We start from the raw sequence: 288,358 nt of genomic DNA, 5'->3' as shown, positions 1-288,358 counted from the left end.
CTACTTGGTTCCTCTTCATGCTATCCTTTTATTTATTTTCTCTATTTCTTAGTACATAGTTCTTGATTCCTTTAGTTCTTTGTTTACTTTAGCTCTTTGAACATGTTTAAAATAGTTGATTTAATGACTTTTTCTAATAGGTGCTTTGTTTTTATTTTCCTCAAGGACAGTTAATTACATCAATTTCTTTTTCTTTTCTTTTTCTTCTGTCAATGGCCATACTTTCTTTTTTCTTTACATGTTCTGAAATTTTGTGTTGAAAACTGGACATTTTTAAAAAAATATAATGCGGCAACTCTAGAAATCAGATTTCTCCCCCCAAGGCCTATGTCACTGTTCTTACTCTATTTTTGTTCACTGGATTTTCAGAACTAATTCTTTGCACTCTTATGTTCTTTGTCCTTTATAGCTACTGAGGTCTACTCAATTAGCTTAGTGGTGACCTAGTGATTCCACAGAGACCTACTAACTTCTGGGACTAAGTTTCCCAGTCTTTGCTGAGGCATTCTATATGCATGTTATGGCACACCCTCAGCATTCAGTTTTGTAGTTTACCACTATGCCTTAACCTTCACTTCCTACTTACACAGACCCTCTAGGTTAACCAGAGGTGGAAGCTTAATGCTTTCTTAGACTTTTCCTGAGCATGTACACAGCCCTGGGCATGTGTATTCTTCTAGGTTCTCAGGAATGTCTCAGAGTTTTTCAAAGCACTTATCAGCAAAAAATCTCATTCCTCAGCCTTTCCTCCCAAGCTTTTGGCTAGTCTATCATTTACCCCAACTTATATGCCTTGCCCCAGATAGCAGCAACTTAGAAACAACCTATGAGTCCATCAATGGACGAATGGATAAAGAAGATGTGGTATGTATGTTTGTATATATTTATATATATACACACACACACAATGGAATGATATTCAGTCATAAAGATGAATAAAATCTTTCCAGTTTTGGCAACCTGAATGGGCCTTGAGGCTATTACGTTAAGTGAAATATGTCAGAAAGAGAATGACAAATGATCTCACTTATAAGTGGAATCTAAAAAATAAATACAAAAACAAATAACAAGCTCATAGATACAGAGAACAGATTAGTGGTTGCCATAGGTGAGGGTGGGGATTGGGTGAAATGAGTGAAGGGGGTCAAAAGTAACAAAATTCCAGTTATAAAATAAATAAATCATGGGGATGTAATATATAGCACTGTGACTATATTTAATAATGCTGTATGGCATAATTGAAAGTTCCTAAAAGAGTAGGTCTTAAATTTCTCACTTTTTATAACTATGTAAGGTGACAGATGTTAACTAGACTTATTGTAGTGATCATTTTGCAATGTGTACAAATATCAAATCATTATATTGTACACCTGAAACCAACATAATGTTATATGTCAATTATACCTCAATTTTTTTAAAGTTTAAAAAAATGAATAGGGAAACCACAGATTGAAAAATAAATTGCAATACATATATCTGACAAATAATTTATTCCAAGATATATAGGGAATTCTTACAACTCAATAGTAACCAAAAGAAAAACTCTAAAAATATGGCCAAAAACTGAATAGACACTTTGAAAAGAAGATATAAAATAGTCATTAAAGACATGCAAATGTGCAAAATATTTTATTTAGCAGCTAAATGCAAATTAAAACCAATATGAGATATGATTGCATACCTACTAAAATGTCTAAAATTAAAAGGCCAACAAATACCAAGTATTTAAGATGTGGATTAAATGGAACTACCACATATTGCTGGTGAGACTGGAAAATAGTACAGTCACTTTGGAAAAGGTTTTGACAATTACTTGTAAAGTTAAATGTATGCCTACTCTATGACCCAGCAGTTCTAGTTATTTACTCAGGACAATAGATGGACAGATTATTGATTTTCATACAATGGATTACTATTCTGCAAAAAAGAAGAAAAAATGTGAACTACTGATAGATGTCAAAACATGGATGAATTAAAAAACATTATGCTGAGTGAAAAAAGCAAGGTACAGAATTGTACACACTATATGATTCCACTTTTATGAAGTTCAGGAACAGGTAAAACCTATCCTTGCTATTAGAAATAAGAATAGTGTTTGCCTATGGGTGTTGGGATTTACTAAAAGCAGGAATAAGGAAGTTTCCTGAGGTGATGGAAATTTTCTGTACTTTTACTAGGGTCATGTTTACATTAAAAAATCTAATCAATGTATATAACTCAAATATATTTCAGTAAGAAATTACATAAATAAAAATCTAAAAATCTAATCAACTTCTACACTTAAATGCATTTTGGTGTGTTTAAATTGTATTTAAGAGAAAAATATAAAATGTTTTCAGGGCTTGAAAACACATTTAAGCTCTATCTCAATAGGTCCTTTTCTTAAATTTACTCCTATATCCTTTATTTTGCAAACACTTTCCATGACCCTGTAGGAAAAGCTTTGGAATAGTGTCAGATAATATGTGTTTCATGCTAGTTTTATCACTTTTTACCTTGGTGATCTTGGGAAAATTTCAAATTACCATAGATCCATAGACTGTTAACGCGGAGGAAAAGTGTAAGGTGCATAAGAAGGGTTGAACTGAATTAGAAAATTTCTATTGAATACTTTGTGCGCCTCCTGTACAAAGGCTCCCTTTTTATGTACAATTGAAATTTCTTTAATCCCTTAATAGTGTAAATTAAAACTTTCAATTTACTTTGAATGTCATCCAGAGTTAGAGAAAATTGCCCAGAGTCTTATGAAAGTTTTTTCTTTCTATTGGGTCACACACAGGGCTAATTGACTGGGAGGTTTGGATTGTGGCATCCTTTAGAGATCCAACCTAACTCAATATCCCCTATGACTCTATGTGTGCACCCTTTCCTCTTGATAAGAAACACTCAATCTATAAGAAAAGATTGGATGATGATATTAGAGGAAGAAAAATATCATTGACATTTTGAGGTTTTATTCTTTCATGAGGTAAAATGATATTGCTCTGAGAAATATCTGTGCCTTCCTTAAAGTGCTACAGTTATCAATAGCCCTGAATAGGTATCAACAGTAGACAAAATCTTCTTAGGAAATTGCAGTCAGGTAACAAACAAGTTCATTGTGACTATAGTCACTTATTTTTGAAGAAGAAGGAAACTTTTTACCCTTCAATGTTCCTTTCATATATTCTTTGGAGAATCTATTTTATTCAATCACATTAAAGAAAACCTCTGGCTGTTGATAAATTTTTGAGCATCTTCTGGCTATAAGAAGGCCCTTGTGACCTGATGCAGCATAATATTCAGACAGACTAGTAGCTTTCCACATGGAAAGAAACTTCTTTCTTTATTGCCAGTTCCCTTGTTAAATCAAATACAATAACTGTGTTGAGCCATGTCATTCCATTGTAAACATTCCCACCTGTTCAGCACTTACATTATCTATAGAAATCTTAACACTTTGGCTATATATCGTTATGATTGTCCATCCTGTTTTTGTTGGATTTATAAAATTATATTCTAAAGGACTTGAAGATCCTTATATGAGAGAATAACAAATGATATTAAATTTGCAAAAACACTTTTTCCTCAAGATACTCAGGTGAGAATTTCTAACTAAAATAAAAAACACTTTAAATCAATCTCAGAGTTAGACTTTTTCTTCTCTGAAATAATCCAAATAGTCTTAGATTTCTTTCTCTTTAGGATCTTTGAACCCTTCCACATAATTTTATTCCAGAAGTTTAGCACATTTTAAGATCACAGGTTTTTTTTTAAATCTATATTCACATTTCTCTTCATCTAATCTCTAATTTCCATTTACTGTTATTTAAGCTGTCACCTGCATCTCAAATGGAACCTTGTTTGTTTATCAGAAGCTCTTTGATTTTCAAGTCTAATAGTCTCATGAACATTCCCAAAGCCATTATCAAACAACATATATTTAGGAGGGATTGCTATTAAAGTGGGGTTTCCCTGGTGGTACAGTGGTTAAGAATCTGCCTGCCAATGCAGGGGACATGGGTTCGAGCCCTGGTCTGGGAAGATCCCACATGCCATGGAGCAACTGGGCCCCTGAGCCACAATTACTGAGCCTGCGTGTCTGGAGCCTGTGCTCCGCAACAAGAGAGGCCGCGATAGTGAGAGGCCCACGCACCGTGATGAAGAGTGGCCCCTGCTTGCCACAACTAGAGAAAGCCCTCGCACAGAAACGAAGACCCAACACAGCCATAAAAAAAATAAATAAAAATAAAGGAAAACTGGCAAAAATTCTAAAAAAAAAAAAAAATATATATATATATATAATTTAGAAATGAAAAAATATCCACTTCCTGATTAAATAGCTTTCTCCTCATTTGTTCCTTAGTGCTAAGGTGCATAACTATTTTTCACTTATTTGCTTAGTTAGTACACTTAACACATGCATAAGTACTCAAAGATGCATAACAAGCAAAAAACTAATAATAATAATGGTAATATTTATTTTTATGATAGTAGCTAACATTTACTGAAAGCTCACTCTGTGTCTGGAAACTCATGAGGTTGAAATTATGAAGTAGATATCATTAATGTCACACAGGTACTAATAGTGAGATTTAAATCCAGGCTTATCTGACACCCCCACCTGTGTTCTTAGGTACATGTGAGAGGCAGAGTTCGTTTTTTTCATTATTGTATCTCTTAGTGCCCAGCACAGTGCCTGATGAATAGTAGGTATTCAGTATTGATGAATGAATGAATGAATAACTGTCTTCAAAAAACTTCTATTGGGAGAGAGATGTCACACATAAGGTATAACACATGAAACATTGTATAAGGAATCATGTGTCAAATAACACAACTTATTTGGAAATCATATTAAGATATTCTTAAAATTTGAGTTTTTGTGAAGAGCTGTGCTGGTATTTTTTTGTAGAAAGGAGGACCCACTGGGACAGAAAGTTGTTCTTGGGTCTAAAAGGATTCTGGTTCTCATTAAAAGTTGATTAGACAAATTAGGAAGGAAGGAAAGAAACATGAACAAGTCTACATAAGGGCTCTGTTAGGAGAAATAAACAAAATAAAAAAAAACCTAAAGACAAATATAAACAGCTGTAAATAATATATTCCACTCTTGAATGTGATAATCGATCTTCATTTTAAAGTTTTTCTACATCTTTGTCTCTATTTCTGCTTTGCCAAAAGGTCATCTATACCATTTTTCTAGATTTCACATACATGCGTTAATATACAATGTTTGCTTTTCTCTGACTTACTTACTTCACTCTACATGACAGTCTCTAGGTCCATCCACGTCTCTACAAATGACCCAATTTTGTTCCCTTTTATGGCTGAATAATTTTCCACTGTATATGTGTACCATATTTTCTTTATCCATTCCTCTGTTGATGGACATTTAGGTTGCTTCCCTGTCCTGGCTATTGTAAATAGTGTTACAATGAACATTGGGGTGCATCTGTCTTTTGAGTTATGGTATTCTCTGGGTATATGCCCAGTAGTGGGATTGCTGGGTCGTATGGTGGTACTATTTTTAGTTTTTTAAGGAACCTCCATAGTGTTTTCCATAGTGGCTGTATCAATTTATATTCCCACCAACAGTGCAAAACAGTTCCCTTTTCTCCACAACCTCTCCAGCATTTATTGTTTGTAGATATTTTGATGATGGCCATTCTGACTGGTGTGAGGTGATACCTCATTGTAGTTTTGATTGGCATTTCTCTAATGATTAGTGATGTTGAGAATGCTTTCATGTGTTTCTTGGCAATCTGTATGTCTTCTTTGGAGAAATGTCTATTTAGGTCTTCTGCCCATTTTTGAATTGGGTTGTTTGTTTTTTAGATATTGAGCTGCATGAGCTGCTTGTATATTTTGGAGATTAATCCTTTGTCAGTTGTTCCTTTGCAAATATTTTCTCCCATTCTGAGGGTTGTCTTTTTGTCTTGTTTATGGTTTCCTTTGCTGTGCAAAAGCTTTTAAGTTTCATTAGGTCCCATTTGTTAATTTTTGTTTTTATTTCCATTTCTCTAGGAGGTGGGTCCAAAAGGATCTTGCTATAATTTATGTCGTAAACTGTTCTGCCTATGTCTTGCTCTACCAGTTTTATAGTGTTTGGCCTTACATTTAGGTCCTTAATGCATTTTGAGTTTATATTTGTGTATGGTGATAGGGAGTGTTCTAATTTCATTTTTTTATATGTAGCTGTCCAGTTTTCCCAGAACCACTTATTAAAGAGGTTATCTTTTCTCCAGTGTATATTCTTGCCTCCTTTATCAAAGATAAGGTGACCAAGTGTGTGTGGGTTTATCTCTAGACTTTCTATCCTGTTCCATTGATCTATATTTCTGTTTTTGTGCCAGTGTCATACTCTCCTGATTACTGTAGCTTAATAGTATAGTCTGAAGTCAGGGAGCCTGATCCCACCAGCTCCATTTTTCTTTCTCAAGATTGCTTTGGCTCTTCTGGTCTTTTGTTTTTCCATACAAATTGTGAAATTTTTTGTTGTACTTCTGGTGAAAATTCCATTGGTAGTTTGATAGGGATTGCATTGAATCTGTAGATTGCTTTGGGTAATATAGTAATTTTCACAAGGTAGATTCTTCCAATTCAAGAACATGGTTTATCTCTCCATGTGTTTGTTTCATTTTTGATTTCTTTAATGAGTGTCATAATTTTCTGCATACAGGTCTTTTGTTATCTTAGGTAGGTTTATTCCTAGGTATTATATTCTTTTTCTTGCAGTGGTAAATGGGAGTGTTTCCTTAATTTCTATTTCAGATTTTTCATCATTAGTGTACAAGAATGCAAGAGATTTTTGTGCAATAATTTTGTATCTTGCTACTTTACAAAATTCATTGATTAGATCTAGTAGTTTTCTGGTAACATCTTTAGGATTCTCTATGTATATTATCATGTCATCTGCAAACGGTGACAGTTTTACTTTTTCTTTTCTGATTTGGATTCTTTTTATTTCGTTTTCTTCTCTGATTACTGTGGCTAATACTTCCAAAACTATGTTGCATAACAGTGGTGAGAGTGGGCAACATTGTCTTGTTCCGGATTTTAGAGGAAATTGTTTCAGTTTTTCACAATTGAGAACGATGTTGGCTGTGAGTTTGTCATATATGGACTTTATTATATTGAGGTAAGTTCCCTCTATGCCTACATTCTGGAGAATTTTTTCACAAACGTGGTGTTGGATTTTGTTGAAAACATTTTCTGCATCTATTGAGATTATCATATGTTTGTTATCCTTCAATTTGTTAACATGATGTGTCACGTTGATCTGCATGTATTGAAGAATCCTTGCGTTCCTGAGATAAACCCCACTTGCTCATATTGTGTGATACTTTTAGTGTTCTGTTGGATTCTGTTTGCTAGTATTTTGTTGAGGATTTTGCATCTATGCTCATCAGTTATATTGGCCTGTAGTTTTCTATTTTTGTGACATATTTGTCTGGTTTTAGTATCAGGGTGACGGTGACCTCATAGAATGAGTTTGGGTGTGTTCCTCCCTCTGCAATATTTTGGAAGAATTTCAGGATAGATGTTAACTCTTCTCTAAATGTTTGATAGAATTTGCCTGTGAAGCCATCTGGTCCTGGACTTTTGTTTTTTGGAAATTTTAAATCACAGTTTCAATTTCAGTGCTTGTGATTGATCTGTTTATATTTTCTATTTTTTCTTGGTTCAGTCTAGGAAGGTTGTGCTTTTCTAAGAATTTGCCCATTTCTTCCAGGTTGTCCATTTTATTGGCATAGAGTTGCTTGTAGTAATCTCTCATGATCCTTTGTATTTTCTGAGTGTCTGTTGTTACTTCTCCTTTTTATTTTCTAATTCTGTTGATTTGAGTTTTCTCCCTTTTTTTCTTGATGAATCTGGCTAGTGGTTTTTCAATTTTGTTTATCTTCTAAAAGAACCAGCTTTTAGATTTATGGATCTTTGTTATCCTTTCCTTCGTTTCTTTTTCATTTATTTCTGATCTGATTTTATGATTTCTTTCCTTCTGCTATCTTTGGGTTTTTTCGTTCTTCTTTCTCTAATTGCTTTAGGTGTAAGTTTAAGTTGTTTATTTGAGGTTTATCTTGTTTCTTGAAGTAGGATTGTAGTATGATAAACTTTCCTCTTAGAACTGCTTTTGCTGCATCCCATAGGTTTTGGGTCATCATGTTTTTATTGTCATTTTTTCTAGGCATATTTTGATTTCCTTTTTGATTTCTTCAGTGATCTCTTGGTTATTTAGTAGCATATAGTTTAGCTTCCATGTGTTTGTATTTTTTACAGTTTTTTTTTTCCTGTAATTGAAATGTAGTCTCATAGCACTGTGGTCGGAAAAGATACTTGATACAATTTTCTTAAATTTACCAAGGATTGGTTTGTGACACACGATATGATCTATCCTGGAGAATGTTCCGTGAGTACTTGAGAAGAAAGTGTATTCTTTTTAGATGGAATGTCCTATAAATATCAACTAAGTCTGTCTTGTTTAATGTGTTATTTAAAGCTTGTGTTTCCTTATTTATTTTCATTTTGGATGATATGTCCATTGGTGAAAGTGGGGTGTTAAAATCCCCTACTATTTTTGTGTTACTGTTGATTACCTTACTGTGTTTCCTTTTAGGGCTGTCAGCATCTTCCTTAAGTATTGAAGTGCTCCTATGTTGGGGGCATAAATATTTACAATCATTGTATCTTCTTCCCTTGATTATTATGTAGTGTCCTGCATTGTCTCTTGTAATAGTCTTTATTTTAAAGTTTATTTTGTCTGATTTGAGAATTGTTACCCCAGCTTTGTTTTGCTTTCAATTTGCATGGAATATCTTTTTCCATCCCCTCACTTTCAGGCTGTATGTGTTCCTAGGTCTGAAGTGGGTCTCTTGTAGACAGCATGTATATGGGTCTTCTTTTGTATCCATTCAGCCAGTCTATGTCTTTTGGTTTGAGCATTAAATCCATTTACATTTAAGGTAATTATTGATATATATGTACCTATTCCCATTTTCTTAACTGTTGGGTTTGTTATTGTAGGTCTTTTCCTTCTCTTGTGTTTCCTGCCTAGATAAGTTCCTTTAGCATTTGTTGTAGAGCTGGTTTGGTGGTGCTGAATTCTCTTAGCTTTTGCTTGTCTGTAAAGATTTTAATTTCTCCGTCGAATCTGAATGAGATCCTTGATGGGTACAGTAATCTTGGTAGTACGTTTTTCCCTTTCATCACTTTAAGTATGTCCTGCCACTGCCTTCTGGCTTGCAGAGTTTCTGTTGAAAGATCAGCTGTAAACCTTATGGAGATTCCCTTGTATGATATTTGTTGTTTTCCCTTGCTGCTTTTTTTGTATTTAATTTTTGATAGTTTGATTAATATGTCTTGGTGTGTTTCTTCTTGGATTTATCCTATATGGGATTCTCTGTGCTTCCTGGATTTTATTGACTATTTCCTTTCTCATGTTAGGGAAATTTTCAACTATAATCTCTTCAATATTTTCTCAGACACTTTCTTTTTCTCTTCTTCTTCTGGGACCCCTATAATTCAAATGTTGATGCATTTAATGTTGTCCCAGAGGTCTTTGAGACTGTCCTCAATTCTTTTCATTCTTTTTTCTTTATTCTGATTTTGGTAGTTTTTTCCACTATTTTATGTTCCATGTCACTTATCCGTTCTTCTGCCTCAGTTATTCTCCTATTGACTCCTTCTAGAGAATTTTTAATTTCATTTATTGTGTTGTTCATCATTTTTTGTTTGCTCTTTAGGTCTTCTATGTCCTTCTTAAACGTTTCTTGTATTTTCTCCATTCTATTTCCAACATTTTGGATCATCTTTATTCACATTACTCAGAATTCTTTCTCAGGTAGGCTGCCTATTTTCTCTTCATTTGCTTGGTCTGGTGGGTTTTTGCCTTGATCTTTCACCTGCTGCATATTTCTCTGTCTCTCATTTTGCTTAACTTGCTGTGCGTGGGGTTTCCTTTTTTCAGGCTACTGATTCGAAGTTCCTGTTGTTTTCAGTGTCTGCCCCCAGTGGATATGGTTGGTTCAGTGGCTTGTTTAGGCTTCCTGGTAGAGGGGACTGGTGCTTGTGTTCTGGTGGGTGGGGCTGGATCTTGTCTTTCTTGTGGGCAGGGCTGTATCCAGTGGTGTGTTTTAGGGTGTCTGTGAACTTATTATGATTTTAGGCAGCCTCTCTGCTAATGGGTGGGGTTGTGTTCCTGTCTTGCTAGTTATTTGGCATAGGGCGTCCAGCACTGGAGCTTGCTGGCCGTTGAGTGGAGCCGGGTTGTAGCATTGACATGGATATCCATGGGAGAGCTCTTGCCAATTGATATTACTTGGGGCCAGGAGGTCACTTATTTTCCAATGTCCTGAACTCAGCTCTCCCACCTCAGTCTCAAGCCTGACAGCAGGTCAGACCACCAAGACACTGTCAGCCACATGGCTCAGAAGAAAAGGGAGAACAAAAAAGAAAAAATATATATATACACAATAAAAGTAAATAAAATTATTAAAATTAAAATTTGTTTTTAAATTATTAAAATAAAAAAATTAAGTAATAAAGAAAAAAGTTAACAACCAAACAAATAAACTAATCCACCAATGATATCAAGCACTAAAATCTATACTAAGATAAATATAAAAATCAGAAACAAGTCAGTCGCATACAGCAAACCCCAAGTCTACATTTGCTACCAAAATCCACTGCCTCAATTTTGGGATGATTTGCAGTCTATTCAGGTATTCCACAGATGCAGGGTACATCAAGTTGATTGTGGTGGTTTTATCTGCTGCTCCTTAGGGTGCACGGAGAAATTTAAATTTCTCTTTTGTCCACACAGCTCCTGGGGTTCAGCTTTGGTTTTGACCTTGCCTCTGCATGTAGGTGCCCTTAGGCTTCTGTTCCCACCCAGATAGGAGGGTGTTAAAGCAGCGGCTGATTAGGGGCCTCTGGCTCACTCAGGCCATGGAATGTGGGGTGAGCCTGCAGCGGCAGAGGCCAGCATGACGTTTCAACAGCCTGGGGCATGCCGTTTATTCTCCTGCAGAAGTTGTCCCTGGATCACGTGACCCTTGCAGTGGCAGGCTGCACAGGCTCCCAGTGGGGGAGGTGTGGATAGTGACCTGTGCTTTTACACAGGATTCTTGGTGGCTGCAGCAGCAGCATTAGCGTTTCATGCCCTTCTCTGGGGTCCATCCTGATACCCGTGGCTCATGCCCATCTCTGAAGCTTGCTTAGGCAGTGCTCTGAATCCCCTCTCCTTGCACACCCTGAAACAATGGTCCCTTGACACTTAGGCAGTCCAGACATTTTCCCAGACTCCCTCCCGGCTAGCTGTGGTGCACTAGCCCCCTTCAGGTAGTGTTCACACAGCCAACCACAGTCCTCTCCCTGGAATCTGACCTCCAATGCCCAAGCCTCAGCTCACAGCCCCCACTCGCACTGATGGGTGAGTAGAAGCCTCTCAGGCTGGTGAGTACTGGTCAGAACGGATCCTCTGTGTGGAATCTCTCCGATTTGCCCACTGCATCCCTGTGGCTGGGCTCTCCTCCATGGCTCCAAAGCTTCCCCACCCACCCATGCCCTGTCTCTGCCAGTAAAGGGGCTTCTTAGTGTGTGGAAAATTTTCCTCCTTCACAGCTCCCACCCAGAGGGGCAGGTCCCATCCCTATTCTTTTTTAAACATTTTTACTGGAGTATAATTGCTTGACAATGGTGTGTTAGTTTCTGCTGTATAAAAGAGTGAATCAGTTATACATATACATATATCCCCATTTCTCCTCCCTCTTGCATCTCCCTACCACACTCCCTATCCCACCCCTCTAGGTGGACACTAAACACCGAGCTGATTTCCCTGTGCCATGTGGCTGCTTCTCACTAGCTATCTACTTTACATTTGGTAGTGTATATATGTCCATGCCAATCTCTCACATCATCCCAGATTATCCTTCCCCCCCACCCTGTGTCCTCAGGTTCATTCTCTACATCTGAGTCTTTATTCCTGTCCTGTCCTTAGGTTCTTCAGAACCTTTTTTTTTTTTAGGTTCCATATATATGTGTAGCATAAGGTATTTATTTTTCTCTTTCTGACTTACTTCACTCTGTATGACAGTCTCTAGCTCCATGCACCTCACTACAAAAAAAAACTCAATTTCATTTCTTTTTAGGGCTGAGTAATATTCCATTGTATATATGTGCCACATGTTCTTTATCCATTCATCCAATGATGGACACTTAGGTTGCTTCCATGTCCTGGCTATTGTAAATACTGCTGCAATGAACATTGTGGTACATGACTCTTTGAATTAAGGATTTCTCAGGGTATATGCCCAGTAGTGGGATTGCTGGGTCGTATGGTAGTTCTATTTTTAGTTTTTTAAGGAACCTCCATACTGCTCTCCATAGTGGCTGTATCAATTTACATTCCCACCAACAGTGCAAGAGGGTTCCCTTTTATCCACACCCTCTCCAGCATTTATTGTTTCTAGATTTTTTGATGATGGCCATTCTGACCGGTGTGAGATGATATCTCATTGTAATTTTGATTTGCATTTCTCTAAAGATTAGTGATGTTGAGTATCCTTTCATGTGTTTCTTGGCAATCTCTATATCTTCTTTGGAGAGATGTCTATTTAGGTCTTCTGCCCATTTTTGGATTGGGTTGTTTGTTTTTTTGATATTGAGCTGCATGAGCTGCTTGTATATTTTAGAGATTAATCCTTTGTCAGATGCTTCTTTTGCAAATATTTTCTCCCATTCTTAGGGTTGTGTTTTCATCTTGTTTATGGTTTCCTTTGCTGTGCAAAAGCTTTCAAGTTTCATTAGGTCCCATTTGTTTATTTTTGTTTTTATTTCCATTTCTCTAGGAGGTGGGTCCAAAAGGATCTTGCTATAATTTATGTCATAGAGTGCTCTGCCTATGTTTTCCACTAAGAGTTTTATAGTGTCTGACCTTACATTTAGGTCTTTAATGCATTTTGAGTTTATTTTTGTGTATGGTGTTAGGGAGTGTTCTAATTTCATTATTTTATATGTAGCTTTCCGGTTTTCCCAGCACCACTTATTAAAGAAGCTATCTTTTCTCCATTGTACATTTTTGCCTCCTCTGTCAAAGATAAAGTGCCCATATGTGCATGGGTTTATCTCTGGGTTTCTATCCTGTTCCATTGATCTATACTTCTTTTTTGTGCCAGTGCCATACTCTCTTGACTACTCTAGCTTTGTTCTATAGTCTGAAGTCAGGGATCCAGATCCCACCAGCTCCATTTTTCTTTCTCAAGATTGCTTTGGCTCTTCTGATCTTTTGTGTTTCCATACAAATTGTGAAATTTTTTGTTGTAGATCTGTGAAAAATGCCATTGGTAGTTTCATAGGGATTGCATTGAATCTGTAGACTGCTTTGGGTAGAATAGTCATTTTCACAATTTTGATTCTTCGAATCCAAGAACATGGTATATCTCTCCATCTGTTTGATCATCTTTAATTTCGTTCAGCAGAGTCTTATTGTTTTCTGCATACAGGTCTATTTTCTCCTTAGGTAGGTTTATTTCTAGGTATTATATTCTTTTTGTTGCAATGGTAAGTAGAAGTGTTTCCTTAATTTCTCTTTCAGATTTTTCATCATCAGTGTATAGGAATGCAAGAGATTGCTGTGCATTAATTTTGCATCCTGCTACTTTACCAAAATCATTGATTAGCTCTAGTATTTTTCTGGTAACATCTTTAGGATTCTCTATGTATAGTATCATGTCATTTGCCCACAGTGACAGCTTTACTTCTTTTCTGATTTGGATTCCTTTTATTTCTTTTTCGTCTCTGATTGCTGTGATTACAACTTCCAAAACTATGTTGAATAATAGTGGTGAGAGTGGGCAACCTTATCTTTTTCGTGATCTTACTGGAAATGGTTTCAATTTTTCACCATTGAGAACTATGTTAGCTGTGGGTTTGTCATATATGGCTTTTATTATGTTGAAGTAAGTTCCCTCTATGCCTACTTTCTGACGGGTGTTTATCATAAACTTGTATTGAATTTTGTCCAAAGCCTTTTCTGCATCTATTGAGATTACGATATGGTTGTTATCTTTCAATTTGTTGATATGGTGTATCACTTTGATTGATTTGCATACATTGAAGAATCCTTGCATTCCTGGGATCAACCCAACTTGATCATGGTGTATGATCCTATTAATATGCTGCTGGATTCTGTTTGCTAGCATTTTGTTGAGTTTTTTTGCATCTATGTTCATCAATGATATTGGCCCATAGTTTTCTATTTTTGTGGCATCTTTGTCTGGTTTCACTATCAGGGTGATGGTGGGCTCATGGAATGAGTTTAGGAGTCCTGCTCTGTCTGCTATATTTTGGAAGACTTTGAGAAGGTTAGGTGTTAGCTCTTCTCTAAATGTTTGTTAGAATTCGCCTGTGAAGCCATCTGGTCCTGGGCTTTTGTTTGTTGGAAATTTTTAAATACAGTTCCAATTTCAGTGCTTGTGATTGATCTGTTTATATTTTCTATTTCTTCCTGGTTCAGTCTCGGAACATTGTGCTTTTCTAAAAATTTCTTCCAGGTTGTCCATTTTATTGGCATATATTTGCTCGTAGTAATCTCTCATGAGCCGTTTGTTTTTCTTCAGTGTCAGTTTTTACTTCTCCTTTTTCATTTCTAATTCTACTGTTTTGAGTCTTCTCTCTTTTTTCCTTGATGAGTCTGGGTAATAGTTTGTGAATTTTTTTTATCTTCTCAAAGAACCAGCTTTTAGTTTTATTGATCTTTGCTATTGTTTCCTTCATTTATTTCTCATGTAATCTTTATGATTTATTTTCTTCTGCTAACTTTTGGGGTTTTTGTTCTTCTTTCTCTAATTGCTTTAGGTGTAAGAGTAGGTTGTTTATTTGAGATGTTTCTTGTTTCTTGAGGTAGGATTGTATTGCTATAAACTTCCTTCTTAGAACTGCTTTTGCTGCTTCCCATAGCTTTTGGGTCATCCTGTTTTCATTGTTATTTTTTTTCTAGGCATATTTTGATTTCCCCTTTGATTTCTTCAGTGATCTCTTGGTTATTTAGTAGTATATTTTTTTGCTTCCATGTGTTTGTATTTTTTTCAGATTTTTTCCTGAAATTGATATCTATTCTCATAGCATTGTGGTCAGAAAAGATACCTGGTATGATTTCAATTTTCTTAAACTTACCAAGGCTTGATTTGTGACCAAAGATATCATCTATCCTGGAGAATGTTCCATGAGCACTTGAGAAGAAAGTGTATTCTGCTGTTTTGGGATGGAATGTCCTATAAATATCAATTAAGTCCATCTGGCTTAATGTATCATTTAAAGCTTGTGTTTCCGTATTAATTTTCATTTTGGATGATCTGTCCATTGGTGAAAGTGGGGTGTTAATGTTCGCTACTATTATTGTGTTACTGTCGATTTTCCGTTTTATGGCTGTTAGCTTTACCTTATGTAGTGGGGTGCTCCTAAATTGGGGGCAGAAATATTTACAATTTTTATATCTTCTTTTTGGATTGATCCCTTGATCATTATGCCGTGTCCTTCTTTGTCTCTTGTAATAGTCTTTATTTTAAAGTCTATTTTGTCTGATATGAGAATTGCTGCTCCAGCTTTCTTTTGATTTCTATTTGCATGGAATGTCTTTTCTTTCCCTTACTTTCAGTCTGAATGTGTCCCTAGGTCTGAAGTGGGTCTCTTGCAGACAGCATATATGCACGTCTTTTTTTTGAATCCATTCAACCAGGCCATGTCTCTTGGTTGGGTAAAATCCATGTACATTTAAGCTAATTGTCGTTATGTATGTTCCTATTACCATCAAGTAGAGTCCCTATTACCATTTTCCTAACTGTTTTGGGTTTGTTACTGTAAGTCTTTTCTTTCTCTTGTGTTTCCTGCATAGAAAAGTTCCTTTATCATTTGTTGTAAAGCTGATTTCGTGGTGCTGATTTCATTTAGCTTCTGCTTATCTGTAAATGTTTTACGTTCTCCATCAAATCTGAATGAGATCCTTGCTGGGTAGAGTAATTTTGGTTATAGATTTTTCCCTTTAATTACTGTCAATATGTTCTGCCACTCCCCTTTGGCATGCAGTTTCTGCTGAAAGATCAGCTGTTAACCTTATGGGGATTCCCTTGTGTGTTATTTGTTGTTTTTCCCTTGCTGCTTTTAATATGTTTTCTTTATATTTAATTTTTGATAGTTCAATTAATATGTGTCTTGACGTGTTTCTCCCTGGATTTATCCTGTATGGGACTCTCTGTGCTTCTAGGACTTGATTAACTATTTCCTTTCCCATATTAGGGAAGTTTTCAACTATAAACTCCTCAAATAATTTCTCAGTCCCTTCTTTATCTCTTCTTCTTCTGGGACCCCAATAATTCAAATGTTGGTGCATTGTCCCATATGTCTCTGAGACTGTCCTCAATTCTTTTCATTCTTTTTTCTTTATTCTGCTCTGCAGTAGTTAATTCCACTATTTTATCTTCCAGGTCACTTACCCGTTCTTCTGCCTCAGTTATTCTGCTATTGATCCCTTCTAGAGAAGTTTTAATTGCATTTATTGTGTTGTTCATCATTGCTTGGTTCCTCTTTAGTTCTTCTAGGTCCTTGTTAAATGTTTCTTACATTATGTCTATTCTATTTCCAAGATTTTGTATCATCTTTACTATCATTATTCTGAATTCTTTTTCAGGTAGAGTGCCTATTTCCTCTTCATTTGTTAGGTCTGGTGTGTTTTTACTTTGCTCCTTCATCTGCTGTGTGTTTTTTCTGTCTGCTCATTTTGCTTTTCTTACTGTGTTTGGGGTCTCCTTTTCACAGGCTGCAGGTTCGTAGTTCCTGTTGTTTTTGGTATCTGTCTCCAGTGGCTAAGTTTGGTTCAGTGGGTTGTGTAGGCTTCCTGGTGGAGGGGACTAGTGCCTGTGTTCTGGTGGATGAAGCTGGATCTTGTCTTTCTGGTGGGCAGGTCCACGTCTGGTGGTGTGTTTTGGGGTGTCTGTGTCCTTATTATGATTTTAGGCAGCCTCTCTGCTAATGGATGAGGCTGTGTTCCTGTCTTGCTAGTTGTTTGGCATAGGGTGTCCAGCACTGTAGCTTGCTGGTCGTTGAGTGAAGCTGGGTCTTGGTGTTGAGATGGAGATCTCTGGGAGATTTTCACCATTTGGTATTACATGGAGCTGGGAGGTCTCTTGTGGACCAGTGTCCTGAAGTTGGCTCTCCCACCTCAGAGGCACAGCCCTGATGCCTGGCTGGAGCACCAAGAGATTTTCATCCACGCGGCTCAGAATAAAAGGGAGAAAAAATAGAAAGAAAGAAAGAAAGAGGATAAAATAAAGTAAAAAAATAAAATAAAGTTATTAAAATAAAAAATAATTATTAAGAAAAAAAATTTTTTTAAGTAAAAAAAGAAAAAAGAAAAAAAACCGGACCGACAGAACCCTAGGACAAATGGTGAAAACAAAGCTATACAGACAAAATCTCACACAGAAGCATACACATGCACACTCACAAAAAGAGAAAAAGGGGAAAAAATAATATATCTTGCTCCCAAAGTCCATCTCCTCAATTTGGGATGATTTGTTGTCTATTCAGGTATTCCACAGATGCAGGGTACATCAAGTTGTTTGTGGAGTTTTAACCTGCTGCTTCTGAGGCTGCTGGGAGAAATTTCCCTTTCTCTTCTTTGTTCGCACAGCTCCCGGGGTTCAGTTTTGGATTTGGACCCGCCTCTGCGTGTAGGTCGCCTGAGGGCGTCTGTTCTTCGGTCACACAGGGCGTGGTTAAAGGAGCAGCTGCTTCGGGGGATCTGGCTCACTCAGGCTGGGGGGAGGGAGGGGTATGGATGCGGGGCGAGCCTGCAGCAGCAGAGGCCAGTGTGACGTTGCACCAGCCTGAGGCGTGCCTTGTGTTCTCCCAGGGAAGTTGTCCCTGGATCACGGGACCCTGGCAGTGGCGGGCTGCACAGGCTCCTGGGAGGGGCGGTGTGGATAGTGACCTGTGCTCGCACACAGGTTTCTTAGTGGCAGCAGCAGCAGCCTTAGCATCTCATGCCCATCTCTGGGGTCCGTGCTGATAGCCGCAGCTAGCGGCCTTTTCCGGAGCTCCTTTAAGCAGTGCTCAATCCCCTCTCCTCGTGCACCAGGAAACAAAGAGGCAAGAAAAAGTCTCTTGCCTCTTCGGCAGCTCCAGACCTTTTCCAGGACTCCCTCCTGGCTAGCTGTGGTGCACTAGCCCCTTCAGTCTGTGTTCACGCAGCCAACCCCAGTCCTCCCCCTGGGATCCGACCGAAGCCCAAGCCTCGGCTCCCAGCCCCTGCCCGTCCCGGCGGGTGAGCAGACAAGCCTCTCGGGCTGGTGAGTGCTGGTCGGCACCGGTCCTCTGTGCGGGAATCTCTCCGCTTTGCCCTCCGTACCCCTGTGGCTGCACTCTCCTCCATGGCTTCGAAGCTCACCCCTCCGCCACACGCAGTCTCCACCTGAGAAGGGGCTTCCTAGTGTGTGGAAACTTTTCCTCCTTCACAGCTCCCTCCCACTGGTGCAGGTCCCATCCCTATTCTTTTGTCTCTGTTTTTTTCTTTTTTCTTTTGCCCTACCCAGGTACGTGGGAGAGTTTCTTGCCTTTTGGGAGGTCTGACGTCTTCTGTCAGCGTTCAGTGGGTGTTCTATAGGAGCAGTTCCACGTGTAGATGTATTTCTGATTTATCTGTGGGGAGGAAGGTGATCTCCGCATCTTAGTCTTCTGCCATCTTCTCCTCTCCCCTCCATAATAGTATTTTGATTGTGAATCTCAGTAATTCTTTAAAATAGAAATTTTAACACTACTAAATGAATAATGGATGATGGAGTTCTAGTCTTTATCCACAACCTAACACAAATGAACCCAAGGAAATCAGCATAGTGGCAAAAGCATGAACTCTGAAGTGAGGCAAACTTGAATCTGACTCCAAATACAGACCCTACTGCTTACCAGCTATGTAATATTGTGTAAATCATTTATTTCTCAGGGCATCAGTTTCCTATCCTTTAAAGAGGCAAAATAATACATGCATTCAAGGGTTGTTCTGAGGTTGAAATGAGATGTATTGAAAACATCTAGGATAGGACTTAGCGTACAACAATAGTTATCACTTACTGGCTGTTTCCATATGTTCAGCACTCTTCTAAGCTCTTTTCACAAATCAATTCCTATTATCCTGACAATAATCTTACGTGGTCTTTACTGTTATTATTCCCATTTTATAAATAAAGAAATTAAGGTTTGAAAAAAAAAAAGAAATTAAGGTTTGGAAATATTAAGAAACTTTCCTAGGCCAGCATTTGCACCCAGACTACCTGACTTTGAAGACCAAGCTCTTAACTACTATGCCTTCAGTTTGAACATATACAAGTATCTAGATCTGGGATCCATAAACTGCAGCCCACAGGCAACGGGCCAAAGACAGCCCACTCTCTGTTTTTGTATAGCCCGTGAGCTAAGAATGTTTTTTACATTTTTAAGAGATTGAAGGATAATCAAAAGAATACAGTAAATCCCCTACATACAAACCTTTAAGTTGTGAATTTTCAAAGATGTGAACGTGTGTTCCATCAACATCGGGTGTGAGTGAAATTGTATCTTGCCCTCCATCTCCTATTGCTGCTGATCCTTCAGCTCTACCATCTTCCACCTCCTCTCCCTCCTCCAGTCAGTAACTCTTCTTGCCTGTTCACTCGATGCCAGCCTCTGTGTGCCAGCTGTTGTACTGTACTACTCTACTTTTCAAGGTACTGTACTGTAAGATTAAAAATGTTTTCATTATTTTTTGTGTTTGTATTTTATGTATTATTTGTGTGAAAAGTATTATAAACCTATTACAGTACAGTACTATATAGCCGATTGTGTTAGTTGGGTACCTAGGCTAACTTTGTCGGACTTAACAAACAAATTGGACTTATGAACGTGCTCTTGGAGTGGAACTTGTTCGTATGTAGGGGACTTACTGTACTGTTGTGTAATAAGTAAAAATTACTTGAAATTGCAATTTCAGTGTCCATAAATAAAGTATTATTGGAACAAAGCCACACACATTCATTTACATATTGTCTATGGCTATTTTCATGCTACAGAGTTTGTAGTTGCTACAGAAATAGAATGGTCAGTTAAACCTAAGCTATTTGCTATCTTGCCCATTATAGAAAACATTTGCCAACCCCTAATCTAGTTACCCATTCTCCTAACTTTGGACAGCATCTCCATTTTACATTTTGTGTGTTGTGTCTCTTGAGAGAATAGTATGTGTATGACTAAGAAAATGTAAATTTATCAAACAGAATATGGAGAGACAGAATTTGCCACCTCTTGATACAGATAGCAAACTGTTAATATGATGATGCAAATACAGAGGAAAATGGTTAGATAACACCATCTACTGAGAAAATTTGAAATTACAGAAGATGTCATAAAATCATCTTTTCTACACTTTTGTACGCATCAGCATCACCTGGATTACTGGTGTGAAATACAGATTTCTGGACCCCACTACTTACATATTTTGATATAATAGGTCTGGAGTACAGCCCAGAAATATGGATTTTTAAGCAAACAGCCCAAGTGATTCTGATGCAGGTGATCCTTGAACCTTCTTTGAAAAATATCAATCTAAAACAAAGCTCATACCTGAGGGGGAAAAAAGACACATGCCCATTTACATTTCCTCATCTTTTATGTATTTAGTTCACACGGGTCAATATTGTTGTGTCTTGAACAATGGACTTAGTGGAGAAATAGTGCTATGATGTGCTGGTTGGAATCAGGGAAGCCTCAAGCTTCAATCCAGGCATATTAAGTCCCAGTGAAAGAGGGCATATTATGTAACAGTGTTTTGCATGGGAAAAGGTGGTTGCTACCACCCAAATTGGGAGTTAGGAGCCTGAAACCTGGTACCTGTGCTAAACCCGGAACCAGAGGTCAGAGTTAGATAATTTAGATGAAAACAGTGGGAAGGGTGATGTGGGTGGGAGAAGGAAATCTAATGAATTCCCCTAATGGCCATCTATTGCTGATTTTGTCAGATTTTATTGGCTCAGTATAGTATTGTAGTCTGAAAGCACCACAGATGCACCATGAAGTTCTTAAGAATCATCAGCTGCAGTTTGACAACCATCATATTTCCTCTCTAGACCCTCTTTAATGTCCTGAGCCCTCTCCCTTTTATACTCAGGTAGGAGCATGTTTTCTATTCTCTGTAGGCATTTTTCTCTCCAGCCAGTCTGATGCATACTGTGGAGTTTTTCATCTATAATTGTTATCAATTGTTATCTATAATTGAAATCTAACGTATTACTGAGGAGAGTTGAGATAGTATAAGTCTAATAGAAGTGATTAGAAGGTTATCTTCAAGACCTTAATATAGCTAATAATGAAATTTATTTAAACTAAAAGCATATATATGCATACACAATTATGTATAAAGTGAATACTTATGTACACATATATATTATATATAATAAATAAATATATAATTAAATTCTTGATTTGTAGTTGATGTTCTAGGAAAGATAGGAAAGATAGCAAAAACTCAATGAAATGTATGAAGCTAATAAAAAAGGGAGCTAAATAATGAGAATTAGTCATTAGTCATAAATGTAAAGTCCATGGAGGAGACGCTGTAGCTGGTAGGCAAAAGTAGTGCAGCTATTAAAAGCTATCCTTATTTATAGGCAATAATTATTAATCAGGCTGGTCCACAGCTTGGGTGACATACCCCTCACTAGCAACAATTCTTTTGCTATTATGATTAATTGAGCTTCCCAAATACATTGGTTAAGGAGTTGATGTCTTGCATAATTTTGGCCACTGCAAATATGGATTCTGTTGTTGACACCAAATACAATGACATCCTGATTTATTATATTGGGTTGGCCAAAAAGTTCGTTTGGGTTATTCCATAAGATGGTACAAAAGCCCGAACAAACTTTTTGGCCAACCCAATATTATGAGAATGATGTATTTGATTCAGTCATATAAATTGATCAACATGGTAATCAGAGGGAATCAAGACCCCAGGTCTGCAAAGCTAAGGGCCAAATCATGGGTTGTGATGACTCTAAGAAATTGGTATATTTTGAAGCCCTGAGTAGCCAGAAGAGCTTTTTATATTTCCATTCAAACTTTGACAACAAACAGCCAATGAAGGTCAAATCTGGCTGCAAAATTATTTTGTTTGGCTTGCAAACATTTTATTTTAAATTGAATTTGAATACCTTAAGAGGAGCTTATATTCTAAATCCCAAAGTCTTCATGATATAATTTTATTTATATATGGTCTCATTCACACATTTATGTTAACTACCTGGCCCCTAAAAACTTTGTGATTTGCCCTGACCTACATAATACTTTGTTTTCTAATTGCTTAAAGTGGGTACGTTTGATCTCCCTTAATACATCTCAAGCCTGGTCTGCTGTTCTTTTGCTAATCCTGAACAGGCAACAATGAAACCACAGGTTGTACATAATAAATGCACCCCTTCACAGTCACTTAACTAGCCCAGGTTTTTTATTCATTGGACAGTTGTGCCACTGATCAACTGGAAAGAACTCAAATCACAACCCTATGATAGTGGGTCAACAGTGTCACCTTTGTCATCAAGAAATACTGATTTTTAAAAGGTAAAACAAGTGGATATTTTAAAAAATACTTTAGTCACAGCTTAAATGACTTCAGTGAAAGTGTATTTACTATTTAACTATATTATCAGTTATCCTTTCCCCTTAGAAATGTAGATCTGAAAAAGTATGTTTTGTAAAGAGCAGCAGAAAATATTTGCAGCTTAATTTTTAAAATTTTATTTATTGGTTTCCACACACTAGGAAGCCCCTTCGTGGGCGGAGACTGCAAGTGGCAGAGGGGGGAAGCTTTGGAGCCACGGAGGAGAGCGCAGCAACAGGGTTATGGAGGGCAAAGCGGAGAGACTCCCGCACAGAGGAGTGGTGCCGACCAGCACTCACCAGCCCGAGAGGATTTTCTGCTCACCTGCCGGGGCGGGTGGGGGCTGGGAGGTGAGGCTTGGGCTTCGGTTGGATGGCAGGGAGAGGACTGGGGTTGGCGGCGTGAACACAGACTGAAGGGGTTAGCGCACCACAGCTAGCCGAGAGGGAGTCCGGGAATAGGTCTGGAACTGCCTAACAGGCAAGAGACTTTTTCTTGCCCCTTTGTTTCCTGGTGCGCGAGGAGAGGGGATTCAGAGCGCTGCTTAAAGGAGTTCCAGAGACAGGCGTGAGCCGCGGCTATCAGCGTAGACCACAGAGACGGGTATGAGACACTAAGGCTGCTGCTGCCACCACCAAGAAGCCTGTGTGCAAGCACAGATCACTCTCCACACCTCCCTTCCCGGGAGCCTGTGCAGCCCGCCACTGCCAGGGTCCCGTGATCCAGGGACAACTCCCCCAGGAGAATGCAGGGCGCTCCTCAGGCTGATGTAACGTCACGTAGGCCTCTGCTGCCGCAGGCTTGCCCCGCATCCATACCCCTCCCTCCCCCCAGCCTGAGTGAGCCAGATCCCCTGAAGCAGCTGCTCCTTTAACCCCGTCCTGTGTGAGCGAAGAGCAGACACCCACAGGAGACCTACATGCAGAGGCGGGTCCAAATCCAAAGCTGAACCCCAGGAGCTGTGCGAACAAAGAAGAGAAAGGGAAATTTCTCCCAGCAGCCTCAGAAGCAGCAGATTAAAGCTCCACAAACAACGTGATGTACTTGCATCTGTGGAATACCTGAATAGACAACGAATCATCCCAAACTGAGGAGGTGGACATTGGGAGCAAGATATATTATTTTTTCCCCTTTTCCTCTTTTTGTGAGTGTGTATGTGTATACTTCTGTGTGAGATTTTGTCAGTACAGCTTTGCTTTCACCATTTGTCCTAAGGTTCTGTCCGTCCGTTTTTTGTTTTTGTTTTTTTTTACTTTAAAATTTTTTTTCTTTTTTTCTTAATAATTATTTTTTATTTTAATAACTTTATTTTATTTATCTTACTTTATTTTATCCCCTTTCCTTTTTTCTTTCTATTTTTTCTCCCTTTTATTCTGAGCTGTGTGGATGAAAGGCTCTTGGTGCTCCAGCCAGGCATCAGAGCTGTGCCTCTGACGTGGGAGAGCCAACTTCAGGACACTAGTCCACAAGAGACCTCCCAGCTCCATGCAATACCAAATGACGTAAATGTCCCAGAGATCTCCATCTCAACACCAAGACCCAGCTTCACTCAACGACCAGCAAGCTATAGTGCTGGACGCCCTATGCCAAACAACTAGCAAGATAGGAACACAGCCCCATCCATTAGCAGAGAGGCTGCCTAAAATCATAATAAGGCCACAGACACACCAAAACACACCATGAGACGTAGACCTGCCCACCAGAAAGACAAGATCCAGCCTCATCCACCAGAACACAGGCACTAGTCCCCTCCACCAGGAAGCCTACACAACCCGCTGAACCAACCTTAGCCACTGGGGACAGATACCAAAAACAACAGGAACTACGAACCTGCAGCCTGCAAAAAGGAGACCCCAAACACAGTAAGATAAGCAAAATAAGAAGACAGAAAAACACACAGCAGATGAAGGAGCAAGGTAAAAACACACCAGACCTAACAAATGAAGAGGAAATAGGCAGTCTACCTGAAAAAGAATTCGGAATAATGATAGTAAAGATGATACAAAATCTTGGAAATAGAATAGACAAAATGCAAGAAACATTTAACAAGGACCTAGAAGAACTAAAGGGGAACCAAGCAATGATGAAAAGCACAATAAATGAAATTAAAAATACTCTAGAAGGGATCAATAGCAGAATAACTGAGGCAGAAGAACAGGCAAGTGACCTGGAAGATAAAATAGTGGAAATAACTACTGCAGAGCAGAATAAAAAAAAAGAATGAAAAGAATTGAGGACAGTCTCAGAGACCTCTGGGACAACATTAAATGCACCAACATTCGAATTATAGGGGTCCCAGAAGAAGAAGAGAAAAAGAAAGGGACTGAGAAAATATTTGAAGAGATTATAGTTGAAAACTTCCCTAATAGGGGAAAAGAAATAGTTAATCAAGTCCTAGAAGCACAGAGAGTCCCATACACGATAAATCCAAGGAGAAACACACCAAGACAGATATTAATCAAACTATCAAAAATTAAATACAAAGAAAACATATTAAAAGCAGCAAGGGAAAAACAACGTATAACACACAAGGGAATCCCCATAAGGTTAACAGCTGATCTTTCAGCAGAAACTCTGCATGCCAAAAGGGATTGGCAGAAAATACTTAAAGTGATGAAGGAGAAAAATCTACAACCAAGATTACTCTACCGAACAAGGATCTCATTCAGATTTGATGGCAAAATTAAAACCTTTACAGACAAGCAAAAGCTGAGAGAGTTCAGCACCACCAAACCAGCTTTACAACAAATGCTAAAGGAACTTCTCTAGGCAAGAAACACAAGAGAAGGAAAACATCTAAAATAACAAAGCCAAAAAATTTAAGAAAATGGGAATAGGAACATACATATTGATAATTACCTTAAATGTAAATGGATAAAATGCTCCCACCAAAAGACACAGACTGCTGAATGGATACAAAAACAAGACCCATATATATGCTGTCTACAAGAGACCAACTTCAGACCTAGGGACACATACAGACTGAAAGTGAAGGGATGGAAAAAGATATTCCATGCAAATGGAAATCAAAAGAAAGCTGGAGTAGCAATTCTCATATCAGACAAAATAGACTTTAAAATAAAGACTATTACAAGAGGCAAAGAAGGACACTATATAATGATCAACAGATTGATTCAAGAAGAAGATATAACAATTGTAAATATTTATGCACCCAACATAGGAGCACCTCAATACATAAGGCAAATACTAACAGCCATAAAAGGGGAAATCGACAGCAACACAATCATAGTAGGGGACTTTAACACCCCACTTTCACCAATGGACAGATCATCCAAAATGAAAATAAATAAGGAAACACAAGCTTTAAATGATACATCAAACAAGATGGACGTAATTGATATTTATAGGACATTCCAGCCAAAAACAACAGAATACACATTTTTCTCAAGTGCTCATGGAACATTCTCCAGGATAGGTCATATCTTGTGTCACAACTCAAGCCTTGGTAAATTTAAGAAAATTGAAATCATATCAAGTATCTTTTCTGACCACAAGGCTATGGGACTAGATATCAATTACAAGAAAAGATTTGTAAAAAATACAAACACATGGAGGCTACACAATACACTACTTAATAACGAAGTGATCACTGAAGAAATCAAAGGGGAAATCAAAAAATACCCAGAAACAAATGACAATGGAGACACGACGACCCAAAACCTATGGGATGCAGCAAAAGCAGTTCTAAGAGGGAGGTTTATAGCAATGCAAGCGTACCTAAAGAAGCAGGAAACATCTCGAATAAAAAACCTAACCTTGCACCTAAAGCCGTTAGAGAAAGAAGAACAAAAAAAACCCAAAGACAGCAGAAGGAAAGAAATTATAAAGATCATATCAGAAATAAATGAAAAAGAAATGAAGGAAACAATAACAAAGATCAATAAAACTAAAAGCTGGTTCTTTGAGAAGATAAACAAAATTGATAATCCATTAGCCAGACTCATCAAGAAAAAAAGGGAGAAGACGGAAATCAATAGAATTAAAAATGAAAAAGAAGTAACCACTGACACTGCAGAATTACAAACAATCATGAGAGATTACTACAAGTAACTCTATGCCAATAAAATGGACAACCTGGAAGAAATGGACAAATTCTTAGAAATGCACAACCTGCTGAGACTGAACCAGGAAGAAATAGAAAATATGAACAGACCAATCACAAGCACTGAAATTGAAACTATGATTAAAAATCTTCCAACAAACAAAAGCACAGGACCAGACGGCTTCACAGGTGAATTCTATCAAACATTTAGAGAAGAGCTAACACCTCTCCTTCTCAAGGTCTTCCAAAATATTGCAGAGGGAGGAACACTCCCCAACTCATTCTATGAGGCCACCATCACCCTGATAGCAAAACCAGACAAAGATGTCACAAAGAAAGAAAACTACAGGCCAATATCACTGATGAACATAGATGCAAAAATCCTCAACAAAATACTAGCAAACAGAATCCAACAGCACATTAAAAGGATCATACACCATGATCAAGTGGGGTTTATTCCAGGAATGTGAGGATTCTTTAATACACGCAAATCAATCAACGTGATACACCATATTAACAAATTGAAGGAGAAAAACCATATGATCATCTCAATAGATGCAGAGAAAGCTTTCAACAAAATTCAACACCCATTTATGATAAAAGCGCTGCAAAAGTAGGCATAGAGGGAACTTTCCTCAACATAACAAAGGCCATATATGACAAACCCACAGCCAACATTGTCCTCAATGGTGAAAAATTGAAACCATTTCCACTAAGATCAGGAACAAGACAAGGTTGCCCTCTCTCACCACTATTATTCAACATAGGTTTGGAAGTTTTAGCCACAGCAATCAGAGAAGCAAAAGAAATAAAAGGAATCCAAATTGGAAAAGAAGAATAAAGCTGTCACTGTTTGCAGATGATATGATACTATACATAGAGAATCCTAAAGATGTTACCAGAAAACTCCTAGAGCTAATCAATGAATTTGGTAAAGTAGCAGGATACAGAATTAATGCACAGAAATCTCTTGCATTCCTATACACTAATGACGAAAAATCTGAAAGTGAAATTAAGAAAACATTCCCATTTACCATTGCAACAAAAAGAATAAAATATCTAGGAATAAACCTACCTAAGGAGACAAAAGACCTGTATGCAGAGAATTATAAGACACTGATGAAAGAAATTAAAGATGATAGAAATAGATGAAGAGATATACCATATTCTTGGATTGGAAGAATCAACATTGTGAAAATGATTATACTAGCCAAAGCAATCTACAGATTCAATGCAATCCCTATCAAACTACCACTGGCATTTTTCATAGAACTAGAACAAAAAATTTCACAATTTGTATGGAAACGCAACAGACCCCGAATAGCCAAAGAAATCTTGAGAACAAAAAATGGAGCTGGAGGAATCAGCCTCCCTTACTTCAGACTATACTACAAAGCTACAGTAATTAAGACAGTGTGGTACTGGCACAAAAACAGAAATATAGATCAATGGAACAGGATAGAAAGCCCAGACATAAACCCACACACATATGGTCACCTTATCTTTGATAAAGGAGGCAAGCATATACAGTGGAGAAAAGAGAGCCTCTTCAATAAGTGGTGCTGGGAATACTGGACAAGTACATGTAAAAGGATGAAATTAGAACACACCCTAACTCCATATACAAAAATAAACTCAAAATGGATTAAAGACCTAAATGTAAGGCCAGACACTATCAAACTCTTAGAGGAAAACATAGGCAGAACACTCTATGACATAAATCACAGCAAGATCCTTTTTGACCCAGCTCCTAGAAAAATGGAGATAAAAACAAAAATAAACAAATGGGACCTAATGAAACTTAAAAGCTTTTGCACAGCAAAGGAAACCATAAACAAGACAAAAAAACCCTCAGAATGGGAGAAAATATTTGCAAATGAAGCAACTGACAAAGGATTAATCTCCAAGATTTACAAGCAGCTCATGCAGCTCAGTAACAGAAAAACAAACAACCCAATCCAAAAATGGGCAGAAGACCTAAATAGACATTTCTCCAAAACGATATACAGATTTCCCACAAACACTTGAAAGAATGTTCAACATCATTAATCATTAGAGAAATGCAAATCAAAACTACAATGAGATATCACCTCACACCGGTGCGAATTGCCATCATCAAAAAATCTAGAAACAATAAATGCTGGAAAGGGTGTGGAGAAAAGGGAACACTCCTGCACTGTTGGTGGGAATGTAAATTGATACAGCCACTATGGAGAACAGTATGGAGATTCCTTAAAAAACTAAAAATAGAACTACCATACGACCCAGCAATCCCACTACTGGGCATATGCCCTGAGAAAACCATAATTCAAAAAGAGTCATGTACTAAAATGTTAATTGCAGCTCTATTTACAATAGCCAGGACATGGAAGCAACCTAAGTGTCCATCATCAGATGAATGGATAAAGAAAATATGGCACATATATACAATGGAATATTACTCAGCCATAAAATGAAACAAAATGGAGTTACTTGTAGTGAGGTGGATGGAGTTAGAGTCTGTCATACAGAGTGAAGTAAGTCAGAAAGAGAAAAACAAATACAGTATGCAAACACGTATGTATGGAATCTAAGGGAAAATAAAAAGGTCATGAAGAACCTAGTGGCAAGATGGGAATAAAGACACAGACCTACTAGAGAATGGACTTGAGGATATGGGGAGGGGGAAGTGTAAGATGTGAAAAAGTGAGAGAGTGGCATGGACATATATCCATTTCCAAACGTAAAATAGATAGCTAGTGGGAAGCAACCGCATAGCACAGGGAGATCAGCTCTGCGCTTTGTGACCACCTAGAGGGGTGGGATAGGGAGAGTTGGAGGGAGGGAGTAGCAAGAGGGAAGAGATATGGGAACATATGTATATGTATAACTGATTCACTATAAGTCAGAAACTAACACCCCATTGTAAAGCAATTATACTCCAATAAAGTTGTTTTAAAAAAATTATTTATTTAAATTTTAAATTTATTGAGTTTAAAATTGTATTTAGTTGATGTATAATATTATATAAATTATAGGTATACAATATAGTGATTCACAATTTTTAAAGGTTATATTCCATTTATAGTTACTATAAAATATTTGCTATATTCCCTGTGTTGTACAATATATCCTTATAGCTTACTTTATACCTAATAGTCTGTACCTCTTAATCCCCTACCCCTATATTGTCCCTCCTCCCTTCCCTCTCCCCACTTGTAACCACTAGTTTGTTCTCTATATTTGTGAGTCTGTTTTTGTTATATTTACTAGTTTGTTGTATTTTTAATATTTCACATATAAGTAATATCATACAGTTTCTGTCTTTCTCTGTCTGATTTATTTCACTTAGCATAATGTCAAGTCCATCCACATTGCTGCCAATGGCAAAATTTCATTCTTTTTTTATGGCTGAGTAGTATACCGGTGTGAATATATATATATATATATATACGTATATATATATATATATATATACACACACACATACATCTTCTTTATTCATCTGTGATGGACCCTTAAGTTGCTTCCATATATTGGCTACTGTAAATAATGCTGCTATGAAAATTGGAGTGTATGTATCTTTTTGAATTAGTTTTATTTTTATTGTTGTTTTTTTTTTGAGATATGTACCCAGGAGTGGAATTGCACAAACTCATAAATTTACTCTTTTTCTTCCTTTTCCTTTATAGTGTTCCAGGTGATTAGAAAAAGGATGGGTTGATTTTTCTGTTTTATTGTTTTTTCTATTTTCCTAAATCACGTCCTCCTTCGCATTAAGCTTTAAGGTTACATTGTCCTAAAAAGACAGTATTATTTAAGACTTCATTTTTAGGGTAGTTTTAGATTCACAGCAACATTGAGAGAAAGTTACGAAATTTCCCTATATGCCCTTCCCCCCACAAATGCATAGCCTCCCCATTATCAATATCATCCGCCAGAGTGGTACATTTGTTACAATAGATGAACTTACACTGACATATCATAGTCACTCAAAGTTCATAGTTTACCTTGGGCTTTACTCTCGGCGTTGTACATTCAGTGGGCTTATACAAATGTATAATGACATGTATCCAGCATTATAGTATCATACAAAGTACTTTCACTGCCCTAAAACCTCCCTGTGCTCTTCCTATTCATCCCTCCCTCCATCACTGACTCCTGGCAACCACTTATCATTTTACTATCCCTGTAGTTTTGCCTTTTCCAGAATATCATGTAGTTGGAATCATACAGTATGAGCCCTAACAGATTGGCTTCGTTCACTTAGTAATATGCACTTAAAGTTTCTCCATATCTTTTCATGACACAATAACACATTTCTTTTTAGTGCTGAATAACGTTATTTATCCCTTCACCTATTGAAGGACGTGTTGTTTGCCTCTAAGTTTTGGCAATTATGAGTAAAGCTGCTATAAACATACTAGTGCATGGTGCATGTTTCTTTGGACATAAGTTTTCAATTCTTTTGGGTAAATACTGAGGAATGAGACTGCTGGATCATTTGGTAAGAGAATGTTTAGTTTTATAAGAAAAACCAAGCTGTCTTCCAAAGTGGCTGTACCATTTTGCATTCCCACCAACAATGAATGAAAGTTCCTGTTGCTCCAAGTCGTCACCAGTGTTTGGTGTCTTCAGGGTTCCAGATTTTGGCCGTTCTAATAGGTGTGTAATTGTACCTCATGATTGTTTTCACTTGCATTTCCTAGATGACATATGATGTGTAACATCTTTTCATATGCTTATTTGCCTTGTATATCTTCTTCTTGGGTGAGGTGTCTGTTAAGGTCTTTGGCTCATTTTTAAAAGTGGAGTATTATTTTTTTATTGTTGAGTTTTAAGCGTTCTTTTCATATTTTGGATACCAGTCTTGATATTGTCTTTCACAGAGCAGAAGTTTTAAATTTTAATAAATTCCAGCTTATCAATTATTTCTTCCATGGATTGTGCCTTAGTTGTGGTATATAAAAAGTCATCACCGTTATCTGTATACACATTAAGGATTTTTATGTCTTGGAGAATTGACCCCTTTATTATTTGTAATCATTATCATTATGTAATGCCCTTATTTATTCCTGATAACTTTTCTTACTTTGAAGAATGCTGTATCTGAAATTAGTATAGCTACTCTTGCTTTCTTTTGATTAGTTTTAGCATAATCTATTTCTCTCCATCCATTTACTTTTAATGTATATGTGTTGATATATTTAAAATGGGTTTCTTCTAGACAACATATAGTTGAGTCTTGTTTTCTGATCCACTCTGACAATATCTGTCTCTTAATTTTTACATTTAGACCATTGACATTCAAAATGATTATTAATATAGTTGGATTAATATCTACCATATTTGTTACTGTTCTCTATTTGTTGCCCTTGTTCTTTGTTCCTATTTTTGCCTTTCACTATTTTTCTGCCTTTCGTGGTTTTAATTGAGCATTTTATATAATTCAATTTTCTCTCCTTTATTACTATACAGGGTTTACATTCTCTGTTCTGTTAAGCTGTGACTCCCTATATTCACCTGTCTGTCTCTCCAAGATTGATGGCTGCTCTTTTCCCTGTGTCCTCTCGTCTCTTATGGATCCTAGAAGAGTTGCTCATTTTTCAGTCTTTTCTTCTTTGTACTTCTTGTTAGGATGGAATGGTGACTTCCAAGATCCTTACATGCAGAACCAGAAACCCAGAAATGGTATTTTTTATAGTACAGTTTAACTGGGCAGGACCCTATGGGGCCTTCCCAGGACAGACCCCCCTCCACCATATCCTCTGCTGTAGCTCCTCTCTGATGTACCCAGATAATAGTATCTCATGCATATTTCTTGAGTTGTTCAGATGCTGAAAACCCCCACCAAATGGAAGAAATAACTACTTGATGATCATGAACACATACCCCCAGACCTACTGGCAGCTAAGGATTGATAAAGTCAACCTCCCTGTTACCTCAACATCAACCAATCAGAGAATTGTGCACGAGCTGGTCACATACCCTGTGACTCCCCTCCCTCACTTGGCCTTTAAAAATGCTTTTCTGAAACCCTTCGAGGAGTTCAGGGTTTTTTGGACACTAGCCATGCGTCTCCTTGCATGGCTCTGCAGTAAACCTTTCTCTGCTCCAAACTCCGATGTTTAAGTTTGTTTGGCCTCACTGTGCATACAGCACAGAAACTTGTGTTCAGCGACAGGAGAACTCTTAAGTGTGGATTCATCTAGGAATATCCTGTCATATGTTAAAGGATGGTAGAGGAATCTAGAAAAACCTCTCTTAAGACATAGCCCAGATGTCAATAAACTTTTTCTGTAAAGGCAAAACAGTAAATATTTTGGATTTTGTGGACCATATACAGTCTCTGTTGCACCTACTTAACTATGCCATGAATGTATATGAATGAGCACGGCTGAGTTCCAATGAAACAAACAAAAAAACAGTGAAGAAAAGTTGGTATGACCAAAGCAGTGCTACTTTTCTAACACTGAATAACCTCTGACTGTCTCATTCATACAAGTTTGAAAGGGGCTCATTTAAGTGAAATTTTTACCCAATACTCCAGAGGTTCCTATATGCACAAATGACAGACTTATACTGTTAACCCTGATATTTAAATTCTTAACTCCTAATTATGTGCTAAATCAGTGGTTTCTTTTTTAAAATTTGTTTCATTTCATCACTGAAGCATCTCTCAAAATCTCCTGATTAAGAAGAATAGCTTCTTGTTCTGAGAGTTCTTTTTGACCCCTATAACTACACAACTGTGTAACATGAAATGTTATGTTTCATCCATCACTGGGGATGATGACCAATAAAATTTAATGAGACTCACACAGAAGTGACTCATCTGACCCAGAAATGACAACAATAAAATAATGTAAATTTTTCAAAGCTTGAAAATCTTTACTTCTCTAAATAAATATATAGAAGTGGAGACATCTAGTGTATATCTTCAACATTGATTTCTGTTTGTCTGTTAAAAAGAGAAATTGTTGAGTACCAGTTGTTAATTCTCCTAATCAGGAGAGCACAGAAGCCTAGGTTTCTGGGGATTATAGATTCTGGGGTCATTAACACTATGTGATTTTCCTTTCCTGGCCCCCTTCCCTGGTAGCTGATCCCAGAAAATCAATTCTGATTTCAATCCTGTTCTGTTCCTTCTCTCCTGAAATCTGAGATGTGACTCATCAACGGACCTTATTTCCATGCCTTTGCTTCTTGGTACTATAGACCTTGGAAGAGAAATTTCCTCAAGTTAAGTAGCTGAATAACTTCCTGGAATCCCTCTATGATGTTCTGTGGTTTTCCTGCTTTGACTGTCCCTAGTTACCTCCTCAGCATGAGTCACTGTGGCCAGCCAGACAGTCCTTGCAGCCTTGTGAGAAAACACAAGCCTCCTTCACTCTAGCAATACAAAAGTTGTCTCCGGATTACATCTGGAAGGAGAATGTCCAGGTTTAGAGAAGATACTTGACCAAACAATCTCCAGTCTGTCACACATTTTGCAAGTTTAGCATTTCTCTTCTCATTCTTTCACTTATGGATAAATGCCACCACCACCATGCTGGCCTGCAAGGATAGGATTTAACTCCACTTAAATGTGTTGTTTTAAGCATTGCCTCTATATGTTTCATGAAACCACCTGCCAAGCTGGGATGTACTTCACAGAACTTTATTGAACATTGTGGAAGAGGCACAAGATATTAGATCACATAGAGCTGGCCATAAGTCTACAAACAAAATGCCTGACAAAGCCTTTAAGTTGTTTACGCTGACATAGTCAACAACTATGAGCATAGATTATTCTCCATGATCTGTAGGCCATGTGCTACTGTATAAATGCCACTGGGGATATTTACATTCTACCTAGAGTTAGAAGTTTTAGTAAATAAAGATATGGGATACCAGTTAAATTTGTATTTCAGATAAACAATGAATAATGTTTTAGTATAAGTATGTTCCATGTAGTGCTTGAGATATAATTATACTAAAAATGTATTCATTGTTTATCTGAAATTCAAATTTAATAAAGTCTTTTTTTTTTTTTTGCAACTCAGATTCAAGCCCCCAGGTCTTACATTTAGGTCTTTATTCCATTTTGAGTTTATTTTTGTATACGGTATTAGAGAATGTTCTAATTTCATTCTTTTGCAAGTAGCTGTCCAGTTTTCCCAGCACCACACCAACTTTGTTCTTTTTTCTCAAGATTGTTTGGCAATTCAGGGTCTTTCGTGGTTCCATATGTGGACAAAAAAATGTTGCCTGTCATTTCAGTAAACAAGGAATGTTGCAGCCATCAAGCCATCAGCCACTACAGCAGCCCCCAGTGGTGCTCCCTGAGGGGAATTCAGGGTGGACAAAAACAAGATACTTACTGGCCCTAGATAATTAAGAGGCATATCAAACAAATAATTTAAATGAGCCCAAACTCTTGCATCTTCCCAGAGAAAGGCACTAACATCATTAACTTGAGATGTCTGTTTTTTTTTTTTTTGATTACCAGTAATCTTTTGATGTTCGACTACATGTGTTTGTTGTTGTTGTTGTTTTGTTTGTTTGTTTTCAGAAACAACTCCTATATATCTTGGCTCTTCCCTTACTTCTTTGGAACAGTCTCTCAGAGCTATCCTAGAGGCTGTCTTCCCAGGCTATAGTCCTCAGTAATATCCTTGAATAAAACATAATTCTCAACTTTTAGGCTGTACATTCTTTTCAGTTGACACATTTAAATTTTAGGATTATTTGTTCTAGTTCTGGAAAAAATGTCATGGGAATTTGGTAGCGATTGCATTAAATCTGTAGATTGCTTTGGATAATATGGACATTTTAACAATATTAATTCTTCTAATCCAATACATGGAATATCTTTCCATTTCTTTGTACCATTTTCAAATTCCTTCATCAATGTTTAATAGTTTTCACAGTATAGTTCTTCCACTTCCTTTGTTAAGTTAATTCCTAGGTATTTTATTCCTTTTGATGCAATTTTAGACAAGATTGTTTTCTTGTTTTCTCTTTCTTATAGTTCATTATTAGTGTATAAAAATGCAACAGATTTCTGTATATTAATCTTGTGTCCTGCACCTGTACTGAATTCATTTATTAGTTCTAATAGTTTTTTGGTGGAGACTTCAGGGTTTTCTATATACAGTATCATGTCATGTGTAAAGAGTGACAGATTTACTTCTTCCCCAAGGGAATGGTTTCCTTCTTGCCTAACTCAGGGCATTGACAGTAATGGTGACATAGTTTGAGTGTCATATTGGAGGCCAATGAAAGCAGTTGGTGTAGGCTTAAAAATGTTCTTAAATTTTTTTGATTGTAAATTATTAGTGTATAGAAATGCAACTGATTTGTGTGTGTTGATTTTGTATCCTGCAACTTTGCTGAGTGTTTATTAATTCTAACAGTTTTTTGGGTAATCTTTAAGTTGTCTACATATAAGATCATATTGCATGTGAACAGAAATAATTTTATTTCTTCCTTTCCAATCTGGATGCTTTTTATTTCTTATAAAATTACTCCAACTAGGACTGGTAGTACTGGGTTGAATAGAAATGGTGAAACAAGTATCCATGTTTTGTTGAAAACTGACGGTTTGAAAAAAATATTCACCTATCCCAGTCTTCACAGACTGGCTCTGTGCAGGGGAACACCTCCTCTAATCCACCTATCATGAAAGCTGAACGTTTTCTCAGGCCTTTTCTGAAGATGCATCTCCTGTAAGTATATGTGTCCTTTTTTTTTTCTTTTTTTATAATGCTCCCAAATACATGCCTATTTTTAAATGTCTTAATTTACTGAGGAGTCTCCCCCTTGCTTCTTCTCAGGGCCATAGATGTTCTATTGTTTTCATCTGTCTGTTAATTTCATCCTCCCAGGCACCCACACATCTGAAATCCCCTTGAAGCTCTCTTACATTGAGGCCCCCATCAATTGCTTTTATTCGCCTTCAACCTGATATCCAAACTATGCCACCATTCCTGTCAGTGCCCTGAGTAAGGCAAGACAGAAACCGTTCCTTTGCACAGCTCCCAGACAAGCCAGAATATAGCAAGTTATACTCTGTGTCCTGAGTGAAGAACCAGGAATTGGGACTGTGCCATCCTGTGTAGCTCTGGAGATGGTTGGGGCAAAGGAGATCAAACACTTCATGAAATTTCCTACTATTTTGAGTGTGTCTTTTTCTTGGTTAGGCTTTGGTTACTGCAGCTTATTAAACTATTTCTAGAGATACCACATAGCTACTTTTGTCTATATATTGTTGTTTATTTGGCATTTTCATGGGGAAATAGGGACTGAAGCTTCCTAGTCTGCCATCTTGCTGGTGTCAATCTCCTCAAATTATCTTTTAATTCTCAAACTACAGTGGCTTGGGATCCCATCCATATGATAACAGTACAAACTCCCTTATTTCCTTGTATCAGTTTATTTCTGAATCCTCAAAGATGACCTCACATGTGCCCCCCAAACCGACATCTTAGTTACAGACACCATATGGCATTTCTCTCCACACTGATTCCTCTTCTTCTCTAGTTGCCACTTGTTTTTGAAACTCACTGTTGCCACTGCTGAGAATGCCTAACATTCTGTGCAAAGGATGGGTATCTCAATATTCCTAAATTTGCTCCTGCTATGGCAATGTCAGACTAAATGGTGTCTCCATCCCTAGCCCCTGCCTGCAGCTCTGAGCTGGACCTTATATCTGGGTTGGCAAGCAGCTCTGTTTATGCCCAACATATCCCAAAGTCTCCTTTGATTTTCTTCTATTAGCTTTTGACCCTGATCTCTTTAACCACAGTGAGTCAAACCCCATCTGTCTTATGGAGGTGCTCCATTCAGGGTGCTACCTGAATACCACAAATTGGGTAGCTTTTAAGGAACAGAATTTTATTTCTTACAGTTTTGAAGGCTGGGAAGTCTGAGATCAGGGTGCCAGCATGCCACCAGACCTCTTCTAGGTCACAGACTTCCTGTATCCTCATGTGGAGGAAGGAGGCAAGGGGGCTCTCTGGCTTCTTTTTTATAAGGTCATTAATCTCATTTATGAGGATTCTGCCCTCTTGACCTAATAACCTCCAAAGGCCTCACATACCAATACCATCATATTGGGCATTACAGTTTCAACAAATGAATTTTGAGGGAACAAAAACATAGAACCATCCAAAATACTGAGTTTGGAATACCCATCTTTTCAATGCATTCACTCTTTTCCTTACAGCCCAGCCCATGCTCTACAAGTGAAAAATCTCCTTCAACTCCCAGCTATAAGAATTATTTTATCAGTGGAGTACTATAGATTTTCATGTAATTTAGGTAAGTTATATATTCTATACTAATTTTGCCTAGGCCCATATGAATCATCCAAAAATGCCCTGATGCAATCAGAAAAGGCTCTATTGTTCCCAAAAGAGGACAGATATTAGTGTGACTTGGTAATATTTTGAGATATTAACTTATTACTTTTTCTCATTCTGTTTCCCTCTTTCCCTTCTCCTAATACACGAAAGCAACTTGGTTTTCATTGCCTTAGGGGAAATAGGTGGCAGGTAGGAAAACAGATACAGCTTAAAATTCTTTCTGACCTTGGGATTGTCATATCTTAAATCCTTAGAGGAAAGGGATGTACAGTCAGATACAGAATATCTTTAAGAAATAAGAAAAGAGAGAACTTTCTACCAGATAGGAAAATTACTCTCCATGGTGGGAAAAAAAAGCAGATATTCAAGAGAAGTTTGTGAGATCCAAAAGCATAGATGGTCTGTGTACTTGCAAATAACACCACCTTAGTGACAAAAATTAAGAGAGGAATGACTGAGTAGTGCATCACAGAGAACTGAACAACTCACAGCCTTAGTGGATTCAAGGGTGTCATGTAGGGCATAGAAGTAGCAAAAAAGCCCAGTCATGAGGAGACCATGCAAGTGGATACCCTTACTCCTTCAGCCAGAGGGGAGAATACTGAATTAACTTTTTGCTTTCCATTTTTTGTATTGGTTTCTTGACAGCCTGGTAGAATGGAAGTTTGGATTCAGAAGTTTGTTGAGTTATAAGAAAAAAAGAAAGCTATCTTTTCAACCTGAGTTTGCATTTTAAGATTTATACCCACTAAGTAAATATTCAACTACGTGACTTGGGACAAGTGTTAAAAACAGAAAGTATTGCCAATATGTCTAACTTATCTAAAGAATAAGACATGCAATAAACTTATGAATTATACCATCCCTTTTAGGAAAGTACAGAAAGGATAAAGTAGAGGAATGAAGTCAGCAAGGTGTCAGAATAGGAGGTCCTGAGCATTTGTTTCCCCACAGAAACACCATTTGGTAATTATCCACAGACAAAAGAACCATTGTAGGAGCTTCAAGATCTGAGTAGGAGTTTGTGACAGCTCAGTGGAGCCCACGGCCAAGGAGAGTGCTTTGAGAAGGTGGGCCTGTGCCCCAGGGAGGTGGTCCACCAACCACAGACCCAACTGCAGACACAGAATCAGCCCCATCCCATGTGGACTCAGCTCCAGCCCTACTTGTCCATGGTCACAGAAGCAGTCCTATCTTCCCGGGGTACCCAGCAGAAACCATGTCCACCTATATCCCTGTAATAGGCCTGCTGATTACAGACCTGACTGCAGACATAGATGAAGCCCCATGACCCAGATCCAACCCCACTTGACTGCAGTCCCAGAGGCAGTCCTGCCTGCCTGGGGACCTGGCAGGAGCCATGCCTACCTATAACCCAGGTAACAGGCCAGCTGGCTGCATACTTGTCTGTGGAACTGGAATCAACTCCATCCCCACTCAGACATGAACCCATGGCAGTTCTGTCTGCTGGGGACCTTGCAAGAGCCAAACCTACCTATGACTCTGATAGCAGGCCTGCTAACTGGACCCAGAAGCATCCCTACTGTCTACAGACCTGTCTCCATCCCTGCTTGCCTGTGGTCTTGGAGGCAGACCTGTCCACTCATTGACCTGGTTCCAGACCTGCTGGCAAACATGCCTCCAGCCCTGCCCACTTATGACCTGATGCTCCCACTTAAGGATCCTGGCAGTAAGCCCACCTTTGGAAACCACCAACAGGATCATTCACAGATCCTGTCTGCTAACAATACCATACTCTCTGACTAGGCTGAATGGTGAAGGTCTTTACCTTCTGAAGCCAGTCTGTAAAATGTAAATGACTCGAAAACTGCTCCTCCAAATGCACAGACACAAACCCAAGGCTACAAGTATCACAAAGAATCAGGCAACCACCAAAAGAAACTAATAAAGCTCCAGTAATTGACTCTAAAGAAATAGAGACCCATAAACTGCTTCACAAACAATACAAAATAATTGTCTTAAAGAAGCTCAATGAGCTACAAGAGAACACAGATAGACAACTAAACAAAATCAGGGAAACAACATATGAACAAAAAAAAGTTCAATGAAGAAATAGAAACCATAAAAAAGAATCAAATAGAAGTCTTCAAGCTGAAGAATGCAACAACTGATCTGAAAAATTTAATAGAGAACTTCAACAGCAGAATCAGTCAAACAAAAGAAAGACTCAACAAACTCAAAGAAAGCTCATCTGAAAATAACCATTAGAGGAAAAAAGAAGAAATGGAGAATGCCCACAGTTCTTATGGACATCTTCAAATATTAGTATACATATTACAGGATTTCAAAAGGAGAAGAGAGAGAAATGGGCGAAAAACTTATCTGAATAAATAATGGCTGCAAACTCCACAAATATAGGATCTGAAATGGACATCCAGATTCATGAAGCCCAGAGGATCTCAAGTAAGATGAATCAAGAGAAATCCACACTGGGTACATTATAATTAAACTGTCAAAAGTCAAAGACAAAGAGAGGATTTTGAAAGCAGCAAGAAAGAAGTGACACTTCATGTATAAGGGAGCCTCCATAAGACTATCAGTGGATTTCTTAAAAACAAACACATAGACCAATGGAATAGAATCAACAGCCCAGAAATAAACACATGCATATATGGTCAACTAATACTTGAAAAGGGAGCCAAGAATACTCAATAGAGAGAAGACATTCTCTTCAATAAATAGTGCTGGGAAAATTGGATATTCACATGTAAAAGAATGAAAATAGTACCCTACCTTATACCACTCACAAAAGTGAACTCAAAATGGATTAAAGACTTAAATTTAAGACCTGAAACCATAAAAGTCCTAGAAGAAAACACAGGGAAAAAACTCTTTGACATTAGTCTTGGCAATGATTTTTGGGATATGACACCTAAGCACAAGGAACAAAAGCAAAAATCAACAAGTGGTACTACATAAAACTACAAAGCTTCTGCACAGCAAAAGACATGATCAAAAATGAAAAGGCAACCTAGAGAATGGGAGAAACATTTGCAAACCATCTATCTGAGAAAGGGTTAATATCTAAAATATATAAGGAACTCCAACTAAATAGCAAAAAAAACAAAAAGAAAACCAAACAAAAAAATTGATGAAGAAATGGGCCAAAACCTGAATAGACATTTCTCCAAAGAAGGCAAACTAACAGCCAACAGGTATATGAAAAGGTACTCAATATCACTAATCATCAGGGAAATGCAAATCAAAACCACAATGAGATATCAATTCACATCTGTTAGAATAGATATTATATGAAAACACAAAACAAAACAAAAGACAAATGTTGGCAACAATGTGAAAGAAATGGAACCCTTTTTGTATGCTACTGGTAGGAATGTAAATTGGTGCAGCCACTATGGAAAACAATATGGGTTTCCTCAAAAAAAATATAGAATTTCCATTTGATCCAGCGATCCTACTCTTGGTATATATCCAAAGTAATTGAAATCTGGATCTCAAGGAGATATCTGGACTCCCATTTTCATTGCAGCATTATTCATAATAGCCAAGATACAGAAACAACCTAGATGTCCATGGATGGATGAGTGGATAAAGAAAATATGGTATATACATGCAATGGAATATTATTCAGCCTTTAAAAAGAGGGAAATCCTGACATTTGCGACAACATGCATGGGCCTGGAGGACAATATATTAAGAGAAATAAGCCAGACAAAGACAAATACTGTATGATCTCATTATTATATGGTATCTCAAATGGCCAAACACATAGAAGCAGAGAGTAGAATGTGGTTCCCAGGGACTAAGGGCTGGAGGAAATGGAGAGGTCTTGTTCAAAGGGTACAAAGTTTCAGTTATGCAAGATAAATAAGTTCTGGGGATCTGCTATACAACGTAGGGTCTGTGATTAGCAATATTGTATTGTGTACTTGAAAATTTGCTAAAAAAGTAGATCTTAGATTATGTGCTTTTAGCACAAAAGGAAACATAATAAAGCAAAACAAAATAAAGGGAGCAGGAAGAAACTTTTGGAGGTGATGGGTAAGTTTGTAGCATCAGTTGTCATGATGGTTTCATGGATGTATAATTATGTCCAAACACATCAAGCTGTATACAGTAAAAGTCTACAGCTCTTTGTATGTCAATCATACCTTAATTTTTAAAAAATACCTAAGTGTTGAAAGTTATATTAAATAATGCATGTAAAGAATTTAGCACAGGGTTCAGCACATAATAAATACTTAAATATTAGTTATTAAAAAAAAATGGGTAACCTGTGAGTCCCTACTAACTACTTCACTCACCATGTGTAGCCTCCAGAAAAGAAGGTCCCTACCAGGTCAAGAATAATGTAGGGGTATCGATTTTCCTTTTACAACTTTCCTGTGTTTTTCTAATGTAATTCTGGTTATGCCTGGATCATTAAGGCCTCAATGTAGATAAATAACAATTATTTCAAATATGTTGATCTACAAACCACTGGAGAAGTGTGGAAAATAGTAGTACACACCCATGTTCAGTCCCCACCTCCTTACTGAATAAACATGAAGACCACTCTCCCTTACGCCTCTCCAGTTAATGGGTGCCATGTGACTGGTTCTATTTAATGAAATGTTAGTGTGTGTCTCTTCTGGGCTGAGGAATTTAAAAGTCACTATGCTACTCTACACTGTCTTCTGTATTAGTGGTCTTGAGGTCACGTGTTGGGATGTTAGTGTCACAAGATGTAGAGAACCCAAGTATCCAAGTCACAAGACGAAAGAAAGTCCATTCCCATCTTCAACCCATGCTATCATCCCCCAACTGTGCACGTGCACGTGCACACACACACACACACACACAAAACGTGCATCAGGATTTGCATGAATGACAAATAAACATGTGATATGCTAATCCAGGAAGATTTTGAGGTTTCTTTGTTAGGACAGCCCTGTTTGACCTATTCTGATGACTGTAAATATTGTTACAATTTTGTTTTCCAATGGCTGATGAACCCGATTCTATGAATTCCTTGGACATAGCATCCTTTTTGTACAGAGCATCTTTATGGTGCCATATAGTAAATTTAAAGCTTCCATAGTCAGCAGTAATATGTGAGCAATCCTGGGATTTGCTAAGTAATTCATGAGCCTCATTCTGTACTTCTTTACAGTCACTTTTAGATAATAAATCTCTTCCAGAGAGATAATTATGACATTCATATATCACATTTATGTACTTTGGATTCAAATAAATCCGGCCCCGCTACTTAGTAGCTGTGTGGGTTAGGGCAAGTCACTTAACCTCTCTGAGGTTCAGTTGTCTCATTTGTCAAATGTAACTAAAACAAATCTATCTAGGGATGCTGTGAGGATAAAATGAGGTAATACATGAAAATCATTTAACATGGTACCTAGTAAATATGCATACTATAATTTAACTGTTAGCTCATTATACAAGGGGATTTTCAGCACTGATGTCTGTAGCAGAGGCATTTGAAGAACTTAAAATGCTTTTCATGTTGGCCCAAATCTGGCCCACCCTAACATAGTGATAGGAGCATTATTATTCCAAGAGTCAATTAGTGCAGATGACTCCATCCCATGTCTAATTTCATGGAAGGCAGTCCAAACCAAGGAAAAGTATTATATCTGGGAACAATGGATGGTTAGGTATCTCAGGATTAGCAATGATGAGTAACCTTAACCAGCTCTAAACCTGAAGGACAAGGGGAGGATGTAGTTAGTGAAATCCAGAAAAATATGTAGCTATAGGAGAGAGATGCCCAACAGAAGCTGTGGTTTTCTGTAAAACACATATACTGCCACAGTGCCCTGGCAGAAAGAGAGCCGGGATAATAAATAATCTTTCTCTCCTCTTACTCTCTCCTACAATCTCCTTCCAGTGCCTCTGGTTGAATAGTTCCCCAGATGAAAGTCAGAGCAAAGGTGCTGTGTTGATAGAATCCTTAGAAGTCAGCCTCCCAGGGCACAGAGCAGAGTGGAAAAGGGCACAAGTAGATCTAGAGGAGCAACCAGAGAATAAAGAGCAAATCTATTTGCTTACCCAAAGCCTGAGTTTCTAGAGAAGGTTGCATAGGAGGAAGGTGGCAGAGAGGCTGAAAGAAATTTTCTCAAGCTAGAAAGGCTGCAGAGGTGTTGCTACCTGAACATGCTCCATGGTGGAAGAAGGACAAAAGTATAAAAACCTCAGAGAGGACGGCTGAGGGTTGAACAGAGGGAGGCTAGGAACTTCTAGGTCAGTGTAGAATATGACTTAGTTCTTTTAAAATAAAGAAACATGACATCTGACTTTATGGAATAAGAATCATATCTACGAAACACATACTATTACTCTGTGTGATTTTCCAAATTGTAACAAAAGAAACCTAGTTATTTTGTGCTGGTAAAAGTTATAGGTTATCTTCCTAAATTCATCCTATATAGCAATGTTATAAGTTATCTTCCTATATAGTCCTTCCACTTATCTTCTTAAAAAATGACTACTAGACATTTAAAACTGGCACCAGTATATATCTGTTAACATTTTGCTATACTTGTTTCCTGTCTTTTTTTCTCCAAAAGTGCCAACCACTAACATAAATTTAGTGTATATCCTTTCAGTCAATTGTTTTGTACTTTTACATACACATATAATGATTTTTTAAAAAGGTTTGTGGAAGTGGAATTATATTATCTTAGCCCTTTTGAGAAACAACCTATCCTATCTGGTTCTTGAGTACATTCCTCTCCAGTCTGACATACAGAAATCAGAAGAACATCTGAGTGTTTAGCTCTATGGTTCCCTACAAATCTTCTGTATCAGGTGTATCAATTGTTCCAGCAACAAGACCACCCTGCAGGTACACAGGTAACTTATATCCTCATTTAGGGGGCCATGGGAACTCCTGGACAGTCTCCTACCATATTTATGGTCACAGGAAACTAAGAGTTTATTTTTATCCACTTTACCCCTAGACCTACATACTACACAATGATTTCTGATTTACAACTGCTTCAGCATAATGCTGGAGATTGCTATCTCCCTAGGATTTATCCTAGAAAATAAGGTATATATCCTATCTGAGGGGTCTATTGCCCCTAGGTCTCAGCCAAAGAAGGTAAGGACATGGCCAGTTCCCTCCTCCCCCAAATATATACTCATGTCTGTCTTGTTTCATCACCAATCCTCTCCTCAAGAATCTTTCCCTCCAAACTCATGGTATCTTTATCTACTCTTAGTGGGGAACCAGGAAAAATCCTGCTTCTAATTTAGCATAACTTTTTGGTAAATCTTTCTTTCTTATACCTAGATCAATGGTCTTTTGAATTTATAAAGTAAGATTTTATTCTTTACTCCTGATTGGGACTATAGTGTTCCAAAGTGCAGATGGTTACAGAATGAGAGTGAATTCCAAGAAGCAAAGAACATCTCAGATAATATGTAAATCATTACTCTGTTACACAAGCAGAATCATACAATATGTGACATTTTGTGTCTGACTTCTTTCACATATCATAATGCTTTCAAGGCTCATCCATATTTTAACACATATCAATAGTTTTTCCTTTTTGTGGCTGAATAGTATTCCATTGTATGGATATACCACATTTATATAATTATTCACCAGGTGATGGATATATTGTTTTTTCCCCCATGCTTGACTATTATGAATAAATCTACTATGGACATCCAAGAACATATTTTTGTGTGAACAGATGTTTTAATTTCTCTTAGAATGTGCCTAGGAGTGGTATTGTTATTGGTTATTATAGATATCTATATGGTAGATAACTCTATGTTTAACATTTTAAGAATCATCAAATTATTTTCCAAAAAGACTACATAATTTTACATTTTTGCCTGCAATGTATGAAGGTTTCAGTACTCGCCATACCTGTTATACCCTGTCTTTTAAAATTTTAGCCATCCTAGTGGGTGTAAACTATTACCTTATGGTTTTGACTTGCATTTTCCTGATAGCTAATGATTTTGAGCTTGTTTTCATGTGCTTATTGGACATTTGTATATCTTCTTTGAAGAAATGTCTTTTCAAATCCTTTGCTCATTTTAAAATTGGATTATGTATCATTTTATTAATGAGTTATATTTGTTTATAAAATTCTGGATACAAGCCACTTACCAGATATCAGATTTATCCCAGTCTGTGGGTTGTATTTTCACTATTTTGATAGTGTCTTTTATAACACCAATGTTTTAAATTTTGATGAAATGTAATTTATTTTTTTCTTTTATCACTGTGCTTTTGATGTCATTTCTAAGAAAACATTATCTATCAGAGTTCATGCAAATTAACTCCTATATTTTGATCTAAGAGGGCTATTGTGTCATGTCTTACATTTAGGTCTATGATCCATTTATTTTACTTTTTTTATTTTAGTAAAGTATACATGACATAAAATTTAACATTTAAACATTTTTAAGTGTAAAATGTAATGGCATTAAGTATATTTACATTGTTGTGTAACCATCACCACTATCCATTTCCGGAACTTTTTCATCATCCCAAACTGAAACTCTGTGCCCATTAAACATTAACTTCCTATAATCCCCTGCCCCAAACCCCTGGTAACCACTACTCTATTTTCTGTCTTTATGAATTCTATTATTTTAAATACCTCATATAAGTGGAATCATACAGTATTTGTGTTTTTGTGAGTGGTTTATTTCACTTAGCATAACTCAAGTTTCATCCATGTTGTAGCATGTCAGAATTTACTTCTTCTTTAAGGCTGACTTGTTTTTTGTATTTATATTCATCAGGGATATCGGCCAGTATTTTTCTTTTCTTGTCGTGTTCTTATCTAGCTTTGGTATCAGGGTAATGCTGGCCTTGTAAAATGAGTTTGGGAGTACTCCCTCCTCCTTGCTGGAGTCCTTGAGTGCCATGGTGCTGAAGTGGATTGTGAAAGCCTGGGACACGGTAGTCAGCTTGGCAATGGGCCCTCCTGGATTCCCCCTGGAGCCTGTGTCACAGGCATTGATTGGGAGCCTGAGGCCACAAAAGCCATCCAGGGCAGTAGGAGCCAGCCAGTGCTGGAATGTACTGGGAAACTGCTGGAGCTTGATGGAAGTCTGTTGTCACAAGGGCTACCTGATGCCATAGGAACCAGCTGGTGCTGGTGCAAGCTGGGAGTCTGCATTCATGGGAGTTTGTCAGGAACCTGATTCCAGCTGAGTCAGCTGGCACCTTGCTGGGCTGTGATCCTGGGACCACTGGAGATGCCTAAGACTGTGGGAGCCAGTAGGCACCAGAGTAGATTGAGGGCCTTGGTTCATGGAAGCATTCTAGGAGCCTGGAGACAAGGAAGCTGCCTGGAGAGGAAGAATCACCTGTGGCCACCGGCCACCTGGGACTGCTGGAGCTGGCCAGTTCCTTGGTGGGGAACTGAGTTTGCAGGGGCCCTCTAATAACCTGGAGCCAGGAAGCTGCCTGAAGTTATGGATGTTGTCTGTGAATGCTGGAGTAGCAGGCACCAATGTGAGATGGGAAATTGACTTCCTGGAAATCCGCTAGAAGCCTGGTGCTGTGGAAGCCACCTGGGTCCTTAGGAGCTGCCTGGGGCCACTAGAGTCAGCAGATGTCAGATGAGCTGGGAGCCTACTGGAAGCCTGGTACCACAGATACTACCCAGTGCTTTGAGACCCACCTGGGGTCACAGGAGCTGCCAGATGCCAGGGTTAGACGGGGGGACCTGGATTCACAGGAGCCCATTTTGTGCCTGGTACCATAAATGCTACCTGGTGCCACTAGAGCTGGCGGGTGCGAGGGTGAGCTGGGGCCTGGCTTCCTCAGAGCTCACTGGGAGCCTGGAATCACAGGAGCCACCAGGGTTCACAGGAGCAGCTTGGAGCCCCCAGAGCTCTCAGGTGCATGGGTGTGATGGGGGCCTGTGTTCCCAGGAGCCTGCTGGGAGCCATCCTATAGAAACCACCTGGAACTGTGAGAGGTGTCTGGGACCACTGGAGTAGGCAAGTGCTAGGGTGAACTGGAAGCCTAAATGTGTGGTAACCTGCTGGGAGCTCTGGAATGGAAGCTGCTTGAGATGCTGGAGTAGGCAGGTGCCAGAGTGAACTTGGGTCTGGCTTCACAGGAGCCCATCAGGAACTTTATACCAAAAGTGTCACTTGGGGCCACTGGAGCCAGTAAGCACCAGGGTGAGATGGTGGCCTGGGTTCCTGGGAGCCTTTGGGGAGCCTGGTGCCAAGGGATCTACGCAGAGCTGTTAGAGTCGACAAGTGAGGAAGTGAGCGGGGACCTTGGTTCCTGGGAGTCCTCCAGGAGTCCTGTCATGGAAGCTGCCTGAGACTGCTGGAGTAGGCAGGCACTGGGGTCAGCTGGGGTCTGGGTTCATGGGAGCCTGCTGGGAGCTTGACGCCAAGGATGGCATTTGGGGCTGCCAGAGCTGCCTGTGGTCACTGGAGCCAAAAGGTACCTGGGTGAGTGGGGGTCTGGGTTTTCAGGAGCCTGCAGGGAGCGACCTACAGCTGTGGGAATTGGCTTGGTGCCTGGGTGGGTTCTTTCTGGGGTTTGTGGTAAAGTTGGGTACTCATTTTACTCCCCTCTCATGGGGAAGGTGTCTTTCTCCACACTGAGCTGCCTTAGCTTAGGAGAGGGGTAATGAGGTAGTGTGAATCTGTCTTTCTTACACTCCTCAATGTGTCCTTTCTTATTTCTTATTTCTGTGGTTCACCCAGGTGCTGTGATTGCCTCACCTAGAGTATTTGCTCTTGTGAAGGTATTTTCGTGTTTTCAGACCTATTTTTAAATAAGACTAGTTGTTCTCTGATGGCCAGAACCTCTATGTGTTCCAATTCTATCAAGGTCTAGTTAATTATGATCCAGATATAGGATTATTTAACCACTCGTATAGATACTAAAGCTTATGGGATCAGGCTGTTTGTATGAGGGTCTCCATGACCTTAGATGAAATGTGAATTGGGAAAATTCAGCTGGCCTTTGTAGAAAAGAAGCCACCAAATACTGATTCTCCATTACTTGGAATATAATCTAAATTACACAGACCTGGATTTGGTAGAGATTTCATAAACTTAGCCCTAATTTATGTATATATCACTAGGGCCTAAGACACAGTAGATCCTTAATAAATATTTGTGATGCAGAGATATTATTTTCGAAGACTATTAATGTGTTTTTCTCCTTTTAATGTTTACTCATGTATGAGATTCCAGTATTTTGCTAGATATGCTCATTTCACCCATTGTTTGTGTATAATCTGAGTGTGTGTGTGTGTCTGTGTCTGTGTAAGGGAGGGGATTAGGATTACAACAGGAAGGCAAAAAAAGTGGATATCAATATTAAACTTTAAGCATGTCAAATAGGATTTTTTCCCTAGTCTGTAGTAGGCAATAATCTTGAAAAACAAGTATTGTCAAGAGAGGAAAAATATGCTATAGATTTTTAAAAGCGTTTCCTTTACATATGGAGAGGCAGGTTGATGAAATATGAAGTTTATGTGGTATCTTCCACAGACTAGAGAGGAGATACTCCTTCCATTATTCAGTTGGGGTTTAGTGTCTCTAGCAAGTGGTATATGATGTAAAAGAAGTCCATTACAAAGAGGAAAAGTAACTGAAAAACCTGCTCTCTTCCTCAGGTGACTGTGATAAGAGAAAAATGACATCTGAAAAAAATGTATGTTTTATGGTGTTTTTTCTTTTCCTGGAATAAGATCTTGAGGTGGGAATCTTGTTGGAGAGCTTAAGAGAAAATCTGAAATCAGAGGAGTTTTTGTTCTCTTTTCCATTTGGGACTATAGGAGGAGACTTCCTTTCAGTGTTCCCTCCATATCAAAACGTGGCCGCAACCACATCTGAGTCAAGTTGATGTATGGTAGAGTTAGACAGAGAGAGAAACTGAGTTTAGTGCCCCAGAGTCTCCTCTAAGGTCCTGTGTAGTATAGAAAGTATCTATAAGTTCCTTCATGCCCTATGGAAATACTGGGAAAGTAGCTGATGATGTTGTCTGGAGAGTCATCATAATATAGGTTGAGGGCTGCAGAGCAGGGGGACCCTGAGAGCAAGGTCATAGAGATTACAGAAAAATCAAGAACCAATATTTTCTTTCCAATCTGAGTATAATGTCTAAATGTATCAGCCCTTACACTTGTTGAAAGAGTATATAAATTAATAACTCCCTTTCTTATCTTTGTTAGCTTAAACCAAACTGATAGGTCATCTCCACTATGCTATGGTAGCAAAGGTCCTGCCCCTATAACTCCTTTTCCAAACTAGATTTGACTGAAGCAAGCACAGTTATGTTTCAGTACTCTGAGCCTCTGCAGCTCTCCATTCTGACTGCTCAACTCTGCTCAGATTTTGGCAGCCCAGCTAAGCCATAGTAGCCCAAGCACAATTTTTTTCCAGTTTTTTTTGACACATAGCAAATACATCACTGTATAAGTTTAAGGCCTACAGCATGATGGCTTGATTTACACATATTGTGAAACGATTATCACAATAGGCTCAGCTAACATCCATCATTTCATATAGATACAATAAAGGGAAAAGAAAGAAGAAAGGAAAAAGAAAAAAAAATTCTCCTTATGATGAGAACTCTTAGGATTTATTCTCTTAAAAACTTTCTTATGTATCATATAAAAAAGTGTTAACTATTATCATTGTTGTACATTATATTCTTAGTACTTCTTTATCTTATAACTGGAAAGTTGTACCTTTTGACTACCTTCCTCCGATTTCCCTTTCCCCCACACTCTGCCTTTAGTAAGCAGGTCTGATCTCTTTTTCTATGAGTTTGGTTTCTCTTTCTCTCTCTCTCTCTCCCTCTCTCTCTCTCTCTCCCTCTCTCTCTCTCTCTCTCTCTCTCTTTTAGGTTCCACATATAAGTGAGATCATAAAGTATTTGTCTTTTTCTGACTTATTTCACTTAGCATAATGCCCTCTAGATCCATCCATGCTATTGAAATGGTAGGATTTCCTCATTTTTTATGGCAAAATAATATTCCATTGTATAGATAGATAGATGATAGATAGATAGATAGATAGATAGATAGATAGATAGAAAGATAGATATACCACAAGGTCTTTAACCATTCATCTATCAATGGACACTCACTCTGTTTCCATGTCTTGACTATTGTAAATAATGCTGCTATGGACATGGGGATGCAGATATCTTTTCTTTCTTTTATTTTTATACATCTTTATTGGAGTATATTTGTTTGACAATGTTGTGTTAGTTTCTGCTGTATAACAAAGTGAATCAGCTATATATATACATATATCTCCATATCCTCTCCCTCTTGAGCCTCCCTCTTACCTACCTTATCCCACCCCTCTATGTTGTCGCAAAGCACCGAGCTGATCTCCTTGTGCTATGCTGCTGCTTCTCACTAGCTATCTATTTTACATTTGGTAGTGTATATATGTCGATGTTACTCTCACTTCATCCCAGTTTCCCCCTTCCTCCCCGTGTCCTCAAGTCCATTCTCTATGTCTTCGCCTTTATTCCCACCCTGCCTCTAGGTTCATCAGTACCATTTTTAAAAAAAATTCCATATATATGTGCTAGCATATGGTATTTGTTTTTCTCTTTCTGACTTACTTCAATATGTATGACAGATTCGAGGTCCATCCACCTCACTACAAATAACTCAATTTCATTTCTTTTTATGGCTGAGTAATATTCCATTGTATATATGTGCCACATCTTCTTTATCCATTCATCTGTCGATGGACACTTAGGTTGCTTCCGTGTCCTGGCTATTGTAAATAGTGCTGCAATGAACATTGTGGTACATGTCTCTTTTTAAATTATGGTTTTCTCTGGGTATATGCCTAGTAGTGGGATTGCTGGGCCATATTTTTAGGTTTTTAAGGAACCTCCATACTGTTCTCCATAGTGGTTGTATCAATTTACATTCCCACCAACAGCACAGGAGGATTCCCTTTTCACCACACCCTCTCCAGCATATATTGTTTCTAGATTTTTTTATAATGGCCATTCTCACCGGTGTGAGGTGATACCTCACTGTAGTTTTGATTTGCATTTCTCTAATAATTAGTGATGTTGAGCATCTTTCCATGTGCCTCTTGGCCATCTGTATGTCTTCTTTGGTGAAATGTCTATTTAGGTCTCCAAAATATGCAAACAGCTCATGGAGCTCAATATCAAAAAACAAACAACCCAGTTAAAAATTGGGCAGCAGATATCTTTTCAAGTTAGTGTTTTCATTTCCTTTGAATATAATCCCAAAAGTGGTATTGCTGGATCATATGGTAGTTCTGCCTTTAATTTTTTGAGGAACTGCTAAACTGTTTTTCATAGTGGCTGTACCAATTTGCATTCCCACCAACAGTGCACAAGGGCTCCTTTTTCTCCACATCCAGCATTTGTATTTTTGATGATGGCCATTCTAATAGGCATGAGGTGATATCTCATTGTGGTTTTAATTTACATTCCCCCAATGACTAGTGATGTTGAGCATCTTTTCATGTACCTGTTGGCCTTTTATATACCTTCTTTGGAAATATGTCTATTCAGGTTCTTTGCCCATTTTTTAATTGAGTTGCTTGTTTTTTGCTACTGAGTTGTATGAGTTCTTTATATATTTTGGATATTACCCCCTTATTAGATATATGTATGGTTTGCAAATATTTTTTCCCCTTCCATAGGTTTTTTTCATTTTGTTGATGGTTTCTTTCACTGTACAGAAACTTTTAAGTTTGATGTAGTCCCACATGTTTATTTTTTTAATTTTTTTGCTTGCTGAGCATGATTTTCAAATGCAGCCCTGGGCAACATATACGTACCTCTCCTACTAGTCAATATCTGATCAAAATGAAGCAAGCCTAACTGGACCATCAAGAAGATGGTATTCTTTCTCTGTTTGCCTGACCAAGCATGACTCTGGACATGATTTCCCTATTGGTGCCATCTAGCTGTGACTGGAGCATTGGCAAGCTGAGCTGTGGTAGGTCCTTTGACCTTTCTTTTTCCCACTGGCTCACACTCCAATTTAACTTGACAGGCCAAGCTTTGCTCTGGAGATAAAAGTTTAAGTAACTCTACTTCTGCATTGATTTAGATAAGGTATGAATTTAAAGATCCAACAGAACTCTCTGCGTGTGTGTTTATTATTTTTTACAGCATCTCTATGTTTCCATCTCTACCCCTAGAACTGAAGATGTCTATAACCCTTTATTTAGAATTAAAGACAATGGCAGGAATAAGAAACAAAGCAGGGGGATTTTATTTTTGTATTTAAATACATTAGCTACTGGAAAAATAAATATCAAAAGGTCAATTCAAGCTGCACTTGACATAATGTAAAGCCACACTTTATAAGCAGAGGAAATAGATTTTATTTAAATTCAGTTTGTCAAAGTACAAATATCTTTGTACAACCTATGTTGCTCTTTTTTTAAAACTAAAAAGGTAGTAGTACGTTTTATAAGCATCTCTGGATTTTATTTGTTGGTTTCACATACTACAATACAAAGCCCATTTAAAAGGACATATTGCAGAAATTCTAAAATCGTAATTTAATTGAAAAGTTACTTTCATAAAGAAGGTTTTTCAACATTTTATCTTAAATATTGGGTTGGCCAAAAAGTTCGTTTGGGTTTTTCCATAACATCTTATGGAAAAACCCAAACGAACTTTTTGGCCAACCCCCTACCCCCCTTTTTTAAAATAATTGGACACGGAAGTGAGAATTTAAAGGTAAAATACTACCCAGCTAGTCTTTTTTGTTGTTTTTTAATTTAAAAACATTTGTAGTGCATATATCCTTAACATTCTCTACTGGATGAATATAAAATTGACAGAAAAGCATGTACTGGTACATAAAAGATAATTATAGAATTAACCACGGATGTTGAACATTTTGGTGTTTCCATGTGTTAATATTGTAGAACATCGCGATTTTACTGCTGTTGAAAAATTGCTTTGTTTTTGAAAACTGGTTTAACTTAATGACAGGTGTTTTAAGAGTTCACAGAAATGTTTGAGGAGAATGTTACTGTCTATACAAGTGAGGCCCTGACACTCGAAAGCTGAGGTTACAATTTGTATCAATATGATAAATATTCACCATTTTATTGTATAGATTGTGTATATGGAATTACAATAATATTTTACTGGTAAAATAAATGTTATCTAACAAGACAACATGTTAAGGAATACCAAATCTATATGTGTGCTTTGGAAAATGGTACTGTAAAAGAGTAAGTCTGTGAAAATTTTAACCTACTGTGATCAGCATAACAAATTATGTCAATGAGCTTTTTTTTTTTTTTAAATCTCACCACAGTAAAAGCTTTCTTCTTGGTAAATGCGAAGTATTACTTAGCTATTTGGGATATTGTTCAGATAAAAGAATGATGTCTTACTGAAAATCAAACCTTATAATTTAAGCTTTAGATGTTCTCTTTTATATTAGTTACGTTCCAAATGATAGGGTACCTATTTTTTTTTTTTTGAAATAGAAAATGTTTTTAACTTATTAGACTCAAAATTACCAATGCTTTTATAACCTTTTATACTTTGGTCACTATCAATTTCCCTTAAACATTTTAACATTTTAAAGTAACGAGGCTAAACCTAGACTATTGGATTTTCATTTATATTATTAGCTGCAACAACATATACACTAAACACCTATATGTAATTAATGTTTGAAAGCTTGCTTTGGCTTCACAAATGAGAGCATTTATAACTACATATTAAAATGACACAATAATTTTCATGTTTGATTACTAATTGAAGGAAAGAACATATTTCTTCTTCCTCTCCTCTTCCTACTCCACTTCTTGAAATTATCCAGTTTCCTTCCTTTTGATAAAGATAGCTTTATGGTAGCTTCACCACCACAACACATGCACCAGCTCTTCCAATGTTAACAGGAACTTCCTAACACAGAAAACAAAAACAAGGAAAGAAATGCTGTTTGAATGAACTCTGCCTTTAGCATAATATATTGGAGTTGAAAAAGACCTTAGCTATTCTGGCCCAACCTTCATCTTGTATAAAGATATGGGAAAATGCAGCCCAGATAATAGTCCAATGTGGAATGAGCATAGTCTTTAAAATGAAGTAGGCCTGAGTTTGAAGAACAGGTGATCTTGGGTAAATTTCACCTCTCTGATAATTTTCTCACTTTAAAAATTACAGCTAATAATACTCATTCTTCAAGGTTTTTGTTAGGGTTAAGGAAGATAATGAATGAAAATAATTAGGCATATAGTAGTTATAATCTCATTATCTATTAGTTCTCTTTCACCATTTTCAAGGTCACACAATGAAACAGTGAAATGCCTGGAATAGAATCTAGGTCTCTTAGCTACTGGTCTATAATTTTCTGAAAAGTAAATTACAAACATTTTGATTATTGTATTTGATCTACATCCTTGTTTGCTAAATGTTTTCCTCCATTTCTAGCTGGTCCTAACCATTGTAAAGAGCTACCTACATGGCAGAACTTGAATATTTCTGAGGGTCTTCATGAATCATATTGTTGGAGGAAAGAGCTAGAAACCCATTATCAGGTGTCAGTATATTAACACATAACTTATTTAGAACAGTAACCAGCTTACTAAGTAGAAAACAGAGCACCATGAAGTTAGTATAAGGGAAGGTGACGTTTGATACCAAATACAAGGTTTGCTTGTTTGTGGAAATGGTGAAGAGTTAATCATACTTCATATTTTATTAATCCGTCATTTAATCAACAAAACACCATTAGATATTTTGGAATAAGTATAGAGCTATCACTGCCAAAGCTGTCAGAAGCATCAAGTTTCCTTTAGCACCCCCAAGATGTCCTTTCAGTGCCCCTTCTTGTACTTTCCTTAAAATTTCTTCTGTTAGCTGACCAGCACTCTTGAGGGAGTTAAATTCCAATCTCTTACTGTGCACCAAGTCCCTTGAATGACTGATCAGTAGTTAGGAGTGATGTAATTTGTAGAACCTCTATAAGGAGGGGACTGAAGGATTTTCCTCCTGGGCACCAGCCAATAAGAAGGGGCAGACATTTGTGGGTGAGGACATTATTCTTTGCTCCTCAAGTCATAATACATACACAGAAAGTTGGTCAGAGAGTAAAGCTCTTGGATTATTGAATCTGATTCACTTTTCTATGAAAGGAATGAGTCCATCAAGTTAAGAGAATGTCTTGTCATCACTTTATATAAGTACTGATGGATCCTGCTAATGATCAAACAGCTCAGTTAATAATTCTCTATAGGTAAATAAAGCACATGCTATAAATTTCATTAAAAGAATTTGATTCAGCCCTAAAGAGGAAGAGAATGGGATTAATTCCAAACACATATATTAATTTTTAAATTAAAACCTGAAATATATCAATTTGAATACTTTAAATGAGAGTACCTCTTTCCATTCATCTTTCTGTGCATCATATGACTCAACAGTGTTCAAATAAGTATGTCCATCATATCCTCCAACCACATAGAGTTTGTCTCCAAGGGGACATACAGCAACAGCATCTCGAGGAACACTCAGAGGTGCCACAGTTGACCATGAATCATTTTTTGGATCATACCTTAAGAGGTTTAGGAAGACAATTGAGAAGAAAGTTCAATAGTGTTAAAATTAAAAATAATAGACATTAATAAAATGTACTCTTATCTAATATAAGAAATTTAAAATACCTTATACATACCAAGTGTAATCTGACTAATAAACGTTAAGGATAACTAAATGACAGAATTCTCTTCAGCCACCAGATGTCACTCAAAGCATAGTGAAAATGAATTTCCTTTTAAAAATACCACACATTTCTTTGATCAGTACTCAGATTCTCTATGAGGAAATTTCACATATTGGCATCTTAACATTATGTGGAAAATGCCCCCTCTGTCATTTAGTATGCTAGCTGGAATGGGTTTTTCTTATTCTTTGTTTATCCACGTTATATCTGAGATGCCTGATCTTGTTTATATGAGAGCTCACATGTTAAGTAATTCTGAATATAATTGCCTTTTTGTTTTATAAACTATAGTACCCTGGTTTTAATACTCTTTGTAGTTACGATGACCACATTTGTATTCTTTTTCCTCTATGAGAGTTCTTATTTATATTCACAGGACCCTGGGATTTTTTTCCATTTTAATTTGAAGTTAACTCCTTATCCCCAAACCTATTCTGTAAGCAAAATGAAAGAGAATTCAGTAAGCAATATTAATTAAAATCTTCTCCAGGAATTTTTTCCTAAAATTTGAAACCAATATAGAATACTAAGATCTAAAAGGGGTGAACAATAAGAAAAAAACTTATATAATTATATGTGGAAATTATCTCTGATTTTATATTGGCCTATTTGTAAAGCCCAATGAAAAATATTTATTTTACAAAATTTCATTTATTACCATCTACTAATTTCCTTACATTTGTATTACTCATCTTATTTCTGTTTTTCTCTCTTTAATCATAATCTAAATTATCTGATCCCAGCTTCCATTTGAACTTGGTCTCACATCCAGTAATATTTTTAATAATATCTGAAATCAGCAATAATTAAGATATCCTCAATATCCACCATATATTGTTGGGTGTCACCTTAAATTCCGATGTTATATTAAAAAGCAGAACCAGAAAATCCACAGCTGTATGCTTTAGCTAATCTGAATCTTTAACACAATTGCTATTGTTAATTGATGCTGCACTCAGCTAACACAGTACACACATATATGAATGGTGAACCAGGACTTGCAGAAGGATTCCCTTATAGATTTGCATCCAAAACCCAAGATTTTTCTGCATGTGCATGATAATGAATGCTCAAAAACCTGGCTAATGTTAATATTATCTGGACACTGCTTTATTAACAAGAGAAGTTTGGGGAATGTAGAATCTTCTGAAGAAAAAAAAAATGGCACCTTGGTTGTTATCTGTAAAGACACAGAGGATCAGTTATTAAAGAAAAAGTTAGCCACTACCTCACCTTCAAATTAAAACAGCACCCAATTTCTCCCCTTTTGTTTCTCTTTTGCTTTTCTATTTCTCCTTACTTTGGATATAAGTAAATATATTCTAGTGGAAATAAAAAGGAGACTGAAGTAAAGAGAATTAGTCATGGACTTATTCCTCCACTTAGAGTAATTACAGACAATTTGCTTGACTTCTTTGCCTCAATTTTCTCGTCAACATTATAGAAATAATAATCCCTGACCCAGCTAACACAAGTTTATGTATTTTAGAAACCTTTAAATTAAATGATTATCTTAATTAATTGGATGAGACTTCTAAGGTACTGAGTAGGCCATCAATGTCTTACCAGAAAATAGTGTCAGGAATATTGTCTAAGACATGGAAATGAGGATTATCTGATTCCACAGAGTGTGCATCTTTGATTGACTTTCTAACTGACAAGGCTATTTTACAACTCTATAGGTGTAGAAGTTAAGCTGTAGAAAACTGAGTTTTCTTGTGATTCCTATACATAACAATAAAATAAATTTTGCCTGATAGAGATAGAATTAATTTCTAACCCCGAATGATGACCCCCCCCAAATATTACATTTTATTCCCTATAGGTTATTAACTGCTTTTGCATCTATTAACAATTTTTTGCAGCATTCCTAATTGTTTTTATGTCTTTTCTTCAAAGATTCTTTGAAGCAATTTTAACATCTTATGGGTTACCTCATTTATTAATGAATCACACAAAATTCTTTGACACGTTACTATTATATTTGTATGAAAGTCATAACTTTCAAAAACTATACTTTAGCACTAGTTATTTTCTCAAGATCTTTACAAGGAAAATGCCAATAAGGGGATAATGTTAGTAATAACAATAATACTAATTACAAAAATAATACAAACAAAATAATAATATGTGCCAGGCAAGGCACTAAGTGCATTAACATTTATTATTTTATACCCTATGAGGTTGATACTAAAATTATTCCCATTTTTCTCATGAGGAAACAGATGATTAGAGATGTAAAGTAACTGGGTCAAGGTCACATAACTTGTAAATAACAGATCTGGGATTTGAACTCAGAGCTGTCTGACTCCAAGTCTAGTGGATTTAACTAGTATACTATACATTTTTTGTTATGTATAAAGTGCTTTTTCCCATTAAAAATTAAAAATAGTATATTTGGAAATATAATTATATCATTAAATAAAGTTAAACATTTAATTATTAGGATACGTTTGTAAGCATTTAATTTTGTAGTCTGTATTATGAAATTTTCTATATCAAAAAAATATGAACTGAGTTTATATTTTCCTAGTTGTGTGTGTAAATGCCTATTTAAATTGGTATAGACACGTCAAGCTATTGTAAGGCTAATTTCATGGTGATCACTCTACAGTGCTAAAACGCAGCCCAATTCATTTCTCTTTCAGGTCTTAAGATAGAATTTCCCAGTTTCAGGGGTTCTTGATAAAGCCAGGAAAATGCTGGCATAATAATGGGAGCGAAGAAGGTGATTTAATTAAAATATTTTATGTATTCTAGATTTTTTTCTTATGAAATGTATTCTTTTTGGACCAAACCTAATTTCTTAATCCCATACATTTAGATACAAGGAACCAAGTAAATGCAACACAATTTACGCCACTAAGATACAATAAAAAGTCTCCAAAACTGAAATAGAAAAAAAGCATAGACTTCAGTATTCTAGAAAGAAAATCTCTTACTAATTTGAATTTATTATAAGAAAGTTACTATTATAAGAGCTGAGAGTATTACCTGTCTCTCTGTCTATATATTTATATGATTTAACTTTTAATTCAGATGAAATTTTTGTGAAGTCAGGTTTGATTTTCATAGTAACAAACCTTCATGACTTTTTATTTACTAGATATAATTTTTATAGTATTGCATTAGTTTGTATAAAATCCTTCTAGACAACTTTTAATTTTTCTGTAAAGAATGACATGAATTCTCCATATCAGTATCACTCTTTGACCACTGCTTCTCATGAATTTATCACTCCAATATAGTTTAGACATTAATGGAAATTTGAGAAAGCATAATTATTTTTACATGGATTTGTTTGTACATTTGATCAAGTTTTCCCAAATATAATAATTCCTGATGCTGTCTGTTTAGCTTATAGGAGGTGATATAGTCTTCTCCACTCTCAACTCATATAAAGAGGTGGCTACAGTTATTCTTAGGTATAGAAATATGCATATTTTTACAAGCATAAGAATAGAATTCAATGCCTACATACCCTTTTTTAAAATGAAAGCTACACTTACCTTTTTTGAATACAAGTATCAGTTTTTTGAGAGTATGTATACATTCATTAGACAGGTGGGCCTAAACTTTTGTGAATTGTGTGTTGTCTGTAATTTTTTGTGGTCTATGGAGGGCATCAATAAATTATCTAAGCAATTTGAAATTTCAATAGAATCTATCCTTTTTCGACTTCTTACAGTGAACTTTAACAAGTATTGAGTCTATTGTATTCCTTTGGCCTTTCTAAAAGGGAAACATGATTCCCATCAGTTATACACACACAAGCACAGAGTAAATGCTTAAAAGTTTGTACACATGATGAAATTCTGTATCTATAAAAGTAGAAAATAGTGGCTTGATGTTTAATTCTATCAATAATACTGAGTGTAGAATAGTGAACTTTTAGTTTTATAATGAAATGGAAAGTCAAATATGACTGGTTTCCAAACTTTTAAAAACTCCAGTTATATGAAAAAAATCCTTTAGCCACTATTTGTCATTTAACAATAGAGGGGCTCAACTGCCACTTCTGTAGGGTGATAGGGATATACTAGATTTTCAAGATCTTTTCCATTTATAATTACATATAATTTCATTATTGTGCTTCTGGATATAAATAAAGGGCAGAGCAAATTCAGCTTTATCTTTTAAATATACAGGTAAGTCAAGGTGATTTTCATGTAGTTTTTATCTTGTTAATGCTGCATCAGTAGGGAGTGATGTCAGCAAGATGGTAGACTAGGAAGCTCTAGGATCTTATTCTGTCACAAAAATATTAAATAAACAAGTAGAGACCGGCAAAAATAACTTTGTAGGAGTTCTGGAAATCAGTCAAAGACCCACAGCAACCAAATGCCAGCTCAGTCAAGAAAAAGATGTAGGCAATATTGTGAAATTTTTTACTTTCTCTGGCCCCACCCCCTCCTAGAAAGGCATGGCATGGATTGGAGAAAGTAGTGGCCCAGCCCCAGCTCCTTTCCTTGAACCAGAGAGAAAAGAGCAGAGCTAATATGCAGCAACACAACCTGTCTCAGTTGTTGCCAAAGGGATTATCTTCTGTGTTACCTAACTCAGAGCTCAGACAGTCAAAAGTGGGACAGCTCAGATTTCAGGCTAGGAAAAGCCATGGGAAGTACTGTACATGGTTCATGAAAGCTGTCGGGAGATTACAGATGCATAGACAACTGGGACAAGAGATTATTGATACTACAAGAGATTACTGATTACTCCAGTAGAATAGCTAAGGCTCTGAAAGGCAGCAGGGCTGAGAATCTTAAGGAAGTTAAGGCATTTAAAAGCAGCCATGTATACAGAGAATCAACACAAACACACACACAAACACACACACACACACACACACAGGCCCAGGAAACAAACCCAGTAAAGGTCTGAGAAGACCTCAAGCCTTCAAGCTGGGCTTATCCCAAGCATAGGACATAATTAGTGATTAAATAACGATAGTCTTCCTATGCATGGAGTCAATCTGCAAGGACTGGGAAAGGTATCTGTTATTTCAAATGGCCAGTTTTCAACAAAAGACCACAAAGCATACAAATAAACAAGAAAATGAATTTCACTCAAAAGAACAAAGTAAACCTCCAAAACCATCCCTGTAGAAACACAGGCATCTGTGTAACAAGAAAAAGACATTTAAGCAACTGTCTTATATATTCCCAAAGAGTGAAAAGAAGAACAGGCAAAGAACTAAAAGAAATCAGGAAAATGATAAATGAACAAAATTAGAAGATCAATAAAGGAAATAAATTATAAAGAAGAAAAAATAGAAATTCTGGTGCTGAAAAATGAAATGACTGAATTAAAAAACTCACTAGAATTTTCCACTGGAGACTGAAGCAGGCAGAAGAAAGAATAAGTGAACTTGAAGACAAGTTTTTTGAAATTATCAAGTCTGAGTGAAAAGAATGAAGAAAAGTCAACAGAGTCTAAGGGACCTCTGAGACAACATCAAGTGGGTCAATATATGCATTTTAGGGGAAAAAGAAGCAGAAGAAGAAGAAAAAGAAGAAGAAGAAGAGGAAGAAGAAGAAAAGAAGAAGAAGAAGAAGAAGAAGAAGAAGAAGAAGAAGAAGAAGAAGAAGAAGAAGAAGAAGAAGAAGAAGAAGAAGAAGAAGAAGAAGAAGGAGAAGGAGGAGGAGGAGGAGGAGGAGGAGGAGGAGGAGGAGGAGGAGGAGGAGGAGGAGGAGGAGGGGGAGGAGGAGGAGGAGGAGAAGGAGAAGGAGAAGAAGAAGAAGAAGAAGAAAGGGAGGAGGAGGAGGTGGGGGAAGAGTAAGAAGAAATAGTTCTACAGTAATAGTAGGAGAATTTGACTTCCCACTTTCAATAATGGATAAAATAAACCAGACAAACTATCAGTAAGTACATGAAAGATGAACAACATTATAGACCAATTGGACCTAACAAACATATATAAAAATTTCTACTCCCCCAAAACTCAGAAGACATATTTTTCACAAGTAAGCATGGAACATTATCTAGGATAGACCATATGTTAGGACATAAAACAAGTCTTAACAAATTTAAAAGGCTGAAAACATGCAAGGTATTTTCACAGTGGGATGAAACTAAAAATCAACAACAGAAGGAAAAGTGATATGTCCACACATATATGGAAATGAAAGTACCTACACTTAACCAATGAGTCAAAGAATATATTGTAAGGGAAATTAAAAAACATCTTGAGACAAGTGAAAATGAAAACATGGCTCATACAGTGTCTTCTGGAATGCAAAGAAAACAATGATGTGATATGGGGAATCAATAACTGTAAAGGCTTACATTTAAAAGGAAGAAAAATTGCAAGTCAAAAACCTAACTTTACACCTTAAGAAACTAGAAAAAGAAGAGTAACTAAACCCAAAGCTAGCATAAGGTAGGAAATAATAGAGATTAGATCATAGATAAATAATATAGAGAATAACAAAACAATAGAGAAAATCAATGAAATTAAGAGTTGGTTCTGCAAAACATCAAAATTGATAAACCTTTAGCTAGATTGAGTATGAGAAAAAGACAAAACTCATATAAAATCAAACGAAAGAGGCAGCAATTAGTACTGATTTTACAGAAAGAAAGGATTATAAAAGTACTATCAAGAATTGTTCACTAACAATTTGATTAACTGTCATGAAATGGACAAATTTCTAGAAACACACAACCTATCAAGATTGAACCAATAGAAAATTTCTATTTTCAAGATGAAATAGAAAATCTGAATAGACCTCTAATGGTAAGGAGATCAAAAGTCTCCCAACAAAGTACAGTTCATCCTCAAACAACGTGAGTGTTAGGGGCACCAACTCCCTGTACAGTCAAAAATTCGTGTATAGCTTTACAGTCATCCCTCCATATCCAAGGTCCCACATTTTTGGATTTAACTAACTAAGGATTGTATAGTACTGTAGTATGTATTTATTGAAAAAAACTCCACATCTAAGTAGACCTGTGCAGTTCAAACCCCTGATGTTCAAGGGTCAACTGTATTCAAAAATCTCCCAAAAAATAAAAGCCTAGGGTCAGATGGCTTTACTGGTGAATTTTACTTTAGATTTAGGAAAGAATTAACACCAATTCTTCTCAAAATCTTCCAAAAAATTGGAGAAGAAGTAACACTTACTCATTCTATAAGGTCAGCATTGCACTGATACCAAAGCCAGACACTATAAGAAAACTACATACCAATATTCCTAATAAATACTGATGCAAAAATTTTCAACATAAGACTAGCAAATTGAATTCACTGGCATTATTAATATGATTATTCATATGGAATGCAACAATGGGTTATCATACGAAAATCAATCCATGCAACACACCACACTGACAGAATGAAGGGGGAAAAAACACATGATTATCTCAACCGATGCAGAAAAAGTATGTGACAAAATTCATCACCCTTTAATGATAAAAACCCTACCCATAGCAGGAATAGAATAAAACCAACTCAACATAATAACGGCCATATGTGGAAAACCCATATCTATCATATTCAATGGGGAAAGACTGAAGGCTTTCTCTCTAAGATCAAAAACAAGACAATAATGAGAATTTTCATTACTTCTATTCAACATAATACTGAACTACTAGTTAGAGTTGGAAGAGAAATAAAATGCATCCACACTGGAAAGGAAGAAATTAAAGAAGACACCAATAAGTGGAACGATACCTCGTGTTCCTGGATTAGAAGACTCAATGTTGTTAAGATGTCAATATCACCCAAGTGATCTACAGATTCAATGCAACATCTATCAAAACCCCAACAACATTTTTTGCAGGAATAGAAATATCCATTATAAACCCATATGGAATCTCAGGTACCCAGAATAGCCAAAATCATTTTGAGAAAAGATGAACAAAGATTGAAATCTCACACTTCTTGATTTCAAAACTTACTAGAAAGCTACAGTAATAAAGAGTGTGGTACTGGCATGACAACAGATGTAATTACCAATGAAATAGAATACAGAGCCCAGGAATAAACCCTCACATACATGGTCAAATAATTTTTGACATTGGGGCCAAGATGATTCAATGGGGAAAGGACTGTTGTTTCAACTGCTTCAAATGCTGATGGGAAAACAGGATATCCACATATAAAATAATGAAGTTGGATCGTTACCCTACTCCATATATAAAAAATTTACTCAAACAGATCAAAGGCCTGAACATAAGTCCTAAAACAGTAAAACTCTTATACAAATACATAGGGGAAATTATTTATAACATTGGATTTGGCAATGATCTTTTGGATATGACTCTAAAAGTACAAAGTATGAAAAAAAATAGATAAATAGGATTTAATATAAAAAATTTGCACATCAAAGGGTGTTATCATCAGAATGAAAAAGCAACCGATGGAATGAAAGAAAAAATTTGCAAATCACATATCCGACAAGGGGTTAATGTAGAGAATATATGAAGAATTCCTATAATTCAACAGCAAAAAGAAAAACAACTTGATGAAAAGATGGGCAAAGGACTGGAATATATCTTTCTATAAAGAAGATATACAAATGGCCAATAGCACCTGTTAAGATGTGCAACATACCTAATCATTAGAGAAACTCAAATCACAACCACAAAAAGGTACCACTTCAAATCCATTGGGATAACCATGAAAAACAAAAGAAAACAATGTTGGTGAAGATGTACAGAAATCGGAATCCTTCTGCTTTGTTGGTGGGAATAGAAAATGGTGCAGCTGCAATGGAAAACGGTATGGTGGTCCTGCAAACATTTAAAAATAGGGAGGACCTTCAAGATGGCAGAGGAGTAAGACGTAAAGATCACCTTCCTCTCCACAAATACATCAAAAATACACCTACATGTGGAACAACTCCTACAGAACACCTACTGAGCACTGGCAGAAGGCCACAGACTTCACAAAGGGCAAGAAACTCCCCACATACATGGGTAGGGCAAAAGAAAAAAAGAAAAAAACAGAGACAAAAGAATAGGGACAGGACATGAACCTATGAGAGGGAGCAGGGAGGGAGGAAATGTTTCCACACACTAGGAAGCCCCTTCACTGGTGGAAATGGGGGATGGGCGGGGTGGGGGAAGCATCGGAGCCACAGAGGAGAGCACAGCAAAAGGGGTGCAGAGGGCAAAGCAGAGAGATTCCCGCACAGAGGATCAATGCTGACCAGCACTCACCAGCCTGAGAGGCTTGTCTGCTCACCTGCTGGGCGGGTGGGGGCTGGGAGCTGAGACTCGGGTTCGGAGGTCAGATCCCAGGAAGATGACTGGGGTTTGCTGCGTGAACACAGCCTGAAGGGGGCTAGTGCGCCACAGCTAGCTGGGAAGGAGTCCGGGAAAAAGTCTGGAAATGCCTAAGATTCAGGAGACTATTTTTCTGGGGTGCACGAAGAGAGGAGATTCAGAACACTGCCTAAACAAGTTTCAGAGACAGGCGCGAGCCACGGCTATCAGCGTGGACAGCAGAGACAGGCATGAAACTCTAAGGCTGCTGCTGCAGCCAACAAGAAGCCAGTGTGCAAGCATAGGTCACTATCCACACTTCCCCTCCCAGGAGCCTGTGCAGCCCACCACTGCCAAAATCCCGTGATCCAGGGACAACTTCCCTGGGAGAACACACGGCATGCCCCAGTCTGTTGCAATATCACGCTGGCCTCTGCCACTGCAGGCTCACACTGCATTCCATACCCCTCACTCCCCCTGCCTGAGTGAGTCAGAGTCCCCTAATCAGCTGCTCCCTTTAACTCGCTCCTGTCTGCATGAAAAACAGATGCCCGAGGGTGACTTACATGCAGAGGCGGGGCCAAATCCAAAGCTGAACACCAGCAGCTGTGCAAACAAAGAAGTGAAAGGGAAATTTCTCTGTGCAGCCTCAGGAGTAGTGGATTATATCTCCACAATCAAATTGATGTACCCTGCATCTGTGGAATACCTGAATAGACAACGAATCATCCCAAAATTGAGGCAGTGGACTTTGGGAGTAACTGTTGACTTTGGGTTTGCTGTATGTGACTGAATAGTTTCTGATTTCATGTTTACATTGGTATAGATTTTAGTGCTTGTAATCATTGGTGGATTTGTTGATTGCTTTGGTTGCTCTCTTATATTTTTTTATTAAACTGTTTTTACTATTTTTATTTTAATAATTTTTTAAATTTTTTATTTTAATAACTTTATTTTATTTTTTTCTTTCTTTCTTTTTTTTCTACATGTTCTTCTGAGCCGTGTGGCTGACAGGGTCTTGGTGCTCTGGCCATGTGTCAGGCCTGAGAGTCTGAGGTGAGAGAGCCGAGTTCAGGACATTGGTCCACCAGAAACCTCTTGACTGCATGTAATATCAAATGGTGAAAGCTCTCCCAGATATCTCCATCTCAACGCTAAGATCCAGCTCCAGTCAACGACCAGCAAGCTCCAGTGCTAGACACACCATGCCAAACAACTAGCAAGACAGGAACACAGCACAACCCATTTGCAGACAGTCTGCCTAAAATCATACTAAGTTCACAGATACCACAAAACACACCACCAGACGCAGCCCTGCCCACCAGAAAGCCAAGATCCAGGCCCACCACCAGAACACAAGCACCACTCCCTACCACCAGGAAGCCAACACAAGCCACAGAACCAACCTTACCCATAGGGGGCAGACACCAAAAACAATGGGAACTATGAACCTGCAGCCAGAAAAAAGGAGACCCCAAACACAGTAAGTTAAGCAAAATAGGAAGACAGAGAAATACGCAGCAGATGAATGAGCAAGGTAAACACCCACCAGACCAAACAAATGAAGAAGAAATAGGCAGTCTACCTGAAAAAGAATTCAGAGTAATGATAGTAAAGATGATGCAAAATCTTGGAAATAGAATGGAGAAAACACAAGAAACATTTAACAAGGACCTAGAAGAACTAAAGAGCAAACAAACAATGATGAACCACACAATAAATGAAATTAAAAATTCTCTAGAAGGAGAATAACTGAGGCAGAAGAACGGATAAGTGACTGGAAGTTAAGAGAGTGAAAATAACTATCATAGAGCAGAATAAAGAAAAAAGAATGAAAAGAATTGAGGACAGTCTCAGAGACTGCTGGGACAATATTAAACACACCAATATTCAAATTATAGGGGTCCCAGAAGAAGAAGAGACAAAGAAAGGGAATGAAAAAATATTTGAAGAGATTATAGTTGAAAACTTCCCTAATATGGGAAAGGAAATAGTCAATAAAGTCCAGGAAGGGTAGAGAGACCCATACAGGATAAATCCAAGGAGAAACACACCAAGACACATATTAATCAAACTATCAAAAATTAAATACAAAGAAAAAATATTAAAAGCAGCAAGGGAAAAGCAACAAATAACATACAAGGGAATCCCCATAAGGTTAACAGCTGAACATTCACCAGAAACACTGCAAGCCAGAAAGCAGGGGCAGGATATATTCAAAGTGATGAAAGGGAAAAACCTACAACCAAGATTTCTCTACCCAGCAAGGATCTCATTCAGATTTGACAGAAAGTTAAAACCTTTACAGACAAGCAAAAGTTAAGAGAATTCAGCACCACCAAACCAGCTTTACAACAAATGCTAAAGGAACTTCTGTAAGTGGGAAACACAAAAGAAGGAAAAGACCTACAATAACAAACCCAAAACAATTAAGAAAATGGTAATAGGAACATACATATCGATAATTACCTTAAATATAAATGGATTAAATACTCACACTAAAAGACAGACTGGCTAAATAGATACAAAAACCAGACCTGTATATATGCTGTCTAAAAGGGACCCACTTCAGACCTAGGGACACATACAGACTGAAACTGAGGGGATGGAAAAAGTTATTCCATGCAAATGGAAAGCAAAAAAAGCTGGAGTAGCAATTCTTCTATCAGACAAAATAGACTTTAAAATAAAGACTGCTACAAGAGCCAAAGAAGGACACTATATAATGATCAAGGGATCAATCCAAGAAGAAGGTATAACAATTGTATATATTTATGCCCCAAACATAGGAACACCTCAATACATAAGGCCAAAGTTAATAGCCATAAAAGGGGAAATCAACAGTAACACAATTATAGTACAGGATTTTAACACCCCACTTGCACCAATGGACAGATCATACAAAATGGAAATGAATAAGGAAACACTTTAAATGACACATTAAACAAGATGGACTTAATTGATATTTATAGGACATTCCATACAAAAACAACAGAATACACTTTCTTCTCAAGTGCTCATGAAACATTCCCCAGGATAGATCATATCTTGAGTCACAAATTAAGCCTTGGTAAATTTAAGAAAATTTAAATCATATCAGGTATCTTTTCTGACCACAACGCTATGAGACTAGATATCAATTACAGGAAAAATACTGTAAAAAATGCAAACACATGGAGACTAAACAATACACTGCTAAATAACCAAGAGATCAGTGAAGAAATCAAAGAGGAAATCAAAAACTACCTAGAAACAAATGACAATGAAAACACGATGACCCCAAACCTACGGGACGCAGCAAAAGCAGTTCTAAGAGGGAAGTTTATCACAATAAAATCCTACCTTAAGAAACAAAAAAATCTCAAAAAAAACCCCTAACCTTACACCTAAAGCAATTAGAGAAAGAAGAAAAAAGAAAATCCAAAGTTAGCAGAAGGAAAGAAATCATAATAATCAGAACAGAAATAAATGAAGAAGAAATGAAAGAAACAATAGCAAAGTTTAATAAGACTAAAACCTGATTCTTTGAGAAGATAAATAAAATTGATAAACCATTAGCCAGGCTCATCAAGAAAATAAGGGAGAAGACTCAAATCAACAGAATTAGAAATGAAAAAGGAGAAGTAACAAATGACACTGTAGACATACAAAGGATCAAGAGAGGTCACTACAAGCAACTATATGCCAATAAAATGGACAACTTGGAAGAAATGGACAAATTTTTGAAAAGCACAACTTTCCGAGACTGAACCAGGAAGAAATAGAAAATATAATCAGATCAATTACAAGCACTGAAATGGAAACTCTGATTAAAAATCTTCCAACAAACAAAAGCTCAGCACCAGATGGCTTCACAGAAAAATTCTATCAAACATTTAGCGAAGAGCTAACACCTATCTTTCTCAAACTCTTCCAAAATATAGCAGTGGGAAGAACACTCCCAAACACATTCTACGAAACCACCATCATCCTGATACCAAAACCAGAAAAAAGATTTCACAAAAAAAGGAATTTACAGGCCAATATCACTGATGAACATAGATGCAAAAATCCTCAACAAAATATTAGCAAACAGAATCCAACAGCACATTAAAAAGATCATACACCATGATTAAGTGGGGTTTATCCCAGGAATGCAAGGATTCTTCAATATATGCAAATCAATCAATGTGATACTCATATTAACAAATTGAAGGATAAAAATCATATGATCATCTCAATAGATGCAGAAAAAGTTTTCGACAAAATTCAACACCCGTTCATGATAAAAACCCTCGAGAAAGTAGGCATAGAGGGAACTTACCCCAACATAATAAAGGCTATATATGACAAACCCACAGCCAACATCATTCTCAGTGGTGAAAAACAGAAAACATTTCTACTAAGATCCGAAACAAGACAAGGTTGCACACTCTCACGACTATTATTCAACATAGTTTTGGAAGTTTTAGCCACAGCAATCAGAGAAGAAAAAGAAATAAAAAGAATCCAAATGTGAAAAGAAGAAGTAAAACTGTCACTGTTTGCAGACGACATGACACTATACATAGATAATCCTAAACATGTTACCACAAAACTAATAGAGCTCATCAATGAATTTGGTAAAGTAGCAGGATACAAAATTTATGCGCAGAAATCTCTTGCAATCCTATACACTAATGATGAAAAATCTGAAAGAGAATTTAAGGAAACACTCCCATTTACCAGTGTAACAAAAAGAATAAAATACCTAGGAATAAACCTACCTAAGGAGACAAAAGACTTGTATGCAGAAAACTATAAGACATTGCTGAAAGAAATTAAAGATGATACAAACAGATAGAGAGATATACCTTGTTCTTGGATTGGAAGAATCAACACTGTGAAAATGATTTTACTACCCAAAGCAATCTACAGATTCAATGCAATCCCTATCAAGCTACCAATGGCATTTTTCACAGAACTAGAACAAAAAATTTCAAAATCTGTATGGAAACACAAGAGATCCCGAATAGCCAAAGCAATCTTGAGAAAGAAAAATGGAGCTGGAGGAATCAGGCTCCCTGACTTCAGACTACACTACAAAGTTACAGTAATCAAGACAGTATGGTACTGGCACAAAAACAGAAATATAGGTCAATAGAACAGGATAGAAAGCCCAGAGATAAATCTACACACATATGGACACCATATCTTTGGTAAAGGAGGCAAGATTATACAATGGAGAAAAGACAGCCTCTTCAATAAGTTTTGCTGGGAAAATTGGACAGCTACATGTAAAAGAATGAAATTAGAACACTCCCTAACACCATACACAAAAATAAACCCAAAATGGATCAAAGACCTAAATGTTTATAGGCTAGACACTTTCAAACTCTTAGAGGAAAACATAGGCCGAACACTCTATGACATAAATCACAGCAAGATCCTTTTTGCCCCACCTCCTAGAGAAATGGAAATAAAAAGAAAAAGAAGCAAATGGGACCTAATGAAACTTAAAAGCTTTTGCACAGCAAAGGAAACCATAAACCAGATGAAAAGACAACCCTCTGAATGGGAGAAAATATTTGGAAATGAAGCAACTGACAAAAGATTAATTTCCAAAATATACAAGAAGCTCATGCAACTCAATGTCAAAAAAACAAACAACCCAATCCAAAAATGGGCAGAAGACCTAAATAGACATTTCTCCAAAGAAGTTATACAGATTGCCGACAAACACATGAAAGGATACTCAACATCACTGATAATTAGAGAAATGCAAATCAAAACTATAATGAGTTACCACCTCACACAAGTCAGAATGGCCATCATCAAAAAATCTACAAGCAATAAATGCTGGAGAGGGTGTGGAGAAAAGGGTACCCTCTTGCACTGTTGGTGGGAATGTAAATTGATAAAGCCACTATGGAGAACAATATGGAGGTTCCTTATAAAATTAAAAATAGAACTACCATATAACCAAGCAATCCCACTACTGGGCATATACCCTAAGAAATCCATAATTAAAAGGGTCATGTATCACACTGTTAATTGCAGCACTATTTACAATAGCCAGTACATGGAAGCAACCTAAGTGTCCATTAACAGATGAATAGATAAAGAAGATGTGGTACATATATACAATGGAATATTACTCAGCCATAAAATGAAATGAAATTGAGTTATTTGTAGTGAGGTGGATGGACCTAGAGTCTGTCATACAGAGTGAAGTAAGTCAGAAAGAGAAAAACAAATACCGTATGCTAACACATATATATGGAAACTAAAAAAAAAAAAAAAAAAAAAAGGTTCTGAAGAACCTAAGGGCAGGACAGGAATAAAGATGCAGATGTAGAGAATGGACTTGAGGACACGGGGAGGGGAAGGTAAGCTGGGACACAGTGAGAGAGTGGCATGGACATATATACACTACCAAATGTAAAATAGATAGCTAGTGGGAAGAAGCTGCATAGCACAGGGAGATCAGCTTGGTGCTTTGTGACCCCCTAGAGGGATTGGCTAGGGAACGTGGGAGGGAGATGCAAGAGGGAAAGGATATGGGGATATATGTATACGTATAGCTGATTGACTTTGTTATACAGCAGAAACTAACACACCGTTGTAAGTGGTTATACTCCAATGAAGATGTTAAAAAAAACATTTAAAAATAGAATTGCCATATGATAAGGCAACTCTACTTCTGTGTATATACCCAAAAGAATTGAAAGCAAAGGCTTAAACAGATATTTGTACACCTATATCCTAGCAGCATTATTCACAGTAGCCAAAAGGTGAAGCAACACAATTGTGCATTGACAAATGAATGGATAAAGAAAATGATGTGGTATGTGCATATAATATAATATTTTTTCAGATTTAAAAGGAAAGGAAATTTGGATAAATGCTATAACATGGATGAGCCTTGAATAATTATTGCTAGACTAAGTAAAATAAGCCAGACACAAAAGGATTATTTATTATTCCACTTTTATGAGGTACCTAGAATTATGAAATTCATAGAAAGGGAAAGTAAAATGGTGGCTGCCAGTGACTGTGGTGTGGGAAGAATGGGCATTTATTTTTTAATAAGGATGGAGTTTCTGCTTGAGGAAATGAAAAATATTTCTGGAGATGGATGATGGTAATGTTTTCACAACAATGTAAATGTATTTCATGCCACTGAATTGTGCAGTTAAAAATGGTTAAAAGTGTAAGTTTTATGTGATGTATATTTTGCCACACTAAAAATATCTAGCATAATGAAGAGGTGATCAAATACTACTTTGCTAGCTTTGGGGAAAACTGATATGGATAATCTCAGTGTGACATATATTTGACTATAATATATTATATATTGAGACAGTAATTGAACTCTTTTATGTTTTGCATAATGTTAAAATAAAATTTGTTTGCATCTCTTAAGATCCAATCTCAGGAAAAACATTCCAGATATACACTGAGTAGCAGGGAGCTGGTCACTTAGGATTAAACTTTAAAAAAACAGAATAAAAAAGAAAAAGTCTATCATAAATCAATTATTCCCTATAAGAAACGAAGTATTAGCATCATCAATTATGCTTTTCAGAAGAAAAATAATATTCGTATTCTTTCCTTTAGTCTTTTTTCCCTACATTATATCCTACATATCACTGTTAAATCAATTTCCCCCAAATTATTTTCTTTGTGATATTCCATTTCTCCAAATTTAATTATCCTTTTGCCTACAAGATGAAATCCAAAAGTTTCCACCTTGACATTTCAGGCTATCAAAAAATCTGGTGCTTAATTGTGTTTTTGAATTGCTCTTCCAAATTGTTTCAACCTAAAGTCTCTGCTCATATCTATGAAGTTTTCTCCTTTATATTCAGGGTTTTGGCTGTGCTTTTTCCTAGACCTGAAATTTCCTCCATTCTTTTTTATGCCTACAAAGTACAAATTCTAACTAGTTCATGAATTTCCCTTGAGGACTCCATTTGTATTGATCTCTGTCTTCTGAATTCTGATAACCTTACTGACTGTAAATTTGTCACTTGGATGTGGTTAATATTATCAACTGTTATGTTTGTGCATATAGATATATATTTTTCTATCTTGAAAGGGAACATGAATGGTAAAACAACAAAGTAATATGACTGACATTTTAAAAAACACAGTGCACTTTGTTTGTCCAGATGAATGTCTCCCATTCAAAGAAGTTACCTTTGGGAAATTAAATACGTAATGAAATAGAGTCATTGTTCAGAACATTATTAACACCTCTCTTTGGGAATTCTTTCAGTTTATATTGTAGTGATAAGCCTTCATCCTTTGAGGATTGATTTTGTTTTCAAAACAGTAAAGTTATTTTGATTTGAGCTGGTGAATAGTTGAATGATATAGCTTGTAATAAAATTTATTTATTCTTACATTTCTTTTGTCTCATTTTATAGGGTGACTATCAAATGATAAAACAACATATTCTTTTTATACATTTCTTATGATGAATCTGGAACACATAAGGAGGATTTCTTCACAACATTTCGAGCCTAGGAGTAAGTGTACAACTTTACAAAGGATTATACCTCTGTAAGAATTAATACTTATTTGGAAGACTACTTTCTGTTAGCTTAAAAATCCTTCTTATTTCTGAAAAAAAAATGACCAAATAAATACATGAATAAAAAGGAATATTTTACCGTTCCACACAGTCAGAAAGTCTGGAGCAATGGTTAGAAGCAGGGGCATCATGACCCCCAACAACATATAAGAATCCATTGTATGTTGCAACTCCCACACCTCCACGTCTTTTGGACATTGGAGCACACAGACTCCATTTGTTAGTATGTGGGTCAAAGTATTCCATAGATTTGAGGCAGGAACTTCCATCACGTCCACCAATAGCATATAGCCTAGAAAAAAGACAGAAGTGTGTGTGTGTGTGTGTGTGTGTAAATTTGTGCATAGAATGAAAGTGACAGAACCTTGTGCAAAGCATTGAACTGTGTATTCTACTCCCTTAGTATTTTACAGTGAATGGCCTGAATTTGTGAATGGATAGTTACCTAAAGGCATTTGTTAAGGTCTACCTTACCCTAAACCTCTCTGTTTCATCATTTTTGCGAAAGTTACTTTGACATAATATAATAGATTAAAGGATCCCATTGGAAATGAAGTACAGAGGAAGAAGGGAGATATCAGAATTGTTGGTAGTATTTGTCAGTTAAACCTCAATAAAGCTAAACATTTTTAAAGAAAGGTAAGATGTTTCCAAAACCCAACTATGGCAACCTTACAATTTTAGCTAGGTTTAATTGCCTAGCATTAGAATCCCTGTTGTTTTCTATGAACTATTTTATTTAGTGTAAAAAAAATTGTAACTAAGAAGATATTAATTTAATAAGTAAATAAGGGAATAGAAAAAAACCTAGAAACCAGATTTTTTTCCTAGAAAGATATATTGGCTATGACATTTCTCTCATAAATTTTAAATGCCAATTCTTTTGATGAGCAGTATTTTTAATCTAATTTAAATTTAATCCTGCATCAATAAAGAAGATAAACATTTATTAAACTATATGTCTATAATTGCCCTTCATGCTCAATTGTGAACAATAGCAAGTCAGAAAGATAAAATTAAATTAGTCAGATTCTATGATTTCAGCTTCTTCTGTAATAGTTAGGAGATTGCTACTGAGTCACCTGATATCATTCAGGTTAGACAAGAGAAAATCAGATTTAGGAGAATTTTAAGCTCTAAGACACTGTAAGTCTGGGTCTCCTCTTAACTATAGACATTTCTTACTCTTTGCACAAGGTGCTAAAATTGAAATTGAATTTTAATTGAAATTGTATTGAAATTCCTACTGAACCCAATTATGTGGTGAGATATTGGCTTTATGCATATGCATAGTCAGTACAGACACACAAGGCTGTCTCCTGCCACTGACCCATCCTGGTGTCTGAATTTTTCATCATTCAAGTCTCTCCTATATGCTGGTCATTATCTCCAAAGGTTCCTTGTCAGAAAGCACATAATTACCTGCAAGAAGAACAATTCAAGCTCGTAGGAACCTCTAACATCTTTGGGTTTCAATATATTAGCTTCTCTTATAGGCAAGCGATCAGGAAGAGGGAAAGATTCAGAAAGATGGTACTAGTTGTAATTCTAAAACACTCAGGAGGGTGAGTAGTAAAGAACAAAAAGACTTGGCCTTTTACAAAGACTTACCAAAGTTTTGATAAGTCAAGAATAAGTTATAATGTAAAAAATGGTAGCTTCTTGAGGGTAAGATTGGAACTGGTTTGCTTCTCAAATTTAATGTACACACAAGTCACTTGAGGATCTTGTTAAAATGTTTATTCTGATTCAGGGGGTCTAGGCTGGGGCTAAGATTCAGCATTTCTAAATAGATCTCAGGTAATGCTGATGCTACTGGTCTCAGGACCACACTGGAGTAGCAAAGGACTACAGAATATTTAATTAAATGTTCATTTTAGATAAGTATTTTCCATCATAATGAAGGGAGAGTTCCAACAAAGGCCTTTTACTATCGATAACTAGGATGTCCTGGTCACTGGGAATGCTTATTGATTGGTGGATCACATCACTGAAGTGCTGTACCACATGAAATGGGAGCAAAAGCATGCATGCTTGGGTTTACTCACTTGTTGTTTAATGCGACAACACCAACGGTGCTTCTAGGAGTTGACATACTGGCCACATAATTCCACTGACGTCCCTCAGGGTCCCATCTTTCTACAGTGTTTAGATAACTCCATCCATCATGACCACCAACAGCATACATTGGTCCTTCAAGTGTGGCTACGCCTAAAGGGTAAAAATAGCATGAGGGCTCACCTAGGTAGGCCACACACAATGGATGTTGTTTCATTTTGCGAGGAACTGACTGCTTAAAAATGTGTTTTTATCTCTTAAATGGTTTTGTAAATAATCATTTAATGAATAATTTACTGATCTTGATTTAAAAGTGAATATGGTCTTTTAACCCTAGGAAATTTTCAGGCATAGTTAGGGTATCATGATTGTAATGCTGAAGTCAAAGGAAGTAGTGGGACACACCTTTTCTCAGAATTAATAGAAAAGTGAAGATGATTTTTTTTTCTGGCATAATTTCAATGTTATTTTTCGAATGTAAGTGATAGATGAGATATGATATTGAATCTTAGATAAATCTTAGAATTGTAGGCTAACTGTGATAGGTCTTTCTACTTCCTGATTTTTATTATAGAGATAAAAAAAAGATTCCTATGAGATAACTAAGTAGACAGGGATTTTTGAGGTTTAGTTAGAAATTTGTTCTAGTAGATACTATAAATAGCCCCTTTCTGCTTCTCATCTGCTCTGGGAATTCACGTAACTGGTTCCTCCCCACCTCACCTTCTTCACCATCTCAATCCGCCTCTCAGAGGTATACCCTCATCACTTCTCCTGTCTCTTTAGTAATATCAATTAGAATTTAACAATTTGCTCTGATTTCTTTGTAAGATATGTTTTCTAAAAATCACACTGACAGAACTGAGCTGAATAATTACATAGTCTATCATTTGATATAGATAATTTATCAGATATTTTGGGGCAAACGATACCAGTCCTGGATATGGCATGCTTTATCTGTGTAAAACTCAGTTCTTAAAGAACAATGCAATTATTCGGCTTTTTTTTTTTTTTTAAGAAACTCTATGTTATTGAATCGTATGGAGTCTAGCATGAAGAAAGATATACCTTGACAAATACACAGGAGAATCAAAGTTCCCCACTGTTTCAGAAGTCTCCATTCCTTCTTAAACTTTTTTGGAACCTCTGGATTAAGTATAATTTAGAGCTGCTCTCAACCAAAGTGTTTTTTCTAAATATTTCTGCCTTCAAACTGTATCCTAAGGCTTTTGCCTAAATATAGATTTGCTTCTTATATGAAGGGACACTAGAAACTAGTCCCTTGAAACAATGAAACAAAGAAACAATGTCTCTCCATTATCAAGTGTTCTTTTCTCTAAATTGAGTTTACAAAAAAACTCGCTGTTGTAGTTTCGTGCTCTTCAACAATATATTCCTTCTAAAAGATTTTATCCTTCCTGAAGTGGGACCCCTTTAAAATACCGGTAGAATGGAGATAGGATTACAACAAGTATGACATCTGAAACAAGAAAAAACTTTCACAGTCTTTTATCATTTGCTTAAGCTTTTCAGCATTTTGGAAACATTTTCACTAAGCGTTTGGCTACATCTCAGTGATGTGCAGCTTAATTTAATTGTAATTTTATTTTTTTTTTCAGATGGATGACCTTTATTATTTATTTTTAATTGGGGTATAGTTGTTTCACAACGTTGTGTTAGTTTCTACTCTACAGCGGAGTTCCCTGTGCTATACAGCAGGTTCTCATTAGTTATCTATTTTATACATATTAGTTAGTGTATTCCAGCTTAATTTAATTTTTAAAAAGCTCTACTAACTGTACATTCTTTAGAAAGTATGTAACCTTAAGCTCTTACCTAAGCCATGCCTATGTGTTGACATGGGAGGCATCACCGTCCAGATTTTGCCAACTGGATTAAAACATTCCACAGTATTCAAAGTTTTTAAACCATCTCTTCCTCCCACGACGTAGAGCTTATTATCAATAACAGCAACTCCAAACTGAAGCCTACGGCCACTCATGGTGCCAATATGTAGCCAGCTGTTGGTCCTGAGGTCATATTTTTCGATTGTAGTGGTACCTGTTAAAGAAATATTGAACAATGGTAAAAACTGCTTGTATAAAAATTTTAATTGGCATCATTCATATTATATTTATGTATCTATCATTTATAGCATAGAATCAGTGATTGCAACTCAAATTAAAATAAGTAGCCCAGATGATTCTCCAACCTGGGAGGCAAGATAAGGAGAATATTTCGCCACTTCTGAATCCAAATAGAGGAGTCAGCATAAAATAGTTTATTTAATATATATAGTTTATATGCTTATAATGGCTTCTTTGGCTATAATAAGCTGTTGGTAGTACTAACACAGGTGTCAAACACCATATTTTACAACCAAAAATTACTTCGGAATCTAGTACTGACTGTCTACATATCCATTATGGTTTTAATTACCTATGACCATTCAATATATTAATTTATGCCCTTTTATTTTATTCAGTTCAGTGTGTGTGTGGGTTGACTTAAAATACAAACGACTAAAAGAACAGAAATGAAAATTCCTTTTAAATGGAACTTCAGTGTTGATTCACATAATGTTCCATGATGGTAACACAAAGGATTATAATTAATAATATAATTATTTATATTTATATTATTTATGTATTATAATTAATGATGAAATTCTGATGTATTACCTTCTTTATGTGTTAATGAAAGTTCAATTTTCTACTCAATTACTGAAATACCAAATTTACTACCATAGTATACTGTCACTACTGCCATAGTAAATTGTCACTACTTCATAATAAATTATTACCCCTGTAGGCAATGCTTTTTACCAGTCATCAACAATAGCTGTTGTTATTTTTTAATAAAAATTGATTCTGCACAACAGGAAAGTTTCTAATAACCAAAGTGAGAAATGAAAGAATTAGACGATTCACATGCATAGCGCACCTAAGAGAGCTTGTGACAGATTTAGGGAATTTCAACTCAATTTCACAGTGCCAACCATAGGAATAAGCAAAAACACTTTTCGGTTGTCCACTGGGAGATTTGTGGAGAAAATATAATCCATTAGTTAAGATGAAAGCATAGTTAATATCTGAAGCCTTTTCACTGGCGAATTATAAGGCTACAGTATAGGGATTTAGGCAGAGTGTATATTATGTCTATGGCTGCTTCTGAAAGTTTTTCTTTTTATATTGGACTAATGGAAACAGTGTTTATATCTTTTTAGGTCTTTTCTGGTGAATAGTGCACTATAAATATTTTTGTCTCAAGAGTTTGGATTTTCACAATAAAAACATGCGAATATGCAGGCACTCATTTACTCTTTCTCTTTAATCCCTGCATCTTTCATTGACAATGTGGATTTGGCTGAATGCTGATTTACAGATAGCAATCGCTCTATTGACTATATTTATTGCTGAGAGGTCAAATAACACCACCTAGCTTTTATATAATAAATGTCTCTGGATGATACTGTTACAACTGGAATACCTACAAACAAACTCACATCTACTTTCACTCGTCAAGCAGTCAATTTTCTCTGTTTGTTTTCATACCTTTCCACTTCTTCATTCCAATCTTCCCACATCTGTCTTCCTATCCACTCTTTTCTATTTTAACTTTTCATTTTGAACTCTTTTCATTAGTGGAATTTACCAAAAAGCCAATTTAGATTAGGAAATGAAGGCTAGGGTGCACTAATTATTAAGATTATGGAGTTATTAATGGTGAAGTAATTAGGAAATTGTAGAAGGCTACATAAATCAGCTGTATGTTGAAGATTTACATTGAAATGATGAAGTCTGCTTCATGCCAAGTTAATTTTTTCCAGACATTAGATAAAATATAAAAGACAAATTGACCCCATATCTACTATTTGCATCTATGAACATATATGACTTGTAGTTCTGTATCTTGAATTCTGAAAATTTCTTTATCCCATTTGCCTACTTCCACAATTGCTCCAACTAATCAAAATGTAAATCCTCTAGCTAGCTTATTATGGCAGCTCTATATTTGATGGGAAAACTTAGGTTTTTTTTTTTACTAATCTCTCTCTTTAGGACTCACTTCATACTTTTTCTGTGTATATTGGCCTTCTGCACTTAAACGTTGCAAATATTGTTTCTTATTTCATTTCAAAACTCCTATTCAACCCTCACTTATGATCTATTCAAGAGGGAACAAAACCAGCCAAACTTTGTAGTATTGTTTGGAACATGATAGTTCCTGCAGTTGTGAATATATCTGATGTAGTGATTTCCTCCATCTATTTTTAAAATGAAATAAAAATCACTATATTAGCTTTTAATTTGTCCCATGCCATATTGTCTCTCAGAATTCATTGTTTTTAATAAATGAAAGGTTACTGAATACCTTGTATTCACAAAAGCCCACAGTTTACCATTTGGCCATTTAAAATTTTTGACTCTGTGATCATACTTACAACTTTTTGATGACTCTTTTAATATAATGGTAGGAGTTATAGTTAACTCCAGCCACTTGTCTGATATCTATACTTAGCAACTAATTCCAAGTTAACTGTATGAGTCAGAAAGGTAATTAAAGACTGAGGAAGTACTGTATTTCCTAAACATCAAAAGGTGAAAGTTCAAAAAGTATCTTAAAAAAGATAAATGAAACAACACACTGTAAGAAAAGGCATGCATATAGAAATTTTTTTAAGAATGTAAATTGATATGTTTTTAAATGTAATACTGATTTATATAGATAAATGCTAACACTTTAATGTTTTTGCTTTACTTAGTTTTTCTTTCTTTCTTTCTTTTCTTTCTTTCTTTTTTTGCTCTTAAGTGTTCACCCTGATTTTTAAATAGATTCTAAAACCTTCAAAGAGAGGGGTCAGTTTTGTTGTTGTTGTTGTTCTTTCATCTAAAATAGTGGCAGTATAGCAAAAAGGAATACAAAATTTGAGTAATAATTCCCTTTCCCTTAGTTATAGATGTTTGCCCTTGGCTTGACTATCTAACCTTAAGGACCTTAGTTTCCTCATCTGCAAAATTGGGGTAATAAAATCTATCTTGTAGCATTATTGTGAGGATTAGAAATGATGCTTGCAAAATGCCAACCAAGGATCAGGTACTCAAAAATAATAGTTTTTACTATTATTGTAGTTGTCTGCAACTTCCCTTAGAGATTTTTATATTTCCATACACTAGGTATTCCAAGAGTCTCAAAATGATGGTTTTACTTCCTTCCATATAAAACTGTGGTAGTAGAGTCAAGGGATCATAGGCTCACATTTCACTCATTTCTGTAAGCTAATAAGGAGTTGTAGATACTTATTACCATCTTGTGTAACACATTCATTTGTGTAATGTTAACTTAAAAAAACAGGAACCTGAAAAAATAACAAAAATAGTAGCAAACAGAAAAACCAAACAAATAAACATAAAGTTTTCCATTTCTCACTCTGCAGGTTAGGCATTTTTTTTTTTTTAATCAGAAACTAAGCATAGCTGTGCTTGCATTTTGTACTTAGTACCATTTTGATATAAATATCAAATAAGACACCTTTTAAATTCTGTTAATGTTCATTCTAGTCAACAAAATGCAATAAAATAGCATTACTAGACTTGAAATTAATTATAAGATTTCATTGTATTTGTTATTTTCTGAAGAACACTAGTTCTGTGAAGTTTCTCTACTACTTTGGAAATAACTGCATTTGCAAGCTCTTGTTTTATAGGTTTATTATTAATTGACATGTCTCCTATATGGTCTTCCAATTTCCAGTTACACATACCAAAAGAAAGAATTGGTTTCCAGAAGCACAGAACTTTGACTTTTGCAACATTTTCTACAAGGTGTCAAAACATTTCTATGTATGACTTGGCAAATTTTAAGTGGTTGATCTTATTTCCTACACAGCCAATTCTTAATTACAAACTCCTTGTCTCATTGTTTTGGCAACATGGGTCTATAGACTGAGAAATCAAGTGTAAAAAGACAGAACTATAGTAAAACAAGCTCTAAGAAGTATTCAAGGTAGACATGATGGCTTCAGAAATTTTTCCCTATTCCTATTTGTTGAAATTCTTTTGTAAAATCATTATTTTATTCCAGGATGGAATTGCTGATCTTGTTATCAACACTTCAAGTTTATTTGTAACTGGTCTTTGAGCATCTATCTGGAAATTGACAGCAAGAAGTTAGAGACCACTCTCCTATTTCTGTCAAAAAACAAATTTGGAGGACCCCATCTCTTCCATTTACAATAAATCTTTAAGTTTTCCCTGAAAAGATCTTACATTGCAAAGCAAATACTCAAATTTAAAAATTGTTGCCATAAGAACCACAAAAGACCCCAAATTGCCAACACAACCTTGAGAAAAAAGAACAAAGCTGAAGGTATCACCCTCCCAGACTTCAGACTATACTACAAAGCTAAAGTCATCAAAACAGCATTGTACTTGCACCAAAGCAGACACGTAGATCAATGGTACAGAATAGAAAGCCCAGAAATAAGCCCACACACCTATGGGCAATTAATCTATGACAAAGGAGGCAAGAATATACAATGGAGAAAAGACACTCTTCAACAAGTGGTTCTGGGAAAACTGGAAAATGAGATTAGAATATTCCCTCACACCATATACAAAAATAAAATCAAAATGGTTTAAGTACCTAACTGTAAAACCTGAAACCATAAAACTCCTAGAAAAAAACAGGCAGAACACTATTTGACATAAATCATAGCAATATTTTTTTGGTTCTGTCTCCTAAGGCAAAAGAAATAAAAGCAAAAATAAACAAGTGGGTCCTAATTAAACTTAAAAGCTTTTGCACAGCAAAGGAAACCACCAACAAAATGAAAAGACAACCTATGGAATGGGAGAAAATATTTGCAAATGATGTGGCCTACAAGAGGTTAATATCTAAAATATATAAATAGCCCATACAACTCAATATCAAAAAAAAAACCCAATCAAAAAATGGCAGAAGAATAGACATTTATCCAAAGAAGACATACAGATGGCTAACTGGCACATGAAAAGATGCTTAGCATTGTTAATTATTAGAGAAAGGCAATCAAAACCACAATGAAATATCACCTTACACATGCCAGATGACTATCATCAAAAAGTCTCCAAATAACAAATGTTGGAGAGGATGTGGATAAAAGGGAACCCTTGTACACTGTTGTTGGGAATGTAAAGTGGTATAACCACTACAGAAAACAGTATGAAGTTTCCTCAAAAAACTAAAAATAGAACTACCATATGATCCAGAAATTACACTCCTGGGCATATATCCAGAAAAAACGAAAACACTAATTCAAAAAGATATATGTACTCCAATGTTCACAGCAGAATAATATACAATAGCCAAGACATAGAAGCAACCTGAGTGTCATCAACAGACAAATGGATAAAAAAGATGTGGTATATATACAATGGAATAGGATTCAGCCACAAAAAGAGTGAAATTCTGCCATTTGTAGTAACATTGAAGGACCTAGACAATATTATGCTTAGTGAAATGTCAGAGTGACAAATACTGTATGATATCACTTATATGTGAAATCTAAAATAATACAAATGAATGTATATCCAAAACAGAAATAGACGCACAAATATAGAAAACGAACTAGTGGTTACCAAAGGTTAGAGAGAAGGAGGGAGGGACAAATTAAGGGTATGGGATTAACAGATACAAACTACTATGTATAAAATAGATAAACAGCGAAGATATACTGTGTAGTACAGGATATTATAGCCATTTTCTTGTAATAACCTATAATGGAGTATCATCTGCAAAAATACTGAATCACTATGTAGTTCACCTGAAACTAATATAATACTGTAAGTCTATACTTCAATAAAAATAAATTAAATGTATCCTGAGAGCAATAAATAAATAAATATTGCCGTCATAACAGAAAAGTACCTATTAAGAGTTGAGGAAACACTAATGAAAGGGTTATATACCACAAGGTAAGAATAAAAAAGGAGGTCACAATATTTATATTACCTTATTTATAAGAAATAGTTTTAGATGCACACATTTATATATAGCTTTAATACCGCCCTCATAGTTTGGAGGGTGTTGAGAATACATCTTTTTTGAATGATACTTTCTAAAGTAATTAATTTGTTCCTATTACCTTTCATGGCATCCATGCCTCCCACAGCATAAAGTGCTCCCACAGTTGATTTTCTAGGCTTCGTCCGAGGGCTTTGCATCATGGGTCTTCTTTCAGGTAAGAGATGATACTTCATAGCTTCCATCAGGAGCTTCTGACACTCAAGATCACCAGTAAACATGGAACTGTTTTCAAGATCTGCCAGTAACTGAAAAGTAATGATGCATGTATATGAAGTAAAGAGCAAACATTAGAAATAGCATTTTCATTTATATAACTTTGTAGAAAACTCAAGCTAATTCTAATGTATGTGTTATTATTTAATATTTTAAGTTACTTAGTAACATATTTTATGATTAAAAGCCTCATGGTAGTAGCGAATTTATTAATGCACATTTATTTGACATACTTTTCCTCTTTTGAATATGTACGTGTAATCTCCAGGAGTGAAAGTGAAAAAGCACTCATAAAATGTGTTACTGAAAGCACAGTGAATGGCTGTGTCTGCATAGAGCAAGCATGTCCTGCCCCGCTAGAGAAGCAGCCACCTTTTTGGTTGATTTAGGGGAAATGGCACAAACATGCGCAATTAAAATAATATCAGGACTTCACTGGTGGCGCAGTGGTTAAGAATCTGTCTGCCAATGCAGGGGACACGGGTTCGAGTCCTGGTGCAGAAAGATCCCACATGCCGTGGAGCAACTAAGCCTGTTTGCTACAACTACTGAGCCTGCGCTCCTCAACAAGGGGAAGCCACCGCAATGAGAAGCCGGTGCACCACAGCGAAGAATAGCCCCCGTTCGCCGCAACTAGAGAAAGCCCATGCACAGCAATGAAGACCCAATGAAACCCTAAATAAATAAATATATTAAAAAAATAATATCACCATGGGGGCTGCATCTTTATCATCAAATCAAAGCACGAAGCAGGTGCTTTTTATCTGTACATGTACATGTGTACACCAGTAAAGTACATGTATTAGTAACTAGGTAATTCATCATCAATAGTACGTGAGATCAATCCTTTCTAACCATTATTGCCCAGCAGCTAATATGACCCTAATTGAATGGGATAAAAGCTAGGTAAAGTATTCTTCCTGAGATGAGTTGAGGAGAAGTTAAGAGTTTTGTTCAGAATTTTCCAAGGGTCATTTAGAGTGGTTCCTTGGAGTCTGGAGTCCACAGTATCATAGGAATTGACAGGAAGAGCAAGCAGGTTGTTGGAATGGAGGTGCTAATCTTACCCCATAAAACTTCCCTGAAGTTTCCTGTTCTTCACTGGTTAATCTCAACCCTGTTCTCACCCCACTTTTTATCCCTGATGGATCACTCTTTTGACTTGGCTGGTGAGACCCCAGGTATTTCCTTAATGCATACTCTGTAGCAAATAGGTTTGAAAACTAGGCTATGTAATTTTTTTTTTCTTTTGAAAGTATTCTTCAGACATTTATCACCAGTCTCTTCATATATTTCATTTCTAGAATATTTGTATAAGATTACCCACTACTACCATCATCAGGAAAAGTTCACACAATCCCACATTCTAGGCATACTCAGGAGTGGGAGGCCAAGGTACCACTGGTTGTGTGTTTCAGCTGGATATTTCCTGTTATTCCAATAAATTAAGAAAAGTCCAACTAAGCACTTTGCTGAAAGAATGTCATGTAGACTTAATAGCAGTATAAAGTTAAGGGCTTCTGATCCTTTACACCAGTGTATTTCAAATTTTTGCATATCTAAGAATCATCTGGAGAACTTGTTAAAATACAGATTCCTTGGCCTCAACCCAATAACTCGTTTCAGTTGGTCTGTGGTGGGGGCCTGAGAAACTGAGTTTCAAAGAAGCCCCTGGCTTAAGAGTAAATATGTACTGGGAGTTCAAAAGATGGAAGAGTATAAAGACTCTGAGCTCATCTCCTCTCCCAGGCACACAAAAATTACAACTATTTATAGGATAACTATTGATGAAAAAGACCAGAACGTACCAGAAAAGATCATCTACAACTAAAGATGTAAAGAAGGAACCACAAGTTGGGTAGGAGGGGTAGAGTCACAATATAGTCAAGACCCATAATCCCGGTGTGGGTGACCCACAAACAGGAGAATAATTACAACTGCAGAGGTTCTCCCCAAAAAGCGAGGGGTCTAAGCCCCACATTGGGCTCCCTAGCCCAGAAGCCCTGCACCAGGAAGACAAGCAACCAGACTATTTGGCTTCAAAGGCCAGCGGGGCTTACATTCAGGAGACTGAGAGGGCTGTGGAAAATAGAGACTCCATATTTAAAGGTCGCACACAAAATCTCACATGCTCTGGGATCCAGGGCAGAAGCAGTAACTTGAAAGGAGACTGTGTCAGATCTACCTGCTGATCTTAGAGGGTCACCAGGAAAGGCAATAGGCAACCAGAGCTCACCCTGGAGTCAGACACTGGCAGCAGCCATTTGTGGGAGCTCATTCTGTCGTGTGGACACTGGTCCTGGTAAGGGCCATTTTGGAATCTTCCCTCTAGCTTATTAGCCTTAGGACACAGACCTGCCCCCACCCAACAGCCTATAGGCACCAGTACTGGCATGCCTCAGGTGAAGTAACTAACTGAGCAGGGACATAGCCCCACTCACCAGAAGATGTGGTATATATATATATACACACACACACACACACACACACACACTCTATACAATGGAATACTACTCAGCCATAAAAAAGAATGAAAATTTGCCATTTGCAACCACAAGGAAGGTCCTGGAGGGTATTATCCTCAGCAAAATAAGTCAGACAATGACAAAGACTGTATGTTATCACTTATATGTGGAATATAAAAACAGTGATACAAACTAGTGAACACAACAAAAAAGAAACAGACTCTACAAAAAATAAATACAGGAGAGGATGTGGAGCAAAGAGAACCCTCCTACACTGTTGGTGGGAATGTAAATTGGTGCAGTCACTATGGAGAACAGTATGGAGGTTCCTTAAAAAACTAAAAATAGAGTTATATGATCCAGCGATACTACTCCTGGGCATATATCTGGAAAAGAAGAAAACTTTAATTTGTAAAGTTACATGCACCCCAATGGTCATAGTAGCACTGTTTACAATAGCCAAGACATGGAAGCGATCTAAGTGTCCATGGACAGATGAATGGATAAAGAAGATGTGGTATATGTATACAATGGAATATTACTCAGCCACTAAAAAGAATGAAATAATGCCATTTGCAGCAACATGGATGGACCTAGAGATTATCATACTAAGTGAAGTTAATCAGAGAAAAACAAATATCATATGATAGCACTTATATGCAGAATCTAAAAAAAATGATACAAATGAACTAATTTACTAAACAGAAACAGACTTGGAGATGTAGAAAACAAACTTATGGTTATCAAAGGGGAAGGGGGGGAGGGATAATATAGGAGTTTGGGATTAACAGATACACACTACTAAATATAAAATAGATAAACAACAAGGACCTACTGTATAGCACAGGGAACTATATGCAATATCTTGTAATAATCTATAATGGAAAAGAACCTGAAATAGAGTATATATATATGTATATATAACTGGAACACTCTGCTATACACCTGAAACTAACATAACACTGTAAATCAACTATACTTCAATTAAAAGAAAAGAAACAGACTAACAGATATAGAGAACTAGCGGTTACCAGTGGGGAGAGGGAAGGGGGGAGAGGCAAGTTAGGGGTAGGAGATTAAGAGATGCAAACCACTATGTACGTAATAAATAAGCTATAAGGATATATTGTACAGCACAGGGAATATAGCCTATGTTTTATAATAAATATAAATGGCATATAATCTATAAAAATTTTGAATTACTATGTTGTACACCTGAAACTAATATAATATTGTAAATCAACTGTAACTCAACTAAAAATAAGAGTAAATATGCACTTCCATGGGATTTAATTAACAGCTAAAAGTAAAAAAAAAAAAAGTAGAGAAGTCATCAGCAAATTAAAATCTATTTTTCAATGTTAACATTTAATTAGAAATTTTTTGCAAATTGATTAATTTTAACGTTTATGAAGCTACTGATCCATTAAGTCCAGAAAAGTCCTTCTTTCCAATGTGAATGATGTTTGAGGACTTTAGCCACAAGTTATATAGCATATGAAGTGTGCATATGTGCCTTATATTCATATATATATATATATATATGTATATGTATATATATAATATAAATGATATATACTGCTGATCAGTTGGCTACAGAGAAATAATTGTGGTTATCACCAATGTTAGAATTATATAGTGAGACTGCACTCCAACCTCACTAAACTTCACATACTAAAATTCAGTATGAGGTGGGTCAATCCTGAGTTTTATCCAAGGGCGTTTGTTTTTAGGATCATTTTTCGTACAATCCTTCTACATGCATGGTGAGGATGCCATTATAATGATGCTCCAGTGCATCTGAAGCAATTATAGTATGGTTTCAATCATAGTAGCTAATTATTCATGCTAGGTAGTAGGTATTATCCAGAATCTAACTCCTTCCTAGGGTCTCCTCTGAGATGCTACTGTAATGATTATTATCACCTTGCCTAGAAGGTGGCAGGAAAAGAAAAAGAGTTAGGTTAGTCATTTTCTCTGCTTGTTACAAGTGCTGTTTGGTGAGAGAGGAAACTGAAACTAATGAGTATTCTGAAGTTTGGGGATTATTTGTAGGTTTTTTCCTTAAACCTTTTTCCCTCGCTCTTCATCATTATTAATATTGTTAATTGAAGGCTGTACATGTCCTTCTGTGAAACAAATCCTGTACCAGAGATTCTCTGTATAAAATTTAAAAAAAAATAAGGAATGGCTTAATGCCTAGTTGTTGTTTAGAACTATAATTTACATTACCTGGGTAAGTTTCCATACCTGTGGTGGAAGTAATGGCAGTCTGATGTAAGAAAGCAGCATTGCTAGGTCTCGTTGCCTAGCCTGCACATCATGCCTTACCCACTGCATTAGAGCATGGAAAATAGTTTCTTCATCAGGAACATTAATGTCATCACTGCATAAAAGTTTTGAAATCTCATTAGCTGGAAGCAGGAGGAATTCTTGGTTCTTTACTACCTCGATGAAGTGTTCCTAGAAAAGAGAAGTCTTCTACTGAAACTTTGTACTTTAGAAACTTCTTAACAAAATAAGCTTACCAAAGCATTTATTTTTGTTAAACTTCAGAAAAAGCCAGAGAGACAGATATATGCATTCATAGAAAATAGATGTTATTGCTGCCCGTGACAAGGGATTGGAGGAGCCTCTGAAGCTGAAGAACAAAATGCTTCCACTGGGAATTATTTATTAAACACAAGGAAAGGCCTTAACTACTTCACAGGCCACATGGGTAGTGTCTGAGTTGATGCCAGTGCTTTACTCTCTGATTTTGTGGGTGACAACAGTTTATGACTCCATGACTGACTGATGTCAAGTTGGCCTTTAGCCAAAAACCTTAAGAGAAAGGCTGAAAATTTTCAAGGTGGAGGCTATCTTGAAGGCCTGGTAGAGGCAGCTTTGGCTGTGCATTTGATGGGGCAACATACTGAATTCATTTGAGATGAGAAAAAGAGACTGATTAAAAACTCCTTTCTCTTGTGAAAAATCACGATCTTCTATTAACCAAGGTAAAGTTATTTTGCAATGGATAAACATCTACAGATTCAGGTTAATCTAAAAGTGACTCCTATTGAGTTATTTTTTGAGGGGGAGAGGGGCTATCTCTCAATTTTTATGTTTTATAACTTGATTCTCTCTTCTGTCATTTGTGTTGTATTTTTGTCAAGTATCAAATTTCAGGCAGCTGTGTTTCAATTTTTTTCATCAAAACACCAATATATTTTTCCTATTTATAATGTTATATATTTTTCTTTGACAACACAATTATCATTTCCAACATTTTTCATAGTAAAGATCTTAAGTTTTAAATGCAATAAAATATACTTCTGAAATTGATATAAGCAAGTCTAGTTGGTAATTTATGTTGCCCAATAAATAGATATTCTGGAAGCAGCTTAAGACAGCCTCTGAATAACTGGGGGATCTGGATAAATCAAATCACTCCTTCAGCTCCATTCTGAGTTTAGTCATTGTAGGAGGCAAGACTTCTGCCAGTGAACCACCAGTGCCCTTGAGTTTAGTCATTGTGGGACTGAGTTAACCTAATAGCAAAATTATCCATACAAGAATCATCAAGTTTGATAGACCCATCATGGAAGCTCTGATACAATAAATTCCAAGTTAACTTGCCTATTTAGACAAAGAGCCCTCTTGTGACTAATGCAAGTAATTGAGAGAGAACTGCTGATTTTACTATAGCAGATGTTCCTGGTTGAAAACCCTCTCATCTATAGCAAAATGGTGGAGCTAGTACTAAAACTAAAAATACATTACACTTGTACAGCACTTCACCCTTTACAGATTTATTTCACAAACATTAAGTCATCACCAATGCAATCTTGTGGGAGGTGGAATTATTCTGATGAGACAACAGGCTATGTGAATTGTTTGATCTCTTGTGCAGTAAATGGCTAAGTATGCACTCACACCTATGCCTTTAGGTCTACTTCATTTTGTTCGATACTGCAACTGCCTTTCATAAATGACATAATTTTTATGAAAGGATTAAAAAAAAGATAAAACACTCTAAAACTTACGGTTACCTATTACTGGTAGTGTATGTAAACTTTGAAACTGTGTAAATATTATGGAAGACCCCATCTCTCATTCTTCTTGCTATCCACTCTCCAAGGAAAGAAAAGAAAAAAAAAAAAAAGAAAGTGAGAGAGAGTGCCCTTGGTTTGGTGTTCATTTTTAAAATCCACACTTACATTGTTGCAAAATGTATTCAATGAATATAGCATATCTGTTGAATGTTTCATCGATGCAGACTACTGTTTATATGATTGTGATGGTTAATTTTATGTCAACTTGACTGAGACATGGAATGTCCAGGCTTTTGGCCAAACATTATTCTGAGTGTGTCTGTGAGGGTATTTCTGGATGAGGCCCACTCACATTAGAAAGGGCAATCTGTTTTACTCAGTCTATGATTCAAATGACTGAAACTGAATCCTTAGAGTTTAACATTATTCTTAGAGATTAAAATTATTTGCATTTTTATACTATCAGTACAGTATTATAAAAGCAGTATTTTAGCAAGATCTTGACATCTTTTGCTGCATTTATAATAGATACTAAAATAACTAAAGAGGGATTAAAGGAGGTAACAGTATTGCATATTTTTGCACATCCTGCTTTAACACTCAGTTTCAGTCACATAATAGGAAAGGGAAGACAAGTTCATTTTGAGCAACAAAAATAACTCAAGCTGTTTATCAGAATGTGTTTTGTCTGCAAGAGTGAGATACCAGACAGGAAACTGTTAATAGTTAGTTCAAGAATTTAAATAATTTAACAGGAAGTTTTCATGTTTGGCATTTGTGGTAGGATTAACCTTTGAACTGCTGTTCCTATAGATTATATAGCATCTATATTTAGGACATAGGAATATAAATAGCATAATTAAATGACATGTTAAAATGTCAATCTATTATAATATGATTCTCCATATAATGGTATTGTTTCAGAAATATGTTTAAAACTTCAAATTTTGAACAATGACCAAGGGTGGGAAGAAGAGAGGGGGAGTTTTACAAGAATTTTTTAGAGAATTCAAATATTACAAGCTTGAAAATTTTAAGGTCTGTATGAAACTCTAGAAATACTTTTTAATTATATGCATCTCAATTCTAAAATTGTACTGTTAATTTTATTGTTTTTAGTTGTGATTCTCTATTGTTCATTTTTATGTACTTGCCTTTATTTTTGAATCTTAAATAAATGTAGCTATCTTCTTAGCTTGAAATTTTATCTTTTAATTTGGTTTCACAGAAAGATCCATCTCTTGTGTTGTTCCCTGCTTCAGAGGTTAAAAAGTTCATTTTCTTCTTTGCATAAGGGAATTATTAGCATGAATGGCAAGGATTTATTTAATATCCTCTAGCTACTTTTACTTGCCTCCCTACAATCTATATTTCATGTCACTGTCACTTGACTGAATAAAGATAGTCTTATCCCATGCAACTTTTAAAGAATTAACACATCAAACATGTTCATTTAATTTATTATAATTACTAATAGAATTGAGAGGGATTTTAAGTTAATTAAAGAATTGAACTGCAAGTTGTTTTAACCGAAATAACATGTTTTCATTAAGAAATAAAAAGTCCATTCAATAGAATGGTCTGATTTACTAATTTTGATAGTTCTTAAGCTCTTCCAGTTAATAGTGATCCAATAATATTACTTTTTTACTTATTGAATGATACCTATTGGGTTAGCCAAAAAGTTCATTCGGGTTTTTCCATAACATCGTATGAAAAACCCGAAAGAACCTTTTGGCCAACCCAATAAATTCCATTAGAAATAATAATTTGTACAACTTTATGAAGTAAAGTTCTAATAGTACAAAAACATCAGGGAAATTATGTTTTCTTGTTACTGTGGATTCTACTTGAAATATGTATTTGTCCAGTTTAATTGTTGGCAATATTTTCATTTCTCCAAGCTCTGAGATTTAATTAAATGTTTTTAGTTTGAAAAATGTGAAACTTACTTGTGTACAGCTCAACCAGACAAATATTTTTATCTAATATCTATTTTGTGCAATTCATTTGAAAATTATGTAAATATTATTGCTTTTTAATTTTATCCCAACATTATAATCTTTACCTTGGAATGGTTCTACACACACAAACATACACACACACACAAACACATATCAGTAAACATATAATTAGTTTAGACATTGTGTTAATATATTATCACTACAAATTAACACGAAGCAATTGATTTTACCATTGTGTATTTATGTGCCACACTCAGGAGCTCTGTACAGCCCTGGGCATCTCCAAACGATCGAATCCCTAAGCAGTTTGAAGGGTGGAGCTGTTTTATAAGAAAATTGGAGCAGACTTCAATGACTTGAGTCAGCTGCAGGAGACAAGCTGCAGCCAGCAAATTTTCAATAGTATCTTCTTTCAATTGCAGGACACCTAAATGGTTTGAAAAAGTAAAGAATGATTATATATTCTGTAAAGTAAGACACAAATATGCTAGATAGTTAAAATTTTCAATTTCTTTCATCAATAGGGCTATTTTTTCTAGTGTACAGTAACTATTCAGGGAATACCTTTTGAGGTGAATATATGCAAGTGAGTATGTACAAGCACTAATGAGATGGCTGAAGGGAGCCATACCAGATTATCAAAAACAACTGGAGCAAATGAACAGTGAGTACCACCATTGCAACAAAAAGTAATTTCTTGTTTCTTTATCATCTTAGACCTGCATCTAAATCTAATATTAAAAACTGTCTACATTATGACTCAAGAAGCATTATGTCATATTGTATAAGGATCATACAATGGGCAATACAGGTACCTGTCATTTGTGTGGGAAAATGTCTGGGTAAATAACACTAGACTTATATGTCCATTTTTTTGCATCTGTATTTATTAGCTGATAAGGATGACTTTGCCCAAATATTACACCTGGAATTAATGCACAGCACTAGTTTAAAAGAAATAAAATATTGCCAAGAGTCCTCAGATAAAGAATTGCTTATATGATCATTTTCTTAGGTATAAAAAACAGACTCTGTTTAAAAATATCTGTAAAGATTTTTAAAAGCCAAGATCAGAGCAATTTAAGCTGTTTCCTTTATATTGATATATCTGTATTATTTTTGAAGCAAGAGTTATTGATGAATTATTGCAAATGTTGTAATTATTTTGATAAGATATATTCCTATATTTCTGTTTTAGCCAAGTTATAGGGAAGTTATAAAGAATGATATTTCATATGGATTATATAAACTATAAAGTATTCTTTTATAATTTTGCTTTGTAAAATACCTTAATATGAATTCTATCTGATTGCATAACCATAAAAAAGAATAATAAAAACTGTAAGCTGCTATGTATTTGGTTCAACCTCCAAAATGTGTTGTAAAGGGATCCAGCCCATTGGCAAAGTTTCTTGTGTTGTTTCTTATCCTGGATTTTGAAGGGAGAGCCCTGCCTATATTTTATGAAACTCAGAGCAGTATGAACTATTCTCAGATTCACCTGCTGTAGACATTGAAACTTGGCCTGTTTATTAAGAATAATATTTATTTCTCAATGAATGAAACAATAAAACTCACAGAAGAAAACATAGCATAAAAGTTCCTTGGGTCTTGGCAATAAGTTCATGGGTAAGACACCAAAAGCACAGTGAACAAAAGCTAAAATAAACAAGTGGGACTACATCAAACTAAAGATCTTCTCCACAGCAAAGGAAGCAAAAAATAGAGACGGAAACCTACAGAATGAGAGAAAATATCTGCAAACCATATATATGTTAAGGGTTTAATATCCAAAATATATAAAGAACTCATACAACTCAATAGCACAGAAGCAGATAATCCAATTAAAAATGGGCAAAGAACGTGGATAGAAATTTTTTTCCAAAGAAGACATACAAATGACCAATAGGTATGTTAAAAGGTGCTCAACAGCACTACTCATCAGGGAAATGCATATCAAAACCACAATGAGATATTATCTCATACTTGTTAGGATGGCTATTATAAAAAAGAGAAGAGATAGTCAATGTTAATGAGGCTTTGGAGAAAAGGGAACTTTTGTGCACTTTTGGTGAAAACGTAAATTGGTTCAGCCATTAAGAAAAACAGTATGAAGGCTCCTAAAAAATAAAAAAAAATAGAACTACCATGTGATCCAGCAATCCCACTCCAAAGGAAATGAAAACAAGATCTTAAAGAGATAGCTCCTCTCCCTTGTTTATTGCAGCATTATTCACATGATATGGAAACAACTTAAATGTTCTTTGACACATGAATGGAAAAATAAAATGTGATATACACACACACAATGGAATACTATTCAACCATGAGAAAGATGGAAATCCTGCCATTTGTGACAACATGGGTGAACCTGGAGGGCATTATGCTAACTGAACTAAGGTAGACAGAGAAAGACAAATACTGTATGGGATCACTTGTATGTGAAATAGGGGCGGGAAAGGGAAGATGGAGAAATGTAGATTGAAGGGTAAAAACTTTCAGTTATAAGAAGTTCTCAGGATAAGAAGTACAGCATGGTGACTCTAGTTAATAATACGGTATTGGGTACTGCATACTTGAAAGTTTCTGAGAGTGTAGCTTAAGCAGTCTCACCAAAAAAAAGAGTTATCTATATGAGATGATGTGTGAATTAATTACCTTGAACTTTGTAATCATTCCACTATATATATATATATATATATATATATATATATGTATATATCTGTGTGTATATGTATATATATATACACACACATATGTGTATATACATGATATATATATATACAATCAAGTTGTATACTTTAAGTATCTACAATTATATTTGTCAATTATTCCTTAATAAAGTTGGAATGAATAAATAAATAAATTTTCTTGGCCCCCAAACTCATCCTGTTACTTTTGTTACATAGTTTGATTAAATATGACTTTATTATTTCAAAAGAAGAGACTAAGTCTATAGAGTTAGAATATCCCACTTCCACTCTCATTTTTACAAACAAGAATGTACCCACACCTTTCAAAAGAGAAAGAGAGACATGCTCCTGTAGCTTTGTGTTAAAATAGCTCTATTTTCTCATGGTCAAAAATTTTATAGCATATTATTTACCTCTTGATCTTTTATACTACTGTATCTAAATACTGATTCTGCCACTTACTACTTTAGGAAATTTACTTAACTGGTCTATCCTTCAATTTTCTCACTTGCAGAGTTAGAATAATAATAATGTGGGTTATATAATATAGAGTTATTGTGAGGATTGAATGAGTTAATACATGCCAAGCACTTACCTGTGTAAGCATACTGCACCAAGGAATTAAGTGCATTAGGATCGACTCCTTCCATCCTGACCTCTTCTTGTTTGGCTTCAAGCACATCATTAGTAAACATTGCAGCAAAATAATCCGACACTGCACTGAGAACCAACCTGGAAATAGGAATGTTTCATAGGAAATTAAATCAGTCCATAATCTCACTGAAAAACATGAAATATAGTCAGTAAGTTTTTAACACTGATGAGTACGTTTTCTGCATAAATCTTTCATAGTTCAGTAAAGTGTAGTGAAATTAGAAAGGTAAATTAAGTAAGTTGATTTTGTTTAGACAATTTGTGCTGTTTCTCTTCATCAATTTCTCTAAAGTTTGGCTCTTCTAAATATCACACAGGGAAACAGATCATATAGGCTAGTGCTTTTTCAATACAAAAACATAAAAATCTATTTTCCTCAATGCTCCAATTCGTAATCAATGGACTGATTCTTTCTCATTCATGCTAGCTATAGTCATTAAATGATCTGTCTGCATAAGGATATTTACCGATGGGCTGGGATTCGGAGGTGTCCAGCAATGAGTAGCACATCACACAATTGTTTCTCTTTCAGGTAGTTCTCCATTTTATGAAGAGTTTGTTCCGCATGGTTTACAGCATGGAACTGCTCCTCAGATCTGCTAACATTCATTTCTTCAGGATGCTGTGTATCTAATCTAAAAAGGGGATAAGTGTGAGAATATCTTTTTTTCTCCTAGTGGGTGTGCAAAAATCCAGTAGAAATTTAGGCACATCTACTTCTAAAAGAAATAAATCGAATTAAAGTAAACTTAAAATTTGCCCACCAATCCTAAATATTTCACTATTATTGCTCCCTAACCTCCATTAAAGTGAGGTGTCATGATTATTATTTATGTCTGGAATGTAACCATAGATGTGACTATGCATGGTTCAACAGCAGGGCTAGTGTTAATTGTTATATGCACAAACATAAACTTCAAGATACAAGCCTCTTTCTTTGATTTTTATTGGCATCACAATTATGTCATTTGGCATGAAATTGTAGGCATGATTCAAAATATATTTCAAATTTGATTATGTTCTGAAGCTTCTCCATGGAGTACTCATTACACATCAGAGATATTTCTTGAAGAATCTCAAGGCCGAGACTTCCACAACGTTGTTTACAATATGTCATTCCCATCAAGAAAATAAACATATTTCCATCTTTTATCTTTTTTCCAGCTTTACTGAGATATAATTGACATACTACATTAAGTTTTAGATATACAATGTGATGATTTGATATACATATATATTGTGAAAGGATTACCACAATAAGGTTAGTTAAAATAACCATCATCTTACATAGTTACCATTTTGTGTGTGTGTGGTGAGAATATTTAAGATCTACCCTCTTAGCAATTTTCAAGTATACAACACAGTATTGTTAACTATAGTCACCATGCTGTATATTAGATCCTCAGAACTCATTCATCTTCTAACTGGAAGTTTGTACCCTTTGACTGTTTAGGCAAAGATGATGACTGTTGAATTTGCAATAATGAAAGCTGTTTACATGTCTTTTCAACCTCATACAATGATGGAATTTAAGTACTAACACAAGCACATAGAGGTTTACAATGAGTAGAAGCTTAAAAATTTGATGGTAAGATGAACATACTTTTCTTGTTACTATTCTAGCTTCCAGGCATCATTTTCCAACCACCAGTTAAGATTAGTTTTGGGTCTCCCGCACCATTTAGGCTGTGTTTCTTTGAAGACAATTGGCCCAGGGTGGCATTACTCTCTTTTTGTCTGTGTAATTCAAATAAATGATTCATCTGCAAATCTTCTTAATCTTTAAAGATTCTTTTGGACATTCTGTCACAATATTGTATGGACAATCAAGGTAATAGGATATGAATATCCTTAAAAATTACTTTTTTTTTTTTTTTAGAAAGAAACAATCCCTTGGCACCATAGAATGGAAGGCATTCAGGTTTCACTTAACTCACTTATCCTAATCTTTCCTTTGTTCAAGAAATGGTTTGATTCACATTGAGTCAATCAAACAATCAATATCTAATTATCTAATTATCTTAGCTGTCCTTGTGTATACTCCAGCATGTATCGGAGATGGGCATATTCTAAAGGAGCAATATGCTTTGGGAAGTTCTTGCTGGGAAATATTTCTTTTTCATTTCCTATGTGGATGCCTGTGTGTGTGTGTGTGTGTGTGAGAGAGAGAGAGAGAGAGATTTCCCCGGCAAGGACCTCCAGTACTATATTGAGTAGAAGTGGCAAAAGTGGGCATGCTTGTCTTGTTCCTCATCTTATAGGAAAACCTTTCAGTACCATTGATATGGTGACTTTTATAATGGCCTTTATTATGTTGTGGTAGCTTCCCTCTTTTTTCTAGTTTGTTGATTTTTTTTTTTTTAATAATGAAAGGGTATTTAATTTTGTAAAATGCTTTTTCTGCATCAGTTGAGATGATTTTTTTTCTGTTATATTAATTATAGGGTATCACATAGATTGATTTTTATATGTTGAAACAACCTCACATTGCAGGAATAAATCCCACTTTATCATGGCTTATAGTCCATTTAATGTGCTACTGAATTCTATTTGCTAGTGTTCTGTTGAAGACTTTTGCATCTATATTCATAAGAAATATTGGTCTGAAGATTTCTTTTCTTGTAGTGTCTGTCTAGCTTTGGAATCAGGGTAATGGTGACCTCATGGAATGAGATAGGAAGTGCTCCCACCTCTTCAATGTTTTGAAAGAGTTTGAAGAGGATTGTTACTAATTCCCCTTCAAATATTTTGTAGAATTCACCAGTGAAGCCATGTTGGTTCAGGCCTCTTCTTTGTTTGGAGGTTTTTTGATTACTGATTCAATCACTTTTTACTAGTTACAAGTTGGTTTATATTTTCTTTTCTTTCATGATTCATTCTTGTGAGGTTGTGTATTTCTAGGAATTTGTCCACTTCATTTAGTTATCCCAAAGCTGGCATACAGTTGCTCATAGTAATTACAATGTGTTTTTTTTTAATTTCTGATTTTAGCTACTTGAGTCTTCTCTCTTTTCCTCTTAATGCAACTTAAGGTTTGCCAATTTTGTTGATGCCTTCAAAGAACCAACTATTGGTTTCATCGATTTTCTCTATTTTTTAATTCTTGATTTTGTTTATTTCTGTGTCAATATTTCTTATTCCCTTCCTTCTGTTTCAATTTAGTTTTATTTTTCTTTTTATTTTTTGCTATACAGTAGATTCTTATTATCTATTTTATGTACATTAGTGTGAATATGTTAATCCCAATCTCCCAATTTATCCCTTCCCCTGCCTTTCTCACTTGGTAACCATAAGTTTGTTTTCTACATCTGTGACTATTTCTGTTTTGTAGATAAGTTCATTTGTACGTTTTTTTTTTTTTTAGGTTCCACATATAAGTGATATCATATGATATTTGTCTTTCTCTGTCTGACTTACTTCACTAAGTTTGACAATCTCTAAGTCCATCCATATTGCTGCAAATGGCATTATTTTGTTCATTTTTATGGCTGAGTAATATTCCATTGTATATATGTACCACATCTTCTTTATCCATTCCTCTGTTGATGGACATTTAGGTTGCTTCTATGTCCTGGCTATTGTAAATAGTTCAGCAATGAACACTGGGGTGCATGTATATTTTCGAATTATGGTTTTCTCCAGATATATGCCCAGGAGTGGGATTGCTGGATCATATGGTAACTCTATTTTTAGTTTTTTAAAGAACCTCCATACTGTTCTCCATAGTGGCTGAGGAATGAAGTTAGCTTTTTGATTCGACATCCTTTCTCTTTTTTAATGTAAGCATCTATAGCTAAAAATTACCTGCTTAACACTGCTTTTGCTGCTTATGATAAGTTTTGATATTTTGATACATCTTTTCACTGGCTCAAGATATTTTCTAATTACCATTGTGATTTCATTTTTCCCTATTCGTTGTTTAAGAGTGTATTGTATAAATAAGCTACAAGGATATATTGTACAGCAAAGGGAATATAGTCAATATTTTATAACAACTATAAACAGAGCATAATCTATAAAAATTTTGAATCACTATGCTGTACACCTGAAACTAATATAGTATTGTAAATCAGTTATACTTTAATAAAAAATGTGCTTATCTTAGAACCCCAACCCAAATCACAATAAAAAGTTTAAGTGAAAAAAAATGTATTGTAATTTCCACACATTTGTGGGTTTTCTAATTTTCCTTCCACTGTTGATAGCTATTTTCATGCCACTGTGATCAGAAAGAGTACTTCATATGATTTCAATCTTTAAAATTTATTAAGACATTTTGCAGTCTAAGATATGGTCTGACCTTGGTAATATTCCACATGCATTTGAGAAAAAATCTTATTTTTCCATTGTTTGGTGGTTTGTTCTATATAGGTCTGTTAAGTCCAATTATTCTACAGAGTTGCTGAAATCCTCTATTTCCATATTGAACTTATGTCCAGTTGTTCTATGGGTTATTGATATTGGTATATTGAAGTCTCCTAGTATTATTGTAGATCCACATAATTTTCCCTTCAACTCTGTCAACGTTTGCTTCATATATTTAGGAGCGTTGATATTTGTTTCTTCTATTTTTATAATTATTATATCTTATGGGTGAATTGACCCTTTTATAAGTAAAACCTCCTTTGTCTTTTGTAAAAGTTTTTTACTTAAAGTCTATTTTGTTTGATATAATATAGCTAGCCCTGCTCTCTTTTGGTTGCTATTTGCATGAAATATCTTTTTCCATTCTGGAATGTACTTACTCTGAAGTGAGTTTCTTTTAGACAGCATATAGTCTGATCCTTTAAAAAAATCTGTTAATCCATGTCTTTTGATTGAGGAGTTTAATTCATTTATACTTAAAGTAATTATTGATAAGGAAGGACAAAATTGTCATTATGTTCTTTGTTTTCTGTATGTCTTATAATAGCTTTTCTGTACCTTACTCCATATCACTGCTTTTCTTTCTGTTTAGTTGATATTTTTTTGTAGTGAAACATTTTGATTTTCTCCTCATTTCCATTTGTGAGTATTATATATTTTCTTCGTAATTACCATGGAGATTACATATAATGTCCTAAAGTTATAACAATCTATTTTAATGGATTTCAACTTAATTTCAATCACATAGAAAAACTCTACTCCTTTACAGCTATGCCCCTCCTTTTTTGCTATAGACATCACAGATTACATTATGGTGTATTGTGTACTCATTACCATAGATTTATAATCATTTTTTGTGGTTTTGACTTTTAAATCTTGTAGAACAATAAAAAGTGGTATTATGAATCAATATTAATAATAATGTTTTTTATATTAGTCATGCATCTTCCTTTATCTGAGAAATTTATGTATTTTTTTGGCTTTGAGTTACTGTATAGGATCCTTTCATTTCAACTTGAAGGACTCCCTTTAATATATCTTGTTGTGAAGGTCTAGTCATAATAAACTTTCTCAATATTTGCTTATCTGGGAATATCTTAATTTATCCCTCATTTTTGAAGGACCGTTTTCACAGATATAGAATTCTCATTTGATATATATATTTTTTCTTTCAGTACTTTAAATAGAGTCAGCCCTCCATATCCCTGGGTTCCACATGTTGAACCCATCCACAGATTTTTGTATCTGCGGTGGGTCCTGGAACGAATTCCCCATGGATACTGAAGGACAAATGTATATCATCCCACTGCCTTCTGTCTTGCAAGGTTTCTGATCAGAAAATTATTAATAATTTTATTGATGATTCCTTGTATGTGTTGAGTCACGTCTGCTGCTTTCAAAACTGATCTGTCTTTTACTTTCAACAGTTTCATTACAATGTGTTTGGGTCTCTTTGGGTTTATCCTATTTGAAGTTCATTTAGCTACCCGTATTTTAAATCTATATCCCTCCTCAAATTTTGGGAATTCTGTATCATGATTTCTTCAAAGAAGGTCTCTGCTCCTTTTCTCTCTCTTCTTCTTCTGGGATTTCAGTTATGCATATATTGGTCTGTTTGATGATGGCTCTTAAGTCTCTAAGGTTCCATTCACTGTTTTTCATTCTTTTTTCTTTGTGTTCTAGGTTTGAAAATTTCATACAAGTTGTCTTCAAATTCACAGGTTTTTTCCTGCTGGTTCAAGTCTGGTGTTGAAGCCCTCTAGTAAATTCTTCAATTCAGTATTGTATTTTTCAGGTCCAGAATTTCTGTTTGCTTCTTTTTTGTAATTTCTATCGCTTTCTTGATATTCTTATTTTGTTCATATGTTGCTTTCCTGATTTCTTTTAGTTCTTTTTCTGTGTTTTCCTTTAGCTCTTTGAAAATATTTAAGAAAGTTGTTTAAGTTATTTGTCTAGAAACTTTAAAATCTGTTGTTCTTTAGGGTCAGTTTCCTGATATTTATTTTGTCCCTTTTGAATGAGCCATGTTTCCATGTGATCGTTTGTTAAAATTGGGTATTTGGAAAAACAGCCACTTTTCCTAACCTTTGCCTAATGGCTCTGTGTGGGGGAAGTATTTCACTAATCAGCCCAGCATGAAAGTTGAGTTCTCAGGCCTTTTCTGAGAATGCATCTCTGTGGACTTGCATGTGTGCTTTTTTATTCTAATCTCACGTATACACAGTTGCTTATACATATCTTAATTTCTCTAAGTCTCACCTCTGCTTCTTTGTCAGACCTTAGATATTCTTTTGTATACCTTTGCCTATAATCGCTTGCCCCCAGGTATCCATGGTCTGTAGTCCTGCTATTTTCATGTGCTATTGTACCTGCCACTACTTTTTGTGGCTTCCAACTTGGCATCCAAACCATACTGCTATTCTCATCTGAGCATTGAGTTAGGCAATACTGAAATTAGTTTGTTGCATACCCTACAGATAGACCAGAATGTGGCCAAAAATTCCACTCATTTCTTGTATCTTAAGGGGGAAATCAAGAAATAAGTTGCCTTCTTCCAATTATGTTGTGCTACCCTGGTACAAGAGCAAGCATAAATGCCATGAAATTTCTATTGATTTGAATGTGACTTTTTCTTGATCAGACATTTACTTGGCTGCCGTATATCCTTGATTTGCTTCCAGAGCTCTCACGAAGCTTTTTAAATCAATCTGTAGTTGCTTACTTGGTATTTCTATAGAGGACAAGGGTCTGGAGCTTCTTAATCCACCATTGTTCTGAAATCACAGAAGTTACTGCAGTCTGATTTTATTTAATTTTAAGGATAATACTTGAGTTTCTTATGGTTTTCTGAGTAGCAGTGAAACAGATATCAGAACAATAAACCTTTGAGATTGCTTTTGCTGCAAAACTCTTTTGTAAAAAATTTACTTTGAGAAAAAAATGGAAGGCATTATCTTAAAAAACTGGTGAAGGTGTCGTTAATTTTGGAGGTCACTTTGGAAGGCAATTTGGAAATATAAATTTAAAAAAATTAAAATATAGATACTTTGTAAAGACATTCTTGGCAAGCCTCTGAGTTTGAAGTTGAAAATCTGAATGCAGTTATTTTAGAGAATGTGCCTTTTACCATAGTTCAAATGTTGTAAAGACACAGAACCACATGCTGCTAACATAGAGAGCATAACTTCATATTTAGGCATTTCTCAAATAGCTTCATATTTTTTCTGTTTTTCTTTTGTAAATTCCATTTCTCAAGTGAGCCATGGAGATTAAATGGAAACTTAGCCTTCTTCTAATGGTGTTAACTTAGTTCCCAAAACTCATTATAGAAAAGATAATTTTCTTGGGGCTTCCCTGGTGGCGCAGTGGTTGAGAATCTGCCTGCCAATGCAGGGCACACGGGTTCGAGCCCTGGTCTGGGAAGATCCCACATGCCGTGGAGCGACTAGGCCCGTGTGCCACAATTACTGAGCCTGCGCGTCTGGAGCCTGTGCTCCACAACAAGAGAGGCTGTGATAGTGAGAGGCCCGTGCACCGTGATGAAGAGTGGCCCTTGCTCGCCACAACTAGAGAAAGCCCTCGCACAGAAACGAAGACCCAACACAGCTATAAATAAATAAATAAATAAATAAATAAATAAATAAATAAATAAAATTTAAAAATAAATAAATAAATAAAATGTCTCCCTCCCAGGTTCATTTAAAAAAAAAAAAAGAAAAGATCATTTTCTTACTGAGGGAATGTAAAACTATGCAGAAAATTAATTTCTATTTTTTTGTATATGGTGATGCTGGACCATATGAAAAATTGCTCTCTTAAATCCAAGGGACAAGGTTATTGCTTAAATAAAATTTTTGTGCTGACTCTCTTTTGGAGAGCTGTTAAAGCTTCATCCATGTGCTTTTCCTGGTAAATAGAAGGCACTCAGTAAATGTCTGATGAAGGTATTAATTTATGCTCATTTTTAATGCTATTGTAGCTTGAACTTTACTACATTTGGAGTCTTGGAAGTGTATGAATTAAATCTCAAAAGCAAATCACAAACTTAAAGCTTCTTCTTGCTAAGATAGCTATGCAGATAATATAAACTTGCAATCATGCAGATAATACAATGATCTGAGTGGCATAAATTAAGCCAACATTCTAAACCTATAGTAGGTAGAGATTTTTCTCTGAAGAAAAGATGTATCCTTCTGTGTGAAATAAATATTTTAATATATCATATGTGATTATATTTTAAGATATCATCTGTTGTAAATGACTGAAATTGTTATTTGAAAGGAAATATTATATATGGATAATATAAAGCAAATGCCTGCAATGTTTCCATTAAAACCAAAACATATTGCCATTTATGAAGGCTTATCAGTTATTAATATTGGGGATAATATATTTTAAAATTTTGTTGTTACTTAATTATGATAAATGATGATGGCATCAAAGTTGAAATCACTTTCATCAAGGACTCTAAATTTATTTGATCTTGGAATTTTAGCCTCCAGAATTGTTAGAAAGTACGTTTATATTGTTTAAGTAATCAAGTCTGTGCTATTTCATTATGGCAGTCCTAGAAAACTAATGTAAGCTATATATAAAATTAAATATGATAAGCTCAGGTAATTTTTTCCATTAGCTTATAAACATTTACTGAAAGCAACTATATGTGTTTAACAATAATAAATGACAAAATCTCGAGATGTCAAAAACTTATTAAATATTGCATTAATTGCATTTTAAAAATTAATAAAATTTGAGAGGACACAGTGTGGTGTAGTTATCAAGAACTTAGGCTTTTTACTCAAATGCTTAATTTCCATTCTGACACTTAATTAAGTGACTTTAAAAAATTTGCTTATCTTCCCTAATGCTTAACTCCTCTCATCAGTAAACTAGTGCCAATTCCAAAGAGGTTTTTTCTGAACACAACAGGAAATACTCATTAAATATTAGCTATCCTTGTCACTAAAAGCACCAGCACCAACACCACTGTCATCATTGTAATCTCATCATCACAACCACCATTTAGGGTTGCCACAATCAGTGAAAGCGGCAGAAAAAAAATACAGGGTAGCCTTAGAAGTGTACAAAAAGAATACAGGTGAGCTTAGCCTTGAAGGATGGACATGGCCTGGATGAGCAGAAAAGAGTGAAAAAGGTATTTGAGGAATGGAGAACAAGGTGAACAAAAGTTTGTAATTGTTGTAACTGCTGTTATTTTTCCCCAGCTAGATTTCTCATAACATGTTAGAAGGAATGTAGAAGTAGCAAAGTAAAATTTAGACTAGGAACAGAGGTTAAACACCAGGAAAATCATAGATCTTTTATGAAACCTGATGTGGGCAGTGAAAACTGAGAAAAGGGAAATCTGCAGTCAGGAACTGAGTCAATAGGAAGGAGTTGCTCCGAATGAGTTAGTCTGAAGGGCAGTTCTAGATTACAGCTGATAGTGACTTGACAAAGAAACAAGGAGAGTGAAACTGTTTAGCATTTGGTTGCAGTGAGACCCCATTTGAAGGTCTTCCCTGAGTGAAATAATGGCAATTCTGAGCCAGATGCCTGGCAGCAGAAAAGTACACAACATGTTCAGCACCTGCATTTGACTATCTTCATTGGGGTATACAGATTACATGTGGAACAAAAGTGAAAGCAACAAGTAACATTCACAGATTTAATGAACTACAGCAAGGACAAGAAAGAGAATAATATAGAATTGTGATTTAAACAGCAGTAGGGTCAAGAGAAATTGGTGGTCTTTTTGCTTCTTTGTTGTGTGTTATTTGGGGAAAAGTTATTTAACTGAAGGGAACCTAATGCTTTTTTTGTTTATATTTTTTTGGTTACACCATGCTGGACAAAAAGTATCTGAAAAGAGGTTTACAAACCAGAATGATGAGACATTCACACAATCTATGCATACATGATAGTCCCTTAGATGTGAAGATTGATGTGTGAAGTTTGTTTGAGGCTGGTGAAAGACTTTTATGTAGCAATTGCTAATGCTTTGGGGTTTCCAATGGGAACAGTGGGTGAGGCAAGGGAAAGTAGACAGTCTCCCAACCAGTTTTTAATATGGTATTAAAATGTTTGCTTATTTATTGTTTTAATATGGTTTTCTAAAGACTGTTGATATTATTTTGTTACAATGTTCCTGTAACAAAGAAGAAAAAACCTGAAATATACATAATAGCCCATTCTCAAGGCTGTGCCTTCCAGGCTTGACCTTTAAATCTATAACACATTTCATTCATATAGAGGTAAAAAGTTGTGGAACAGAGAATAACATTTGTCTTGTTGGAGGTTTACAGGAACATTGTGACCTGACCTACACGGACAGGTGCAAGAACAAAGGATTCTGGCACCAAGAAGTTTGCAACAACCAGCCACCCCCGCCCCACCCCTTTTAGTATTAATAAAGAAGTCTGAGTTCTAACTTGGGGAAGATGGTTCTTTGGGACACTAGTCCACTATCTTTTCAGTCTGCTGGCTTTCTGAATAAAGTCGCTATTCCTTGCCCCAAAACTTCGTCTCTAGATTTATCGGCCTGTTGTGAGGGAGCAGTACGAGCTTGGACTTAGTAACATTACTATCCTCCATTTGCTTTATAAGATTCATGAAATTTGTGAGTGATTTATGTTAAATACAGAGGTCAGATTTCTGCATCAATGATAGAATTCTTTTAATAAGGCGTATTTTTTAAAATTTAAAAATATTTTTTCATGAATGATCCTATCTTAGAAAATATATTAATTTTCTTATAGGAATTACATTTGTAATTCTACCTAAGTTTTTTGTATTGTATATGAATATATTTCTATTCAAAATAACAATTTCAATCTACTAATGGAAAATTAACAATTATAGAATGCTGAATAATAAGTTATGAAATCTGGTATAATCATTTGCAAGTAAAGCAGCCAAATCACTCACTAAGTATTGGTACATGTTGACTCAAGATTCCTTTTGGATAAGTTATTTTAATTAAGGCACATTTTCCATAATATATTGAATCTGTGATGTCTATCAAGTGTTTCCTTTAACATAAGCAAAAAGCTGTTAGATTTGAAAATAAAACAAATCACAGTGTTTTCAATGTGAAGAGCTATACTTGTTTCCAATATGTTTGTAAGTCTTCCAGGAGTGCATGTAGCTTTTTCCTTTTTGGAATCATCATGGAAGGCTATTTGTTATATATAAAAAGACTCATTAACACCCTCCTTTTCCAAGTTTTCTTGGTAAGACCTTAATGTTGTTTTACAAAAATTGTCTGAATTTATGTCTGTGCAGATACACACATCACAGTTCTAGTCACCTTAGTGAAAATGTGCTACCTAGTATAAGTCAATATCAAGATCAAGTCCTAGATCTAGATTAAAAAGAAAAATGTATATTCTCATCTATACACCAAACAAAAATTAGATAGAGACTGTAATAAAGATAATTATGTAGAATATAAAACTAAGGCTTTGCATATCATCATATAAAGACAAAAGAATATATTTTAAAAGATATTCTCAGGAGAATGCTGTAAACTGAAGTGTTACTACTTAGAGCCCCCTATACTCCAAATGCTATTTGATTTTGCTGTTGTCTTTCTTAGTTTTGAAATAAAATTTAATGAAAGAGAGAAATAATCCAAAGGACAAAGTAAATAAAACTAATGATAGTGCATTTTAATGATAATCATTATAGAAAAATGTTAGCTCTTAAATAATTGTTTTACTTGTTGTACTTGTGACCTTCCTCTCTTCATTCTAAAATACAGTTAAAGAATTTCTATCCATTTTACATGCCTAAATGAACTATAATTAAATTAGTAATAGGGAGAGGCTGACTATCATACTAATATATTTACTGTGGGTAATGTTCAAATGTCTTCCAAATATGCATTCTTCAAGCAGAGTAAAATAAATATTAACATGCTAACCAAGTGAAAATGTCTATTTATAAAAATAACTTTAGCTCTTTTAGATCCAAAAGAGCTTTTGTGAAAATAACAACAAAACTTCTTCATGAGGCTGAAGTGGGAGCTGACAAAACTGACACTTGCCTTATGGGATACCTGTTATGACCTATTTCTCTTCAGAGTTGCTATATAGTAGGAGACACAATTTGAACAACAATATACCTAAATTAATTTTTAAATGAACTATGTACTTTATAATTTTAACTATGGTTCAAATTCCCACATAAATATAAAACAGTCTTTTATGTTGGTCTTCACTATCAGAAAAGGAAGACTTACATATCCTTATACATTAACAGTATAATAGTAATCATAATCATAATTACAGACTAATGAGTGTCAGTTACAAGCCAGACAATATGCTATATATTTTCTTATATATTAAGTCTTTTAATATTCACTGTCTGTAAGTTAAAAATTTATATCTATTTTTCAGATATGGAAACTCAGGCTCAGAAAGATTTAAAAATTGCCTAATATTATGTAATCTAGTAAATGAAGAGTTAGGTTTCAAGCCAAACCAAGATCTGTCTGATCCTAAGGCTGATTTCTTTCTAGTACTCCACAATACCATTTAACTACTTACATTACATTGCACATTTAAGTTACAGAAGGTTGGAATCTTTGTATTGTATTCTAAATAGTTGGTACAGATAAAGTCCACATTTATTCTAAAGAAAATCTCAGAAAAGATAAATTTGTTGATAGCAGTTTTATAATTTATGAACTAAAAATTCAGAAATTATAATAACTTCTGAAAGCTTCTTAAATCATTTATGATACTGATAAAATGTAAGGATTACAAATTAGTGACCTGGAAATCACGTTTTTAACTCAAGATATTTTAAGGTAGGAAGATAAGGGATCTGGGGATTGCTTGGCTTAGAAGTCATTTGAGAATTGTGTTAATTACCTGGGCTGACCTACTAACTTCAGCATTTTACAGTCTTTACATTTAGAACTTGTTTCAGAAAGAAAGGGCTCTTGAAGCTATGTCATTTATTGTCCTCTAAAAAAAAAATCTTACCTATGGATATTTTAAAAGAAAAAAACTATGTTCTTCACTACCAGATTTTAGAGGAGACACTTGAAAAGGGAATGGTATTTCTCTTTGAAAAAATATTTCCAGGTTGAAAATGAAGTGTTTTGATTTTGATTTATATTTTTTAGATTCTTGTACCAAATCATTGATTTGTAGCTTACTTGGAAAACAGGAAATATAAGAAGAAACAAAAGCAGAATAATGGGTTGCATCTTAATCTAATAGAGTTGGATGGCTTTATTGCAATTCACATATATGTTCTATCTGAATACTTAGGCCACACACAGTGTTCTTGGTTCTTTTTTCAGAGTGATGCTATTCCCAAACCCAAAGTAAAGCTGCTGATGACATAGTGACAGAAGTAGAAATGATGAACTGAAATAATCACTCCCTCTCAGTGATTTAAGAATACTCTATTAAAAGCAGCACAGTACAATCCTCTAAACCCATGTTTGGCATTCTCTGAGAATCACATCACTATTTTGTTTGCTACTTATATTTTTCTTATTTCTAAACCATTCATAGGATCAAATGAATCTGATCATATGTTTACATCAGATGTTTTTAAAGTATTCAAGGCCTGTGATTGTATTAATAGAAAAAGAACACAGTGGTATTTTTCGGAGTGTTGTTGTAAGAACAGAATTAAAAGATAAATGTAATTCACACATGGTACATAAGTTCTTGATAAAACATTATAATAGGTTGTTCAGTTCTCAAAGCTTGATTAAATTTGAATGTAAAAAGCAAAGTATATTTTTTAGACTGAGTTCAATGTTTCTGGGAAACATTTTTATTTTGTTTTTTGTTTTGTCTTTCATAGTACTTGTGAATTTGGCACCTAGATGTCTAGGTAAGGCAATTTGTCAGGACCTAGTCAGTCATCAGGAACTATTGGAGGACAAATGAAATGCAAGTCTCAGAAAGTGAAAAGCCAGCAATACAGGCAGACAAATGAGGATGAAGTGGGCTGAGAATTATGGAAAGATAAGGCACAGGATTAAAAGTATGAACTATATTCAGGAGGAACCAATGGAAAAGAAAAAAGTCACAATAAAAACATTATATACCATATCATATTATAAATTATCTTAATTGCAATAATCATTAGAGCAAATGAAGCCACCTAAAAACATAATGATGAAATATGGCTGTCTTATTCAAAATATGGGAGTCTTATTTCCCATGATTTAGCCATAACATGGTTATTATTTCTGGTTTCCATGCAGGTTATAAAATATTCTACTCTACATATACATTTTTTGGAGGTTTTAGTTTTCCATTTTTACTATGCATAAAATATCTCAAGGCCCCTTAGTGGTCACCAGGGAAGTATAGAATGATCTAGCATTTTACTAGTCTTTGGATGGAAAAAAATATCAAAATTAAAGTATCAGAATCTATTATGTTAGGATCGTATATTTTTTAAAAAAAATTATTGCAGTATAGTTGCTTTATAATGTTGTCTTAGTTTCAGTTGTACAGCAAAGTGAATCAGTCATACATATACATATATCAATTCTTTTTTAGATTCTTTTCCCATATAGGCCATTACAGAGTACTGAGTAGAGTTCCCTGTGCTATACAGTAAGTCCTTATTAGTTATTAGTTATTTTATATATAGTAGTGTGTATATGTCAATCCCAATCTCCCAATTAATATCTCCCTCCCTTACCCTCTGGTAACCATAAGTTTGTTTTTTACATCTGTAGGGATCATACATGTTTTAATATTTCCATAAGAATGGGAATTTAAATTTTGTCATCCCTCATTTGATTGGGTTAAAAACTAAGCTCAGAGTTTAGTTAATCCTCAAAATGGCATCTAATTTTTCTAATATGATTAGTGATTTTATGTACTTCTGTCTTTTCCCTAGATCAGTAAATTATCCCCTTTCTAATTATTTGTAGAAATTAAATGACCTGAATTTTGAGGAAGTAGAAAATAAACTATTCTATTATTTGCATTAAATTGTAGGATTGCTTTACATAATTAACCTATTAATGGTTAATTCATGGAGATATCACCATTTGTTTTTACTAAATGGAATTCTAAAGTATCAATATATTCTATACTCACATTAACTATTATAATGGCCCTTTAGAACTTCTTAATTTGGACTTCACTAATTCAAAATTTGTAATAATTCAAACAAATGGTAAGACGTAGTGGCGAAGCCTGGGGCAAATCCTCACTCATCGTGGAGTTGAGGAGGCAAAGGTGTTTTCCCACGATTTTTCTGGGCACCTCAGGGTCTTGGTGCTCTGGCGTGGTGTCAGGCCTGAGCCTCTGAGGCAGGAGAGCCGAGTCCAGGACACTGGACCACCAGAGGCCTCCTGGTCCCAAGCAATATCAAACAGCAAAAGCTCCCCCAGAGATTTCTGTCTCAACACTAACACCCAGCTCCACCCAATGGCCAGCAAGCTCCAGTGCTGGACACCCCATCCTAAACAACTAGCAAGAAAGGATCACAACACCACACATTAGCAGAGAGGCTGCCTAAAATCATACTAATTTCAGAGACACCCCAAAACACACCACCAGAAGCAGTCCTGCCCACTAGAAAGACAAGATCCAGCCCCACCCACCAGAACACAGGCACCAGTCCCCTCCACCAGGAAGCCTACACAAGCCAGTGAACCAACCTTAACCACTGGTGACAGACACCAAAAACAATGGGAACTACGAACCTGCAGCCTGCGAAAATGAGACCCCAAACACAGGAAGTTATGCAAAATGAAAAGATAGAAAAATATGCAGCAGACGAAGGATCAAGGTAAAAACCTACCACACCAAACAAATGAAGAGGAAATAGGCAGTCTACCTGAAAAAGAATTCAGAGTAATGATAGTAAAGGTGATTTAAATCTTGTAAATAGAATGCAGAAAATACAAGAAACCTTTAACAAGGACCTAGAAGAACTAAAGAGCAAACAAACAATGATGAACAACACAATAAATGAAATTAAAAATTCTCTAGAGGGAATCAATAGCAGAATAACTGAGACAGAAGACCAGATAACTGAGCTGGAATATAAAAGAGTGGAAATAACTATCGCAGAGAAGAATAAGGAAAAAAGAATGAAAAGAATTGAGGACAGTCTCAGAGACCTCTGGGAAAATATTAAACACACCAACATTCAAATTATAGGGGGCCCAGAAGAAGAAGAGAAAAAGAAATGGTCTGAGAAAATATTAGAAGATATTATACTTGAAAACTTCCCTAACATGGGAAAGGAAATAGTCAATCAAGTCCAGGAAGTGCAGAGAGTCCCATACAGGATAAATCCAAGGAGAAACACGCCAAGACACATATTAATCAAACTGTCAAAAATTAAATACAAAGAAAAAACATTAAAAGCAGCAAGGGAAAAGCAACAAATAACATACAAGGGATTCCCCATAAGGTTAACAGCTGATCTTTCAGCAGAAACTCTGCAAGCCAGAAAGGAGTGACACAACATATTTAAAGTGATGAAAGGGAAAAACCTACAACCAAGATTACTATACCAAGCAAGGATTTCATTCAGATTCGACAGAAAGTTAAAACCTTTACAGACAAGCAAAAGCTAAGAGAATTCAGCACCACCAATCCAGCTTTACAACAAATGCTAAAGGAACTTCTGTAAGTGGGAAACACAAAAGAAGGAAAAGACCTACAAAATCAAACCCAAAACAATTAAGAAAATGGTAATAGGAACATACATATCAATAATTACCTTTAATGTAAATGGATTAAATACTCCAGCCAAAAGACTTAGACTGGCTGAATGGATACAAAACAAGACCCATATATATGCTGTCTACAAGAGACCCACTTCATACCTAGGGACACATACAGACTGAAAGTGAGGGTATGGAAAAAGATATTCCATGCAAATGGAAAGCAAAAGAAAGCTGGAATAGCAATTCTCATATCAGACAAAATAGACTTTAAAATAAAGACTATTACAAGAGACAAAGAAGGACACTACATAATGATCAAGGGATCAATCCAAGAAGAAGATACAACAATTGTAAATATTTATGCACCCAACATAGGAGCACCTCCATACATAAGGCAAATGTTAACAGCCATAAAAGGGGAAATTGACAGCAACACAATTATAGTGCAGGACTTTTTTAACACCCCATTTTCACCAATGGGTAGATCATCCAAAATGAAAATAAAGAAGGAAACCCAAGCTTTAAATGACACATTAAGCAAGATAGACTTAATTGATATTTATAGAACATTCCATCCAAAAACAACAGAATACACTTTCTTCCCAAGTGCTCATGGAACATTCTCCAGGATAGATCATATCTTGGGTCACAAATCAAGCCTTGGTAAATTTAAGAAAATTGAAACCATATCAAGTATCTTTTCCAACCACAACGCTATGAGACTAGATATCAATTACAGGAAAAAATCTGTAAAAAATACAAACACATGGAGGCTATACAATACACTACTAAATAACCAAGAGATCACTGAAGAAATCAAAGAGGAAATTAAAAATACCTAGAAACAAATGACAATGAAAACACGATGGCCCAAAACCTATGGGATGCAGCAAAAGCAGTTCTAAAAAGGAAGTTTATGGCCATACAATCCTACCTCATGAAACCAGAAAAATCTCAAATAAACAACCTAACCTTACACCTAATGCAATTAGAGAAAGAAGAACAAAGAAAACCCCAAAGTTAGCAGAAGGAAAGAAATCATAAATATCAGATCAGAAATAAATGAAAAAGAAACAAAGGAAACAGTAGCAAAGATCAATAAAACTAAAAGGTGCTTACTCAACGGTAAAAAGAAACGAAATTGAGTTATTTGTAGTGAGGTGGGTGGACCTAGAGCCTACCATACAGAGTGAAGTAAGTCAGAAAGAGAAAAACAAATACAGTATGCTAACACATACATATGGAATCTAAAAGAGAAAAAAAATGGTTCTATTTATCCTAGGGGCAGGACGGGAATAAAGACGCAGATGTAGAGAATCTGCTTGAGGACATGGGGAGGGGTAAGTGTAAGCTGGGATGAAGTGAGAGAGTAGCATTGACATATATTCACTACCAAATGTAAAATAGATAGTTAGTGGGAAGCAGCTGCATAGCACAGGGAGATCAGCTCGGTGCTTTGTGACCAATTATATGGGTGGGATATGGAAGGTGGGAGGGAGACGCAAGAAGAAGGGGATATGGGGATATATGTATACATATAGCTGATTCACTTTGTTATACAGCAGAAACTAACACAACGTTGTAAAGCAATTTTACTCCAATAAAGATGTTAAAAAAAAACAAAAACAAATGGTAGACTGACACTGTTGAAAAGAGTTTACCAAGCCAAAGGCAAATATATATCATTTAAAGAGAAGACACACTCTTACGATATATGAGAAACAATCATTTATTAATACAATCCAAAAATATAACCCTCATATAAACAGAGAAGAACCGTTTGTTTTTTGATGTACTCATTATAGATAATTTTTGAATAGATATAGAATTAATAGTCCTAAGAGGGCATATGCATTTAAAACAATTTTATTCCTTTTCCAAATAGAATATGAATCCCATTTGTATAATACCCTACCAGCTAAGAGTGATTAGTGAAAATAAATCAAATTTGAATGAACAGACTTTTCTACACAGACGTATTCAGAATGATTCCTCTTTACCTAAAGTCAAATGATGAGAAGATGGCACTTTCTCAATTCTTGTGGAAAATAATATGTATAATGCTGATTCATTCAATTCAGCAAGTTTTATTGAGATCCTACTATGTACAAGTGCTGATTAATCATGCTGCGTAACACATCCGAATAGCCTACCACTTTCTTTAGAAGGTCTTTTGGACCGATTCTCAAGAAACAATAGTTACAGCCTAGTGTTGTCTTATGTTTCTACATACATTAAAACAAATATGAAATATGAACCAAAAGGGAATACTGTTGCCTTGAAGTAACCATTATCTTATCCCCTCTCCACATGTATTCTGTATGCCTAAAACTTACCATAATTCATTTTCTTCACTGAATTTCAGTTAAACTAACTTTGAATATTGAGAATAAATTCAAGAGGAATAAGGTTAGATAAAACCTAAGCTTGGAATTGTCACGGCATCTTTGAACAGGTTTTATACCAGAAGGTCTGTGCTAATATCTGTAACACCTAGAAATATAAGCAGACTTAGACAAATCTTGATTTTATTATTCTTCCTATTTATAGAAATGTGAGGAGAAGGTATGAGAATTTCAATTCCTTATGTTAAAGCAATCTTTATGTTCTGGAATGAATTCAAGCTACAGTGTCAATATCAATAACAATCATAGCTAACACTGAATAATCACTTTCTATATGACAGGTACTTCTCATAGCTCATGTAAAGTAACTCATTTCATCCTCTTAACAACTCTATTCTTATACTAATTACATTGATAAGGAAATAGGCTGTGCAGATTGGTAAAGTAAACTGCTGGTCATAAAGCTGCTAAACAACACAATCAGAATTTGAATCCAGACAGTCTTTCCTTAAAGAGCCAGAATATTAACTACTAAATAACACCACCTCTCTTTCTAAAGCATCTTGTTTCATTTGTCTCTTTCGTGATTAATTTTGGAGATTAAATGCAGACTAATAATGTCTAACCATATATTAAATCTTATCAGGATCTGGTTAATTATAACAGCTGTAATACGTCAGATTTTTTCAGGCATCTCAGAAGTTGGAAGGTTGCCCAAAAGAGACAGTTTGTGGGTCCAATGTTCATATATATATATTTGAAATAATAGTTGCAGAAACTTAAGAGAGAGGCAAAACTTCAAAAGCCCCACTGGGTTCTGCTTTTCCTCCCTGTAAGCAGATATGTTAGGGGGGTCCCCAGAGAATGAGAAGTAGGAATGGCTTTCTTGACATAAGAGAAGCCATTTTTGCCTAAGCCATTTTGTGATCTAAGCCTAGCCGCAACCGCAATGCTTGCCCTTGAACAGGTCTTAATGATCATTTTTTGGAGGGGAGGGGTGTGTGTACGGCATGCGGGATCTTAGTTCCCTGATCAAGGATTGAACCCGTGCCTCCTGCAGTGGACCGCCAGGGAAGTTCCAGTAACTTACGATCTTAAGGGAACAAAGGAATGCAGGAAAAGAGAAAAGGCAGTCAGACAATAGTGTAGTGATAAAGCAGTGTCCTAGTTCCTCCTCAAGGGATATACATAATATATCTTGGAGTTCTGCAGGAGCTAAGGCCCCCAACCAGGCGGAGGATGGAATGATGATGTTGACTCTCCTGACTTCAATCAACTAAAGCTTGGACTCTGTAGACCTTTGCCCCAATTCTATGCTGAATTCTCCTCTGCTTAAGCCCCTTCATGAATATGCATGTACCCTTAGCTTAAAACTTCCCCAATTTTTGCTATTCAGGGAGACACTGTTTTGGGAAAGACCCCTGGTGTTCTTACTTGCTGCAGGTAATAATAAATACTTCCTTCTCCAGATCTTTGGCTTGGTCGTGTCTATTGGCTCGACACCAACCAAGAGGCGAAACCACCTTTCAGGTAACATCCTCACAACCATATTTTAACTCATAGTTGTGAAAAAATTGGTAGTATCTGTACTATATATTGTATCTATACTATATTTGGAGGTAAACTACCCCTTCCACTCTTATATAATTGATTTTTCTAAACACCTTTGAGACACATTTAGGTAATTTTGTTATTGAAGGCTATTTAGTCTCTAGCTAACTGAAATATTTTCTAAAAAGAGTACAAGAATTTATTCATCCACTTAAACATTTATTGAATGCCTACTCAAAAAGGAAGGAATACATGGAGGGCCTTCCCCATTCACGGCTTCATGAGAGGAATTATTACGTACTGTGTAACTAAACTGGGAAAAAGGACCAAAATCCATATTATCATGAGTAACCAGTAATTTTAGATTCACAACATTATAGTTTCTGTAAAAATATTTTTAAAAAACATAGTATAACATTGTATTTTATATCTATATTTAATATAATTAGTTTGCATTATTATATTTTCATTACTATTATGCTACAACAATCTAATTGGACACTAATCTGCATCATATTTCTAATTTCTTATATATTTATTGAAATATAGTTGATGTATAATATTATGTTAATTTCAGATGTACTACATAATGATATGACATTTGCATACCTTATGAAATGATTGCCATGAAAAGAATAACCTTAACCAAGGTGGTGAAAGACATATACTGTGAAAACTATAAAACAATGATGATGGAATTTGATAAGGATACACATAAATTGGAAGATATCACATGATCTTGAATTAGAAGAATTAATATTGTTAAAGTGGCAATAATACTCAAAGCAATCTACAGATTTAATGTAATCCCTATAAAAATACCCGTGATATTTTTCACAGAACTAAAAAGTATTCCTAAAATTCATATGGTACCACAAAATAACCAAAATTGCCAAAGAAATCTTGAGAAAAAAGAGGCTGGAATTATGACCCTCCCAGACTTCAGACTATACTATTGGGTTGCCAAAAATTCATTCAGGTTTTTCTGTAACATCTTACGGAAAAAAAACAAATGAACTTTTTGGCCAACCCAATACAATGCCACAGTAATCAAAACAGTATGGTACTGGCAAAAAAACAGATACATAGATCACTGGAACAGGATAGAGAGCCAGAAATGAAACAACACTTATATGGTCAATTAATCTATGACAAAGGAGGCATGAATATACAATGTGAAAAAGACAGCATTTTCAATAAATGGTGCTGAGAAAACTGGACAGTGCCATGTGAAAGAATCAAACTGGAATACTTTTTCACACCATACACAAAAGTAAACTAAAAATGTATTAAAGGCTTAAATGTAACACCTGAAACCATAAAACTCCTAGAAGAAAAGAGCCAGTATGTTCTTTGACATTGGTCTTTGCATTATTTTTTTTTTTACATATATCTCCTCAAACAGTTGAAATAAAAGCAAAAATAAACAAATGAGACTACATCAAACTAAAGTTTTTGCATAGTGGAAGAAACTCCCAAGAAGATAAAAAGGCAGCCTACTGAATGGGAGAAGATATTTGTAAACAGTATATCCATAAGAGGTTACTATCCAAAATATACAAAGATTTCATACAACTCAGCACTAAAAAAATCAACACAATTAAAAAATGGGCAGAGAACCTGAATAGACCTTTTTCCAAAGAACACATACAGATGGCAAACAGACACATGAAAAGATGATTGACATCACTAATCATCAGGGAAATGCAAATCAAAATCACAAGGAGATACCACCTCACACTTGTAAGAATGGCTATTATCAAAAGACAAGAAATAACAATTGTTTGTGAGGATGTAATATAATACTTTAAATCAACCTACTTCGATAAAAAAATAAAAAAAAAACACCCACAAAGAAAAGGCTAGGACCAATGGCTTCATTTGTAAATTGTACCACACATTTTAAGAAGAATTAACATTAATCTTTCTCAAACTCTTCCAAAAATTATAAAAGGGGGGGGGGACAATTTACAACTATTTTATGAGGCCAGCATTGCCGTATTAATAAGGAAAAGTTATCACAAGAAAACAGAAAAACATCTGCCATGAATACAGATATAAACATCATCAACAAAGTACTAGCAAACTAAACCCCACAGCATTTTTAAAAGGATTATATCCAATGATCAAGTGGGATTTATCCCAGGAAGATTGAGACAACAATCAAATGTCAATCAATATAATAAAGCATATTAGTAGAATGAAGGGAAAAGATACATGACAATCTCAATTGATACAGAAAAAAACACTGAACAAAAGCCAACATTTTTTCATGATTAAAATAAGACACTAAGAGTTGAAGGGACCTTCGTCAACCTGATAAAGGGCATTTATGAAAACCTGACGGCTAACATAATACTTAAAGCTGAAATAAACCACAGTGGGTTACCACCTCATAGCCATTAGAATGACTATTAAAAAAACAAATGAACAAACACAATCAGAAAATAACAAATACTGGTGAGGATGTGGAGAATTGGAACACCCATACATAGTATGTAAAATGATACCACTGGGGATAACTGTATGACATTTCCTCAAAAAGTAAAACAAAGAAATACTGTATATTTCAGCAACTCCAATTCTGGGTATATACCCAAAGAATTGAAAGCAGAAACTGAAGCAAATATTTGTTCAACAATGTTCACAGCAGAATTATTCCACAGTCAAAGGGTGGGAAGAACCCAAATATCCATCAACTGATGAATGCATAAACAAAATGTGATATATACGTACAGTAGAATATTATTCAGCCTTAGAAAGATTGAAATTCTGATATATGCTGCAACATGGATGAATCTTGAAGATATTATGCTAATGAAATAAGCCAGAAAAAAGGACGAATATTGTGTGGATCCACTTATACTATGTGCCTAGAATAGTTAAATTCATAGACATGGAATATAGAATAGTGGTTATCAGGGGCTGAGGGAGTTATTTTCAGTGGGTACAGACTTTCATTTTGGGATGAAGAAAATGTTCTTGAAATGGACAGAAGTGATGATATGAGTGTTCTAAATGCTGCTGAACCATACAGTTGAAAATTGTTAAAACGGTAAATTTTGTTATGTATATTTTATCACAATGATAAAAAAAGAAGTATTGTTGAAAGAAGTTAAAACAGATATAAATAAATGGAAATATATCCTGTGTTCAGGGATTAGAAAACAATGTTTTTATGATAGCAATACTTCTCAAAGCAATCTACAGATTCAATGCAATCCCTATCAAAATTGATATTCAAATGAGTATATAATAACAAGGGGCACTGCATAGCCAAGACAATCCTGTAAAAGAATGAAGTTCAAGTACTCATACATCCTGATTTCAAATCTTAGTACAAAGCTACAGTAATCATGAGAGTGTGGTACTCCCATAAGGAGAGACTTACAGACCAATAGAATAGAACTGAGAGTTCAAAAATAAACCCATATATCTTTGGTCAATTGATTCTGCACAAAAGTGTCAAGACCATTTAAAGGGGGGAGAATATTCTCTTCAACAAATGGTACAGGCAAAATTGGATATCCACATGCAAAAGAATGAATTTGGACCCTTACTTCAAACCACATTAAAAAAAAAAAAAAACCTCAAAATGAATCAAAGATCTTAAATGTAAGAGCTAAAACCATAAAACTATTGAAAAAAATGGGGCATATCTTCATTACCTCAGATTTCACAATGGTTTCTTAGATATGACACCAAAAGTAGAGGCAAAAAAAAGAAATTAATACATTGGACTTCACCAAAGTTAAAATATTCTGTTCCAGAGGATATGATCAAGAAAGTAAAATGACAACCCACAAAATAAGAAAAAACATTTTCAAACCATGTACCTGATACAGAACGTGTATCTATAACATACACAACTAAACACCAAAAGACAAACAACCCAGCTAATACATGGGCAAAGGATTTGAATAGAGAGTTCTCCAATGGAGATATACAAATGGCCAAGAAAAACATGAAAATACGCTAAACATAATTAGCAATTAGGGAAATGCTAACCAACACCACTAGATACCATTTCATACACTTTTGGATTTTGGAAACCAGGTGTGGGAAGGCAGAGTGTGGCATACTGTCTATAATGATAATATGCGTGTTCCAATTTTGTGTTTAACTTAGTAGAAAATTGGGATTCATTGACAGTTTTCTAAAAGGGCAGTACCATAATCAGAATTCAATAACCTTATTATTAGGGATAAGTTATCTAGTAATTCATGCAAACCCTTACAAAGTAATTAATTTTAATTTGTATCAAATCTCATGGCACATACTTTATAACTTTAGAACTAATCTCTCTTGGAAATGTATTCTATTTTTCATTCATTATACTTCTGTGAGCTTCAGGGGTTAAACTGCAGTTTATGAATAAATTTGTAATCAACTATTTGTGCATTTAATAGTTTTATAATACTGAAATTATTATCCATCAATTTTATTAAATTTATAAAGTATCCCTTTTTAAACTAGTTTTACCTTGCTGCACAATAAAAAAATGCCCTTTCAAACCCCTCTTTAGGTGATTTAAGCACAATGATTAACATTCTCCTACCACTAGTCAAAACTCAAAGGATAAACTTTGATTAAAAGAGATATGGGAACATATGTATATGTATAACTGATTTACTTTGTTATAAAGCAGAAACTAACACACCATTGTAAAGCAGTTATACTCCAATAAAGATGTTTTAAAAAAATTAAATATATAGGCTTCCCTGGTGGCACAGTGGCTAAGAATCTGCCTGTCAATGCAGGGGACACGGGTTTGAGCCTTGGTCCGGGATGATCCCACATGCCATGGAGCAACTAAGCCCGTGTGCCACAACTACTGAGCCCGCGTGCTGCAACTACTGAAGCCCACTCACCTAGAGCCCGGCTCCACAGCAAGAGAAGCCACAGCAATGAGAAGCCTGCTCACCACAACGAAGAGTAGCCCCTGCTTGCCACAACTAGGGAAAGCCTGTGCGCAGCAACAAAGACCCAACACAGCCAAAAATAAATGAATAAAATAAATGAATTAAAAAAAAATAAATATAGAACTACCTTATGATCCAGCAATCCCACTTCTGCTTATATATCCAAAAGAACTGCAGTCACTCTCTTAAAGAAATCTCTACACTCATGTTTATTGTAACATTATTCATAATAGCCAATATATAGAAATATATAGCTTAAAAGCATTATTCTGAATGAAATGATTCAGACAGGGAAAGACAAATACTATATGTTCTCACTTACATGTGGAAGCTAAAACAGCCAAATTCAAAGAAATATAGAGTAGAATGGTGATTGCCAGGGGCTGTGGTGTGGGGGAAATAGGTTATGATGCTCAAAGTTTACAAACGTCTAGCTATAACATGTAAGTCCTGGAGGTCTAATGTACAGCATGATGGCTATAATTAACAATACTGTATTATATACTTGAAAGTTCTTTAGAGAGTAAATCTATAAGTTTTCTCACAAAAATAAATTGAAAATATGTGAGAGGCTGTAAGTGCTAACTAACTTTATTGTGGTAATCACTTCACAATATATATGTGTGTTATATCATGTTGTAAATCTTAGACTTACATGTATGTCAATAATATCTTAATAAAACTAAAACAATAATATCTCAAAAATATTGTCTAAGATAAATATTTCAATACAGTGAAGCCAAATTCTTGAGTATGAGGCAGCATAATATAGAGTTTAAGAGCAACATGTCTGCTGTGCACCAGAGGTTAGAATCTTTGCTGTTTTTTAATAGCCATGTTAAACTGGTCTTGTTATGTAGCACTCTATCTTTACATTTGCTTTTAGTGGGTATAATAACTAACAAATGCACAAGACTTTTACAAATATTAAATAATTAATATTATAAAGTACTCATAATTGGTTTTTGCATACAATAACTGCTGTATGTGTTTGCTAAATAAATAAAAATATTTTAATGAAAACATTTGCTCATAATTCCAATAAAAAAAAATCTTCCAACAAACAAAAGCCCAGGACCAGAAGACTTCACAGGTGAAATCTATCAAACATTTAGAGAAGAGCTAACACCTATCTTCCTCAAACTCTTCCAAAATATAGCAGAGGGAGGAACACTCCCAAACTCATTCTACAAGGCCACAATAACCCTGATACCAAAACCAAAGATGTCACAAAAAATAAAATTACAGGCCAATATCACTAATGAACATAGATGCAAAAATCCTCAACCAAATACTAGCAAACAGAATTCAACAGCACATTAAAAAGATCATACACCATGATCAAGTGGGGTTTATCCCTGGAATTCAAGGATTCTTCAATATACGCAAATCAGTCAATGTGATACACCATATTAACAAATTGAAGGAGAAAAACCATATGATCATCTCAGTAGATGCAGAAAAAGCTGTTGACAAAATTCAATACACATTTATGATAAAAACTCTCCAGAAAGTGGGCACAGAGGGAAACTACCTCAACATTATAAAGGCCATATGACAAACCCACAGCCAACATCATTCTCAATGGTGAAAAACTGAAAGCATTTCCTCTAAGATCAGGAAAAAGACAAGGGTGTCCAATCTCACCACTATTATTCAATATAATTTTGGAATTTTTAGCCACAGCAATCAGAGAAGAAAAAGAAATAAAAGGAATCCAAACTGGAAAAGAAGTAGTAAAACTGTCCCTGTTTGCAGATGACATGATACTAAACATAGAAAATCCTAAAGATGCCACAAGAAAACAGCCAGAGCTAATCAATGCATTTGGTAAAGTTGCAGGATACAAAATTAATGCACAGAAATCTCTTGCACTAACAATGAAAGATCAGAAAGAGAAATTAAGGAAACACTCCCATTTACCATTGCAACAAAAATAATAAAATACCTAGGAGTAAACCTACCTAAGGAGACAAAAAGCCTGTATGCAGAAAACTATAAGACACTGATGCAAGAAATTAAAGATGATACAAACTGATGGAGTGATATACCATGTTCTTGGATTGGAAGAATCAATGTTGTGAAAATGACAATACTACCCAAAGCAATCTACAGATTCAATGCAATCCCTATCAAATTACCAAGGGCATTTTTCACAGAACTTGAACAAAAAAATTTTACAATTTGTATGGAAACACAAAAGACCCTGAATAGCCACAGCAATCTTGAGAAAGAAAAATGGAGCTGGAGGAATCAGCCTCCCTGACTTTGGACTATATTACAAAGCTACAATCATCAAGGCAGTATGGTACTGGCACAAAGACAGAAATATAGATCAAGGGAAGAAGATAGAAAGCCCAGAGATAAACCCACGCACATATGGTCACCTTATCTTTGACAAAGGAGGCAAGAATATGCAATGGAGGAAAGACAGCCTCTTCAATAAGTGGTTCTGGGAAAACTGGACAGCTACATGTAAAAGAAAGAAATTAGAACACTTCCTAACAACATACACAAAAATAAACCCAGAAAGAATCAAAGACCTAAATGTAAGGCCAGACACTATAAAACTCTTAGAGGAAAACATAGGCAGAACACTCTATGATATAAATCACAGCAAGATCCTTTTGGACCAACCTCCTAGAGAAATGGAAATAAAAACAAAAATAAACAAATGGGATCTAATGAAGCTTAACTTAAGACATTTGCACAGCAAAGGAAACCATAAAGATGAAAAGACAACCCTCAGAATGGGAGAAAATATTTGCAAATGAAGCAACAGACAAAGGATTAATCTCCAAAATATACAAGCAGCTCATGCAGCTCAATATCAAAAAAACAAACAACTCAATCTAAAAATGGGTCGAAGACCTAAATAGACACTTCTCCAAAGAAGACATACAGATGGACAACAAACACATGAAAAGATGCTCAACATCACAAATCAAAACCACAATGAGATATCACCTCACACTGGTCAGAATGGCCATCATCAAAAACATCTAGAAAAAATAAATGCTGGAGGGGGCTTGGAGAAAAGGGAACCCTCCTGTACTGTTGGTGGGAATGTAAATCGATACAACCACTATGGAGAACAGTATGGAGATTCCTTAAAAAACTAAAAATAGAACTACCATATGACCCAGCAATGCCACTACTGGGCATATACCCTGAGAAAACCATAATTCAAAAGTATACATGTACCAAAATGTTCATTGCAACAATATTTACAAAAGCCAGTACATGGAAGCAACCTGAATGTCCATCGACAGATGAATTGATAAAGAAGATGTGACTCATATATACAATGGAATATTACTCAGCCATAAAAAGAAATGAAATTGAGTTATTTGTAATGAGGTTGATGGACCTAGAATCTGTCATACAGAGTGAAGTAAATCAGAAAGAGAAAAGCAAATACCGTATGCTAATGCACATATATGGAATCTAAAAAAAACGGTACTGATGAAACTAGTTGCAGGGCAGGAATAAAGACATAGACATAGAGAATGGACTTGGGGACACGGGGTAGGGAGGGGAAGCTGGGATGAAGTAGAGAGTAGCATTGACATGTATACACTACCAAATGTAAAATAGCTAGCTAGTGGGAAGCAGCTGCATAGCACAGGGAGATCAGCTGGAGGCTTTGTGATGACCTAGAGGGGTGAGATAAGGAGGTTGGGAGGGAGGCTGAAGAGGGAGGGGATATGGGGATATATGTATACATATAGCTGATTCACTGTGTTGTACAGCAGAAACTAACACAACATTGTAAAGCAATTATACTCCTATAAAGATATTAAACAAAAAACTCATGATGACAAGGTCATAAATATTCTCCAACTTATGTATTCAGTAAATAGACAATCTGAGCTATTTCATAGTTTCATAAATTCTGGTACTGGCCAAATAATTTAACAGTATGGAGAAATATTTGGTCTCAGTCTTGTGAAAAATGTGGTGGTTCACTGATTTGCTTTAGACAAGACATCACTGCATGAAATAAGATCATGAAAGTAATAAAAAAAATACTTCTAATTTTAACAATGCTTAAGTGCTCCAGAAATATGGTTTTCTTTAGTTTTTTTTTTACAGCACATATATTTTTTATCTTCATCCTTTAATTTTACTTTTTTACTACAGCTTAGCCATTCTTTGCAAAACATTGGTGATTGTTATTTATTTTCTCAAATAAATCAACCTTTATAGAAGTATTTTCTTATGGGTGTCTTTATCCCCATTAGAGTTGTTGATTTATGTTTGTTTATGTCTGTGTGATGTGTTGATTATTTTAATGAAGCTATCTTTCCACACTGACTCCTGTATGTTTCCTAGAATTCAAAAACAGATATGCCAAAATAACACCATGAAAGATACTGTGGAAAATCTAACACTTTGCTTGGGGAAGGGTCAGGTAAATGTACGAACTAAGGAAGAAACACTTGCTGTAACTGCAGCAGAAAATAACAGTTAGCTAAGGAGTAAGTTGAATTTCTATTTGTGTTTCTATTTCCAAGGATAACAGTTTTAAAGTGAAGATCTCTGGTTCTTGGTAAACAAAAGTGTATTTGAATTAACCCTTTTTGCATTTCACACCTGAGACCCAGGTTCTGCAAAAGCTTTCACAGACACACATTTCTAAATAAGGCATAAAATATTATGCAGAGAGCTATTGGAAACTAAAGCACATACAGAGATAAAATTCACAAATTGTCTACTTGTTCTTTGCCTCCTCAGGTATAAATTGCAATTTGATCATTAGTTTACACATGTAGTCACTCATTTAACAAAATAAGTACCTATATTGAAGGTTCTATGCAAAGTGTTTGGTGGCTATCTCTCTCTCTCTACAAAGAAATTGTTGCTTTTCATTGAGCTAATACACAGGCACATGTATACTTACAAAGAGACATGAGAAAATATAAGTTTAATATTTCTACATCAAAAGTTCTGTACTTATCATTTATATTCTACTTTTTACAGAAATGATTGTGGTGCCTAGAAACATTAAAATATATACTAAAGAACCATTGCAGTCAGACGTAAATTATAGAAGATAGCTTTCAAAACAAGCAAACAACTGAAACTAACAGCAAATTACCAAGCGTCTAGTGTAAATTAGTTATTATAGTTGAGCAGTAAATTTTTTTTCTGTGTTTGCTGTAAGCCAAATCAAAAGGAAGCCATGTTCTGTCATATAATTCTTTGAGAAACAGAAGCATTCAAGTTAATTGGGAGAAACAGGCTTCTTTTTCTTGGCATAAAGCTAAAAAGAAACCTTTTTGTTGACATTAAATAATGAACATTTTGTTACTCAAAGACACAGAAAGATTTCACAAGCCAAGTTTCCTCTTAATGCCTTTCTGTAAAAACTGAAGTCATTAAATTGAATTATAAATTCAGAAAAGTTTGGGTTTACCCAAACTTTGGGTTTGTTTTATCATATCGTAACATTCATGATTGTTGCTTTTGGATGAGCTAACATAATACAGAGCATTTACAAAATCTGATGGATGGAAAGTTAGCATGTGGCCTAGTCCAACGGTTCTCAAACACCAATCAGTTGTATTCAGTAGAGCTGTTACATCAGTATCACTTGGTGATTTTTAGGTCCTTGAGGCATGCCCCCTACAGATTCTGATTCAGTATGCCGGGTGCAAAGCCCAGGTATCCTCCTTTTCAAAATGGTACTTAGGTGATTTTGATACTTTATATTGTCTCTCTCAAATATCACTGGTTTCAATTGAACATGTAAAATACTGGAAGATAATTAATTAATAATTGAATTCCCTGATAAAGTACAATTCAACAAATATTCATTGAGCACCTTCTATGTACCAAGCACTCGGATACCTAGGTGAGCAAGATAGAATTTCAGCTCTCGTAGAACTGGTATTCTGGAGTGAGGGAGGTTATCAATGAATAAGATAATTTCAACAGTGAGTAGTGTTATGAAGAAAATAGAACAAGGCAATGTAAGATAGACAATTAATGAAAAGATGGGAATTGATTAGTTGATGGAGGGAAGATAAGTACCTAAAGTACTAATAGTGTTTACTGTTGATTAAATTATAAAGACCAGTATTGGATTTAATTTCTGTAGTGAAGACTGAAAGACTGATATTTTATTTTTGTTTAGTGTGAGACCAATCATAATCTGTATAGAAATGGACTGCATAAACACCTGCAGGTTTTGTAAAAATTTGGGCTCAATAAAAAGCCTTCAATATACCTGATAATTTTAATACATCCTTGGCTGAGACCCCAGAGTACTAAGTCATAAAAATATTTTGGGTCTAAATATTGTAAAGTCCTAAAAGAATCTCAGTATGTCTCCGTATTCATGTAAATAACATGGTAAGCTAACAACCTCAAGGGACTGAATGATTTGAGCAATTAGATGGGGGTCATTTAATATTATCTATTAAAGTACTGAAGAATGTATTCTAAATGCAACAATATCATTAAAAAATACTTAATGTAAGCTGCTCTTTGTGACAACAGATAACTAACAGATTAATCTGATTCTTAAAGTCAAGCCTAATTCACAATTTAAAAAACTCATTATCATCATGGAGGTTAATACTTAACTCTTACTATTAGGTGTGTATATATCCAGTTCATTGAATACAATTAGCATTTTTACGATATATTAAAACAACTCCTTAAAAGAGAAATCTTTTTGGTCCAACTAATAACCTAAGCCATAATGATTCTAGAAGTCTTATTTTATTGTATAGACTTTTAAGAACTAGTAATACTCATGTATACGGAAAGTGTACAATTGGTCCATGAATAAATCTGGACTATAGAATCCAAGGCCAACAAGAGTTCAAATCATGCTTTAAAAAAATCAAATGCTGTTATTAATAATTTTTCCATGTAAAATAAAACAGCAGTGATAGCTAAACTAACAGTTGTTTTCCAAATACATATTATATTAAGAGATCCAATTTCTTAAGAAGAAAGTGGGCAATAAGGTTTTCCTAAAAATCTGTATTGAATTATAATTCACATACCATACAAGTCACCTATTTAAAGTGTGCATGCAGTTCAGTGTGCACATTTAAACTTACTTCAACCCTTTTTTGGAGTAAGACATGATATAACTAAATAAATTCATAAATAAATAAATTTACATTTGTGGCAAGCACAAAAATAAGATTGGGTAATTAATCTGTGTGTGTGTGTTTGTAAAGTGGTTGGCATCAGCTGGAGAGGTTGCATGGCTCAGGCAGAGAATATTGGATTTAAAGTCAGAAGAATTCAGTGAGAATATCAGACCTGTCATTTGTTATTAACTCATTAGCTTAAAAGTGGTAACAATCACAACCTACTTCACAGTGTTGAGACCAAATGAAATAAATGTGTGCCACTGTTCTGTAAACTGTAAAGCACTCCCATGCATGGAGAAACAATTATCATTTGAAATTATTTATAATCTAGAATGTTATGTCAGGGCCAACAAAATGTGATATAAAAGGAATTAATATAAAGCCCTAGGTTTAGGTCCAAAATATATAAACAAGAGAATTGGCTTGCTATTAGCAGTTCAAAGTTAAAAAGCCCTACTAGATTAGTTGACCACATCACATTATGAACCAATAGCGTGTAATATGGCTGACAAAATAGGCCAATACAGTCTTTGGATACTTTACTACAGAAGTTTCCTGATACAGGGGTGGGGGCAGGGTACAGGTGATAGCAGACTTATCGGACTCATTGGTCAGATTATATGTGCAGTTTTAGGTCTAATTATAGTTACCATCCTCTAAATGAGGTATTTTGAAATTGAAGTGTATCCAGAAGAGAATATCTAAGATAGTCAGGACCCTGGAAAAATAGGTGATATGAGGAGGAACAGTTGAAGAAAGTAATATACATATAGTATGTTCTATAGTTGCAGAAAAGGAAGAGATCATCGTGGCTGGAGTGGTCAGGGAAAGCTTTAGGTGACAGGTAGAATCTACTTTGGTATGAAAATGGAATTTGAAAAAGAAGTGTCTACTGGTGAGAGCTAATTATATAGTCAGCAAATCTTGGATTTCACTTCTATTAAACTGAATTTGAAGGACTGAAAAGCAGTACAATGCTGAGTCAATATAAGCTATTGAAAACACTTGCTCCAGCAATAGGGAAAAGGAGAAATTTCTTCCTAGACAAGTTCATGGGTTAAAATGTTTGTACGAAAATTTAGAAAAAAATGTCTCAACGCAGAAACATTCATTAATAAAGGCAGAAGGTGATATATGCCATAATGATAATCATCAGAGTCTGCCTTTTAAGTGAGATTTCTACAATTCTGTGATATTACAAAGTAACTGGAGTCTTTTGTTTTCATAGAAACAATGACAGCTGAGAGCTAACCTTTATGATGAGGTTGGTGATCACTCTCACACTTTACCCCTGATGGCATAAAGGAGAGATTGTATAGTGTTACTTGCTGGAGTTTTGGGTATTTGAGGTAAAAAGTGGAAACTGAAATAAAATGTTTGTGTATCTGTATTTTAAATCAATAATAATAAAGGAGAAGAAAAAAACCCATTCATGCCAGGTAAGAGAGTTTTAAAAACAAAATAAACAACCTTAAACAGTTTACTTTAAATAAAATATTATTTAAAATAAAACTATAATTGATTATTTATGGGAAATCTATTCCATTATAAAATTACTTTCTTAGATGTATTTCTAAAGTAACCTAAACCATGGTTCTTGTGAAATGGTTATCATCTGTCATGAAATCATTAGAGTTGTGATAATTTTATATAGTCCTCTACTAGTTAATATATAACATTGATCAACTGCATGGCAGTAACATTCAGGACCTCTTAAGAAGTAAATAAGTAAATATTTCCTATGTAGTCTTTCTCTCTCTCTCTCACTCTCTCCATATATATGTGTATATATATATATGTGTGTGTGTAAAATGTTCACCAAATATGTAGATACCAATTAGTTCAACACTACAGTTTGAAATGAAAGCTCATATATTTAACAATGCATTCTCATTAAAATAACAAAACAATAAATGTAGTTCATGAGAAAACAATAATAACTGGCCTTTAAGTATGATATTGATTGAATCCTCATGTGAAAAAAAAAGCTTTTTAAATGTCATCTTCTTAATTAGTGCACCCTTTAAATAGTGTTATAAAGTTATACACGAGGGACTTTCAGCTATACTGCATTAGATTACTACAGGTGGGTGTATGCTAAAATGCTAAAATGTACAGGGTACGCTAAAACATTAAATAAATTTACCATTCCTTTTTTCAGCTTTATTGAAGTATAATGGATAAATAAAATTGTAAGATATTAAAGTACACATATGATGATTTGAAATACTTATACATTGTGAAAGGATTCACCCCATCTATTTGATTAGCACAACCATCACTTCAAATTTAATTGATTAATTAACTTTTGATGAGAACATTTAAGTTCTACTATCTTGGCAAATTTCAATTATACAATATGGTGTTATCAAATATAGTCACCACGTTAAGTTAGATCCTTAGACCGTATTCATCTTATAGTTGAAAGTTTGTACGCTTTTACCAACCTCTCCCTATTTCTTCCATGCCCCAGCCTCTGTCAACCACTTTTCTATTCTGTCTCTATTCCTTTTTTAAAAAACGTACACTCAACAACTCTAGCTATTTTTGAATAATAGAGTTATACCTTGCTTCATTGTACAACTTCCTTCATCATTCTAGCTTATATCTTTATATTTTATTCTTTTTTGCAACTTTTCCCCCAGCTATATTGAGATATAATTGATATGTAACATTGTGAGAGTTTAAGGTGTACAACATGATGGTGTGATATTCATATATCATATATATTGCAAAATGATTACCACAGTAAGGTTAGTTACCACCTCTGTCACCTCACGTAATTATCACTTATTTTTTGTGATGAGACCATTTACGTTCTACTCTCTTAGCAACTTTTAGGTATATAATACAGTATTGTTAACTATAGTCACCATGCTGTACATTAGATTCCCAGGAACTTATTCATCTTATAACTGGAAATTTGTATCCTTTGACCAACATCTCCCTATTTCCACCACTCCTCAGCCCCTGGCAACCACTAATCCACTCTCTGTTTCTATGAATTTAGCTTTTTTAGATTCTGCATATAAGTGAGATCATACAGTATTTTTCGTTCCCTGCCTGACTTATTTCACTTAGCACAATACCCTCAAGGTTCATTGCTGTTTCAAATGGCAGATTTCTTTCTTTTTCATGGTTGAATAATATTCCATTGTGTACGTTTATGTATATACATATATAGATTTAGACAGTGTATAAAACTATGTATATGAATACACATGCACACAAACATATATACATGCATACATATCACATTTTCTTTATTCATTCACCCCTCAATGGACACTTAGGTTATTTCCATGCCTTGGCTTAGGTGATTAACACTGCTATGAACATGGGAGTGCAGATATGTCTTCAAGATACAGATTTCATTTCCTTAGTATATATATCTAGAAGTGGAATTGATAGATCACATGGTAGTTCTTTTTTAATTTTTTGAGGAAGCTCCAAACTGAGTTCTATAGCAGATGCACCATTTTACATTCCTACCAAGAGTGTACAAGGGTACCCTTTTCTCAACATCTTCACTAAAACTTGATATTTCTTGTATTTTTTAATAAAAACCATTCCAACAGGTGTGAGGTGATATCTCCTTGTGATTTTGATTTGCATTTCCCTGATGATTAGAGATGTTGAGCATGTTTTCATGAACATGTTGGCCATTTGTATGTGTTCTTGGAAAAAGGTCTATTCAAGTCCTCTGCCCATTTTTTAACCTAATAATAACAATATTTTACTCTTGAGTTTTTTATATATTTTGGATATAAATCTCTTATAAGATAAATGGTTTACAAATATTTTCAGCCATTCTGTAGGTTGGTTTTTTTTTATTTTGCTTTTCATTTTTAACTCTTTTAAACATACAATAGAATTTCTTATTGTGTTTTTCTAGATTTCATTGCTTTCCATTTTTTTCTTTTATTTTTTTAAATTTATTTTTTATTATTTTTTTATTTTTTATTTTTAACATCTTTATTGGAGTATAATTGCTTTACAATGGTGTGTTAGTTTCAGCTTTATAACAAAGTGAATCAGTTATACATAAACATATGTTCCCATATCTCTTCCCTCCTGCGTCTCCCTCCCTCCCACCCTCCCTATCCCTCCCCTCTAGGTGGCCACAAAACACCGAGCTGATCTCCCTGTGCTATGCAGCTGCTTCCCACTAGCTATCTATTTTACGTTTGGTAGTGTATATATGTCCATGCCACTCTCTCACTCTCACTCTCACTGGATGGACTCTAGGTCCATCCACCTCACTACAAATAACTCAATTTCGTTTCTTTTTATGGCTGAGTAATATTCCATTGTATATATGTGCCACATCTTTATCCATTCATCTGCTGATGGACACTTACATTGCTTCCATGTCCTGGCTATTGTAAATAGAGCTGCAATGAACATTTTGGTACATGACTCTTTTTGAATTATGGTTTTCTCAGGGTATATGCCCAGTAGTGGGATTGCTGGGTCATAAGGTAGTTCTATTTTTAGTTTTTTAAGGAACCTCCATACTGTTCTCCATAGTGGCTGTATCAATTTACATTCCAACCAACAGTGCAAGACGGTTCCCTTTTCTCCACACCCTCTCCAGCATTTATTGTTTCTAGATTTCTTGATGATGGCCATTCTGAATGGTGTGAGATGATATCTCATTGAAGTTTTGATGTGCATTTCTCTAATGATTAACGATGTTGAGTATTCTTTCATGTGTTTGTTGGCAATCTGTATATCTTCTTTGGAGAAATGTCTATTTAGGTCTTTAGCCCATTTTTGGATTGGGTTGTTTGTTTTTTTTGATATTGAGCTGCATGAGCTGCTTGTAAATTTCAGAGATGAATCCTTTGTCACTTGCTTCATTTGCAAATATTTTCTCCCATTCTGAGGGTTGTCTTTTCGTCTTGTTTATGGTTTCCATTGCTGTGCAAAAGCTTTTAAGCTTCATTAGGTCCCATTTGTTTATTTTTGTTCCTATGTCCATTTCTCTAAGAGGCGAGTCAAAAAGGATCTTGCTGTGATTTATGTCATAGAGTGTTCTGCCTATGTTTTCCTGTTAGAGTTTGATAGTGTCAGGCCTTACCTTTAGGTCCTTAATCCATTTTGAGTTTATTTTTGTGTATGGTGTTAGGGAGTGTTCTAATTTCATACTTTTAAATGTACCTGTCCAGTTTTCCCAGCAACACTTATTGAAGAGGCTGTCTTATTTCCACTGTGTATTCTTGCCTCCTTTATCAATGATAAGGTGACCATATGTGCGTGGGTTTATCTCTGGGCTTTCTATCCTGTTCCATTGATCTATATTTATGTTTTTGTGCCAGTACCGTACTGTCTTGATTACTGTCGCTTTGTAGTATAGTCTGAAGTCAGGGAGGCTGATTCCTCCAGCTCCATTTTTCTTTCTCAAGATTACTTTAGCTATTAGGGATCTTCTGTGTTTCCATACAAATTTTGAAATTTTTTGTTCTAGTTCTGTGAAAAATGCCAGTGGTAGTTTGATAGGGATTGCATTGAATCTGTAGATTGCTTTGGGTAGTAGAGTCATTTTCACAATGTTGATTCTTCCAATCCAAGAACATGGTATATCTCTCCATCTATATGTATCATCTTTAATTTCTTTCATCAGTGTCTTATAATTTTCTGCATACAGGTCTTTTGTCTCCTTAGGTAGGTTTATTCCTAGATATTTTATTCTTTTTGCTGCAATGGTAAATGGGAGCGTTTTCTTAATTTCACTTTCAGATTTTTTATCATTACTGTATAGGAATGCTAGAGATTTCTGTGCAATAATTTTGTATCCTGCTACTTTACCAAATTCATTGATTAGCTCTAGTAGTTTTTTGGTAGCATCTTTAGGATTCTCTATGTATAGTATCATGTCATCTGCAAACAGTGACAGCTTTATTTCTTCTTTTCTGATTTGGATTCCTTTTATTTCTTTTTCTTCTCTAATTACGGTGGCTAAAACTTCCAAAACTATGTTGAATTATAGTGGTGAGAGTGGGCAACCTTGTCTTTTTCCTGATCTTAGTGGAAATGGTTTCCGTTTTTCACCATTGAGGACGATGTTGGCTGTGGGTTTGTCATATATGGCCTTTATTATGTTGAAGAAAGTTCCCTCTATGCCTACTTTCTGGAGGGTTTTTATCATAAATGGGTGTAGAGTTTTGTCAAAAGTTTTATCTGCATCTATTGAGATGATCATATGGATTTTCTGCTTCAATTTGTTAATATGGTGTATCACATTGATTGAATTGCATATACTGAAGAATCCTTGCATACCTGGGATAAACCCCACTTGATCACTGTGTGTGATCCTTTTCATGTGCTGTTTGATTCTGTTTGCTAATATTTTGTTGAGCATTTTTGCATCTATGTTCATCAATGACATTGGCCTGTAGTTTTCTTTCTTTGTGACATCTTTGCCTGGTTTTGGTATCAGGGTGATGGTGGCCTCGTAGAATGAACTTGGCAGTATTCCTCCCTCTGCTATATTTTGGAAGAGTTTGAGAAGGATAGGTGTTAGCTCTTCTCTAAATGTTTGATAGAATTCGCCTGTGAAGCCATCTGGTCCTGGGCTCTTGTTTGTTGGAAAATTTTAAATCACTGTTTCAATTTCAGTGCTTGTAATTGGTCTGTTCATCTCTGGAGTTCCTTTAAGTGGTGCTCTTAATCCCCTCTCCTACCGCACCAGGAAACAAAGAGGCAAGAAAAAGTCCCTTGCCTCTTAGGCAGCTGCAGACTTTTTCCCAGACTCCCTCCTGGCTAGCTGTGGTGCACTAGCCCCTTCAGGCTGTGTTCACGCAGCCAGCCCCAGTCCTCTCCCTGGGATCTGACCGAAGCCCAAGCCTCAGCTCCCAGCCCCCACCCATCCCAGCGGGTGAGCAGACAATCCTCTCGGGCTGCCGAGTGCTGGTCGGCACAGATCCTCTGTGCGGGAATCTCTCTGCTTTGCCCTCTGCACCCATGTGGCTGCGCTCTCCTCCGTGGCTCCGAAGCTCCTGGCCTCCTCCACCCGCAGTCTCAGCCCGTGAAGCGTCTTCCTAGTGTGTGGAAACCTTTCCTCCTTCACAGCTCCCTCCCACTCGTGCAAGTCCCGTCCCTATTCTTTTGTCTCTGTTTTTTCTTTTTTCTTTTGCCCTACCCAGGTATGTGGGGAGTTTCTTGCCTTTTGGGAGGTCTGAGGTGTTCTGCCAGTGTTCAGTAGGTGTTCTGTAGGGGCTGTTCCACATGTAGATGTATTTCCAATGTATTTGTGGAGAGAAAGGTGATCTCCGCGTCTTACTCTTCCGCCATTTTCCATAGGTTGATTTTTCATTTTGTTGATCATTTTTCTTTTTGCTGTTTCCTGTACCTTTTTAAATGTAAATAAAGGCTTTCTTTTAAACAAGTGAACACTACATTAACAGTAGTATTTCATAAGATTTACATGGATCTTGTTTAAAAGCCCAATTGATCTTACTCTGATGATGTGATTATAAAAAATTCTGTTAGAAAAATCCTACAAAAATGCATATTCATGTCTCTGTAATTTGGTTGTCAGTGCATTACAGCTAAAGAACTTTTTCAAGATACCTAGACACAATATCCGCATTTCAATACCAGCACCATGTTAAGTGTTTCTTAATACAGGCTTCTAATTTTCAAAATGTAGTGGTCATTTCTAGAATTTGTTCTTCTTAATTAAGTTCCTTTTCTGTCTTTTGGATTGTATTTCCAAATACATCCCTATCTCAGGTTTAAATTAATTTAAAATATTCTCTTATTTGCTAAAGTGGATTTCTGGGATGATATTGTTTACAAGTAACATGTTCTAGTAATTTAAGCAGTGGATGGAATATGATAAATTTAAGGATTCAATTTGATACATGATTGACTTATTTGGATTATGATAAAATTAACCTAACAACGTATGGAAAACAGGATCAGAAGCCTGCAAATATATATGATCCTTATAAAACCAGTGGCAGAAAAGCCAGGGCTATTTACAATGACTGCCTTGAAAAAGAGGAAGTAATCTCCCCCAAAATGTGGAAATTAGCAGGATGGATAAGGGCAGAATATTTCAAGCTTGAGGTATTTTTCTAGCACTCCTCAAATTACACGGTGCCTGCTTACGGGACTGCCATTAGGAGTCCAGAAGCAAGACTGAAACATTATCGTCACTGGGCTGTAAAAGCAAACGCTGGTCAGCAACACTCCCTTTAGGTATCTGGCTTTACCTTAACACAAACATTTTCCCAATATAGAGAAATAGCCTGCTTTTTATGAAACTACTAGGCACCTAATTATTGTCCAAAGGAATAAATATGTCACACACACACACCACACACAATGCATCAGTAGTTAACATACCGGGACTAAGGATATAGCTGTTGTTGTTGTTTTTTAATACTAAGGGTACAGTTTTGTAAGGATTTTTTTTTCTTATTTACTTCACAAAATACTAGCATTACCTATGGCTTATTGGATATGCTACTATTATAGCACTTATTACATTTCATCTTGCATTACAGTTATTGGTATACATATTTATGTTCTCTACTAGAATGTAAGCAACTGGAAAGCAGTTGTTTTATACCTCATTTTCTCTGTCAAGGTACTTGGATATATTATGCATTCTAAATGTTTATTGACATATGAATGAAGTAGTAGTTTAAAGAGAAGTTTTATTTTCATGTGATTTTTGTTTTCCAGACAGGAGAGGAATTTACAGTAAATACACCTTCTTGAGCTTCATTTACCATTTTGTGTCAGTGTAAAAAACGTGCAGTCTGGATCATTTTAGCTTCTTTAATAGTAGTGAGAGCATTTTGACATACAAAATTGAATCTAAATAGAGTGTCAAATCAAAACACTTTTGAAAAAAGAGCAAGACTTAGTTAGTGGGAAGGTCCAAGGCTTAAAGTGTCTCAGATAAGGCTGTCAACATGACAGAATTTTCATGGTTATCTGTTGTGGAAAACATTCCCTTCATGTCTCACAAAGTGCTTCTAGATCAAGGGTTGACAAACTATAGCCAGTGGTACCAAATCCAACCAGCCATCTGTTTTGTATGGTCTGTGAGCTAAAAATGGATTTTACATTTTCTTACTGGTTAACAGAATCAAAAGGACGCAAGAAAATTGTGTACAATTCCAAATTCAATGTTCATAAATATGTTCTTATTGGAACACTGTCGCACTCATTCATTTACATATTATCTAAGGCTGCTTTTGAGCTAAAGTCAGAGTTAAGTTGTAGCAACAGAGACTGGATGGCCTGCAAAACCCAAAATATTTACCCTCTATTCCTTTACGGAGAGTTTACCTACTCTTGTAAAACATTCATTGCTTTCATGTCCCACAATGTGTTTCTAGAATATCAACAGATGTAAAAGTTTTTATTATCTTATATGCTGTATTTTTAGTTTGATTTTTACCACAATCCAAATAACACAATTATGCATTAAAGTGGATCTTTAAATTTCTTTAATTCCATCCACTGCTTGGATTACTAGATAATGTTACCTCCTAAACATTACCATTCCAGATATCCACTTTAGTGAATGCGAGAAGGATGTTTGTAATTGACTGGATTATATGTGGAAATCTCCTCAAATGAGAAATTAAATGAAAGAATTGGTAAAATAGCAATGACTTTTTATATCTATTATAAAATAATTAAGTGAATGATTAAGCAATGGCTAAATAATTAGAAGGCAGTTTCTATCACCTATAAGAAACTATAGTATGCTTAACAATCAGCATTATCACATAAGATGAATAGGCAAGATGAAAATTGTTCAAAATGTAAAATGCTAATGTTAACATTAATTGAATACTTATATGTAAGACACTGTTTAACGACTTTATACTTATTGCCTCAATTAATCTTCCACACAACTATATGAAATAGGTGCATATACTTTCCTCATTTTAAAAACAAAGAGAAACTGAGAGGTTAAATAATTCACTTGAGGTCATAACACAAAAAAGTTGCAGAACTAGCCTTTGAATTTTGATACTTTAACTCCAGGGTGAATCTGATCATGCTTTTTTATATAGGATGTGGAAGGAAAATGTCCCTGGACACAAGCACACTTGGGTTGGTTATGGAGCCATATATATATATATATACTTTTTTTTTTGCATAAAACAATGAGCATTGTAGGTTTGTTAGCATAAGTTGAAGATAAATTCCATTGCTCATAACAATTAACTTTTTCTTCGCCGTATTAGCCATTTCATTAGCGTGCTTTTTCATTTCCATTGGTTTTACAAAATAAGTGATGCCTTATATTTTGAGCAAATCAAATACAAACTGTGGTAGACTACGAAAATAATGATTCTTCTAAGGAGAACAAACAATAAACTACAAAGTCACACTTTGTCTGCTGTCCATAACAATTAACAATTATTCTCTATGTTTGCAGCCAGCAGCATAGAGAATATCAAGAGACAGGAGGAAAACTGGTTTGCATTTGGCACAGCAGCGAGAGAGTATTATTATGTATAAGCTCAGGTCTGACCTTTCAATGATGCCTGCTTAAAATTCATAGATATTGATTCAAGAAACTAATATTTGCAAATTTACATTGGTGCTTTTCAGTCACAGTTCACTTTGAAAATCAACTAGGTATATTTTTATAATCGCATATTATTTTAGATGTTTTGTAGAGAAATGGAAAATTATGAAAAAAATCATAAACACAGGGCATTTAGTACTGCTGAATCCCAGAAAAAAATCATTGAGTGTAAAAATCAGACACTTCAAGCAAAACATAAATTGCCATGAATATGATGTTTTAGCAGAAGGGATCAAACTACTTTCCAGATAGGCAGGAGACATAAAGGGAACTGGAAATACTGGGGAAAATTTTATATTTAAATAAAAATGATGACAAAAAGTTTTAATTGAGAAAAAATAGTTTTATGTCCTCCTTATTACCTTCTATTAAATGCAGCAGATACTGGATAATGATAAGTCTTCAATAGAAGATTCCAGAGAAACCAGCATGAAAACAGTCTAAACCAAAAATGACTCAAAGTTTTAACACTTCTAAGAATATATGAACATATATACATATATATATATATATATATATATATATATATATATATACTGTATATTATACTGCATATATGATACGCAGATTATAACCTATATATTCTTGGTCATTTTTGAATTGTCTAATCTCATTAAAATGACAAATTCTTGTATCTACTCTGCAGTACTCTCTTCTCAAATGTTAATGCATATTTTAACAATAATTATTTATAAAATAGGGAAGTAAAATGAACATCTCATGTGATTTGTTTAATTTTAGTACTTAAAGAGTCTATGCTCTTTAATGAAACCTGAGAAAGTCAAAGGTTTGGGCAACAATGTCCAGCAAGACAAGCAACTCAAATACAAGATTAGGTGCAGCTTTGGGATCCGTAGTGTTATCTCTCTTCTTTCCAAGTTTTCTCACATAACTCCTTGTAATTTAAGAAGAGAAAGGCAAACGAATGAGGATGAAGGATGTAGAGCTAGGTGAAGCTCATACTCAAAACCGCATGAGTGATATACTGTGGCAGAATTTAAGGCTTTCCCTTCTATTTCACCCTGAGACTCTAGAGAGTATCCACAAAATAAACATCTAAAGAAATAAAATAAAATGAGTTCAGATTATTAATTCCCAAGGTGATCAGTATGAGTAGAATTTACTAAGTAAAAATTTCTAAAAATCATTCTCTCTTTTAGTTAGATGTTCTAACTATAGTAATAGTCCTCCAAAAGTTTAATTGCCACTTTTTTTCAATGCCAATTCTGTCACTTTAACTTATGTTTTTGCTCTGCTAATTAAATTACCATACCTAGCAAACTTTAGTGGGATATAGTAGATTCCAGAAATAAATATCAATAATACTCATGGTTCATACCCAGTTATGTAGGCATGATCTTTTGACATGGTTGGTTCCTGATGCAACCCTGACTTAATAAGCCAGAACATGTTTGAGGCTCAAATTAGAATCTCCTAATTCATGTTGACTTCTGTAGCACTCTGTAGTCCCTTCTTAGAATACCTGAATTAATTATAAAAACCAAATAATTATAAAAGTTCCCCATGTCCCCCCTTTTCTGGCCATGTACTCCTGGTTTCCATTAAATGAGAAGAATGAAGTTATAGGTATTGACAAAAATAATTAAATAGATATTGAACAATTTTTTAAAAATACTTGAGCAAAATCTGAAGGTCATGCATGATATTTAAGCTAGTTAAGATTTATTTAAGAGTTTCATGAGTGACAGCAACAGTCAGCTCTACCCACCACCAGAGCCTCCCATCAAGCCTTTTAGATACCCTCAACCACCAGAGGGCAGACAGCAGAAGCAAGAAAAACTACAATCCTGCAGCCTGTGGACCAAAAACCACAGTTACAGAAAGATAGACAAGATGAAAAGGCAGAGGGCTATGTACCAGATGAAGGAACAAGAAAAAACCCCAGAAAAACAACTAAATGAAGTGGAGATAGGCAACCTTCCAGAAAAAGAATTCAGAATAATGATAGTGAAGATGATCCAGGACCTCGGAATAAGAATGGAGGCAAAGATCGAGAAGATGCAAGAAATGATTAACAAAGACCTAGAAGAATTAAAGAACAAACAAACAGAGATGACCAATACAATAACTGAAATGAAAACTACACTAGAAGGAATCAATAGCAGAATAACTGAGGCAGAAGAACGGATAAGTGACCTGGAAGACAGAATGGTGGAATTCACTGCTGCGGAACAGAATAAAAAAAAAAAAAGAATGAAAAGAAATGAAGACAGCCTAAGAGACCTCTGGGACAACATTAAACGCAACAACATTCGCATTATAGGGGTCCCAGAAGGAGAAGAGAGAGAGAAAGGACCAGAGAAAATATTTGAAGAGATTATAGTCGAAAACTTCCCTAACATGGGAAAGGAAATAGCCACCCAAGTCCAGGAAGCGCAGAGAGTCCCATACAGAATAAACCCAAGGAGAAACACGCCGAGACACATAGTAATCAAAGTGGCAAAAATTAAAGACAAAGAAAAATTATTGAAAGCAGCAAGGGAAAAACGACAAATAACATACAAGGGAACTCCCATAAGGTTAACAGCTGATTTCTCAGCAGAAACTCTGCAAGCCAGAAGGGAGTGGCATGATATACTTAAAGTGATGAAAGGGAAGAACCTACAACCAAGATTACTCTACCCGGCAAGGATCTCATTTAGATTTGATGGAGAAATCAAAAGCTTTACAGACAAGCAAAAGCTAAGAGAATTCAGCACCACCAAACCAGCTCTACAACAAATGCTAAAGGAACTTCTCTAAGTGGGAAACACAAGAGAAGAAAAGGACCTACAAAAACAAACCCAAAACAATTAAGAAAATGGTCATAGGAACATACATATCGATAATTACCTTAAACGTGAATGGATTAAATGCCCCAACCAAAAGACATAGACTGGCTGAATGGATACAAAAACAAGACCCATATATATGCGGTCTACAAGAGACCCACTTTAGACCAAGGGACACATACAGACTGAAAGTGAGGGGATGGAAAAAGATATTCCATGCAAATGGAAATCAAAAGAAAGCTGGAGTAGCTATACTCATATCAGATAAAATAGACTTTAAAATGAAGAATGTTACAAGAGACAAGGAAGGACACTACATAATGATCAAGGGATCAATCCAAGAAGAAGACATAACAATTATAAATATATATGCACCCAACATAGGAGCACCTCAATATATAAGGCAACTGCTAACAGCTATAAAAGCGGAAATCGACAGTAACACAATAATAGTGGGGGACTTTAACACCTCACTTACACCAATGGACAGATCATCCAAAATGAAAATAAATAAGGAAACAGAAGCTTTAAATGACACAATAGACCAGATAGATTTAATTGATATATATAGGACATTCCATCCAAAAACAGCAGATTACACGTTCTTCTCAAGTGCGCACGGAACGTTCTCCAGGATAGATCACATCTTGGGTCACAAATCAAGCCTCAGTACATTTAAGAAAATTGAAATCATATCAAGCATCTTTTCTGACCACAACGCTATGAGATTAGAAATGAATTACAGGGAAAAAAAAACGTAAAAAAGACAAACACATGGAGGCTAAACAATACGTTACTAAATAACCAAGAGATCACTGAAGAAATCAAAGAGGAAATAAAAAAATACCTAGAGACAAATGACAATGAAAACACGACGACCCAAAACCTATGGGATGCAGCAAAAGCAGTTCTAAGAGGGAAGTCTATAGCTATACAAGCCTACCTAAAGAAACAAGAAAAACCTCAAGTAAACAATCTAACCTTACACCTAAAGAAACTAGAGAAAGAAGAACAAACAAAACCCAAAGTTAGCAGAAGGAAACAAATCATAAAGATCACAGCAGAAATAAATGAAATAGAAACAAAGAAAACAATAGCAAAGATCAATAAAACTAAAAGTTGGTTCTTTGAGAAGATAAACAAAATTGATAAGCCATTAGCCAGACTCATCAAGAAAAAGAGGGAGAGGACTCAAATCAATAAAATCAGAAATGAAAAAGGAGAAGTTACAACAGACACCGCAGAAATACAAAGCATCCTAAGAGACTACTACAAGCAACTTTATGCCAATAAAATGGACAACCTGGAAGAAATGGACAAATTCTTAGAAAGGTATAACCTTCCAAGACTGAACCAGGAAGAAAGAGAAAATATGAACAGACCAATCACAAGTAATGAAATTGAAACTGTGATTAAAAACCTTCCAACAAACAAAAGTCCAGGACCAGATGGCTTCACAGGTGAATTCTATCAAACATTTAGAGAAGAGCTAACACCTATCCTTCTCAAACTCTTCCAAAAAATTGCAGAGGAAGGAACACTCCCAAACTCATTCTATGAGGCCACCATCACCCTGATATCAAAACCAGACAAAGACACTACAAAAAAAGAAAATTACAGACCGATATCACTGATGAATATAGATGCAAAAATCCTCAACAAAATACTAGCAAACAGAATCCAACAACACATTAAAAGGATCATACACCACGATCAAGTGGGATTTATCCCAGGGATGCAAGGATTCTTCAATATATGCAAATCAATCAATGTGATACACCATATTAACAAATTGAAGAATAAAAACCATATGATCATCTCAGTAGATGCAGAAAAAGCTTTTGACAAAATTCAACACCCATTTCTGATAAAAACTCTCCAGAAAGTGGGCATAGAGGGAACCTACCTCAACATAATAAAGGCCATATATGACAAACCCACAGCAAACATCATTCTCAATGGTGAAAAACTGAAAGCATTTCCTCTAAGATCAGGAACGAGACAAGGATGTCCACTCTCACCACTATTATTCAACATAGTTCTGGAAGTCCTAGCCACGGCAATCAGAGAAGAAAAAGAAATAAAAGGAATACAAATTGGAAAGGAAGAAGTAAAACTGTCACTGTTTGCGGATGACATGATACTATACATAGAGAATCCTAAAACTGCCACCAGAAAACTGCTAGAGCTAATTAATGAATATGGTAAATTTGCAGGATACAAAATTAATACACAGAAATCTCTTGCATTCCTATACACTAGTGATGAAAAATCTGAAAGAGAAATTATGGAAACACTCCCATTTACCATTGCAACAAAAAGAATAAAATACCTAGGAATAAACCTACCTAGGGAGACAAAAGACCTGTATGCAGAAAACTATAAGACACTGATGAAAGAAATTAAAGATGATACCAACAGATGGAGAGATATACCATGTTCTTGGATTGGAAGAATCAACATTGTGAAAATGACTATACTACCCAAAGCAATCTACAGATTCAATGCAATCCCTATCAAATTACCAATGGCATTTTTTACGGAGCTAGAACAAATCATCTTAAAATTTGTATGGAGACACAAAAGACCCCGAATAGCCAAAGCAGTCTTGAAGGAAAAAAATGGAGCTGGAGGAATCAGACTCCCTGACTTCAGACTCTACTACAAAGCTACAGTAATCAAGACAATATGGTACTGGCACAAAAACAGAAACATAGATCAATGGAACAAGATAGAAAGCCCAGAGATTAACCCACGCACCTATGGTCAACTAATCTATGACAAAGGAGGCAAAGATATACAATGGAGAAAAGACAGTCTCTTCAATAAGTGGTGCTGGGAAAACTGGACAGCTACATGTAAAAGAATGAAATTAGAATACTCCCTAACACCATACACAAAAATAAACTCAAAATGGATTAGAGACCTAAATATAAGACTGGACACTATAAAACTCTTAGAGGAAAACATAGGAAGAACACTCTTTGACATAAATCACAGCAAGATCTTTTTTGACCCACCTCCTAGAGTAATGGAAATAAAAACAAAAATAAACAAGTGGGACCTAATGAAACTTCAAAGCTTTTGCACAGCAAAGGAAACCATAAACAAGACGAAAAGACAACCCTCAGAATGGGAGAAAATATTTGCAAATGAATCAACGGACAAAGGATTAATCTCCAAAATATATAAACAGCTCATGCAGCTCAATATCAAAAAAAACAAACAACCCAATCCAAAAATGGGCTAAGGACCTAAATAGACATTTCTCCAAAGAAGATATACAGATTGCCAACAAACACATGAAAGAATACTCAACATCATTAATCATTAGAGAAATGCACATCAAAACTTCAATGAGATGTCACCTCACACCAGTTAGAATGGGCATCATCAGAAAATCTACAAACAACAAATGCTGGAGAGGGTGTGGAGAAAAGGGAACCCTCTTGCACTGCTGGTGGGAATGTAAATTGATACAGCCACTATGGAGAACAATATGGAGGTTCCTTAAAAAACTAAAACTAGAATTACCATATGACCCAGCAATCCCACTACTGGGCATATACCCAGAGAAAACCGTAATTCAAAAAGACACATGCACCCCAATGTTCATTGCAGCACTATTTACAATAGCCAGGTCATGGAAGCAACCTAAATGCCCATCAACAGACGAATGGCTAAAGAAGATGTGGTACATATATACAATGGAATATTACTCAGCCATAAAAAGGAACGCAATTGAGTCATTTGTTGAGACGTGGATGGATCTAGAGACTGTCATACAGAGTGAAGTAAGTCAGAAAGAGAAAAACAAATATCGTATATTGACGCATGTATGTGGAACCTAGAAAAATGGTACGGATGAGCCGGTTTGCAGGGCAGAAGTTGAGACACAGATGTAGAGAATGGACATATGGACACCAAGGGGGGAAAACTGCGGTGGGGTGGGGATGGTGGTGTGCTGAATTGGGGGATTGGGATTGACATGTATACACTGATGTGTATAAAATTGATGCCTAATAAGAACCTGCAGTATAAAAAAACAAACAAACAAAACAACTAATACTAAACTTGCATTGGGTTATTTGTATGGAAATATGTTAATATAAATGTTTCAGATATTACATGAAATTTCTAAAAATCTTATATGTTCTGGTATAATGTTGTAAGTCATAATCCTAGTTATTACCTTAAAATGTATATCTCAGAAATAACTAATTTTCTTGTCAACTGCATTATTATGAACTTTCATCAAATCTTTAACAGTGGTCATTTTTAAGTCTTTTGTCATTTACAGACAGTTCTGTGTGTACTCTGATGCTCTTGCAAATATGTTCCTATAAAAGGGTTTCATCTTTAAGAAATTCATGGAAAAGACTCTGACAAGTACAGGTTTCTGGTAACTGACTGTACTGCTGAACTGAATGAATAAGCATTTTCAGAACTCTAGTGAAAAACTGATGAACTCATAAAAGTGCTAACAAAAGATCAAGATGAAAAAAAAAATTAATTACATGGGACTGAGTGAACTGATGAGGATGAGTATAATTTTTGTGACTCTCTTTCTGAATTAAAAAAAAAAAATCCCACAAGGACTCAGAGACAAAGAATATACAAATCAATTTTCACTGCAAAGTAAAGGAGCTGTTACAGTGGAGGATTACTGGACTGAATGTCAATATTATGACATAGTATGAGTGTGTTTCATGTTTGGCAATTGCAATCATTGTTGCTTTTGTTGTGGTCATCCATGGACAATGCTTGGTGTCAGTCTATTTATCTCTTGTAAAAATAAAATACAGTGTGTGTGTGTGAAAAAAAAAAAAAAGAGTTTCATGAGTAAAACAAATCATATTTATTTAATTGTACCTTGAGATGAGGGCATGGCTTTTGAAAGCTTGACCTTTTCTAGGAAGTGTGTGTGTGTGTGTGTGTGTGTGTGTGAGAAAGAGAGAGAGAGAGAGAGATTGCGTGTGTGTGTGTGTGTGTGTGTGTGTGTGTGTGTGTGTAGGTTGAATACTATTTTGGGACCTCTGAGATGAAAGTCACAGAGTCATTCCAGAATTTCCATTTAAAGTTGAAAAACTAGAAAACTATGTAAAATATAAAAAATAAAATCATTGGAGAACATATTCTTTAGAATTCAAATTAATATTATAAACAAAAATTATCTTATCTTTTATTACATCTTCTTGATGTAGTCAGAGAGATGTGTTTTTAAAGGGCAACTTGCACCAAGTCAATGATCTCTTGGTTCCAACATATCAACTAAAGGAAAAAAGCTTGGAAAATGTCTAGAAATCTTTAGTTTACTCTTTTACACACATATTCACTTGATTATTTTTCAGCAGTGTAGGTATGACCTTGACCTTAATGGCTCTCTTAGTGATCTGAACACTTAGTTTAAATTCAAGAGCCATTCTTCTTTCTAGGGTGATGGAGGTAGGGAGGAGAAGAGATATTATTGTATTAGATATAATGTGTTTTATTTCTTTTGATTGCACACATAGGTCAAAACAAGCCTTCTGGGAAATAGCACTGTAACAGTGGTAGCATAGATGAGTGATTAAGATGTTTCTCAACATAAAGATAATTTACAAGTCAAAAAAATTAAATAACAGGCTTGAATTCAATAAATAGAGTGTGTTCTGATGTCACAGTGTATACCGTTCTCACTACTATTAATAAACCATTTCATGTATCCTGTGATTTAAAGCCTTCAGTGTACTTCACTAATGGTACTGCATACATCAGTAAAAAATAAGAAAAACCTTAAAAATACTAAAGATGCAAATGGTTTAATCATTAAAAATGCTTAATAGTCCATTAGCTTATAAGTGCTTCTTAGATACATTTTCAGAATTAAGCAATCATCATTCAACAAACAAAAGAAATTCTGTTTCTATTTACCTATAAATTAATATATGTGATTTAGTGTAAAATTTTAAAAAATACATATACATGTTTAAATTCTAACTTTTGCAAACAACTTTAAATTATATTTTAGCAGTATGTGATGATCAAGCTATTTAAGAATGACTTAATCAGCTATCCTCTACAGTTTTACTTTAATAGAACCTTAGAAACACTATCAGTTTATTCATTCAAAATAAAAGACAATGAAACACTACTTATTAATTTTGCCAAATATGTCCCCCACATAAGCCTTTTCCACACTTTTTGGCAGATTGATGTTTTAGCTAAATAATGACTAGAATTCTCATGCACCTGTAAAAATCTATGCTATGCTGGAAGGATAAAAGGAAATAATTTTATGCAAGGGGAAATAACTATTATTTAAGCTTGACTGGAAGCAATACCAGATGTTTTATGAATTTTCATGTTTTTGCCAGTATTTTCTTCCCATTTTAATGGCAAAGAACTTTTAGTACCACCAGCAATTTTTATCCATTTATTTTTACAAGCCTCTTTCAACACAAAAGTAAAAAATTCTGTGATAGTCAGACCCTTACTAGGTGTATAGCTGTCAACAGAAGACTAACTAAATTATCTAGAGGGCAAGAAAGGGGATTTTAAGACTTTTTGGGTTTGAAGAAGAAAAAGTTGCAGGATAACTTTAAAAGTTATCTTAAATGTTTTACATAGATATACTTATCACCAGTTTTATATTGCTGAAAGGAAAATAAGAGAATAGGGCCTAATTGTTTTAGTATATTTGTTGGTTAGCTTACAGAGAAACTGTCAGTGTTATTTGAATTACCTCCTCATCTTTGAATAAAGTTGCAACATTGGTCTACTTAAGAATAACAGCATAAATATGATCTCATGCATTTCTTGATTACCTATACTACTAATGGGCAGAAGCCAAAAGAGTAGATGATTCCTTGACCAGAGACACTCTTTGCGTTGTTCTTGAACTCCTGAGTGTATGGAGAAGTCCCTGTGTGGTGACAGACAATTTACAAAGCAAAACATCTATTCTCAAAATGACTGAATATTTTAGATATTTTCTGCAAACAGTAGAATGAACAAGATGATTTAACTATTTTTTATGGTAAAAAGGTATGTAAAATGTCCTAATTTATGTCTTTGATGTGGCAGTTATCTGATGTGAAGTGTAAAAATTATTTCATGTATTTACTTGTAAGAAATTCTGTAAACAGGCTAACATAGGCACTTTTAGACATCAGCTATAATGATGATTGCACACTCATAAACTTATCAAAAGGAAGTAGCTGAATATGCTATTAAGAGAAGAGCGTGGGGCTTCCCTGGTGGTGCAGTGGTTGAGAATCTGCCTGCTAATGCAGGAGACACGGGTTCGAGCCCTGGTCTGGGAAGATCCCACATGCTGCGGAGCAACTGGGCCCGTGAGCCACAACTACTGAGCCTGCGCGTCTGGAGCCTGTGCTCTGCAACAAGAGAGGCCGCGATAGTGAGAGGCCCGTGCACCGCGATGAAGAGTGGCCCCCGCTCGCCGCAACTAGAGAAAGCCCTCGCACAGAAACGAAGACCCAACACAGCCAAAAAAAAAATAAATAAATAAATAAATAAATTTATTAAAAAAAAAAAAAAAAAAAAAAAAGAGAAGAGCGTGGTTAAAGTCCAGGAGTTAGGAAATTTGGCTTATAGTTACAGTTTTGCCACTAATTAGCTATAGTCATTCTATGTTTTAGGCTTTTACCACACCTGTTCATTTCTTTAAAAGTCCTTTCTAACCAAAATCCTAAGATATTTGTAAATGTGCAGTTTTTATAAACTTCAGTCAAATGAAAAGGGATAAAAAATTCAGAGCATAAATTTCCTTTTTCTTCATCTATATAGTAGTTATGAAAATAATTATAGCATATATACTTACTTTGATCACATGTGGCAAATTCAAATGTATGTACTTTTATTTCTTTAATATAGAAATAAAAATCATCTTGATATTGATACATTAGTAAGATGTACGCTAATTGCTATCAAACTTGCTTTATCCTTAAGCAAGACAAGTTATTTAGATCAGCCAAATGCTTCTGAAAGGAGATTACTTAACATATTAATTATCTTAATCAGATTCATAATTTGTAGAGAAAGGCTTAATTTTTCATCTCATTTTCTAGCTCAGAATGACAAAAAACAATTTCTCCTTTTTACTGTTTTTGTTTTGGGTTACAATTTTATACTTACGTACTTTGAATGTATTACCTCACATGGAGAGCAAAGAAAACATAGAAGGTGAAGAGAGCAACTCTCAATTACTAAAAAAAAGTAAGGAGAAAGTAAGAGAAGAACAGTGAATTAATTATGAGAACTGAGGGGGGAAAGCAGGTCTGCAGGCAGTTTGCCAAAATATAATCAGTATTTTCAATAAGTATCTATAGTATATATAGCATTATATTAGTAATCATTGTCCAACCTTCGAAATACCTCACCTGAGAGTTGAGGGACCACAATGATGGTAAAGTGTCTGTTTCTGAGTTGAAACATTAACAATAATAAAAATTTTCCATGTGGTTGAAATTTGTTGCTATTCTTGGATTAAATTTTCTATGTTTGCATTTCAACATGTCTTGAGTCATTAACCCTACTTCCATTTTAATTATCCTGGGTAGCTTCTATATTAAACACTAGGAGATCTGAACTGAGTTGCTACCTTGTAACTGCTTTTAAAACTTTTATTGGGAGGCTGTGTTTTTCCATTCCAACTGGAAACTCCATAAGGGTAGGATATATGTTTTTATTCCTTTGTCATCCTTTCACAGAACTTAATAAAGTTCATTACACACGGAAGAATGAAAGGCTAAATTAATGCTGCTGTCTATTTTTAAAGCATTTTCTTGGTCAACATTTGAGAACTTAATGTAAATCATAGATTCAAGTGTATCTACAATTCTGTATATAAAGTACAATCAATTATTATGCTTTATAATCTATTATACTTTATATAAGGCCTTGCTGTTTTATTTATTGCATGTTTACAAATATATCAAGTATTAGGATCCTATAGGAATCCCGACAAATTAGGCTTGCAGGAGCTGACGAAGTGTTTTTTAAAGTTTGGTTCAGAAGTTTGTTAAAAATTCAGATTCCTAAATCTCACCTCGAAACTAATAAGTTAAATTCTCTGGTAGTGGATACTGAGTAACTACATTTTTAACAAGCTCCCCAGATGATTCTTGGGCACAGTGAAGTCCAAGATTCTATCTGCACTAACAGGAAAGAGAATTGCCCCAGGTATAGCTCATTAATCTAGCATCTCTGAAAATGATCTGCCTCCCACACTCCATTACAACCAACATAATACTGGAAGTCCTAGCCAGAGCATTTATGAAGAAAAAGAAATAAAAGTTATCCCAATCAGAAGAGAAGAAGAAAAATTATCTATGTTTGCAGATGACATGCTCTTATATGTAGATAACCCTAAAGACTCCTCAAAAAAGCTGGTAGAACTAATCAACAAATTCAGTAAAGTTGCAGGATACAAAATCAACATTTAAAATCCTTTCTGTTTCTACACCAACAACGACCTACCTAAAAAGGAAATTAAGAAAACTATTCCATTTGCAAAAGTGTCAAGAAGAATAAAACACTTAGGAATAATGAAATTGGACCTTATGGCATACACAAAAATCAACTCACAATGGATTGAAGATTTTAATGAAAACCTGAAACTATAAAACTCCTAGCAGAAAACACGGGGAAAAAGCTTCAAGACATTGGTCTTGGCAATAATTTCTTGGATATAATACCAAAGCACAAGCAACAAAAATGAAAATAGACTAGTGGGAATACATCAAACTAAAAAGTGTCTACATAACAAAGGAAACAATCAATATTCAAAAGGCAACCTATGGAATGGAAGAAAATATTTTTAAACCATCTGTCTGATAAGGGTTAATATCTAAAATATGCAAGGGACTCACACAAGTCAATAGCAAAGAAACAAATAATCTGATTTAAAAATGGGCAAAGAAATAGACATTTCTTCAAAGAAGACATACAAATGGCCAACAGGTATATAAAAAGGTGCTCAACATCATTAATCATCAGGGAAACACAAATCAAACCCACAGTGAGATATCATCTCAAATCTGTTAAAAACACTATTATAAAAACAACAACAACAACAAAACAAACGATAACAAGTGTTGGCGAGGATGTGGAGAAATCAGAACCTTTGTACAATGTTGATGGGAATGTAAAATGGTGCAGCTGGGAAGGAAATCAGTTTGGAACATCCCCCAAAAATTAAAAATAGAACTACCACAGGGTTCAGCAATCACATTTCTGGGTATATATCTTTAAAAAAATTGAAATCAGTTTCTTGAGGAGATATTTTCACTGCCATGTTCATTGCATCATTAGTTACAATATCCAAGACATGGAAACAGCCTAAGTTTCCATTAACAGATGGATGCATAAAGACAATGTGGTATATACATACAATAGAGTATTATTCGCCTTAGAGATATCCTGCCTTATACAACAATATCGGTGAACCTGGAGGACATCATGCTAAGTGAAATAAGCCAGTCACAGAAGGACAAAAGCTGTATTATTTCATTTATATAAAGTACATAAAATAATCCAACTCATAAAAACAGAGAGTAGCATGGTGGTTTCCGGGGACTGGGGGGGAGTGGGAAATGGAGAGTTGTTGTTGAATGGATGGAGTTCCAATTATAAAACTTGAATAGGTTCTAGAGATCTGCTCTACAACTTTGTGTCTATACTCTATTGTGTACTTAAAATTTTGTTGAGAGGATAGAACTCAATTTAAGTGTTCTTGCCACAATAAAAATAAAATAAAGCTAAAAAGATATTTTTGAAAATTAAAAATCACTTATTCAAATGTATAGTGAACTGTTCAGAGTCCTGGAATCCCATTCAACTAGACCTTGATAAAAAAAAAAAAAAAGCATCATACTTTTTAAAATCTAAACATCCTAAAAGGATATTCCACATGTCAAGTCCTATATTTTCTATTTTTTCTCACCACATTTTTTCCCTTAAAGCATTACATCTATTAACATGCTTTCTTTGCTACCATTCATTACTTTGTTTTTCCTGTGTAATGGAATTTTGGAGAATCTGAGGAAAGCAAGTGGAATTTCTCCCTAAAATTATTCACAGACACAAAATATTTCAATAAATTCTTGGAGGTTAAAAAACCCAGACCTCTAAGATAAAGTCCAGATACTCCTTATTCTGTCTTTTAAGATCTTCCATAATCTATGCCTGACCTTCCTTTCTTGCTTAACTTTGTACTATTCTCCAGTGTATATCATTCACTTCAGCCAAACTGAAATCTGCCATTTGAGCACACCTTAAATTTTTATGTTTCAGTGCCTTTTTCAAGGTACTGTGTTTGTCCTCCTACCTAGAATTCATTCTTCCCCATATCTGTATCAAAACGCTATCCATCCTTAAGACTGATCTCAAATCATGCTCCTCCATGAAGCATTCTAAGATTGCTCTGGTCAGAAGAATTATTTCTTGTCTTTGAATGCCTAGCGGTTTCAATGACCAAGCAACTTAAACTCTTTTTGCAATACACTCTTTTTTTTATTGCCATAAACCTTCCAAGTGGATGCACTTTATCTCCCCAATAGTATTTTAAGTATCAAGTGGGAATCAACATCTATTATTTATCTTTCATCTTTAAAGTGCCTAAGAAAACATAATGCATACAATTGGGATTCAATAAACACTTGTTGAATGGCAGAAACAAATGAACATCAACATCTTATTTAAGCAATTGGCTTGTTGAATGTTACAACAGAATTCAGACTAAAGAGTTGCCTAAAGTGTTATGTGACAGTCTGTTACACATGCAATTGTTTATTAGTATTGTTATAGCCAATGTAATCAACATTAGCCAAAAAAGGACATCTAAATGCCACTGTGTTGAAGCAATCTAGTTATACAGGGAAAATGTGGACAAAAGACTTAACAGTTAGTTTCTATTGAATGAGCTAAAAGTGGAATGACCAAGAACCAATCACATGTTAAAGACCTGCCAAAAACACTTGCAAGGTGTATAGTATGGCTCCTAAAGAAGCAATAGCAATACACAGTGTGTAAGGAGGGCAACAGATCTACATTCTGTACAATAGCATTTGAAAGCATGAAAAGGATAAGCCACTTTGACTAACAGTAACGGGCTAAGAAAAGTTAGCCAGGAGTAAAAAAGCATTCACTTCTGATAGTTTCAATAAACATGATCGCTGGTATTGCTCTCCTCCAGTGCAAATGCCAGTATTATATCTATATATCTATTTGGGAAATAATTATTTTACAATGTTTTCAGAGTAAAACCTTATGTTGAATAAAATTTCAGTAATACTTTTTACATCCTAAAACATCAGATAATGAAAACTATTTGATTTTGATTTTCTCACTTTTAGTTACATTTTCTTAGATAGTTCTTTTTAAGTCTATTTACAAAATCTTATTTCTCAACCACTGGGATACACATTTTCCATTCTCTTTAGTGAAATTGTAATCTTAATGGAATGGAATCACCATGAATAAAATATACTCAATGGCTGTATTTTTCATTTTAGCATGGAGTAATAAAGATTTTTATATAAAGAAGTTTGTTTTATATGTGCCATTGTTTTCCTCCTAAGAGATAAACCACAGACAGTAATATGAAGAAATAGAAAAAAAGTGGCAGGCCATATTTTCATTTGAAAGCTCCAGTAAATATATACCACTTCATTAGCAACCACGGTGTTCTGGAGCGATTAAATAAAAATGAGTTTATTTATACCCAACTATGACTTTATTAATTGCTATGCCCTTAAAAGTTGGTCCAAACCAAATGATAGAATCAAGATCATGGGGTTAGGAACTGAAATTGCATGTAGTTTTTAGTTGTTAACAGAACTTTAGCTGATTTCCCTAGGATTGCCCTTAGGATAAAATCTTGTTGCTAATGTATAAGATTTTTGCATGGAGGAGGTAACAGCCCACTGATTTTGATTCGGTATCCTTCTATTCAGTTGCCAAAGAACAAAAATAAACAAAACTAACAAATAACAAACAAATAACGTACTCAATTCTTAAAATTGGGTGGTCTTCTAGTATTTATTTACTAAATCTATTTACTAAGATAGTCTTTGCTAAAATACTGTACATTTTTAAAGAAAAATTGGGATAGTATAATGATAGTATAGGGAGTTCCTATAAACCCCACATCCAATTTCCCCTATTATCAATATCTTACACTAGTCTGGCACATTTGTTACCATTAATTGACCAATTTTGATACATCATTATTAATTAAAGTCCATTCTTTATTCAGATGTCCTCAGTTTTTACCTAAAGTCCTTTTTCTTTTCCATATTGCATTTATTCATCATGTCTTCTTAGGCACTTCTTGGTTGTGACTGTTTCTCAGATTTTCATTGTTTTTGATGACATTTACAGCTTGAAGATTAAACACCAGGCATTTTGAAAAATGTTCTCCTATTTGGATTTGTCTGATGTTTTTCTCATGATTAGATTGGGATGGGGGCGATGGGTTTTATGGAGGCAGAAGACAGAAGTAAAGTGCCATTCTCATCACATCATACCAAGTATAAATACTGTCAACACTACTGAGCAGTTTTGATGTTAACCTTGATTACCTGGCTGAGAGAGTATTCTTCAGCTTTCTCCACTGTAAATGTACTCTTCCCCCACCACGCTTCCATGCTATACTCACTCTTTGAAAAGAAGTCACTATGTGCAGCCCACACTTAAGGTACAGCGTTCAGCTCCACCTCCTTGAGGACAGAGTATGTACATAAATTATTTCAAATTCTTCTGCACCAGAGATTTGTTTTTTCTGTCTTATTTATTTAATCATTGATTTATATCAATACAGACTTAAATGTTTATTTTTTACTTAGGTTTATAATACTTTTTGTTTGTTTGTTTGCTAATATTGTTCCAGCTTGGCCATTAGGAGCTTTTTCAGTTGGCTCCTGTGTCCCTTTGACATACCCCCATGATTACTTTTTTGAGGACTTTCTACTTTATGGCACAAGATATTCCAGATTCATCTTGCAGAATATTGACTTATGTTTCTTTATTAAGGATCCAGTGTTCCCCAGTCCTCCACTTCAATTTTAGTTTTTCATCTCCTTCAAATATAAGAATTTCACACTGATATACATATACACATATAGATGTATACATATGTGTGTATGTATGTGCATGTGTGTATATGTGCATATATATAGCATTGAAACTATTTTTACTTATAAGGTCATAGGAAAGAAATCAAAAAGATTAGTATTAAGGGGTAGATGTCTTACAAAAATCAGAAAGGAGATATACAAGTTTAAAAAATAAACTTTAAAGTACTAAGTGGTTGAATATTTAAGCAATGTGTAACAGGTCAATGCAATTAATATGCTGCTCCTGAAGTCACATATTAAGTAGTACCACATACTTTAAGTTCTTTATTTATATTTCCAAACGCAGAAGAAAAATGATTCTTATCTTTCAAATATCAGAAATAATTAGAGGTGCTTAATCATAATACTTAAAGAAACATGGCCCTAACATATTGCCAGATGCCTAGATGAAAAGGAGTCCCGATTTTCTCAAATATTAAATATATTTTAACTAATGTTAACTTAAATATATATGCAATACCACAACGTTAAGAATGAGTCGTGTGGACCATGGTACCTCACTCTCAGGAAAGAGGCTGTGAGTAGCAAGGATTTAAAATCAACCAACATAAGTTCCATTAGGAATTAGGAATGTTAGGAATCATTGCACTAAGTTTAAATTATATGTTAAAATATTCTAAATTTAGTAAAGCAGTTGAATAACTTATGTAGTTTTATATGGTACATTTTAACCCATCGACAAAAGGATTTAACCTTAAATTTTCTATAAACAACAATAAAACTGTAGTTAGCTCCTTATTCTTTCCTTTGAAGTAACAGTTTCTACTGAATAATGCAGTGTGAAATTAAGTAACGCAGGCCTAGTTCTGAACTTTAGAAGGCCACATTATTTTTGCCTTGTAAGAAGATAAGCAACAACAACAACAGATATCCAACAAAATAATACCCAGAGAAAGATGTGAATGTTACCTTTACATTCCAAAATTTTCCTTAGGAACACGAGAAAATATATGTAAAATATTTAGTGCCTGGAACATAGTAAAGGTCTACAAAAGGTACTTCTTATTATTTTTAATGTTGTATTATTATTGTTACTTTTCCAAAATCATCTGTTACCACTTTCCAAAATCATCTGCTACCACTCTCCCCTTTGAAAACCCTACTCCAGCTGCACTAGCCTCCTTGTGTTTAAACATATCAAGCACACTCCCATCTCAGGGCTCTTGAAATTGCTGTTCTGTCTTCCTGGAAAGCACTCCCTGTAAATACCCAGGTACCTTACTTCTTACTTTATGAGAAACAATATTACAATAGGCTTCATTATTTAAGATTTCTCTTATGCATAAATATTTCCCAAGCATATTCCATATCACAGATGTATCTGTGTTGAGGATAAAGATGCACAATACACTTTGGCCCTATCTGAATTGTTTTGTTAAGAAAGCAAATACACCATCATGTGTCTATTTTCACAAAGGACACAGGGACCACTGTACATGAGGCATATGGTCTGCTGGCTGAATAGCCAGAACCTCAGAGGACAAAATGGCACCATGGTTAACAGGATGGCTGGAAAGCCTCCTCTGTGACCATGGGATATGCATGTGATCTTAAAATCACTATAATAAACAACAAGTCAGGACACATTTTTGAATTCACCAGTTAAGGGTGTTCGGAACATTAATCAATGGACTGTGTGGGGACATGTGGCATTGATGTGAATAGAAAAAATATGGATGGAGGTTAGGGGCTCCCCTGTAGCACAGCAGCAGTAACCTCTCATTTGTTTGAATTTTTGAGTCAGACATCCTCATGGCTGCCTCTTCATTTAGATGACCTCACTTCATTTAGATCTCTGCTCAAATGTTACCTCATCAGAAAGGCCTTCCCTATCTAAAGGAGTATCCCTTCTTCACTCTATTCTCTCTAATTATTTTTTCTTCATACTACTTACAACCACTTAAGTACCACATTTTGGTTTATTTTTATTATCTCTCTCTCCCCATTAGAATGTATACTCTATGAAAACACGTTCTCTGTTTTGATCCTGTTTTATCCCCAGTGCCTAGAAGTGTGCCTGACACCCAATGGTGCTCAATATTTGTGGAATGAATTATTAATTAATTCTAAGTCTTATTCATCCAATCCCCCCTTCTTTGGGATATCAAAGTATATAGTGCCAGCTGCTCTTTTCTTTTTTCTAGGCAAGCTCACTTGAAAATTGAAAAGGTCTCAAATGGAGGGAATTTGGAGTTTTGTCTAACAGTGCAATACTGGCAAAGATATACAAAATCATATATCATACAGTTAGTAATTTATGCAAAGACCAAAAGCCGCAACAGGTAGTATGAGGTTATGATCCCCATTCCTGCTAATTCTTTAAAACTAAACACCCCTGTGAATCTCCAGCTTTGCACTGGGGCATGTTGTTCTGGGCCCATACACAGATCATCAGCATTTTATTCAATGTTCTCAAGCGCAATGAGGAGATAACCGCATTTGTCTTGGCAAATGCAGTTTACCACTTTATACACCTGGGTACTTAGGCAATCATCTCTTTATGAGCAGTTAAAATATATATATATATATATATATATATATATATATATATATATAAAATCTTATAACTAAATATTCTGTAATATAAAGGCATAATCATAATACACTTAAAATATTCTGATTTTTGGAATTCTAGGGATGAAATAAAGAAAAGAAAGGACGTTGAGCAAGGTCATTATGGGGAAGCAAAGATGCAGAATTAGTAGATAACTAGGACAAAAAGAAAATGATAATTGAGCCCAGACCTCTGATGACAGGCATACTGATATATGCATACTCACGGTGTGGGATCATGATACAGAGTTGCTCATAAATGAAGTACATACTATATTTCAATTACATAGGAATGTATTGGGGTTTTTAAATCCCATAAAAACATATTAATATAACTTTAATACCTTGGCTTTACTATCTGTTTTAGTAATAATGGTAGTTTATTCAACTATATTACATGCTAGTAATTTAGTCCATTCTCTCTATTAATCCCCTGCAATATTTGTAGGAAGCAGGATGGCTTAAAGACCTTTATTTTGCCCCAAGTGTTAGAGCCCATCTTGTGTTCTCCACACTGACTGCCGTTTTTGTTTGTTTGTTTGTTTTTTTTAACCACAAGAGTTCTATTGAGGGGATAACAGGTTGCTGCCAACTTCGCAGGATTTTTTCCTCCTGCTTCTCAATTTTGTTGAAAAAGAGAGGCATTAGAAAAACGGGGAATAAGAGAGTTCCTTATCAAACTCTCTTTACCCAAGATGAAACAATTCAGAATAGGTAATGATAGATTAATAAACCATCATATTTCAATTAATAAGGCCCTCAATTTACCCCTTCTGTTCTGCTTAAAATATCCTTGGCACATCTATAAAACCACTTCCTGTATTTATTTTAAGAAAATATTAACTTTCCACTGTAACCATATGATATTTAACAGAACATTTTTTAGAACATGAACACTATCAAGAATAAAATAAAAAGAGAAATATATTTAAAAAATATTACTTGGTGACACTTTATATTTGACATTTTATCTGGCATTTTTATTTAGCAGCTAATTTATTGTAAATATATTCTCATGCTGGAAAATCAGTTTAGGGATCCTCAAAGAATTTTGTCAGGAAGTCACAGTGGATAATTTAAATTACTCTACAACAGAGTCAAATGTGCTTAATATTAACTTCCAAATTCAGCAGTTTTTAAAATTGTTGTTCATGGTGAGGGGAAATAATTTGAAAACCTGCTGAATCTAAAGTATAGATTATATATTACTTTGAAATCCAAGTATTTGTACTAAATACAACCTGCAATCCCAAAAGTCATATAGCATTTTCTGGAGTAATCACAAAAATATTTAGGAAAATTCTTACATACACATTTTATTTCTTAAGACATCTGTATCACAATCTATTATTATACTTAAATTCATTTCAAAAAATCATTTCATTATTTACATTTCATACAGAAAGACTGAGTTCGTATAAAAGTATCATTTTGCACAGTTGCTTTGTCTTTTGCCATAATGTTGTTATGCTATTTTTTCTATTGATTATGTTTTGAAATTATGGAAGCAAGGAACTGTCAGGTAGATATATTGCAAAAACATATCTAGAAGCAAATTTGCCAGTCCTTCTCCTCTAAACTTATGTAGAGACACAGTATACAGATACACAGTATACACAATATCCAGATTTCTAAATAAGTTAACATACCTTCACATTGAACTGCTATAAAATTTAAGGCATTTCAAAAATACCTTTTTCTGTAGCTCTTTTACACTTTAATTACATTACCAAAATCGTTAATTGTGTCTACAACATGTTGGGGAAATAAAATCTGATAATGAAAAAAGAAAAAAAAAAGTAACGATCTACTAGATTAAGTTATGTTAGACAATATTAGAGGAGGGAACATAATTTCCTTCGACTCAAATAATTCTGGTGGACAGAAAAATAAAGTCAAATATTTTATGAGCTATACTTAAACTATACTTTATTATCACTTCTTATTCAATTTTAATATTCTGAAACACCCGACATGTTCCATTTCCTACTTTAAGATCTCACTGCTGTAAGCAACATTTCATTACTTGCTTTATGCAAAATATTTTCATAATTGAAAACTAGCTATGAAACTAACACAACTTGAAATAAATCTCAAATGCCAAAGGAAACTGTTCTGTACTCTCACATAAAGATAACATTTATCAAGCGTCAATATAGCAACCACGTACTAAGGAGCAGATAAGGATGTGCTGAGTAGTCGGAGCTTGTATTTTGTCAGAGTTGGCCTGACAAAGTCAGAAAGAGTTCTATATAATTCATCACACTTGTACAAAAAATCATAACTACTTGAACATTCAAGCCATAGAGGATATATACAGAAAATTAGCAATTATAATAAACATCTCTTAGAACTGAAACAGTATTCTTAATGGAATCGGAATGGAATAGGAAAAGTAAACTCACAACTCTAAAGCATATATCCCACTAATTATCAAAATGAATGTATTATTACTATTTTCCTTTATAGACTTAAAGGAGGGGGTTACTTGGAGACCCTGATTGGCTGCATACAAATTCAGAGATTATTATAACACTTTTATTTAAACATTAAATAAGAGTTTTAGAGGATAAGTTAACCTAAGCTATGACTTTGTTGTTATATTTTCGAAAACTCCTACCTTGCTGTAGAATCTTCTGTATTGTCATCAGCCATCATCTCCAAATCTTGTGAGTGTTTCTCACAAGCTTCTTTAAACAAATTCTCTTCTGGAACTGCTTTAGGAGTATCTTCATTTGATCGAAGATGTTCTATCAGGTTTTGTGAGTGCCAATTCTGAAGGGCTCTTTGATGGGCAGGGGCCGATCCTGGCACTGGTGCCAGTATGTTGTGGTGGACAGGACTATTGCTTTTCTTCAGTCCATTTCTGTCCCGAGAGTGGTTCTTCAACCTGCCCTGAACCGGGGTCCCTCTATGCTCATATCCTTCCTGCTGAAGGCAGTTTCCAGTGTTGGGCGAACCTTGAGAAGGATGACTAAACCACCTCCAGCGTAGCCTTAGGATCTGTTTCACATCAAACTCTTTCTTGCCAGACACTGACATCGTTGCAGGAGGAAAGACAAAAGCCTTCTCTCACAGAAAGGAAACAGCCTTTGTTATCTCTTGTTTCTCTGCCTCTTCTGTAGGACTAACAAAAGCACAAGTGCGAGAGCAGTCTTTCTTGCTCCCCCTCCCCCGCTGTCTGTGGTATACTGTGAATACTTCTAGCTTTCCAGCTGAAGCAGAAAGCTGCAGCTAACAGTGTAGGTGGGAACCCATACTGACAGGATGATGAGGTCAGACCTTAAACAAGTAAATCAGCTTAGCACAGGAAAGCAGCTACCACAACACACTCCAGCTGCTAGATTTGCACGCTCCCAGGCCTCCCGCCTGGACTTGCAAATATCTAACCCAGCTCCTTCCTAACTGAAGTACAGTAGCTTCAGCCTTTAAATCCAAGCAAGTGAGCAAAAGCAAAGTGTTTAAACTAACTTCCTTCTAGATCCCACTCACCCCATCCCCTGCAAGATTTCATTTCCTGGCAACCCACTTTTAAAAATGTGCCACTTTGTCCTAGGAGAATTTGTAACAAGGAATTCATTATGATCTATTTTGGGGTTCTTATGGAAAATTTTATGGTGGTTCATTAAGGGAAAACATCTTGTCATCAGTCCCCTCATGCACGTTTGTAGTTATTTTTACAAAATATCTGAAAATGTGAGTGTCTTTATAGAAATATTTGCTTGAAAACCTGAACAATTCCAGAAACATAAGAAACTGTTGTTTACCCATGACTAAAAACACACACTCCACTAGGGAATGTCATAACAGTATTTTAAGTCTACAGCTGAAGGAAAAGAGCAGTGTTTTTCTAAGCTCATTAGGTTAGAAGACATGTCTTCTCTCAGGAACCAAAACTTGAAAACCAATAGTTCATCCTGGCTCCATGCCAGTATAAACACTTCCTTATCATGCTCTTTACTTTCACAGGCAGTGTTAAAGGTCTATTTTCTTTGTTCAAAAGTCCGTATGAGAGGATGCAAAAGCATGTTTTGAAGTAACTCCAAATTGTCACATAACTCAGTAATAACTGTGCACAAAGTACTTTGAGGTATGAATCAGGATCACTACTGTGTACAGGGATAAATGTTTCTATAACAGTATTGTATCAGGAATGTATTCACCAATGCCATTTTGAAATTTAGTTTGAATTTTATAACTTCCATGTCATGCATACATGTGATAAGGGGGAATTGTACCACTGGATCCTTAGAAAGAATATTGTAATTGTAAGGATTTGATTTTAGTTCTGCCTTTACAGTTAATGAGCTGTATGATCTTGGACAAGTCATTTTACTTCTTTACATCAGTTTTGAAGAACTGATATGGAGGCTGAACAAATTTCCAAGTTTATACTTGCAATGGATTTTTAAAAATTTGGAAATAGAGAATAAAATGAATATCTTTTTGTAAGTTTTGGTAGATATTTTACCTGCAATTTTTTATAAATCTAATTATACTTTTTCCTTTCCCCTCTTGCTGTGGTAGGTGTAATGGGAAATTTATGTGTCAACTTAAATGGGCTACAGGGTACCCAGATATTTGGTCAAACATTGTTTTGGGTGTTTCTGTGAAGGTGTTTTTGGATGAGTTTAACATTTAAATCAACAGACTAATAGATTGTCTTCCCTAGTGTGGGTGGGCCTCTTCTAATCAGTTGAAAGCCTGAATAAGCAGAATACTGACACTTCCTCAAATAAGAGGAAATTTCTCCTGCCTGACAGCCATCAAGCTGGGACCTCATTTTTCTTCTTTTGTTTTCCTGACTTCAGGCTCAAAATGAAATATTGACTCTTCTTGGGTCTCAAGCCTGCTGGCCTTTGGATTAAAACTATATCATCAGCCCTCCTGGGTCTCCAACTTGCTGACTACAGATCTTGGGACTTGTCAGGCTCCATAATTATGTGAGCCAATTCCTTATAATAAATCAATTTCTATCTATCTATCTATCTATCTATCTATCTATCTATCTATCTATCATCTATCTATCGATCTACCTATCTACATCTCTATCTCTCTATCTATCTATATTTTTCTAATACTAAGCAATTAATAAATACACACTGATAGATATATAGTTGATTTTTATACCAATTACGAGCAGGTTACTCCCATCTTCAATTTTCCAAACTATTTTCCAATAGGATCCTTAAGCCTCAGTGTTCGCATGTATCATCCTTTCTCCTTGGTGAATGTGTTGTCTGCTGCTGTTACTTAGCATATAAATAATTGAAGAGAATCTCAAATAGTTCTTTTGATGAGCCCCAGACACAGTGAGTCCTGGCAACTAAACATGAATTACCTTTCTGTTATCTGCGTAGATAACATTCCAAGTAAATGTCTAGTCAAGATTTGTATTTTAGGCCTTTGTATTCCCCACTGTGCCTAAAACACAATGTTGGACATAGAGTAAGCGAACTGTAAATACCAGGCAGAATGAATAAAACATTATAATAGAAGTGTAAATAGTATGTGGTAGGCACAAGAAGAATTACTGATTTGGCCATCTAAGCAGCTCTAAATAATACCTTCTTGGATACTAAGAATCTACAACTTTATTTTCCTAATATGTTCCCTGAGCTTGTTAATGATTCAGATATAATTGTGTATTTCCCTGTGTACCTTTTATAAGATGAATAGTAACTAATACCTGTTAAAATCTAAACACTGATAGTACAGTACTCTATATGATTCTACCGAGAATGCGCTTTATTAAAGTATGCAGATGATGGCCATTTTCTTAGATCTTGGACACAGAATTGTAGAATGACTAAGAAAGTATTGTCTAGAAAATAAAGAGAATAATATTTTATGAAGCATGAGGGTTCCTTTTAAGTTTCTCATTATAAAGGAAAGATTTAAGCATATTAAAACAAAAATAAAGATGTCTGTGAGGATAGGAACCATATTTTATTAATCATCTCCTACCCATTGCCTTACTATCTACTTGGTATCTAGTAACTATTTAATATAGGTAGAATTAATGAATGACAATTTCTAAATGATTTTATTATCACAGAACTTACTGTCTCAGTAAGTGCTGGAATTTTAAAATGAAAATGCCAAAATGGTTATGGGCTAAAATACCCTTCTAAATAATTAACGATTATACAAGTAGGGGGACAAGCCTGCAAACGAATTGAAATCTCCCAGTAACTTAGCAGCCATACACTCTCTTGATGTTGCATTCTGAGTAAAATCCTGGCCAGTAAATTAAATTAGTCAGCTGCTGGGACACTTCAGAAGTTAACATTATTCAAATGTACTTAGGAATACTTAGTTTTATTTCTTTCCCAGAATTATATGATTATACAACTTAAAGAAAAATAACATGGTTATAGATTTCTGTGTAGTAAAGGCTGTACATAACAACTTATCACGGTCCTGATGTGGAACTATTCACTTGGCACAAACCACAGCAGGTAGTGCTATGGTGAAAAGAAAAACAATATCAGATTTAGAAAGCTTGGATGCTAAACACATGGCTCTTAACCAATCCTGTCTTAAGTTACTGCACCCAAAATCACTACAAAATGTTGAAAGAGGCTAAAAAACATTAACATTGACTCATAGTCCCTGTCAGTTTCCTGACCCTGCAAAAGGAGATCAAAGAATTGAATGATACTGCTATAACAAAACTTCCTCAATTTATATCCACTTATTTAGGTGAACTAACTTTTTTCAGTGCTCATATCTGTAAAAACAAACAAATAAACAAAAATAAGTTTTGCTCACACCTGTCTCATTCCAGCAAAAAGTAATATCCATTGTTGTTACTTGAACTTAGCACAAAAGCAAGCTCATTTGTCCTTACTAACAGTACATTCCCAGTAAAATTTTAATATGTGTTTAATATCTTTTATAAATATAAAATGCACCTATGTTGTTTTGTTTAATTATTAGACTAATAGTTATAATGCTCCTTCAAGGAAAAAAATTATACTTAGAGTCAAAGGAAATTAAAAATAATCAATTTATGTATATATTTTTGTTGCAGGAATTATAAGATAATCAATAAAATACTTTTTGACAAAATATATTATGTTAGGAAATGATTATTTTAGAAAAGTTGAATGAAAATATAGGTTCAAGGAGAAAGTGAACTATTTAAAATTTCTGCTTCTAAAGAAAGTTTTCCCATGTATTATTAAATTAATGATAGAGGTATCAAATCACCACAGTATTTATTATATTCCATTGGATATATTTGAAAGAGTGATTTAAAAGATTTATTTTGAAATACCAATATTTTCAAATATGCTGGAAATTACACTCCTTGCAGCTATTTAAATGTATGATACAATATTTTAAATGTGAGCTTTGTAATGTATCAGGCTGTACAATGTTTTTCAAACTTTTTGTAGGGGTTATGTGGAGCAAAAATGTTTGAAGACAACATTTTGCTAAACGCTAACATTTGCTCAAGGCTAACTCAAATTTGAAAGAACATAACTTGATTTTAATCCCCTTTCTGTTCCATTTCATAGGTAAGTTAATTAGGGATGTTCTACAGTAGCTTTCTACAAATGCTCCACATTTATCCCTCACTTAGTTCCCTTGAAATTTGACTGCTGCCCCTTTCTCTATATTGAAACTGTTCATTCCAATGCAACTGTTCTCAGACTTTAGTGAATCAAGACTTTACATATGTTACTTATTAAAACTATAGATTCTGATTAGTTTTGAGGTAGGGTACAGAAATCTGCCGTTTCAACAATCACTCTAGATGATTCCCTTTGTAGATGGCCCACAGATCACAATTTAAGAAATAGTGTTTTAAAGTAATCAATAGGAATTGTAAGACAGGGATGATTATCTTCATTAAATAATGTTCAAAGAACAGTGGGAGTTAAAAATAAACTTGTGCTTTGGTCACAACCCACATGTCACCTTTGTTCAACATAACAACTCATACACTTTAAACATTTTTTATTCATTTGGAGCCTCAGTTTACTGTCTGAAGATAAACTTCAAGCTGTGTACAAATATTTTCTTTTTAATATTTTGTACTGGAAGCTAAAATCACTCATTGCTGAGTTACCAAATCAACAGTAATTAAGTCACCTATAAAAAGCAATATATACACATCTATAGGAATATAAACATGACAATTTTCCAGCCACATAACTATAATTGACTTGGACCCAGGTAGGTAATAGGGTAAAAGGGAGAGAGATGTTTTGTGTTTCTTCTTTATTACCTACAGTGGGTAGCAGAGTGCTGAACAGAGAAACAAGTGAGTTCTATCATTTGGTAGTACTGTGATGATGAGCTAACTGATTAACTCTCATTCATTCATTCAACAGACAAGTGATGGAGAAACAAGAAGTCGAGAAGGAACATTCAAGTTGGAGGAGGTTGACAGATGAAGTCTAGGGATAAAGCTGGTTGAGATCAAAAGAGAGCAGCCAGAGCACATGGGAGATAATATATAAGGATAAAGCCATTGAGAACCCCACCAAATATTGCATTAATGCCTCATTAAACCCTGTGGGAGGGCATCTCTGTTCTGGGAAGACTTGCATTATCTTCATCTTGGATTGCTAGGTATGCCACCTGCTATCTCAGTCCCTGTCTCCTTTTTATGCTACCCATAAAATGGTGGCCAAAAAAAAAAAAGTAACCAATGATATGTCCCTAGTTGAATACAACTATTCTCATTGCTTATTTACTTAACGGCTTTTTTTTCATTTATGACTTCATTCATTCATTCATCCAACAGAAACTTATTGAGGGCGTACTATAAGCCAGGCTTTGAGGATGCAAATATGATTGCATTGTTCTTGCTCACAAGAACTTACCTTTTGCACTACTGACCATCCCATCTTTTTTGAAGCCTCCTCCTCCTTATCTTTCTTAAAATACTGTCTTTCCCTACCCTCTGTGGCCTGGTTTGCATTATTCTTTCCTCTTCCCCTGACATCTACCAGTGAGCAAGTCTTAAGTTTCAGGTTTGTATCACTGCTTTTACTATTTTACACTAACTGTCTTGTAAAGTGTATTCACCTTCAGATTTGAGCTATGATCTCTATGTCAGTGATTCCTAAATCTTTCTTTTAAGACACTCTATGATCTATATTTTGGATCCAAATATAGCTAGTTCTCTAGCTGCCTACAAGAACCTACTATATAAAAAGTGTTTACCTCTATTTCATGACTATTGAACCCTCAAGAATCTGTATGCTGAGATAACAGTGTATAACAGAAGATGAATATCAGTTATTCCATAGGGTGATTACCTTGGATTAAATTTTTGCTGACTTTGGATTAAACAGAAGTGGTTTTAGAAACAAAATTTTACTCTAAATATTTTTTTTTAAATTATCTTGGCCCTAAGCAGTGTGAACCTGACTGTAAATATAAACATGGACATTGGTCTTTAATTATATGAAATTATGATATATTTTAATGTTAGCTACCATAAATAAATACATGTTCAATATCACAAATATGTTCAGATGTAGTCATAACCTATTTTAATATTTAGTAAAATACAATCCTTTATTTTCAATTTTATTGAATAGATAAAAAGTTATTCTTATTCATTGTTTACCTTCAGTCATGAAGAAATGAAATGAAAATATGATTTGTTGAGACAAATTAAAATCATAAATTTTCACATTACAACTATTTAGATTCATTTCCAAGACCATGTGAAGTGGGAAATTGAGAACATAATCCAGAAATATTACACTACCAAACATACTAGGGAGGAAAGAATATCTAAATTACCCCAAATTGCTTACCATTATGATGGAATCCATTAAAAGACTAATTGTATACATTATATTTAATCATGAGTAATAAAAATAAGACCAATTTTACTATTTTAAACTGAAGCCCTTTTCCTCATTTCAGAATGGAAACTTGAAAAGAGTAAAGTAATATACAATGGCAGAACAGAGTTTTTTTTGTTTTCTGCGACTGTGTACATGTGTATGTATGTGTGCATTTAATAGATCCTTTTATTTTTCAGGTTGTTTTTGGCCTTTTTAGAAGCCTCATGCCAGATATCTCATATATAATGAAGAAACTGCATATGATACAACTGAAGCAGGCAAAGGATGAATCTGAATTATCTATAATAGCTTGTATTAGTAAGTCCACAGTTATAGATGAAGTCAAAATCTAAATTCCACAAGGATTTTAATTATATTTGTTTTCCAAACATTTTGTAAAATGAGAAAAGAGCTTCTGGGAGAAACTTGAAAGAGAATTTAGAAATTACAACATAACAACCTCCCCCAAATTTCTGTGTACAGAACAGTATAATATTTCATAAATACAAATCCTTCAATGCAGCCTTCATGTGATGTGTATGTGTGTTTGTAAAAACACAGAAAAAAATATATATATAACATGAACCAAATCATGTCCTGTAGACTAAAAAAAAAAACCAAAAAAACCCCCAAACTTCAAGCAGTACATTCTATGCCAAAATGTCAATAATACAATTTTTCTTCTCTGATCACTACACAAGTACACAGATAGGCAAACAGTCCCTGTCAAAGGCACACAGGTATAGTTATATGCTGATAAGCACACATATATACAAACACACATTGAATTCAGGTAGTTAGAAATTTAAGAGAGTAAAGAACTTTAATCTCTACTAAATTCTAACTCAATTGTATGAACTTACAAGTCAGACCTACAAAATCACAGTTACCTGGTTAGCAACACACTTTGGCTTTAAGAAATTCATTCAAAATAATACACATACATGCATATGTATTATGTACATTCTCATAGTCATTACATAGAGAAGAAATTTACATTAATATAATGTCACTTCATCTTGGTAACCTGTCTTTCACAAGTAATTCCTCTATATGTTGATTATCAATGCCTCATTTAGAATTGACAGTTGAAGTATAAAAATTAACTGTAGTTTCAGAAAATTATTGAGTATATATTTGTGGTATAAATATATTCACTATAGATATTTGCATTCAATGGATTATGAGAAGTAAATTCATATATCGAGGGTTGTACCGATAATTCAATTCAGGCACTATTTACGAACTACTTATTATGAACAAAGCATTGCTAGGTAATGGGAGATATTTACAGTCCAGTAAAAAATAAGAATTTTGGGCTTCCCTGGTGGCGCAGTGGTTGAGACTCTGCCTGCCAATGCAGGGGACACGGGTTCGAGCCCTGGTCTGGGAAGATCCCACATGCTGCGGAACAGCCGGGCCCGTGAGCCACAGTTACTGAGCCTGCGCGTCTGGAGCCTGTGCTCCGCAACAAGAGAGGCCGCGATAGTGAGAGGCCCGTGCACCGCGATGAGGAGTGGCCCCCACTTGCTGCAACTGGAGAAAGCCCTCACACAGAAATGAAGACCCAACACAGCCAAAAATAAATAAATAAATTTCTAAAAAAAAATATATATAAGAATTTTAGGAAGATAAATAGAGCAATATTGTGAAGGATGGATTACAGCAAAAAGAGAGGGAAACTGAAAATCAGGAGGCTGCTGCAACAGCATAGATAAAAGGTTAAAAGAGCCTGAATCATAATGATGGAAATGGGAAGTTGGGGAAAATCATGAATGAAATCATGAAGTAGCATGAACAGCATCTGATGACTGATTATATATGGATGTTGATATGAAGACATGAATCACAAATAACTATTTAGTTTCTGCCCTTGGTAACTTAAAGGTGGATGATGCAACAGGAAATAAAAAGTAAATAAGAACAACTTCTCAGGTGGAATGTGAAAGTACAAGATGCAGAATGATGTAGGTTGAGTTTGATATCCCACTGGCATGGATCTGTTCAGTTGGTATTTGGAAATTTAGATCTGGAGCTCAATACAGAGCTCAAGGGTGGAGATGAAGATTTAAGAATTTTCCACCTAAGAGTTGATTATTAAAAGCTTATGAGTGGATCAGTTCACACAGAGATGTCTGTGAGGGTGGAAGGCAGAGAAAAAGGAAAAGACAGAGGAAACAATTTAGGAAATGTTTTTAGTGAGAGCCCAAGGTTCTCCATATTCTAAAGAAATACAGAATTAGAAAGAAAAGAGATTAAAATTGTTACACCAAAACCTAAATGAATTAGGCATAATAAACAAGACTCAAAGTAATTTCAATAGAGTTTAAGTTATGCTGTTATATAATATAGCACAGAAGACAGAGCTCATGTTCACAAGGTCAGAAATTTTAAGGATAACTCTGTGCTTGGTATCTGCCTAGATATTACAATGTTTCACCTAAAGAGTAACAGGAGAGCAAATTTCATGAGTCATTTTTTATATTAACTACCTATTAGAATACTGAGGTGCAGGCTGAAGAAATTCACATAATATACATTATGTAAACCATATTTCTAGCTGTCTTGGAGATATGAATCGTGAGAACAGATGAAACTGTGTACACAAATGTAAAATCTTACCTGAAGCTTTCCATAGGCAATTGGAAATCTCAATTAATATCAAGCCTGAGTGAGTATTATATATTGAAGTTAATAATAATTTAAGGGCTCCATTTAACAGTTTTATTTCTTTAAAATCTGATTAATGTCTCCTTGGTCATGCAGAAATGATGAGTTCCATGAAAAGGTATACTTAGCTTACAGTTAAAATGTTTTGAACAAAATGCCATTTGAAAAGAATGGCCTAGGATTATCAGGGCATGTGGCTTCAAAGACATCTCTGGATTAAATAGAGACATAAAATGGATGTAGCCTAGTCATCAAGAGATAACTAGAGAGATATGACTAAAGATTTTACAGAGAAATCTTTGAACTGATCCTATTTTCAGTTCCCTTACTTACGTGTTCTGTGAACAAAATCATAAAAACTGCCTTGTGACCCAGGTCGTTTTTGTAAAAGAAAGTAAAGAACAACATGCCCTTTCCCTAGCTTGTGAGATATTATGAGGGTAAGAAGAGCAGTTTAATCTATAAGGTGTTTATAGTCGTCTAGAAACAAAGTAAAAATATAATTTCTCATTATAAAACCATTATTTCAGAGGATTTTACTGTTGGAAAAAATTTATTTCAGCACATCCCTATGTTTTATGGAATATCATAAAAAATAAAGAAAATTCGTAGTCCTCAATACTGAGTAAATTGCTAGCTAATGGGATGGGCAGAACATATTGGGATGATTGGAAGTGTGGTTAAGAGTTAAAAGGAGTTACTGTTATCTCATAAAGAAGGTAAATGAAGTGTTCTTCTTAGAGTTAACAGTTCACTTTAATGATGTCATTTATCTCTTCTAAGTAAGCTTATAAACATGGCTGTCAGTTTAGAATGATTAAAGCAAAGTAATAAGGAAATGTGGAGAAGTGCACTATTTGTGCTGTCCAAGGAGAGAGAGAGAGAGAAAAAAAAATGCTAGCCTCTTTCAGTACAAAATATATGAAAGCTAACATTTTAGTCTTGATTTTTAAAACTGTGTTAGTTTACATTACAAAAAAGCTATATTCTGCCAAAACATTTTACTGAATTTTGCTTTAGTATGTAAACTCTGTTCTCATAAAACTGCTGTCTGTACACACACACACACACACAGTTTCCTGTGTAGTAAATTGATACTATCCACAACTATTTTGCAAAAATATGTTAAATTTAGCCAAAAAATATAAAAAGAGGGCAATGTATGTGAAGAGCCAATTCAGAAGTGAAGGAAAAACTTCATGTCCCCCAAAAATGTGAAGGAAAGCTCAGAATCACGTGTGATCAGAAAAGTGCAAATGAAAAATAAAAGTGAAATCAAATTTCATGTCCATCGAATTGGCACAAATTTAAGTCTTAAAATACCAAGAATTGACAAGGACATGAGGTTATGTCAGAAGAGTTACATTTAAATGATTAGTAAAATCATTTGTGGTTTCCATACAAATTTTAGAATTATTTGTTCTAGTTCTGTGAAAAATGCCATTACTATTTTGATAGGGATTACATTGAATCTGTAGATTTACTTGAGGGATATGGTCATTTTAACAATATTAATTCTTCCAATAGATGAGCATGGTGTAACTTTCCATTTGCTTGTGTCATTTTCAATTTCTTTCATCAGTGTCTTATAGTTTTCTTTTACCTCCTTGATTCAGTTTATTCTTAGGTATGTTATTCTTTTTGATGCAACTGTATATGGGATTCTTTTTCTTCCTTTCTCCTTCTGATAGTTTGTTGATAATATATAGAAGCACAACAGATTTTTGTACATTAATTTCATATCCTGCAACTTTACCAAAGTCATTGATGAATTACAGTAGTTTTTTGGTTGTGTCTTTAGGATTTTCTATATATAGTATCATGCCATTTACAAACAGTGACAGTTTTACTTTTTCCTTTGCAGTTTGTATTCCTTTTATTTCCTTTTCTTGTCTGATTGCTGTCACTAGGACTTCCAATACTATGTTGAATAAAGGTGGTGAGAGTGGACCTTCTTGTCTTGTTCCTGATCTTAGGGTAAATTCTTTCAGTATTTCATCATTGAGTATGAAGTTGGCTGTAGGTTTTAGTTGTGAGATAATAATTTGGAATTCAAGGCTAGTCAACTCAGTGTCATGAAAAATGTTAGTGGTACAATACTCACGCACAAAATGACTAGAGAATACAAAATAAAATATAAACATGTATTAAATAGTATAGTGAGCATTAGAAGCAGAAATGGAGAGGGACTTCCCTTAAAAAGAGAACTCACTGGGGATTGAAGTCATCCAGGAAATCTACATGGAGAAGGTCTGGGCATTAAAGGATAAAGAAGTCTTAATAGATGAGTGAAGTTATTCCAAGCTAAGCAAATAGAATGTGCAATCACACTGAGTTGAAGGTACTGTCTTGTGGAATACAGTGAAGAGATTAGCCTGCTTGGAACAGCATGCATAAGCAAGCTAATGAGACAGGTAACTATCTGTAACTAGTTGAATAACTAGAAAAAAGAATTAATTTACCAAGGTCTTACTAAAGGAACATCTTCTATGCTGTGGCAACGCTGTCTTCTGCCCTATTCTGTTTTATAGCTATTGTGAAAGACTTGACTGGGGGCAGAGATGGTTTCTCAGATATGCAGTGAAGCTCAGAGGATGGTCAAATACATTGTTTGACATATTTAACATGCAAAACTCTCTTAACAGGCTGGAAAAAAATAGCCAGATCTACCAAGAAGAAATTTAATATATACTTGTAATCAAATAAGTACAAAATACAGTGAGATATTTGTAACAGTATGAAAATTATTTCAGGATTTTATTATAAATTCATTCACTGAGTTTTGGTTTCTTTATCTGCAAACTGAGGTGATTAGATTAAGATATTTTGGTGCTTCCATGAGATTCTAAATTTCTATGATTTTTCACATCAATAGTTGAATATCACTGCAAAAATAACCAATGTGATCTTAGGTGAATTAATAAGAGTTTGAAGTACAGAAAAGGAACATGATACTCCAAATCTACTCTGTGATGGTCAGACCACACTTGAGCACATTTCTCTTAAGAACATGATGAACTGGAGCTTGTCCAGAGGGAATGGATTATATGGTAAAAAAACAAACTATGCTAAGTGAGATACCTGGGAATATTGATCATCATATTTCAAAGGCTCTCCATTGAATGTAGGATACAATTTTAAAAATATAAAAATTTACTATGGCCTACAAAGTCCTACCTGATATGGTTCATACCTATCAAGGCCAAACCTAGAAATGCATCCATGGAACAACTCAACCAGTGAAGGGCCATTCAAGATAATCTTTCATAGGCATATCACTAAAGACAGAAATTTTGAAACTGACTCTAATCATGCTCAGAAAAGAGAAGTAATGTGCACCCTCAGTTGCCCTGCCTGATGTATGTTACTCTGTAGCATCATCTTGATTGACTCTACCTCTAACTCACTGAATTTCAGCCACATGGCTTCATCCCCTTAAATAAACCAAATGCTTTCCTGTCTCAGAGCTTTCACAAATTTGGTTTCTTCTTCTTGGACAACCCTATTGGAAATGTTCACTTGGCAATCCTAAGTATCTTTCAGGTTTCAGTTTAGAAGTCACTTCATAAAAGAAAGTGTCTAAGATATACCATACTAAATCAGATCAGATCAGCCTGTTATAATCTCTTTAATGAATAACATAACTCTCTTGTCATACTGTTTAATATTCTTCCATATCAGTTTATCATGAGTTATAATTATATACTTATTTGATACTCTATGAGATCAAGAACTTTATTTTTTGGTAGAGAGTTTATATCTGAAACCTTCTGTTCTTTGTTTATTGTAGCAACTTAAATGAGTTTTCATCCTGGAGCAGAAGTCCATAGAGAAAGAAAAGGGCAGGAGAGTGTTGGAGAGGTGAATTGCTTTGAATAATAAATTTATGAGGAAGGTTCTGAATTTTTGGCATGCCCTGAGAGAGTGAGAATGAGGTGTCAGAAAAGTGGAGAGAAGAAATGTGAAAAATGAGATGAGGTAGACAAAGAGATAGGATCCATCTCAACAGTGGAAGAAATGGGCAGTTAGAAATTTCCAGTGATGGCAATGGCCAAGGAATTTTAAGAAGTGATGTATAATACTCTAAATTTTTCTGCTGTGCCGCAAATTGATGACCCTAGTAATACAGGATATATTGGTTTGCTAGGGGTTCTATAACAAAATACCACGGATTGGGTGCCTTAGACAACAGAAATGTATTTTCTCATAGCTTTAGAGGCAAGAAGTCCAAAATCGAGATGTCAGCAGGTTTAACTTCTGAAGCCTCTCTTCTTGGCTTCCAGATGGACACCTTCTTGCTGTGTCTTCTCATGGCCTTTTATGTATGTATCCCTGGTGTCTTGTGTCCAAATTTTCTCTTCTTATAAAGACACCAGTCAGATTAGATTAGGGTCCACCCTAATGGCCTCGTTTTAATTTAATTACCTCTTTAATGACCTTATATCTAAACACAGTCACATTCTGAGGTACTGAGGTTTAGGACTTCAACATATAAATTTGGGAGGACACAATTCAGCCCATAATATTGGGGAACAAGGTGAAACAGGCTTTTTTTCCCACTAAATATTGAATGAGGGATAGAGCAAGGTCATTTAAATATCAAGGGGAGGTGTAACTCCACAAAGATTGGGTATCTTTTAGGTAACTGGCTGTTTTGTTCCATTAGTTACTCTCACTTGTGAATATTTACAGAAGGTTAATAGAACAGCACAACTTTCTTTAATCCCAATAACATACTTATTATCCAGTTTTGCCATATTTCCTATCATTTTTATAAAGTTGAAGCTTGTAAGATTATTTCATTTGAATGAACAAACATAAGAAGAGAGAAATAGTTGTTTCCACAATTCACAACTTGTGTATTACAGTATAAAATATTAAAAAAAAAAAGTTTTATAGGCTTTTTGAGAATAAACAAGAAAACCAAAGAACATGAAACTAAAACTGTGGCACATTATTTGGGGAAGAGTGAATCCTAAGGATCATGTTAATAAACCACTAAAATTCTTAGTGAATCACCAAGGAGCCTATAAAAATTAAACTTATTTAATAAGCTTGATTTCTTCTTTGATGCTGACTATACAAAATTAAATGATTTATAAAGATTTTTAAAGTTTCTAAAATGTATTATTTATCTTAAGTTTTACTCTCTAAAGTCATATTTCTCCTTCCAGTAATTTAAAATTTTTATCAATTGAGTAATATAAGCAATCTGTACTGAGTTCAGGTGTATAAACGTAAAAACTACTTGGGAAAATTACATTATCTATATCTACTCTGGGCTCTGCCAGTCACCGGTTGATTAAGCTCCTTTTTATTCATCTTCATTAAGTATAATATGATTCTTTCATCCTTTCAAAGCACTTTGTTACTGATATACATAGAAGAAGTTGTAGCATTTGTTTAGTTGCTCCTTTGGTCACAAAATTTTATTACTTAGTATAAAATAATATATTTCTGTATATGAGGGGAGGGACATTTAATTATGACTTTATACACTTTTTTGCTATTTGAAAAATTTATAATGTGCATATATAACTAATAATAAAAATATTATATACCTCATAACATATCCAGACTAGCTGACAATCCCTTCAATTAATTTAAATCTGTGGTCATATATGTGCTAAGATAGTATTTTCTAAATGGGATCCATGTCAAAATGATAATAATGGATTAAAAATTGATGCTGAGTAAGATAAAAGATCAACGCAGTAATATCATTTTTGCCAACTCTTAGTGTACTTCTACGGTAAAGCTATACTTAATTGCTAATAACAGTGAACTAATTAAACAATAGAAGTTTATTAAATGTATAATTTCTAAGAGATATGTGACTATATCCAAAAAGGGTTATTTAGACTTAATCAAATATCTAATATTTTATTAACCAAATATGTGGTCAGGAGATACAATTTATTCTTAATGAAAAAATAATTCATCATTGGCTTGCATTTGCCTTGGTTTTAACATTTCCCCAATGTATAATGCAAAATATGTAAAGAAAAATGATTGAATTTACTACAAATTTAGAAATTGCATTGTAATACATGTTAAATGATGGAGGAAAAGTGTCCCATCAATACAAATGTATTTTTTAAAAGCAAAAATAAGTTTTATCTATCTATTCCTGGCTAAAGTCTGCCAATTTTCCAGTTTTCTACTTCAATGTCTCTTCTTCAGGGAAGCAATCCATAGCACCATAGACAATGGGAGGCTCACTTTTCTGGTCTTCTTACACATGGTATTTTTCCTTCATAACGCTTAGCATAAATTATTACATAAATTTATAATTATTTGCTTAATGGACCTCCACTTTAATTAACAGGGACCCAGTTTATTCTGTTCATCATTGTGTCCCTAACATTCATCAAAATGCCTTGTGGATAGTAAAAAACCTATAAATACTTGTCGAATGAGCAATTAAAGATATTAATGCCAGTTCTAATACACCATCATCAGTCATCTTGACCCAATTTCTTACTTTCTTAAGGTTATTTTAATAAGTGGTGCTCAATTGAAGTATTGTCCTCCATCAAGGGGACATTTGACAGTGTAAACACATTTAGTAGTCACAAATGGTGAAGAGTTGCTACTGGCAACTACAAGACAGAGGTCAGGTATGCTGATGAACACCTTACAATGCACAGGGCAACCTCCACAACAGCCCCAGGCCAAAATATCAATAGTGCTAAGGTTGAGAAACCCTGGATGAGATTAAGAGTTTTTTTGGTTTTTTTTTTCAGTTGAGGTCAGGTTCAGGTAATAGGATACAAATATCAATAAGTTTAATTGAAAGATTATTAAACTCACTTGTTTCTTGAAAAATATTTCATTTCTATTATCATTGTATATATATATATACATATATATATAATATACTTCCAAAATTCATAAACAGAATTCATGGGTCACAAGCACAATAGCTAGTATCTTAATTCTTAGAGAATTTATTTCTAAGAATTTATGACAGCTCATAGGAAGGAGAAATATGAAGGTTAATTTACCTAAAGAAAAATCACTAAGTAATGATACCTTTTTCGTTGACTTAATCCAAGATATCAAAGCAATACATTTTTTTCAAAAGTTACCTTCAGTGGGTAATAGTTTAGTTTAAATTTTTTTTTAAATTACTTCAATCATCTATTCTCAGCCTAAATGAAAGAAACAATATGATTATTTCATTTGGTTCCTTGCAAATATTGGGGTATAAAAGGCTGTTTATTTAGAGAAGCAATTTGTAAAAGTTATTAAACTGGTTATTGGACAAATCTATATATGTATAACTAAAATATTCCATTGGTGTAATTATTCAAGGTTGGCTGTCATAATGACAAAGCTGAGGATGTGTTTTCAACGTTTCTCCTCTGCAGAACAGAGTCCCTTATAAAGATATGTGTCAGAAATGAGCTCTACCTACCATTATAAGCCTTATTAAATTCAGGTATACTTGGATAGGCAAAATCTGAAAATTGTGTAATGTCTATTTATTGGAGAATATTGGGTGAGAAGTCTGACAAAATATTTTAAAATATCCAACTAGGAAAATTGACTCTTTCTTTATAGATTGAGAACACTTGCTAGCCATACAAAATTAACCCGTTTTCATTAAAAAGGTCTGTGGCTGAATTTATCAAAATTTCTATTTCCCTACTCCTCATTCTCTTTTTTCTCATCAATGTAAAATTCCCAATCGGTCTTGACTTTCAATATTTTCTAATGGTTTATAGGAATTAGCATAATAGGTATAATATCCCGTACACTAATAATATTTTTCCTTATAAAGCATGGGCTAAGCTTATATCAGTACTAAATTTATATTTCCAAGGAGAGGTAATAGAACATGTCCTGACAGTGTGTGTTTTCTTACATACTATCAGAAATTATATTTAGTATTATTAAAAAATATTTAGGAATTTTTATTACTCCAATCTACCTCCATACTAAGAAACTTTGTTGACATAAGTGGGATTATAATTAATTGAAGAATATTAAATTGAGCTCTTTCTTGTTCTATTTGACACAGATGAGGTGGGGATGGAAGAGAGAGACAGTCAGGTGTTTCCAAACACATTTGCACTAAGTTATGTTATTTATCCCAGTGCTGAGTTTATTTATTATTTTTTTTATTGAGTTATAGCTGATGTGTAACATTATATAAGTTATAGGTGTACAATATAGTGATTCATGATTTTTAAAGGTTATACTCCATTTACAGTTATTATAAAGTATTGGCTATATTCCCTGTGGTGTACAACATATCCTTGTAGCTTATTTGATACATAATAGTTTGTACTTCTTAATCCCCTACCTCTATTTTGCCCCTCCATACTTCCCTCTCCCCACTGGTAACCACTAGTTTGTTCTCTATATCTGTGAATTTGCTTTTTCTTTGGTTATATTCACTAGTTTATTGTGTTTTTAAGAGTCCACATATAAGTGATATCATACAGTATTTGTCTTTCTCTGTCTGACTTATTTAACTTAGCATAATACCCTCCATGTCCATCCATGTTGCTGCAAATGGCAAAATTTCATTCTTTTTTATGGCTGACTAGTATCCCATTGTGTATATATATATACCACATCATTTTTATCCATGCATCTGTTGATGGAAACTTAGGTTGCTTCTATATCTTGGCAATTGTAAATAACGCTGCTATGAAGATTGGGGTGCATGCATCTTTTTGAATTAGTGTTTTTGTTTTTTTCAGAAATATACCCAGGAGCAGAATTGCTGGGTCATATGGGTACTTCTATGAATTCAGTAAAGTTGCAGGATACGAACTGAAAATGCAGTAATCTGTTGCATTTCTATACACTAACAATGAACTATCAGAAAGAGAAATTAAGGAAAAAACCCTGTTTACCATATCATAAAAAGAATAAAATACCTGGGAATAAACCTATCTAAGTATATAAAAGACCTGTACTCAGAACACTATAAGACACTGATAAAATAAATTGAAAACCACACAAACAGATGGAAAGATATACCATGTTCTTGAATTGGAAGAATTAACATTGTTAAAATGACCATACTACCCAAAGCAATCTACAGATTCAATTCAATCCCTGTCAAAATACCAATGACATTTTTCATGGAACTAGAAAAAATAATTTTAAAATTTGTATGGAAACACAAAGACCCGAGATAACCAACACAAACTTAAAAAAAGGACAGAGAAGGAAAAATCACACACCTTGACTTCATACTACACTATGAAGCTACAATAATCAAAACAGTATGGTACTCTATTTTAGTTTCTGGGCATATACCTGGAAAAGACAGAAACTCTAATTCGAAAAGGTACATGCACCCCAATGTTCATAGAAACATTATTTACAATAGCCAAGACATAGAAGCAACTTAAATATCCATTGACAGATGAATGGATAAAGAAGATGTGGTATATATATATATATATATATATATATATATATATATATATTTCAATAAAAAAACAGTATGGTACTGGCCTGAAAACAGACACATAGATAAATAGAAAAGAATACAGAGCCCAGAGATAAACCCGCATACTTATGATCAATTAATCTACAACAAAGGAGGCAAGAATATACAATGGAGAAAAGAAAGTCTCTTCAATAAGTGGTGCTGGAAAAACTGGACAGCTACATGTAAAAGAGTGAAATTAGAACATTCTCTAATACCATATACAGAAATAAACTCAAAATGGATTAAATACCTAAATGTAAGACTGGAAACCATAAAATACCTAGAGGAAAACATAGGCAGAATACTCTTTGACATAGATCGCAGCAAGATCTTTTTGAATCTGTCCCCTAAAGCAAAGGAAATAAAAGCAAAAATAAACAAACGGAGCCTAATTAAACTTAACAGCTTTTGCACAGCATAGGAAACCATCAACAAAACAAAAAGACAACCTACTGAATGGGAGAAGATGTTTGCAAATGATATGACCAATAAGGAGTTAATATCCAACATATATAAACAGCTCATAGAACTCAACATCAAAAAAAAGAAAACAAATACCTGATTAAAAAATGGGCAGAAGAACTGAGTAGACATTTTTCCGAAGAGGAAATGCGGATGGTCAACAGGCACATTAAAAGATGCTCAAGATCGCTAATCATCAGGGAAGCACAATTCAAAGCCACAATGAGATATCACTTCACACCTGTCATAATGGCTATCATCAAAAATAACACAAATAACAAATGTTGGTGAAGATGTGGAGAAAAGGTAACCCTTACACACTGTTGGTGGGAATGTTAATTGGTACAGCACTATGGAAAACAGTATGGAGGTTTCTCAAAAAACTAAAAATAGAGCTAGGGTTTCTTCGTAGTATATTCCACAATGTAAGTCTCAATTCTACTCTTACCCTCCCTCTATCAGCACCACTACGTACCTTTTAAAAGTATTTTCCATATTTTTCTATACTCCAACTTATTTCAATGGCATTTATTCCCAGTTTTCAAGAAACAATTTGTTCCTTGACAATGCATTTGATAATCTGAAATATCTCCATCCTTGACAAAAAATTAAAAGAGCTCATTAAATACCAATCTTAAAAGTTTAAAATATTTTACAGCTGGAGCTTCTAAAGAAAATTATCATATTAGATTAATAATAGTAATAATACTTGTGAAAATAAAAGTAAGACTAACACTTTTAATAAGACATCTTAGAAAAAATAGATGTACATGTGCATGTGGATAAACATAACAATTCGTTTTAGATATCATTTAATCCATTTACATTTAAGGTAATTTTTGATATGTATGTTCCTATTCCCATTTTCTTAAATGTTTTGGGTTTGTTATTGTAGGTGTTTTCCTTCTCTTGTGTTTCTTGCCTAGAGAAGTTCCTTTAGCATTTGTTGTAAAGCTGGTTTGGTGGTGCTGAACTCTCTCAGCTTTTGCTTGTCTGTAAAGGTTTTAATTTCTCCATCAAATCTGAATGAGATCCTTGCTGGGTAGAGTAATCTTGGTTGTAGGTTTTTCTCCTTCATCACTTAAAATATGTCCTGCCCCTCCCTTCTGGCTTGCAGAGTTTCTGCTGAAAGACCAGCTGTTAACGTTATGGGGATTCCCTTGTGTGTTATTTGTTGTTTTTCCCTTGCTGCTTTTAATATGTTTTCTTTATATTTAATTTTTGATAGTTTGATTAATATGTGTCTTGGCGTGTTTCTCCTTGGATTTATCCTGTATTGGACTCTCTGTGCTTCCAGGACTTGATTAACTATTTCCTTTCCCATATTAGGGACGTTTTCAACTATAATTTCTTCAAATATTTTCTCAGTCCCTTTCTTTTTCTATGAAATTACTACTTTCTTACAATACTTTCCTGAGGTAATACCTACTACATGTAGGTTTTAGTACAGACCATTGTCTATGCGTTCTTGTTTGCTTATTTGACCTAGAAATAGCCTTAAGGTGAAACTTTTTTTTCCTACCCTTACACTAGTGAGTGTGCTACTTAAATATGACATATTGTTTTCACCTCTGTTGTGATTATGCTATGCTTTCTCCCTTACAGCACTGTGTTCCTAATCACAAGATTTATGATAATTTCCCCCTGATATAGCATTTTTAAATTTAAGTTTTCTTTCTGACATTATAAAAAGAAGATGTGCTTATTGTATGTGTGTGTATGTACTTATTATTGAGGCATCACCAAACCCTGAACAAATATCAGTAAGATATGATGGTACACAGTTCAAGAGAAAACTTTTATAAAAGAGAAAACCAAAATTAAGTGCTCTCATTTTGTCTAGGAAATGATGACACAACCTAATTTGCACATTTTATAGAGGCAAAGAAAATATTTGAAATCAATATTATATCAAAAGTTATATTTTTATAAACCATTACTGAAGAGCTACCATTTGCAAGATACTATTTTAAACTTCCCACCCCCACTCTCGGACACACAATTTGATTTGAAATAACGCTATGTTATTTTCTGATTTTTCTCAAGGTATGTACTGACGTTCTCAAACTGAATTTGCATTTCCTTTCACCTAAAAATTAACACATATATAGTATAGCACTTCTTAGGAGGAGGCAGGGAACATTGAAGAATTAGAGATAGGATAGGATAACTCCAAAAATGTTGGAATCACTGATTTACTAGTAAATCATGTTGGATGATAGGTCCTTCAGAAATGAATATGGCATTAACCAAATAATTATTTGGCCGTTGCAAGTATATAGGGAAATAAATGATTCAGAGACTTGGCGGTAGGCTCCTAAGCCTGCTGCTTCTCTAGGTCACTGGACCAAATTAGGTTTGAGTTAGGTATTCAATAGTAAGTTTCTACTATTAGAGAGCTGTTGATTCCCTGATGTAAAATAAGTGCCTTAGTAAAGAATTAGATGGAAAAATCAGGGGGAAGAAGAGCTTTATTTATATAACAGATATATCTTAAGTCAGTACCTCTCAAACTTGAGCATGCATCAGAGTCACTGGGTTTAAATAAACCAGGTTTATTTATTTAACCTAGTTTAAATAAAAATTGTTGGACCCAACTCCCAGAGTCTATGATTCAGTAGATCCGGGGTGAGGCCCAATAATTTTCATTTCTAAAAAGTTCCTAGGTGATCTCCTTCTGGAGATAGTCAATATATGTTAAGCTCATACTACATAAACTTAGAAGTCAGCATAAAATGGTAAAGGGCCAACAGTGTTGCTCTAGAAACAAAACAAAATTTAATGGCCTTATTTGGCAATATGCGTGAAGCAGATTAAGAAGTCAAAACATGCCAAAATAGAAGTTCAATCTGACTATCTAGCAGTCTGCCATATGCTATAGGTGGAATAAAGGATGAAGTGTTAGGAAAATATTCAGGACTAAGATAAGGAAGGCAAAGAACTGGACCATGTGCCCAGGAAAATTGGCTGTGGTAGGAAAGAACAGCTTTCTATATCATCAAAACAGAAAATGTATAGAAGTAAGAAAGTAGCAAAAACAGACTTTAAAAAATGTTCTCCCATTCTTCCATCTAATTATTTACTAAGGCACTATTTAGATCCATTTATACCTGAATTTAAAAATGAGGTATATAGGAGTAGGACGGAATGGGAACTAACATTTACTGAACTCTAAATATTTGCCAAGTGTCTTGTATAAGTGATTTCATTTGTATATATGTATATACTTTTGTATATATGAGCCCTCATGATAATCTTATGAGGTGGTTATTATCCCTATTGAGAGATGCATAAGTGGAAGTATATCAAGGTAAAATAATTTGGCCAAAGGAAACAGAACAACAGAGAGGGAAAGCATATTATCCAATTAATATGATCTCAAGCTATTTAATGACCTATTATATCCAAAAATATCAGTTTTGAAAGCTAATCCATAAAAAGTTATGTGACTAAAATCTTTTCTCTTCCTTAGAGCTCACAGGTATCCCTTTAATTTTATTTAGATTCACTCAGTAACTTTTCTATAATTTTTGTACATAACACACTAGTATATTCATATGTCAAATAAGCAAGTTGCAAAACTGTAGAAAAGTGGGCAGGCTCAAGCCTCTTTTATTTTACACCCTGACCAGCTGGCTCACTAGTCCCTGCAGTTTCTTTGAGGTATCAAGGTGTATAAACCTTGGGCTCAAAATAAAATTATTTTCTTTGCTCTATAGCTACATGAACTATGACCAGGTTAGTCCCTTAGTTTCTGATCCAACACCTCTTTAATTAGTTTATTTTTCTTAGACTTTCTTTTCTTAGATACAAGTCTCCCTATTAGTTCCCTAAGAGCTTTATGCTCTTAATCCCTTATCTAATTTCTGGTTAGTTGATATACTACCAAAGGCTGCAAAATAGATCAAATATCATCTTTTCTTCCCCAATATATTTTATCAAACAAGTTCCATATATCGCATTCTTGCCTCTTGTCCAGAGTTAATGAGTATATCTTATAACCTTTCAGTCTATTTTAACAAAATAGGGAATTAAAATTTTATGTGTGAACTACAATTATCTACAGGGAATCATGTGTTACAATATAATTTAAGAGGAAAAGTAATAATTGACAAGCACTTTTTATCTACATTAGCATTTCTTATACTGTGACCCATAAGCATTTAATAAGTATTCTTGGTTGGGGTGTTTTCAGTGATTGAATAGGAAGCACTGATTGAATTGGAAACAAAATTTAAAAGGTCTCTTTATTGGAGCACTTATTGGGATATTAAATATGCAAACATACATTGCAAAACTCTAAGAGGTATTATAACAAGCAGCATTCCTCAAGTTTATTTGAGCACAGACTTATTTTTCTCTGAAATTCTAATAAAGTTTTACAGAATACAGTTGGAAAACTCCTGCCTATACCATTCAGTTGAAATAATTTTTAAACATTGTTTATTATTATCTAACCATTTTGTATATTTTATATTTCTTGCTTCTCAAATAAGACCATAAGATATTTCTTAGATAAAAGGACATATAAACTTTCTTCTGTTTCCCCATTACTGCAGAGTAATTTGTTGTACAGTGATTATGGCACTTAATATCTAGAACCTGAATGATTTCACAAACTGTTCAGTTAATTGTATTTTAAAAGCTGTTTATGTTGGCCTTTTTATGCTAGAGCAAAAAATACTTAAGAGTAGCAGGAATTGAGGGACTTCCAGCATGACAGTAAGGTGAGTTCCATGGATCCACTTCCATGAAAAACTATTGAAAATTATTAAAACAAACAAAAACAACCATTTTAAGTCTCTGGGAATGGAGCTAAGGACATACAGTAATAAAGAAGCATGTACTCAAGAAAATCTATTACTTTGTACTAAGAACAGGAAGAGTCTGGTATTTGAACAAAGACTCCCTCCCTACTGCCTTCCAATTCAGCAATTTGGAAATTCCACTCTACACTTCTGAGGCAAAGAACATAAGATTCGCTCTCCCCTAAGCTCTCAATAGGAGGGCTATCTTCTTGAGAGGAGCAAGATATCTCCATTTATTATCCTGCTCCCAGACTCGTATTGCAGAGGCCAAGTTCTGGGCAAATGTGGCAGAGAGGTGGGGGATTCTTTTGCTGAGATTCTAATCATTAGGTAGAGGTTCTACCAATGGGTGTGGTCCACTAATAATACTGGCACCCCAACTGTCCTTGCTGTGCCTTTTGAATCAGTGGTTCCATGCTGAATAAACACAATGATATTCACAGACATATCATGCTAAAAAAGATGAGCACCAAAGTCAAGAAGAAAATCTTGAAAGCAACAAGAGAAAAATAAGTAGTCACTTAAAGTGAACTTCAATAAGATTAACAGCTGCTTTCTCATCAGAAATAATGGAAGCCAGAAAGCAGTAGAATAACATATTCCAAATGATTAAGAAAAAATCTGTCAATCAAGAATAAAATATCCAGTAAATCTATCTTATAAAACAGAAGGTGAAATAAAGAAATGATCAGATAAACAAAAGCTGAAAGAATATGTTGCTAGCAAGCCCAAATCACAAGAAATACTAGAGGAAGTTTTGTCAAGATACAAGGAAATGACATAAAACAGTAATTCTAATCCACATGAAGGTGAAAGAGAATTATTTCCTTTGTAAATTATAATTACAAAGATAATTATGCAATTATAGAAAACAATATAATTTCACATGTTTGCATTTCTTCTCTAAAATGGATTTTAAAAGCAATTATACAAAACAGTATGTATGCAACGTATTGTTAGGCCTATAAAATATAAAAACATTTGCCAATAACAGTGCAAAGGAGGTTGTTCAAGGCAAAGATGTATTGGCCTAAGGAAATTAATCCAAATGTTAACAAAAATCCCCAAAAACCAATGAAGAGAACCGGAAATAAATACGAAGGTTAATATAACAAAAACTTTAAATATACACTTGCTCTACTTTCACCTATCAGATTATTTAAAAGGCATAAATTACATAGAATAATAATTATAAGCATATATTATTGGATTTGTAGCATTTATAGATGTTATATACATGACAGTAATACCAAAAACAAGGGTGAAAGAATAGAGCTGTATAAGAGTAATGTTTCTATAGCTCACTAGAATTAAGTTAGTGTAAATCAGAGGCTGATTCTAATAAGTTTAGAAGTATATGGTAAGCTCTAGAATAAAAACTAAAGAAATAACTCATAAATATAGTGAAAAATCATTAAATGTAAATGCTACAATAAAAAATATTCACCTAACAAAAAAGTAAAGGAGGAATATAAGAAGAAAACAACATGACCATACAGAAAACAAAACACATAATGGCAGAAAATAAATCCAAATATATCAACAATAACATTAAATGTGAATGGATTAAATAATTCAATCAAAGGTAAAGACTGTTAGGGTAAGAAAGCAAGATCAACTATATGTTGTCTGCACATCTTTGATTCAAAGATGCAAATAGATGGAAAGTAAAAGAATGAAAAAATATATATCATGCAAATAACAACTACAAGGATACTGGTATACCTATAGCAACATATAATAAAAGATATTTTAAAATAAAAATTTTACTAGAGATAAAGAAAGACATTTGAAAACGATAAAGGGCCAATCCATCAGGAAGATATAACAACTGTAAACATGTGCAACTAATAACAAAGCACCAAAATACAGGAAGCAAAAACTGACATAAATGAAAGAGGAATGGACAATTCAGTGGTAATAGGTGGAGATTTAAATACCCACTTTCAGTAGTGGATAGAACACCTGTACAGAAGATCAACAGGAACTAGAAGAACTGAAAAACACTATAAACAAACCAGACCTAATATATATATATATATCTATATATCTATATATATATATATATATATATATATATAAAACTCTACTCAAAAACCAATATACATTCTTCTCAAGTATAAATGGAACATTCTCTAGATAAAACATATATTAGGCCATAAAAACTAAATAAATTTAAAATAATTTAAATAATTCAAAATATGTTCTTCAAAGACCATGAAATGCAATTAGATATCAACAACAGAAAGAACTTTGGGAAACTCACAAATATGTGCAAATACATAATGAATAATTAACCATTGAAAATTGCAAAGGAAATTTCAAAAATATACTGAGAATAATGAAAAAGACACAACATACCAAAACATATGTGATGCAGCTAAAACAATGCTTAAATGGGAATTTATAGGTGTAAATGCTTATATTCAGAATGAAGACAAGTCTCCAATCAATAACCCAACCTTCCACCTTTAAACAGTGGAAAAAGAAGAAAGAACACGCTTAAAGCCAACAGAAAGAAGGAAATAATAAAAATTAGAGCATAACAATGAAAAGAGAATAGAAAAATAACAGAAAAATCGATGAAATCACAAGCTTGTTCTTTGAAAATATCAATAAACTTGACAAACCTTTAGCTACACTGACAAAGAAAAAAGAGAGAAGACCCAAATTACTAGAAACAGAAATAGGGGAGATTACTACTGACCTTATAGAAATGAAATGTAGTATAAAGCACTACTATGAACAATTATGCCAATTAATTATCTAATTTAGATGAAATGGGCAAACTCGTAAAAAGAAACTACTGAAACTGACAGAAAAAATAGACAAAGTGAATAGACTTACAACAAGTAAGGAGACTAAATTGTCAATAATAATGTTAATAATAGTAAACTACCCACAAAGAAAAGCCCAAGACAAGATGGCTTCAACAATTCAGTACTGTATTCTACAAAATATTCAAGGAAGAATTAATGCTAATTTTTCATAAACTCTTTCAACAATTAAAAGAAAATTCTTTCCTACTCATTCTAAGAAGCCAGTATTACCCTGATACCAATGCACAACAGAAACATCTCAAGGAACGAAAACTAATGACAAATACTTACTATGTATATGGACACAAATCCTCAACAAAATACTAGCAAACTTAATCCAGCATATATAAAAAGTATCATACATAATGAACAAGTTGGATTTATTTCAGTAATGAAAGATTGTTATAATGTCTGAAGATAAATGTGATACACTATACTAATGAAATAAAAAATAAAACCACCTGGTCATTTCAAGAGACACAGAGAAAGCATTTTGGCAAAATCTAACACTCTACCAGGTTCCAGCCAACATTAGGCAAGAAAAAGAAACATAAAGCATATAAAATAGAAAGGTAGAAGGGAAACTATCACTATTCACAGATTAAAATCCTAAAGAATACACTAAAAAACTATTAATACTCATAATAGTGTTCAACAAGATTGCAGGATAGAATATCAGTATACAAATATCAACTATACAAATGCAATGAAAATCCGAAAATTCAATTAAGAAAACAATTCAATTTATAATTGCATTAAAATAGTAAAATACCTAGGAATACAATCAACAAAGAAAATGCATTACTTATACTTTGAAACGTACAAAAGATTGTTGAAAGAAATTAAAGAATATCTAAATAAATAGAAAAATATCCCATGTTCAGGAATCAGAAGATGTCATATTGTTAAGATGGCAATAATTCCCAAATTGATCTATATAGTCAACACAATTCCTATGAGAATTCCCTTTTTTAAGTAGAAATTGACAAGGTGATTTTAAAATTAATATGGAATCACAAGAGACTCAGTATGGCCAAAACAATCTCCATAAAGAAGAACAAATTAGGAGGAATCACACTTCTCAGTTTCAAAACTTTACTACAGAGCAATGGTAATCAAGACAGTGTGCTACTGAAATAGAGATAAACTTAGCAACTATCTATAGGTAAGACATCAGTCCAAAAATCCCAGAACCCAGGGGTGAGGCTGAAGCAACCCCCTGGACCACAGAGACTTAGTGCATTAGAAGGGTAAATGGAATGACTACACTCTGACCACATTGCCCCTCCACCAAGCCAACAAACTGCCTCAACAAGAGTCCCCCTGGGCTTATATTTTCTCCAGTGGTAAAAATAAAGAGCCCAAGGTGGCCATCTAGGTCCCCCAGAATTCCAGTGAGTTTCCCAGGAAGTCTACTTGGGTCTTGCCTCACAGGGATCACTGGGGAAATCTGTGGGGTTTGACCACTAAAGATCAAATAGAAAGGGAGAAAGGGGGCGGGGCTTACAGAAATTAGTGCTTAGATCTTGGCAGACTGCATTCTTCCTAACAGCTGCACCAGAGTGGCAGTATCAGCCAGTGGCTCTGCCCATCTGCACAGCCACGCTGGTTTGGGCTTCCTGGCTTGGGTCACCATCCAGTGAATTGTGCTAGCCCTGGAGCTTGTTTTACGGTCCCCCCAGGACAGGGAACACCATTTGAAGCCCCACTTGCTGCTGAATATAGCTCTTAGACCTGCTGACCAGGAAGCATAACCAGAGAAACTTAGCAGCTACATAGCCCATTCTACAGCCACACTTGCAGCAGCACACTACCAGAAAGCCCAGCCAAAGACTGCCTATCTACAGAGCCAACCTAGTGGCCCTGTCTGGCTGGAGAGCACACTGGGCTGTTCTGCTTGGTTAGGTCACCAGCCAGTGAGCCACGCTGGCCATGGAGCTAAATTTAAAACCCTGCCCCAGCAAGGAACCATATACAAAGCCCTACCTATTACTGGGTATAGCCTCCAGTCGCCCCAACCATGAAGCCTGACCAGAGAATCTGGGAAGATGCTTGGACAAGAAACCAAGCCAGCAGTCCTGCTCAGTTCTGAAGTAGAGCCTCTGGACATTCATAACCTGGGAGCCTCAACATTGCCCTTGGACAGCCTTGGAACCCAACTTACAGTGCCACCCAGTCATGGAGCCCAGTCAACAGACATGACCTCAGCAGAACCCAGCCGAATGGCTGAACACGGCCTGTAGCCTCACCCAGGGAAGGTTACAGCTGGACAGCCCTCCCTACCAAAAATCCCAGCCAGTGACCTTGCCCAACAGCAGAGCACAGCCAGCAACCTACCTACATGAAGCCTAGCCTGAGACAAATGCTGGAGAAAACATTTGTACCAAAATGGTTTAAATCAGCACTCAGGCTCTGAAACATAGAATTAGTTCATAACACACCCGCCCCCACTCCCCATCATCTTCACTAGGCCCACGTGTTCGGGCTATACTTATTCACTTTAACTTGATTTCTGGAAGACAGTAGCTCTGGCCCTAGCCCATACCCCCAGAATTGGTTGTGTTTTATAGGGCTCTTTGCAACAATACCTCCTCTGTCTGACTCTATTTTCTATGAACATACAAAAATTGCTTTGACAGCAGAGTATCTTTTGTATTAGCTGGATTCTTATTTTTCTAACCAAAACAGGAATGACTTTGGTAACTGACAGGAGACAGAGAACAGTATATGCCTTGTAGTCTCTTTTTATCTTGGTTTTGAATTGTCCTTCACTTTAATAAAGGCCATAAAGAAGTCTGAAATCATTTTCCAATGTTATAATTAGGACCCTACATAAAAGATCTGTTCTCTTAGGCTTTCATTTTGGTTTTCTTTCAATGGAATAATAGTTTCATATGCTATTAATGTTCATACTAAAATATTAATCTGCTTAGTCTTTTTTCCTATTCCTTCTTTTGTAGTTGATGCCAACATGCAGGGATTGGCAGTTGATTTTTATTATTGGTTATCTATGATACACAGAGATTTGAACTAGGGATTGTGGAAAGGAGAAGCATTGCCCTCAAGTTAGTATAACCCAATAAGAAGAGAAAGAAACTTGAGGCTTAGGATCCACTCTAACAAGTTTCCAAAAGATGTTAGTATAATTGTTGATGCAAAATCCCTGAAAATAACTTTTCCTTAGACCTTTGGTGAATCATTATAGATCTTAGGTAGTTTATACAACTCTAAGTCATACTTGGTTATTTATGCCATCAAAGTATTTTGTTACCCTGGGACAATCTCTCTTCTCCCACAAGGATTCTGGGGATGGATTGGATAAACTAAAAGACCTGGTATTAAACACAATGATACATTCACTCCACAAATAACTGTTAGTTGTGTACCTATGCCAAACTTTGTGCTAAGCACTAGGAAATCATCAGTAAATAATACAGACATAGTCCCTGCCCTCATGAGCTTAAGTTTTAGTAGAGAAGACAAATAGTAAATAACTAAATAATTCAAAATAAAACTAGAGTTTGTATTAAGTATTATGAAGGAAACAAGCAGGATGCTATTATAGAAAATAATGGGTAGGGAGTACTTTACATGGGATGGTTAGAAAAGGTTCACTTAGGTGAAATTTAAGGTGAGACCCCAAAGAGGAGAAAGAGCCAGCTATGCCATGTGACACACCTGCAGAAGGGGAAAAAGAAAATAGCAATGTCAAAGCAGGACTAAGCAGGAGTAACCCTGATGTGTTCAAGGAAATGAAAGAAGACTGGGGCAGAGGGAACAAAAGGTAGAGTGGTATGAAAAGAAGCAGGAGCCACACCAAGCAGGGTTTTGCAAGCCACAGACAGGAGTTTGGATTTTATTCAAATTGCAATGGAAAAATCACTTTTATACAAAGGAGTAACTTAATCTGATTTACATTTCAAAAAAGGTCTCTACTATTTGGAAAATAGATCAGAGAAAGTCAGTAGTGGAAGCATACAAGCAGGGAGAGCATATAAGAGACTATTGGGATAGTCCAAGCTATAGTTGATAGTGGCTTGGATTATGCTGGTGGCAGTAGAGATGAAAGGTAGTAGCCAAAGTAAAGATACATGTTTCAGAGGTAAAACACACAGGAACTGGTGGTAAATTACTTATGGACAACAGAGTTAGGGAAACAAAGGAATCAAGGAAGCCTTCTAGGTTTCTGTCTTGATCAACACAGTGGATGGTATTCCCATTTACTGTAATGAGAAAGAAAGGCAGGGATAGGGGAAAATCAAGTATCTTTTTGGACAATTTGATATGTCCATGAGCCATTTAACTAGCTAAGTTAAAAAGGCAGTTGGACATGCAAATACTGCTCAGGTAATTTAGTACTGAACCTAGAAATTTGGATCTCATCAGCACATAGATATTTAAAGTTGAGGGAATAGATGAGATCACCTCAGAGATGGTGCCAGCCACGAACTTGGGCTGACTTTCTTAACAATCAAAACCACTGATTGATTCAGTCAAATATGAAAAGAAAATGTTACTTTAAAAAATCTGAAACTACACAAAAACAAGAAGAAAGTGATTATTGGCCTTGCACTGATGAAACAAGTTAAGAGTCACTCCCTACTTTTTAAAAATTTGAGCCCTGACTGATTGTTTATGAAAATTTTGACCATAACTATTGATCAAAGTAATCAACAGAGTTGATCTATTATAGTAACATGAGCAGCAGAATAGTGTAGATGCTGACCGAAAACATATTTGAGAAAATCATGGCTGAAAACTTCCCAAACCTAAAGAAGGAAACAGATTTCCAGATACAGGAAGCACAGAAGTTCTCAAACAAGATGAAAACCCAAACAGATCTACCCCAAGATATATCATAATTAAAATAGCAAAAGTTAAAGATAAGTAGAAAATTCTAAATTGCAGCAAGAGAGAAACAATGAGTCTTGTAAAGGGGAATTCCAATAAGGTTATCAGCTGATTTCTCTGCAGAATCTTTGCAGGTCAGAAGGGAGTGGCATGATATATTTGAAGTGTTAAAAGGAAAAAAAAAAACCTTGCCAACTAGGATACTCTATCCAGTAAGGTTATAATTTAGAATAGAAGGAGAGATAAAGAACTTCTCAGACAAGCAAAAACTAAAAGAATTCAGCAATACTAAACCTACCCTAAATGAAATGTTGAAGGGTCTTCTCTAAATGGAAAAGAAGTAAGAATATATAGGAAAAGGAAAACCCCAAGAGGAAAGGCAAATATATAGTAAAGATTGAAGATCCCTTATATAAGCCAGTGTGTAGATTAAGAGACAAATTGTAAAGGCAACTATAACTACAATAAACATGAAGGGATAAGCATGAAGATGTAAAATATGACATCAAAAACACAAAAAGTGGGGGAAAGGAGTAAAAAAATGTAGACCTAAGAATGTGTTTGAACTTAAATGACTATTAGTTTAAACAAAGTAGATATAATTACGGATCAACATATATGAACCCCATGGTAACCACAAATCAAAAACCTACAGTAGATACACGAAAACCAAAAGACAGGAACCCAAGCATATTAGAAAAGAAAATCATCAAACCACAATGGGAGAAACAAAAAGATGAAGAAATGAACAGAAAAGCACTACAAAAACAATCAGGAAACAAGTAGTAAAACAGCAATAAGTACATACCTATCAATAATCAATGAACTAAATGTCCTGATCAAAAGACATAGGGTGGATGATTGGATTAAAAAAAATACCCAAAAAAAACCCAAGACTCTTCAATAAGCTGCCTACAGGAGACTTACTTCAGGGCTAAAGACACACAGAAAAAGTGAGAGGATGGAAAAATATATTTCATGCAAACAGAAACAACAATAAAGTGGGGGTAGCAATAGTCATGTCTGACAAAATAGACTTTAAAGCAAAGGCTGTAACAAAAGACAAAGAAGGACATTATATAATGATAAAGGGATCAATAGAAGAAAAAGTGTTACACTCATTAACATATACACACCCAGTACAGGGACATCTAAATATATAAATACTAACAGATATAAAGGGAGAAATTGACAATAACACAATAATAGTAGGAGACTTTAACACCCAGCTGACATCAATGGACAGATCATCCAAAGAGAAAATCTATAAGGCAACAGTGGTCTTAAATGACACAATGGACAAGTTGGGCTTAATTGATATCTACAGGACATTACATCCCAAAAGAGCTGAATACACATTTTTTTCAAGTTCACATGGAACATTTTCCAGGATAGATTGCATATTAGGTCACAAAAGAAGCCTCAGTAAATCTAAGGAGATAGAAATTATACCAACCATTATTTTCTGAACACAATGGTATGGAGCTAGAAATCAACTACAGAAAGTAAAATGGGAAAAGAACAAACATGTGGAAACTAAACAACATGAAATTTAAAAACCAATAGGTCAACAATGAAATCAAAAAGGAAATCAGAAGATACTTTGAGACAAGTGAAAATGGAAATGCAACTTTCCAAAGTCCATGGGGTGCAGCAAAAGCAGATCTAAGAGGGAAGTTCATAGCAAAAGAGGTCTTCCTCAAAAAACAAGAAAAATCTCACATAACCTAACCTAGCACCTAAATGAATTAGAAAAGTAGAACAAAGCCCAATATCAGCAGAATGAAGGAAATAATAAAGTTCAAAGAGGAAATTAATAAAATAGAGATACAAAACAATAGAAAAAAATCAATGAAATCTAGCATTTTTTGAAAAGATAAACAAATTAATAAACCTTTAACCAAGCTCACCAAGAAGAGAGGATGCAAATATACAAAATGAGAAATGAAAGAGAAGAAATAACAACTGATACCACAGAGATTCAAAAAATCGTAAGACAGTACTACAAACGGTTATATGCCAACAAATTGGACAACCTAGAAGAAATGGACAAATTTCTAGAAGTATACAGTTTACCAAGACTGAACCAAGAAAAGAGACAATTTGAATAGATCAATCATTAGCAGTGAAATTGAAGTAGTAATAAAAAAAAAAAACCTCCCAGCAAACAAAAGTCCAGGACAGACAGCTTCACAGGTGAATTCAACCAAACATATAAAGAAGAGCTAATACCTATCTTCTCAGACTATTCAAAAAAAGTGAAGAGGACAAAACACTCCCAAATTCATTCTATGAAACCACCATTACCCTGATACCAAAACCAGACAAAGACATTACAATAAAAAAAAGAAAATTACAGGCCAATATTCTTGATGGATATAGATGAAACATATTCAATAAAATATTAGCAAACTGAATTCAACAATATATAAAAAAAGTCATACACCATGATCAAGTGACAATGATAATTCAATATTCACAAAACAATCAGCATGATACACCACATTAACAAAAGGAAAGATGAAAGTCAATAGATGCAAAAAAAAAATCATTTGACAAAATTCAATATACATTCATGACAAAAACTCTCATCAATGTTTGTACAAAGGGAACATATCTCAACATAATAAAGGCCATTTGTGATAAACCTGCAGCTAACTTCATACTTAATGGTGAAAAGCTCAAAGACTTCCTTCTAAATTCAGGAACAAGACAAGGATGTCCACTCCACTTCTACATATCATAGTATTGGCAGTCTAGCCACAGCAATCAGAGAAGGAAATGAAATGAGAGGCATCCAAATTGGAAGAGAAGGTTTAGAACTGTCACTATTTGCAGATGATATGATACTTTATATAGAAAACCATAAAGTCTAAACCAAAAACCTATTATAACTAATAAATGAATTCAGCAATGTTGGGGGATATAAGATTAATATACAGAAATCTTTTCCATTTCTATACACCAATAATGAAATTTCAGAAAGAGATATTTAAAAAAAACAAATCCCATTTAAAATTGCATCAAAAAGAATAAAGTACCTAGGAATAAACTTAACCAAGGAGGTGAAAGCCCTATACTCTGAAAACTATAAAACACTGATTAAGGGAATTGAAGATGATACAGAGGAAGGGAAAGATATCCTGTGCTCTTGGATTGGAAGAATTAATATTGTTAAAATGGCCATACTACCCAAAGCAATCTACAGATTTAATGAAATCCCTATCAAAATACACATGACATTTTTCACAGAACTAGAACAAATAATACTAAAATTCATATGGAACCAAAATAGACCTAAATTGTCAAAGCAATCCTGAGAAAAAAAGAACAAAGCTGGAGCTATCACCCTCCCAGACTTCAGGCTATACTAGAAAGATACAGTCACCTAAACAGCATGATACTGGCCCAGAAATAGACACATAGATCAATGGAACAAAATAGAGAGCTCAGAAATAAGCCCATGCACCTATGGTTAATTAATCTGGGACAAAGGAAGCAAGAATTTACATTGGAAAAAAGACAGCCTCGTCAATAAGTAGTGCTGGAAAAACTGGACAGATACATGTGAAACAATGAGACTAGAACATTTCCTCACGTAATATACAAAAACAAACTCAAAATGGATTAAAAACCTAAATTTAAGAACTGAAACCAAAAAGCTCATAGATGAGAACATAGGCAGAATACTCTTTGACATAAATCATAGCAATTTTTTTGGATCTGTCACATAAAGCAAAAGAAATAAAAGCAAAAATAAACAGATGGGATATAATCAGACTTAAAAGCTTTTGCACAGCAAAGGAAACCATCAACAAAGTGAAACAAGAACCTACAGAATAGGAGAAAATATTTGCAAATGATGTGACAGACAAGATGTTAATATCTAAAATATATAAAGAGCTCATACAACTCAACATCAAAAAAACAAACAACCCAATCAAAAAATGGGCAGAAGACCTGAAGAGACATTTTTCCAAAGATAACATATAGATGGTTAACAGACAAATGAAAAGATGTTCAACAGCACTAATTATTAGAGAAATGCAAATCAAAACCATAATAAGATATCACCTCACACCTGTTAAAATGGCTATCATCAAAAATTCTACAGGTAATTTTGGCAATGATGTGAGGAAAAGGGAACTCTTTTACACTGTTGCTGGAAACGTTCATTTGTACAGCCACTATAGAAAACAGTATGGAGGTTCCTCAAAAAATTAAAAATAGAACTACCATATGATCCAGCAATTCCAGTCCTGTGTATATACTTGAAGAAAATCAAAACACTATATGCACCCAAATGTTCATAGTAGCAGTTACAATAGCCAAGATATGGAAGCACCTCAAGTATCATTCAACAGAAGAATGGCTAAAGAAATGTGATATATATACATATATATATACATATATATATGTGTGTATATATATATATACATATATATATGTGTGTATATCTATATATATATATAGATATATACACACAGAATGGAATATTACTCAGCCATAACAAAGAATGAAATTCTGCCATTTGCAGCGATGTGGACAGACCTAGGGAATATTATGCTTAATGAAATAAGCCAGAGAAAGACAAATACGGTATGATTATCACTTAGATATAAAATCTAAAAAATAAAACAAACAAATGCATATAGCAAAACAGAAACAAACTCACAGATATGGAAAACAAACGTGTTTACTAGTGGGGAGAAGGAAGAAGGGAGGGGCAAGACAGGGCTATGGGTTTAAGATATACAAACTACTATGTATAAAATAGATAAGCAATTGGATATACTCGATAGCACAAGGAATTATAACCATTATCTTGTAACAACTTTTAATGGAATATCTGTAAAAATACTCAATCACTATGCTGTATACCTGAAACTAATATAATGTTTTAAATCAACTATATTCCAATAAAAATATAAAATGAAATTATAAAAATAAAGTAGGAAGCTAAATCTCTATTTTTTAATTGAATCATGGTTGGTTTACAATATTATATTAGTTTCAATTGTACCACATAGTGATTCAGTATTTTTTACTCTCTCTTAAATTTACTTGTTCTGCAACTCTGACTGTAATCTATGAAGTCTCACATGATTTAAACCTGGCTACTTATGGAGCTTCATGATAGCTAAAATATGTTCATGTCCTTCCTACAAAAGTTCCCAGATTTACACTGCCAACATGGAAGTCATGTGTTTCCAGGGGAAGGTCAACATTTGTGGCATTTCCTGCCTGCTATGTTTTGACAGATATTCACTTTTGTTTGTTGTTTAAAGAAAATTTTGAAGCAAAATCTCTTTTGAAATAGCTGGCTTACCTCAGTGAGGCTGCAAGATGAGCCTTTTTTAATGCTGCTTTATTTTAATTTATTCATTCTTTTGATCAGTACATTTTTTCTCATTCTGTAGATGTGTTTAACTCATATTACTTTGTCCATCCCAATGATCTTTCACATCAGTTATCTCAGCATGATGAAATGTAAAGAACAAGGGCTTTGGACACATTAAACCTGGTTCTCTATGAAGTACTAATGTCATATTCATTATACAGATGAGGAAACAGAAGGGCAAAGAAGTGAGTTTTCCAAAGTAACACTATGTGTTAATGGCAGAGCCAGGACTTCAAGCAAGGCTGTCCGACTTTGGAGTCAATGGTATTTACAGTTATGCTCTACTGCCTCCTTTTGGCTGTTTTGATTTTCTCTGATAGGTCCTGAAGTAGATAGCTCTTGCTCAAAGTCACGTAACATCTCAGAAGACAAAATCATGACTAGATCCTGCGCTCAAAGATGCATGATCCCTGGTCTCATTACACCATATTAATATGCTCCTCATGGAAGTGGTAACACATATATGCAAAGTACAATTTTTAAAAAACTGTTAGAGTAAAACAGAGGTTACATTAAATAGTCTAACCCCTAGAATATAATGGAAGAAGCTTATGTCCTTACAGATGAAAACGTGGCCACCTTAATTGCTTTTGTGAAATCGCCTGAGAACAACAACTCCAAAGTTAACTATTAAAGCAACAACACTACTCAATGTCAGGTTGCCATAATGGGGCTAGAAACATAGATATGAAGGTGATAATGGAATGGGGTGGAGAGTGATCCAAGTTGGCAAATAGAAAATAAGGTCTGGATATAAACCTCTAGATGGGAACAGAGGCCTTCAGGCCTTCACATACCTAAAGTTATCTGAGTTCTCCTTTACCCCTCCTTCAAGGAATGCAGGTGTATTTCTTCCTGAATCCTAACAGAGCGAGAAAGACAACTGACAACCATCTCTATGTTTACCCCAGTACCTTTTACACACACACACACATGCACACACACACATACCCCACCCTTCAAAAAGGTATATTCCTCCTATAATTCTGCTCTGAAAAAAATAGCAAACACTTAAAACTTTCTAAGAGTCTCCATGGTCATTTTCACACTTGTTTTTTCAGTAGTTTTAAAGCCTTTCAGACTTTTCTTAATTAATCTGAACATTTTTTACCTTGTTTCATTCATCATGCTAAAATGTCAGCTTCTGATAAACTCAACTCAAAAATACATGCAATGAATGCCAAAATGAAAGACATTGAAACTAGGAAAGCAAAAAATAAAGTTTCCATAAGCCTCATATAATTTGGTGCTCAAAGGTCAGTAAGAAATACCTACACCTTTAAGTTCTCCATGCAACTGCTGAGTAATTTGTATGAAGGGAAAGCATTTAAAAATATCTAAAATAAATTTTACAGTCTAAAAACACTACTTACCATGACCTATATACCTCAACTATCAATCTACCTTGCTAATATTACTGTTAATTGTTTTAGTAATTCATCTTACTCTTCTTCCATTTTCTTGATTCTAAACTCAATTACAATATTATTATTTTTTTAATTTTAAAAACTCTAAACCCTAACCTTATAGTAAAACATACTTCCCCCAATTCCTCTTTTTCTCTACATCACATCGCTGTGTATGTGCATGTGTGTACATATGTGTGTTTATCTGTGTGTGTGTGTCTGTGTTTTCAAGCGTCCCTAAATATTAGTTTCCATTTCAAATGCCAATTTTTAAGTATTGAAAAATATGAAAATATTCCCCGTGTTGTGGAGTGTCATTGTCCTGAAAAAGATTGCAGCTTCGTGTGTGAATGGGATTTTTAAAAGACTTGGAGTTGGTGTCCAATTGCTACCTACCCTATTCAGGTATTATTAACTGTCAGGAAGTAAAGAAAAGATAAGCTTCTTTCATACTTCCATTTGTCTGAAACAGGAAAAGCAAACCATGGTAACAAGTACAAAAATGATCCACCCAAAATAAAGCATTGACAATGTATGGGCCTAGTGTATTTTTATTTTCTTCAAGAATGTGTGAAAATGGAGATATCAGATGTGCCATTCTGACTAGGTGAATGTGCACAGCCCAAGTGTATATCTATGACACAGATTACACATGTTCCACAGAGTTTTGGATCATAATATAAAAAGCATTTCCTTCATGAAAATATACTGTGGATTCCATTAAATGTGATTGCTCTGTGTAAATTTGCAAGTGGTGCAATTAGATACTTCTACATCCTCTATGAATTAAAGTTTTAATTTTCATATATGTTATCTATAAATGAGAATTAAGAAATATGCACCACCCTATGCCATGCCCATGCCCTTCAACTATTTAAATTGCTATATTGGAATTCAGAGACATTAATTTGCTTTAAGAAAAGAGAAAGTAAAAAAGTATTATTAAGGCATACGACTTTACAAACCACAAACCATTTCTAGACTTTCTAAGAGGGGAATGTTGACAAGATCTTTCATTGATAACCTTGTAACTCACACTTTTGAGAATACTTTCAGGAATAGCAGTTATCTGTGAGCCTTTGAGCAAATTAATTTTCAGAATTTCATTTTTTTCCTTTTATATAGTGAGGTAGATGACAGAATTTGTATAAGGCTTAAATGGGAGAATACATATGAAAACATTTGGTAACTCCAAGGCCCCAAATACAATGTCCTAAACCCTTGAATTGGTAATACTAGGAGATATTACCACAGAATGAATTAGAATATATAGGCGATTTCTAAAATGGAAAAAAAATTAAAAGTCATTAAACTGATTGTCCTTTATTGGTTTCAGTTAAGAATAAACTTAAAATTAAGTAAATTGATACAGCCACTATGGAGAACAGTATGGAGATGCCTCAAATACCTAAAAATAGAACTACCATACAACCCAGCAATCCCACTACTGGTCATATACCCTGAGAAGACCATAATTCAGAAAGAGTCATGTACCACAATGTTCATTACAGCTCTATTTACAATAGCCAGGACATGGAAGCAACCTAAGTGTCCATCATCAGATGAATGGATAAAGAAGATGTGGCACATATATACAATGGAATATTACTCAGCCATAAAAAGAAACGAAACTGAGTTATTTGTAGTGAGGTGGATGGACCTAGAGCCTGTCATACAGAGTGAAGTAAGTCAGAAAGAGAAAAACAAATACCATATGCTAACACATATATATGGAATCTAAAAAAGAAAAAAAAAAGAAAAAGATGGTTCTGAGGAACCTAGGGGCAAGACAGGAATAAAGACACAGACATAGAGAATGGACTTGAGGAGACGGGGAGGGGGAAGGGTAAGCTGGGACGAAGTGAGAGATTGGCATGGACATATATACACTACCAAATGTAAAATAGATAGCTAGTGGGAAGCAGCAGCATAGCACAGGGAGATCAGCTTGGTGCTTAGTGTCCACCTAGAGGGGTGGGATAGGGAGGGTGGGATGCAAGAGGGAGGAGATATGGGGATGTATATATATGTATAGCTGATTCACTTTGTTATACAGCAGAAATTAACACACCATTGTAAAACAATTATACTCCAATAAAGATGTTAAAAAAAAGAATAAACTTAAAATTAGGATCATACTTGCTGTAATTTTTACTCATTCATCAGATGATTGGTATATACTACTATGCCTATTAGGTACGATTTTATACATCTGAAGAAGGTGAGACAGGACATTTGAGATATACAGAAACAGGCTCAGAATTCATAAATTGGTCAAAGTTATTGCCAGAGCTATGACTATAACAATGACATATTTTAAAGGTACTTAATGGCTTATAAAACACTAAGAAACAACTTGTATTACAAAAGTTTTATATACCCTTATGACAATTTAAACTTTGATTTTTTATTTGTTTAAAAATATTTATTTATGGGCACTGCATATATAGCAGTGAATAAGATATATAAGGCCTTGTCTTCATGTAACTGACATTCAAAGTCCTAAAAGGTCAGAAGTGTCTAAAGTAAAATCAATAGTTTCCCTTTCATCCTGTCATCACAGCCCCCAAAATAACTATTGTCAAAAACTTGATGACTCTCCTTTCATACCTCTTCTTTCCTTACACAAACATATATATACATGTAGATGCTTGTTTCTGTTTTGTAAAAATGTAGGATGATACTACTATACATGTTATTATTTACTGGTTTTATTCACTTAACAAAATATCATGGACATTCTTTCAAGTAGTTACATATAGATTTACCTTACTTTTAGTAGCTTCATCATATTCCATTGCCACAGTACATTACTGCCTTATTTCCCTATTGATAGATCTCAAAGTCACTTAAAGTTTTATTATTGAAACAAACAACATGGAAATAAATATTTTGATCAAGTTTCCTTCATAGAGATAATTTTTATTTCTTCAGATAAATTCTCCAATATGGGATTCAAAGTGGATGTGAATTTATATAAAACACTGCTGGATTACTTTTCAAAAATGTTGAGTAATATATACCCTGGTAACATAGTTATCAACAATAATAATACAATAATAATAATAGCTAACATTTATTAGCTATTATTGACTTATAATGTGCCAGAAACTACTGTAAGGGTGTATTCAATACCAAAGTACTTCTGCAATGAAAGAAGCATCATCATCTCCATTTTTACAGATGAAGAAACTGAATCAGAGATGTTTGTTAACTGGCCTAAGATCACACAGCTAGCCAGAGATGGAGGTATTATTTAAACCCATGCAATTTTGCTCAAGTCATTTAACATTTTAGTCATTCATCAATCATTTATCATTTTTACATATCTGATGGATGAAAAAGATTGTATTGTTTTAATTTTCTTGTCTCATTACTAGAGCTGTTTAGCATTTTTAATATGTTTATTTTCTTAATTCCCTCTACTATGAATTGTTTATTTATATTCCCCCCCCACCTCATTTTACATTGGACTGGTTGTTTTATTCATGGTATTTTGTAGGTGTTTTTTATTTATTTATTGATAAAAATATTTGGTTTTGTGCTGCAATGAATTTCTTGTTGAAATGAAAACCCTTGTTTTGTGCTGCAATCAATCTCTCAGACTGTCATTTGCCTTTCAATTTGACTGATGTTGCCTTTTGCCATACAGAAATATTTGTAAAATCAATTATTTTCATTTATAGCTTTTGGGATTATTGTCTTGCTTAAGAAGGCCTCTTCTACCTAAAGAATACAAAAATATTATTCTATATTTTCTTGTAATATTTTAAATGATTTAAAAATTCTCTTTAATTTACTTGCAATTATAGGATAAATGCAATTATAGCATAAGTAGAAATGAGGTTATGTTCTACTTTTATTTTCTGCCATTAGATAACCATTCATCCCCAAACAATTTTTTAATGCTCCACAATTTTATATATGCTCTTTAAATAAATATGTAACTCTCTTTTTCACCTGTTTTCTGAGATCCTGATATGGTATTGCCCACTCACTCCTACACTGGGTCTGGTTGAATATTACTCTTTTAATACAAATGAAAGACAACATTATAATGATTGTAATTTCTAGTACCATAGCCCATGGGAGAGGAAAGATATTTTAGGTCCACAGATTATAGTACCTCTTTTTCAACCACAAAGGAAGCACTTTCTCTTCGCCTTCTTCTTAAACAGCCAGCCTTGGGATTAAATGGGTTCATTTTGAAGTTCATTCTAATGATACTCCAATGCCAACCGAAGAATATTGAAAATCTGCCTTAAGAAACATCAGAACCAAAGATATCTCTCTCAATACCATAAATCTCCTAAAATTTCTAAATATATCTGTTACAGAAACTAAAAGATATATGTTTTCTAAGTAGAAAAACTTGCTTAACAGAATTTATTAAAATAGCAGGAGAAATATGTTACCTTTTTTGGTAAGCTTCACACATTGTGTAGTCAAAAACAGTGATTAAAACTTTCTTCACACTGTGGTGTCTGCAAAGTCAGCTGCATTTGTTTTAAATTCTACTCTCTAGCACTTCTCTTTATCAACCACAACAAAAATCAGCAATTGTTGACACATATTTCTTGTGGTATAATGTATAAGGCCTTATGGTATAACATATAAGGCCTCAGGAAAAAAATGAGAGCCATTAAAAACAGCTTAGGTCTAAATATATTTTATATATCATTAAAGAGAGGACCAAGCAAACCACAACACTTAAGAAAAAGCTTTGCCAAAAGACTGACACAATCAAGCAGCACAGGCTTAACGTCTGCATTTGAGAAATTGTCTTAACTTTAAGTACTTTTAATTGATTTTAAGGAAACCATTATACAAACTAAATAATTATGAACTTTAAAATTGAACTCACCAATATGCTTTGTCTTATATAAGTAGAGTTTTACATAGATTTAATTTTCTACATTTAGGAGAACAATGTAAGAAAATCTAAAAGGCATTCACTCATCTAATGAGGCTACTTACAGCCACGTTTAAAAATATTTGTAAGATCACTATATCTTGGCCTAGGATTTTTTAGTATAGCAATATCATTGTGTATAGAAATAGATTCAGGGTAAGGCAAAGTGATATTCTTCCCAGAATTCTCAACTCTTCTTGCTGGAACTGTTTCAGGCATTTTAAAATCTAACCTTAGAAGAAATTTTGTGAAATTCCTAAAATCAATGTTCTTTAGAGGAAAATTTTCTAAGAAACCATAGAAAAACAAAAGGTAATTATAGGGGAAAAAAGTAAAAATCAGGTAACATATTCAGGAGATTTTTTTTTTTCTCTGAGGAATATAGCTAAACTGTACTTACATTTCTGACTTAATACCATTACCAAGAACAGCAATTTTTTTAGGGAATGTTGAGTTTAAATTTTATGTATAACCCAGTTCATCTTCAAGGTTTAGTTTCCAAAAAATTCTCCTCAGATATTGCCGTCTATCTTTGCCTGGTCTCTACACCCTACATTAATTTTATTTAATTTGGTCCTAAGATTCCTGCCTAGGCTACAAATGGCACATAAGGGCTTTGTCTGCATTGCTTTAACCCTCACTAAAAACTTCAAGCCCGTCAATCTTTTCAGCAACTTGTTCTCACTTGTGCCATTTCCTTTCCTTGGTCTATGAAGGTTTACACTAAACAGGTGGTAAATAATAGCCTCACTTCTTTATTATATATCAGTTCGTTCACCTAGTATCATCAGTTATTGCCAAGATAGTAAATATTATATACTAGTTAAACCGGTAGATTATAATGTTTTCACACTCCCTGTCCTCTTACCAAATGGTGGAATCTTCTTTCAACTGTCAACAGCTTACTAGGATTAGCCCCTTCAGAACGTTTCCTGGCCTAATCATACTCTCACTTGTCAGTAAAATTTGACTGGCATGTACTAAACCCAATGAAGGTTGATGCTGGGATTTGAACAGTGCCCTCTTCTGGAAAATTCTTTACTTCATAGATTGCCGGTAGAAATACCAGATGAAATACAGACTGCTGATTAAATTTGTACTTCAGATAAATAGTGTATAATCTTTTAGTCATGAGTACATCTCATGAAATATTTTAGATATGCTTAGACTAAAAATATTATTCACTGTTTATCTGAGATTCAAATTTAAGGATAGGAGGAGAGAAGATGGCGGAAGAGTAAGACGCGGAGATCACCTTCCTTCCCACAGATACAGTAGAAATACATCTACACCTGGAACTGCTCCTACAGAAAACCCACTGAACGCTGGCAGAAAACGTCCGACCTCCAAAAAGGCAAGAAACTCCCCCCGTACTTGGGTAGGGCAAAAGAAAAAAGAAATAACAGAGACAAAAGAATAGGGACGGCACCTGCACCAGTGGGAGGGAGCTGTGAAGGAGGAAAGATTTCCACGCACTAGGAAGCCCCTTCGCGGGCAGAGACTGCGGGTGGCAGAGGGGGGAAGCTTCGGAGCCACGGAGGAGAGTGCAGCCACAGGGGTGCGGAGGGCAAAGCGGAGAGGTTCCCGCACGGAGGAGCGGTGCCGACCAGCACTCACCAGCCCGAGAGGCTTGTCTGCTCAGCCGCCGGGGCGGGCGGGGCTGGGAACTGAGGCTCTGGCTTCGGTCGGATCGCAGGGAGAGGACTGGGGTTGGCGGGGTGAACACAGCCTGAAGGGGTTAGCGCACCGCAGCTGGCTGGGAGGGAGACCGGGAGAAAGTCTGCAGCTGCCGAAGAGGCAAGAGACTTTTTCTTGCCTCTTTGTTTCGCGGCACGCAAGGAGAGGGGATTCAGAGCGCCGCCTAAACGAGCTCCGGAGAAGGGCGTGAGCCGCAGCTATCAGCACAGACCCCACAGCAACAGGGGCGCAGAGGAAAAAACGGAGAGACTCCCGCACAGAGGCTCGGCGCCGAGCAGCGCTCCCCAGCCCGAGAGGCTTGTCTGCTCACCCGCCGGGGCGGGCGGGGCTGGGAGCGGAGGCTCGGGCTTCGGTTGGATCGCAGGGAGAGGACTGGGGCTGGCGGCGTGAACACAGCCTGAAGGGGTTAGCGCACCACAGCTGGCTGGGAGGGAGACCAGGAAAAGGTCTGCAGCTGCCGAAGAGGCAAGAGACTTTTTCTTGCCTCTTTGTTTCGCGGCGCGCAAGGAGAGGGGATTCAGAGTGCCGCCTAAACGAACTCCAGAGAAGGGTGCGAGCCGCGGCGATCAGCGCGGACCCCAGAGATGGGCGTGAGACACTGGGGCTGCTGCTGCCGCTTCCAAAAAGCCTGTGTGTGAGCACAGGTCACTCTCCATACCGCCCCTCCCGGTAGCCTGTGCCGCCTGCCACTGCCAGGGTCCCGTGATCTGGGGACAACTTCCCCAGGAGAACGCACTACGCGCCTCAGGCTGGTGCAACGTCACGCCGGCCTCTGACGCCGCAGGCTCGCCCCGCATCCTCCGTACCCCTCCCTCCCCGCGGCCTAGGTGAGCCAGAGCCCCCGAAGCAGCTGCTCCTTTAACCCCGTCCTGTCTGGGCGGGGAATAGACGCCCTCAGGCGACCTACACGCAGAGGCGGGTCCAAATCCAAAGCTGAACCCCAGGAGCTGTGCGAACAGGGAAGAGAAGGGGAAATCTCTCCCAGCAGCGTCAGAAGCAGCGGATTAAAACTCCACAAACAACTTGATGTGCCTGCATCTGTTGAATACCTGAATAGACAACGAATCATCCCAAATTCAGGAGGTGGACTTTGGGAGCAGGATATATTAATTTTTCCCCTTTTCTTTTTTTTTGTGAGTGTATATGTATATGCTTCTGGGTGAGATTTTGTCTGTATAGCTTTGCTTTACAATAGCTTTATTTTACTTCACTATATTATAGCCTCTTTCTTTCTTTCTTTCTTTCTTTCTATTTTTTCTCCCTTTTACTCTGAGCCGTGTGGACGAAAGGCTCTCGGTGCTCCAGCCAGGCATCAGGGCCGTGCCTCTGAGGTGGGAGAGCCAACTTCAGGACACTGGTCCACAAGAGACCTCCCAGCTCCATGTAATACCAAACGGCAAAAATCTCTCAGAGATCTCCATCTCAACATCAAGACCCAGCTTCACTCAACGACCAGCAAGCTACAGTGCTGGACACCCTATGCCAAACAACTAGCAAGACAGGAACACAGCCCCATCCATTAGCAGAGAGGCTGCCTAAGATCATAATAAGGCCACAGACACCCCACAATACACCACCAGACGTGGACGTGCCCACCAGAAAGACAAGATCCAGTTTCAACCACCAGAGCTCAGGCACTAGTTCCCTCCACCAGGAAGCCTCCACAACCCACTGAACCAACCTTAGCCACTGGGGACAGATACCAAAAACAATGGGAACTACAAACCTGCAGCCTGTGAAAAGGAGACCCCAAACACAGTAAGATAAGCAAAATTAGACGACAGAGAAACACACAGCAGATGAAGGAGCAGGGTCAAAACACACCAGACCTAACAAATGAAGAGGAAATAGGTAGTCTACCTGAAAAAGAATTCAGAATAATGATAGTAAGGATGATCCAAAATCTTGGAAATAGAATAGACAAAATGCAAGAAACATTTAACAAGGACGTAGAAGAACTAAAAAGGAACCAAGCAATGATGAAAAACACAATAAATGAAATTAAAAATACTCTAGATGGGATCAATAGCAGAATAACTGAGGCAGAAGAAAGGATAAGTGACCTGGAAGATAAAATGGTGGAAATAACTACTACAGAGCAGAATAAAGAAAAAAGAATGAAAAGAACTGAGGACAGTCTCAGAGACCTGTGGGACAACATTAAATGCACCAACATTCGAATTATAGGGGTCCCAGAAGAAGAAGAGAAAAAGATAGGGACTGAGAAAATATTTGAAGAGATTATAGTTGAAAACTTCCCTAATATGGGAAAGGAAATAGTTAATCAAGTCCTGGAAGCACAGAGAGTCCCATACAGGATAAACCCAAGGAGAAACACGCCAAGACACATATTAATCAAACTGTCAAAAATTAAATATAAGGAAAACATATTAAAGGCAGCAAGGGAAAAACAACAAATAACACACAAAGGAATCCCCATAAGGTTAACATCTGATCTTTCAGCAGAAACTCTGCAAGCCAGAAGGGAGTGGCAGGATATACTTAAAGTCATGAAGGAGAAAAACCTACAACCAAGATTACTCTACCCAGCAAGGATCTCATTCAGATTCGATGGAGAAATTAAAACCTTTACAGACAAGCAAAAGCTGAGAGAGTTCAGCACCACCAAACCAACTTTACAACAAATGCTAAAGGAACTTCTCTAGGCAAGAAACACAAGAGAAGGAAAACACCTACAATAACAAACCCAAAACATTTAAGAAAATGGGAATAGGAACATACATATTGATAATTACCATGAATGTAAATGGATTATATGCTCCCACCAAAAGACACAGGCTGGCTGAATGGATACAAAAACAAGACCCTTATATATGCTGTCTACAAGAGACCCACTTCAGACCTAGAGACACATACAGACTGAAAGTGAGGGGATGGAAAAAGATATTCCATGCAAATGGAAATCAAAAGAAAGCTGGAGTAGCAATTCTCATATCAGACAAAATAGACTTTAAAATAAAGACTATTACAAGAGACAAAGAAGAACACTATATAATGATCAAGGGATGGATCCAAGAGGAAAGTATAACAATTGTAAATATTTATGCACCCAACATAGGAGCACCTCAATACATAAGGCAAATACTAACAGCCATAAAAGGGGAAATCGACAGCAACACAATCATAGTAGGGGACTTTAACACCCCACTTTCACCAATGGACAGATCATCCAAAATGAAAATAAATAAGGAAACACAAGCTTTAAATGATACATTAAACAAGATGGACTTAATTGATATTTATAGGACATTCCACCCAAAAACAACAGAATACACATTTTTCTCAAGTGCTCATGGAACATTCTCCAGGATAGATCATATCTTGGGTCACAAATCAAGCCTTGGTAAATTTAAGAAAATTGAAATCGTATCAAGTATCTTTTCCGACCACAACGCTATGAGACTAGATATCAATTACAGGAAAAGATCTGTAAAAAATACAAACACATGGAGGCTACACAATACATTACTTAATAACGAAGTGATTACTGAAGAAATCAAAAGGGGAAATCAAAAAATACCTAGAAACAAATGACAATGGAGATACGACGACCCAAAACCTATGGGACGCAGCAAAAGCAGTGCTAAGAGGGAAGTTTATAGCAGTACAAGCCTACCTCAAGAAACAGGAAACATCTCGAATAAACAACCTAACCTTGCACCTAAAGCAATTAGAGAAAGAAGAACAAAAAAACCCCAAAGCCAGCAGAAGGAAAGAAATTATAAAGATCAGGTCAGAAATAAATGAAAAAGAAATGAAGGAAACAATAGCAAAAATCAATGAAACTAAAAGCTGGTTCTTTGAGAAGATAAACAAAATTGATAAACCATTAGCCAGACTCATCAAGAGAAAAAGAGAGAAGACTCAGATCAATAGAATTAGAAATGAAAAAGGAGAAGTAACCACTGACACTGCAGAAATACAAAAGATCATGAGAGATTACTACAAGCAACTCTATGCCAATAAAATGGACAACCTGGAAGAAATGGACAGATTCTTAGAAATGCACAAACTGCCGAGACTGAACCAGGAAGAAATAGAAAATATGAACAGACCAATCACAAGCACTGAAATTGAAACTGTGATTAAAAACCTTCCAACAAACAAAAGCCCAGGACCAGATGGCTTCACAGGTGAATTCTATCAAACATTTAGAGAAGAGCTAACACCTATCCTTCTCAAACTCTTCCAAAATATTGCAGAGGGAGGAACACTCCCAAACTCATTCTACGAGGCCACCATCACCCTGATACCAAAACCAGACAAAGATGTCACAAAGAAAGAAAACTACAGGCCAATATCACTGATGAACATAGATGCAAAAATCCTCAACAAAATACTAGCAAACAGAATCCAACAGCACATTAAAAGGATCATACACCATGATCAAGTGGGGTTTATCCCAGGAATGCAAGGATTCTTCAATATACGCAAATCAATCAACGTGATACACCATATTAACAAACTGAAGGAGAAAACCCATATGATCATCTCAATAGATGCAGAGAAAGCTTTCGACAAAATTCAACACCCATTTATGATAAAAGCCCTGCAGAAAGTAGGCATAGAGGGAACTTTCCTCAACATAATAAAGGCCATATATGACAAACCCACCGCCAACATTGTCCTCAATGGTGAAAAACTGAAACCATTTCCACTAAGATCAGGAACAAGACAAGGTTGCCCACTCTCACCACTATTATTCAACATAGTTTTGGAAGTGTTAGCTACAGCAATCAGAGAAGACAAAGAAATAAAAGGAATCCAAATCGGAAAAGAAGAAGTAAAGCTGTCACTATTTGCAGATGACATGATACTATACATAGAGAATCCTAAAGATGCGACCAGAAAACTCCTAGAGCTAATCAATGAATTTGGTAAAGTAGCAGGATACAGAATTAATGCACAGAAATCTCTTGCATTCCTATACACTAATGACGAAAAATCTGAAAGTGAAATTAAGAAAACATTCCCATTTACCATTGCAACAAAAAGAATAAAATATCTAGGAATAAACCTACCTAAGGAGACAAAAGACCTGTATGCAGAAAATTATAAGACACTGATGAAAGAAATTAAAGATGATACAAATAGATGGAGAGATATACCATGTTCCTGGATTGGAAGAATCAACATTGTGAAAATGACTCTACTACCCAAAGCAATCTACAGATTCAATGCAATCCCTATCAAACTACCACTGGCATTTTTCACAGAACTAGAACAAAAAATTTCACAATTTGTATGGAAACACAAAAGACCCCGAATAGCCAAAGCAATCTTGAGAACGAAAAATGGAGCTGGGGGAATCAGGCTCCCTGACTTCAGACTATATTACAAAGCTTCAGTAATCAAGACAGTTTGGTACTGGCACAAAAACAGAAATATAGATCAATGGAACAGGATAGAAAGCCCAGAGATAAACCCACACACATATGATCACCTTATCTTTGATAAAGGAGGCAAGCATATACAGTGGAGAAAAGACAGCCTCTTCAATAAGTGGTGCTGGGAAAATTGGACAGGTACATGTAAAAGTATGAAATTAGAACACTCCCTGACACCATGCACAAAAATAAACTCAAAATGGATTAAAGACCTAAGTGTAAGGGCAGACACTATCAAACCCTTAGAGGAAAACATAGGCAGAACACTCTATGACATACATCACAGCAAGATTCGTTTTGACCCAGCTCCCAGAGAAATGGAAATAAGAACACAAATAAACAAATGGGACCTAATGAAACTTAAAAGCTTTTGCACAGCAAAGGAAACCATAAACAAGACCAAAAGACAACCATCAGAATGGGAGAAAATATTTGCAAATGAAGCAACTGACAGAGTATTAATCTCCAAGATTTACAAGCAGCTCATGCAGCTCAATAACAAAAAAACGAACAATCCAATCCAAAAATGGGCAGAAGACCTAAATAGACATTTCTCCAAAGAAGATATACAGATGGCCTACAGACACATGAAAGAATGCTCAACATCATTAATCATTAGAGAAATGCAAATCAAAACTACAATGAGATATCATCTCACACCGGTCAGAATGGCCATCATCAAAAAATCTAGAAACAATAAATGCTGGAGAAGGTGTGGAGGAAAGGGAACACTCTTGCACTGTTGGTGGGAATGTAAATTGATACAGCCACTATGGAGAACAGTATGGAGGTTCCTTAAAAAACTACAAATAGAACTACCATATGACCCAGCCATCCCAATACTGGGCATATACCCTGAGAAAACCATAGGTCAAAAAGAGTCATCTACCAAAATGTTCATTGCAGCTCTATTTACAATAGCCAGGACATGGAAGCAACCTAAATGTCCATCGACAGATGAATGGATAAAGAAGATGTGGCACATATATACAATGGAATATTACTCAGCCATAAAAGAAATGCAATGGAGGTATTTGTAATGAGGTGGATGGAGTTAGAGTCTGTCATACAGAGTGAAGTATGTCAGAAAGAGAAAAACAAATACAATATGCTAACACATATATACGGAATCTAAGGGGAAAAAAAAAAAAAAAGGCCACGAAGAACCTAGTGGCAAGACGGCAATCAAGACACAGACCTACTAGAGAATGGACTTGAGGATATGTGGAGGGGGTGGGGTGAGATGTGACAGGGTAATAGAGTGTCATGGACATATATACACTACCAAATGTAAAACAGATAACTAGTGGGAAGCAGCCGCATAGCACAGGGAGATCAGCTCGGTGCTTTGTGACCACCTAGAGGGGTGGGATGGGGAGGGTTGGAGGGAGGGAGATGCAAGAGGGAGGAGAAATGGGAACATATTGTATATGTATAACTGATTCACTTTGTTATAAAGCAGAAGCTAACACACCATTGTAAGGCAATTATACTTCAATAAAGATGTTTAAAAAAAAATAAAAAAACAAACAAACAAACAAAAAACACCAAATTTAACTGAGCACCCCATATTATTATTATTCACTAAATGTGGCAACACCATTTGCAGAGGTTCTGTACAAAATCTGTACTTAGGTTTACAATTTCCTAATACTCCAACAATGAGTGTGTATAATTACTGTGAAAATATTCAGCAAGAGGGACTTCACTATCTCAAGGTGAGTTTACCTGCCATCATACCCTTCCCACTATCCCCTCCCCATCACAGCAACTACTTTTATCACAATTAAGAATAAAAAAGGAGAGAGTTGGAGTTAAGTGGTGAAAAGCTCTGGCCTGGTTTAAAAGCTTGTATTGAAATCACCTTCACTAAACATAGAGAATGACAAAAATAATATCTTTGAAGATGTCTTAAACCCATTGAGGGATTTTCCTTTTCATTTCTAACAACAAAGACTTTGAGGAAAAAGAGATGCAGGCATAGTGTCGGGAAGGAATCTTAGGGCCAAATTACTAGACAAAATTCATGCAGGATCTAGAAAATAGTAAACCTAAATATAATTAAAATTTTATTTTGGTTGTAGTGAATTTATTAATTATAAAGGGGGAAAGAAATCTTCAGTTTCTGTAGCTATTTTAAAGTAACTTTTCAACCTGACCTATTTATTTACTGTATTTAAATTTATACAGAAAAATTTTAGTTACAAATTTGTTGTCACATATATATGATCTTACAATAATGCTATGAGGTAGGCAAAGACTATTTAGTCAGTTTTTACAGATTCAGGAAACTAAGAATTAGGTTAACTGATTTAATTTAGATCATGTTACTAATAGATGGCTGAACCAGAATGACAAATCGGGTGCTCTTTTCAGTATAGTATTTTTATCTTGATAACTAACCGGTGTGCATCATTTGGATCACAGTACATCTTATTCAGTAGCAGTACTAAGGACTGGCTTGGGGAGTTCTCCCAATAATCACAATAGTCCTTCCATACTTATTCAAAATAAATAATATCAATAGAAACAGTCTTCTTGCCCTGCAAGTGTAGTTTCAATAAAAAATTTCTTAGCCCCCTTCCTGTCGGAGTGCTTCATACCTACCTAAGCACCTCCTATACAGAAATCCTTTAACAGCTAAAAACCTTATCATTTGTTTTGTTTTTCTTCTCCCCCAATATAACCCAGATATATCAAAATACAGTTACAATTCTGTGACAAATTCTTGACTTGAAGCAATTGCAGACAGATATCCTGAAAATACTCTGTGATTAATATAAAACCCCAGATGGAAAGTCATGCTCATTTTTTTTTTTCATGCTCATTTTAACATTATGGAACTTGGAATGTATTGGGGCAGAGAAGATGATAAGTGAACACCACAAAGCCAGGATCTCAAAAGGAGAATCCACAGAAAACCAGTATAAAACCATGTCCTTTAACCATATTTAAAAGACTAGAAGTTATATTTATTTAAAATTTGTCATGTATATAGCTTGATAAATAAGTTAATTATTAAATATATTTTATACAAAAAACTTTTGTTCCTGTACCATGGACCTAGACATTATTTTATAATTCTTTTGGGATCTTATATAAACAACAAGTAAAAGAATCACTTTAGTCATTTTAAAATAGATATCATGACTGAAAGGACTCAACTGGCAATTACACTTATGATTCTGATGGAAAGAATGAACAGACCAGGAAAGCAGCACCCCATACAGAATAGTGCCTGAGTGAGACCATTCCATTCAGTATATATTTTATATATCTGCTAAAGTACAATTTTCAGAAATTTGAAGACAACTCATATGCAAGTGTAAAATGAACATTTGTCAAAATTTGTTATTTAATACTTTAGTTAATTAGAGAACCAGTAATATATTAAAACTCGTTCAAAGAAACACTTAAAGGCACATAATCTGTAGGAATACTGAAATAAATTTGCTAATACATGCAAATTGGTTTCTATCGTATAGGACAATAAAATGTATTTTCCTTCCAAGTGACAATTGAATGTATCTTTACTGAGTGAAATCCATTTGCATAGCTTAGATAAAAAATTATCTGTATTACTATTAGTTGTCTACAAGAAAACTTCTACCCCTACAAAATAGGAAATAATGTAGTGAATACAAAAATCAATCAAAAACTTAGAACTCTGCTTAAGTTAAATAATCCCCAGAGGATTTGCTAGGCAATGCCTTGGACACCCAAGAATAACTTCTGTCCAATTTTAAGTGTAAGGCAATATTTTCAACATATCATATGCTCAAATTTAATCAGTCTTTTATATATATATATATGATTATAATAATACAGTATAAATGGATCTTCTTATTTTATATCTGTTCACATACTGATAATATTGATAGTTGCTATGGACTGAATGTTTTTGTCCCCTCAGTATTCATGTTGAAGCCCTAAACCTCAATGTAATAACATTTGGAGGTGGGGCCTTTAGGAGGTAATTAGGTTTAGATGAGGTCATGAGGGTGGAACCCACATGATAAGATTAGTCACCTTATAAGCAGAGGAACAGACCAGAACCCATTCTCTATGCGAGTATACAGCAAGAAGAAGGATGTCTGCCAACCAAGAAGAGGGTTCTCATCAGACACCAAATTGGCTAGCACTTTGCTCTTGGACTTCCCAGACACCAGAATTGTGAGAAATAAATGTTTGTTGTTTTAGCCACCCAGTCTATGGTAATATGTTATAGTGACTCCATTTGACTAAGAAAATAATTCAGCTCAAAAATACCTAAAATATAAACATCATTATTTAGTATTTATATCCATAGGATGTAAATATTTTCTTTTTTCTAAGGGAGTGGGAACATGCTTTAGGAAATGATTCATCTGTTTTGAAATTAATAGTCTACAAATATAGAAATAAACTGAAAACAAATTAACACATACACAGTTAAGTTGGTGAACAAAAAGCAGACAACAGTCTTGTCTTCACTCAATATTGCTGGTACTCTCTCTAGCGTGGCTTTTCCTTTTGGTGCACTCTGTTTAAGGTCAGGGTACTGGTAGATTTTGTGCTTAACTGCAAACTGGCCATCCTATTGCACTCTGGCATACATACAGCCTTCCTATAACACTGTGGCATAAAACTGCTAATATGGATATTTTTCAAGTGAATTTGTGAGTATTGGTAGTGTCCATCAGTTGCCGTGACTCCTTATAAAATAGCTTCTATAAAAGTTCCCCACTTTAAAGAAACACATCAAGAAGGGAGCTATACTTATTGAAATATGCTATTATGATAATGTTTCCTTTTCATTTTACTTTATAAGGCACATTATGACCTTCACCATAGAGAACTTACAAAATAAGTACATTAGCAACAAATAGTTGAGGCTTTCAAATACAAGCCATTAAGTGACATTATACATGATAAACCCAATTAGGAGACACAGCTAAAAGCATGGAGTTTGAAGAGGGAAATTTTACTTCCAGAAAGAGAAAGCCAAAAAATAAATTTAAAGGACTGGGCATAGATTTTCTCATAGATCTGAAAGTATCTCAGGAGTATGGTTTAAGATCTTGTATTTAATATTTTGGTAAAATATATACACCTTTAAATAATCAATGTTAGTACACACGATGAAAGAAAGGTAAATTTTCATTTAACATTTGCTAATTATTCACAACCACACTCTCTTAGGTTAAATTTTACAGAAAAGAACTAAAACCATGAAGTTAAGAAAATAAGATTTACTTTGTAAAAGAAAAGATCATTTTAGTTGAGGGGGCAGATGGACAATCTTTTATTTTTCTTTTTAAGATCATGTTCTCCTCCTCTTCAACTCTCAAGAATTTTGGTCTTAAAAATTCTTTTCGAATTATTGAGTACTCTTTCTATTCACCATAGTACTTTAAGTCCTAGCCAGAGCAATTATGCAAAAAAAAGAAATAAAAGACATCTAAATTTGGAAAGAAGACATAAAATATCTGTTCACAAATAAAATAAATCTTATATGTATAAAACTCTAAAGATTCCACAAAAACTAGTAGAACTAATATATTCAGAAAAATTGAAGGATACAAAATCAATATGCAAATATCTATGCACTAACAATGACTAATCCAAAAAAATTAAGAAAAAATTCCATTAATGATAGCATTGACTCCCTCTTGCAAGAGCACCAGAATCACAACTGGCTGCTGGGCAATCATCAACAAGAAGACACTGGAACTCACCAAGGAGGATACCCCACATCCAAGGACAGAGGAGAAGCCACAGTGAGACGGTAGGAGGGGCACAATCAGAGTAAAATGAAATCCCATAGCTGCTGGGTGGGTGACTCACAGACTGGCGAACACTTATACCACAGAAGTCCAGCCACTGGAGTGAAGCTTCTGAGCCATGTCAGGCTTCCCAACCTGGGGGTCCGGCAACGGGAGGAGAAATTCATAGAGAATCAGACTTTGAAGCCTAGTGGGAATTGATTGCAGGACTTTGACAGGACTGGGGGAAACAGAGACTCCACTCTTGGAGGGCACACACAAAGTAGTGTGAGCATCAGGACCCAGGGGAAGGAGCAGTGACCCCGGGGGAGACTGAACCAGACCTACCTGCTGGTGTTGGGGGGTCTCCTGCAGAGGCGGGGGGTGGCTCTGTTTCACTGTGGGGACAAGGACACTGGCAGCGGAGGTTCTGGGAAGTGCTCCTTGGTGTGAGCCCTCCCAGAGTCTGCCATTAACCCCATCAAAGAGCCCAGGTAGGCTCCAGTGTGGGGTTGCCTCAGGCAAAACAAACAACAGGGAGGGAACCCAGTCCCACCCATCAACAGTCAAGTGGAATAAAGTTTTACGGAGCTCTGACTGCCACAGCAACAGTCAGCTCTACCCGCCACCAGAGCCTCCCATCAAGCCTGTTAGATAGCCTCAACCACCAGAGGGCAGACAGCAGAAGCAAGAAAAACTACAATCCTGCAGCCTGTGGACCAAAAACCACAGTTACAGAAAGATAGACAAGATGAAAAGGCAGAGGGCTATATACCAGATGAAGGAACAAGAAAAAAACCCAGAAAAACAACTAAATGAAGTGGAGATAGGCAACCTTCCAGAAAAAGAATTCAGAATAATGATAGTGAAGATGATCCAGGACCTTGAAAAAAGAATGGAGGAAAAGATTGAGAAGATGCAAGAAATGATTAACAAAGACCTAGAAGAATTAAAGAACAAACAAACAGAGATGACCAATACAATAACTGAAATGAAAACTACACTAGAAGGAATCAATAGCAGAATAACTGAGGCAGAAGAACGGATAAGTGACCTGGAAGACAGAATGGTGGAATTCACTGCTGCAGAACAGACTAAAGAAAAAAGACTGAAAAGAAATGAAGACAGCCTAAGAGACCTCTGGGACAACATTAAACGCAACAACATTCTCATTATAGGGGTCCCAGAAGGAGAAGAGAGAGAGAAAGGACCAGAGAAAATATTTGAAGACATTATAGTCGAAAACTTCCCTAACATGGGAAAGGAAATAGCCACCCAAGTCCAGGAAGCACAGAGAGCCCCATACAGAATAAACCCAAGGAGAAACACGCCGAGACACATAATAATCAAAGTGGCAAAAATTAAAGACAAAGAAAAATTATTGAAAGCAGCAAGGGAAAAACGACAAATAACATACAAGGGAACTCCCATAAGGTTAACAGCTGATTTCTCAGCAGAAACTCTACAAGCCAGAAGGGAGTGGCATGATATACTTAAAGTGATGAAAGGGAAGAACCTACAACCAAGATTACTCTACCCGGCAAGGATCTCATTTAGATTTGATGGAGAAATCAAAAGCTTTACAGACAAGCAAAAGCTAAGAGAATTCAGCACCACCAAACCAGCTCTACAACAAATGCTAAAGGAACTTCTCTAAGTGGGAAACACAAGAGAAGAAAAGGACCTACAAAAACAAACCCAAAACAATTAAGAAAATGGTCATAGGAACATACACATCGATAATTACCTTAAACGTGAATGGATTAAATGCTCCAACCAAAAGACAAAGGCTTGCTGAATGGATACAAAAACAAGGCCCATATATATGCTGTCTACAAGAGACCCACTTTAGACCTAGGGACACATACAGACTGAAAGTGAGGGGATGCAAAAAGATATTCCATGCAAATGGAAATCAAAAGAAAGCTGGAGTAGCTATACTCATATCAGATAAAATAGACTTTAAAATAAAGAATGTTACAAGAGACAAAGAAGGACACTACATAATGATCAAGGGATCGATCCAAGAAGAAGACATAACAATTATAAATATATATGCACCCAACATAGGAGCACCTCAATACATAAGGCAACTGCTAACAGCCATAAAAGAGGAAATTGACAGTAACACAATAATAGTGGGGGACTTTAACACCTCACTTACACCAATGGACAGATCATCCAAAATGATAATAAATAAGGAAACAGAAGCTTTAAATGACACAATAGACCAGAGAGATTTAATTGATATTTATAGGACATTCCATCCAAAAACAGCAGATTACACGTTCTTCTCAAGTGCGCACGGAACATTCTCCAGGATAGATCACATCTTGGGTCACAAATCAAGCCTCAGTAAATTTAAGAAAATTGAAATCATATCAAGCATCTTTTCTGACCACAATGCTATGAGATTAGAAATGAATTACAGGGAAAAAAACGTAAAAAAGACAAACACATGGAGGCTAAACAATATGTTACTAAATAACCAAGAGATCACTGAAGAAATCAAAGAGGAAATCAAAAAATACCTAGAGACAAATGGCAATGAAAACATGATGACCCAAAACCTATGGGATGCAGCAAAAGCAGTTCTAAGAGGGAAGTTTATAGCTATACAAGCCTACCTCAAGAAACAAGAAAAATCTCAAGTAAACAATCTAACCTTACACCTAAAGAAACTAGAGAAAGAAGAACAAACAAAACCCAAAGTTAGCAGAAGGAAAGAAATCATAAAGATCAAAGCGGAAATAAATGAAATAGAAACAAAGAAAACAATAGCAAAGATCAATAAAACTAAAAGCTGGTTCTTTGAGAAGATAAGCAAAATTGATAAGCCATTAGCCAGACTCATCAAGAAAAAGAGGGAGAGGACTCAAATCAATAAAATCAGAAATGAAAAAGGAGAAGTTACAACAGACACTGCAGAAATACAAAGCATCCTAAAAGACTACTACAAGCAACTTTATGCCAATAAAATGGACAACCTGGAAGAAATGGCAAATTCTTAGAAAGGTATAACCTTCCAAGACTGAACCAGGAAGAAACAGAAAATATGAACAGGCCAATCACAAGTAATGAAATTGAAACTGTGATAAAAATCTTCCAACAAACAAAAGTCCAGGACCACATGGCTTCACAGGTGAATTCTATCAAACATTTAGAGAAGAGCTAACACCTATCCTTCTCAAACTCTTCCAAAAAATTTCAGAGGAAGGAACACTCCCAAACTCATTCTATGAGGCCACCATCACCCTGATACCAAAACCAGGCAAAGATACTACAAAAAGAGAAAATTACAGACCAATATCACTGATGAGTATATATGCAATAATCCTCAACAAAATACTAGCAAACAGAATCCAACAACACATAAAAAGGATCATACACCATGATCAAGTGGGATTTATCCCACTTGATGCAAGGATTCTTCAATATACGCAAATCAATCAATGTGATACACCATATTAACAAATTGAAGAATAAAAACCATATGATCATCTCAATAGATGCAGAAAAAGCTTTTGACAAAATTCAACACCCATTTATGATAAAAACTCTCCAGAAAGTGGGCATAGAGGGAACCTACCTCAACATAATAAAGGCTATATGTGACAAACCCACAGCAAACATCATTCTCAATGGTGAAAAACTGAAAGCATTTCCTCTAAGATCAGGAATGAGACAAGGATGTCCACTCTCACCACTATTATTCAACATAGTTCTGGAAGTCCTAGCCACGGCAATCAGAGAAGAAAAAGAAATAAAAGGAATACAAATTGGAAAAGAAGAAGTAAAACTGTCACTGTTTGCGGATGACATGATATTATACATAGAGAATCCTAAAACTGCCCCCAGAAAACTGCTAGAGCAAATTAATGAATATGGTAAAGTTGCAAGATACAAAATTAATGCACAGAAATCTCTTACATTCCTATACACTAATGATGAAAAATCTGAAAGAGAAATTATGGAAACACTCCCATTTACCATTGCAACAAAAAGAATAAAATACCTAGGAATAAACCTACCTAGGGAGACAACAGACCTGTATGCAGAAAACTATAAGACACTGATGAAAGAAATTAAAGATGATACCAACAGATGGAGAGATATACCATGTTCTTGGATTGGAAGAATCAACATTGTGAAAATGACTATACTACCCAAAGCAATCTACAGATTCAATACAATCCCTATCAAATTACCAATGGCATTTTTTACGGAACTAGAACAAATCATCTTAAAATTTGTATGGAGACACAAAAGACCCCGAGTAGCCAAAGCAGTCTTGAGGGAAAAAAACGGAGCTGGAGGAATCAGACTCCCTGACTTCAGACTCTACTACAAAGCTACAGTAATCAGACAATATGGTACTGGCTGAAAAACAGAAACATAGATCAATGGAACAAGATAGAAAGCCCAGAGACAAACCCACACACCTATGGTCAACTAATCTATGACAAAGGAGGCAAACATACACAATGGAGAAAAGACAGTCTCTTCAATAAATGGTGCTGGGAAAACTGGACAGCTACATGTAAAAGAATGAAATTAGTATACTCCCTAACACCATACACAAGAATAAACTCAAAATGGATTAGAGACCTAAATGTAAGGCTGGACACTATAAAACTCTTAGAGGAAAACACAGGAAGAACACTCTTTGACCTAAATCACAGCAAGATCTTTTTTGATCCACCTCCTAGAATAATGGAAATAAAAGCAAAAATAAACAAATGGGACCTAATGAAACTTCAAAGCTTTTGCACAGCAAAGGAAACCATAAACAAGACGAAAGGACAACCCTCAGAATGGGAGAAAATATTTGCAAACGAATCAACGGACAAAGGATTAATCTCCAAAATATATAAACAGCTCATTCAGCTCAATATTAAAGAAACAAACAACCCAAGCCAAAAATGGGCAGAAGACCTAAATAGACATTTCTCCAAAGAAGACATACAGATGGCCAAGAAGCACATGAAAAGCTGCTCAACATCACTAATTATTAGAGAAATGCACATCAAAACTACAATGAGGTATCACCTCACACCAGTTAGAATGGGCATCATCAGAAAATCTACAAACAACAAATGCTGGAGAGGGTGTGGAGAAAAGGGAACCCTCTTGCACTGTTGGTGGGCATGTAAATTGATACAGCCACTATGGAGAACAATATGGAGGTTCCTTAAAAAACTAAAAATAGAATTACCATATGACCCAGCAATCCCACTACTGGGCATATACCCAGAGAAAACCGTAATTCAAAAAGACACATGCACCCGAATGTTCATTGAAGCACTATTTACAATAGCCAGGTCATGGAAGCAACCTAAATGCCCATGAACAGACGAATGGCTAAAGAAGATGTGGTACATATATACAATGGAATATTACTCAGCCATAAAAAGGAACGCAATTGAGTCATTTGTTGAGACGTGGATGGATCTAGAGACTGTCATACAGAGTGAAGTAAGTCAGAAAGAGAAAAACAAATATCGTATATTGACGCATGTATGTGGAACCTAGAAAAATGGTACGGATGAGCTGGTTTGCAGGGCAGAAGTTGAGACACAGATGTAGAGAACGGACATATGGACACCAAGGGGGGAAAACTGCGGTGGGGTGGGGATGGTGGTGTGCTGAATTGGGGGATTGGGATTGACATGTATACACTGATGTGTATAAAATTGATGCCTAATAAGAACCTGCAGTATAAAAAAACAAACAAACAAAACAACTAATACTAAACTTGCATTGGGTTATTTGTATGGAAATATGTTAATATAAATGTTTCAGATATTACATGAAATTTCTAAAAATCTTATATGTTCTGGTATAATGTTGTAAGTCATAATCCTAGTTATTACCTAAAAATGTATATCTCAGAAGTAACTAATTTTCTTGTCAACTGCATTATTATGAACTTTCATCAAATCTTTAACTGTGGTCATTTTTAAGTCTTTTGTCATTTACAGACAGTTCTGGGTGTACTCTGATGCTCTTGCAAATATGTTCCTATAAAAGGGTTTCATCTTTAAGAAATTCATGGAAAAGACTCTGACAAGTACAGGTTTCTGGTAACTGACTGTACTGCTGAACTGAATGAATAAGCATTTTCAGAACTCTAGTGAAAAACTGATGAACTCATAAAAGTGCTAACAAAAGATCAAGATGAAAAAAAAATTAATTACATGGGACTGAGTGAACTGATGAGGATGAGTATAATTTTTGTGACTCTCTGTCTGAATTTAAAAAAAAAATCCCACAAGGACTCAGAGGCAAAGAATATACAAATCAATTTTCACTGCAAAGTAAAGGAGCTGTTACAGTGGAGGATTACTGGACTGAATGTCAATATTATGACATAGTATGAGTGTGTTTCATGTTTGGTAATTGCAATCATTGTTGCTTTTGTTGTGGTCATCCATGTACAATGCTTGGTGTCAGTCTATTTATCTCTTGTAAAAATAAAATACAGTGTGTGTGTGTGGAAATAAAAAAAAATAGCATCAAAAATAATAAAATAGTTAGGAGTAAACTTAATCGGAGGTGAAAGCCTTTTACACTGAAAACTATAAAATGTTACTTAAAAAAATAAAACAAGATTATTAAATGGAAATATCATTAAGTTGAAAGACATGTCCTGTTCATGAATTGGAAAACTTAATACTGTTACAATGTAAATACTACATAAAGCAATCTACAGATTCAATGCAATCCCCATCAAAATTCAAAAGACATTTTTTCAGATATAGAAAAATTCATCCTAAAATTCATATAAAATCTCAAGGACCCCAAGGGATAAAACAGTACTGAAAAAAAAAAAAAAGTTGGAGGTCTCACACTTTACTATTTCCAAACTTACTTCTGTGAAGGAAAAACTTTTCTTGTACCTTCTTATGCTCAATCAGTTGGGATCTGTGTATTGAACTGTCAAAAGATAGATTAACAGAAGAAAAGACAAAATTTATTATATTCATATGGGAGTGCACAAAAGAAGTATCTTGATCAATAATTAGAGATAGGGATAAAACTCTCCAGAGAGAGGCTTTACAGCAGCCTCTCATTCAGAACTTTCTGTCTCTAGTTAAATAAGGGAAGCTCCAGAAAATCTTTCTGCACCTGTTGAATCTCAAATGTCTTCATCTTAAAATATTTTTTTTTATATTTGACACAGTAAACAGTAGTATATTCTGGATACCTTCACTCTTAAATTGCAGTAATCAAAAGAGTGGGATACTGGCTTAAAGAGAGACAATGAAATAGAATAGAGATCCCATTAACCTTTACATATATCATCAAATGATTTTGGACAAGGGTGTCAAGGCCATTCAGTAGGTGAAAGTTCTGTCTTTTTACAAATTGTTTTGGGAAAACTAGATATTTAAATGAAAAGATGAATTTGGACTAGTGCCTTACACTATATACAAAAATTAAATCAAAATGGATCAAAAACATAAACATAAGACTACAAAGTGGAAAACTCTTAGAAGAAAACAGAGGAAAAAATTCATGACATTGGATTTAGCAATGATTTCTTGGATATGACACCAAAAGCATAGGCAACAAAACAAGAAAATGATAAACTGTACTACATCAACTTTTTAAATCTATGTATCAAAGGACTCAATGAACAGAGTGAAAAGGCAACCCACAGAATGGGAGAAAATATTTAAAAACAATATATCTGATAAGGGTTTGATATCTGGGATATATAAAGAACTAATACAAATTAACAACAAAAAACAAACAACCCTGTGGGGGGAAATTCATTTTTCTAAAGAAGATATATAAATCACTTATAAACCATCAATAGATGCTCAAAATCACTAATCATCAGGGAAATACAAATCAAAACCACAGTGACATACAACTTCACACTCATTAAGATTGCTACTTAAAAAATAATAATAACACATGTTGGCAAGGATGTGGAGAAATTGGAACCCTGTACACTTTTTACTGGGAATGTAAAATGGTGTAGACAGTATTGAAAACAGTATGGCATTTCTTTAAATATTAAAAATAAACTTGTCATGTAATCCAGTAATTCCACTCTGGGTATATATCCAAAAGAATTAGAAGAAGAGCCTCAGGACAATGACAGTTCTGCAGACTGTGGACACAATCCACCTACCAGCAAACCAGCACCTGTGCTGGGACCAGCTGAGCTCTGGCTACACTCACCAGTGAGCCTGCTCTAGCTTTGGGACCAACCTCACCCACCAGCAGGCAGACATCAGCCACAGGAAAACCTCAGTGCCATATCCCAAAGACCCATCCCACCCATCAGCAGGCCAGCACCAGCCCTGGGACAAGATAAGCCATGTCCTTGTCACCAGCAGGTCAACACAAGCTTTGGGACACCATGGACCCTGCAGCCAGCTGTGTCAGGAACTGGCCACATTCATTAGCAGTCTGATAACAGCTCTGAGACCCCTGGGCCCTGTAGTCAGACCCCAGGACATGGCTCTCTCTGCCAGTGGGCCAGCACTAGCCCCAGGACCTGGTTTCCCCCACCAGTGGGTGGGAACCAACCCTGGGATCTGCTGGACCCTGACTCCACCCAACAGTGAGCCAGCACTAGCCCTGGGGACCCCAGGGTTCTGCAGCCAGCCACCTCCCGACCCAGTCAAGCCAACCAGTGACTGGCAGTTTCTTCACAAGGAAGGGCCTGGAAACCAACAAGACTGGGATCCAACCAAGCCTACCATACAGCCCACAGTAGTCTGCTCACCACAACAGAAGTACACAGGTAGCCCACAAAGGGGGGACCCTTAAAACATATAGCTCTGGTGACAAAAGGGGAGTGTACTGCTGGGAGACAAAGGATGTTTCCTACAAAAGGCCACTTCTCCAATATCAGGAAATGTAACCTACCTATCAGATACATAGAAATAAAATAGGCAAAATGAAGCAATAGGGGAACATGTTCAAAATGAAGGAACAAGATAAAACCCCAGGACTAGGTGAAGTGGAGATAGGCAATCTACCAAAGAAAGAGATTAAGGTAATGATTGTAAAGATAATAAAAGAACTTAGGAGAAGAATGGATGCACAGGGAGAGAAGTTAGATATTTTTAACAAAAAGTTGGAAAATATCAAGAACAACCAGACAGAGATGAAGAATATAGTAACTGAAATGAAAAATACAGTAGAAGGAGTCAACAGTAGGCTAAATGATACAGAGGAATGGATCAGAGAAATGGAAGACAGAGTAATAGAAATCACTGACACTGAACAGAAAAAAAGAAAAAAGAATGAAAATAAATGAGGACAGTTTAAGAGACCTCTGTGACAACATTAATGATACTAACATTCACATTATATGGGTCCCAGAAAAAGAAAAGAGAGAGAAAGTGGCTGAGAACATATTTGAAGGCATGATACATGAAAACTTCCCTAACTTGGGAAAGGAAACTGATATCTAAGTCCAGGAAGCACAGAGAGTCCCAAACAGGATTAACCCAAAGAGGAACACACCAAGACACATTGTAATTAAAATGGCAAAAATTAAAGATGGAGAATATCAAAAGCAGGAAGGGAAAAGCAACAAATAACATACAAGGGAACTCCCATAAGGCTATGCACTGACTTTTCAGCAGAAACTCTGCAGGCCAGAAGATAGGGCCACAATACATTTAAAGTGATGAAAAGGAAAAACCTACAACCCAAAATACTTTACCCAGCAAGGCTCTTATTCAGATTTGACGGAGAGATCAAAAGTTTTACAGAAAGGCAAAAGCTAATAGAGTTCAGCACCACCAAACCAGCTTTATAGGAAATGTTAAATGAACTTCTCTAAGTGAAAAAGAAAAGGCCACAACTAGAGACATGAAAATTATGTAAGGAAAAAATCATCAAAAAAGGCAAGAATATAGTAAAGTTAGAAAATCAACAACATGCAAAGCTAGTAGGAAAGTTAAAAGACAAAAGTAGTAAAATCATCAACATTCACAATAAGTAGTTAAAGGATACACAAAGCAATTAGATGTAAAATATGATGTCAAAAATAGTAATTGTGAGGAGGAGAGAGCACAAATGCAGGGCTGTTAAAATGCATTTGAAGTTAAGAGATAAGGGGGCTTCCCTGGTGGCGCAGTGGTTGAGAATCTGCCTGTCAATGCAGGGGACAAGGGTTCGATCCCTGGTCCGGGAAGATCTCACGTGCCAAAGAGCAAATAAGTCTGTGTGCCACAACTACTGAGCCTGCGCCCTAGAGTCCGTGAGCCACAACTATTGAGCCCACATGCCACAACTACTGAAGCCACGCGCCTAGAGCCAGTGCTCCACAGTGAAAGAAGCCACTGCAATGAGAAGACCGTGCACTGCAATGAAGACCCAACACAGCCTAAAATAAATAAATAAATAAATATTTTTTTAAAAAAGAGATAAGGAATTTAAAACACTCATATATATAACTGTATATAAACTTCATGGTATCCACAAACCAAAAATCTATGAAAGACACAAAAAAGAGAAAGGAATCCAAATATAACACTAAAGATCAACATCTAATCACAAGACAAGAGAACAAAAGAAGAAGAAATGAATAAAAAATGGCTACCAAAGTAACCCAAAACATTTAACAAAATGGTAAAAGGACATACATATCAATAATTAAATGTAAATGGATTAATGTTACAATTAAAAGACAAAGAATGGCTGAATGAACACAAAAACAAAAGCTATATACATGCTGCCTACAAGCAACTCACTTCAGATCTAAATGCACACACAGACTGAAAGTGAGGGGATGGAAAACAGTATTCCATGCAAATGGAAATCAAAAGAAAGTCAGGATAACAATACCTATGGCAGACAAAATAAACTATGAAACAAAGACTCGAACAGAAGACAAAGACGGACATTACATAATGATCAAGGGATCAATCCAAAAAGATATAACAATTGTGAATATATATGCACACAACAAAGGAGCACCTAAATACATAAAGCAAATATTAAGAGACATAAAGGGAAAAATTTACAGTAACACAATAACAGTAGGGGAATTTAACACCTCACTTACATCATAGGACAGATCATACAGATAGAAAATCAACAAGGAAACATTGGCCTTAAATAACACATGAGAGAAAATGGGCTTAATAGATATATATATATATAGAACATTCCATTCAAAAGCAGAAGAATACACATACTTTTCAAGTGTGCATGGAACATTCTCCAGGATAGGTTACATGCTAGGTCATGAAGCAAGCCTTGATAAATTTAAGACAATTAAAATCATAGCAAGCATCTTTTCAAACCACAATGCTATGAGACTTGAAATCACCTACAAGAAAAAAAATGCAAAAAACACAAACACCTGGAGGCTAAATAATATGCTACTAAACAACCAATGGATCACTGAAGAAATCAAAGAGGAAATAAAAAAATTCCTGGAGACAAATGAAAATGAAAACACAACAATCCAAAATCTGTAGGATGCAGCAAAAGACGTTCTAAGAGAGAAGTTTGCAGTGATACAAGCTTACCTCAGGAAACATGAAAATCTCAAATAAAAAAAAAACAAACTTTACACCTAAAGGAACTAGAAAAAGAAGAACAAACAAAATCCAAAATTAGTTGAAGGAAAGAAATCATAAAGATCAGAGCAGAAATCAATGAAATGGAATACATAGAGACTAAAAAAAAAAAGAAAAGAAAAGATCAATGAAACTGAGCCAGTTCTTTAAAAAGATAAACAAAATCTATAAACCTTTAGCCAGACTCAACAAGAAAAAAGTGTCCACATCAATAACATCAGAATGAAAAAGGAGAATTTACAACTGAAACACAGAAATACAAAGAATCATAAAAGATTACTGTGAACAAATTATGAAAGTCAAATGAACAAACAGGAAGAAATGGAAAATTTCCTAGAAATGTACAAATTTCTAGCAAATACAGTATGACTTTGCTAATATAAAATATCTAGATTAGTCAAATTTATAGAGACAGAAAGTAGAATGTTGGTTGCCAGAGTCTGGAAGGAGGTAGAATGGGGAATTATTGTTTAATTGGTAGAGAGTTTCAGTTTTGCAAGATGAAAAGTGTTATGGAGATAGATAATGATGATGGTTTTACAATGATGTGAATGTACTTAAGGCCCCTGAACTGTACACTTAAAAATGGTTAGATGGTAAATTTTATGTAATCTGTACTTTATCACAATTAAAAAGTAATAATAAATTATTGAAGACCTCAAAGACCTTCTGTCTATTTAGGTTACAATTATTTCTATATACCATATTTAAAATTAGAGCTGAGAAATAGGAAGTTCAAATCTGAAAATAAAAATCTTAAAATAAAAATATTAAAATGAAATATTTTTAAACTCCATAAGTGTTAACATAAATAACATATACTTATGAAGACTGTATTTTCCAAAACAAAAATCTTATTAAGAACAGTGGCACTGTTTTATGTTTTTGCAAATCTCTGCAACATCTGGCTTAATAGAGGACAGCTGAGTTCTCACAGCCTCTTTTGACTTCTATCTATTCCAATATGCTATCCTGGAATATATAACAAAAATTCGGCCTTACAAACTCATGTATTTAGAAAAGATAGTAATATTGTATAGACTTTTCAAATAATTGTTGATACTTTTCTTTGATAGCAATTACACCAAAACTTGACAAATGGCAGTTTCTTAAAGATTAGTTCTGAAGCAGATCCTGGAACTGTATTAACTATTTTGTACCTTGTTACATTAAAACACATTTGCCTGTTTTGTACTTTGAGAGTATTGTTTACACCTGCATAATTTTGTAACACAAAGCATTTTGTCATTTGAAAAATATTGACTCATTGACTTATGCAGACCTTCCAAATGTTGACATATAAAGTACAAAATATCAAAAACACATTTGTTGTTAATTATCAACAGTGGTCTCATCAGAAAAATTATTAAGTATTGAGAAGCTGTCAGGCTCATGGTGGCAGATACAAGTTTTTCAAAATTATTGAATCTGGGCTGACCTTAGTGTAATGGAATTGACTTTTTGAGTCTTCAGAGGTTAGGTCATAAATAGTCTTGTGGTTTCTGCCTGAGTCCCTGGGGTCACATGATCTGGGTAGGTCAGTTGAATGATGGAAGTCGACTACACTGAAACAGTGATGCTATGAGGAAGACCAAACAAAACACATGGAGTGGTCACTCGACTCTAGCCTCAGCTGCAATCTGATTGTCACTATATGGAAGTCCAAAGGAAAAGTGCCAGATGAGCTCAGTCAACTTACAGAACTGTCAAAGAGAAATTGTTGTTTTATAGTCACAATATTTTGTGATGGTGTGTTGCACAGAGTAAAATAACCAAAAATGTACTTTCAGGTCTAACATACTGTCATTTCTAAAAATGTGGTTCCAGGGTTTTCTCCAGTACTATTTGTGATAATCTATTATATATTATGGTACTCCCTCAGTGCTTTTCACAGGGAATACTAAATTTCCTAATGAAAGTTAGTGAATAATATGATCTGATTTACATAAATTCTTCTTTCAACCAACTTCACAGAATCACCTTTGTTCCATAAGGTGAGACATAGCAGTAGTAGTAGTAGTGGTAGCAGTAATAATAATAAATTAGATAGTGATACATATATAATATATATACATGCATGTTTTATACATATATTTATATATAAGTATATACATAATGCATATAGTGATATATGTATAATATATAAACATATATAGAGTATATATAATATTTATAAATATACATTTTAGATTATATACTCACTATATTAGTTATTATAATATTATTATATTAAGTATATTATTATAAGTATATATTAAGTATATATATTTATAAATATATATATATTAAACATTTAATCTCCCTGATAGCAATGTGAAGTACTATCTTATTCCATTTTACAGATGAGAAACCAAAGCATAGAGAATTTAAGTAAATTGTCTAAGATAACACAGATGGGAATGCTAGAGTTAAAACCCAAGAGTCTATCTAAAGAGTCAGTCTAAAGTTGGTGCCCCATGGCCAATAAACTGGTAAAATCCTTCAATAACCAATTAATTAATTGGTTCTCATGTTTGTCTCTGTATATAATTATTTCAGTGCTTCCAAAACCCTATTGATCATAAGAATCATTAGGGGAACTTTTTAAAACTAGAGCTCCTGGAACTTCAGCTGAGAAATGATAAATAAAAATTCCCAGTGGGGAAATCTTAAATATCTGTTGTTGCTGTTGTTTTCATCATATGCCCAGGGTATTTCTTATGATTTGTTAAATTTGAGAACCACAGCCTTAAGGTACTGAGTTGTATTTTCCATTTTCTTTCACTCTGCCAGATGGATTCTAGAGTGCCTATACTAAGCATTTTACATATATTGTACACAAGGACCCTACCTGAAGAGTGGGTTTTATTATCTCCATTTGCAGGTAAGAAAATTAAGGTCCTGTAAAAGTTAAATAATATAAACAAACCCACAGATTGTAAGTAACAGAGTGGGTCTGTCTGGCTCCAAAGTCCTTCTTTTTTTTACCTTCTCCCTCATTTGACTTTAATTCACACTAAGAAAAGTGGCTTGTCTGTGTGGTATTCATTTATGACTTGACCTTAAATGCAATTCAATTTGAACTTTAAAAAAATGTTTAATTGTAAATATTGGAAATATTCTTGTTCTACAATAAATGCGTATTTCTATTATAATCTGTAAAAACAGCTTAATTCTTCACAAAGTCTGTGGACAGTGAAAATGGTGCATATCATTCATGTTCCTTAATATACCTGGCATTCTGCAAGATATCTACCTTGCTGGCTCCCTTACATTTTTCTCAGGTCCTTACCCAGTTATCACCATTTTAACAAGTTCTTTCTGTCCACCTTATTTAAAATTATACCCCTTCTTTCCACCACTGGGTCCCCACCACCAATGTTGGCTTTATTTTTCTTCATGACATTTATCACTAGCTTTTACATAGTTCACTGCTGCATTTTCAGCACCTGGAATAGTACCTGGCATATAGTGGGCTCAATACATGTTTATTAGATAAATGAATGAATTAATTAATGAAATCTGAGCCATGTGCATGAATACTTTGTCTTCTTTCTCCTTTGAGATATAATTGACATATAACATTGTGTACGTTGAAAGTTTACAATGTGATGATTTGATACACACACACACACACACACACACATATATATATATATATATATATATATATATTGCAAACTCTTTACCAGAGTAAGGCTAGCTAAACATCCTTCATTTCATATAATTGCCATTTTGTTGTTGGTGGTATTATGTTGAAACATTAAAATTCTACTCTCGCAGCAACTTTCAAGGATACAATACAGTATTGTGAACTGTAGTCACCACAATTTATATTAGACCCCCATAATTTATTCATCCTATAACTGAAAATTTATACGCTTTGACCAACATCTCCCCATTTCTCCCATCCCTCAGCCCCTGGCAACGCTATTCTACTTTCAGTTTCTATGAGTTTGATAATTTTAGAGTGTATATATAAGTGAAAATATAATATTTGTCTTTCAGTGTGTGTGGATTGCTGGATCGTATGGAAGTTCTATTTTTAACTTTCTGAGCCTTCATATTGTTTTCCATTGTGGCTGTAACTATTTACATTTCCACTAACAGTGTGCCAGGTTTCCCTTTTCCCACATCAGAGCCAGCCAGCATATGTTATCTCTTCTTTTTTGGGTAGCAGCCATTCTAAAGGTGTGAAGTGATATCTCATTGTGGTTTTTACTTCCATTTCCTTGACGGTAAGTAAAGTTGAGCACCTTTTCATGTACTCATTGGTCACTTGAATGTCTTTGGAAAAAAGTCAATTCAAGTCCTCTGGCTATTTTTAATTGGATTGTTTTCTTGACGTTTAGTTGTATAATTTCCTTAAATATTTTGAATATTAACTCCTTATCAAATAGATGGTGTGCAAATATTTTCTCCCATTCCGTAGGCTGACTTTTCATTTGGTTGATTGTTTCTCTTGCTGTGCAGAAGCCTTTTAGCTTGATGTATTCCCACTTACCTATTTTTGCTTTCATTGCTTATGCTTTTGGCATCATGTCCAAAAAAATTACCAAGACCCATGTCAAAGTTTCCCCCTTATTTTATTCTAGAATTTTACAGTTTCAGGTCTTAGATTTAGGTCCTTAATCCACTTTGAGTTAGTTTTTGTGAGTGGTATAAGATAAGGGTCCATTTTCATTCTTCTGCATGTGAATTTAAAATTTTCCAAAAACTAATTATTGAAGAGACTACCCTTTCCCCATTTAATATTTTTGACTCACTTGTCAAGTATTACTTGAAAATAGATGCATGGATTTATTTCTGGGCTCTTGATTCTGTTTAATTGGTCTATATGTCTGTTTTTATATCAGTACCATAGTGTTTGATACTATAGCTTTGTAATGTAATTTGAAATCAAGAAGTGTGATGCCTCCAGGTTTGTTCATTCTCAAGATCGCTTTGAATATTCAGAGACTTCTGTGGTCCCATATGAATTTAAGGATTGATTATTTTCTATCTTTGTGAAAAATGCCATTGGAATTTTGATAGGAGTTGCATTGAATTGATAAATGCCTTTGGATAGTATACCTATTTTAACAATATCAAATCTTTTGCTCCATGAACATAAGATATTTTCCCACTTATTTGTGTCTTCTTCAATTTCTTTCATCAATGTCCTATAGTGTTTGGTATATAGATCTTTCACTTACTTGGGTAAATTTATTCCTAATTATTTTATTGTTCCTGATGCTCTTGTAAATTGGATTGCTTAATTTTTTCAGATAGTTCATTGTTAGTGTATAGAAATGCAAGTGATTTTTGTATGTTGATTTTGTATCCTGAAACTTTACTTCATTAGGTCTAAGAGGTTTTTTGGTGTTGTTTTAAGTCTTTCTATATACAGATCACGTCATCAACAAAAAGAGATACTTTTATGTCTTTCTTTCTGATACACATAAATTTTGTTTAATTTTTGTGCTAAGTTGCTCTACCTAGGACTTCCATTACTATGTTGAATAGGAGTGGTGAGAGATGGGCACACTTGTCCTGTTCATGATCTTAAAGGAAAAGTTTTCAAACTTTTACCATTGAGTATGATGTTAGCTGCGGTTTTGTCATATATGGTCTTTATTATGTTGAAGTATGTTTCTTCTATACCCATTTTTTTGAGAGTTTTTATCATAAATGGATATTGAATTTTGACAAATGCTTTTTCTGCATCTACTGAGATGAGTGTATATTTTGTCTTTCATTCTATTAATGTATTCTGTCATATTTATTGATGTGCATATGTTGAAACTCCTTATATTCCAGGGATAAATCCCACTTGATCATGATGCATCATCCTTTTAATGTGTGTTTTTTTAATTTACTCTGATTGTATTTTGTTGAGTTTTTTGCATCTATTTTCATCAGTGATATTGGCCTGTAGTTTTCATTCCTTCTAGTGTCCTTATCTGGTTTCAGTGTCAGGGTAATGCTGGCCTCTTAAAATAATTTTGATAGTGTTCCAACCTCTTTAAAGTTTTGGAAAAGGTTGAGAAGCATTAGAGTTAATTCTTCTTTAAAAGTTTGGCAGAATTCTCCAGTGAAGCCATCTGGTCCTGAGCTTTTCTTTGTTGGGAGGTGTTTGATTACTGATTTCAATTGCCTTTCTTGTTATTGGTTTGTTTACATTTTCTATTTCTTCATGATTCAGACTTGGTAAGTTGTAAGTTGCTAGGAATTTATTAATTTCTTCTAGGTTGTCAAATTTTTTGGCATGTAATTGTTTATAGTAGCCTCCTACAATTCTTTATATTTTGGCAGTATCAGTTGTAACATTTAGTCTTTTATTTTTTATTTTATTTGAGTCTTTTCTCTTTTTTTCTTGGTAAGTCTAGCTAGATGTTTGTCAATTTTGTTTATGTTTTCAAAAAACAACTTTTAGTTTCATTGATCTTTTCTACTGTTTCTTTCATTTACTTAAGCTCTGATCTTTGTTACTTCCTCATTCTGTTAACTTTGGCCTTAGTTTGTTCTTGTTTTTTAGTTCATGGAAGTGTAAAGTTAGCCTATTAAGATTTTTCTTTTTTCTTAATGCAGGCATTTATTATTATTTTTTCTCTTACACAGTTTTTGTTGTATCCCGTAAGTTTTGTTATATTTTGTTTCCATTTTTGTTTCTTTTAGGAATTTTTTAAATTCCCTTTTGATTTGATCTTTGACCCATTGGTTGTTCAGAAGTATGTTGCTTCATTTCCACATATTTGCGAATTTTCTGGTTTTCCTCCTGTTACTGATTTCCAGCTTTATATCACCAAGGTCAGAAAAAAATATTTAGTATCTGGTCTTACATTTAGGTCTTTAATCCACTTTGAGTTTACTTTTGTATATGGTATTAGATAATGTGTTAATTTCATTCTTTTACATGTAGCTTTCCAGTTTTAAGAGCGTCGCTTGTTGAAGGGACTCTCTTTTCTCCTTTGTAAATTTTTGCTTCTTTCATTGTAGATTAATTTACCTTAAGTGTATGGATATATTTCTGGGCTTTATGTCCTATCCCATTGATCTATGTGTCTGTTTTTAAGCCAGTATCATACTGTTTTGATGACCGAAGCTTTGTAGTATAATTTGAGGTCAGGGAACCTGATCCCTCCAGGTTTGTTTTTCTTTCTCAAAATTACTTTGACTATTTGAGGTCTTTTGTGTTTCCATACAGATTTTAAAATGTAGAACTGGATACTCTAAAACTCCTAGAGGAAAACATATGCAGAGCACTCTTTGACATAAATCTCAGCAAAAATGTTTTGGATCTGTCTCCTAGACTAATGGAAATTTTAAAAAATAAAACACAATTGGGACCTAATTAAATTTAAAATCTCTTGCACAGCAAAGGAAACCATAAACAAAATGAAAAGACAACCTACAGAATGAGAGAAAATATTTACAAACAAGGCTATAAACAAGGTATTAATTTTCAAAATTAAAAAAAAAGTTTATACAGTTCAATATCAAAAAAAAGTCAAAAAAATGGCTGAAGATCTAAATAGATATTTCTCCAAAGAAGATATACAGATGGCCAACAGGCACATGAAAAGATGCTTAACATCACTAATTATTAGAGAAATACAAATCAAAATTACAATGAGGTATCACTTCACACCAATCAGAGTGGCCATCATCAAAAGTCTACAAATAATAAATGCTGGAGAGGGTTGGAGAAAATGGAACCCTCCTACACTGTTGGTGAGAATGTAAGTTGTTACAGCCACTATAGAGAACAGTATGGAAGTTCCTTAAAAATTTAAACATAGAGTTACCACATGATCCAGTGATACCACTTCTGGGGGCATATATCTGCAGAAAACTATAATTTGAAAAGGATACATATACCTCAATATTTATAGCAGAACTTTTTACAGCATCCAAGACATGGAAGCAACCTAAATGTCCATTGACAGATAAATGGATAAAAAAATGTGATGTATATACACAATGGAGTATTACTCAGCCATAAAAAAGAATGAAATAATGCCATTTGCAGCAACATGGATGGGCCCAGAGATGATCATACTAAGTGAAGTAAGTCAGACAAAGAAAAATATCATATGATATCGCTTATATGTGGAATCTAAAAAAATGGTACAAATGAACCTATTTAAAAGCAGAAATAGACTCACAGACATAGACAACAAACTTACGCTTACCAAAGGGGAAAGGGGTGGAGGGTTAAATTAGGAGGTTGAGATTATACACACTACTATATATAAAATAGATAACCAATAAGGACCTACTGTACAGCACAGGGGACTACACTCAATATTTTATAATAACCTATAATGAAAAAGAATCTAAAAAGAATATATATATACATATTATATATATATATATATATACATATTTTATATATATATATATAAAACTGAATCACTTTGTTGTACACCTGAAACTAACACAATATTGTAAATCAACTATATTTCAAAGAAATTTAAAGAGAAAAGATATTTGATTTGATTTTTATCTTTTAAAATTTGCTGAGACTTGCTTTGTGACCTAATATTTGATCTATCCTGTAAAATGTTTCACTTGCACTTGAGACAAATATATACTCTGCTGCTGTTGTCTGGAATGTTCTGTATTGTCTGTTAGTCTAACATACAGTTCTAAAGTATAGTTTGGTCTAAAGTATAGTTCAAGTCCAAGATTTCCATATAGATTTTCCATCTTTATGATATATCTATTGTTGAAAACAGGGTATCAAAGTGCCATGCTGTTATTGTACTGTTGTCTGTTGCTCCCTTCAGGTCTGTTAGTTTTTGCTTAAGGTGCTCCAATTATGGGTGCATAATTATTTACAATATATTGATATATTCTCTTGATTGTTGACTCTTTTATTATTATATAATGACTTATTTGTGTCTTATTACCGTTGTTCACCTACAGTCTACTTGTTTTCTGATACAATATAGCTATCCCTGCTCTTTGGACTTCAATTTTCATAGAATATCTATTTCTATCCCTTCATTATAAGCCTATTTGTGTCCGTGAAGCTGAAGTTAGTCTCTTATAGGCAGTATATAGTTGAGCATTGTTTCTTATCCATTCAGCCACTCTGCCTTTTGATTGGAGAATTTAATCCATTTACATATGTAGTAATTATTTACATGAAACAACTTAATTTTGCTATCTTGTTTATTGTTTTCTGGCTGTTTTTTAGTTTCATTGTTTCTTTCTTCCTCTATTGATATCTTCTTCTTTGAATTCTTGATTTTTCATAGTGATATAATTTGATTCTCTTCTCTTTATGTTTTGTTTATCTACTATTTTTGTGAGTGTGGTTACTCTGTAGCTTTCTTGAAACATCATATAGATATAACAGTGTATTTTAAGCTGATAAGAACTTAAATTTTATTGTGTACAGAAACTCTACCCTTTTACTCCCACGCCTCACATTTTATGTCACAATTTACATCTTTTTATATTGTTTATCCATTAACAATTATTTTAGCCATAGCTATTTTAGTACTTTTGTCCTGTAACTTTTATACTAGAATTAAGTGGTTAACACACCATAATATTACAATATTAGAATATTCTGTATCTGACTATATATACTTACCTTTACTAGGGTACTGTATAATTTCATATGTTTTCATGTTACTAGTTACTGTTCCTTTGTTTCAGCTTGAATATCTCCTTTCAGCATTTCTTGTAAGGCATGTCTAGTGTTGATGAACTCTTTCAGCTTCTTTTGGTTAAGGAAAGTCTTTATCTTGCTTTCATTTCTGAAGATACTTTTGCTGGGTAAAGTGTTCTTGATTAGCACTTTTAGTATACCATCCCATTCTTTCCTAGCCCTTAAGGTTTTGCTGAGAAATTTGCTGATAACCTTATGGGAGTTCCCTCATATGAGAGAATTTTTTTTTTCTCTTGTTGTTTTTGAAATTCTATCTTGTCTTTGATTTTAAACAGCTTTATTATAATGTGTCTTGGAGAAGATCATTTAGGATTGAAATTTTGGGGTGACCTATTAGATTTATAAATTTGGTTTTCCAAATCTTCAGGTTTGGGACGTTTCAGCCATTATTTCATGAAACATGATTTCTACCCCTTTCTCCCTCTCTTCTCCTCTGGGACTCCAATTATGCACAGATTGTTTCTTTAAATGGTATCTCATAATTACTGTAAACATTCTTCATTCCTTTTCATTATTTTTTTTTTCTTTTTGCTCCTCTGACTGGATAATATCAAATGATTTGTCTTTGATCTCACTGGTTCTTTCTTTTGTTTGATCTAGTCTGCTCTTGAAGCTCTCTAGTGAATTCTTCAGTTCAATCCAAATTTTTCAGCTCCAAAATTTGTTTGGTTCTTTTTCATTTTCTATCTCTTTGTTTAACATCTCATTTTGTTCTTGTATTGTTTTCCTCATATCATTAAAGTGTTCATCTGTGCTCTCTGGTAGTTCTCTGAACATCATTTACACAGTTATTTCTAACTCTGTGTCAGGCAATTCCTGTACCTCTATTTCTTTGGGGTCAGTTATCGAAAGTTACTGTGTTCCTTTGGTGGAGTCATGTTTATCTGATTTTTTGTGTTCTCTGAAGTTTTGTGTAGGTGTGTGAATATTTGAAAAACAATCACCTCTTCCAGACTTTAGGGACTGACTTTATAAGAGAAGTCCTTCACCCTTCAGCAGGAAACACACTGGAACATGCTGTGACTCCAGATCCAGTGGTGCAGGGCACTGTGTATGTGTGTGTGTTGGCTCTGGGTCCATAGTGACTTTTCAGTTCAGTTTTCTGGAGTCCACAGCTTCAAGAGCTATCTGGCTCTTGGCAAACTCTGTGGGGGTTCTGCAGTGGATGCAAGCACTGCTGAGATCTTCAGTGGCACCTCCAGGTCTAGAGGCTATGGAGCACGGCAGTCAGCAGTAGTGGCTGGAGCAAATGGTGTGCACACACTTGGTTGTGAGGGCCAGCCATAATTGCCTGTGTAGTGGCAGGGGACAAATGCAAACTCAGAGTAGTGGGGGCCAGAGTGAGCAAAATGCGTTGTGGCTGATTATGGATTCACTGTCAGCTGTAGGGGCCCTGGATGTTGGCATGCATCACCATGGCTGCTGGTTTTTGCCATGGGCACACAGCAGTGGAGGCCAATGTTGGGAGTTGCCAGGAGTATACAGGTAAATAGCTCGAGGAGCTAGCTGCAAGTGATCCCAGAGGTGCAGACCAGTAACCTGAGACAGGGTTGGAGTCAGGATCACAAGCAGCTACATAGGGCCTGTAGGTCTGTGTTGCACTCCTGTGGCTATAAGGTTTCCCTATGGGTGTGTATATGGCAGTAAAAAACTGGTAATGGTTATCAAGTTGGGTGTATGTGGATGGAGAATTGGGAGGGGACTAGTTGCAGGTGTATCTAGTGGTGCAGGCTAGTGATACAAGATAGGCCCTAATCTGGACCCACAAGCAGCTGTGGGAGCCGTGGCTATCAGCATATACTTCTTTGGCTGAAAGATAATGCCATGGGCGTGTACATAGCAATGGAGATCAGCGATAGGCATCAAGCTGGTGGTGTGCAAATGTACAGCTGGAAGAACTAGCCCTGAGAACACACATGGTGGTGAGGATTTAGGATGGTGTCTTGCACTTACTCAGCTGCAGAGGATTGGGCTTTTTGCCAGGGTGGGTCCTAGCTTTTGTTGGGAGTAAGAGGGTAGGGATGGAGGAGGGACTTAGGTGGCTGGTGCCAGCAAGTACAAATAACTGTGGGGCAAAAGCAGATGAAATCCTCAGAGTATACACAGCAGTTGTGTTGGCCACTGGTTTCTTCAGTGTTGAAAGCTGCTGGGTTTGTCTGCATAACAAAAGACTGGGAACTGTGGTCACTCCCAGTAAGCATCTGATACTGATGGCCCCTGCTTTTCTTCTATGTTCATAGCCATCTCTTATAAGTCTCAGATTTGCCAGCCTCTGGGTGGAGTGAAATCAAAGTAGGTCCTTTGTGATGCCCCAAAAAACTAGTGAAGTGGTCATTCACCCTGCTATCCCTTTTCTAGTGAGGTAACAATTTCTAGCTTGGGAGTTTCCCCATGGTGCTGAGCAATGCTGGCTTGGGGGAGGCAAAATGCAGTTGCTCTTCCTTCCCTTTTTGTGTGGTTATTCTCAAGTTTTGTTGTTCCACTGTATTGCTGAAGTTCCTTAAGTAGACTCCAAAGCTTTCCCAAAGCTGTTTTTGTTCATGAATAGCTATCTAATTATTGATCTTTGGTGAAGGAGAACAAAGGCTAAGGTCTCCTACACTGCTATCTTTATGACACTCTTTTTTATTCTTTTTGTGGAATTTTATCCAGCTCTTTCTTTCTGAACTTTTGGAATTATGATTATCTTTTCAGATTTTATGGTGAATATTTCTCAGACTAACATATTTTTGTCTTGTTCTTAGAAAATTTTTGAATAAAAGAAGACAACTGCTGAAACAAACAAATGACAGAATGAGTTCTTCAATTTGAAATAAGGGGAAAATTCTCTGTAATGATGGAGATAGCATAGCTCATAACACTATGTAAACTTTCTTCAGTTTTGCAAATTATTTCCAGAGAGAAATAATACTTTGACTGGAAAGTATCAAAGTAAACAGGCTTTAGGTAATAAGTGCACTGATTTTTATTTTTCATTTATTTATTTGTTTGTTTGTTTATTTATTTATCTATCTATCTACCTATCTATCTGGCTGTGCCACGGGGCTAACAGTATCTTAGTTTCCCGAGCATAGATTGAACCTGGGATGCAGCAGTGAAAGCATCGAGTCTTAACCACTGGTCCACTAGGGAATTAACTGATTTTTAAAATATATGAATATTATCTACTTTTATGCCATCTGAGGGCAATCATTTAGTTACATAACTACTTTAAACCACAAGGCATTCAGGACCAGTTTTCTACTATATGTTTTCATGAGACATACTGAAAGGAACTCAATGATAGCTATAATTATAAAATATAAATGTGTTGCAAATCAAATAGCTTATTTCATGTGTTATTCCCTCAAGGTTAGTCTCTACTCAAACTTAGGGAAACTTAGATTCTGCAAAAGAGTTTAGAAATATAAGGTTACTAATCTTGACCTAAAGTGTTGAAACACTATCCTTTCAGGTAACGAAACTGCACAGGACTCCTTCTTTTAGTCATCCCAAGTTCTTTCCCTGTCCTTGCAACAGATAATAATGAATTCTGTTTGGCTTTAATATACTGTATTTCCTGCAGTCTATAATTTTGATAGTGTTTCAACATAAATGCTATTTCAAATACTGATGCCATTAGCTAGTTGTTATAGTCCAATATTAGTTATTGACCTTATATATCAAAGTCTTTTGCAGGTTTTATCTAATTTCTAATGAGTCTACGGTGGTTTTGATGGCATTATGTTTTGCATCTGTGATATAAAATAACATAAATTACACATATAAAATAGGATTCATAAACTGAGATAAGGCATAATGTATACAGGTACTTCCTATAAGGAAAATATTACTGTTATCAGGAAAAAAATATTTTTCGTTTTTTTTTGAATTTTATTTTTTTATACAGCAGGTTCTTATTAGTTATCTATTTTATACATATTAGTGTATATATGTCAATCCCAAACTCCCAGTTCATCCTGCCACCACCATCCCCATCCCCGCTTTCCCCTCTTGGTGTCCATACGTTTGTTCTCTACATCTCTGTCTCTATTTCTGCCTTTAGGCCTAGATTAATCTTTTAGTTGCCATAACTAAAATTGTAATCTACGTTTGGATGTTGTCATTTTTATTTTTAATGACAATTTTAGAAAGTATGTAATTAACAACATGAAGTCAAATGTATACTCCATAATATTCACTTATCACACAATATATAGTCTACATTTAAACAGACTTGATACTAGCTGTTTCTTAAGGAATACAAAAGCTTTCAAACGAAAGAAAATGTACACTTCTTGGACAATTAAAAAATATGATGGTATATTGTTAACTGTAATTTGATTGTTTACTCATTGTCCATTACTTGCACAGTTTTCCTGACCCTATAAGAAGGAAAATCAGAACTTAATTATTACAGCAGAGTGAGCTTTTCACCTTGGAATAGCTTTGTGAGATCCACTATGAAATGCAATTAAACACAAATTGATGTTCATGTGCTTTGATGAACTGAATTTATTGAGTCTTGACACATTTTTCCTTTCATAAATGAAAAACCAGAAGTATATACTCCTGAGGAATCAAGGTTGTACCCCCAAATTTAATAGGATTATGTATCAATGTTGCCATGGAGCTTTATTAAACACTCAAATCTGCTTCTATGTCATAATGGCCTCTGGAAAGAAGTTGACTTTCTTTCTTCAACAATCTGAATAGGACTTTATTTGGGAGAGTCAAAGGTTTGTTTCAATTATTCTGACCTTTAAAATTAAATCATGCTTTTCTCAACCTTGCTACTTCAGTGTGGCTATCCTTCTCTTGCTGTTTTCCTTTCAGCTCCATATAAAAGGGGTCGTACTGGGGAGCAGCCTGCTGAAGAAGCCAGCCACAAGCTAGAATTGATCTAGGGTGATTGAGAGACCCAGAATAACAATGAGATTAAGCACACTAAACATCCCCTTTTAATTTTTCTTAAAAACATGTTTATCTTAACTAATCAAAAACATTCTAAGGAGTTTATAATCTGTTTGAACAGGTATCTTGTATTTTTTACATATAAAATTATAATATTAAGCATATATTTTCAAACTACACAAATGCACACAGATTCTAATAACTGAGTGAGAATATTTGTCCTATAGCAAAGGGAAAACAAGGTCAAGGGCATATGTGATTATAATACAAACAAGTAAGTGCATAACAGTGTATAAACCAAGGTCCATGGTGGTTCAGAGGAGGACAGATCCTATCTGGTTCAGAATAGGTAAGGTTTATGAGAAGGACTTTGCAGGATGGATATGGTTTCAGCAATTAGAGGGGTAAAACCATAAAGTTACTGAGGCAGAGATTTGCAAGGTGTGTTTGGGGTCAATCTGGCTTGAAAGCAGAGTGCCTATGGCTGGAGGGAGGGATGGGGTGAAATGTATAAAAATACATTGTCTCATGTGGAAGCCATAAATGTTAAACTGAAGAGTTTATAATTCAGAAGGGGGTCGAGAGCAATTAAGGGTTTTGAGCAGGAGAGTTCCAGAGAAACTGGAGGTCAATAATTCCTAATCCTAGCTGCACTTTAAAGTTGTCTGAAGTAACTTTTAAGAAATTGATCATGCAAGAACCCTACCCTCAGAGATTTTATTTAACTGGGCTAGGGTTAGACCCAGGTGTTTGCTATATTTTAAAATTCCATGGGTGATTATAATATGCAGCCAGTATTAATAATCACAGATATAAGTGTTAAAGTATTCTCAACCTGGCTATACATAATTGAACCAAATTCGTCTTAATTTCCTTGACTATCTCTTCTTCCATAGTATATTATATGACAAAACCTAAAACTTGATTAATGTTCACAGAGCTTTTTAAAAAAACATTTGGACAGCTGCAACCCGAGAGATTTTGATTCACTTAGTCTGGGGTGGGATCTAGTCGTCTGTCTGGCTATGTAGCTCCATATGCCAACATTGTTGAGAACCAATGGTCTAAGGAATAAAGTGTAGAACCTGAATAATACTAAAGCTTATTTGACTTTTGAAATAAAGTTTAAATAAAGAATATAAAGCTCATTCACTGAACTTTTTAGTTTTAACAGTTTCCTCATCTGGTATTTAATTACAGTAGTAATTACTTTTCTGATCTTTTAAAATTGAAATAGTAATAATATCTACCTCACAGTACTTTCTTGAATGCTAAGTCGGATTGGTTAGGCTTGGAATGATTTAAGAATAGTCCTAGGGGACCTTGAAGATGGCGGAGGAGTAAAACGTGGAGATTACCTTCCTCCCCACAAATACATCAAAAATACATCTACATGTGGAACAACTCCTACAGAACACTTACTGAATTCTAGCAGAAGACCTCAGACTCCCCAAAGGGCAAGAAAATCCCCACGTACCTGGCTAGGGCAAAATAAAAAAAGAAAAAACAGAGACAAAAGAAGAGGGATGGGACCTGCACATCTGGGAGGGAGCTGTGAAGGAGGAAAAGTTTCCATGCACTAGGAAGCCTCTTCACTGACAGAGACGGAGTGGGGGCGGGGGTAAGTTTCGGAGCCACAGAGGAGAGCACAGCGACAAGGGTGAAGAGGGCAAAGCAGAGAGATTCAGGCACAGAGGATAGGTGCCGACCAGCACTCGCCAGCATGAGAGGCTTGTCTGCTCACCTGTTGGGGCGGGTGGGGGCTGGGAGCTGAGGCTCGGGCTTTGGAGTTCAGACCTCAGAGAAAGGACTGGGGTTGGCTGCATGAAGACAGCCTAAAGGGGGCTAGTGAGCCACAGCTAGCTGGGAGGGAGTCTGGGAAAAACTCTGGACCTGCCTAAGAGGCAAGAGACCATTGTTTCACGGGGCATGAAGAGAGGGGATTCCTTCCCTGTCTGCCAACAGAAGGCAGAGCATGGCCTAAATGAGCTCCAGAGACTGGAGTGAGCCACGACTATCAGCTTGGACACCAGAGACGGGCATGAAATGCTAATGCTGTTGCTACAGCCACCAAGAATCCTGTGTTCAAGCACAGGCCACTAACGACACACACCCCCACCACCCCTCCCAAGAGCCTGTGCAACCCACCACTGCCAAGGTCCTGTGATCCAGGGACAATTTTCCCGGAGAACACACAACACAGCTCAGGCTGTTGTGACATCACAGTAGCCTCTGTTGCCACAGGCTCACCCCACATTCCAATTATGACAACCGTACCCCTCACTCCCCTGGCATAACTGAGCCAGAGCCCCCTAATCAACCAGTGCTTTAACCCCATCTTGTCTGGGTGGGAACAGAAGCCTAAGGGCAACCAACACACAGAGGTGGGGCCAACACAAAAGCTCAACCCGAGGATCTGTGTGAACAAAGAAGAGAAAGGGAAATTTCTCTGTGCAGCCTCAAGAACAGCAGATTAAATCCCCACAATCATCTTGAGGTACCCTGCATCTGCGGAATACCTGAATAGACAATGAATCAACTGAAAGTTGAAGCGGTGGATTTTAGGAGTAACTGTAGACTTGGGGTTTGCTGTCTGCGACTGACTTGTTTCTGATTTTTATGTGTATCTTTTAGTTTAGTTTTTAGTGCTTTTTATCATTGGTGGATTTGTTTATTGGTTTGGTTGCCCTTTTCTTTTTTTATTACTTTTTAATTTTTTTATTTTAATAATTTTAAAATTTCATTTTATTTTATTACAATTTTTTTTCTCTTTCTTTTTTTCTCCATTTTCTTCTGAGCTGTGTGGCTGACAGGGTCTTAGTGGTCTGGCCTGGTGTCAGGCCTGAGCCTCTGAGGTCAGAGAGCTGAGTTCAGGACACTGGACTACAAGAGACCTCCTTGCCTCATGTAATATCAATCTCTGAGAGCTCTCCCAAAGATCTCCATCTCAACGTGAAGACCCAGTTCCACCCAATGGCCAGCAAGCTTCACTGCTGGATGCCCCATGCCAAACAACTAGCAAGACAGGAACACATTAGCATAAGCCCACCCATTAGCAGAGAGGCTGCCTAAAATCATAATAAGTTCACAGACACCCAAAAACACACCACTGGATGTGGTCCTGCCTGCCGGAAAGACAAGATCCAGCCACGTCCACCAGAACACAGGCACCACACCCCTCCACCATGAAGCCTACACAACCCACTGAACCAACCTTACCCACTGGGCGCAGACACCAAAATCAACAGGAACTACGAACCAGCAGCCTGCAAAAAGGAGACCCCAAACACAGTAAGTTAAGCAAAATGAGAAGACAGAGAAATATAAAGCAGGTGAAGGAGCAAGGTAAAAACCCAACGGACCAAAAAAAATGGCAGTTTACCTGAAAAAGAATTCAGAGTAAAGATAACAAAGATGATCCAAAATCTTGGAAATAGAATGGAGAGAATACAAGAAACGTTTAACAAGGAACTAGAAGAACTAAAGAGCAAACAAACAATGATGACCAACAAAATAAATGAAATTAAAAGTTCTCTAGAAGGAATCAATAGCAGAATAACTGAGGCAGAAGAACGGATAAGTGACCTGGAAGATAAAATAGTGGAAATAACTACTGCAGAGAAGAATAAAGAAAAACAAATGAAAAGAACTGAGGACAGTCTCAGAGACCACTGGGACAACATTAATTGAACCCAAATTCTAATTATAGTGGTCCCAGAAGAAGAAGAGAAAAAGAAAATATTTGAAGAGATTATAGTTGAAAACTTCCCTAATGTGGAAAGGAAATAGTCAATCAAGTCCAGTAAGCACAAAGAGACCCATACTAGATAAATCCAAGGAGAAACACACCAAGACACATATTAATCAAACTATCAAAAATTAAATACAAAGAAAAAATATTAACACCAGGAATGGAAAAGCAACAAATAACATACAAGGGAATCCCCATAAGGTTAACAGTTGATCTTTCAGCAGAAACTCTGCAAGCCAGAAGGGAGTGGCAGGACATATTTAAAGTGATGAAGGAGAAAAACCTACAACCAAGATTACTCTACCCAGCAAGGATCTCGTTCAGATTTGACAGAGAAATTAAAACCTTTACAGTCAAGCAAAAGCTAAGAGAATTCAGCACCACCAAACCACCTTTACAAGAAATGCTAAAGGAACTTCTCTCGGCAGGAAACATAAGAGAAGGGAAAGACCTACAATAACAAACACAAAACTATAAAGAAAATGGTAATAGGAATATACATATTGATAATCACCTTAATGAAATGGATTAAATGCTCAAACCAAAAGACATAAACTGGCTGAATGGATAAAAACAAGATGTGTCTATATGCTCTCAACAAGAGACTCACTCCAGACCTAGGGTCACATACAGACTGCAAGTGAGCGGATGGAAAAAGATATTCCATGCAAATGGAAATCAAAAGAAAGCTGGAGTAGCAATTCTCATATCAGACAAAATAGACTTTAAAATAAAGACTATTACAGGAGACAAAGAAGGACACTACATAATGATCAAGGGATCAAACCAAGAAGAAGATATAGCCATTGTAAATATTTATGCACCCAAAATAGGAGCCTTCAATACATAAGGGAAATGCTAACAGACATAAAAGGGGAAGTTGACTGTAACACAGTAATAGTAAGGGACTTTAACAACCCACTTTCACCAATGGACCAATCTTCCAAAATGAAAATACATAAGGAAACACAAGCTTTAAATGACACATTATAAAAGATGGACTTAACTGATATTTATAGGACATTCCATCCAAAAACAGCAGAATACACTTTCTTCTCAAGTGATCATAGAATATTCTCCAGGATAGATCATATCTTGGGTCACAAATCAAGCCTTGGTAAATTTAAGAAAATTGAAATCATATCAAGTATCTTTTCCAAACAAAATGCTCTGAGACTAGATACCAATTACAAGAAAAAATCTGTAAAAAATACAAACACATGGAGGCTAAACAATACACTACTAAATGACCAAGAGATCACTGAATAAATCAAACAGGAAATCCAAAAATACCTAGAAACAAATGACAATGAAAACACAATGACCCAAAACCTATTGTATGCAGCAAAAACAGTTCTACGAGGGAAGTTTATAGCAATACAATCCTACCTCAAGAAACAAGGAGCATCTCAAATAAACAACCTAAGCTTACACCTAAGGCAATTAGAGAAAGAAGAACAAAAAAAGCCCAAAGTTAGCAGAAGGAAAGAAATCATAAAATCAGATCAAAAATAAATGATAAAGAAGTGAAGGAAACAGTAGAAAAGATCAATAAAACTAAAAGCTGTTTCTTTGAGAAGATAAACAAAATTGATAAGCCATTAGCCAGACTCATCAAGAAAATAAGGGAGAAGATTCAAATCAACAGAAATAGAAATGAAAAAGGTGAAATAATAACTGATCCTGCAGAAATACAAGGAATCATGAGGGATTACTACAAGCAACTATATGCCAATAAAATGCACAACCTGGAAGAAATGGACAAATTCTTAGAAAAGCACCATCTTCCTAAGACTGAACCCGGAAGAAATAGAAAATATAAACAGACCAATCACAAGTAATGAAACTGAAACTGTGATTAAAAGTCTTCCAGCAAACAAAAGTCCAGGAACAGATGGCTTCACAGGCGAAATCTATCAAACATTTAGAGAAGAGCTAACACCTATTCTTCTCAAACTCCTCCAAAATATAGCAGAGGGAGGAACATGCCCAAACTCATTCTACGAGGCCACCATCACCTTGATACCAAAACCAGACAAAGATGTCACAAAAAAAGAAACCTCAGGCCAATATCACTGATGAACTTAGATGCAAAAATCCTCAACAAAATACTAGCAAAAAGAATCCAATAGCACATTAAAAGGATCATACAACATGATCAAGTGGGGTTTATCCCAGGAATGCAAATATTCTTCAATATATGCAAATCAATGTGCTGCACCATATTAATAAACTGAAAGAAACCATATGATCCTCTCAATAGATACAGAAATAGCTTTCAAAAAAATTCAACTCCCATTTAAGATAAAAACTCTCCAGAAAGTGAGCAAAGAGGGAACTCAACTTAACATAATTAAGGGTATATATGACAAACCCACAACTAACATTGTTCTCAATGGTGAAAAATTGAAACCATTTCCTCTAAGATCAGGGACAGGACAAGGTTGCCCACTCTCAACACTAATATTGACCATAGTGAATCATATCATACAGAGTGAAGTAAGTCAGAAATAGAAAATCAAATACTGTATGCTAACACATATATATGGAATCTAAAAATGAAGAGGGTCTGAAGAACCTAGGGGTAGGACAGGAATAAAGATGCTGACATAGAGAATGGACACGAGGAGGGGGAAATGTAAGCTGGGATGAAGTGAGAGGGTAGCATTGACATATATATACTACCAAATGTGAAATAGATAGCTAGTGTGAAGCAGGTGCATAGCACAGGGAGATCTGCTCAGTTCTTTGTGACCACCTAGAAGGGTGGGTATGGAGGGTGGGAGGGAAATGCAAGAGGGAGGGGATATGATGATATATATATATATATACATATAGCTGATTCACTTTATTATACAGCAGAAACTAACACAACATTGTAAAGCAATTATACTCCAATAAAGATGTTAAAAAAAAAAAAAAAGATACCACTAAGGAATTTAAAAGGCAGCCATAGTCTTAGGTTATTGCATGTTCTGGATATCTGTGACTGAAATGGAAATGTAGTTAAAAGTCCCATAAATGATAAAAAAAATGACTGTCAGGACGTTTTGTCTACTCTTTTTGGGGAGAGAATGAAAGCATTTTCATTAGCCTGAAAAATAGCCATATCTTGATAGGCAGAAGCATAATGTTGTTATGCTACTTTGTAAATGTTCATGTATGTGTACAAGGGTATGTATGGATGCTGAGTAACTAAAAATGAGCTGGATATTAAACTCGATACACAGGTGAAAAATAAAAGAACAGTTGTAGTATGTAATGTTTCCAATGAACACTCATTACTATTATTACTTTCGAGGCAATAATTTCTAATTTGGGGAACTATAATGATTTTGTTAGTGAATAAAGTATCTAACAGCTCCTGGTATATAGTATATGTTTAATACATGTTGGTTTTCTTAAGGAGATATTATTGTTTTAATTTTTTGAATCATTTGTAACATAATTAATGGTCTTTTAGTCTTCAGTATTTTTATTCTGAGGGCACATTTACATTCAAATCTGAGAAACGTATGTACTACCCAGCTAAGACTACTGAGTGATGTCCTTGCCATTTAACAACAATATTACCAATTGAATTTCATTGTTTAGTGTTATGTGCAGTCACTTCCTTCCTGAATTAATAACATTTTTTTCTGTATTAAGCACAGTAATAGAACTAAAACAATGAATCTAAATGATATGTTCATCTTCCCAGGTCACATTAAATATTTATTTAAAAAAATTAAAGAATAATACATTTTAAAATTAAGACTACCATGAGAAGTCGATATTACTCCATAAGAGTGATCATTTTTTCCATATCATCAGAAAAATCTTTCAAAACTTGGAAAAAAAGACAAAATCTTGGGCAAAATAAACTTTCAATGTCATATAGAGGCAAAGGCAGACTAAGGTTTTCTAGGGGAATATACTTAGTTTGACTTGCTATTTACTGTTGATAAGTTTCCAGACTTAGTAAAGTTACATGCTAACATAGATTTTTGTTCCATAAAGATACAAATAATTTATATCTGGTGGAAAAGATTACATTTTATAGCCTGTTGAATATTCACAAATTTTTATCAACTCAAAAATCTTATCCTAATATTACTTGTGAATTTTCTAGCATTTGAAATAGAGACTGAAATGTTTTTAACCTCATACTTGCTCTCTAAACAAAGGGTTAAATAAAATATTTGACATATATTCATTTTATATTTGTAGATGAGTCATTTTTTAACCTGTTTGAAAATTATCCTTCAGTAATATTTCTTATCCCCGTTTTGCTTTTTTTTGGGATTTTTGTGTTTTATTTATTTTATTTTAACATCTGTATTGGAGTATAATTGTTTTACAATGGTGTGTTAGTTTCTTCTGTATAATAAAGAGAATCAGCTATACATATACATATATCCACATATCTCTTCCCTTTTGCATCTCCCTCCCACCCTCCCTATTCCAACCCTCTAGGTGGACAAAAAGCATTGAGCTGATCTCCGTGTGCTGTGTGGCTGCTTCCCACTATCTATCTATTTTACATTTGGTAGTGTATATATGTCCATGCTACTCACTCACTTCGTCCCAGCTTACCCTTCCACATCCCTGTGTCCTCCAGTCCATTCTCTATGTCTGCGACTTTATTCCTGTCCTGACCCTAGGTTCTTCAGAACCTTTTTTTTTTTTTAGATTCCATATATATGTGTTAGCATATGGTATTTGTTTTTCACTTTCTGACTTACTTCACTCTGTATGACAATCTCTAGATCCATCCACCTTACTACAAATAACTGAGTTTCATTTCTTTTTATGGCTGAGTAATATTCCAGTGAATATATGTGTCACATCTTTATCCATTCATCTGTCGATGGACACTTAGGTTGATTCCATGTCCTGGTTAATGTAAATAGAGCTGCAATGAACATTGTGGTACATGACACTTTTTGAATTATGGTTTTCTCAGGGTATATGTCCATTAGTGGTATTGCTGGGTCGTATGGTAGTTCTATTTTTAATCTTTTTAAGGAACCTCCATAAGGTTCTCCATAGTGGCTGTATCAAATTACTTTCCCACCAACAGTGTAAGAGGGTTCCCTTTTCTCCACACCCTCCCACATTTATTGCTTGTAGATTTTTTGATGATGGTCATTCTGACTGGTGTGAGGTGATACCTCATGGTAGTTTTGATTTGCATTTCTCTAATGATTAATGATGTTGAGCATCCTTTCATGTGTTTGTTGGCAATCTGTATATCTTCTTTGGAGAAATGTCTCTTTAGGTCTTCTGTCCACTTTTGGGTTGGGTTTTTTGTTTTTTTGATAGTGAGTTGCATTAGCTACTTGTATATTTTGGAGATTAATCCTTTGTCTGTTGCTTCATTTGCAAATATTTTCTCCCATTCTGAGGGTTTTCTTTGCATCTTGTTTATGGTTTCCCTTGCTGTGCAAAAGCTTTTAAGATTCATTAGGTCCCATCTGTTTATTTTTGTTTTTATTTCCATTTCTCTAGGAGGTGAGTCAACAAGGATCTTGCTGTTCTTCATGTCACAGAGTGTTCTTCCTATGTTATCATCCAAGAGTTTTAGAGTGTCTGGCCTTACATTAAGGTCTTTATTCCATTTTCAGTTTATTTTTGTGTATGGTGTTAGGGAGTGTTGTAGTTTCATTCTTTTGCTAGTTTTCCCAGCACCACTTACTGAAGAAGCTGTCTTTTCTCCATTTTATATTCTTGCCTCCTTTATCAAAATTAAGGTGACCATAGGTGCGTGGGTTTATCTCTGGGCTTTCTATTCTGTTTCATTGCTCTATATTTCTGTTTTTGGGCTTTCTATTCTGGGCTTTCTATTCTGTTTCATTGCTCTATGTTTCTGTTTTTGGCCAATACCATACTCTCTTGATTACTGTAGCTTTGTAGTATAGTCTGAAGTCAGGGAGCCTGCTTCCTCCAGCTCCATTTTTCTTTCTCAAGATTGCTTTGGCTATTCGGGGTCTTTTGTGTTTCCATACAAATTCTAATGTTTTTTGTTCTAATTCTGTGAAGAATGCCATTGGTAGTTTGATAGGGATTGCATTGAAACTGTAATTGCTTTGCATAGTATAGTAATTTTCACAATAATTATTCTTCCAATCCAAGAACACTGTATATCTCTCCATCTGTTTGTGTCATCTTCGATTTCTTTCAAGAGTGTCTCACAGTTTTCTGCATACAGGTCTTTTGCCTCCATAGCTAGGTTTATTCCTATGTATTTTATTCTTTTGGTTGCAATGGTAAATGGGATTGTTTCCATAATTTCTCTTTCTGCCCTTTCATTGTTAGTGTATAGGAATGCCAGAGATTTCTGTGCATTAATTTTGTATCCTGCTACTTTACCAAATTCATATGATTAGCTCTAGTAGTTTTATGGTAGCATCTTTAGGATTCTCTATGTATAGTATCATGTAGTGACAGTTTTACTTCTTCTTTTCCAATTTGGATTCCTTTTATTTCTTTTCCTTCTTTGATTGCTGTGGCTAAAACTTCCACAACTATGTTGAATAATATTGGTGAGAGTGGGCAACCTTGTTTTTTTCATGATCTTAGTGTAAATGGTTTCAGTTTTTCACCATTGAGAACGATCTTGGCTGTGGGTTTGTCATAAATGGCCTTTATTATGTTGAGGTAAGTTCCCTCAATGCCTACTTTCTGGAAGGTTTTTGTTATAAATGGGTGTTGAATTTTGTCAAGGCCTTTTTCTGCATCAATTGAGATGATCATATGGTTTTTCTCCTTCAGTTTGTTAATATGGTATATCATATCGATTGATTTGCATATATTGATGAATCTTGCCTTCCTGGGATAAACCCCACTTGATCACGGTGTGTTATCCTTTTAATGTGCTATTGGATTCTGTTTGCTTGTATTTTGTTGAGGATTTTTGCATCTATGTTCATCAGTGATATTGACCTGTAGTTTTCTTTTTTTGTGACATCTTTTTCTGGTTTTGGTATCAGGGTGATGTTGACCTCATCGAATGTGTTTGGGAGTGTTCCCCCCTCTGCTATATTTTGGAACAGTTTGAAAAGGATAGGTGTTAGCTCTTCTCTAAATATTTGGTAGAATTCGCCTGTGAAGCCACCTGTTCCTGGGCTTTTGTTTGTTGGAAGATTTTTAATCACAGTTTCAATTTTAGTGCTTCTGATTGGTCCCTGTTTTTTTGAAGGAACATGTGATGTCCCTCCATTTTCTACTGAAGCCATTTTTCCTTTTTCTCCCATTACTTCAGTTTGGACACAGAAATTCATTCTCTTTTTTTTTTAAAGGCTTATTCAAAGTTCCACAGCTTTCTTGGCAAACAACTGAATAAATCTGGAGTCTTTCCTGTTTCCCCTTTTTTTTTTTTTGGCTTTTTATATTAATACTACCCTTTAGGGATATGGCCTAGAGCTGCAAATATAGCTTTGCTAAGGAGCCAAACTCTTAGGCATAATGAGAGATTACCACACTTTTCTTACTAGTTGTTTTCTTTATTTTTTTTTTTAATCAAATAATAGGTTATTAACATATTCTGTTTAGCTTGGTCTCCTCCCTTTTTGTGTTTCATTTTTTCTTCTGAAATTGTGAGTATTCTGCCTTTTTTCATCTTGCAGTTCATCAATTTTTGCATAACTATTCACAACCAAGAAAGAAAAATAATTATTTAAAAGGAGTTCATTATCTTAGAAACCTCCAAAACACATTTTGCACTGTCTGAAATTGTTCTGTTTTTTTCCCCTCACAATTGTATATTTTAAAACATTTATTTTATTAAAGTATAGTTGAAGTACAATGTTATAGGTGTAAAATATATTGATTTTTAAAAGTTATACTCCATTTATTGTTATTATAAAATATTTGCTATATTGCCTGTGTTGTACAATATATCCCTGTAGCTTCTTTTATGCATAATTGTTTGTATCTGTTTGTCCCCTACCCCTGTATAAAGAAGATTAACTTGTTTTTTTTGTGTCATTTGTTTTATTCCCCTTGCAAGTATTTATTTTTTGATAAACAAGATTAACTCCTTCCTTTTTATGGCATTTTTCTGTTTTAATCTAAATTTCAATCATCCATTTAGATGGAATTTGGATTTTTCACCTCCTTTTCTGATTACAAAAGAATATAAGCAATTTATCTTTTAAAAATATTTACAGATTGTTAATCCCATACCTCTATCTTTTCCTTCCCTCCTTTCCTTTCCCCAGTGGTGACCACTGGTTTGTTCTATATATCTTTGGGTCTTTTTCTGTTTTGTTATATAGAAACTACTATGTATAAAATAAATAAGCAACAAGGATATATTGTACAGAACACGTAAATATAACCATTATTTTGTAACAACTTTAGAGTAAAATCGATAAAAATATTGAATCATTATATATACACCTTAAAAGAATATAATATTGTCAATCAACTATACTTCAAAAAAATTAAGACTCTCTAAATTTTTTATTAAAACAACTTAATGATATGATATTAATTGATATTGATTTTCGCCTGATTAACCTTCATCTCCATTAACACATGACTTCTGGAAAGTGCATTTGATTACATTAATAAGCACATATTTTTCAGGCATTTTAAGGTTCTTATTTTGCATAGAGAACTATTTGCTTTGTTAGCTTAATTTTGTGATTTTACCTCACAGGTTACTTTGCATTGTAATTTGAAGTAATATGTTTCTCCTTTTTTTTTTCACTCTGGTTGTCTCAATTCATTTAACAGACACTATATTTGAATTGAAAAGGAAGAGAAGAGATAATACTTATATACCAAGCATTGTGCTAAACTTTTAAAAAATATCATTTAATGTTTAACATAACCTTTTGAAGTCAGCACTGATATCTTCATTTTGGAGATGAGGGAACTGAGGCTTAGAGAAGGCTACATAATACAATAGATAGATGCATAGTTTTGCTGAGTCAAAAGATAATTTTTGCCCTCTAACTGATTATAGCTAAATCATGGGTATTAAAATACAAAATTCAACTGAGTAAATTTGAAGATTTAAAAGACTTTATTCAACAATTCATGAATCAGGCAGCATCTCACCTACAAATAGGAGTTCCAAAGAGCTACAGAAAATGAAAAGTTTTCGAATGTAGGACGAGTAAGTGATAAAGATCTATTTCATGCAAGGTCATCTTCCTTTGGAGTAAGGCAGGGGTCCATCACATGGATTACCTCACTAGTGCTGGCCCAGAAATTCCAGACTGACTGGTTAAGATTACATTCTTAGGAGAGGCTGAACCTGCAAATAGGTTAGGTATTACATTTTGGTTTCCTAATGTGGGTCTTTTAGCACAGTGACTCCATTTTGGGCCTGTTGTCTCTTTTAACATGGATTAGAGGTGGAGAGAACAATATTTTAGAAACTTTAACTTTGGCAATGTGACCATGAAATTGAAGGAAGAAGTAACTAGAGGCAAATGAGTCATTTAAGAGACTGATACCAATGAGGTAATGAAAATAAAGAAGAGGCTATAGATTTAAGAAACATTAAAGACTTTGACATGACTGGATGAACTAGGGAATGGGGGATTAAAGATTGCCTTATGAGAGCTAACTAAAGTGTTTCTAACTAAATCATTTGCAAAATAATGTTAACTCTCACTGTTCAAAGGTGATCTGCACCTATAGCATTAACATCGTCTTGTTGAAAATGCAAACTTCAAGGCTCCATCCCTGAGCCATCTTAGTGATTTGAAATAGGTCTACAAATTATTTGACACTCTCTGCTTCTCCCACTTTTAAATATGGGATAATTTGGTGACTTGCTTCTAAAAAACAGACAAAAAACATAAGTGATGGTGTGTGACTTTAGAGACTAGGTCATCAAAAGCTGTGCAATTTCCCTCTTGCTTTCCTTTGGATTGCTTGCTTGGAGGAATGCCAGGTGACATGTTATGAAGACGTTTAAACCAATGGAAAGCCCCATTTTGTAAAATACTGAGACTTTCTGCCAAAAATCATGTGAGTAACCATTTGCCAACATACTCTCCAGTCCAGTAACTCTTTAGATGACTGTATCCCCTGTCAACAGCTTGACTGCAACCTCATGAGATACATAAACACCCAACCAACCTACTCTTGAATTCCTTATCTACAAAAAATCATTTAGGATAATAAACTCTTGTTGTCTTAAGCTGCTAAATTTTGAGGTAATTTTTTATGCAATAGATAATTAATATTCACACTTAATTTTAATTTCTGGGGATGGTGCCTTCCAGGTGATTTAATGAGCTCTCCAGGTGATTCTGATACATGCCAAGGTTTGAAAATCACTATTGAAAGAAGACAGAATAGTAACCATTTTGAATATATTAACATTATCTAAAGAAAGACAGTGTGAAGCATGAAGGAAGGTTAGTCACAGAGATAAGGCATGGCAATTGCCATTCAAATATTTCCAGGGAAGAGAGACCCTTTTTTATCAGATATTGAATATTTCTACTTCCAATGGTACAGTTACCCCTAAAATGATACAGAAAACGATTTAACAAATGATGTTGGGGCATGGCAACATCCATATACAAAAATAGAAAATAACACCCCACATTATAAATATAAACACATTTCCATAGGGACTAAACTCCCAATATGAAGGCAGTATCATATATCTATCTATTTATCTATCAATTATCTATATATCTATCTATCATAAACCATCCCTGTGTCATTAAAATAGGGAAAGATTTAATAAACAAATCATAGAAAATGTAAACCATAACAAAAAGGATTCATGAATGCAACAACATTAAAAATTAGAAATTCTGAAAACAAAATCACCATGAACAAAGGGAAAGCCAAACTATGGAGTAGGAGAAGCTATTTGCAAACTATTTAACAACAAAAACAATTAATCTGGAAAATATATCATAGTGACTTACAAATTCATGAGAAAAGACAAAACAATCCAGTAGAAAAAAATGTACAAAGCCAAAAAAGAAGTAATTAAAATATGGAAACCCAAATGATCAATGAACACATAATAATCTTTGAAATGAAGAATTTTTAAAATATGTACTAGTTCACACCCACCAGACAGACAAATTTAAAGCCTGGTAATACCAAGTGTTGTTGAAATTGTGAAGAAATAGGAAATATTATTTATTGCTAATGGAATTATAAATCAGAGAATTTGACAATGCGTTGTACTAATGAAGATACCCATAAATTTTATCCAACAGTAACACCTGAGGGCTATAACACTTGCAAATGTACAAAGAAGACATGTATAAAGATGTACATGCTGTGCTGTTTGTATTAGTGTAAAAGTAGAAACAGCTCTCAATAGAATGGGTAAACAATAGTTTATTCTTATAGTAGAATATCATACAACCATCAAAATGAATAGATTATATCTATATGTATCAATGTAATTAGATAACATAATTTTGAAGGAAAAATAAAAAGGTTGAATGATAGTACTGTAATCACTGAGATTTATGGATTGACTACTAATTCCAGATACTTTTCTAAAGACTTTACATGTATTAACTCATTTAATCCTTAAAACCTTATGAGGTAGACACTATTATTGTCTATTCACATATGAGAGAATGGTCACATAAACTTAAGTAATTATCCAAAATTATACAAATAGTAAGTATTGAATCAGACATCTAATAACTTCCTTGGAGATTATATATATATATATATATAATGTGCAAAATGATACACATAATACAAATAATTTATACAATTTTTAAGTACAGAAAATTACCATCTGCTATTTATAGTATATATAACATACATAAAAAATATACTTGAGAATGGCACATAGCAACATCAAGATCATGGTTTTACTATAAGGAAAGGAAGTGGGAAGGGTGCATGTGTGTGTGAGGCTTTGAATGTGTCTCCATCACTTTCTTGAAGAGAAAATTAAGCAGAAATCACAAAATCTGTTTAAATATGGAGGTTATATGGATGTTATAGAATTTTTTCTACATTTTTGAATGTTTTCAATTTGAGGCAGTAGAGTGGAGCATGTCACTGTTACAGCTTTTTGGAGGGCTACCAAAAGAAAAGTGACTTGTTATATACAAGGGAGCTCCTGCAACATTATCAGCAGATTTGTCAGCAGAAACCTTACATGCCAAAAGGGAGCAGGATAAAGTATTTAAAGTGCTGAATGAAAAAAACTGCCAGCCAAGAATATTATGTCTGGCAAAATTATCCTTCAAAAATAAAGGAGAAATAAGAATTTCCCAGATAAACAAAACCTGCTGGAGTTCATCACCACCAGAACTTCCTTACAAGAAATAGTAGTTAGTCCTGCATATGGAAAAAAAAGTATGCTAGAGAACAACACAAAAGTATATGAAAACATAAAGCTTGCCAGTAAAGGTAAAGTATAGGACAATACAGAATATTACAGTAATGTAATAGTAGTAAATAGACCAATTTAAATTCCAGTGTTGGAATTGAACCTGCCTTGCTAGAAATCCTAAATAGAGTTCTTTGGAAGTAAAATAAAACTAATTAACAACATAAAAACATAAAAGGTACTGTAAATCTAATTGGTAATGGTAAATATATAGTCATAGTTAGATTCTGCAATATGGTATTAATGGTGTATAATTCACTTACAACTCTAATTTAGAAGTTAAAAAAAATAGGAAAATAACCATAACCACAATAATCTGTAATTACATAATATAAAAAGCATAAATTGTAACAGCAATAACCTAAATTGTAAAGAGGAAATAAAATGTGACATTTACAAATTCTATTGAAGTTAAGTAGTAATCAGTTTAAAATGGGGTTTTGTAAATTTAAGATATTTTACATAAGCCTTATAGTAACTCAAAGAAAAATCCTGTAGTAATTACACAAAAGAATATGATAAAGAAGACAAAGCATACTAATACCAAAAGATATCAAAACATGCATAAAAGACAGCAGGACGAAAATGAGGAGCAATGGTTCTACAAAACAACTAGAAAACAATTAACAAAATGGGAAGAGTAAGTCCTTACATATCAGTAAATACTTTAATCTTAAATGAATTTTAATCTTCAATTTAACAACATAGAATGGCTGAATGGATTAAAAAGAAACAATACGATGCCTATAGGACTCTCACTTTAGCTTTAAAGACACACATACATTGACAGTGAAAAGATAGAAAAAGACATTTCAAGCAAATTGTAATCAAAAGAAAAATCAGAGGTAGCCATATGTATGTCACACAATAGACTTGAAAAGTGGTAAAAAGAGACAGAGAATAATATAATATTTATTTAATAAATAAATATTATTATATTTTATAAATAAATATATTATAAATATATATTATATATAAATATATTATAAATGTATATTATATATAAATATATTATATAAATATATTATAAATATATTATAATAAATAATATTTATTTATTATAATATTTATATAAATATTACAATATTTATTATATTATAATATTTAATATTTATAATATAATATTTATAATATTTTTTGTCATAATATAATGAAAAAAAGGGTTGATACATCAAGAAGACATAACAATTGTAAATATTTATGCACCCAACATTGGAGAACCTAAATATATAAAGCAAAAACTAAAAGAGCAAAAGGGAGAAACAGTAATACAATACTAGTTGGGAACTTTGAAACCCCACTCCCCAAAATGGATAGAATGTCCAGACAGAGACTCAATTAGCAAACAACAGATTTGAGCAAAAAAGTGAACCTAATAGTTATACATAGAACGTTTTATCCATCAATAGCAGAATACATATTCTTCCCAAGTGCACATGGAATATTTTCTAGGATGGACCATATGTTATGCCACAAAACAAGTCTTAGCAAAGTGAAGAAAACTGAAATCATACCATGCACCTTCTGTGATTACAATGACATGAAATTAGAAAACAATAATAAGAGAAAATTAGAAAATTCATGAAAACATGAAAATTAAACAACACTCTCCTGAACAACAAATGAATCAAGAAGAAATTAAAGGGAAAATAAAAAAGTTTCTTGAGACAAATGAAAATGGAATCGCAAAATACCAGAACTTGTGGGATGCAGCAAAAGCAGTCCTAACAGGGAAGTTCATAGCAATACACACCTACATTAACAAGCAACTAAATTCCCAAACAAACCATTTAACTCTACACCTTAAGAAACTAGAAAAAGAAGAACAAACTGAGCCTAAAGTTAACAGAGGAAGTGAAATAATAAAGACAAGAGCAGAAATTAATGAAATAAAGAATAGAAAACAATAAAAAAAAGATTAACCAAACTATGAGTTGGTTCTTTGAAAAGATAAACAAAATTGACAAACCCTTAGCTAATTAACCAAGGAAAAGGAGAAAGGATAGCAATCAATTAAATTATAAATGAAAAATAAGATATTACCACTGATTTCACAGAAAATCAAAGGATCATAGGAGCCAAAAAACTGCACCACCTGGAAGATATGGAAAAATTATTAGAAATATACAACTTATCTAGACAGGATAAGGAAGAAATAGAAAATCTGAATACACCAATTACCAGTAAAGAGATTGAATCAGTAATCAAAAATCTCTCAGGCTAGAAAAGTCCAGGGCTGAATGGCTTCACTGGTGAATTTTACCCAACATTTAAAGAAGAATTAACACGAATCCTTCTCAAAATCTTTCAAAAAATAAAAAAGGAAAGAACACTCCCAAGCTCATTCTACAAAGCCAAGACTATCCTGATACCAAAACCAGAAAAGGACACTACTACAAACGAAAACTACAGGACAATATCTGATAAATATAGATGAAAATATTCTCAATAAAATACTAGCAAGCTTAATTCAGCAACACATTAAAAGGATCATTCACCATGATCATGTGAGATTTATCCCTGGAATGCAGTATGGTTCAACATACACAAATCAATGTGATATATCACATTAATAGAATAAAAGAATCATATAATCATCTCAATAGATGCAGAAAAACATTTCACAAAATTCAACATCCATTCATAATAAAAACTTATAACAATTTAGCCCATAGAAGGAACATATTTCAACATAATCAAGGTCATAAATGACAAACCCACACCTAACATCACACACAACAGTGAAAGGTTGAAAGTTTTTTCTTTTAAATCAGACAGGAGCGCCCACTCTCACCACTCCTATTCAATATAGTACTGGTAGTCCTACTAGATAAGGCAAGAAAAAGAAGTAGAAATTATCAGAATTGGAAAAGAAGAAGTAAAATTGACTGTATTTGCAGATGACATGAGCTTATGTATATAAAATCCTAGAGAATCTTTTAGATATAATCAATGTATTCAGCAATGTGGAAGGATACAAAATTAACATGAAAAAATTAGTAGCATTTCTATACACTAACAACATTTTTTGAAAAAGTAATAAATAAATTAATCCCATTTACAATAGCATCAAAAACAATGAAATACTGAGAAATAAGTTTAAGTAGTGAAAGATCTTTACTCTGAAAACTACAAGACATATTTGAAAGAAATGGAAGAAGACACAAATAAATAGAAAGTATCCTTTGAACATGGATTGGAAGAATTAATATTGTTCAAATGTTGAAACTACTGAAAGCCATCTACAGATTAAATGCAGTCCGTATCAAGATTCCAATGGAGTTTTTTGTTTGTTTGTTTGGCTTTGCTTTTATCATTTGTCTTGGGTTTTGTTTGTCTCTTTGTTTCTTTTTTTTTTTTTTTTTTTTGGCACACCGTGTAGTTTGCAGGGTCTTGGTTCCCCAGCCAGCCAGGGGTTGGGCCTGAGACTCTGGGATAAGAGTGCCAAGTCAATGAGGCTGGACTGCCAGAGAATTCCCAGGCCCACGGAATATTAATTGGTGTGAGCTTACCCAGAGGTCTCCATCTCAACACCAAGACCCGGCTCCACCCCCCTGCCTGCAGGCTCCAGTGCAAGACACCTCACACGAAACAACCAGCAAGACAGGAGCACAGCCCCACCCATCAGCAGACAGTCTGCCTAAAGTAGTACTAAGCTCACAAACACCCCAAAACACACCACCTGACGTAGCCCTGTCCATCAAAGGGATAAGACACAGCTCCACCTACCAGAGCGCAGGCACCAGTCCCTCCCACCAGGAAGCCTAAACAAACCATGGACAAAACTCACCCAACAGGGTGTAGGCACCAGAAGCAAGAGGAACTATGACACTGCAGCCTATGGACAGGAGACAACAAACATAGTAAGTTAGACAAAATGAGATGACAGAGAAATTTGTCACAGATGAAGGAGCAAGGTAAAAACTGAGAAGACCAAATAAATGAAGAGGAACTAGGTAATCTACCTGAAAAAGAATTGAGACTAATGATAGTAAAGATGATCCAAGATCTCGGAAATACACTAGAGGCACAGAATGAGAAAATACAAGAAATGTTTAACAGGGACCTAGAAGAACTAAAGAACAAAGGGTGATGAACAACACAATAATTGAAATGAAAAATACACTAGAAGGAATCAACAGCAGAATAACTGAGGCAGAAGAATGGGTAAGAACGCTGGAAGAGAGAATGGTGGAAATAAATGTTGTGGAACAGAAGAAAGAAAATAAAAATGAAAAGAGGGACCTCCCTGGTGGTCCAGTGGTAAGGAATCCACCTTCCAATGCAGGGAACAAGGGTTCAATCCCTGGTCAGGGAACTAAGATGCCACATGCCTCAGGGCAACTAAGCCTGGGCACAAAACTAGAGAGCCCATGTGCCACAAACTACAGAGCCCACATGCTCTGGAGCCTGCATGCCACACCTAGAGAAGAGAAAACCTGCATGCCACAACTAGAGAGAAGCCGGGGCTCCACAACTAAGAGACCACACGCTGCAATGAAGAGACAACATTCTGCAATGAAGAGCCCACTCACTGCAACCAAAGATCCCACATGCCTCAACAAAGATGCCACATGCCACAAACAAGAACTGATGCAGCTAAAAAATAATAAAATAAAAAAATTTTTTTAAATGAAAAATATGAGGACAAACTCAGAGACATCTGGGACTACATTAAGTGCACAAACATTCAAATTATAGGGGTCCCAGAAGAAGCGAAAGAGAAAGTGTCTGAGAAAATATTTGAAGAGATTAGAGTCGAAAACTTCCCTAACATGGGAAAGGAAATAGTCACCCAAGTCCAGGAAGTACAGAGAGTCCCATACAGGATAAACCCAAGGAGAAACATGCCGAGACACTTACTAAGCAAATTTTAAAAATTAAATACAAAGAAAAAATATTTAAAACAGCAAGGGAAATGCAACAAATAACACAAAAGGGAACCCCCATAAGGTTATCAGCTGATTTTTTCAGCAGAAATTCTGCAGGTCAGAAGGAAGTGACATGATTTGTTTAAAGGGATGTAAAGGAAAAACCTACAACCAAGATTACTCTCCCCAGCAAGGATGTCATTCAGATTCGATGGAGAATTCAAAAGTTTTACAGACAAACAAAACCTAAGAGAATACGGCACCAGCAAAACAGTTTTACAACAAAGGATAAAGGAAATTCTCTAGGCGGGAAACACAAGAGAAGTAAAAGACTTTTACAAAAACAAATCCAAAACAATTAAGAAAATGCCAATAGGGGAATACATACTGATAATTACCTTAAATGTAAATGGATTAAATGCTCGAACCAAAAGACATAGACTGGCTGAATGGATACAAAAACAAGACCCACCTCATATATGCTACCTAAAAGAGACCCACCTCACATACAGTCTGAAATTGAGGGGATGGACAAAGATATACCATGCAAATGGAAATCACAAGAAAGCTGGAGTAGCAAAACTCATATCAGATAAAATAGACTTTAAAATAAAGACTGTTAAAAGAGACAAAGAAGGACACTACATAATTATCAATGGACAATCCAAGAAGATGAAATAACAATTGTAAGTATTTATGCACCCAACATAGGAGCACCTCAATACATAAGACAAACAATAATAGCCATAAAAGAGGAATCAACAGTAACACATTAATAGTCAGGGCCTTTAACACTCCACTTACACCAATGGATAGTTCATCGAGACAGAAAATTAGTAAGGAAACACAGGCCTTACATAACACATTAGACCAGAAAGGCTTAAATGATATTTATAGGACATTGCATCTGAAAGCAGCAGGACACACTTTCTTCTCAAGTGCTCATGGAACATTCTCCAGGATATATCACATCTTGGGTAAGAAATCAAACCTTGGTAAATTTAAGAAAATTGACATCATATCAAGCATCTTTTCTGACCACAAGGCAATGATATTAGCAATCAATTACAGGAAAAAGAAATACTGTTAAAAAAAAACACACAAGGAGGCTAAACAATATGCTACTAAATAACCAATTTATCACTGAAGAAGTCAAAGAGGAAATCAAAAAATACCTAAAAACAATGACAATGACAATGATGACTCAAAACCTATGATATGCAGCAAAAGCAGTTCTAAACAGGAAGTTTATAGCAATCTATCCCCACTTCAAGAAAAAAGAAAAATCTGAAATAAACAACCTCACCTTAGACCTAAAGCAACCAGAGAAAGAAGAACAAACAAAACCCAAAGTTAGTAGAAGGAAAGTAATCATAAAGATCAAGGCTGAAATAAATGAAATAGAGACAAAGAAAACAATAGCAAAGATCAATGAAACTAAAAGCTGGTTCTTTGAGAAGATAAACAAAATCAATGAACCTTTAGCCTGACTCATCAAGAAAAAAGGGAGAGGACTTAAATCAATAAAATTGGTAATGAAAAAGGAGAAGATACAACTAACACTGCAGAAGTACAAAGGATCATAGGAGACCAGTACAATCAACTATTGCCAATAAAATGGACAGCTTGGAAGTAATGGACAAGTTCTGAGAAAAGTACAATCTTCCAAACTGAACCAGGAAGAAATAGAAAATATGAACAGATCAATCACAAGCAATGAAGTTGAAACTGGGATTAAAAATCTTCCAACAAAAAGAAGTCCAGGACCAGATGTCTTCACAGGCAAACTCTATCAAACATTTAGAGAAGAACTAACACCTATCCTTCTTAAACTCTTTCAAAAAAGTGCAGAGGGGGGAACACTCCCAAACTCATTCTCTGAGGCCACCATCACCCTGACACCAAAGCCAGACAAAGATATCAGAAAAATAGAAAACTACAGGCCAATATCACTGATGAATATAGATGCCAATATCCTCAACAAAATATCAACAAACTGAATCCAACAACACATTAAAAGGATTATACACCACAATCAAGTGGGATTTATCCCAGCCATGCAAGGATTCTTCAATATATGCAAATCAATCAATGTGATGCACCATTTTAACAAATTAAAGAATAAAAACAAAATGATCATCTCAATAGATTCAGAGAAAACTTTTGACAAAATTCCACACCCATTTATGATAACAACTCTCCAAAAAATGGGCATAGAGGGAACCTACCTCAATGTAATTAAGGCTACATACAACAAACCCACAGCAAACATCATTCTCAATTGTGAAAAACTGAAAGCATTTCCTCTAAGATCAGGAACAAAACAAGGATGTCCATTCTTACCACTTTTATTCAACGTACTTTTGGAAGTCCTAGACCCAGGAATCAGAGAAGAAAAAGAAATAAAAGGAATCTAATTTGGAAAAGAAACAGTAAAACTATCACTGTTCCCAGATGGCATGATACGATACATAGAAAATCCTAAAGATGCCACCAGAAAAATACTAGAGCTAATCAATTAATTTAAGAAAGATGCAGGATACAAATTTAATACACAGAGATCTCTTGCATTCCTATACACTAACAATGAAAGAACAGAAATAGAATTTAAGGAGACCATTCCATTTACCATTGCAACAAACAGAATAAAATACCTAGGAATAAACCTACTTAAGGAGGCAGGAGACCTGTACTCAGAAAACTACAAGATACTGATGAAAGAGATCAAAGATGACACAAACAGATGTAGAGATATACCATGTTCTTGGATTGGAAGAATGAATATTATGAAAATGACTATACTACCCAAGGCAATCTAGAGATTCAATGCAATCCCTATCAAATTACCAATGGTATTTTTCACAGAACTAGAACAACATATTTTGCAATTTATATGGTAACACAAAAAAACCTGAATAGTAAAAGCAATCTTGAGGGAAAAAAATGGAGTTGTAGGAATCAAGCACCCTGACATCAGACAATACTACAGAGTTACAGTAATCAACACAGTATGGTACTGGCACAAAATCAGAAATATAGGTCAGTGGAACAGAATAGAAAGCCCAGTGATAAACCCAGGCACCTATGGCCACCTAATCTATGACAAAAGAGGCAATATATAATGGAGAAAAGACAGTCTCTTCAATAAGTTGTGCTAGGGAAACTGGACAGCTACATGTAAAAGAGTGAAATTAGAACACTCCCTAACACCAAACACAAAAATTAACTCAAAATGGATTAAAGACCTAAAAGTAAAGCCAGACACAGTAAAACTCTTAGAGGAAAACAGAGACAGAACACTCTTTGACATAAAGCACAGCAACATCTTTTTTGACCCACCTCCTACAGTAATGAAAATAAAAACAAAAATTAACAAATAGGACCTAATTAAACCTAAAAGCTTTTGCACAGCAAAGGAAACCATAAACAAAACCAAAACACAACCCTCAGAATGGGAGAAAATATTTGCAAGTGAAGCAACTGACAAAGGATTAATCTCCAAAATATACAAACAGCTCATGCAGCTCAATAAAAAACAAAAACAAAACAAAACAAAACAAAAAAACAATGAAAAAATGGGCAGAAGACCTAAAAAGACATTTATCCAAAGAAGACATACAGATGGTCAACAAACACATGAAAAAATGCTCAACATCACTAATTAGTAGAGAAATGCAAATCAAAACTACAGTGAGGTATCACCTTACACTGGTCAGAATGTCCATCATCAAAAAATCTACAAACAATAAATGCTGGAGAGGGTGTGGAGAAAAGGGAACCCTCTTACACTGTTAGTAGGAATGTAAATTGTTACAGCCTCTATGGAGAACAGTAGGGAAATTCCTTAAAAAAGTAAAAATAGAACTACTATATGACCCAGCAATCCCATTCTTTGGCATATACCCGGAGGAAACCATAATTCAAAAGATACATGCACCCCACTATTCATTGCAACACTATTTACAAGAAACAGGACATGGAAGCAATCTAAATGTCCATCAACAGATGAATGAATTAAGAAGATGTGGTAAATATATACAATGGAATATTACTCAGCCATAAGAAGGAACAAAATTGTGCCATTTGCAGAGACCTGGATGGACCTAGAGACTGTCATACAGACTTAAGTAAGTCAGAAACAGAAAAACAGATATATAAGTTTGCTTATATGTGGAATATAGAAAAATGATATATATATATGAACATAGAGAGACAGATGTAGAGAAAGGATTTATGAGTACCAGGAGGGGAAAGGTGGGTGGGATGAATTGGGAGATTAGAATTGACATATTTACACTTCTATGTATAAAATAGCTAATGAGAACCTACTGTATAGCACATGGAACTCTACTTAATGCTCTGTGGTGACCTAAATGGGAAGGAAATTCAAAAAATAGGTGATATATATATACATATAGCTGATTCACTTTGCTGTACAGCAGAAACTAACACAGCATTGTAAAACAACTGTACTCCAATGAAAATTAAGTAAAATAAAGATAAGAGATAACAAATGCTGTCATGGATATAGACTAAAGGAACCCCTTAAGCACTGTTTGTGTGTTTTTGAATTGGCATAGCCACTATGAAACACTGTATAAAAGAATCTCACACAATTAAAAATGACCTTCCATGTAATCCAGCAATTCCATTTCTGGGAATGTATCCAAAGGAAGTGAAAAAGTAACTCAACAAGATATCTGCACCGCCAAGTTCATAGCAGCATTATTTACAATAGCCAAGACATGGAAACAAAGTAAGGGTCTATTGATGGCTGAATGGATAAATAAGGTCTGACATATATTTTATATGTATGGAATATTATTTCACCATAAAAAATGAGGAAATCCTGTCATTTGTGACAACATAGATGAACCTTGAAGACATTATGCTAAATTAAATGTCTGACAGAGAAAGAAAAACACTGTATGATCTCACTTTTATGTGGAATCTAAAAACAAACATACAAACTCATATAAAAAGAGATCAAACTTGTGGTTACCAGAGGTGGAGAGTGGAGGGAAGGAGAATCTGAGGAAGGTGGTAAAAAGATACAAACTTCTTGTTATAAGATATGCAAGTAGTAGTGATGTAATGTGCAACAGGATGACTATAACTGACACTTCTGTACAATATATAGGACTGTTAAGAAAGTAAAGCCTAGGAGTTCTCATCACAAGGAGAATTTTTTCTCCTTTTCTTTTCTTTTATTGTATATGTATGAGAAGATAGATGTTAGCTCAACCTTTTGTGGTAATCATTTCACAATTGATGTAAATCATATCATCATTATGAATGCCTTAAACTTGTACAGTGATGTATGTCAATTATTTCTTAATAATACTGGAAACAATTTTAAAAAGAAAAGTAAATAAGAAAGGAATCAAACCATGTCAATGCAAAAAATTCAATGAAACACAAAGGAAGAGAGAGAGGAAGGAGAGATGAAATAAGTAGAAGATATACAAAAAATTAACACAATGAAAATAGTACTTTTCTATCTGATTACTTTAAATGTAAATGGATTAAATTCCCCATTCTAAAGTTATAAAGTGGCTTGAATGGATAGAACTATATGCTATAGACAAGATTTAACTATATGCAGTTTACAAGAGATATACCTTAGATGGAAAGACACACATAGGCTGAAAGTGAAAGGATGGAAAAAGACATTATATGATAATGATAACCAAAAGAAAGCAGGAGTGACCATAGTTTTACCAGATAAAGTAAACTTTAAGACAAAAACTCTCACAAGAGATAAAAATATTACACAATAATAAAAGGGTAAATTCACCTGTAGGACATAAAAATTATGAAAACATAATTTGCACACAACATCATAGCACCCAAATATGTGAAGGAATCATTGATAGAAACAAAGTGAAAAGTAGACAATTACCAAATTATAGTAAAAGAAATTAATACTCCACTTTCCATAACTGATAGAAAAAACAGATGGAAAATCAATAGGAAACAGAAGACTTGAATAACACTATAAACCAACTAGAACTAACAGACATATAGAGAATATGTCACCCAATAGCATCTGAATACACATTCTTCTAAAATGCACATAGAACATTCTCCACAATAGATTACATATTATGTTACAAAATGAATCTCAGTCAATTTAAGAATATTGAAATCATACCACATATCTTTTCTGATTACTATGGAATGAAACTAGTAATCAATATTGGTAGGAAAACTGGAAAATTCACAATATATTGAAATTAGCACATTCTTGAACAACCAGTGATGCATAGAAGAAATCAAAACGGAAATTAGAAAATATTGAAGAGGTAGATTGAGATGGCAGAGTAAGACGGCTTGGAGCTCACCTACCCCAAGAACACATTAAAAATACATCTACATGTGGAAAAATTTTCATGGAAAACTAACTAGGGCTGGCAGAAGGATCCTGTATAAACAAGGCTGTAAGAGAGATACACTCAATTCATAGTCCAGTAGGATGGAAAGAAAAGCATCAGATGGGACCTGTGCCCCTGGGAGAGGACCCAAAGGAAAAGGGAAATCATGCAGGGGGATACTAGCCCTGGGGAGAGAGTGGGCTGACCCACAGACTGGGCATTTCAGGCCTGGGGTCCTACACATAGGAGATAAGACTCCTTGGCTGTTTGGTGAACTGCTTGGGCAGATAGAAAGGCTGGAGAAGCCTAGACTCCACTCATGAGGAGTGTATGGGTGATGGCTTGCTCCCAGGCAGGGCAGAGAGAAGTCTGTGCTAGCGACTACTGCCTCAGCTTGTTCCCCAGTCCTAGCCATATGAATGCCCTGGTCCCACTCACTCCACCCCACAGCTTTGCACTGGATGTAGGGCATGTAGGACCTGGGAAAATACTCGATCTAGGGATGCAGAGGCAACCCAGGGACCCAGGGCATAGCCCAAACAGAGTGGCCATTACTGGCCCTTGTACAAGCAGTGCTCTAGAAGTAGCCCAGACTTCTGATGGTAGTGTGGCTGCCAGAATTCCCATGACCACTTTGCTGCGATACTCAGCCCAATCCAAATGAATGCCCTGGCCCCCACTCACTCTATACCACAGTCTAGCACTAGATCTGGGGCAGCCACAACAAGGAAAAATATGTGAACATGGGCTGCAAAGCCAAAGACATATACACAGACAGAGCATTGGACCTTTGTAAGCACATGAGCCCCACTTGCTTCAGCACTTCTCTCCATTGGGACAAAGTTCCAAGTGTAGAGAAATGGGAAAACACACAGTTAAAGGGAACAGAACCAGCTTGAGCCTGACCCTCAGGGCTTCCACTCCAGCAACTTGGGAGCAGACCCCACCCATGAAAGGGCAGTGAGAGCCACTGAGCAGAGATGAAGTCCAGCCTTAAACACATAACAGACTCTAGCTCCTCCATCAATAGTCACACCCCCTAAGATGAAAGCTTCCAGCACATCCTGAGGAAAGAGGTGAGTGGTGTCCACATCAAATCCAGCCATCCCAAAAAAGGCATTGGGCACACACAGTCTGCATAGGGACACTCCCACATAAGAACACCATTTCAAAACCAATAAAGGTAATTGTTTCAACTAAATTCATAGAGACAGAGAAAGGTAAATAAAATGAAAATGCAGGAGGACTACTCAGTTGAAAGAGTAAGTGAAAACCCCTGAAAAAAATAAGGAACAGAAATAACAGAAATAAACAGTTACCAGATAAAGAATTCAAAAAAATGGGTAACAAAAATGCTAACAGAATTAAGCAATAGAATTGATCTTATACATATCATTTTAACAAGGAACTAGAAAATATAAAAAGACACAATAAAGAATAGATAATTCAATATCTTAGGTAAAAACACTTTAGAAACAATGAAGAGAAGACAAAATGACACAGAAGAATACATAAGTGATCTGGAAGATACAATAATGGATGAAAATCACACAATCAGAACAGAAGAGAGTAAGAAAAAAAAGTACGACTACTACATGAGATCTCTGGGATAAAATCAAGCATGCCAATAATCTCATTATAAGGGTTCCAGAAGGAGAAGAGAGAGAGAAGGGGATGGAAAATGTATTTTAAGAAATTACAGATGAAAACTTCCCAAATCTGAAAACGGAAACAGATAGCAAGGTACGGGAAACACAGAGGGTCCCAAACAAAATGAACTCAAACAGACCCACACTGAGACACATCGTAAGTACAATTAAAAAATTTAAATATAAGTAGAGAATTCTAAAGGCAGCAAGAGAAAAACAAAGAGTCATATAAAGGAGAATTACCATAAGTTATCGGCTGATTTCTCTGTAGAAATTTTGCAGGCCAGAAGAGGGTGGCATGATATATTCCAAGTGCTGCAAGGAAAAAAACCTGTGTAACCTGGGATAATCTACACTGCAAGATTATAATTTATAACAGAAGGAGAGATAAAGAATTTTTCAGACAAGCAAAAGCAAAGAATTCAGCAATACTAAACCTTCCCTAAATGAAATGTTGAAGAATCTTCTCAAAATGGAAAAGAAATAAAAATATATAGGAAAGGGAAAATCCCAATAGAAAAGGCAAATGTATAGTAAGGATTGAAGATCACTTAAATAAGCCAGCATGTATTTAGATTAAAAGACAAAAGTTTGTAAATGCAATTATAACTACAGTAAACAGTAAAGGGATAAGGATGAAGGTGTAAAATATAACATCAAAAACACAAAAAAATGGGGGAGGGAAGTAAAAAGTGTAGAACTTTTAGAATGTATCTGAACCAAAATGACTATCAGTTTAAATAAAATAGATATAATTATGGGTCAGCATATATAAACACCACAGTAATCACAAATCAATAGATACACAGAAAACAAAAATAAAAGAACCCAAGCTACTAAAAACTGAAGTCATCAATCCACAATAGGAGAAACAAAACGAAGAAATGAAGAGAGAATAAATACAAAAACAACTGGAAAACAAGTAATTAAATGGAAATATGTACATATGTATCAATAATTACTATAAATGTTGATGGACTAAATGCCCTGATCAAAAGATATAGATGTGCTGTGATTTATGTCAGAGTGTTCTGCCTGTTTTCCTCTAGGAGTTTTATAGTATCTGGTCTTACATTTAGGTCTTCTGAGTTTATTTTTGCATATGGTGTTAGAGAATATTCTAATTTCATTCCATTTTATATATAACTGTCCAGTTTCCCCAGCACCATTTATTGAAGAGATTGTCTTCTCTCCATTGTATATTCTTGCCTCCTTTGTCATAGATTAATTGACCGTAGTGCATGGGTTTATTTATTTATTCCATTGTTCTATGTGTTAATTTTTGAGCCAGCACCATACTGTTTTGATTACTATAGCTTTCTAGTAGAGTCTAAAGTCAGGGAGCATGATCCTTTAGCTCCATTCTTTCTCAAGGTTGTTTTGGCTATGCAGGGTCTTTTGTGTTTCCATATAAATTTTAAAATTATTTGTTCTAGTTCTATGAAAAATGCCATTGGTATTTTCACAGGAGTTGCATTGAATCTGTAGATTGCCTTGGGTAGTATGGTCATTTTAATGATATTAATTCTTCCAATCCAAGAACACAGTATATCTTTCTGTTTGTGTCTCTTTCAATCTCTTTCATAAGTGACTTATAGTTTTCTGAGTACAGGTCTTTTGCCTCCTTAAGTAGGTTTATTCCTAGGTATATTATCCTTTTTGATACAATGGTAAATTGATTTTTTTTAAATTTCTCCTTTTGATACCTGGTTGTTAGTTTATACAAATGCAACAGATTTCTGTATATTTATTTTGTATCAGCTGGCAACTTTACTGAATTCATTGATGAGCTCTAGTAGTTTTCTGGCGGTGACTTTAGGATTTTCTATGTATAGTATCATGTCATCTGCAAAGAGTGGCAGTTTTACTTCTATCTTTCCAACATGGATTCCTTCTATTTCCTTTTCTTCTCTGATTGCTGTGGCTAGGTCTCATGGGTATATATTAGAATAAAATGAAACACTAATTGGAAAAGATACATGCACCCCAATGTTTAAAGCAGTATTATTTACAACTGCCAAGATATGGAAGAAACCTAAGTGTATATCAACAGATGAATGGATAAAGAAGATGTGGCATGTATATATAATGGAATACTACTTGGCATTAAAAAAGAACAAAATTTTGCCATTTGCTGCAACATGGATAGACTTGGAAGGCATTATGCTCAGTGAAATAAGTCAGAGAAAGACAAATATTGTATGATATCACTTATATGTGGAACCTAAAAAAATGCAACAAACTAATGAATATAACAACAAAAAAAAGAAGACAGATATAGACAACAAAGTAGCAGTTACCTGTGGGGAGGGGGCGAGGGGCAACATAAGGGTGGGGGAGTGGGAGTTACAAACTATTGGGTGTAAGTTGAGCTACAAGGTTGTATTGTACAACATGGGGAATATAGCCAAAATTTTGTAATAACTGGAAATAAAATGTAAACATTGTATAAAAAACATTGTATAAAAAATTTATAAAGAAAAAAGACAACAAAGACCAAAAACTTAGGCACATAGGAGGAGCTTCAAGATGGTGGAAGAGTAAGATGTGGAGATCACCTTCCTCCACACAAATACATCAGAAATACATCTACATGTGGAACAACTCCTACAGGACACACACTGAATGCTGGCAGAAGACCTCAGACCTCCCAAAAGGCAAGAAACTCCCCACATATCAGGGTAGGGCAAAAGGAAAAAGAAAAAACAGAGACAAAAGAATAGGGACAGGACCTGCACCAGTGGGGGGGAGCTGTGAAGGAGGAAAGGTTTCCACACACTAGGAAGTCCCTTCGCAGGCAGAGACTGCGGGTGGCGGAGGTGGGGGCGCTTCGGAGCCACGGAGGAGAGTGCAGCAACAGGGGTGCAGAGGGCAAAGCAGAGAGATTCCCGCACAGAGGAACAGTGCCGACCAAAACTCACCAGCCCGAGAGGCTGGTCTACTCACCCACTGGGGTGGGCGGGGGCTGGGAGCTGAGGCTCAGGCTTCGGTCAGACCCCAGGGAGAGGACTGCGGTTGGCTGCCTGAACACAGCCTGAAGGGGGCTAGTGAGCCACAGCTAGTCGGGAGGTAGTCCGGGAAAAAGTCTGGAGCTGCCGAAGAGGCAAGAGACTTTTTCTTGCCTCTTTGTTTCCTGGTGCGCAAGGAGAGGGGATTAAGAGCGCTGCTTAAAGGAGCTCCAGAGACGGGAGTGAGCTGCGGCTATCAGCGTGGACCCCAGAGATAGGTATGGGACGCTAAGGCTGCTACTGCCACCACCAAGAAGCCTGTGTGCGAGCACAGGTCACTATCCACACCGCCCATCCCTGAAGGCTGTGCAGCCCGCAACTGCCAGGGTCCCGTGATCCAGGGACAACTTCCCAGGCAGTACACATGGCGCACCTCAGGCTGTTGCAACCTAACACCGGCCTCAGCCGTTGCAGGCTCATGCGGCATCCATACCCCTCCCTCCTCCCGGCCTGAGTGAGCCAGAGACCCCGAATCACCTGCTCCTTTAACCCCATCTTGTCTGAGCGAAGAACAGACGCCTTCAAGTGACTTATGTGCAGAGGCGGGTCCAAATCAAAACCTGAACCCAGGGAGCCATGCAAACAAAGAAGAGAAAGGGAAATTTCTCCCAGCAGACTCAGGAGCAGTGGAATAAATCTCCACAAACAACTTGATGTACCCTGCATCGGTGGAATACCTGAATAGACAACGAATCATCCAAAATTGAGGAGGTGGACTTTGGGAGCAAAGATATATATTTTTTCCCCCTTTTTCTCTTTTTGTGAGTGTGTATGTGTATGCTTCTGTGTGTGATTTTGTCTGTATAGCTTTGCTTTTAAAATTAGTCCTAGGGTTCTGTCTGTCCGTTTTTTTTTTCTGTTTTTGTTTTTCTTTCCTTTTTAATTTTTAAATTTTTTTCTTAATAATTATTTTTTATTTTAATAGTTTTATTTTACTTTATTTAATTTTATGTTATGTTCCTTCTTTCTTTCTATTTTTGCTCCATTTTATTCTGAGCCGTGTGGATGAAAGGCTCTTGGTGCTACAGCCAGGAGTCAGTGCTGTGCCTCTGAGGTGGGAGAGCCACTGTCAGGACACTGGTCCACAAGAGACCTCCCAGACCCACATAATATGAAATGGCAAAAATCTCCCAGAGATCTCAATCACAATGCCAAGACCCAGATTCACTCAACGACCAGCAAGCTACAGTGCTGGACACCCTATGCCAAACAACTAGCAAGACAGGAACAAAGCCTCATCCATTAGCAGAGAGGCTGCCTAAAATCATAATGAGGACACAGACACCCCAAAACACACCAGCAGATGTGGACCTGCCCACCAGAAAGACAAGATCCAGCCTCATCCACCAGAACACAGGCACTAGTCCACTCCACCAGGAAGCCTACACAACCCACTGAACCAACCTTAGGCACTGGGGACAGACACGAAAAACAACGGGAACTATGAACCTGCAGCCTGTGAAAAGGAGACCCCAAACACAGTAAGTTAAGCAAAATGAGAAGACAGAGAAACACACAGCAGATGAAGGAGCAAGGTAAAAACCCACCATACTTAGCAAATGAAGAGGAAATAGGCAGTCTACCTGAAAAAGAATTCAGAATAATGATAGTAAAGATGATACAAAATCTTGGAGATACAATAGAGAAAATAAAAGAAACGCTTAACAAGGACCTAGAAGAACTAAAGAGCAAACAAACAGTGATGAACAACACAATAAATGAAATTAAAAATTCTCTAGAAGGGATTAATAGCAGAATAACTGAGGCAGAAGAACGGATAAGTGACCTGGAAGATAAAAGAGTGGAAATAGCTACTGCAGAGCAGAATAAAGAAAAATGAATGAAAAGAACTGAGGACAGTCTCAGAGATCTCTGGGACAACATTAAGTGCACCAACATTCAAATTATATGGGTCCCAGAAGAAGAGAAAAAGAAAGGGACTGAGAAAATATTTGAAGAGATTATAGTTGAAAACTTCCCTAATATGGGAAAGGAAATAGTTAATCAAGTCCTGGAAGCACAGGGAGTCCCATACAGGATAAATCCAAGGAGAGACACGTCAAGACACATATTAATCAAACTATCAAAAATTAAATATAAAGAAAACATATTAAAAGCAGCAATGCAAAAACAACAAATAACACACAAGGGAATCCCCATAAGGTTAACAGCTGATCTTTCAGCAGAAACTCTGCAATGCAGAAGGGAGTGCAGGACATATTTAAAGTGATGAAGGAGAAAAACCTACAATAACAAACCCAAAACAATTAAGAAAATGGGAATAGGAACATACATATCGATAAGTACCTTAAATGTAAATGGATTAAATGCTCCAACCAAAAGACATAGACTGGCTGAATGGATCCAAAAACAAGACCCACATATATGCTGTCTACAGGAGACCCACTTCAGACCTAGGGACACATACAGACTGAAAGTAAGTGGATGGAAAATGATATTACATACAAATGGAAATCAAAGAAAGCTGGAGTAGCAATTCTCATATCAGACAAAATAGACTATAAAATAAAGACTATTACAAGAGACAAAGAAGGACACTACATAATGATCAAGGGATTGACTAGAAGAAGATGTAACAATTGTATATATTTATGCATCCCACATAGGAGCATCTCAAAACATAAGGCAAATACTAACAGCCATAAAAGGAGAAATCGATAGTAACACAGTCATAATAGGGGCTTAACATCCCACTTTCACCAATGGACAGATTATCCAAATGAAAATAAATAAGGAAACACAAGCTTTAAAGGATACATTAAAGAAGATGGACTTAATTGATATTTATAGGACATTCCATCCAAAAACGACAGAATACACATTCTTCTCAAGTGCTCATGGAACATTCTCCAGGATAGATCATATCTTGGGTCACAAATTAAGCCTTGGTAAATTTAAGAAAATGGAAATCGTATCAGGTAACTTTTCTGACCACAACACTATGAGACTTGATACCAATTACAGGAAAAGATCTGTTAAAAATACAAAAACATGGAGGCTAAACAATACACTACTTAATAACCAAGTGATCACTGAAGAAATCAAACAGGAAATCAAAAAATACCTAAAAACAAATGACAGTGGAGACAGGACGAACCATAACCTATGGGATGCAGCAAAAGCAGTTCTAAGAAGGAAGTTTATAACCATACAATCCTACCTTAAGAAACAGGAAACATTTCAAATAAACAACCTAAACTTGCACCTAAAGCAATTAGAGAAAGAAGAACAAAAAAACCCCAAAGCTAGCAGAAGGAAAGAAATCATAAAGATCAGATCAGAAATAAATAAAAAAGAAATGAAGGAAACAATAGCAAAAATCAATGAAACTTAAAGTTGGTCTTTGAGAAGATAAACAAAATTGATAAACCATTAGCCAGACTCATCAAGAGAAAAAGGGAGAAGACTCAAATCAATAGAATTAGAAATGAAAAAGGAGAAGTAACCACTGACACTGCAGAAATACAAATGATCATGAGAGATTATGACAAGAAACTCTATGCCAATAAAATGGGCAACCTGGAAGAAATGGACAGATTCTTAGATATGCACAACCTGCTCAGACTGAACCAGGAAGAAATAGAAAATATGAACAGACCAATCACAAGCACTGAAATTGAAACTGTGATTAAAAATCTTCCAACAAACAAAAGCCCAGGACCAGATGGCTTCACAGGCGAATTCTATCAAACATCTAGAGAAGAGCTAACACCTATCGTTCTCAAACTCTTCCAAAATATTGCAGAGGGAGGAACACTCCCAAACTCACTCTACGAGGCCACCATCACCCTGATACTAAAACCAGACAAAGATGTTACAAAGAAAGAAAACTACAGGCCAATATCACTGATGAACATAGATGCAAAAATCCTCAACAAAATACTAGCAAACAGACTCCAACAGCACATTAAAAGGATCATACACCATGATCAAGTGGGGTTTATCCCAGGAATGCAAGGATTCTTCAATATACGCAAATCAATCAACGTGATACATCATATTAACAAATTGAAGGAGAAAAACCATATGATCATCTCAATAGATGCAGAGAAAGCTTTTGACAAAATTCAACACCCATTTATGATAAAAACCCTGCAGAAAGTAGGCATAGAGGGAACTTTCCTCAGCATAATAAAGGCCATATATGACAAACCCACAGCCAACATTGTCCTCAATGGTGAAAAACTGAAACCATTTCCACTAAGATCAGGAACAAGACAAGGTTGCCCACTCTCACCACTATTATTCAACATAGTTTTGGAAGTGTTAGCCACAGCAATCAGAGAGGAAAAAGAAATAAAAGGAATCCAAATCAGAAAAGGAGAAGTAAAGCTGTCACTGTTTGCAGATGACATGATACTATACATAGAGAATCCTAAAGATGCTACCAGAAAACCACTAGAGCTAATCAATGAATTTGGTAAAGTAGCAGGATACAAAATTAATGCACAGAAATCTCTTGCATTCCTATACACTAATGATGAAAAATCTGAAAGTGAAATTAAGAAAACACTCCCGTTTACCATTGTAACAAAAAGAATAAAATATCTAGGAATAAACCTACCTAAGGAGAAAAAATACCTGTATGCAGAAAATTATAGGACACTGATGAAAGAAATTAAAGATGATACAAATAGATGGAGAGATATACCATGTTCTTGGATTGGAAGAATCAGCATTGTGAAAATGACTCTACTACCCAAAGCAATCTACAGATTCAATGCAATCCCTATCAAACTATCACTGGCATTTTTCACAGAATTGGAACAAAAAATTTCACAATTTGTGTGGAAACACAAAAGACCCCGAATAGCCAAAACAATCTTGAGAACGAAAAACGGAGCTGGAGGAATCAGGCTCCCTGACTTCAGACTGTATTACAAAGCTACAGTAATCAAGACAGTCTGGTACTGGCACAGAAACAGAAATATAGATCAATGGAACAGGTTAGAAAGCCCAGAGATTACTCCACGCACATATGGTCACCTTATCTTTGATAAAGGGGGCAAGCATATACAGTGGAGAAAAGACAGCCTCTTCAATAAGTGGTGCTGGGAAAATTGGACAGGTACATGTAAAAGTATGAAATTAGAACACTCCCTGACACCATACACAAAAATAAACTCAAAATGGATTAAAGACCTAAGTGTAAGGCCAGACACTATCAAACTCTTAGAGGAAAACATAGGCAGAACACTCTATGACATAAATCACAGCAAGATCCTTTTTGACCCAGCTCCTAGACAAATGGAAATAAAGACACAAATAAACAAATGGGACCTAATGAAACTTAAAAGCTTTTGCACAGCAAAGGAAACCATAAACAAGACCAAAAGACAACCATCAGAATGGGAGAAAATATTTGCAAATGAAGCAACTGACAAAGGATTAATCTCCAAGATTTACAAGCAGCTCATGCAGCTCAATAACAAAAAGACAAACAACCCAATCCAAAAATGGGCAGAAGACCTAAATAGACATTTCTCCGAAGAAGATATACAGATTGCCAACAAACACATGAAAGAATGCTCAACATCATTAATCATTAGAGAAATGTAAATCAAAACTACAATGAGATATCATCTCACACCGATCAGAATGGCCATCACCAAAACATATAGAAACAATAAATGCTGGAGAGGGTGTGGAGGAACAGGAACACTCTTTCACTGTTGGTGGGAATGTAAATTGATACAGCCACTATGGAGAACAGTATGGAGGTTCCTTAAAAAATTAAAAATAGAACTACCATACGACCCAGCTATCCCACTACTGGACATATACCCTGAGAAAACCATAATTCAAAAAGAGTCATGTACCAAAATGTTCATTGCAGCTCTATTTACAATAGCCAGGACATGGAAGCAACCTAAGTGTCCATCATCAGATGAATGGATAAAGAAGATGTGGCACATATATACAATGCAATATTACTCAGCCATTAAAAGAAATGAAACGGAGGTATTTGTTGTTAGGTGGATGGAGTTAGAGTCTGTCATACAGAGTGAAGTAAGTCAGAAAGAGAAAAACAAATACATTATGCTAACACATATATATGGAATCTAAGGGAAAAAAAAGGTCATGAAGAACCTAGTGGCAAGACAGGAATAAAGAGACAGACCTACTAGAGAATGGACTTGAGGATATGGGGAGGGGGAGGGGTAAGATGTGACAGGGTGAGGGAGTGGCATAGACATATATACACTACCAAATGTAAAATAGATAGCTGGTGGGAAGCAGCCGCATAGTACAGGGAGATCAACTCGGTGCTTTGTGACCACCTAGAGGGGTGGGATAGGGAGTGTTGGAGGGAGGGAGATGCAAGAGGGAAGAGATATGGGAACATATGTATATGTATAACTGATTCACTTTGTTATAAAGCAGAAACTAACACACCATTGTAAAGCAATTATACTCCAATAAAGATGTTTAAAAGAAAAAAAAAGAAGATGTGGCACATATTTACAATGGAATATTACTCAGCCATAAATAGAAATGAAATTGAGTTATTTGTAATGAGCTGGATGGACCTAGAGGCTGTCATACAGAATGAAGTAAGTCAGAAAGAGAAAAACAAATACGGTATGCTTATATATATATATATATATATATATATATATATATATATATATGGAATCTAAGAGAAAAGAAAAAAAGGTCATGAAGAACATAGGGGCAAGAAGGGAATAAGGACACAGACCTAATAGAGAATGGACTTGAGGATACGGGGAGGGGGAAGTGTAATCTGGGACAAAATGAGAGAGTGGCATGGACATATATACACTACCAAACGTAAAATAGGTAGCTAGTGGGAAGCAGCCGCATAGCACAGGGAGATCAGCTCTGTGCTTTGTGACCACCTAGACGGGTGGCATAGGGAGTTTGGGAGGGAGGGAGACGCAAGAAGGAAGAGATATGGGAACTTATGTATATGTATAACTGATTCACTTTGTTATAAAGCAAAAACTAACACACCATTGTAAAGCAATTATACTCCAATAAAGATGTTAAAAAAAAATAAAGTTAGGCACGTAAATGCAGATTGTACATGGCACCATTCCCAGTGGAGAGAAATGTAAACAAATATAAAGATGTAGTATTAAACTATAATTGCATAAAATTAACTCTAGTATATACTGTACTACTGTAATAAGTTTGTAGTCACCTTCTGTTGCTATTGCCGTGGCTCAAGTGTTTCAAATATCTGCTTAAATCATGTGATGCTAATAATCTCCCATGAGCAGTTCAACTCTCCAGTAAATTGTGATTTACAGTAAAAAGTGATCTCTTATGGTTCTCACGTATTTTTCATTGTGTTTAGTGCAATGCTCATTGTGTTTTGTACAATACTGTAAACCTTGTAATAACATGATGGAACCCATATGAAGTGCCACTAATCATGCTGGAATTGTCCCTAAGAACAACAGAACAGTCATAATGTTACAAGGAAAAAGTTGAATTGCTGGAGAGTGTCATACTGAGTGAAGTAAGTCAGACAGAGAAAGACAAATATCATATGATATTGCTTATATGTGGAATCTAAAAAAAAAATGGTACAAATGAACTTATTTACAAAACAGAAATATAGTCACAGATGTAGAAAATAAACTTATGTTTACCTAGGGGGAAAGGGGGGGAGGGATAAATTGGGAGATTGGTATTGACATGTACACACTACTATATATAAAATAGATAACTAATAAAGACCTACTGTACAGCACAGGGAACTCTACTCAATACTCTGTAATGACCTATATGGGAAAATAATCTAAAAAAGACTGGATATATGTATACATATAACTGATTCACTTTGCTGTACAGCAGAAACTAACAAAACATTGTAAATCAACTATACTCCAATAAAAATTAATTTAAAAAGAACCAGTTGACAGCACACCAGAGGAATTAAAAGAAGACTACTTGATTAGGATGAGTGCTTCTGAACCAGTGCCAGACAATGAGGAAGAAGACTTAGAAAAAGTAGTGCCAGAAAAAAAAACTGATGTAGACAATCTGGCAGAAGGGTTCCACATATTCAAGACTGCTTTTGACTTCTTATAGGACATGGGTCCTTCCATGATATGGTCACTGAAACTGCTTTAGCAGCAAACAGTGGAAGAAGGATCAGTGCCATATAGAAACAGTTTTAGAGAAATAAAAAAGCAAAATAGACAGAAATTACAATGTATTTCTGTAAAGTTTCACCAAGTATGCCTGTCTCTTCTGCCTACCTTCCTTCTCCTCCAACTCTTCCACCTTTGCCACCTCTGAGACAGCAAGACAAACCCCTCCTCTACCTCCTCCTTAGCCTACTCAATGTGGAGATGAAGAGGATAAAGACTTTTATGATGATCCACACCCACCTAATGAATAGTAACTAATCATTGTGCTGTACTGTTAATAACTTATCTGTTGTGTATGTGTGAGTCTTCATGTGAAAATCTAATAATTGTACGACAAGAACTGGATGAGACATTTTTGTTTCATCATCATCGTCATCATGGCCTAAGTATTCATAGTGTGAAACATCATGTAGAAGACTTGTATTGAAGTGGATAGTCTATCCTTACATAGGCGTAAGGTGAGTTCTATTTAATGTAAAATTAATACCATGTTAGTTTTCTTACTGTTTTACAGCACTGCTTTCAAAACTACTGTATAGCACAGGGAACTCTACTCAATGCTCTGTGGTGACCTAAATGGGACGGAAATCTAAAAAAGAGTGGATATATATATATACGTATGACTGATTCACTTTGCTGTACAGCAAGAAATGAACACAACGTTGTAAAGCAACTATACTCCTATATAATTGGAAAAACTACATATCAACCTATCATCCCAGGTAAGTTGTTTTTTAAAAGTATATAACCATATTTCCATTATATTATGAATATGAGTATAATACTGTATGTCATAAAAATTTATAATGATTCATCATTAGTGTACAGGCTAGGCTATTGTGAAGCAATCATATCTATTACACTAGGCTACCATGGAGCAATCATATTGCTGCTTCTTTGTTATCAATGCATACATCATTATATCTGTAAATAAATATGAATTTACTTTTCACATTATCTTTTCATTTTGATATCTAGTGTTAATAATACATATCACATTAAAGAGTTTTGTGTCATATGAGACAATATTGATGTGAGTACTGACAAGACAGACAATTCATCTTGTAAACAGATGATGTAAACTTATGGTATCAATAAATACAGTACAGCACTATAAATATATTTTCTCTTCCTTATGATTTTCTTAATAACCTTTTCTTTTATCTAGCTTACTTTATTGTAAGAATACTGTATATAATACACATAAACATACAAAATATATGTTAATCGGCTGTTTATGTTATTAGTAAGGTTTCTGGCCAACAGTAGGCTACTAGTAGTTAAGTTTTAGAGGAGTCTAAAGCTATACTCAGATTTTTTACTGTGCGGGGTGTTGATGTCCCTAAGCCCCACATTGTTCAAGGTATTAACTGTATACTACTCTGGAATGAGATGTTGATAGTGAGGAAAACTGTTTATGTGTGGGGGTAGGGGGTTTAGGGGAACACTCTTTATGTTCAATTTTGCCATGAACCTAAAACTCCTGTAAAAAGTAAAGTCCATTAAAAACATTGTTCCAACCATTTTAACAAATGTACCACATTAATGCAATATATTAATAATAGGGAAAAGTCTGTGCAGAGAGCAAGGGATATGGGAACTCTTTGTACTTTCTGCTCAAAACTTCTGTAAATCTAAAACTGCTCTATAAAATAAAGTCTATTAAATGCATATGTGTGTGAGAGAATATATATAAGCATTATGCTGTGATAGGAAATTAACCATCCACTTGGACCCTTTATAACATAAATCTAAATCCATAGACTCAGACCCTGTGAGGTATTGCATATATAAGCAGGCTTTATCCTTATGGGAGCTAAAAAATAGAATTATTTCTTCATACATATAAAATAACTCTTTTTGAAATTATTCCCTATACACATCATGATAAGCTAAACTTCTTTTTCTCGAGGTGCATGGGAAGCATAGCAATATTACATATGAAAAGATGTGTATGTGGGTGGAGTGAAAATAATTAGCAAAAAAGAAAGAAAACTGTTTTGCACTTCTTCAATGCCAGTGTTATAAATTATAGCAAATAAAGGATATCCTATCTTTTTCATTATAACTTCTCCATTTTGTCTTCTCCTACTGGTTGTTTGTTGTACATCAGTGTTTCTCATTCCTGTGAACTTCTGGGAAAATTCCTAACTGGGCCATAAAGAACACCATGTTTCTTTGATTCTAAGAGCCATGCTTTTTCACATATCAATGTTTCTGGAATAAGAATGCATGCATATATGGATGCATTTAATATGGTGTTTTTTTCTTCCATTAATGCTGTTATTAAGCAACAATAAACCTTAAAATTGAAGGTTTCTTTTTTAAATTAATTTTTATTGGAGTAATAGTTGATTTACAATGTTGTGTCAGTTTCTGCTGTACAACAAAGTGAACCAGCTGTACATATACAGATATCCATTCTTTTTTAGATTATTTTCCCATATAGGTCATTACAGAGTATTGAGTAGAGTTCCCTGTGCCATACAGTAGGTTCTTATTAGTTATCTATTTTATATATAGTAGTGTGTACATGTCAATCCCAATCTCCCAGTCTACCCCTCCCCCTCCTTCTCCCCTGGTAATCACAAGTTTGTTCTCCACATCTGTGGCTCCATTTCTGTTCTGCAAACGACTTCATTTGTACCATTCTTTTAGATTCCACAAATAAGCAATATCATATGGTAATTGTCTTAAGTTTCTTAAAGTAAAACAAATATAGCCGTCATTAAGAAAGCATTCTCTGCTTTTCTTAAATACTATTGTTATTCTTCTGACCCAAATTGCTTCTGTGAATGCCTTTTTCTTTGAGAATCTATTTTCTAACATTTACTTTCTAGTATAAACATAAAAATAAAAGTTTTAATGTATTTTTCTATAACATCAGAATAAACTTTATGTTTTGGTAAAACAAACATAAAACACAAAAGAAGCATAAAATTGAGTCCAAAAATATTGAAAATCTGTGTTGCCTTCTCACCTTTGTTAAGAACCAAATATCAGTGAACACTTA

The 288,358-nt window shown here is 35.2% G+C and overlaps 1 protein-coding gene across 1 annotated transcript; it reads right to left on the bottom strand.

The window, feature by feature from the left end:
* Nucleotides 1-54,549: 54,549 nt before the first annotated feature.
* Nucleotides 54,550-162,836, bottom strand: KLHL4 (kelch like family member 4). The gene is made up of 11 exons (XM_059910149.1): nt 162,293-162,836; nt 97,122-97,289; nt 96,596-96,732; nt 93,538-93,734; nt 89,560-89,772; nt 84,690-84,876; nt 78,401-78,625; nt 76,555-76,717; nt 74,586-74,798; nt 56,403-56,574; nt 54,550-54,923 (listed from the first exon to the last, which is right to left on the bottom strand). Exons 1-11 carry the CDS (start codon nt 162,712-162,714, stop codon nt 54,864-54,866), a joined length of 2,157 nt encoding a protein of 718 aa, XP_059766132.1. The 5' UTR covers nt 162,715-162,836; the 3' UTR covers nt 54,550-54,863.
* Nucleotides 162,837-288,358: the final 125,522 nt, after the last annotated feature.

The sequence above is a fragment of the Balaenoptera ricei genome, chromosome X (genome assembly GCF_028023285.1).
Source record: "Balaenoptera ricei isolate mBalRic1 chromosome X, mBalRic1.hap2, whole genome shotgun sequence".
In the NCBI taxonomy this organism is placed as follows: domain Eukaryota; kingdom Metazoa; phylum Chordata; class Mammalia; order Artiodactyla; family Balaenopteridae; genus Balaenoptera; species Balaenoptera ricei.
This window is presented reverse-complemented; position numbering and strand designations above follow the sequence as displayed.

What these genes read in the sequence shown, in the direction of transcription:
- KLHL4 (XM_059910149.1), bottom strand. Translation starts at nt 162,714, where the DNA reads ATGTCAGTGTCTGGCAAGAAAGAGTTTGATGTGAAACAGATCCTAAGG. An exon ending in TGGCACATAAATACACAATG is followed by an intron (nt 89,773 to 93,537) that starts GTAAAATCAATT and finishes TCTCTTTTCTAG; the next exon opens with GAACACTTCATCGAGGTAGT. An exon ending in AGGCATGGATGCCATGAAAG is followed by an intron (nt 78,626 to 84,689) that starts GTAATAGGAACA and finishes TTTCTTTAACAG; the next exon opens with GTACCACTACAATCGAAAAA.